Source organism: Dromiciops gliroides, chromosome 3 (genome assembly GCF_019393635.1).
Source record: "Dromiciops gliroides isolate mDroGli1 chromosome 3, mDroGli1.pri, whole genome shotgun sequence".
Classification (NCBI taxonomy): domain Eukaryota; kingdom Metazoa; phylum Chordata; class Mammalia; order Microbiotheria; family Microbiotheriidae; genus Dromiciops; species Dromiciops gliroides.
The window spans coordinates 639,727,957-639,929,903 of NC_057863.1; the positions used below are offsets into that span (position 1 = coordinate 639,727,957).

General features: G+C 47.0%; 8 protein-coding genes and 1 pseudogene across 11 annotated transcripts; 7 read left to right on the forward strand and 2 right to left on the reverse strand.

The window, feature by feature from the left end:
- Positions 1-3,587: 3,587 nt before the first annotated feature.
- Positions 3,588-17,749, reverse strand: VWA1 (von Willebrand factor A domain containing 1). Its single transcript, XM_043996792.1, is given in 17 exon segments — positions 3,588-5,053; positions 5,478-5,520; positions 5,522-5,572; positions 5,574-5,708; positions 5,710-5,750; positions 6,603-6,645; positions 6,647-6,781; positions 6,783-6,880; positions 7,170-7,218; positions 7,220-7,276; positions 7,278-7,295; positions 7,297-7,454; positions 13,089-13,332; positions 13,334-13,524; positions 13,527-13,604; positions 13,607-13,652; positions 17,509-17,749. Coding segments are annotated over 17 exon segments (1,512 nt in total). The 5' UTR covers positions 17,602-17,749; the 3' UTR covers positions 3,588-5,021.
- Positions 17,750-52,313: 34,564 nt separating this feature from the next.
- TMEM88B (transmembrane protein 88B) lies at positions 52,314-58,099 on the reverse strand. Its single transcript, XM_043998646.1, is given in 3 exon segments — positions 52,314-55,253; positions 57,311-57,502; positions 57,504-58,099. Coding segments are annotated over 3 exon segments (558 nt in total). The 5' UTR covers positions 57,582-58,099; the 3' UTR covers positions 52,314-54,965.
- Positions 58,100-70,438: 12,339 nt separating this feature from the next.
- Positions 70,439-76,858, forward strand: ANKRD65 (ankyrin repeat domain 65). Its single transcript, XM_043998037.1, is given in 11 exon segments — positions 70,439-70,639; positions 71,175-71,315; positions 71,318-71,394; positions 72,624-73,173; positions 75,839-75,889; positions 75,891-76,019; positions 76,022-76,052; positions 76,055-76,190; positions 76,192-76,216; positions 76,218-76,263; positions 76,266-76,858. Coding segments are annotated over 11 exon segments (1,323 nt in total). The 5' UTR covers positions 70,439-70,576; the 3' UTR covers positions 76,340-76,858.
- A 6,862-nt stretch (positions 76,859-83,720) lies between these two features.
- MRPL20 (mitochondrial ribosomal protein L20) lies at positions 83,721-88,952 on the forward strand. Its single transcript, XM_043998193.1, is given in 6 exon segments — positions 83,721-83,905; positions 85,919-86,028; positions 86,424-86,431; positions 86,576-86,603; positions 86,605-86,650; positions 88,458-88,952. Coding segments are annotated over 6 exon segments (456 nt in total). The 5' UTR covers positions 83,721-83,815; the 3' UTR covers positions 88,632-88,952.
- Positions 88,953-92,440: 3,488 nt separating this feature from the next.
- LOC122748183 (cyclin-L2-like) lies at positions 92,441-100,693 on the forward strand. Its single transcript, XM_043993865.1, has 9 exons — positions 92,441-92,580; positions 93,230-93,446; positions 93,529-93,996; positions 96,041-96,115; positions 96,429-96,538; positions 97,375-97,495; positions 98,471-98,535; positions 99,239-99,252; positions 100,560-100,693. The coding sequence occupies exons 1-9, from the start codon at positions 92,441-92,443 to the stop codon at positions 100,598-100,600; spliced, it is 1,251 nt and encodes a 416-aa protein (XP_043849800.1). The 3' UTR covers positions 100,601-100,693.
- Positions 99,259-105,255, forward strand: CCNL2 (cyclin L2). Of its 2 annotated transcripts, XM_043991614.1 has the most exons (7): positions 99,259-101,387; positions 101,891-101,995; positions 102,104-102,245; positions 102,986-103,066; positions 103,441-103,558; positions 103,644-103,736; positions 103,870-105,255. In XM_043991614.1, the coding sequence occupies exons 1-7, from the start codon at positions 101,229-101,231 to the stop codon at positions 104,222-104,224; spliced, it is 1,053 nt and encodes a 350-aa protein (XP_043847549.1). In that variant the 5' UTR covers positions 99,259-101,228; the 3' UTR covers positions 104,225-105,255. The 2 variants fall into 2 exon arrangements, with proteins under 2 accessions (XP_043847549.1, XP_043847550.1); XM_043991615.1 differs by lacking the exon at positions 102,986-103,066.
- Positions 105,256-116,943: 11,688 nt separating this feature from the next.
- On the forward strand, positions 116,944-147,157 carry LOC122748184 (annotated as a pseudogene).
- A 9,733-nt stretch (positions 147,158-156,890) lies between these two features.
- On the forward strand, positions 156,891-173,682 carry LOC122749334 (C-factor-like). The gene is made up of 6 exons (XM_043995657.1): positions 156,891-157,111; positions 161,507-161,558; positions 161,866-162,053; positions 163,498-163,653; positions 168,676-168,786; positions 173,310-173,682. The coding sequence occupies exons 1-6, from the start codon at positions 156,971-156,973 to the stop codon at positions 173,421-173,423; spliced, it is 762 nt and encodes a 253-aa protein (XP_043851592.1). The 5' UTR covers positions 156,891-156,970; the 3' UTR covers positions 173,424-173,682.
- A 2,616-nt stretch (positions 173,683-176,298) lies between these two features.
- AURKAIP1 (aurora kinase A interacting protein 1) lies at positions 176,299-180,005 on the forward strand. 3 transcript variants are annotated; one of them, XM_043999268.1, is made up of 5 exons: positions 176,472-176,585; positions 176,816-176,849; positions 178,463-178,554; positions 179,030-179,493; positions 179,850-180,005. In XM_043999268.1, exons 3-5 carry the CDS (start codon positions 178,503-178,505, stop codon positions 179,949-179,951), a joined length of 618 nt encoding a protein of 205 aa, XP_043855203.1. In that variant the 5' UTR covers positions 176,472-176,585; positions 176,816-176,849; positions 178,463-178,502; the 3' UTR covers positions 179,952-180,005. The 3 variants fall into 3 exon arrangements, with proteins under 3 accessions (XP_043855205.1, XP_043855203.1, XP_043855204.1); XM_043999270.1 differs by lacking the exon at positions 176,816-176,849 and having other exon boundaries at positions 176,299-176,585; XM_043999269.1 differs by lacking the exon at positions 176,816-176,849 and having other exon boundaries at positions 176,557-176,669.
- Positions 180,006-201,947: the final 21,942 nt, after the last annotated feature.

Below are 201,947 nucleotides of genomic sequence, written 5' to 3' on the forward strand. Positions count from 1 at the left end.
GAAAAATGACTGAACAACAACACATACATATAGACGTATATATGTCTCTCTTTCATAGCCACTTACGGGGCCCTTTGGTGGTATCTGGCTTACCTGACTCATAGAATCATGGATTTTGAGCTAGAAAGGATCCAGGTGATGAAATGAGGTCATATTATATGTAAAATTAGAGATCTATTTAAAGCCCTTGTAAACTTCAAAGCATCATATAAACTTTTTTTTTTTTTTGCAAGGCAGTGAGGGTTAAGTGACTTGCCCAGGGTCACACAGCTAGTAAGTGTCAAGTGTCTGAGGTCAGATTTGAACTCAGGTCCTCCTGAATCCAGGACCAGTGTTTTATCCACTGCGCTACCTAGCTGCCCATATGAACTCTTTATCCCTCCTGTTTTATGGGTGAAGGACCTGAGTTTGGAGAGGTTCATTGTACAGGAAGAACTTGGAGGTGCTCGGGGTCCCATGTGTGAGGCTGGGTAGGGCTCATCCTAAAGGCTCCCTCCCAGTTCAGTGTGGGCCCCCCGACCCTGGAAAGCTCTGCAGAAGGTCACGCCCCACTAATTCCACATCGGGGTCATGCTTTCTGGGCCTGCATATCAAAGATGTGGAAACTGGGCTGCCTTGCCTTGCTCTGGGCCAGGCAGGGCTCCCTTGGTGGGGGTTCATATCTTCTTTCAGGCTACTCAGCAAACTCTGCAGATGTTCCTTCTCTGTGGGTTGTCATCATTTTTGCCGTAGCTCATTCGTGCTGTAAATTTTGCAAAGTAATTTCCTCCAATCTTCCCATTTTCATTGTAAATGCTGAGTGCCCATCATTATGTGGGCTGGAAAACTGGCACGAGACAGGATTTGCACCTTCTACTTCATGAATAGCCAGCTTGCTTAGTGTTCCCCATGGAACACCATATTTATTCCCCATGGAGCCTTTCACCCAAGAAACCCTTAATAAATATTTGTGGAATTAATTCAAGCCTTGTTCAATACAGTGGGCTGTGAAACCTACTTCCATAATCCCTAAACTGGTCCAGGTGACTATTTACCTTCCTTGGGCAAATGCTTTTTTTTTCATATATAACAAAGCTATATAAATGAGGAGTTAGGGCTGGGAAGAAGCCAGGGCATTTCAAACAATAGAATAAATCAAGATCAAGCCAAAGGATGAATGGTTGGAAGAAAAGAGGCATGACATGATGACTATCCTCAGAGATTTGAAGGGTTGTCATTTGAGAGCATTGCTCTTGTTTTTCTTGTTCCCGGGAGCAAAATTAGGAACAAAGAATAGATGGATGGATGGATGAAAAAGCATTCAATAACATACGTCAGGCACTGTGCCAAATTCTTGGGATACAGATACAAAAAAACAAAGACAGCACCTGCTCCTTAAGGAGTTTTCATTCTAAAAGGGACAGGCAACACACACACACACACACACACACACACACACACACACACGATAGTCATGATGAATGATGAGTGGGAACCCTAAGGGAGTGCACTGACATACTCTTCCCCAGGGCAGCGGCAGAGCAAATTAGATCATGGCTTCAGATTGTGATGGTAGGAAGATGTGAGGGCCAGGTGAGCGGAATAAAGTGGAGAGAATCAGATTTTAAGTTGCAAGTAAGGAAAAATCATCATGGCCAGGAGAGTGGTCCAAAGGTGTTTGGGGCTTCCCGGGAGGGAGTGGGCTTCCTGTTGATGGAGCCCACTGGGGAAGACCGGACAAGTCACTCACTGGCACAAACATTTGTGCTAGCTGTGAGGTCATTGGTAAAACTGCTTTCTAAAATGTGCTTTCAATTAGGACACTCCTAGGTAAACCGTTTTGGGCAGGAGGCCTTGCCCTCTGCGTACGAAAGCAGATTTTTCATCAGCCATGCCAGCCGGAGTCGGGCTGTTAAACAAAACAACCATTGCCTCTGCAAAGGGCAGAGCAATCCCTCCCTCTGGTCCCACTCACTCTTTGGTTCATCCCAGGCCATAATTACCCTGTCCTCCACCCCCAACCCTCTCCTGTATGTGTGGTCTACCCTAGAAAGTAAACTCCTTGAGGGCAGAGAATGAATCTCTTTTGCATCTGCATTCCCAGAAAACTTGGCACATAATAGGCATTTAATAAGTGCTTTTATTATTCACTTGTAAAATGATGCAACTGTGAGCTCCATGAGTACTGAGACCATGGCTTATAATTCATAGATTCTGAGATTTGGAAATGGAAGGGGCTTCCAAGGCCCATCAAATCCCACTTCATCATTTTATAGATAAGGAGAAGTGTCTGAGGCAGGATTGGGTTTTGTTGTTTTTGTTTTTTCCAGGGCAACAAGAGTTAAATGACTTGCCCAGGGTCACACAGCTAGTAAGTGTCAAGTGTCTGAGCCAGATTTGAACTCAGGTCCTCCTTACTCCAGGGCCAAGAGCTTTATCCACTTCTCCACCTAGCTGCCCCCTGAGGCAGGATTTGAATCCAGATGTCCCTGACTCAAAAGTTCAGAATGCTAACCACTACACAACATTCCCATTTTTTTTTTTTTTTTGGTGAGGTAATAAGGATTAAGTGACTTGCCCAGGGCCATACAGCTTGTAAATGTCAAGTGTCTGAAGTCAAATTTGAACTCAGGTCCTCCTTACTCCAGGGCCAGAGCTTTATCCCCTGTGCCACCTAGCTGCCCAACATTCCCATTAAACTTTATAAATCTCTTTCTCCACAACCACTCTCTAAGGTAAAATTTTTTTCCCACATCAACACACAATAAGTGCCTGACATGTGCCAGGCACTGTGCTAAGCTTTTGGGGATACAAGGAAAGGGAATTCGCCCACTTTTTCTTGAGAAGGAAACTAGCTGAGATGTTAAGCCAGGTCTTCCAGTGGCCTCCAAGAACGCTGGTCCTCCCTCTACCCCAGGGCTGACTTATCTAACCTGGGGGGGGGGGGCAAAGGAAGACAACCCAAATGAAGAGGGATGATCCTGGTTTTTGCTCAGCCCGAGGCCAGAGCTAGGAGCTATGGGTGAAAGTGAAGGGAAGGCAGATTCCAGTTGTGAGTTGCCATTAGAGGTAGACAGGAGGGTGGCCCTTCCTTCCGAGTCATCAAGCAGAGCCTGGAGGACCACTTGCTGGGGCTGGTGTTGAGGGGATTCTGGATGGACTCAGAGGCCCTTCCAAGCTCTGACCCTCTAGGGAGCACCCAGCAGTGTCCGACACAAAGCTGTCTTTAATAAGTGTTGAATAGAGTTTGGCCAGTTTCACAAAAATGAACAGAGGACGAAGAATTTTGCATTGAGAGCTGGCAGGGACATTTTTCAGATGAGGAAGTGGACTCGAAAAAGGGGAACTGAACTGCCCAGGGTGACACAGGGAGTAAGAAATAGTGGAGCCAAGATTTGGATAACTTCTCTTTTTAGCACCCCAGGCTAACTCTGCTTGATAAAACTGGGGACAAAGGGGTCCCCTCTCCCCCACACACCAGGCCTGGAAATTGGGCTCGCTCCAGCAAACAGATCTGCTGTTTGCTTTTTTAAACTGCATCATCCATCTGTGACTTTTTAAACCAAAGACCAAAGGAGATACATTTAAGAGAAGAAAAAACCACTCCATGTGTTGGCTTAATTTATTGTCATTTCAAAGTCTGTTACATCAGTGGGGAACAAGGCACAAAGAAGCATTCAGTTAGTTCAGGACAGCCTGTGCAAACCCAGTACGTGAATGTGAAATCCACTGGCTTAGCATTTGAACACAGAGCTCTCCCTTTGGAGCCCGACTTAGCATGAGCTGGGGAGGGATAAGCACCCCGGGGCCATTCCACTGTACCAAAAGGGGAACTATACAGAACAGGGTAGCAGAGTGCAAGAGAAGCCAGAACCCTTTGTAGGGAGGGGAGGGGCAGAACACTGGAAAACACAGACATCTCCCACTGCCCCCACCCTGGGGAAGTCTCTTGACAAAGTGACCGCATCAGTTGGATTTTTACTCCAATACGAAGACCTCCAGTAGACCCTTCCAATGACTCTAATAGAACATAACCTCCTTGAGGGCAGGCACTCATTCACCTAGTGTCCCAGTCCATGACAGACACTTAAGCCTTGGTAGAGTTGACCCAGAAGATTTCTCCATCTTGCTTGGCACAGAGGTGACCTTAGATCCTGGCATGGAGCTCAGGTCAAGTACAGACCTAGTGACAGCATCTGCCTCTGTCACCTAACCCAGCTGACCAGCCACGACAACCCAGGGAAGAATTGGATTTTTAATTTAATTTTAATTAAAAAATAAAGATGTATTTCCTGCCTCAAATGTGAGCCCCTCTTAGTGGTCCTGTCCTTGGCTGCTCTCCTTGGGAAAAAAAAATCTGATGCAATTCTTGCACCCTTGGGTGTTAGTGACCTCCTGGAGACCCCTTGTCAGAGATGGGGAGGAAACCTGCATCTAAGGAAAGGGATGGATGGAGTCCTAACTGGGGGGGGGGAATCTCATGTTGGGGGAAACCTTTAGGATTAAGAGGGGACAAATTTAAAAAAAAAAGAGGGGACAAATTTGAGAGGGCAGGGGTCATTCCACTGTCCCCCATCTGCCGACATTCAGGCCAGCCCTGCTCAGCTTCCCCAACCAATCCCCATCTCCCCTGTCTTCTAGGGAAACCAGGCCTAGGAAAATAGAGACAAGGTCTCAGGCCAATACCTTCCCACCTCCTCCTCAGCTCTTTGCTTTGGGCAGGTTATCAACCACATTGTGTTAGTACAAGAGAGAAGAGAGTGAGGCTTGGGTCCTTAGCCGAGCCACCAGCATCACGGGCTTTGGACCAAGTCCTTGAGGGACCGCCCAAGCTGGCCCAAGCTGACTGCTGACCTGCTGGGGGGAGGTGCCCTTGCAAGGGATGGGGAAGAACTGATGGGGCTCAGAGGGACCAAAGAGCCACAGAGATTCCTTCTTCTCTCCCCAGTCTCTTCGGCCCAGTGCTCTCCCTCTGGTCTGCTTCCAATGGAAAGTCTCGGCTCTCCTCTGTTATTTGGGACGAAGGGCATCATGGGGTGTGGCTAAGTGGGTCGATACTCAGGAGCTGGTGTGACTGAAAAGAAATGACAGAAAATACTGTCAGCTCTGTGTCAGATGAGCAGAGCAGAGCCTTTCCCCAGGCGGCTGAGAAAAGCCTCTTTAGGACTCGAATCCATTTTTAAAAGCCCCATTTGATACATGCAAGCCCTGCAGGACCCTCAGCCAGCAGAGAGGGGCCAGAGACTGGAAGCCCTCCAGCAGGGCAGAGGCAAGGCCCCAGCTCTCTCCCCTTCAGTCTCCTTTTGTCCATTTCCCCTTCTGCTTTCCACATGCCTAAACCTCACCATTCCTGCACGTTTCACTTGGGGCCACACCTTCTCCACAAAGCCCTCAGGTACCCCCCTCTCCCCTGAGCTCCTCAAGCTGTATGTACGGGGTCCCGATTCCAAACTCAGGGCTTGTGCCATCTGCTGCTGTCATCCCCTTCCCCCGCTCACCAGGGTGCATGTGGATGGTCTGGCAGCGCCGAGGCCCGGCGTGGGCTCTGGTAGATGGGTGTTACACACACGTGGTTGGTGGTGCCGGCGGCCAGGGCCCGTGAGAATGACGCTGTGGGTCTGTGGTGACACGCTGAGAAGGGACGGGGGCCCCACCTGCCGCCGGCACCGTACCCTGTAGCCCTGGACGTCTCCCTGGGCCGAGTCCCATGAGGCCTTCACGGTGCTAGGGACCCAGGCTCTGAAAGTAGAGGCGCCCAATCTTGGAGGCCACTGGCCCCAGGGCAGAGAGGGGGCTGAGGTCAGCAGAGCCCTAAGGGATGGAGAACCTGGTGTAGAAGGGACAGGGGCGCCTAGAGGTGTCCCATACATGTAGAAGGGACTTTAGAGGCTGTCACATCTGACCCCTTCGTTTTAAACATTAGAAAGCCAAGGCACAGATTTTTTTGTTTGTTTTTTGGGTGGTGAGGCAATTGGGGGTTAAGTGACTTGCCCAGGGTCACACAGCTAGTAAATGTCAAGTGTCTGAGAGGGGATTTGAACTCAGGTCCTCCTGACTCCAGGACCAGTGCTCTATCCATTGTGCCACCTAGCTGCCCCTGAGGCACAGTTTTGACTGGCCCAGACACACAGCTACAAAGTGTCTGAGGCAGGTCTTCCTAACTCCAAGTCCTCATGACACCTCTGCATTAAGTACTCACTATGTGCAAAATACAATGCTGGAAAGGGCAAAATTTAGAGAAGATGGACTGAAACAGCCCCCAAAGATCCTAATCCACCCCCATAATCACCCCAACTTCCTAATTAATACATGCTGATCCCCTAAGCCAGAAGGGACTGAGAGGTTAAGTGAGTAGTCTAACCTCACACAGCAAGGAATGAGATAGGGGCAGGATTTGAACCCAGACCTTCCACCCCAAAGGTCAGACCTCTCCCTCCCCTATTCCATAGGCCTTGTCACCTGTAAGGAGGCACTTAATAAGTGTTTTGTGGAATTAAGTGGAGCTTGCCCCCCCTCCCTGCTAGGGCAAACTAGGGCCAGTCCTGCTTTGTTGGTCTGGCCCCTGCTCGCTTGTGCTTGTGTGCTGTGGCCTCCAGGAGGACCCCCCCACCCCCCATGCTCACCTTCTTGTGTACAAGCCTTAGCTGACAGAGCTTTCTCATGGCCCAGACTGATAGATGCAGCCACGGTGTACCAGGTAGGTGGTGTTGGGGGACAGGTTGTCCAGTGTGGTGCTGTTCTCTGGGTGGCAGGCACCTTGAGCAGCTTGGCCTCCCCCCCAGGCAGAAGGGCCATACAGGACCGTCATAGCGGAGTACACCCACAGGTGTCGGGGCCCAGCTCACGTGAAAGCTATGAGGTCTCGAGTGGGAGATGAGGATCCGGGCTGGGCTGACCTCTTCTGTAGGGCACAAGAGGTGGGGAGAAGCCGAGCCTTAGACCCTCCCCTTCCCAACAGGGGAGTCCCTTCTAGTAGCCCTCCATTCATTCTATCTGAGGGGGAAGACTTCCTTTGCTGACCCTGAATTCTTCCACTCTGGCCATTTCCACATTCCTCCTCTCTCTGTTGTTCCCTGGGTGGGGGTGCTCCCTCTTCCTCCTCCCTACATCCTCTGGGTGGGTGGGGGAACATCCCCTTCCATGACCCCCAGCTCTTCTTTCCCTCCCCTCATTATTCCCAGGAGTCTCACCTTCCAGAGTAGTGACTTGGGTGGTCTGTGGGGCCAGGTACTGCAGGTTTGGACTCGGGCACCAAGACCACCTTGTAGGAGGTACTGGGTTCCAGGCCGTCCCACAAACCAGCTGGTCTCATTCCCAGGCAAGTGGGCGGCTCTGCTTGGAGCCAGGGTCAGCACTGGGGGCCACCTCCAGCAGGTAGTAGCCAGAGTCAACCCCGACAGCAGGGGTGGCCATGGCCAGGCGGAAGCTATGGGCTGTGACCTCAGTGGCGTGGAGCTCCTGGGGCCGCATTGCCTCTGGCCAGAGCAAGAGAGGAGAGGAGGAGAGAAGAGGAGGGGAGAGGAGGGGAGGGGAGGAAAGGAGAAGAGAGGAGGGGAGGGGAATGGAGGAGAGAGGAGGGGAGAGAAGAGGAAGGTGAGGGGAGAGAAGAGGAGGGGAGGGGAGGGGAGGGAAGAAGAAGGGAGGGAAGAGAAGAAGAGGAGAGGAGAGAGATATAAAGGGTCAGACAACATCACCTCCAAGAAGCCTTCCCAGATGGGTCAGGTTTCTTGTTTTGACTGCAGCCATTCTCTTCCCCCTGCCCTCCCACGCCCAAACCCAAGTCATGTCCTCTACTTGAGCCCCACCCTCTTCTCTCTCCCCCTTCTCACCCCCATTAGGAGGCTCAGTAATCAAAGACTCTTCATCCTTTTCATCTCTCATCCCATGATGACCCTGGCAGGGAAGGGCCAACAAGTGGAGTGGGTTCATTCAATTTTGCACCAGTAGCTACAGAAGGAGTTAATATAGTTTGCAAACGCCTGAGGCGCTTTTGTTTTCAGTTTTCAGTGGTCAGAGGCAGCTTTATCTTACCCTTCCCTCCTGGCATCCTCCTGAGGAGGACCCTCTGTCTAGTTCACTCAATAAGGGCTTAGAGATCCCTCTTCCTGGTAAGCCCCTGCCCTGGGGCCTGAGTATATATGACTCTGGGGCCAAATTCTCTGCTTCCTGGGGACTGTTTCTTCACCTGTTTGATCGAGATCATGATAAGAATGCTGCCATACCCGTGCCCACCTTACCCCCTCCAATCCTGAAGCTGGGAGGAACCTCCCCAGTTCAAACCCTCCATTTTGCAGATGAGGAAACTGACCCCATAGAGGTTAACTGGCAGGCTCAAGGTCACAAGGGTAAGAAGCATTAGAAATGGGACTTGAACCAGGTCCCGTGACTTTGGTGCCGTGCTCTTTTCCAACGTACCACGATGCCCTCCTATGTGAGCTGAGCTAGACCGGACCTGTGACTCACCCCAGCTCCAGCCTGGCAAAAGTCCTCCTGCTGGGTCTGGCTGGGACCCAAGACCCTCGGGCTCTCTCCCTGAGAATGGGCAGAGGATCCAGGTGGGACCTGGTAGCCTGTGGGGGGTCACATTCCCCCTCTCTCCCCTAGGGAGGGAGAGACTCAAGTCCTGGGTTCCCTGGGCCCTGGCCAGATGCCAAGTAGTGTCTTGGGTTATACCTTGTGGCAGTGGGGAGCTATGGAAGGTTTGGGGGCCCAGAGGCTTGCCAAACTCAGTCTTTGGCATGTGTCTCGTCTTGAAGGGCCAGTTTAGAACTGATGCAGTAGTTCAGGGCCTGATGGAGCCCATGCCACAGCCCTCACTCCCACTCCTAAGGCCCCCCCGTGTTGCAGGGCATGGGCTTTTGGGGGTTTGGTTTTCTTTTTGGAGGGCAATGAGGGGTTAAGTGACTTACCCAGGGTCACACAGCTAGTAAGTGTCAAGTGTCTGAGGTCAGATTTAAACTCAGGTCCTCCTGAATCCAGGGCCAGTGTTTTATCCACTGAGCCACCTAGCTGCCCTGTAGGCATGGGCGTTTACCACCATGCCTGAGAGTGGCTCCTGGAGCTGCAGAAGTACCCCCTACCCCCCCAGCCCTACTGCCCCCTTTCTTCTGGCCCTGCTGCCTTGGGATCCTCCCTGAGAAGGATTAGTAAGGAGCGGCCCTCTCCAGCCTCCAGCACATGACCCACCCTCCTTTCCCCACTGCTTAGGGGCCAATGATTAACCCAGAGAGAGGACACAAGAATCCTCAGGAATGTTGGCATGTTCCTGTAGCCACAGCTGGCCTGGGCTGGGGCTGGGCCAGATGCTGCTGGCTCCAGGAAGAATGCAGGGCCCCAGCCCACCTGCTGGGCAGCTCCTCTCCCCAGCCCCAGCCCCTCCCTCTGGGGCGGGGAAGGGGGAGAGGAAGGTACTGAAGCCAGCTCCCAATGCTTCTTCTCATCACCTCTCTCTGAGCTATTGCATCAGCCCTAACTGCTCTTACAAATCATCCTACAAGAATCATCTTCCTCATCTCCAGAGACTAGGAGCACGGCAAATGCCCTGCCCCTAAATCTTCCATAGCTCCCCACTGTCCACATGTTAAAACCCAATGTCCTCAACCTGGCATTCAAAGCCTTCCCACCAGGTCCCCAATGTCTACTCCACCTCCCTACCTCGAGCCCCAACTGTGAACAGTCGATTTCTACCAGACCACGTTGTTGCGAGACCGACCCCAGCCTCTGGCCTTGCTGGTGTGGGAGACTTTCCCCTCACTTCTCTCCTGATCTTCAAGGTCAATTCAATGGTGTCCACCTCTTCCACGAAGTCTGCCCTGCCCAGCCCTGCCCATGTCTTCCTCCTCTGAGCTCAGAGGTGAATCATAAGTGAGTCTTGTATTTGCAGCCAAACCAAGCTCCCAAGAGCGGAGACTAGGTCTTATGATTCTCCCTTCTCCTTCCCCCCTGGCCCCGCCCCCAGAAAAGTCTAGCCTTGGGTCTGTTTGCTCATCTGTCAGATGACAGGGTTAAACTCTAGGCTCTGGAGGCCCCTACATCTCAGGACGATGAACTTAGGATGCTATAACCCTAACTGGCTTCTATGGTCCCTTCCAGTTCTAAACCTTCCCCTCTGCCAGAACCCTTATTCTCAAAGGTGATAACTTGGTAAAGTGCTTGCAAATCTTCAGGTTAAGCACTTCATAGTCTTGAAAATCTCCCTTCAAGGACACATCTGGTCATATCTCTCCTGAGCTCAACAACCTTCAGTGGCTCCCACTTGTCTGCTGAAGACCCTGCCTAATGTGTCACCATCTTTCCGCAGTGTTATGTCCTATCACTCCCTTCATACACTGTGTGCCTCAGCCCAATTGGCTTACCTTGCCTTCCCCCCACCCCGAAGTGTGCCCTGGGTTCTTTTGTGGCTGTGTCTGCTCACTCTGCTCCCAAAGTTTGGAATGCATTCCCTCTCCCTCTGCCCCTGTTGAATTCCTACCATCTAAAGTCCAACTTGAGTGGCACCTCCTCCAGGAAGCCTTCCCTGATTCCCAATCAAGAACAACCTTCCAGGAAGGGCACCTCATTCAGGGCTCTGTCCAAAGCACTAATGGTGGAAGTGATGTCTGCCATTGTTATCTTTGCCTTTTTCTTAAGCTACTCGGAGACTGTTAGCTCTCTGAGGGCAGGGGCCCATACTCTTATCTGAACATCCTATTCTGCAAAAACCAGGTACACACATGCACATGTATACACACATGCACACACACGTTACACAGCACACATGTGTATACATGCACACAACACGATGCACACATGTAGATCTGTACACCCACACATATATGTGTACATGCATGCATATGCTTACATGCACTGTGTACCGCACACGTGCCCTAACACTACACTCAACACATACTTCAAAAGCTTGTGATTTCATCATTTGGGGCACTCCCTTTGCAAATACAGATGACAGACAACCCACCCCATGGCACTAGGTAAAAGAGCTTCTAGAATTGCTATGCTCGGGGCAGCTAGGTGGTGCAGTGGATAGAGCACTGGCCCTGGAATCAGGAGTACCTGAGGTCAAATCCGGCCTCAGACACTTAACACTTACTAGCTGTGTGACCCTGGGCAAGTCACTTAACCCCAGTTGCCTCACTAAAAAAAAAAAATTGCTATGCTCCCCAAATTTATCAAGAAGTGACCAACTAGCTGATGAGGAGCCAACAGGCATTTATTACGAGTGCCTACCACCCCCCAGGCCCTATACTGAGCTACAAGACAAACTAAACTAGTCCCCGCCCTCAAAGGTCTAGCATTCTATCAGGGAACAACAACACACCCACAGTTTAGTATATACAAAATGAATACAAGGTGATGGGGGATGGGCAGTACTGCTTGGTTGGGATAAGGATAGGTTCTCAGTTGGGAGAAAGGGTGCAGGAGCTGAGTCTGGAAGGAAATCTAGAATTCTAAGATGCAGAAATGGGGAGCGAATGCATTTTGGGAATGAGGGACAGCCTGTGGGCAAAGACACAAAGATGGGAATGATAGACGGCGTGTCATTTTTTGAGAAATATCAAGATCAGAGCAGCTGGTGGAGCAGTTGCGTAAAGCACTGGCCCTGAATTCAGGAGGACCTGAGTTCAAATCCTGCTTCAGATACTTGACACTTACTAGCTGTGTGACCCTGGGCAAATCACTTAACCCTCATTGCTCTGCCCCCCCCCCCCGCCCGGCCCCCCCCCCCCCCCCGCCCCAAATAGAAATAACTGATTGGCTTCATTAAATACCAGAGAGGGAAGAGCCAAAGATGACAGGACACAGCCCACAGGTCACCACATGCACCCATCCCGGGGCTTCTCGTGACATCTCCTCAGCATCCAAGGAGCCCCTTCTCCTCACAGTCAGGCACAAGAGGGCATTCTGGTCACCTGCTTGCTAATTGGGTTCTCCAGCTGCCCATTCCTTACTTCTCAATCCTTCCTCCACACATCTGCCAAAACTAACCTTCAGAAAGCTGGGTAACCATCCTCCCTCTCCAAAACCTATCGCCTTGAGGATATAAACAAACTGGAGTTGAACATTCTCCACTATCTGAATCCAACCTGCCTCTGCAGGCTTATTCCATACCACTCCCTTTCATGCACACGGTGTTCCAGCCCAACTGGCCTGTTAGCTGATTCTTGAGCTTGGTATTCCATCTCCCACCTCCATCCTTTGCCTGTCTACTCTCTATGCCTGGAGCTCCTTCTCTTCCTCACCTCTGCTTCTTAGATTTTTTATCTTCCCATAACCTTACAGATGAGTTGGCACTCTTTACTCAAAGTCTGTTCCTGATCACCCTCCTGTTCGAACATAGGTATTAATATGGTGTAATGGGAAGGGTGATGAATTTAGAATTCAAGGAACAGTGTTCTGTTTGAACTCTCCAAAGCTTCAGTTTTCTCATCTGTAAGATCAAGAAATCGATCCAGAAAACTTCTAAAGCCCTCAACCTGTCACCCTGTAAGGATCTCAAATTACCTTTTATTTATTTTAGTCATGGACATACTTATTATATCCCACCTTGTTCCCCTGCAGAAACTAAGCTTCTTGAGAATAGAAGAAGGGCAGCTAGGTGGCACAGTGGATAAAGCACCGGTCCTGGATTCAGGAGGACCTGAGTTCAAATCCAGCCTCAGACACTTGAACACTAGTTGTGTGACCTTGGCAAGTCACTTAACCCTCACTGCCCCACAAAAAAAAAAAAGAAAAGAGAATAGAAGGGATTGGTCATTTTTGTCTTTCTAGCTCTGACAACTTGAATGTAGTAGGTGAAGCAGCTAGGTGGTGAAGTAGAGCACAGACCCTGAAGTCAGAAGGACATGAGTTCAAATCTCACCTCAGATGTGTACTATCTATGTGACCTTGGGAAGTCACTTAACCTAGATTGCCCCAAAATAAATAAATAAATAAATAAATAATGTTTTGGGGTGTATTTTTTTTTGAAAGAAAGCAGTGGTCACTTAAAAATGTTTGTATGAAAAGCTGAATGACGTTTCCCCCAGTCCCTTGAGGAAGTTCTACCTGAAGTCTAACCTCAGACCCTCACGCTACCTGCCCATGGCAGGGTTCCCAGGGACCAACGGGCCTACCAAGGATGGAGCCCCGCAGCTCGGGGACAATAATTTGCAAGTCATCCACATCCACAAAGCGCAGGTGCTTCTCCGGGGGCTGGGAGGCAGCGGCAGAGAGGTCCAGGAAGTTGCCCCTGCCAGTGCTGACGATGAAAACCGTCACCCCCAGGTCCTTGAGAGCCCGCATGGGGGCCTGCGCATCGTCACTGGAGCCGCCATCGGTCACCCACACCAGCACCTTGCTCACGCCGGGCCGAGCTCCCCGCCCTGGTGGTGAATAGCTGTTCCTTGGCCAGCTCCAGGGCCAGGCCAGTGTTGGTATCGCCCATTAGCTGCTTGGCCGCCCGGATGGCCTCCTGGGCGGCAGCCCCGGAGCGGTGTTGGTCAAAGGGGAACTCCACGGTGGGCTTACTGCCCACATGTACCATGCTGGTCTGCACGGCCCCTGGACTCAAGGAAGCAGCTGTACCAACTGCCCCACAAACTCCTTCACCCGAGAGAATTCGTAGTAGAGAGCGCTAGCTGAGCTGTCAGCAAGAAGAGGAGGTCACCCTGGGCAGCTGGGGGGCGTGTGGCAGGGGCCTGGCGGAAAAAGGGGGGACAGAGAAGGGGTCAGCAATGGAACGACATCGACCATACTCAAGGCTAGCATGGATACAGCTCTTGAAGACTTGCAGAGTTTTATACACATAGGTTATATCATTTGATCCTCACAACTACCTTGTGAAATAGGGTTAGAGGAGAGGCAGAGAGAGAGAGGAGAGAGAGAGAGAGGAGAGAGAGAGAGAGGAAGAGGGAAGGAGAGGGTAAAGAGAGGGAGGGGAATGAGAGAGAAAGGAAGAGAGGAAAAGGGAGATGGAGGTAGAGAAGGGGGAGAAAGAGGAGGAAGAGGGAGAAGAGAGGGAAAGAGAGAGGGAGGGAGAGAAAGAGGGAGGGGAGATGAGGGAAAGGAGAGAGAGGGAGAAGGAAGAGGGAGAGAAAGGGAGAGGGGAGAGAAAGAGAGGGAGAGGGTTAAGAGGGAGAGAGGAGAGGATTAGAGGGAGGAGAGAGGGAAGAGAAAGGAAGAGAGGGAAAAGAGAGGTGGAGAAAGAGGAAGAGAGGGGGGAGAAAGGGAGGAAGATAGAAGGAGGAGAGGGGAAGAGAAAGAGGGAGAGAAGAGAGGGAGGGAGAGGAGAAAGGGAAAGAGAGGGATGGAGAGAAAGAGGGAGGGAGAAGGGGAGAAAGAAGGAAAGGAGAGAGAGGGAGAGGAGAGAGGGAGAGATGGGAAGGGAGAGAGAGAAAGTAGAGGAAGAAAAGAAGGAATATGGGAGAAGGGAAAGAAGGGATGGGAAAAGAGGGGGAATAGGAAAAAGGAGTGGGGGAGAGAAGTTGGGAGGGGAAAGGGGACAGGAGGAGGAAATGTGAAGGAGGAGTGAAAGGAGAGGAGCAGATGAGAAAGGAAGGAGAAAGTGGGAAGAGAGGAGAAAGAAAAAGAGGGAAAGAAGAAGGGTGGGGAAGGAAAGATGGGAGGAGAGGAGGATGGGAGAGAGAAAATGGGGAGACAGAGAGAGAAGCTGAAGAGGAGCCAGTGAGATGGAGGAGGTGAGAGAAGACGGGGCACCCCCAGGTGACAGACGGCTTCCTGAGATCTCCTGGGTCTATGGGCTGGTGGTCCTGGGTAACTGTATTATGCTCCTACATGTACCTCGGGGAGTCCGCCCGTGTTGGGGGCCACCCCAGGCTTAGGACCAGAAAGGTTTGGCTGAGAAGAGCGTGGGCCCGCCTGGGCCTTCTCATACACTGATGAGTACCCCAATACTTTAGGTCAGGCCACTTGCTCTCGTCTTCCTCACCCCTCTGGTCTGGCCCCAGGAGTTTGTCTTGAGGGCTGGGGTTCTTCAGAGGGGAGGCAGCCCCAGGGCCTGGATCCCCCACAGGACACTAGGCCTGTGCTCAGCTAGCTCAGGATGTCATAGACTTACTTGGGGGGAGCCTGACTAGCTGCTTCCTCTGGCTTTGCTTCACTGGCCCTGGGCTTTCCTTCTTCAAGGCAATGAGGACTTGCAAGGACTTCAAAGAAGACACCAGTCACCTCCTCACTTGCCCATGGTGCAGCCCACGGCCAGGGAAGCCTGTGATTTCTAAAGGGGCCCTTAGCTGGGGCTTGGGCAGGACAGGGTCAGCCTTTCACCTCTCCGGTGGGGCATCCCCCTCTCCACTCCTATTTCTTTCTCCTAAGAAAAGCTGCATTGAAGTAACTGCCGGCTCCCAGGACCAGAGGACAATCACTCTTTCTCCTAAAGCTCTAGCCCTCAGCTGAGCTCGAATGCCAGGCAGGCACCGGCAAGAAGGGAACTCCCCACAAGCCTGATCACAGGACAATCAGCTTGACCCAAACCAGCCATGCAAAATGGGGGTGGGGATAGCTTTGAGGTATCAGCTCATAGGGCTTGGCATCTGAGGCTCACTCCCATAGACAGAAGGCCCAGGCAGGTTCACAGAAACTTTGAATGTGGTATCCACATTATGGTAGTAATGGGATGAGAAATGGGGGGGGACCCCAAAACCCTGAAAAGAGATATTATTGGCAAATTCTGGATCATCACACTATCCTGTTCTTTGATTGTGACTCTCCAAAACTGGGTTTGTTTTCCTCCAAATGACCATTTGACCAGAGGGCTGAAATTCAGGATACCTGGGTTTTAAACCAGACTGACTGTTTGATCTCAGCCTGGGCTTTACCCCTCACTGGGCCTCAATTTCCCACTAAATAGGGAGATGGGGCAGCTGGGTGGCACAGGGATAGGGGCCGGTAGTCTGAAAGATTCATCTTCCCAACGTTCAAGTCTGGCCTCAGACACTTCCTAGCTGTGTGACTCTGGGCAAGTCCACTGAGCACTGTTTGCCTCAGTTCCTTCATCTGTAAAAATGAGCTGGGAAGGAAATGGGCAAACCATTCCAGTATCTTTGCCAAGAAAACCCCCTATGGAGTCAGAGGGTGGGACATGACTGAAAGATGACTAAACAACAACCAACAGGGAGAGCCCTATGCAATCACAGGCAGACTGATAGAGACAAAGAATGATCAAAGTAGAATAGTGGGGGCAGCTAGGTGGCGCAGGGGATAGAGCACCAGGAGGACCTGAGTTCAAATCTAACCTCAGACACTTAATACTTACTAGCTGTGTGATCCTGGACAAGTCACTTAACCGCCCCCCCCCCAAAAAAAGTAGAATAGCAGATCCTGTCTCTGCTACTTGCTACCTGAATGATCTCTGAGCAAGTCACAACTCTCTGGGCCTGTTTCCCCCATCTGGAAAATGTACAGATGCCCAGAAGGTCCTTTCCTGCTCTAAATCAGTTAGTCTAGGATTCTTCGGGTAGATCCTGCTACTGGGTGTGTGCCCATTGCACAAATGGGAAAAACAAGGCAGCCACAGTTCTCCTCCAGGTCCCCCAGCCTGTTCCCCCTCATCATCGCCCCCAGCTCTACTTCTCCAGGACCACAAGCATAGCATAGACACACAGACATTCTTGCTACCCACCTGGGCTCTGGGCCCAGCTGTGCAGGTGGCTCCTCAGCCCCTCCCAGGCTCCTTTCCCTGCCCGAAGGCTCCTCAGCACCAGGTTGGGGAAAAACCAGACTGTGGAGGCAGGCAGGGGTGGGGGGAGGGAGGGAGGCAGAGAGAGAGAGAGAGACAGAGAGACAGAGACAGAGACAGAGACAGAGAGAGACAGAGAGACAGAGACAGAGAGAGACAGAGAGAGAGAGAGAGACAGAGAGAGCACGCGAGCAAGCGCACCGCCAGAGCCCCAGAGCTAGAGACAGAAGCAGAAGGGCTCCCATAGAGTCACATGCAGAGGGAGACAAGAGACAAACTGACAAAACGAAAGACAAGGTAGGTCAGGAAGGGAGGGCTAAGAGAGCCAGAGGGAGTTTCCAAGATTAGAGAAAGAGGGAGAAAAAGTTTGTTTGGGAGAAATGACAAGACAACCCCCTGTTCAGGTCACAGGATGGATGACCAGAGCTAGGCTGCGGAACCCTACTGCTTTATGATTTCCCGTGATTGTCTTTTCCTGAGCCCGAAGGCAGCAGGGAGCGGGGAACCTGAGGGGAGACGAGAGCACAGCTGGCCTGGAGTGAAGGAATATCACATCTGGAAAGCTCTCTCGGGATGGGGGCGAGTGTCGAAGCGTCCCCTCCCAAGTCTGAGAGAGGCCTTTCTGGGGACGGAGAACAGGGAAACCCAGATGAATTGATATCCCGGAGATAGCCAACGTGTCCCCAGCTCACCATCTTCCAGTCTTGGGGGACAGGAAGAAACCCCCGCTTTAGGCTGCGGGCTGAGGCACAGGAGGAGGAAGGGGCTTTCCCGCGCCCCCTTGACCCCTTCAACTGCCCTCACTCGCAATGGTGCAAGCCTCTTCCGCCCGGCGCCCCCACCCCACCCCACCGCACCCCAGTCCCAGGCGCGTACTCACCTGGCTCAGGTATGCTTTGCCCCAGCGCCAGCTGCAGGCAGAGGAGGCCCAGGGCCGCCCAGACAATCATAGCGGCCACGGCCGCCTTGAGGTCTCTATCCCGAAAGTCCGCGGGCGCGGGACGTGAGCAGGGGACCAAAGGGGTGGGGGCCGCGCATAGTAGGCCCCCCCCAGCCCTCGCTCTGCCCTCTACGCGCTGCTGCTGCTGCTGCTGCTGCTGCTGCTGCTGCGTTGCTGGGGCTGGGTCCTGGGCAGCCCGAGTCCCTGATCCTCCTCCTCCTCCTCCTCTTCGCCTCGCTCCTCCACTCTCCCCACTCCGCCGCCTCCTCGCCTCCCTGGCCGAGTCTCCCAGCTCCGAGGTGGGGGTGGGAGGTAGAGGGGGAAGGGGGCGGGGCGCCAGTCACTTTAAGGAGACCAGGCTCAGGACCCGCCCCTCCTCCCTCCCTCCCTCCCTCTCCTGTCCCGGCCGGCCCCGCCCAGCTGTGCTTCCCTGCCCTCGAGCCGACCCCACCGGAGACACTCTGCTCAGTGTGCACAGCACCTCTGTCCGAGGTGTGGGTGCGGTCTGGGAGGCCCCGCCCCAGGGAGCTCCTCGTGGATCCCGCCCCCACCCCACGGGCCCCCTTTGGCTCTGAGAGTCTTTGGGCCGGCCAAAAACAGAAGCTCGGAGCGGGAAATACACTGGAAAGGACTGGCTGCAGGCTCGGCCACCGGCCCACGTGCTCCTCTTCCTTCCCCGCCCCCACCGGGTTGCTAAAATCCTGGGCCGGACACTGCCCGTGTTGGCTTGGAATCCTGCCCCTGCCCTGCAGCTGTCTGGAGGGTGAGGGGGCAGGCTGTAGCAGATACCGCCCCCACCCACCCACCCATCCATCCATCCATACCGTCCATCCGTCCCATCCAACCATCCGTCCATCCGTCTCCTACTAGGACTAGGGGAGGCGTCCCTCTGCCCTTCTGCTCCCGGGATTCGGAGCTGGATATTCCCAAGAGAGAAGGAGAGGGCCGGGCTGGGCAGGGCAGGGCACTGATCCCTGGGGCAATTCTCCTTGTCTGGGAGCACTTACAAGGCAAAGGGACAAAGGTCCCTGGAGGAGCTGTAACAGCGTGAGAGTCTATCGTTGGGGGCTCCCTTACCCTGCTTCCAGGGCTGGAAATACTTCATTTCATCCTTTAATTTGTTTTTTTTTTTAACTTGTTTTTTTTTTAAACATCACCTTCGGGCAGCTAGGTGGCGCAGTGGATAAAGCACTGGCCTTGGATTCAGGAGGACCTGAGTTCAAATCCAGCCTCAGACACTTGACACTTAACTAGCTGCGTGACCCTGGGCAAGTCACTTACCCCTCATTGCCCTGCCAAACAAAAAAAACATCACCTTCATTTCCTAATATATCCCGTTGTTCTCTACCACCCAGAGAGTCATCCCTTGTAACAATTTTTTGAGAAACCGCAAAAAAAGTTCAGTAACACTAGCCAACATATCAACTGAATCCAACGATATATACAGTATTGGAGACCCATAGTCCTCCACCTCTAAAGAAGGAGTGGAGATGCATTATTCTCATATCCATTTCTATAATAATTCCATTTCGGGATAGACAGTGGTATTATTATGCCCATTTGACATATAAGGAAACCGAGGCTGAGATACAGGAAGCTGTGGCCTATGAGGTAGGTTCCCAAACTAGGTCTCCCAACTTCCAGTCCAACTGGCTTACCACTTCATCGGGTTGCTACCTTAGTGGTGCTTTCCCATTCAGTAGCTGATCTCAGCCTGCCTTCCACCTGCAGCTCTGTGAGGAGGGCAACATGTTTGAGGGGTTTTTTCTGGGTGTAGAGGACAGGGTTTACCTTTTATTTTGTATCCCCAACAATTAAACAACTAGCACATAATAAATACTTATAAATGCTTGTTGATTGATTGGTAGAGGTTCATTACCCCCGTTTGATAGATGAGTAACCTCCCCTGGCAGCTAGGTGGCACAGTGGAGAGAGAACTGGGTCTGGAGTCAGAAAAACTTGTGTTCAAACCCAGCCTCAGACTCTTAACTAGCTGTGTGTCCCTGGATAAGTCACTTCACCCTGTTTGCCTCAGTTCCTCATTCATAGGATGAACTAGAGAAGGAAATGGCAAACCACTCCAATATCTCTGCCAAGAAAACCTCAAATGAGGTCATGAAGAGTTGGTCATGACTGATCAACAAAACCTACCCTAAAGTTGCCTTTTCCTAGAGTCAAGATGAGCCTTGCACATGGTGCTAAGTGCAGTGCCTGGAACATAATAGGTGCTTAACTAATGTTTATTGATGATTGAAAGCTATACTAGCAGAGTATAAGCTCTAGGCAATGCTACTGAGCCTGAACGACTTTTAGTACAATCCTGGCTACTGGTCAGCTTTCTGAGACCATTCCTGACCCCTTCTCCCAAATGTTAGTATTCCCCCCCAAAAAAATTAATTTGTATTTATTTTTATTTGATACATTATTGTCATATTATGTTTGTTACATACTTAGTTATATTTGTCTGTATGTCTAGGTACATACATATGTACACATGTGTATATGTTTTAAATAAATTTTCTAGATTAAAATGTCACATTACACAAGAAAAAGCCCCCAATGAATACATGGCTAGATATAAAAAGTCAAATCATAAACAAATTAGAGGATCAAGAAACCATTTAACTTTCAGATCTATGGAGATGGGAGGTCCATCTCTCATCTCCAGACTGACAAAAATGACAAGAGTGGAAATGACAGATGTTGGCGTGGCTGTGGAACAACAGGTACCCTACTGCTCTGTCAGTGGAGCTGTGAATTGGCCCAGTCTCATTTGGAAAGAAGCTTGAATTATGCCAGAAAGTTAACAAACTGTTCATACACTTTGAACCCAATATACCATTAGGAGGCCTACACACCAAAGAAATCAAAGAAAGACGGAAAGGGATCTATATGTACAAAGTATTTATAGCATTTTTGTGGTTGCCCCAAAATGGAAATTAAGGGGTTGTCCTATTGGAGGAGTGACTTGCAAATTTGGGGTATTTGGATGTTATGCAATATTATTGCTGTGTAAGAAATGACAAAATGAACAGTGTTGGACGAAATTAGGAGGGTCTCTATGTTTGATGCAGAATGAAGTCAGCAGAAAAAGAACAATTTATACAGTCGCTAGTGCCACATTATAGAGAAAAAAATTGTGAAAGACTTTAGAATTTGATCAACCAAGTCCAGAGAACTGGAGATGAATCATGCCACCTACCTCCCAATGTAAAGATGAGAATCTTCAAATGCAAAAAAGAGACATGCTTTTTTGGACATGGCTATTGTGGGGCAGCTAGGTGGCATAGTGGATAAAGTGCCAAGTTTGGAGTCAGGAAGACTTATCTTCTTGAGTTAAAATCTGGCCTCACACACTTTTTTTTTTTTGGTGAGGTAATTGGGGTTAAGTGACTTGCCCAGGGTCACACAGCTAGTCAGTATTAAGTATTTCAGGCCAGATTTGAACTCAGGTCCTCCTGAATCTAGGGTCTGTGCTCTATGCACTTCACCATCTAGCTGCTCCCCCCACACTTACTAGCTGGGTGATCCTCGGCAAGTCATTTGACCCTGTTTGCGTCAGTTTCCTCATCTGTAAAATGAGCCGGAGCAGGAAATGGCAAACCACTCCAGTATCTCTGCCAAAAAAAACTCCAAATGGGGTCACAAGGAGTCGGACACAACTGAACAAAATTGTGGGAATTTGTTTTGATGGATTATATAGCTATGTACCGAGGGGCTTTACTTTTTGGGTTTGTTTTTTAAAATTTGCTCAATTATAGGGTGTAAAGTGTGAAATACAGAGTAATTGTTTAAAAGATTGTTAATTGAAAAAATCAAAGTTGGAACCACTTTTTTTAAAAGGGGGAGAAAAGGGCTTCTAATGGCCCAGAACTCTGAAGTACTTTGAGTTTTCTACATCTGTGCTTCACTCAGAAATGGGTGGATGAGAGTGATTTGTTCCAAGAGCCATGTAAGTGGCTGAAGCGGGAGCTGTGGGGCACTTAGAGCTTGGTTAGATTGAAGATACCATGGTTATGTACTGCATTCTGGGCCATCACCAATCAATCGCCTGGACTTTTCTCTTGCCACTGGACTTCCATGACTCTGGAAGAGAGAATGAGCCCGACAACTTTGTGTAACTCTGCCTCACTTAAATCTAATTCACACAAATCCAAAACATCACCCTGCGGGCAGCTAGGTGGCACAATGGATAAAGCAACTGGCCCTGGATTCAGGAGGACCCTGAGTTCAGATCCTGCCTCTGACACTTGACACTTACTAGCTGTGTGACCCTGGGCAAGTCACTTAACCCCAATTGCCTCACCAAAACCAACTAAACCAACCAACCCCCCCCCCCAAAAAAAAACACAGGAAAAAAACCAACAGCCAGAAGACCAAAGCAGTTGGAGGAGGAGGCATGGAGTCACTGGAGATATATCAGGGACACCCACAATATCAAGAAATGGAAAGGGTGGGAGACCTTCTACCCAAGAAACTTCTATGGCAGCTTTTGACTCTAAGATCAAATACAAATTCCTCTTCTTGGCATTGAAAGCCCTTCACATCCTGCCTTCTGCCAACCTTTCCAAACTTGTTACATATTACTCTTTCACCAACTGGACAGCCTAGCCAAAATGGTCTCTTGATGTTCCTCCGCCTTGGTGTTCCATGCCTGACTCTGTGCTTTTGTCTAGCCTAAGCCTCCGGCCTAGAGTGCTCTCCCTCCTCACCTCTGCTGCCTAGAATCCCTAATTCCACAGAACTCAGCCCAAGTGTCACCACCTAAGCCGGGTCTTTCCTGAGTCCCCCAGAGGTTAGTGCCCTCCCCCTACTGCCATTACTTTGAATTTACTCTGTATTTATTTTCTTTTTGAAACATTCTTATATATTTTATATTATATACACATATTTATTCATATTTTATGTGTTGATATTCTTTTTTAAACATTCATTTAAAATTATTTATTTAGTTAGTTTTTTAATAGTATTTTATTTTTTTCAGTTACATGTAAAGATAGTTCTCAACATTTAATATCTTTTTTTCTTTTTTTTTTGTGGGGCAGTGAGGGTTAAGTGACTTGCCCAGGGTCACACAGCTAGTAAGTGTCAAGTGTCTGAGGCCAGATTTGAACTCAGGTCTTCCTGAATCCAGGGCCATTGCTTTATTCACTGCACCACCTAGCTGCCCCTCAACATTTATTTTCATATGATTTTGAGTTCCAAATTTTTCTCCCTCCCTTCCCTACCCCTCCCCAAGACAGCATCCAATCTGATGTAGGTTATACATGTACAATCACATTTAACTTATTTCCACATTAGTCATGTTGTGAAAGAAGAATCAGAACAAAAGGGAAAAACGTCAAGAAAGAAAAAAAAAAGCAAAAGCAAAAGTGAAAATAGCATGGTTCAATCTGAATTGAGAAGCTACAATTCTTTTTTTCTGGAAGCGGAGAGCATTTTCCATTATGAGTCCTTTGGAATTGTCTTGGATCCTTGTATTGCTGAGAAAAGCAAAGTCTATCACAGCTGATCATCAAAGAATGTTGCTGTTACTGTGTACAATGTTCTCCTGGTTCTACTACTTCACTCAGCATCAGTCCTCTTAAGTCTTTCCAGGTTTTTCTGAAATCTGCATGCTCATCATTTTTTTTAAATTATAAAAGTATTTTATTATTTTCCAGTTACATGTAGAGATAGTTTTCAACATTTGTTTTTATAAGATTTCTAGTTTCAGATTTTCCCCTCCCTCCCCCCCCAAAGACAGCAAGTAATCTGATATAGGTTATATATGTACAATAACATTAAACATATTTCTGCATTAGTCATGTTATAAGAGAAGAATTAGAGCAAAAAGGAAAAACCTCAAAAAAAAAAACAACAGCACCAAAAACAAAAGAAGTAGTATGGTTCAATCTGCATACACAGTTCTTTTTTTTTTTTTTCTGGATTTGGAGAGCCTTTTCCATCATGAATCCTTTGGAACTATCTTGTACTGTTGTATTGCTGTTGCTCATCATTTCTTACAGCACACTAATAATATTCCATTACATTCATGTACCACAACTTGTTCAGACATTTCCCAATTGCTGGGCATCCCCTCAACTTCCAATTCTTTGCCACCACTAAGAGAGCTGCTATAAATATTTTTGTGCATGTGGATCCTTTTCCCCTTTTTAATGATCTCTTTGGGATTCTGTATTTCTTTTCTTTTTTCCCCCCAGGGCAATGAAGGTTAAGTGATTTGCCCAGGGTCACACAGCTAGTAAGTGTCAAGTGTCTGAGATCAGATTTGAACTTAGATCCTCCTGAATCCAGGGTCGGTGCTCTATCCACTGCGCCACCTAGCTGCCCCCAGCTGTATTTATTTTCTATCTCCCTATGTGTGTACATGTTCCCAAAATGGAATTAAGCTCCCTGAAGGCAGGACATTTTTCATTTTTGTCTTTGTAGTCCCAGTGCATATCAGTGTCCGGAACTCTTAACAGACACTTACTTAATAGAAACTTAGTGATGTCGAGACATTGTGGCCCCTTGGAAAGGCCATTCACTGGCTTTGAAGTCAGAGGAGCTGCTGGTTCACATCCTGCTTTTGTCACATACACCCTTTGTGACCTTGAACAAATCATTTTTACCACTCTGTCTCAGTTCCCTCATCTTTAAAATAGGGGGAGAGGGGAAATGCACTCAGGGGCCTCCGAGGCCTTCCAGCTTTAAATCTACGATCCTAGGATTGATTGGTTGAGTGATCTGATTGACTGATTGAGAGCAGGAAATGTGAGAGGCAAAGATGGGGACCGAGACCCGCTAAGTCTTTCCTCCTGTAATCCTGTCCGCGCAGGACACCTAGGAGGGGGCAGGCAGAAGCCCCGATCCGCCCTCCCCCACTCCCCAGGGAGGACGTACAGTGGGACAATGCGGGGGAGGGGGGAAGCCTGGGAAGACAGTGCGGAGTGGGGGCTGGGGACTGGGAGTGGGGAAGGGAACGCTGCTGCAAGGGCTTTTCCTTCCTTCTCTTCCTGGCAGGTGAGAGCGGATGGCGATGGGGGGAGGGAAGAGAGAGGCTGACTTTGCCTAAAAAGGGAAATCTCCCACTAGGGATCCCAAGAGCGTCGGCCAGAGGAGCCAAAGCCAGGAACTGGCGGGACTCCGTGCCGGGAATCCTGGCGGCTCCAGTGCTCCCACGGGGCTTGGCCGGCGGCACTGTTGTAGATCTTGTTTCCCCCACCCCCCTACTCCCTGCCGCCCCCCACCACACGCCTCCCTCCGCCCCAGGTGCTTCCTGTCTGTACCACATCCACCAAGTGGAGGGGAAGGAGCCGGGGAGGAGGTCGGAACCAGGGACCAAGGTCACGGCCAGGGGATAGAGACCCCACTAAAGCCTGCAGCTCGACCCACCCCCTCTTCTTGGCTCTGCAACCCAGGAGAGGGATGGGGAGGCCAGGCCTGGGGGAATGGGGGACAGTCAAGTTGGGGAATCTGATTGGTCAGTCTGAAGGTACAGAAGCTTAGGCAAGGATTGGGAAGGGGGTTCCAGAGAACTACCCTGGCAGGGACAGAATGGGCTCATGGGCCTCCAGGGAGCAGCAGGAACCCTTAAGGGGTTGGGAGGGGCTCCCCAAGAACTCCCAAACTCTCCTGGCTTCCTGAGGGGCAAGTCCAAGGATGAGCTAGCATGTATCCAGAGAGGGGAGATGATGAGGAACCTCCACTCCAGATCAGACCATATTTGGATCAGCTGAAGGAGCTAGGGAAGTTCCCTTGGGAAGAGAAGGCCTATTGGGAAACATGATAGTGGGGTTCACGTATTTGAAGGGCTGTCTGCCAGATAGAAGGATTGCTCTGGTTTCCTCCTATAGGACAGAGTTAGGAGCAATGGGAAGAATCTTCCTAGTTCTGCTACTTACTACCATGGAAAGGGGCAGCTAGGTGGCGCAGTGGCTAAAACACCGTATTGGATTCGGGAGGACCTGAGTTCAAATTGACCTCAGACATTTGATACTTAATAGCTGTTGTGACTCTGGGCAAGTCACTTAACCCCTCATTGTCCTGCAAAAAAAAAAAAAAGCCTGGCTCAATGCAATTGGCCATCTACTCACTACCCATGGATCTCCCCTCATCTTGTTGTGTATCTCGCCACTGGACCCAGATGGGTTCCAGAATAGAGAGTGAGGCTGGTGACTTTGCACAGCCCCTCCCTCACTTCAAGTTCTCACATCACCCTTCCAGATGCCACTGGTCCTCTTTGAGACGAAGGACAAACTACCATGGAATAAGATATTTTCTGTCTTTGGCCTCAGTTTCCCCATCTGTAAAATTTATGGGTTGAGCTGGTTGACCTCCAGGGTCCCTCCCAGCTCTAAATATGCAGTTTATATGCAGCAGTAGCAAATTTAGGCCCAATATTTAGGGCTACTCAAAAGTAGGACTGGGCTGTCTTGGGGATGGTGGATCCTACCTAGTCTGTCAATCAAAGGCCAGATGAGGACTTGTCAGGGATACCGTAAGGGAATTCCCTGTCAAGTATGAGCTGGACTGGATGCCTCTGAGGGGCTTTGTTCCTGCTCTGTGAGGTTCGGGGATTCTGTGAGGCTCAGCTTGGCCCCAGGGAGAAGGGGAGGTCTCCTACCTCTTCTCTGCGACAATGCTTTCAACAAGCACTTTATTAAGCTCCATGTAGCCGTCCCTTGGTGTTGGGCTTCAGGGAGAGAAAGACAAAGACCTGAAGACCAAAACTGCCCTCAGGGAGCTTACATTCTTTGAGAGACCCCAAGCTTTGGCAAGAGCTGGAGACACATTCTCTTTCTCGACTTGGTCCTTTAAGCAGCCTTGTGATGCTTGGCAAATGCATTTTCCGTCTCAGAATTTCCTCCTCTGTGAAAGAAGTTTGGACTAGATGGTTGGAGGCACCCCCCAGTTCTAGACATTTGTGTGTAGGATTTCTTTCCCTTTGGGGGTCTCTCCTCTCAGCCACCCTCAGGCCTGATTTCTGTTCCCCAGTTCCAGGGCTTCCCCACCTTCCCCTGCCCTTTGGCATCTCTCCGATCCATACCCATGGCTCCCTCTCTCCCATCTCCTCCTCATCCTTGGTCTCTGCCAGGTCCTAGCCTGCTTCAGGCTCCCCCTTTCCACCTCGGGGCTCCTTCCCAGCCCCACCCGCCACCAGGCCCTCACTCAGTCGGGCCCAGACTGTTACAGTCACACCTCAGCTCTGACGAACTCTTTCCGTACCTTCATGAAAAAATGAGTTGGTCTGAGTGACTAAGTCTCCTTTGAGGAGACACTCCCCTTCATTACCACCCCACCACCCCAAGGTTGGGGCAAGCAGACCAGGAAAGGGAGAAGCTCTGAGGGCTGAGATAGAGAAGCCGGGTCCGTGATCCCCTGAGTGGGGGGGGGCTCCCCCAGGAGCCCACAGATACCCATCCCTCCCTCTTCTCTCCCTGACTGGGACCTGGCTAAGCTACCCTTGAGTCATGCCATGGTGGCATCTTAGACTTTGTGTCCAGGCTGAGTGCCCAGCACCATCCCCTGCCCACAGCACTGGGCACACAGTTAATGTGCCATCCAAAAATAGGGCTCTCCTGAACCTTAGTTCTCTTTTTTCCAAATGTCCCTAGTGCCCCCCCCCCCGTCCCCTTTCCTTAGTTTGATCCTTTTTGGAGGTGAGAGGGAGCCCCTTCTGTTTCCTCCACCCCTTCTGCCAATTCACCAAGCACTGACTGAGCAAGTACTAAGTGCCAAGGACAGAGGCCAGCCTTGGGGATGCAAAGATAGACTGGCGGGGGTGGGGTGGGGTGGGGGGGAACAGAGCGGGGGGCACAGACACCATGTAAATGAGTCAGTATAGAAAGTAAGCATAGTAAAGAGAGGGAGACAAGGACAGAGCATTAAGGACGCAGAGAGACATTCTGTAAGAGGGTGCATGGAGGCTTTGTCTGAAAGCAAGCCAGCCATCTGAGAATCGGTGAGGCGGGAGGAGTATTCAAGGCAAACTGGCACTCAGAGAGCAAGTACAGCGTTCAGGATGGAGAGGCCTCCAGCAAGTCTCTCTTCCCGCTCTGTTACCAACGAGTGGTTGATTCTGCATTAGACAGAGAGAATCTCCATACCAGAAGTTCCCCAATACCTCTAATGAAATCATGTTTTGGGCAAAACCAAAACAAAATAAAACAAAACCCCAACCCCCCAAAACCCAACCCCCAAACTATTATATAGTTTTTCTAACTTCAGAATAATTTCACACACTTGCTCCCTTTGCCAGTCTGAGTCATCCTTTACAAAGGGGATTATAACACTTTCCTTGCCTCCCCTGGGGCTGTTGGGAGGATAGGACAGGGAGAATGTATGTGCCAGGACTTTGTAACTTGTAAAGTCTCAGATATTATTCTTTACCCAAGGACACTGAACAATCAGCTGTGGTCTTTACCAAATTCACTCATTCAGCAGAGATACTCCCCTTAGGGGGCATATGTGGTGGGGAGAGCAAAGGAGGGGGCTTGTGTGTGATCCACTGGCCCGAGGGGCCTCCGCTGCCCACAATGTTCTCTCTGATGGGTGTCCCTCTCCATGTCCCTTGGTGTCACAGCGACTGCCACAGCGACTGCCTTGTCTCCTTGTCCCTCAGCTCCCCCCACCCCTTCCCCCACTCCCACCCCCTGTTTTTCCAGATCAACCCTCTTGGGGAACAAATCACAAGATTTTAGATTTGGGAGAGGCTTCAGACCACAATCTGTGGGGTGTTTAGCACCTCTTGGAGCAAATCTGAACTCCATGTTACCTTTTTTCCATAAAAGTATTTTATTATTTTACAGTTACATGTAGAGAGTTTTCAACACTTTGTGTTTATAAGATTTCTAGTTTCAAATGTTCTCCCTCCCTCCCCCCTCCCCAAGACAGCAAGCAATCTGATATGGGTTATATATGTACAATCACATTAAACATATTTCTGCATTGGTCATGCTGTAGAAAGAAGAATCAGAGCAAAAAGGAAAAACCTCAACAAAAAACAATAGAAATAGGTATGGTTCCAGATCTGCATCTAGATTCCACAGTTCTTTTTTTTTTTCTGGATTTGGAGAGCATTTTCCATCATGAGTCCTTTGGAACTATCTTGGACCATTGTATTGCTGAGAAGAATCAAGTCTATCACAGTTGATCAACACACAACGTTGTGTGTTCTCTCTTGGTTCTGCTCATCTCACTCAGCATCAGTTCATGTAGGTCCTTCCAGGTTTCTCTGAACTCCTCCTGCTCATCGTTTCTTACAGTACAATAGTATTCCATTACATTCATATACCACAACTTGTTCAGCCATTTCCCAATTGATGGGCAGCCCTCAATTTCCAGTTCCTTGCCACCGTAAAAGAGCAGCTATAAATATTTTTGTACATATGGGTCCTTTTCTCTTTTTTATGATCTCTTTGGGAAAAAGACCTAATAGTGGTATTGCTGGGTCAAAGGGGTATGCAAAGCTTTATATCCCTTTGGGTATAATTCCAAATTGCTCTCCAGAATGGTTGGAGCAGTTCACAGCTCCACCAACAATTCGTTAGTGTTCCAATTTTTCCATAGCTTCTCCAACATTTATTATTTTCTTTTTTCGTCATATTAGTCAATCTGATAGGTGTCGGGTGGTACCTCAGAGTTGTTTTAATTTGCATTTCTCTAATCAATAGTGATTTAGAGCATTTTTTCATATGGCAATAGATAGCTTTGATTTCTTCATAGGAAAACTGCCTGTTCATATCCTTTGACCATTTCTCAACTGGGGAATGACTTGGTTTCTTATAAATTTTATTTAGTTCCTGATATATTTTAGAAATGAGGCCTTCATCAGAAAGATTGGCTATAAAAATTGTTTCCCAGCTTTCTGTCTCCCTTCTAATTTTGTATGTATTGCTTCTGTTTGTACAAAACCTTTTAAATTTAATGTAATCAAAATCATCCATTTTGCATTTCATACCATTCTCTATCTCTTGTTTGGTCATGAACTGTTCTCCTTTCCAAAGATCTGAGAGGTAAACTATTCCTTCCTCTCCTAATATACCTATGGTATCACCTCCCCCCCCCTTTTTTTTGGTATCACCTTTTATGTCTAAATCATGTACCCATTTCGACCTTTTTTAGTATAAGGTGTAAGATGTTGGTCTATGCTAGTTTCTGCCATACTATCTTCCAGTTTTCCTAGCAGTTTTTGTCAAATATTGAGTTCCTATCCCAGAAGCTGGGAGTCTTGGGTTCTTCAAATAGTACATTACTAAAGTAATTTACTACTGTGTCCTCCTGTGCCTAACCTATTCCATTGATCCTCCACTCTACTTCTTAGCCAGTACCAAATAGTTGTGATGACTGCCCCTTTATAGTAAAGTTTCAGATTTGGTATGGCTATACCACCTTCCTGTGCATTTTTTTTTCATTAGTTCCCTTGATATTCTTGACCTTTTGTTTTTCCAGTTGAATTTTGTTATTATTTTTTCTAGCTCTATAAAATAATCTTTAGGTAGTCTGATCGGTATGGCACTGATGAGTAAATTAATTTAGGTAGAATTTTCATTTTTATTATATTAGCTCAGCCTATCCACGAGCAATTGATATTTTTCCAATTATTTAGATCTGATTTGATTTGTGTGAAAAGTGTTTTGTAATTGTGTTCATAGAGTTCCTGGGTTGTCTTGGCAAATAGACTCCCAAGTATGTTATACTGCCTGCCCTTACTTTATCCCATGTTAGCTTTTAAAGCTTTTCAAACACTGGCCCCCGACCTACCTTCCCAGCCTTATTACATATTATTCCCATTAATTCATGCTAGGATTCAACAAAACTGGCCTTCCTATTCCTCATACATGACACTCTATCTCCCACCTCCATGCCTTTGCCCAGGCTGTCCCCCATGCCTGGTATATATTCTGTCCTCACCTCCACCTCTTTAGGGCTCAGTCAATCAATAAACACTTGTTGAGTACCTACTATGTGCCAGACACTATGCTAAGTGCTGGGGATACAAAAAGGGACAAAAGACAGTACCTGCCCTCAAGGAACTTACAATCTAAAATATAAGAGCTGGGGAAGCTAGGTGGCGCAGTGGATAGAGCACTGGCCCTGGATTCAGGAGGACCTGAGTTCAAATTCGGCTTCAGACACTTGACACTTACTAGCTGTGTGACCCTGGGCAAGTCACTTAACCCTCATTGCCCCACCAAAAATGAGAGAGAGAGAATGCCCAGAGCCAAAAGCTGGGGGAGAGAAGAGGGGTCTTAATTTGTGGAACAGCAAGGAAGCCAGTGTGACTAGAGTGAAAAGTTGGTGTTGAGGAATAAGGTGGGTTTTCTTCTTCTTCTTTTTCTTCTTCTTTTTGGTGGGGCAATTGGGGTTAAGTGAGTTGCCCAGGGTCACACAGCTAGTAAGTGTCAAGTGTCTGAGGCTGGATTTGAACTCAGGACCTCCTGAATCTAGGGCCAGTTCTCTATCCACTGTGCCACCTAGCTACCCTGAGGAATAAGGTGTAACAAGGCTGGAAAAGTAGGAGGGAGCTACATTACACAGGGCTGTGAATGCTAGACAGAAGATTTTGGGTTTGATCCTGGAAACAATAGGGAGCCACCGGAGGTTACTGGGGGGGGGTGTGACATAGTTAGAGCTATGCTTTAGGAAAAATCACTTTGGTGGCTACATGGAGGATGGATTGGAGGGGGAGGAGACCTAAGGCAGGCAGACCCCACCGCCCAGCAGCTATTGCTGTAGCTGAGGTGATGAGAACTGGAGGAGGTGGTGGCAGTGTCAGAGGAGGGAAGGGGCCATGTTTGAGAGATGTTAAAAATGTGAAATGGACAGGTCTTGGCAATAGCTTGGATATAGGAGGGGGGCAGGTGAGAGTAAGGAGTCAAGAATGACTCCTGGGAACCTGGGGACTGAGAGGAGGATGCTGTCCTCTACAGTGAGAGGGAAGGTAGGAGAGGAGACGGTTTGGGGGGGGGGGGAAGTTCATGAGTTCTGTTTTGGACATATTGAGTTTAAGATGACTACTAGACCCCCACTTGAGATGTCTGAAAGGCTTTTGGAGATGTGAGAAGGGAGGTATGCAGAGAGATTGGGGCAGGGAAGGTAGATTTGAGAATTGTCAGGATAGAGACAGATGGTAATTAAATCCATGGGAGCATGGGGGCAGCTAGGTGGTGCAGTGGATAGAGCACTGGCCCTGGATTCAGGGGGACCTGAGTTAAAATCTGGCCTCAGACACTTGACATTTACTAGCTGTGTGACCCTGGGCAAATCACTTAACCCTCATTGTCTTGCAAATAAATAGATAGATAGATAGATAGATAGATAGATAGATAGATGAGATAGATAGATAGATAAACAAACAAACAAATAAATAATAAACAAATAAACAAATAAATAAATAAATAAAATAAAAATTAATCCATGGGAGCTGATGAGATCACCAAGTGAAGTAATATAGAAGGAAACAGATGAGGGACCAGGACAGAGTCCTGAGGGACACCTAGGTAAGAGAACATGATAAGGGGCAGCTAGGTGCGCAGTGGATAAAGCACCGGCCCTGATTCAGGAGTACCTGAGTTCAAATCCGGCCCTCAAACACTTACTAGCTGTGTGACCCTGGGCAAGTCACTTAACCCCCGGTGCCCTGCAAAAAAAAAAAAAAGAGAGAGAACATGATAAGGAGGATAGAGAAGGAGGGGTCAGAGAAGGGAGAAGCAGGAGGGCTGATATCCTGAAAACCTAGAGAGAAGAGTGTCAAGAAGGAGAGGGTGAATTTCCTATTTCCTCTCAATTTCCATGTAAGTGCTACCTCCAGATCCTCCCACTCCCAGTGCCCCTCTCCAATACCAAACTACCTTGTAGCTTTCTATATACTTTGTATATCCACATTTTGTTGTTGCTCAGTCTTTTTCAGTTATGTCCAACTCCTCATGATCCCATTTGAGGTTTTCTTAGCAGAGATACTGAAGTGGTTCGCCATTTCCTTCTCCAGTTCATTTTACAGATGAGGAAACTGGGACAATGGAGTCAAATGACTTGCCCAGGGTCACACAGCTAGTGTCTAAGACTGCATTTGACTCAGGAAGATGAGTCTTTCTGATGCCAGGCCCACTGCTCTGTACACTATGGTGCCCTCCTAGCTGTCCTATATACCCATATATGTGTACATTGTTTCTCACAGGAGAATGTAAGCTGCTTGAGGGCAGACACTTTCTTTTTTTTTTAATTAAATAGTATTTTATTTCCTCCCAATTACATGTAAAGCTAGTTTTCAACATTCTTTTTTTTTTTTTTTGGACAGGGTAATGTGGGTTAAGTGACTTGCCCAGGGTCACACAGCTAGTAAATGTCAAGTGTCTGAGGCTGGATTTGAACTCAGGTCCTCCTGACTCCAGGGACAGTGCTTTATCCACTGTGCCACCTAGCTGCCCCACAATATTCATTTTTGTAAAATTTTGAGTTCCAAATTTTTTTCCCTCCCTCCCTTCCCACCCCCAAGATAGCAAACAATCTGATAAAGGTTATACAGTACAATCATATTAAACATATTTCCATTATTAATGAGTCATGTTGTAAGAGAAGAATCGGAACAAAAGAGAAAAGAAAGAAAAAACAAAAAAAGGTGAAAATAATATGAAGGCAGACACTTTCATATTTGTTTTTGTACACCTATCACTTAGCACATCATGTGGTGCATAGTAGGCACTTAATATACATTTTGTTAATTAATGGATTGATTATTCCAACCAGGAATTCCTCCTTACAACATTTCTACCATCCATAATTGAAATATATACCCAATGAGTGTTCATCCAGCTCTTGCTTGAAAACCACCTGAAGGGGCAGCTAGGTGGCGCAGTGGATAAAGCACCAGCCCTGGATTCAGGAGGAGCTGAGTTCAAATCCAGCCTCAGACACTTGACACTAACTAGCTGTGTGACCCTGGGCAAGTCACTTAACCCCCATTGCCCCACAAAAACAAAACAAAACAAAACAAAACAAAAACAAAAAACTACCTGAAGCAGCCCATTCTCCTTCTGGATAGTTCTCATTTTTAGGATGAGGCAGCTAGGTGGCACCATGGTGAATAGAACGCAGGATCTGGAGTCAGGAAGACTTCTTCCTGAGTTCAAATCTGGCTTCAGATGCTTATTAGCTGTGTGACTCTAGGCAAATCATCTTACCCTGTTGGCCTCAGTTTCCTCCATCTGTAAGATGAGCTGGAGAAGGAAATGGTGAACCAGTCTAGGATCTTTGCCAAGAAAGCCCCAAATGGGGTCATAGAGATTTGGACATGACTGAAACAACTCAACAACAGCAAATTCTTGGAAACATTTTTTTTCCCTAGGCTAAATATCCCTAATTCTTTCAACTAATCCTCATGTGACATGATTTCAAGACCTTTCAGACTCCAGTTTACCCTCCCTTGGATGCTTTCCAGCTAATCAATGTCCTTTAAACAAAATGTGGTATCCAGAACTGGACACAAACATGGTCTGCTTGAGATAAAGCATGGGTGGATGGACTCCTTCCTAGTCCTAGACACTGTGTATTTTTTAATTTACCCTAAGATAAACTTGATTGAGGAGGGAGACAACATATTATTTACACATTTATTTCTTTCTTTGGTTTATATCTATATATCTATATCTTTGGGTCCATCAAAACCCCTAAATCTTTTTTAGATGAACTGCTACTATCTAGCCATGCTCCCTCCCCTCCTTCCCTCATCACCATTCCTACCCAACCTATAAAGATATTGTGCCGGAGAAGAGAATAGCATCATGGGAGCAGCTAAGTGGCACAGTGGATGAAGCAACCGGCCCTGGATTCAGGAGAACCTGAGTTCAAATCCGGCCTCAGACACTTGACACTAGCTGTGTGACCCTGGGCAAGTCACTTAACCCTCATTTCCCTGCAAAAAACTCCCCAAATTAACAAAATTTAAAATTATTCAAATGAGGGAGACACAAAGAAGATATGACAGAAGGAGAGGCAGTGACGGAGGTGGCTGTCTTCTGTGGCCTCCCTCCCCCACCAGGGAGCTGAGAGAACAGAGCCCCCCTATTCCGCGGGGTTTTGGCAGGCAGCATGATTCATGACTACCTCCTCAAATGCCTGAGCCCCTTCATGAGCCCTGGTCTTATCTGCAGTGACTCAGTCTGGGGTCACCCTGGAACATTTCTATGTATTAGTGGGTGGGAGTCGCTCCGATTCAGTAATTGTGGCTCCTTCCTCTTCTCTCTAATGTCTCTTCCAGCTCTAAATGGATGTTTCCTGCATCTAGATTGATCCTGTTATGAATGGAGATGGACCTAGGCAGCTTGGAGATGGAGTCACTAGGCCTGGACACAGGACACTCCTCCAGCTAGCTAGGTTTATCTGACAACCATCTTCTACCACAGACCAGTGGGGACCCTTGAGGTCTCTGGTCTTACTATTTCCTTACCCTGCTCAGGTTTTCCACTTTAAACTGCAAAGTCCCCTAAGAAGTCTGGTTCTTTCTGGTCTAGATCCCATGCCACTTTAGAGGGATACTGCTGTCCTGGAACTCACTGGATTCTTTAACCTATGATCCCTTGGCCCTTGCCATTAAGATAATAGAATCATAAATCAATAACTCAGAGACTCTCAAGGCCAGAAACTGTGGCCCAAGGATGTTAAGTGACTTACCCAAAGATCATATGATCATAGAGAGAAGTGAAAGAGACTTTAGAGATGACCTCATTCAAACCCTTCATTTTACAGAAGGAGAAACCAAGGCATGGAGAAGTCACATGACCTGGCCAAGGTCACAAAGAAAGTAATTATCAGAGGTAAGATCTGAACCCAGACCCTCTGAATTCAGAGTCAAAGATCTTTCTCCTAGACCACAATGCTTCCCAGAATAGGCCACCCTCTGCAATCTAGATATTCTCTATCCCTTACCAAGATTCCAGAACTGGGTAATCTGCCTCATCTTGGCTCTACTGTTTCCCTCTTGCCTATTTTCTCCCAACCTCATCTACTCCCTTGGGGTGAAAGTAGGGTCTGAGTCTCCCAGGTTTCCTTACTAAAAATCCCCCAGAGCCCTTTAAAGTTCTACCCCCAATGTCAATGTCATCACTCAACCCCTGAGTCAGCCCGGGGCCCAAGTGGTACCTCTCCCTCACCCCACCCCTCTCTTTTTTTTTTCTTTTGTGGGGCAATGGGGGTTAAGTGACTTGCCCAGGGTCACACAGCTAGTAAGTGTCAAGTGTCTGAGGCCGGATTTGAACTCAGGTACTCCTGAATCCAGGACCAGTGCTTTAACCACTGCGCCATCTAGGGACCCCCCCTACCCCTCTCTTCAGATCTGGCCAGGGCTCCTACTGTCCCTCATCATATCTTGGCTTCACACATGACCCAGAGGCATCTCATCCAATCCCTTATTTTACAGAAACAGAGTGTCAAAGTCAAGAGCCTTGTCCAAGGTCACACAGGTGGGAGAGAATGTGGGCGAGACGGGATTCTCACCACGGGCCTCAGACTCTCGATCCGGCACTCTTTTCACAGTCCCATGATCCTCCCCAACCTGACTTTATTTTCTCTTCCATCCTGTTGTCCGTCATTCAGCCGGTCTGACCCCTGGAGACCCAGACACTGGCAGACCTTTGGGTTGCTTGACTCATGGGGACCCCCCTGTGCCCACATCTCCAGCTGCCCTCATGCCTTCTCTATCCTCTGAGTGGCTGTGGGCCGCGGGGGCGCAGGGGTGCAGGGACAATGAGCCCAGGGAATAGCTGTCATTCCATCACCAGCCTTGTCAGCTCCCAGCAGGGACAAATCCCACCCAGTTTTACAGAAAAAAGAGCCTTTTGTTCCCAGCTCCTGGCATCATGTTTGAGCTAAGGGAAAAGAGCAGCCCCTCTGACCCCTGGCCTCTGGCCTATGACCCGGCTTTAGCTCCCCACCCCCCACCCTTGGTCACCACCCTTCTCCCAACCAGAGAATCATAGCACAGGAGTGTTGGCAGAGACCACAGTGCCCATTTGGCCCCACCGTTCAAGAAAGAAAGCCTCACTAAGCATATCAAGAATGGTCCTGCTTGAAGACTTCCAAGGAGTAGGAGCCCGCCACTTATGTCTCCGGGTAGTCCACTGAGTTTGGGGACTACTTTAAATGCTAAGAAGTTTGTCCCTACTTCAAGCCTCATTTGAAGGAAACTGAGGCACAGGGAACTTAGGTGACTTACCCAGGGTCCAACAAGGAGTAAAGGCAGATCTGAGGTTTGAACCCAGGGACTCTGACCCTAAATTCACAAAATCTTGAGTTTGGAGTAAAAGGCATTGGCCTCATCCCTCTATCCTCAGCTCCCATCCTAATTCACAGGTGGGAAGATGGAGGTTTTGGGAGGTGCCAGTCGGCCCCAGCTGCTCCCTCCTCCTCTCTGAAGCCAGCTCCCACTGGGCCAAGGAAAAGGCAGCGAGGGTTGCCAAGGTCTGACTTCAGGGCCAGGCAAAGTGCAGCTGGCCACCTTCCTACCCATTCAGACCCTGTGAGGGCGGGCCCTGGCTGAGAGGGCTCTAGATTCAGCCCAAGCCCTGACCTTTTTCCTCCCCCTATAGCTGACCTGTCGGCACCCCTCAAGGAGCCTGAGTGTGCCAAGGGAATACCTGGAATATGTAGAACTTCTGGGAAATCAGCAAGAGGCCTGGCATGACTCAGGACAGTAAAGACAGAAAGCAAAAGAGTTATCACTAAGGGACCTGAGACCAAGCCACTGCTATTGCTCTATGGCTGGGCTGGGCCTGGGGCCCTGATCCTCCACTTGGAAAGACCTGTTGTTTCTCCATCTTAAGAACAGGCTGAGGGGCAGCCAGGTGGCACAGTGGATAGATCCCCGGCCCTGGAGTCAGGAGGACCTGAGTTCAAATCCGGCCTCAGACACTTGACACTTACTAGCTGTGTGACCCTGGGCAAGTCACTTAACCCCAATTGCCTCACTTAAAAAAAAAAAAGAATAGGCTGAAAGGCTTGGGGGGAGAAACAGAGAGAGACAGAAAGGAGAGACAGAGATAGAGAGACAAAGGGAGAGAGAAACAGAGACAGAGAAAAAGACAAAGGGGAGAGAGAGACAAAGAAAAGAGAGAGAAAAAAGAGAGGGAGGTATAGGGAGAGAAAAAAGGAAAGAGAGTAAGAGAGAAGAGAGGGGCAGTTAGATGACACAGTGGATAAAGCACCAGCCCTGGATTCAGGAGGACTTGAGTTCAAATCTGACCTCAGACACTTTACACTTACTAGCTGGGTGACCCTGGGCAAGTCACCCTCATTGCCCTGCCCCCCCCAAAAAAAAGAAGAAGAAGAGGGGAGGGCGAGGAAGAGGGAAAGGGAGAGGGAGATAGGGGAGACAGAAAGAGGCAGAGAAAAGAGAAAAAAGAGAGAGAAGGAGGTATGGTAAGAGAAAGAGGGAGAGAGAAGAGAAAGGGAGAGGGAGAGAGACAGAGACAGAGAGAAAGGGAAGAGAGAGGGGGATGAGGAGAGGAAGAAGAAAGAAAGAGAGGAAGATATGGGGAGAGAAAGAGGGGGAAGAGAGGGAGTAAGAGAGAAGAAGGAGGGAGGGAGAGGGGAGGGAGATAGGGGGTGGGGAGAGAGAAAAACAGAAAGACAGAAACAGAGAAGAGAGAAAAAAGAGAGAAGGAGGTGTGGTGAGAGAAAGAGGGAGAGGGAGACCGAGAAAGGGATGAGAGAGGGGGAGGGGAAGAGAAAGAGAAAAGAAAGAGGGAGATATGGGAGAGGAAGAGGAGGAGAAGAGAGGGAGAGGAAGGAGAGGAAGAGGGAGAGGGGAGGGCGGGAGAGGGAGAGAGAGAATGGGCAGGAGAGAGAGGGAGAGGCAGGGGCTTGGGGCACTTGGCCTGAATCTCCCAGGAAGCCCTGGAGTTCAGTGCCAGCTGGCTCGGTTTTGGCACAAAGCCATCACCACCTGTGTCTAAACTCGTCTTCTTTCTGGTCCCAGGGCCCTTGCAGAAGATCCGGGGGCTACCAGCTCTGGGAGTGCTGAAGATAAAGCACTTCTCAGCACCCAGGATTAATAGCCTTCTGGGAAGGGAGAGAGAGCCAGCAGAGAGCAGGGCGATAGATGTAAACAGCCGAGGCCTGCCAGAGGAGAAGCCTCAGCCTCGCTCCCCACGCTTGGTCCCTCCGGGAGACTTGGGTAGCCATAACCCAGCCTCGCAGGCCTCCTTCCTCTCTGTCCTGCCCTGCCCATCTCCTCCCCTCTGCTCCCTCTGGCTCCCCTTCCTAGGGGCCCTGCTGGAGTCTGGCATCCCCCATGCCAGACCACATTCCTGGAGCTGGTGGGGTGGGGAGAAGGAGATGGGGAGGAGCCAATCCCTGTTGGAAGGAAGGGCTATGGGCACCTAGGGTAAGTGCCCCCCTCCTCATGCCTCTCCACTGCTGGGCTTTGCCAAGTTGGGCTCTGGGGAGAGGCCACTTTGATGGGGAAAGGGTGAGGGGCAGATTTACAGGCTCATTGAGCTGGAAGGAGCCTCTGGTCCAACATTTTACATTTGAGGAAACTGAGGCCTGCAAAGATGACACAGTAGTACGTTGACAAACAGGAGTTGAGTCCCAGCTCCTCTGACTCCGGGACCAATATTCTCTGGGGATTCAACATTAAGTATTTTGGGGGTGGATGCTCTACTAAACATTGTTGTCATCTGAGTGGGGAACTGAGCTAGTGAAGAAACTCTCTTCACCAATGCAGGTCAGTACCTGCTCAGCAACTTACAGTCTTAGAGAATTGGGGTGCTGCCTTTTAGTGTGGACACAGAGAGGTTGTGTGATTTGCCAGGGATCACACAGCTACAAATAGTCTGCACTTGAACCCAAGTCTTCCTGACCCCCAATGATGGCCATGAAAATATATTCAAATGACATGCAAATGAATCTTTCCACGTAATGGGGGAGCGGGCAGGCGGGGCGAGGATCAGAGACTTGGGAGGGAAAGGGGCAAGCTGCTCCACGGTCCTCTCCTTGCGGCGGGCAGCCAAAGGACGATGGCTTGAACTCTGGCTCCTGGCAGAGAGCGGAGTTGGGGCTCTGTCCTCGACTTCCCTGAGAAGCAGTGAACCCAGTTTTCTAAGCTTCCCCAACCTGAATAAGGTCCTGACAAGCTTGCAGTTTTTCCCCATTCCATCCCTAATATGACGTCACCCCTCACCCCCTACACACATACTCCACACGGCGGCCAAAAGCTGCAGCTGCCCCCAGGAAAACAGCTTCCCAGAACATGTTTATGTGAGACCTCAGCCTGGGGCTGAGGCTGAGGGGTGGGGACTAGGAGCTGGGGCTTCTCTGGCTCTCTGTGGAGCCTGGGAGACCTCACAAAGGCCCTATGGAGGGTCCACTGGGGCCCATATGGGCAGGGAATGACAGAGTTTACTGGCTATGTTGGTATCCTTCCCTGACCCCTCCACCCCTCTGCCCAGGGCAGGAAGGACCCGGAGAGCTACTGAGTGAAACTGCCTTGGGGGAAAAGTCAGGAATGGGCTGAATTTCTCTGATCTCAGCAGCTTCCCCAAGGCCCAGAAGAGACCCTGGACAGCTGATTCTAGGGAGCTGACTCTTCTCTGCCCAAGCCCTGGAAACCGTTCTCATCCGACGCCAGGCAGGCCAGACTTGGATCTCTGAGCGGGTTCTCATGATGTTTTTGGGGCTGAATATCTAGGAAGAGGAGGAGAAGGTGGATTAGCTGGATGGATATCTAGGAGAAGGGCAAGGGGCTAGACACCTCCAAATAATTTGTTGCTGTAGATCTCTCAGTTATGGCCCAAGGAGTGTGAGAAAGAATAAACTTGTGTGTGGAGATGGGGGCGGAGGGTGGCGTGGGCAGGGGTGCCAGCTAGGAGAAGAGTTCCTACCCTTGAACCTGGGACTGAGAAGGGGAGTGGGTGCCCTGGAAGGGAGATAATTCAGTTTTGCCCCCCTCACTTTTAAAGCTTGAACACTGGGCTAGAAGCCTGGTCATTTCTCTTTGGACAAACTGGTGAGGGATAAGGCAGTACCAGACCCCTCAGGGTTGGGTTTTTTAAGTTTGGCTGAAGCTAAAGGTACATGGCAGCTAGGTGGCACCATAGTGGATAGAGAGCAAGGCTGGGAATCAGGAAGACTCTTCCTGAGTTCAAATCTGTCCTCAGACACTTAGTAGCTGTGTGACCCTAGGCAAGCCACTTTACCCAGTTTGACTCAGTTTCCTCATCTGTAAAATGAGCTGGAGAAGGAAATGGTAAACCACGGTGGTATCTTTGCCAAGAAAACTCCAAGTGGGGTCAGGAAGAGTTGGACAACGACTGAAAAATGACTGGACAATAAAGGCACAAGAGCCAGCCAGTAAGGATCAACCAGGTTGAAACTACTTGAATGGACAGAGCATCCAAGGAATCCCAGACTGGAGACTTAAGTGGAAGGAGCCTGATATGGGAAGCTTTCAGTGCCAGGCTAAGGATTTCTACTTTTATCCTTAGAGGCTCCCAGACTTGGTACCAGTTCCCTTTTGGGTCAAAGGGTTTGGATCTGGAAGGATCACTGAGTCTAAGCCTCTCATCTAAGAGAAGAGGAAACTGAGGCTCAGAAAGCTAATAGGACTTCTCCCAGGCCCCTAGTTATGGAAAACCTTAAAGGCAACTCCATGGGAAACCCACCTGCCTTCTGCCCTCACCACTGTGCCCCTGCCCCATTGATTCCTGAGATAGCAAGGGTAATGTCTTTTCCTATCAAACTTTACATGCATTTATTCAATCCAATTATATGTATATATACATGTATATGTATATATGCACACATACACATGTGTATGTATATTGTGTATACATACAAAAATGTGTGTGCATATCTATGTGTGTATGTATAAATGTATATAGGTGTGTATATCATCTATCTATCTATCTATCTATCTATCTATCTATCTTTCTATCTATCTTACTATTTGCCAGGCACCATGCTTAGGGATATGAATTCCAAAATGAAGCAGGGGCTCATCTATACATGTACACAATAAATAAATATACTGCATATACAAAGTAATATCCATGAGGGGATAACTCTAACAACTTGGGGAGGGAATGGGGAGGGGGAGATTAGGGAAGACACCAGGCTGGGTCTTGGAGGAAGTTAGCTATGCATTCCAAGGAATGAGGAAATCATTTTTACATGAGCATGAAAGCTGGTTGGAAATGGATTGCCAAATATAGGGAAGAACCACCAGACCAGTTTATTTATTTCTTCTTTTGTACTTGGTAAACTTCATCAGATATCAGCATTTTCATACACACAGAAAAATAGAGAAGATTGAGCATGTAATGTCAAATCTATTTGTGAAGCTTGTCTATATATATATATGTATTTAGATGTATAATATGTATGAGTCACTGCCCTCAAGTATGTATGTGTATGTGTGTGCATGTATGTATGTATGTGTGTGTGTATTTCAACATGTTAGTTTCAAAGCTGTCTGGCTTATCTTCTGAACATAAAACTTTACTGCAAATAATCTTTGTTTTAAGAATTTTGTTTAAAATTCTGAACTTAACAGTAAATGGAATGGACATTTGCATTCACTTAGTAGAGGCAGGAGGAAGAATATACATTAAACTGTTCTAGTTCTTCATTATATACAGCTGGCTTTCCCTTGAAGTACCTAATTTTAACATGCCACTTTCAAAGCTGTACTGCTGATCTGTGATTCCTTCTTTTTTGTTATTGTGTCTGACTCTTCATGACCCCATTTGGGGTTTTCTTGGCAGAGCTACTGGAGTGTTTTGCCATTTCCTTCTCCAGATCATTTTATAGATGAGGAAACTGAAGGCAAAAGGGTAGGTGACTTGATCAGGGCAATAGCTAGTGAGTGTCTGGAGTCAGATTTGAACTCAGGAAGATGTCTTTCTGGTCTCAAGCCCACGTTCTATCACTATGGCACCACCTAGCTGCCCATTCTTTTTATTCTACACATTAAATAAAAGTGTTTCAATAACCCCCCTTTTTCCCCCTTGTCTCTTTCTTTCCTCTCCTTCCTCCCATCTCCCTAAATAGAAAAAGAAAAAAGAAATAAAACTCTTATAGGAAGTAGCATAGTTAGCAAAACAAATTTCCATGTTGGCCATAACCCTGTGAGAATCAAGGTGCCACCCCCCTGCTGAGAAAGACATTGTGAGAACCAGGGCAACGCCCCCCATGAGGAGAAAGCATGTGACTAGCATCCAGAAGTTACATCAATTCATAGAACTGTTACATCTATTCATAGAACCGTCTGTAAGTCATGTCAATCAAAGCTACCAGCCAATTAGCTTGGAGCTTGGTGTGTGGGGGACTGCCCTTCTTGCGGTCCCGCAGGGAGCTTCCACTCGAGGAGAACGGGGGACACTTCCTTTCGGTTGGAGGTCCCAGGGGAGTCACCAGGGTAGCTAGGCTTTTTCTTTCTGAATTCACATGTTCTTCCTTTCTCTTTTGCTAACTTCTCATATACTTTAATAAATGCTTAATGCCGAAAGACTTGGTGCTATAAACTTCTAATTTAAGGTGACCACACATTAGATTTTTTTGTCATAACAATTAAATTTTAAACATAACACCCCCAACTGTATGTGTTCTTTAGCCCTTCACCCCTCTGTCAGGAGGTAGGCATCATCAATCCTCTGGAGTCATGGTCATCACATCGATCAGAGTTCTTAAGTCTTTCACAGCTTTCTTTTACATTGTTGTTGTTATTGTATAAATCATTCTTCTGATTTTGCTCACTTCACTCTGTATCATTTCCTATCAGTCTTCCCAGAATCACAATTATTCCTACTGTACTAGGTTGAATACCTCCAACATTCTACTTACCTTTTGTCAAACTCTCCATATTACCAATGTACTTCCAAAAAAGTGTTCCCTAGAAGTGAACATAGACTTGATTTGACAAGGATGTTAGATAGGAGGACTCTCACCTCCCTAGTCTCTGATCCTCTTACCAACCTAAGATTTCATCAGGTTTCTTGGTTTCCATATCACATTATTGACTCACATTCAGTTTTGACTCACAGTCCTCTTTAATCTCCAGATCTTTTTCAGACAAGTCTTAGTGCCAGTCCCCAATTAGATTACTCCCTTTTTCCTCCCCAGTCCTATTTGTATAAAGGAGATACAGGCTGTCAGCTAGCCAAGTCCCAGGGTCAAGGGCTAGGAGTCCAGGCTACTTTTCTATGAAGGAGATTATATATGATTTGCTTGGCCCTGGAGAGCAGAACTAGGAGTTGGTAGGTAGAAATCAGAGGTGTGCTGGAGCTTATTATTTAGAGCTAATTGTTAAATTTCAGGGTGAGAATTTTTAGCTAGAAAAATCAGAGCTTGATTTATTGTTTTGTTGGTGTTGAGACTTAAAGTGATAGAGAAAATGTTAAAGTTAAAAGTTAATTAAAGATTCAAGTTAAAATTATGTCATGGGAACATTGTTTTTTGGGTTTTTTCCAGAGAACTGGTTATTAAATATCTGCCAGTCTACTACTGGTGGGAATCGATGAGCAATAGAATGATGCTTCATATTAGGAATATGTGTGTGTTTATACACGCATATCTATCTGCTTATCTACCCATCTACCTATCTACCTATCTATCTATCTATCATCTATCTATTATCTATCTAGCTCTATCATCTCTCTCTCTCTCTACTACCTACCTATCTATCTCCTAACCATGAGGAGTTATCTAGAATTGGGAGAGGTGCCTCTAAGGTATTGAGTTCCCTGTCATTGGAAGTCTTCAGATGGAAGTCAAGTGACTGCTTGTTTTGGAACATCATTGAGGTCATTCTTGGGTTTGACTGGTCACTCTGAAATACCTTCTAACTCAGAGATCTGGTTATTCTGGTGCCTTCCACCCAACGCCCCAGGGAAGGGGAACACATGTGCACAAGCCCACATACATAGAGACCCATGTGTTTCCTCCTGTTGTGAGTGACCTACGCTCTGACCTAGAGGACTCTTGTCCTCCTTCCCCTTCAGAAGGGCTCCTCCGGGAAAGAGGAGGGTGAGCCCCCGGTCACTCCAACAAGGCCCTCCCCAGACAGGATGTGGGCTGGGGAGGCAGGGTGTGGGGGGGTGTGGAGGGGGATTTCTGTTTCCCAGCCCAGCTCCCTTCCGGAAAGGGATGCTGCAGAGAGACTGCCGCCCCCCAAAATGACAGGTGAGATTTCCGGGCCTTTGGAGATGTCTTGGGCGGACAGCAGGGCTGGTCCAGGATGTTTAAGATGGTAGTGAGGAGTGGGGGTTGGGGGGGGGCTGAGACAGAGAGCTGATGATTATAAACAACCCCCCCCCAGCTCCACTCAGGGGAGCCCGGGAGAACCGGAGATGGAGAGCCCGCTATTCTGTCTTATCTTTAAACTCCTCCTCCCTCTCTCCTCCTCCTTGTTCTCCCAAATGCACCCTCAGCCCCTGGCATTAGCACCCCACTTCCCTCCTCTTCTGCTCTCTTCAGGTTCCCCAGAGCTGCTGAGGGAAAGCCCGCACTCCTGGGGTAGATCTGTCCTACAGGATCCTCTGTTTCCCCATCTGCACGGTGAAAACCATTTTCACCATCTTCCCCATCTGTGAAGTGAGACCTTGGTGAGGGTGGCGGAATAGACAGGAAGATGGCAGTGGAGAAATACATATAAGCATATATCTGTGATATACATGGATGTGTGTTATGTATGCATGTGTGAGGTATGCGTGCATGTGTGTGTGTTATGTATGTGTGCATGTGTGTGTTTATAGGTAAACACACATATGTCTCAGGAAGCAATGAGTGTGGGGACAATTGGGATTTCAGTCCTGTCTGGGACCCAGAAATACCCATCAGCCTCCCCACCCTATTCTCTTCTCCTATTTCCCCTCCCCGTCTTGGGTGGGGCAAATACCTTGAGCAGCCCTCATCCTGCCTCCGACACAAGCCCAGACACCCCTTCCCCACAAACACAGCTCAGATGGCAACAGATTGCCAGCCAGTTAACCTGCTAAACCACATTCCAGCTCTTTGTCTGGGATCTCCAAGGGAAAGGAGGTGAAGGGGCCCACCCACCTCTCCCTGGATCCCAAGAGCAATGGGGCCCTTACAGCAGAAAGAGAAGGCAGACGGAGGGCAGGGATTCTTAGGCCCACCGAGGTGTGATTCTCATCGAAGGCCCCTGCCCGTGGGGACAACAGGAGGGATAGAAATGGGGCGGGAGAAGGGACCTCTTACAGGTTGCATGTGCTAGACTCAGGAGTGGGGGCTGCTGGGAGGGAGCCTGAGGCCCAGCCTGCTCCCCTCGTCCTCTCCTCCCTTTCAGCCCTCCTCTGGGCTGTTCCTTCTGCTTGGTCAGCCTCTGCCTCCCTCCTCTCTGCCCTCCTTCTATCTCCTCAGCCAGGCTCTGTTCCTGTCCCAGGGACACTCTGTCCCTCTCCCCTACTGCCATCTCCTTCCTCCAGCCTCCTTCTCTTCAGCCTCCCTCCTCCCTTAAGCTCTTGCTCCAGCCTGCCTGATTCCTCCCCCCCCCCCTTCTTCCTGACTCTCCTGACAGGATAGCCAGCTCCCCCTCCTCTCCTTACCCCCCTACTCTTTTCTCTTGTGCCCTATCTTTGCACCTCTGAACTTGTCTCTCTTCTCCCAGCTTCTGGTCTCCCCTGACTCCCTTCCTCCTGCCTCCTACAATTCTCTGACCCCCTTGATTCTGGCCTCTTTTATGGTCCTGGGGGCATGGGACGGGAAGCATCCCCTTCCTTACCCTAGGGTTCACTGATGGCCTGTTTGCAGGAGGTCCTAGAATCTTAGGAGGCCAACAGACATTGGGAAAACAATGGTTGTTGTGGAGTTGGCTGATCTCCTGGGGCTCCCTCGGCCCTGGGAAATACCTTTAGGAAGTGGTCCTAATAGTCACTAGCCACCCCTCCCCCTTGGCTTCCCTCTGCTTCCCACGCAGTGCTGCTGCTAAGCCCCCCCCCCCCCCACTATGGCCTGAAGTCAAGTCTGGATGCCTTTAGGCCCCCAGATGTCCAATCTCTCTTCACCTGATTTTGGACCAAAGTGGGGCGCGGGCCTCCCAGGCACAGGCAAACTCAGCCCTGCTTCTAATCCTCCTCCGCCCTCTGGCCCCAGCTGTTGTTTTGCTGATCCTGAGGCCAGCCCAGGCCCGGCCCAAGCCAAAGGCTTCAGCGATCCCTCGGGGGTTCCCTCCTTGGTCTTTCCATGTAGTCATCTCATCGAGGGCCCCCATCTGCTGGGCAGGATTAAAGGGAGGGCAAATCACTGCTGGAAATAGTCATGAGGCAGTGCGGTTCAGTGGGAAAGGCACTGTACTAGTAGTCTGAGGCCTCCCTCCTGGCCTCTCCTGCTTGATCTCTCTGTGACCTGAGGCACGACACTTCCCTTTCCTTGGACTTTGTTTCATCTGTAAAAAGAGAGGCTTCAAGACAGTCTCTGAGGTCCTCTTCAGCTCTAATAGATGAGCCTCTGATTCTCCCGGCCATCGAGCCCTGACTTGGAGTCAGGAAGACCTGAGTTCAAATCTTCCCCCAGACACTTACTAGCCATGTGACCCTGGCCAGGTGTCTCACCTTCAGCTTCCTTATCTATGAACTGGAGATAAGAATAATGACGATCTGGGGCAGCTAGGTGGCGAAGTGGAATAAAGCACAAGCCCTGGATTCAGGAGGACCTGAATTCAAATGTGACCTCAGACACTTAACACTTACTAGCTGTGTGACCCTGGGCAAGTCACTTAACCCCAATTGCCCCACGGAAAAAAAAAGAATAATGCCGATCTTACAAGGGTTGTTTTGAGGACCAAATTAGATTATATATAAATATATATACACCCCTCCACATATTTTGTATGTTTATAATATTGTCTATGGTATATAATGTATATAATAAAGATATAATATTGTATCTATAATGTATATAAAGTGCTTTTACATATTTTCAAGTACTGTGTAAATGCTTCTTGCTGTTGCTGTTGGTTTCATTTCCTTCTTCCTCTCCCTGCCTAGAAACAAAGATTGGAGTGGGGAGACAAGACAAAGTGAGAAGGTATATGGGGGGAAGACAGGGCGGAGATGAGCAAGCTAGGAGAGAGATATCAACCAATCAATCGACACTTATTAAGTGCCTACTATATGCCAGCTGCTGAGCTAAGCCCCGGATGTGAAACACATTAGGCAGAAAAGGGGCCTGGGGGAAGAGATGATGGAAGAAAGGGCAGAAATGAGACAGAGACATGAGGGCAGAAACAGGGGAAAGAAAAGGAAGGAGGGGGAGACAATGAGGGAAGAGGAGAGACAAGGCACAGAGCTGGGGCAGGAGAGATGGGGCCAACAGAGCAGGGGCTGAGCAGAAGTGGGGTGGAGATTGAGCGGGGTGAGGGTGCAGTCAGGGGAGAGACAAGGAAAGAGAGAGGTCGGAGACTGAGTTGGAGGGGGGCTCAGCCGGCTGCAGTTCCCACCTTGGTCTCCGCTGAGCAAAAAAGAGCCTGTCTGTGGGCCAGGAGGGGCAACTGAGGGGAGGATGGGGAGGGGGCTCCTGAGTGGAGGAACTGAGGGACAATGGGAAGGCCCTCTGGACTCCAACCAGCCCAGCTCCCGAAGCTTGGGTTTCCTCCATTCACTCTCTCCCTCCCCCCCCCCCCAGTAAAGAGCCACTTTAGTTACTTACATGCTATTTTGCATACATCTCTTTAAAAAAAACAACAACATTTAAAATAATATTTTATTTTCCCCCAGTTACATATATAGTATTTTTTTTTTTGCAGGGCAATGAGGGTTACGTGACTTGCCCAGGGTCCACAGCTAGCACATGTCAAGTGTCTGAAGTCGGATTTGAACTTGGGTCCTCCTGAATCCAGGGCCAGTGCTTAATCCTCGCAGATGCCCCCTCTTAAATTTCTCCTTAAGAGATGGCCCAAGCCTGTCCAGCCTCAGGCGCCATCTTCTGGCTAGCCTGAGTATTAAGACCTGGCCTTTTTTAGAGTGGAGAAAAAACCCAAAATCTAAGGAATCCAACTTTATTCCCTTGCTTATGCTACTTGATCCCCTCCCTCTGCCTGCCAGAATTTCTTCTGAGAACTTCTAAGGATTAAGACTCAGAAGCTTCTTGAGGGTGATTTATCTTTCTGGAGATTCCTCAGCCTCCGTGGCCCCACCATCCCCAGGCATGGTGTCATCTTTACTCTTCTCTCTGCCCTCTGACCCCCACGCCCCCACTGATTAATCAGTCCCCAAGGCTTGTCCTTCCAACCTCCTCAAGCTCTCCAGGGGGCATCCAGCCCCTTCTTTCCCTGTAGATGGCTACCATTCTTTTGTTGTTGTTGTTTTGTGGGACAATGAGGGTGAAGTGACCTGCCCAAGGTCACACAGCTAGTAAGTGTCAAGTGTCTGAGGCTGGATTTGAACTCAGGTCCTCCTGAATCCAGGGCCTGTGCTTTATCCACTGCGCCACCTAGCTGCCCCTGATGGCCACCATTCTAGTGCAGGTTCCTCATCGTCTCTGACCTGAATGGTTCTGATAGCCTTCTCCCTGACCTCTCTGCTTCCAGCCTCCCTCCACTCAGTCAGCCAACAATTAAGCCCTGACTATGTGCCAGCTACTCCGTTAAACCCTGGGGATACCAAAGAAAGGCAAAAAAACAATCCCTGCCCTATAGGAGTTCACAGTTTAATGGGGAAGATAACATACGAATAATTATGTACAAACGAGATACAGACGCGATAACTAGGAAATAATTAGCAGAGGGAAGGCACTAGTATTAAAGGGGGTTGAAAAGTTTTCTTCCAAAAGATGAAATTTTAGTCGGGATTCCAAGGAAAACACAGAAGCCAGGAGACAGAGATGCAGAGGGAAAGCATTTCAAGCACGGGAGACAGGCCAATGAGAATGTCCAGAGCTGAAACTGGTGTGTCTTTTCTAGGAACATCAAAGGTGCCAGTGTAATCTCCCTCCATTAACTGGTCCCTCTTCCAAAAACCTTGAATAGCATTCCATGGAAACTCCTGCCTTTGAGATTCAAGGCTCTCCCATGATCTGGCACCCCCCTCATCTCAACCATCTTCCTTATCTCCTGCTACTCTTCTGGGATGCTGTCGACTGCTGGACAAAATTGGACAGCTCAGAGTTCCCATTCTTCTGCTGTTATTCACACTGTTTCCCAGCACCTGGAACAGACTACCCCTTTCCATCTCTGCCCGATCCTCGTTCTAAAACATCTACCTGTGGGGGTTGTCATAAGGCTTAAATGATATAGTGTTTATAAAGCACGAGTGTATACACACATGTGTATGCAGGTATGTATGTATATGTGTGTATACATATATACTATATAAATATCAACTATTATTATTAAGACTGGAAGAGGGGCCTGCTAGGTGGCACAGTGGATAGAGCACCGGCCCTGGATTCAGGACCTGAGTTCAAATCCGGCCTCAGACAATTGATACTTACTAGCCATGTGACCCTGGGCAAGTCACTTAACCCCCGTTGCCCTGCCAAAAGAAAAAAAAAAGACTGGAAGGGACTCTAGAGACCATCCAATCCAATCCCCTCATTTTACAAAGGAGGAAACTGAGGTCCCCCTGTCCAAGGTCACTCGGGTATTGACAGAGCCGGCCCTTGAACTCATCTCCTCTGACTCCACTTCCAGCATGCTTTTCCACTGCCTTCCGAAGACATCCCTTCCCCTTTGAGCCATCACTGCAGTAATTCTCCAAATTCCTATGGTTAATTGCAGGAGGTGGGGGGGGGGGGAAGAAAGTTCCTAGGGACTTTATACTTGCCCTATTTTTCCTTCTTTGTCATTCAGTAATTTGAGGGGTACATGTATCTACTCTAGTAGATCACAGTGGATAGAATATTGGGGTTGGAGTCAAGAAGTTGAGTTTAAATCTGGTTTCAGGCACTTATTAGCTGTGTGACTCTGGGCAAATCACTTAACTTCTTTCTACCTCAGTTTTCTTAACTGAAAATGAGCATAAGATAGCACTTATCTCCCAGGGTGGTTGCAAGGATCAAATGGAGTATTTTATAAACACTTGGCACATAGTAGGTGCTTAAACCACCCCCCCTCCTCTTGCAGGCAGGAACTCTGCCAGTATTCCTTTTTGTGTTCTTAGTGGAGAGGGAGTGTAGTGTGGTGGATGGAGAACTGGTCAGGAAGACCTGGGATCAAGTACTGACTTTAATGCATATGACCCAAGAGACCTAGGGGAAATCATTTAACTATTTAGTTGTCAGACCATATAGGATCACAGAATGAGAGCTGGAGGGAGCCTTAGAGGACATTGAGTCCATCCCCCTCGTTTTATAGTTGGAGGAAACGGAAGCCCAGCTGCGATGGGATCTGAATTTAGGTCTTCCTGACTCAAATTGAGGTCAGCTCTTTCTACCACCCTACAATGCAGATGCATTGCTGAAGGAGTGTTCTTTTCTTATTTTCTTCCTTCCTTCCTTCCTTCCTTTCTTTCTTTCTTTCTTTCTTTCTTTCTTTCTTTCTTTCTTTCTTTCTTTCTTTCTTTCTTTCTTTCTTTCTTTCTTTCTTTCTTTCTTTCTTTCTTTCTTTCTTTCTTCCTTCCTTCCTTCCTTCCTTCCTTCCTTCCTTCCTTCCTTCCTTCCTTTCTTCTTTCTTTCTTTCTTTCTTTCTTCTTTCTTTCTTTCTTTCTTTCTTTCTTTCTTTCTTTCTTTCTTTCTTTCTTTCTTTCTTTCTTTCTTTCTTTCTTTCTTTCTTTTTCTCTCTCTTTCTTTCTTCCTTTCTTATCTTAATAATATTTTCTTTTTTTCCAGTTACATGTAAGGATAGTTTTCAACATTTGTTTTTATTATAAGATTTTGAGTTCCAAATTTTTCTCCTTCCCTCCTTCCCAAGACAGAAAGCAATCTGATATAGGTTATATATACACAATCCCATTAAATATATTTCTGCATTGGTCATGTTGTGAAATCAGAATTGGAACAAAAGGGGAAAACCTCAAAAAAGAAAAAAAAAAGTAGAAACAGTATGGTTCAATCTGCATCTAGATTCCACAGTTTTTTTTTTTTCTAGATGTGGAGAGCATTTTCCATCATGAGTCCTTTGGAATTGTCTTGGATCATTGTATTGCTGAGAAGAGCTAAGTCTATCACAGTTGATCATCATACAATGTTGCTTTCACTGTGTACAATGTTCTCCTGGTTATACTACTTCACTCAGCATCAGTTCACTTAAGTCTTTCCGGTTTTTCTGAAATCTGCCACCTCATCATTTCTTATAGCACAACAGTATTCCATTACATTCATATACCACAACTTGTTCAGCCATTCCCCAATGGATGGGCATCCTGGAGGGAGTGTTCTTAGTGGGAGTTGCCTATACCAATTGTAACGATTGGAATAACGCCACCTGCTGGATACTTACTGTAGAAGAGTTCTGCCCATGAAGGGAAGGTCTTTGAGGGCAAGACCAGGAGTCAGGAAGTGACGCGGGCTAGTGGGAGGAGGAAGGAAGAGACTGGCGCTCAGTCTCGCGCTCTTTCCTGAGGACTCTGGTGGAGAGTGGAGCTAGAAATGTGCTCTCCCTTTAATAGATAGGAATCTAGGCCTTTCTCTCTCTCTTTACCCAAATTCTTATTCTCCTTAATAAATGCTTAAAAGTCTAACTCTTGCTAAAGCTTATAATTTATTGGCGACCACTCATTAGATATTTTAGACAGTTTAGCTAGAATTTTAGCCCTTAACACAATGAAATCACAGGTTTGGTTCCTCCCCATCTCCTTGCCACTCCTCCCCCCCCCAAAAAAAGAGTCATCAGGTGAGCTTGAAATCTGGTACAACCTAGATATTTCCTAAGGACTAGATTTGTTCTGCAGACAGTAAGACTGGGATCGGATTGGAAACCAGAGAGATTTCTATTAAGTCAGTGGGAACTTCCTAACCATAAGATGTGCTTAGCAGTGGAGTGGCCCACCCCCAGCATTCTAGGACTCCCTTCCCTGGGGGTCCTCCAGTTGCTGCTGCATGACCACTTGCCAGGGGAGGATCTTGGTTAGGTCCTGGTTGGAGCAGGTGGTCTCTGAGGCCCCTTCCGGCTCCTAGAGGCTATGGTGTGTTTGTCCAATGGGTTTGACAGTCCCTTGACTTCACAAAGTCCTTGAGTGGTCCCCGGAAGGGACCATGGAGATCAGCTGGTCACTCTCTTCCCTTTTTATAGATCACAAACCTGAAGGCCAAGGAGGTTGAGGGACTTATTCAAAGTCACACAGGCAGTAACCGGCGGAGGATCTGAACCTAACAAGGGTTGAATAAGTTCAAGGGAAGTCATTTAACCATTGTCGGCCTCAGTTTCCTCAACTGTAAAATGGGTGTAATAACAGGATCTACATTATAAGGTTATTGTGAGAATTACATGAGATATCTGTAATGTCTACAAACCATTTTAGCAAAGTTCCTGGCACATAGTTGCCTGTCCGTCCATCATTTTTGAAGAGAGAACCGATGACATCACCTCCTGAATCGTTTGTGAATTGGATTTAAGTGAGGCAGAGGCGCACCAAAGTCAGCACAAAGTCAGCAGCCTCGATCTCCTCTTCCAGACTCATTGAAGTCCAGGGGCTGGACAAAGTCAGGACCGGGGTGATGGCCCGGGATGTAGTGGAGGACCTTGGCGTCTTTGAGGGCTAACGGAGCTCTGGGCATTCCACAGCCCCTGTTCCAGCCACCTTCACAGCCATTGGAACAAACTATTTTCATCTGCCCTTTTTTGTTTGTTTGTTTTTTGGTGAGGCAACTGGGGTTAAGTGACTTGCCTAGGGTCACACAGCTAGTAAGTGTCAAGTGTCTGAGGCTGAATTTGAACTCAGGTCCTCCTGACTCCAGGGGCTGGTGCTCTATCCACTGCACCACCCTAGCTGCCCCTCATCCACCCATTTTGACAGGGGAAGTCTTCACATGCTTGGGGTAGACACCCCCAACTCACTGATGACTTTTGTGGCCCATCAGTTACCCTCAACCTGGTTTAGCTCATCTGCCATGACAGTTTACCAGGGTATGGCCACTGCATTTGCTACAGCTTCTTGGAGCCTTGGGTGAGGGTTGGGGTGAATCATGTGGACACGAAAAGTAGATGAGCAAGCAGCTTGGCAGGCCCTCACCCCCACACTCCCCCATATGCCCCATATACCCCATACTACATGGTACATAGTAGGCATTAGATAAATGCTTATTCCCTTTCCCCCTTCCCCCTATTTACTTGCACCAGGCATTGTGCTAAGTGGTTTGTAGATATCCTGGAGATAAGAGTACAGAGATAAGAATTAAAACCAGTCCTTGTCTTCAAGAAGCTTTCATTTTACTGTTTACTGACCTGGGGGATGGGGAAAAGGGGGATCAGCAAGGTTTTGTGCCAATCTTTCCTTCTCTGTTTGAGGATGGCATGTGGGGTGAGGTGGAGAGTCTGGAATCAGGGATGGATGACTCCCCGGGGTCCTGATTCTTTTCCTCCATGGCCCACCCACCCCCAAGGACTGCTGGTAGGCCCAGAAACTGAGTGCAGTTCTCCCCATCCCCTGCCTCCCCCCCAGAACACAAAGTTGGTCCTGAGGCTCCATTTTATTGGCTCTCAAAGCAGAAAACAAGAAGGTGGGTGGGGGAGGGAGCATGCTAGTGAAGAACAGGCTCTTGAGGGACAAACAAAGGTGCTTAATCGGGTGCTTTCCAGGCCAAGAGTCCAGGTGGCACTGGACCTATGTCCCAAGCGAGCTTCCTGAACGGAGGGCCTGGAAATCTGGAACTTGGGGGGAAAGTGGACAGCTGGGCTGGAGGGGGCTGAATCTGGGGCTGAGTGGGCAGGGACGGAGACACTCTGGGTGTTGTGTCTGCTCAGGCAGAAGTGGTCCAGGAAACCCAAGTGAGTAGGGGTTGTGGGAAGAATCTCAGGGGAATGAGGCCATGGGGGAGTTGAAGGTGAGGTCATCAGTGGAGTTCAGAGTGCCTCAAGGGCAGGGCTGTTGGACCTCCTGAGGTTCCCAGGCCTCTAGCACCTTGCTGGGAAGCAGGGGGCTTTGGTAGGGGGTAGGGAACTTTGGGGTTTTCAGCGGGAACATTTGAATTGAGACTGAAGATTTGAGGGGGAGGTGGTGTTCTGGTGAGGGGAAGTCTTGGATTATGGACTCATAGGTCCTTTCCAGAGAGGAGGTATTTTAGGCCCCCCAGAACAAGGGAGAGCCCATGTATCTCTAGGAGTTCCAGGCTGCAGGACACCGGGTTTGAGGTGGGCTGGGAACAGGGACCCTCCAGCATCTGGGAATGGAGAATGAGAGATGGCTTTGGGATGCCGTGGTGGGGAGCTGGAGCCGGGAGTTCAGAAACTTGGGGCACAGCGTCTCTGGGACCTCCGGTCCGGGCTCTTTGATCACGCCTCACTCACACCCAATCCCGGGCTTGGCTGTCGCCCTCCCTGCCCTGGGTTTTCAGGCAGCTTCCTTGGGATTCTAGGCAGCTTCCCTGGGGCTTGGTTGAGGAACCACGGGCACAGGCTGTGGCCCAGGGCGGCGGCGGCAGCAGCGGGCACAGACGGCGGATCAGACGCCCATAGGCAGCTGAGGCCAGCACCAGCAGAGGGGGCAGCGTCAGGAAGCCCAGGACAATGAGCGCAGACGAGCTGCGATCGTCCAGCAGGGCGCGGCATGGGGGGGACTCGGAGCGCAGCACCTGGAGAGGGAGGAGGGAAGGTGGGGCACAGACACAGCACCCCCCTCTTCTGTGGGAGGGAGTAGGTCACCGACATAGCACCCCCTTACTGTGAGAAGGGGTGGGGTACAGACAGCGCACCCCCCCTCCATTGTGGGAAGGCATGGGACACATACATAGCACCCCCAGTCTACCCTGGGAGGGGTCAGTCAGACACTGAATTTCCCTTCCACTGTGGGGAGGGAGTAGGTCACCGACATAGCACAGACACAGCACCCCCCTCTCTTGTAGGCCTGGACTGGGACTTCCTGGGACTCCCCTGCCATCCCCAAATGTTCCCCAATCCTGTCTATTCTTGAAACCTCAGGGTCCTCTCCTACTCAATTCTGCCACCACCTCCCCCAGCCTTTACTCCTCCCTGCAAGAGGAGCTGGGGAAAGGAGAGGGGAGACCACCCCCCAGCTACTATGATCTACCTCAGCCCCTCCCTCCTTCAGCCAAATTTTCCTTCTCCCTCATTTCTGTCCTCCATTCAAACCCTGCTCTCCTGACTCCCCTCCCCTTTCCCCCAGCTTCCTCCCTCCCTCTCCTCTAACCTCCCCCTTCCTCCATCTAGGCTCAGGTCCCAGGGTTAGAAGGTACCCCAGCTAGGTGGCACAGTGGACCGAGCTCCACACCCAGAGTCAGGAAGACCTGAGTTCAAATATGACCTCAGATACTTACTGTCTGTGTGACCCTGGGCAAGTCACTTCACCCTGTTTGCTCATAATAGTACCTACCTCCCTGGGTTGTTGTGAGGATCAAATGAAAGAATATTTGTAAAGCTCTTAGAACAGTTCCTGGCACATAATAAGCACTATATAAATGTCCTCTGTTATTCTTTTTATACTCCCTCCCCTCTCCTTGTATATCTGTTTCTGCCTCCTACCTACTTTGCGTTGTATCTGTAGAAGAAGAGAGAAGACTAACTGCCCAGTTAGAGAGTAGAAGAAAGGAAAGAAAATAAGGAGAGACCGGTGGCCGGGTTGTTTCGCCTTATAGAATGTCAACTCTCCGAAGGTAGGGACCATTTCAGTTTTTTGTCTTTTTATCTGCAGGACCTGAACACAAAGTGCCGGGGCACATAGTAGGTGATTGGTACAGGACAACAAACACTCCACTCCCCCTACAGAGTGGAACTGAAGCAACTAAACAATAGCAGCACCCTCCCCCCAACACCACACACACACACACACACACACACACACACACACACACACTGACACTCTGACTAGGACAATCTTTGGCTCCCTGAAGCCCTTTTAGTGGCCCTATCCTTTTGCCATCTGGTGGCCCCTGGTACCAGGAGGGGAGGCCCTTGGGAGCAGGGAAGGGCAGAGAGCTGGTTCTCCCTCCCCTTCCCCTTGCCAAACAATAGATCTTCTCACCCTACTGAGACAAAGGTCCTAGTGAAACCTCAGCCTTCTTAACCCTTTGGAGACCAGATTTTCTGAAAGGGTTCAAGGGTGGAAGCCACCCCAGGTCACCCTTGTCTATCCTGCCCCTACCTGAGCCGTAGAATTAAAAAGCAGCCCCTTTGTGAGGCCTCACACACAGAGCTGTGGCTGTTTTCAAATCCTGAACCCTAGATTGACAGGGTCTTGCTTACTTGCCTTTTATTCCAGAGTCCCCAGAACCTGGGGCTGGTTTGTCCAGTTTTGGGGCTCCCCCGACCAGGTCACAGCCCAGACCACCCACCCTCTCTCCTTGAGGGCCCTTGGATCTCTGGCCGCACATCCCTTGGTTCCCCCAGGGGCCTCAGACCCACCCACCCCCATCCAAGGAGACCCAGGGCTATGTTGTCCTCACCCTTCTGTTTTCCACCCTTGACTCTAGGGGCCCCTTCCCCCTGCAGACCTCAGCCCTGTTACTCCTCCTTTGTCCTAGAGTCCAGCCCCCTCATTCCCTGAGCCCCAGTACCTCTAGATCTCTTCAATCCTATGGTTCAAACTCCGAACCCAATTCAGGTCTATTCACCCCTCCACTACCAACCCTGGCTTGGCCTCCTCCACCCCCTCCTCCCTTCTTCTCCCGCTCACCCTGGAGTGACAGTGGAAACCCAGATAGACCACAGCAGCAGACGGCAGCAGAGCCAGAGAGAACACAGCAGTGGGCAGCAGCAGATGGAGAAAGAGGAGGGTCAGGTTGGCAGTGGCCAGCATCAGCGCCCAGAGGCAGCGCCCAGCAGGACCGAGGGGCTCTGGGTGAAGGTGGGGAACCTTCAGGCGGAGGGGAGCGGGGGCCAGGCAGCATGGGCGAAGTGTCTGACACCCCATCCTCCGCTTCTGCCTCCAGCTCCGGCTCAGCCATCCTGGCACAGTCTTCAGAAGACAATTCGGGCAGGTCTCAGTCCCCTCAGCCCCTGTGGCTTTGACCTCCTCGCTCTCTTTGGGGGCATGCCCCTCCCTCCGGCCCTAGGACTGCTGAACTCTTTTCTCCTCTGGGGTCTTGGTTTCTGCTGTCTCCTTAAAGGTAGATCTTCGATCCTTTCAGGTGGTTAACCCTCAGCTGTCTCTCCAGACCCCTCTGTCCGTCCGCAACCAACCTCTTGGAGGGCTCCTGGTATAGGCTCCGACTCAGGGATAGGAAGATCAATCATTTGCAGGCCAGAGAAGTCCCTGTTGTTTCTGCATTGAGTGTTTCTCCCCCTTCCCCACCCCCAAGCACCTTGTCCCCTTCACCCAAGGCAGGCGGAGAGCTGGGGCTGCTTGGAGAGAATAACTGAAGACAGTCTCAGCTCATTGTGATGCTTCTAAAGGCAACTGCTTCAACTCCCCCCCTCCCTTCCACCCCAGCCATGCCTTCATGCTGCTCACTGCCCACAATTCCCTCCCTCACCCCTTGCCCACAGATGCCAATGCTTGAATCTCTCACTGCCTCTGCTAACCAACTCTAGGAGCAGGGTGGAAACTGTCCTACCTTTGGGAAGAGGTCAACACCCCTGACTTCATTCTAGAACCGTACCTTTCCAATGAAAAGAGGACCCTAAAATCACCCTTTAAAAAAATAATTTAAATTGATTTCTTTTAACACTGCCTAAATTCTCCCTTTATTCATCCTTCTCTCCTCTCCCAAAGAGCTGTCCCATAGAACAAAGAATTTTTTTAAAAAGAAAAAAAAAATCATCAAAGCTAATTAACATATGAAAACAAATCTGATAATATACACAACATTCAACACCCATGGATCTCCCACTTCTAGAAAGAAACAGGAAGAATCATCCATATTTTCTTTGGGACCAACCTTTGTTTTGTAATTTTGCAATATTTATTGGAAGAATTCATTTTTAAAGGCGCCATGCTGTTCAGTCATTTTTCAGTCATGTGTGATTCTTTGTGACCCCCATTTGGGGTTTTCTTAACGATTACTGGAGTGGTTTGCCATTTCTTTCTCCAGCTCATTTTACAGATGAAGAACTTGAGGTAAAAAGGATGGCGTGATTTGCCTAAGGTCATACAGTTAGTAAGTGTCTGAGGCTGGATTTGAACTCAGGAAGATGAGTCTTCCTGACTCCAGGTCTGGCATTCTATCCACTGCAGTGCCACCTAGCTGTCCATTTCAAGGCTCCATACATCCCTATTAAGAGGACTAGTCAAATAATGAACAGTGTGGATGAGGGCAGGGAATATATGTCCTCACCCTCATTCTACTTCACCAGCCCGCCTTACCCCATCTTCCCAAGCCCAGACCCATCACTAAATGAGGTTGGAAAGAGAAAGGAGTCCCCTGTGTCCTGAAAGTTGGGCATCTTGGGAAATGTATTCCAGCCTAAATAGTCCACATTTTATCCTGGAGGGAAAAGGGGAGCCGTTCAAAGGGTCTTTTTTGTTTTTTGTTTCCTAAGAAAGAACATGGTTAGCCCTGTGACTTGGGGAAATAATTTTGGCAGCTGTATGGAAGATGTATTCCCGTAGGCAAGGAGTCCGATTAAAAAGCTATTGCAATAGTGCAGATGAGTGTTGATAAGGGTGCTTGGTGAGGTCAAGTGGTGCCTGGAAACAGTGAAGTATGTGGTCCCTTGGACAGCTGCTGGGGGGAAGGGAGAGATGTGGCCCAGTTAGAACATGGAGTGGGGAGGGGTTCAAGGGGGGGATCGGTGGCAAAGCCCTGGAATCCTGAGCCTGGCATTGGAGACAATGGGGATGGGGGCGTGGCGTGGCCTGGAGACCTTAGCATTTCAACAACTGGATATAGAGAACACAAGCCCCATCTGGCAGAATGGGACTGGAGGTGTCAGTGGGAAATGACCTTCCAAAGGTCTTCCTTCCCAGCCCAGGGAGTGTTCCTCTCCGGTCATTCTCAGGCCTCTGTCTCTGACCACCCATCCCTCTGGGAGTTTCTGTTGCTAGAGAACAAATGGAGCCTAGTTGTGAGGGGTTCATGAGGCAATAGGACCCACTCATCTGTGGAGCTGGGAAATTCAGTGTTAACCCTCAGTCTCATTGGAGATGCCTCTTCAGCTTGGGACAGCTCCCTCCTCCAGCTTCCAACCCAGGCTTGTCCCCGTCTATCAGGACCCTCCCAGCCCCGCCTCTCCAAGGGATACTCAGGTCTCCTTCTTCCTTCCGCCACCTAGCATATTCTTCCTTGAGTGATGCATATCTTTGTACTTATCCTACTCTCCCCCATTGTTAAATCATAATCTCCCTGGTCAGCTGCCCTTCGTTTTGCTACCCTCACAGACTAGCACAGTTTGGTGTTCCCCTGATGGGTTCCAATCCACCACTGACTTTCTGTAGTCTCTTGGGCAAGCCACTTCATCCCTATGAGCCTCAGTGACGTCATCTGTAAAATGGGGCTTGGGGGGTGGGGTGGGTAAGGCCGGACTTGAGGATTCAGTTCGATTTACTTAGCTCTTGAAATGTTCAAGGTCCAATAGAGCAAAAGATAATAACACAGGTCTTGTACTCAAGAAGCCTTCATTCTGCTAGAGTAGAGAAAGGACATTGACATAGATAATAAATACGATATAAGATATAGTGTTCCCTGCAGTCTCCTCCCCTTCCCCCCATTGCCAGGTATTTATTTTGTATAAAGCCTAAATTTTCTCATTTGCAAACATATAATACAGTATTCCCCTTGTAGAATAGAAGCTCATTGAGCTCAGGGCTGGTTTCTTTTGTATTTGTAGCCAGAGCACCTTGACCCTAGTAAACACTCAATGAACACTTGCTTTATATGCCTGCTCTGGGGCTATTCTCCCACCCTACAGTGACCCTAGCAGACTGGGTCCCCAGATCATGTTGCTATGTTTCCACTTAGAGCATTAGGGTTAGACCTGAAGGAATGGGGAGGAAGGAGAGGGCATTTTTCTAAATACCATATATTAAGAGTCCCCATTGGTAGCCTTCCCTGATTATCATAGTGGCACAGGGACAGCTAGGTAGTGCAGTGGATAGAGTGCTGTCCTGGAGTCAAGAGAACTTGAGTTTAAATCTCATCTCAGACACTTACTAGCTGTATGACCCTGGGCAAGTCACTTAACCCCAATTGCCTTAAAATATCCGGGGCCATCTCCAGTCATCCTGATGTATATCTTGTCACTGGACCCAGATGGTCTAGAGGAGAGAGTGAGGTTGGTGACCTTGTACAGCCCTCGCTCACTTAAATCTGATTCAGTGCAAGTCATGACATCACCCCTGGATAACATGGTCCTCTTCGAGAACAAAGGGACAATCAACAACAACATTTAAAAAGGTTTCAGAGACCTAGTTTCTGGGTAATTTAATCATTTTAATAATAAGACCATCACGTGTATTATAAAAGGATGGGGGCAGCTAGGTGGTGCAGTGGATAAAGCACTGGCCCTGGATTCAGGAGGACCTGAGTTCAAATCTGGCCTCAGACACTTGACACTTACTAGCTGTGTGACCCTGGGCTAGTCACTTAACCCCCATTGCCCTGCAAAAAAATAAAATAAAATAAAATAAAAGGATGGTCATTTGGCTGTCTCTCTTAGACCAAAGACAATCATGGCTATGGGCTGACTGTTTATATAGCCTTTGAAGAGCAGGTGTTCCCCAGGGTAAGAATCAATCCTGATTGGTTAACAATGAGAGAATGACTATTACAATAAGGGGCTGGACCTAAACTTTGATTATGTCACCCATTTCTAAGTTCTCCTCAGCCTTGGGGAAGAATTTATGTCTCACCCAAGCCTGAGCAGAACACAATGACTACTCCACCTGAGTTGGAGTCTGAACAAGAAAGTTAGTCCAATCTCATTATCAGCAATGTCCTTCAATAGCCTGAACTTTTAAAAGTTAGGACTTTAGAAAAAGGGGAAAACTGGATCTCCCTAAACCATTGGTTACTAATAATTTCTTTCATCATTTGACATCCATTTATTATCCAGACTGAATTAGCTTTTAGAAATGGGTAGTTATGGGGGCAGCTAGGTGGCACAGTGGATAAAGCACTGGCCCTGGATTCAGGAGTACCTGAGTTCAAATCCCGCCTCAGACACTTGACACTCACTAGCTGTGTGACCCTGGGCAAGTCACTTAACCCCCCATTGCCCTGCCCTCCCCCAAAAAAGAAATGGGTAGTTATTATGGTAATATAGTTTGTACAAAATACCCCCCTAATCCTCCAAAAAAGTCTGTGACATTTTCACAAGACATCTAGAGTCCAGGGGAAAGTGGGCTCAAGCTTAGTGCATATGTGGCAAAGATGGGGTAACAGCTCCTGGAAGTCCTTCTGCTGGCATCCCCAAGATGTAAAGACTTTTCAGGGTCTTTACTAGCCACTGCACGGATAAGCCAGCACAGGTTACAAACAGGTACATTGGATAAATAACCTCATTAGTAGGTAATGGACTTGCATGTCTCACAATTCCACAGATGTCATATGTCTAGTCTCTTCCTGAGCTACATGACCTAGAGTAGGGCAGGAAGACTTAGAGAAGGCACATTTTTAGCAAAATAAAAAGGATGTTTTAAACTGTTACAAAGATCTTTAGCAAAGACATTTACCCCATCCTAACCAAAGAATCTTTTTTGTTGTTGTTCAGTCAATCAATTGTGTCTAACTCTTTTTTTTTTTTTGTGGGGGCAATGAGGGTTAAGTGACTTGCCCAGGGTCACACAGCTAGTAAGTGTCAAGTGTCTGAGGTGTCAGATTTGAACCCAGGTCCTCCTGAATCCAGGGCTGGTGCTTTATCCACTGCCCCACCTAGGCTGTGTGACACCCTCCCCCCCCCCACGTGTCTAACTCTTTATGACAGTATAGTCCATGGGGTTTTCTTAGTAAAGATACTAGAGTGGTTTGCCATGTTCTTTTCCAGTGTATTAAGACAAACAGAGGTTAAGCGACTTGCCCAGGGTCACATAGCTAAAAAATATCTGAATCCAGATTTGAACTTGGGTTTTCTAGACTCCAGGCCCAATCCACTGAACCGCCTAACAGCCTCAGCATCTTATCAATTAGTTAATTAGCATTTGTTAAGCTCCTACTACATGCCTTATTAGATAGGATAAAAAAGAAGGCTTGGTCCAGTTCCTGGAACTATTTAAAATCCTGTTAGTTTTGTTTTGTAACTGTAAAGTGATTGGATAAAGGAGACATTCAGTTCATTCAGTGTCACACAGAAAAAAGAAAGATATACAATAACAGCAAATATAGTACAAATTACAGTTAGTTACATTCCCTCAAAAATCCACTGTCAACATTCCCCTTATGTATACTGTAACTTTTCTGCTGGGCTCCTTGTAGGACTCTGCCTTTCTTTCTTTCTTTCTTTTTGCAGGGCAGTGAAGGTTAAGTGACTTGCCCAAGGTCACACAGCTAGTAAATGTCAAGTGTCTGAGGACGAATTTGAACTCAGGTCCTCCTGAATTCAGGGCCAGTGCTCTATCCACTTTGCCACCCAGCTGCCCTCTGCCTGCCTTTCTTTCTTGAGTCTAGGGTCCTTTAGCCTCTCAATGCAGATCCTGCCAGTCAGGGGATCCTGCTGTCCTGGGGAAGCTGCTAGGATGCTAGCAGGCTGCCTGAGAATCTTGGAATCATCTGAAGCTCACAAGGTCTTCCTCTACTCAAGGAGGGAGGAAGAGGAGGAGGAGGAGAAGATAGAGAGTCTTACGCAAAAACCCCCAAACTAAGACTTTCCCCTTCCCTTGTCCCCTCCAAGTCACTCCTTCTCTGGGCTTGAGGGGAAGTTCCTGGACCTATAAAGTCAAGAAATGGCATCAAACGTGGAGATGAATGGGGCACTTTAAGAGATCAAGTGAAGGGGAGACTAGGGAAGTCTTGTCCCCATCAAGCTTCCTAGTTCCCCAGACTTATGGATGCTGAAGACACGGGAAGAGAGAAAAGAGGAAGAAGCAATGTACAATGGTGCCATGGAAACATGCGGCCTCTAGGGTCAGAGGCCCTGGGTTCACACCCTACCTTAGCCTCAGTTCCTTTACCTGTAAAAATGAGTCATACTAGACTGTCTCTGAGGTCTCTTCCAGTTATAAGCCTATGTGACCAGATCAGCTCCTTTGGTAAGAATAAATATGTAGGGGCAGCTAGGTGTCGCAGTAGATAAAGCCCTGGCTCTGGATTCAGAAGGACCTGAGTTCAAATTCGGCCTCAGACACTTGACACTTACTAGCTGTGTGACCCTGGGCAAGTCACTTAACCCTCATTGCCCCAACAAAAAAAAATAAAGAGTAAATACATAAATTCCTGTCATTAATAACATGTTAACCCTCCCCACTCCACCCCCATCAAGAAAATATATATCTAGTTAATAAGCAGCTATTTGGGGAGTCTAAATATGGTATTCTATCATCTTTCTATCTCTGGGCCACTTCTGTGGAAAGAAGAGGACCAAGGACGGCATCTACCCTTCTAGGATGCTAGCTGAGATGGGAGGTGGGGGTGGGGAAGCCCTTCCGATCTTAAGAGATCACTCTTTTGTCCAGTCTCAGAGAGGAGTATTAGGGGCAAATTATCTCCATCTGCCTCATCTCAAATAGCTCTCTCTCTGGTCTGGTTATGGAGGAGGCTAGCCTTGGCTTATATGGGCCAGCTCTTTCCCACCAAATAATAGTTACCTAAAAGACCACTACAAATAGCAAATAATGAGTAAAACCATTTATTCATGCAATCAGAAACTGGAAAAGTTATTAGAACATACCAAAGAATATACAAGAATAACTGAGCTTGTTGGCTGGGAACAAGATGAGAGCTTAGCTTCTCTCATTCGAGGAGAGAGAATGATGGGAACAATCTCTCTCAGGGGCAGTCCCTTCTAGCAGTCTCTGGAACTTCAGGAAAGTCCAGGGACATGGGGAGGGGTTCCTTGCATGTCCCCCCCTTCCATAGTCTTTTTCTCTTTTCTCCCTGGAGTGTCCTGAGTCCAACAAGGTCTCTGAAGAAGCTCAAGAGCCAACTCAAGAAGGCTGTTGCTGGGGGCGGCTAGGTGGCGCAGTGGATAAAACACCTGCCCTGGATTCAGGAGTACCTGAGTTCAAATCCAGCCTCAGACACTTGACACTTACCAGCTGTGTGACCCTGGGCAAGTCACTTAACCCCCATTGCCCCGCAAAAAAAAAAAAAAAAAGAAGGCTGTTGCCCTGCCCAGTGCAAAGTTGAGCTCATCATTTTCTCTGCTATTCATAATCTTCATCTGTCTCCATATGGAGCTCCTGGCCATCCCTTCTCCCTTCTCCTACTTGGGTGGGAACTGGGATCCATAAACCAAAACAGAAATAGCACCAGCCCTCTCTTGTACCAGAGAACCTGAGACAAAGTGGGTTTCAATCGAGGGAATGATTGAAAAAGCTATTGTGTATGAAGACAATGGCTTGTTTGTTACACAGTAAAAAACGAGGAACATGAAGAGTTCAGAGAAATTTGGGAAGATTTGTATGAACTGATGCCCTGAGAAATAAGTAGAACTAGATGGGTAATAGATACAATGATGAAAACTCTCTAAGTGAAATGATTGCTGAATAATGGGGAAAAAACAACAGTGAAGATTCCAGAGAAGAGATCATGAAACGTAGCTCCTTCCTCACAGGGGCTAGGGTAGGTGGGTTCGGGGGCAGGGCCATCAGGATGGGTTCCTGTGTTTTTGCTTAATTAGTTTTCTTTGTCAGGAGGGAAACTAGTCTAGAGAGGGTCAAACTATGTGGTAGAGACAATAGACATGATAATCCCAAATTTCCTTTTGCTCCCCAAAGCTGCATTGCCACCTAGTGTACATACACAGAACCGCACCTGTTACCTTACTCAGGCAAGGTTGTGCTGTGGGTGTAGCTGGTGTGGCCTTGCTGGCATGGATTGTGTTTGAGAGGTTAGAGAGACTATGGCAGGGGTAGGGCCTTTTGTAGTATTTATATCCGTTTCCTCGTTCAAGTAATTTGAGATGCCCCCAATTAACTGAAGGAAACTTTGACTGGTGACATGAATATTGGGTCTGAGGTTCTTAAAGCTGGTTGTCTCTTGGTTCCTCTGTCCCTTTAAGAAGCAGCACAGGAGGGGGCAGCTAGGTGGCGCAGTGGATAGAGCACTGGCCCTGGAGTCAGGAGTACCTGAGTTCAGGTCCAGCCTCAGACACTTGACACTTACTAGCTGTGTGACCCTGGGCAAGTCACTTAACCCCAATTGCCTCAATAAAAAAAGAAACAAAACAACAAAAAAAAGAAGCAGCACAGGAGCAGCTAGATGGCGCAGTGGATAGAGCACCGGCCCTGGATTCAGGAGGACCTGAGTTCAAATCCAGCCTCAGATACTTGACACTTGCTAGCTGTGTGACCCTGAGCAAGTCACTTAACCCCAATTGCCTCACTAAAAAAAAAAATTTAAAAAACAAACAAACAAAAACCACTTTTCTCCCTCCTTCCTCTCTCCCCTCAGAGAAAGCAAGCAATTTGATATAGATTATCCATGTGCAGTCATGCAAAACATATTTCTGTATTATCCATGTTGTGAAAGAAAATAGACAAAAAAACCCCAAGAAAAATAAAATAAAGTTTTTTATAAGTATGTTTTGATCTGCATTCAGACTCTATCAGTTCTTTCCCTGGAAGTGATTAGCACTTTCCATTATGAGGTCCTTTGGAATTGTCTTAGATCATTGGATTGCTGAGAATAGCTGTCATTCACAACTGATCATCATACAATGTTGTCATTACTGGTTCTGCTCACTTCACTTTACATCAGTTCATACAAGTCTTCCCAGTTAAGGGAATCTATTTTCCTAAAACTTTGGCCCCATGAGGAAACTTGTTGATTTGAGGAATCTCTGAGGGTTCTGAGCTTTAAACTTTCATATGTCTATTCAGTGTAGTCCTTCCCCCCAAAATTCTTCCCAAAACTGGTCTAGACTTCATTCAACGAACATTTATGAAATGCCTTCTTTGAGCCAGGAGCTGTTCTAGGTGCAGGAAATACAAATATAAAAATGAAATCATCCATGTCGTCAAAATCTTTACATTCTAGAGGAGGGGCAAGGAGGGGAGGATATGATATGTGTGTGTGTGTGTGTGTGTGTAAGCAAATAAAAAACATATGCAGGGGACAGCTAGGTGGCCCAGTGGATAAAGCACCAGCCCTGGATTCAGGAGGACCTGAGTTCAAATCCAGCTTCAGACACTTGACACTAGCTGTGTGACCTTGGGCAAGTCATTTAACCCCCATTGCCCCGCAAAAAAAAAAAAGCTAAAAATTGTTTGCCAAAATAAATAATAATAATAATAATAACGCTGGGAGATAGGGGCTAGTATTCTCTTTATTTACAGTTGAGAAAACTGAGGCAAACAGAAGTTAAGTGATTTGTCCAGGGTCACACAGATAGTTGAGTATATGAGCTTGGGTTTGAACTCTGGTCAGACTGGAACAGTAGATCCAGCGCTGTGTGCACTGTGGCGCACCTAGCTGCCTCTAAACATTCCCCAGCATGTTCTAGGTGTGGGACAGTGTGAAAATAGCCAATCTGTTCAACTCCATGAGCACATAGTTTTCCAGGCATTGTTCCAGGTGCAGGGAAATGAAACCATCCCTGACTTCAAGAAGTTTGCATTTAAATGGATGGAAACACACGTTCACAGGTCAATAAACACAAAAAGTCCACAAGATAAATAAACATATAGCAATTTCAGGCAGAGGAAGAGCAGTACCAATTTAGGGGAAGCAGGAAAGCTTCTGAGAAAGAAAGGTACTTGGGCTGAGCCTTGAAAGGAGATGATGCAAAGGAAAGAAGGGAGGAGATGGACTGTTGGATATGGGGAAGATGGAGTGGGTTAGTTTGTCTGGAACCAAGAGAACATGATGGGGGTTAATATGAAATTAATCTGGAAAAATAGGTTGGTGCCCTATTGAGAAGAACTTTAAATGACAAAGGCACTCATAATTTTTTCCTCTGGTGGCAATAGAGAGCCATTGAGACTTCTTGAGGAAGGCAATGACATGGTTAGATATTTGTTTCAGGCTTCTGAGTGGAGGATGGATAAAAATGAGGGGGGATGGGGGCGGCTAGGTGGTGCAGTGGATAAAGCACTGGCCCTGGATTCAGGAGGACCTGAGTTCAAATCCAGCCTCAGACACTTGACACTTACTAGCTGTGTGACCCTGGGCAAGTCACTTAACCCCCATTGCCCCGAAAAAAAACCCCCAAAACCCCGCCCCCCCCAAAATGAGGGGGATGTTGGGGGCAGGGAATACCAATAGTATGGTTGAGAGGTGACAAGGGCCTGAATAAAGTAGACTTGTGGTCATGTGAAGAGTAATGGATGTGAGAGATGTCATGGAAATAGAGTTGGCAATTGATTGGCTGTGGAGGACAAGATATTGAACTCCTAGGTGCTGATCTTGGGTGGCTGGATGGAAAATGGTGCCCATGACAGAAACAGGAAAGTGAGGAAGTAAAAAGGGTTGGAATGTTGGTGGTGGGGGGGACAGGGAATAGCACAGGAGATGAGTTCCATTTTGGGCTAGTTATGTTTGAGATGCCTATGGTACATCTAGGTCATGCTGAACAAGGAATTGGCGGCATGTGATTGGAGCTCAGGAGAGAGATGAGGGCTGGATATATCAAACTGGGAGTCCTAGAGACAGACCTGATGTTTTCCATCACTGCACATGTATAAACTATATCAGATTGCTTTCCTTCTCAGTGGGAGGGGGGGAGGGAAGTGAGGGAAAGCATTCAGGAGTCAAAAATTTTAAAAATAAATGTTAAAAAATATTTTTGTGGATAAAGCACTGGCCTTGGATTCAGGAGGACCTGAGTTCAAATCCAGCTTCAGACACTTGACACTTAACTAGCTGTGTGACCCTGGGGAAGTCACTTAACCCTCATTGCCCTGCAAAAAAAAAATTATTTTCCCCGTAATTGGAAAAAAACTAGAAAGAATTGATTGTTCAATCCATGGGAGTGGAGGAGTTTACTAAGAGAACATACACAGGGGCAGCAGTGGATAAAGCACCTGCCCTGGATTCAGGAGGACTTGAGTTCAAATCCGGCCTTGGAACTTGACACTTACTAGCTGTGTGACTCCGGGCAAGTCACTTAACCTCAATTGCCTCACCAAAAAAAAAAAAAGATAACATACACAGAGAGAATAAGGTCCAGCTCTACCAATGGGAGGAAGTATAGGACAGTGCTGGCTTCAAATCCTGGCTGTGTGACCTTGGGTGACTTACCTGCCCTCTCTAGTGACTTTGTTTTTACATCTGTAAGATGAGGGAGTTGGATTGGATAACCTCTGAGGTCATTTCCTACTGAGGTCTTTGGTCCCATTCTTAATGAAAGAGATGGCAACACAACCAGGGCAACTTCTGAAGTGATGAGTCCTGGACCAGGGATCAGGAGATTAGGGTTTAAAACCCTGCTATGTGTGTGTGACCTTGGGCAATGCTGAGTCTTAGTTTCCCCACAAATAAAATGAATATGATGATACATGGGGCAGTTAGGTGGCACAGTGGATAAAGCACCGGCCCTGGATTCAGGAGGACCTGAGTTCAAATGTGGCCTCAGACACTTGACAATAACTAGCTGTGTGACCCTGGACAAGTCACTTAACCCTCATTACATGTCCTGCCTTCCCCAAGATATTGCTTTATAAACTGTGAAGCTACTTCCTCTTTGTAGAGGTGGGCGGACTATGGGGGTGGAATACTGTGCATGCTGTCAGATGTGACTGGTGTATTGATTAGTTTTGCTGAATTTTTTTGTTCCATTCTCTTTCTTTTTAATAATCTTTGTTACAAAATGTGGCTCACTACATGGGGGGGGGCGGAGAGGGATATATTCAGAAATGAAAGTGATAGAAAAATGTGGACAAAGGGCTAGGGACCTGGCCTGTGAATTCATTGGGTCTGAGAAACTTCTTGGTGAAGAAACTCCCTTTAGCAATGTAGGACTGCAAGTCTCTGCAACTCAAGTCTTAGAGAGCTGCCCGGCAGCATAGAGAGTTAAGTGATCTGTCCTGTCAGGTGGGACCTGAATCCAGGCCTTTCTGCCTTCAGGGCAGCTCTATCATACTGTACTGCTCCTCATAAAAACAAAATCTCCATCTATTTTTAAAAATAACATTTAAATTAAATTTAATTTAATTTAAATTAAACAAGTTGTTATTGTTGTTGTTGGTGGTGGTTGTTTCCAAGAGCTGGTGTTATTGTTGATGATCTGACATTAGGAAATCACTCAGAATCCCCTTGGGAGCCTAGAATGGTTGTTGACAGTGGTGGGAGGGGAAATGCTGTGTTCTGTGTCTGGAGCCCAGACCAGACCGGGCCATGGCCTGGAGAATCCCCAGTTGGGGGGGATAGGAATGTGTCAAAGTTAAAAGCTCCTTTCCCCTCCCCTAGGAGAACTGGGAAGCTCAGGCAGAGAGAGAGAAGAGGCCAAGCCAAGCCAGGCCAGGCCTGCTAGGCCCAAAGGGTGAAGCTTAATCCTCCTTAGGGGAGTAGGGGGAGGAGTGGGCACCCTGGGGAAATGAGAAGCCAGAATAGCATGTCCCTGCTTGTCCCTGCCATAACACCCTTCCTGTGATTGTTCCTGGAGGAGCCCCTTCGGTCTGTTGGTAAGCCTTAGCTCAAGCCAGCAGGAGAGCTGGTTGTCAGGATCTCCCTGGGGACCTCCCTCCTGTTGTCCGGTAAACAACACTGCAGTGAGGTGGGGTGGGGGGAGGGAGGCGGTAAGATCCACAGCCCCAAGTGGCCTTCCTCGGCCTCCTATTACCTACAGTTCTCCTTAGCTCTGAATTGTCACGGGCATCTTCGGCCTTCCTGGGAATCCCAGCCCTGCCCAGAAACCTCAGGACCAGGAGGAAGGACCTTCCCCAGACAGTCTGGAACAACTTGGACCACCCATGGAGAGGGAAAGTCAACCAGCCATGAGAAGCCCTGGACTGTGGGCTCTTCAGCCTTGGAGGGTGACACAAACAGCCCGAGGTGGGGGGAGGGGAGTGGGGAAAGGGCTAGGACAACGAGGCCCCACCCACTTCCCCAGTCTGGAGAGTTAAATCCCTGTGGGCCTTGAGTTCCATTGTCTACGCTCCCTCAAACCCTGCGCTTATTCTCTCCTTTGGGTGAAGGTGGGTGACTGCATCTGTCCTCTTCTCCACCAAGATCCATTGGTGAGATGACCAGACTAGGACCAGGGTTAAGGTTTAGAGTGAGTCCAGGGTCAGAACTCCATTTGGGTTGAGACCAAGCCAAGTCGATGGTGGAGAATGAGGGCTTAGGTCTGGGACTGGAGTTTGGGGTACAATCTCGCAGGGTTTAGGGAGCCAATCTGGGGGTGAGTTTGGATCAGCTTATGTCTGGAGACAGGGGGAGCCAGCCTATAAGTTTCATTTTTTGTCCTTGCCTTCCTCAGTGCCCCGGGCACATAGTAGGTCCTTGATAAGTTCTTGGTGAGTGATTGACAGGTGGGTCCTGTTGAAACCTCAACTCTTGTGTCTTCAGTCTAGGAGCAGAGAGAATTGAGGCTGACTGGGCAGGCACTGGATGGTCCTAGAGATGGGGGACACAAGGGGCCCAGGAAGGGGAGGGAAAGAAGCGGCCTCTGAGCCTCCTTCCTGTCCCAAGGGCTGGGGTCAAGGCCAAGTGGATCAAGGGGCCATATGAGAGGTCGGCTGGGCCTGATGAAGCAGTTGCTGAGGCAGGGGGCCTGCATCAATGAGAGGTGAGCATCCCCTTCAAAGCCCTACCCCAAGTGCCCTAGCATGGGAGACCTGGGGTTTCCGGCTTCCCTTTGGGTCTGACTTTCTATGAAGGGCATTAGCACACCTATTATCCATAAGGACCCCACAAAGAAGCACAGCCGAAACACACAGTCCCACACAAAGGTGTATCATATCCCACACAGGGTTACAAAGTGACTATAGGCAGCCAAAGGGGCCGAGGAAATCTCACTAGATGGAAAGTCCTCATCTCTTTGTCACTTATTCAGCTCTGTGACCTTGGACAAGTCCCGACCTCTCTGGTCTCCTCAGTCTACAAAATCTGAACAATAGTAATATCTCTCCTGCCTCCTATTCAAGGTCTATCCCCCTCCCCATCTCCCATCATTCTCCAAGGTACTTCAGCCAAATTGGATCAGTCTACATTCTCTGAATACAAGCCTATAACTATAGCAACAAGAGATACAGATGATTTCTGAGACTTCTTCTAGTTTTGATGCTAGGAAGGAAGGAAGGGAGAAAAGAAGGAAGGGAGGAAGGAAGGAAGGAAGGAAGGAAGGAAGGAAGGAAGGAAGGAAGGAAGGAAGGAAGGAAGGAAGGAAGGAAGGAAGGAAGGAAAGAAGAAAGGAAGGAAAGGAGGAAAGAAGAAAGGAAGGAAAGGAGGAAGGAAGGGATGGGGAAGGAAGGAGGAAAAGAAGAGAAGAAAGAAGGAAGGAAGGAAAAGAATGGAAGAAGGAAGGGAGGGAGGGGGGAGGAAGGGAGAAAGGAAGGGAAGGAGGAAGGAAGGAAGGAAAGAAGAAAGGAAGGAAAGGAGGAAGGAAGGGATGGGGAAGGAAGGAAGAAAAGAAGAGAAGAAAGAAGGAAGGAAGGAAAAGAATGGAAGAAGGAAGGGAGGGAGGGGGGAGGAAGGGAGAAAGGAAGGGAAGGAGGAAGAAAGAAGGAAGGAAAAGTGAATGAAGAGTGAGAGGGGATCAGATGAGGAAAAGTTTAAGATTTAGGGGGAAATGGGTCTGTTCCTGCAGAGGTCGGAGATGGCAGGTTATTTTCAAAGATTCCTATAGTCTGTATGTATCACCTCCACCCACATACATCCTAGAAAACAGGGAAGGATGAATGAGAAAAAGAAGTGAAGCCCTGAGACTTCAGATCCTTTCTTGTGGCTCAGATTGAGGGGAGGGGCCCGAAGGGTCTGGGGGTCCATTCCCTACCGTAGTTACAATCATCCCTCCAGGGATCCAACAGGCCGGACCCTTCTCCATCATGCAGTGGTGAGTGGCCACCTCCCTTTGGTCCGGTTCCTGGTGCAGCGTGGGGCTGCAGTGGATGCAGCTGATGAGGAGCTGGTCACCCCTCTGCACTGGGCCGCCAGGCAGGGGCAGAGCCAGGTGGCTGAGCTGCTCCTGCAGCGAGGGGCACCGGCTTCAGCCAGGAGTCGGCGAGGCCTCACACCACTGCACTGGGCAGCTGCCCTGGGACACTCACTGCTGGTCCAGCGACTGCTTGCCCATGGCTTGGATGCTGCCAGCATGGACATTCATGGGTGGACAGCACTGCACTGGGCAGCGGCAGGGAACCAGCTTCATGTGGTAGAACTTCTGACCTGTCAGGGCATCTCACTGGACGTCAGATGTTCAGGAGGCCCCTGCCCCGTTCATGTGGCAGCAGGGACAGGGAGAAGGGAGACGCTGCAGTTCCTGCTGATCCAGGGAGCAGATGCCAATGCCCAAGATGGCGCTGGGTCAACAGCCCTCACCATTGCCTCGGACCTGGGGGATCAGGAGGTGCGTCTCCCCACCCCATATGCTCTTTTCTCCAATGGGGGGAAGGAAGAGACATCTTGGGCCCAAACTAGAAGAGCCCCACCAGGGGCTCCCTTGTGTAGTCATGAGCCAATGGCAGTATGGGGAGTAGTCCCTGGGCCAATCATGAGGCAGTGAGCGTGGAAGAAGATGCAGATCCTTTTCTTCCCCTTCCCCCTCACTGGGCTTTCTGGAGTGGCAGAGCAAAAGTTTCAGTGCCCTGGATTAGAGTCAGAAGACCCAACATTGAATCTTGGCTCTGATACTGCCCATGTGATTTTGGGTAAATCATCTTACCCTTCTACACATTCCCAGAAATTAAGGGTTGGGAAGAAATCCTATCTAAAGGCCTTTCCAGCTGAACACAGCTATGATCGTGTGCCAAGGAGAGGTTCACGAGTGGGTGGTAGGTGAGAGAGATCCTGAGCCAGTGGAGACAAGGGGAACAAAAGAAATGATTTAGGAATGTAGGAGTCTTGAGAATATAGTTGGAGGTCATGGACTCTACAGCCAGGAGAATGTGTCAGGTTAATTACTTGCTAAAAGCTTACCCACTGGGGGAGAACAGGGTTGGGGTATTGAAGGATTAAGAGGCTCCTCTGAGGGTCATTGATGCTGTGAATAGAATTGACCTTGTGGCTGGGTGATCTTCCTATTTGCCCTTTCCCTAGGATAAGGATGGGGGAGGGAACAATAGGGCCCTGTGAGCTCTCAGGCCCTCTGCTCTAAGGTCCAGTGGGAGTCAGACAATCGGGCGATCAAGAAAGTACCTACAAAGGTACTCAGCACCTGGGTTAGGTGTTCCCAGATTCAAAAGACGAAAACGAACCGGTGCCTGCCCCCCCAGACAGGTTAAATTCTGCTAAGGGAGACAATATGTGCTTATCTGAGTAGCTACAAGGACATCTTGGGCAGGGACGTCACCGCTCCTGGAGGCCTCAGTTAGGAACTTTTCCAGGAGGGGACATGTGAGCTAAGGCTTGAAGGAATCAGTGGGTGAAGCTGAAGGGTCTCCCGGCAGGGGGCCAGTCAATGGAGGATGTTGGTACCTGACCTGTAACCAGGGCATCTGTGCACATACAATATTTAAGGTCTAGGGATTTAGCTAGAATGATTTCCTCACAGCAGAAGCAGTAGCAGCCAGCTGCAGGAGGGATCCAAGGCTAAGGGATCAGAGTCTATTTCCCCTCACTAGCCTTCACACCTCTGTGTGCCTAGGCCTGTGCTAGTCATATCTGGGAGGGAAAGAAGGCTGTTTCAGGTAGTACAATGAAAAGAGAACACTCATTTTGGAGGCAGGAGGGCCAGGCTTCAAGACTCTGACCTGACAGTGTGACTTTGGGTAAATCATTCAATGTTTAATTAAGGATTCCTGGATTGGGCAGTAAGGAAGATACAAATTTGACATCCTGTCACAGTGTTGTGTGTGTGTGTGGTGTGTGTGTGTGTGTGACTGTTGTGTCCTGTGTCTGTGTCGGTGTCTGTGTCTGTGTCAATAAATAGATACAAATAGATCATTCTTAACTTACTGATAAAGGAACACAGGAAAGATTCGATTACAAGAGTATTTCTGTGAAAATCATTACGGACTAGGGGATGGGAAAGCTTTGTGGACAAGATGTACTAGAGGTGAAGTTAAAGGATAGGTATGGAATTCAGACGGGCAAAGGTTGAGAGGAAAGAAGCAGAAGGGCCTACCAGGGCAGAGGGAACTGTTTGAACAAAAGCCCGGAGGCAGGAAAGTACAGGACTTTGTGGCAACCAGAATCCACTTGGCCAGCAGAGTTTGTGTAAGGAAGGAATAAAAGAGAGAGCTGAAAGTCAGGGGGCATCAGAGGGTTAACTTAGGGCAGTTTCCTCGTCTCTACAATGGTGGTACTATTGTGCCCAAGGCTGCCCTCTAGGTTGTTTGTCTGAGGTCCTTCCCTAATAGAATGTAAGTCTCTCAGGGCAGGGGCTGTTTTGTCTCTGTACCGCCTTTCTTCAATCTAGCATGTAAGTAGGTGCTTACAAATGCTGCGAAAGTTAAATTAAGTTTGTAGACCTTAAAGTATAGGGGAACATAAACCATCAGCACCATCCTCCTGCCACCATTCTTCTCATCTCTGCCCTTGGAGAGTTCCCACTTTGGGTGGTAATCTGAGTCAGGTGAAACAACAGAGACAACACCTGGCAGGATGTGATTAAAGGCTGAGTAATTGGTATCAGGTGTCCAAAGGCGGGGAGGGAGCGAGGGAGCTATGTGGGCTGGAGGAATCAGGAAAGGAATGTGAGGATTTAGAGTGGGCAGGCAGGTTAGAGACTTGTCCAAGGTCACACAGATGGTCAATGGTGAGTCATAATTTGCACCCTGGTCTCCTGCCTCCTACTTTCTCTAATTCTGGTCCGGAGAGAATAGGACTCTACGATGTTCTTGTTTGTTATTCTTGGGGGGGGGGGGCGCCATTGCTTTAAGGAGCAGGTGGATCTGAGAAGATATTGGGTCTCTCCCAGACAAGGCTAGGGGTTCTTGAGAAAGATGAGCCTGCTGTGTGTTCTTCCTGGGAATGAACAAGCTGAAATGGAGTTTGGAAAGACTAGCTCTCAGCCCCATGCCCCCTCTCTATGCTTTCCCACAAAGGCCACCCAGTCTCCTTCCTGTCCCCAGGTGGTGAAGCTGCTCTTGAGCATGGGAGCCAATGAGGACCTTCCAGACCAAACATGGCCGCTCTGCCCTGCACCGGGCAGCTGCTGCTGGCCACCTTCCTGTGGGCCCAGCTGTGTTGGTGGAGAGGGGAGCCTCAGTGGATGTCCGGGATGGACTCCACCTCACGCCCCGGCACCATGCAGACGCTTGGGAGGACACACTATGGTTGCCAGCTACCTCTTGACCAGGGAGCAGAAGTCAATGGCACTGGCTGGGCTCCACAAGACCCCTTTGCACTTGGCCATGAGAAGGGTCATTGCTCTATGGCAGAACTCTTACTAAGGCGGGGAGCTAGCCCCAACACTCGACACAGTGCTGGAGACTGCAGAAGACCTTGCTGGCCCCAGGCACTCCTCTCAAGACTCTTTGTTCCTGTCAGAAAGACCAGAGGAGAGAGGCAAAGCTGAGCAGGGCTCGGGCCCCTCCATGGAGACATCCAAACTGGATGGACAGTCTGGGTAGGACCTAGTTTGGAGTGGTACTATGCATTGGCTACTTTGGGACCCTGGGATCACAGGACTTATAGGAGGGTCCTGGTGACTACCTGTTCCAGCTGTCTCCTTTTACAGAGGAGGAAACTGAGGGCCCACAGGGGTACAGTAAGTTGTTCAGATCAGATGGGTGGTGTTAGGCATCTGAGCATGGTACTATTCTGAAAATGGGAATAACCACTTACTTTAACCAACAGCATTACTATGAGGAGAACAAACCCTATAGTGATATGATAAAACACTATTTATTGTTGTTGCTATTATTACGGACCACCAGAGGAACAAGTGTTTTCAAGGCTAGGTACCCCGAGGGGACAAATGAAGGTGGGGGCTGCAGAGGTGCTAGATGGGGCAGAGACTGTCCCATTGCCAGGGTTTACCCTTTCCAGGGGGAAATGGGAATAGCAATAACCCAAGCCCCTGGATCTTGGCCCCATGGCTAGCCAGCTCTGAGGCCACCATCTTTGGAAGAAATTTACCTATAACAAAAATAGGCAGCATTTAATATAGCTCTTTAAAGCTTGCAAAAGGCTTATATATATATCATCTCATTGATCCTCAAACCCTGTGAAGTAGGTGTTCTATTATTCCCATTTTATGGTTGAGGAAACCGAGGCAGACAGAGCTAAAGTGACTTAGCCAGGGTCACACAGATGCTAAGCCTAGTCAAAATCATGACTCCAATGTTGTTCAGTCATATCTAACTCTTTGTGTTCCCATTTGGGGTTTTCTTCTTCTTTTTTCTCCCCAGGGCAATGAGAGTTTGGGTGACTTGTCCAGGGTCACACAGCTAGTAAGTGTCAAGTGTCTGAGTCAAATTTGAACTCAGGTCCGCCCTGAATTCAAGGGCCAGTGCTTAATCCACTTACCACCTAGCTGCCCCTCATTTGGGGTTTTCTTGCAAAGATACTGGAGTGGTTTGCCATTTCCTTTTCCAGCTCATTTTGACAAATGAAGAAAGTGAGGCAGAACAGTTTAAGTGACCTGCCTAGGGTCACACAGGTAGGGAGTATTTTGAGGCTGGATTTTGAACTTGGTCTTCCTGACTGCAGGGAAGGCATTCTATCCATTGCCACCACCTAGCGTGCCCGCCATAGACATTCTTTGTCTCTGAGTCTCCGTCTCTACAATGGGAAACATCCCTGACCTTGAGATCCTAGGAGTTATGTATTTTTCTTAAAAAGATTAAACTTGTGGGGAGAGAGATTTTTCTTTAAATTTTTTTTTGAAAAATAAAGCATATTTAAACTTCTCAATAACTAGATATGAAAACTTGGTAGTAAATTTGAAAGGAATAGCAAGTTGCGAACTCAGGGCAACCCTGTGTTTTTCTATCTCACTTTGTCATGAAATGCTCATTCATGGGGGAATTGTTGGCGTGGGGGTCTTAGGTATTCCTTTTTAAAGAATTACACAAATTCATTAGAATAAAATAACCTTTTATTTAAGTGCTAGAGAAAGGAAACCTCTAGAGGATCTAGAGGGGAGATAGATGCAGGAGACATGGTTCTCTGAGATACCTATCTCCTTGAGCAGGAGAAAAGGCAAAAGCTTTTATAGAGGACAGATGTGGAGGGACAGAGGGGGGTGATCATTTGACTGGAAAGTTCCCTTTGGGGGTGGGGAAGCTGGAATGAGGGGAGGTGCTCCTGATTTCTGGAGTTATCTGTCCCCTAGGCAGCAGCCACACTAATGGGGATTAATCTCCCTGAGGGTTGGGGGAGACTGGAATGAAGGGTGGTGGTCCTGGAGTTAACTCTGTCCCAGGGGGTGCTGTTTATCTCTTACGTATGTCTGTCCTTTGTTTAACTTCTCTAGGGGAGTTACCCCAGACCCATGGTCCTTCAGTTTAGTTGGCCAGTTTCCTAACCCCCTAACAGTTTGTTTTATTTCTTAAATCCAGAATAAAATAAACAAGAAGCATCGTAGATATCCATAACAGCTTGTATCAGTAACTTCCTTTCTATCTCTTCCTCGCTGACCTCTGGTTCTTTTAGACAAACTGAGTACTATCAGATATACTAAAGATTGGATCTTGATTACAGTGTTAAGGGCTGGCTGCCACCCAGGAAGCTGGTTTTTAAGGCAGAGAGTGCACCCCTGCCTCTTCCAAACACCCTAATCAACTCCCTCTTCACTCTACCCTCCCGTTTCACAGAATCTCCTCCCTTCACAGCTGCCCTTTACTCATTCACAGGTACTGTGTGTGGAATAAAAGCTCAGAATGTCTCCCTCTATAAAATCTCAGTGACTTGCTTAGGACTTAGAGAAACACAGTTGAAAATCACCAGGTCTTTCTTTGTTCCCCTCTTTTTCTTCTCTCTTTCTTTCCTCCTTCTTTAAACCTGGTCTTCTCAAACAGCTGCTGGCATGATTTAGATTACTCCAATTTGTTCAATCATTCAGGTCCATCCCACAGAATATGTCAGGCTTCCTAACGGTCCTGTCATATATTTATAGACTGTGTAATTGATCTCTCCTGTTAGAAATCCTTACTGTTCCATCACCTTGCTCATAGGAAAGGAAAGGGAGAAGGAGGAACTGCTTCCCCTCACAGCACTACTGGTAAAGAAAGGGCTTTTTGGGGCAGCTAGAGTGGTAACAGCAGATAAAAGCACTGACCCTAGAAAAAATCATGAGGACCTGAGTTCAAATCCTACCTCAGACATTTGACGACTTACTAGCTGTGTAACCCCAGGGCAAGTCACTTAACCCTCACTGCCCTGCCCCCCCCCCCAAAAAAAAAAGGAAAGAAAAGAAAAAGAAAAAAAAAGAAAGGGCTTTGTATATTGTAAAACACTTGTCAGTGGGCCCTGTGGTTGTTAACCATTCCAAACTCCTGTTCTAGATTTATGATGATATGGTGGAAATGGGGTACAGTTGGGGTTGGGGTTCTTGGGAATCCCTCTTTAAAGAATTACACCCTCTTGCACACAAAACTTAGTTAGAATAAGGTGATAGTTTATTTAGGAGCAAGGGAAGGTAAGGGTGGGGGGGAGGGAAACCATGAAAGAAATCCTTAGACTTTTCATGGGGAGATTTGGCACAAAGCACATGGCTCAGAGTACCAAATCTCGAACAGAGACCGGAAGGTACTTTTATAGAGGACTGATGGGGGTGGACATCTTCCTGTGGAAAGTTCCTTTAGTGAGGGAGGACCATCCCCCACTGGTGGTAAGCTGGGGAATTGGGGTGAGCAGTGAGGACCATCCCCCACTGGTAGTGACTAAAGGAATTGGGTGAGGGATGGCTACAGATCCCTCTTCAGAACACAAAGGCCGAAGCCACACCCAAATTTATCTCCCCAGGATAAGGGAGACCAGAATGAAAGGTAGGAATCCCAAACTAGCTCCGTCCGATTTGGTTCAGCTTATCTCTCTAGGCGTTATCTGTCCTGTGGTTTAGTTTCTCAAGGAGAAGATTCCTCGGTGTGCCCCAGAGAAATTCTGGGGTGCACTGCGCCCCATGACAATGATTATAGTGTAGTCTTCAGTCAAACCCACTGAGCTAAGCCACACCTTTGCTATACTCATGTTATGCAGGACATGCTGAACCCTACCCCCTCCCTGTGCCCCCTAAGCTGGTTGCCAACTCTAGCTCTGAAAATTGTAGTCAAACCATCACTACCAAAATACTCCTCCCTTAGAATGTTATCTCCTTGAGGGCAGGGACTGTCTTGATTACTTGTTTTTGTATCTCCAGAAATCAATCAAAAAATCAATCAAGGAAGCAACATTTATTAAGCACTTACTAGGTCCAAGGGGGCAGCTAGGTGTCCCAGAGGATAGAGTGGGGACCTGGAGTCAGGCTCATCTTCCTGAGTTCAACTATGACCTCAGGCACCTCCTAGTTGTGTGACCCTGGGCAAGTCACTTCACCCTCTTTGCCTCAGTTTCCTCACTTGTAAAATGAGCTGGAGAAGAAAATGGCAAACCACTCCAGCATCTTTGCCAAGAAAATCCCAAATGGGGTCATGAGGAGTGAGACAGGACTGAACAACAATAACATTTAAACTCCAGAAATCAACCAATCGATGAACATTTATTAAGGATCAAGATGTTCCAGGCACTGTACTAAGGCTGGGGATACAAGAAAGAGTCAGAAGACAGTTTCTGCCCTCAAGGAGCTTACAATCTAACCACTTCAAAAAAAAGTCCATATTAAGTGTCTCTTGTGAGCCAAAGACAAGACTTAAAGAATACCCCATCCCTGCCTGCACAGTGCTTATATTTTACTGGGGCTCGGGGGTAGGGAGAGATACACATATACACAGAGAAGTAAACCCAATGCAATAAGGAATTGGTAAGTAAATGCTATGAATAAGACAAATGCAAGATCATTTGGGGAGAGAGAAAACCATGAGTCAATTAAGAGAAGCAGCATTTCTTAAGTACCTGTTTTGTGCCAAGCACTGGCTTTGTGCCAAGCACTGGCAGGGAATAGAAACCAAAGAATGTAGGGCTCCCTTGGGCCAAAGAGACGAGGACATTCCTTTAAGTGCCAACTAAGAAGAGGCTGGAGGATAAGGCATTGTTTAGGGAGGTGGTATGTGAGCCAAGCCTTGAAGGGAGCAAGGGATGCAGAGACGGGCCTGTACAAAGAGATGGGGGGGGGGGGTTCTTTTGACCAGAACTTGAAGAATGTCAAGGGAATAAATAGGAAAGGTGTCCTGGGAAGGTAGGTCAGTGGCTTTCAATGCCAAGATGAAGGGTTTTTATTTTAGGGCACTGAAGGATCCTGGTTCAGATCCCAGTCTTGCCACTTGCTATGCCCATGGGTAAGCCTCTCTCAGCTTGCTTCTCCAAATGTGTAAAAGTTAAAATGGTCTAAGGTCCTTCCAGCTTGAAACCTAAGATCCTCTTTGATGTAGGAGGCAAAAAAAAAGGGGGGGGGGTTAATAGAAAAACCTAAGATCCAAGCTTTAATTCAGATATTGGCTCTAAAAGAGAGTTGGACCCCAGTTAATGGATAACTTATGCTAGATTATCATACCCACAGTGATCAGTATCCATAATAGACCAAAACGGGTCAGGTCAAAATAACAATAATGGAAATGACAAGGCTATAGAAATTCTTTTTTTTTTTTTTTAAGTTTTAGCAGGACAATGGGGGTTAAGTGACTTGCCCAGGGTCACACATCTAGTAAGTGTCTGAGGCCAGATTTGAACTCAGGTACTCCTGAATCCAGGGCCGGTGCTTTATCCACTGAGCCACCTAGCTGCCCCGAGCCATAGAAATTCTAATGAAAAATGGAGATAAAGGAAGAGTTAAGAATGATTTCAAGGTTGTGTTGGAACAATGTGGTGGATCTAAGTAGGGATGTTTGGATGAGGGGCGGTTTAAAGGGGAAGAGAATGAATTCTGTTTTAGACAAGCTGAGTTTGAAATGCTTATGGGATATCTCACAGGCAGGACCCACAGATTCAGAAGCCTTCTGTATAGAAATGATACCTGAGGGGCAGCTAGGTGGCGCAGTGGATAGAGCACTGGCCCTGGAGTCAGGAGAACCTGAGTTCAAATGCTGCCTCAGACACTTGACACTTACTAGCTTTGTGACCCTGGGCAAGTCCCTTAACCCCAATTGCCTCGCCAAAAAAAAAAAAGAAAGAAAGAAAGAAAGAAAAGAAATGATACTTGAGTCCTTGGAGGCTAATGAAATTAAGGAGAGAAAACAGGGAGAGAAGAGACCCTGGGACAGAAGCCAGAAGCCTGGGGTGCATGTGCGCGCGCACACACACACACACACACACACACACACACACACACACACACACACTGAGGCGATGGACCCAAACCAACTCTCTTATCTTACAGATGAGGAAATTGAGGCCTAGGGAGATGAAGTATGACAGATATTAAGTATCAGAGGTGGGACCTGTGCCAAAGACCCCTGATTCCAGAGGTTGTGTGTGCTCTTTTTCCCTGGGAAGAGACCGGGGAGAAAGCAGTAACACAAATACCAAAAGCAAGGAAGTATCCAGGAGAAAGGGGTGTTCCATAGTGTCATTCATTAGCTACAGAGAGGTCAAGGAAGAGCTGAGAAATGACCATCAGATCTGACAGCTCAGAGTACATTGGATTGAGGGATGAGGAACTGAATGATCAAGTCCTGTAGAAATGTGACCTAGTCTAACCACACAGCTGTTTAAAGCCCTCTGAGCTCTCAAAGACAGAGGCCCTAGGCTGGGAACACTTCCACTGTGAGCCCGGCAACATGCTCTTAGATTTGTGATCCAAGAAGCTGCTTAGCTGAGTTTGAAGATGCTCGTTCATCCCTAACAGACTGGGAGGTGGTAGCGGTGCTGGAATGAGGGCAGATGGCAGTGAATTCTTTCGTTCCTTTCTGCCACAATTATAAAGCCTATATAAGGTGTGGGATACCACCACGAAAATAAAAGCATGCACTAATTCAAAGCAAGCAATACTCCACTGCCTACATTTTCCAAGGGGATCCAAAGATGAAAACATTTTAGTCCTTGAACATGTTCCAAGCTCTCTTCCCTCTGCCTAGACCCATGTTGCCTTCCTGCCTGCTCTTTGCCCCCTCCACTTATCCTTTAAAGTCATCTCCATGGCCATGGATGGCTTTAGAGCCCTCTCCTGTCATCTCCCTTCACGTAATACCATTTATTGTGGTTATTTGTCTTATAAGCCAAGAGATCTTAAAAGCAAAAGCTAAAATGCAGACAGCACTTTAGAGTTTGGACAATTACCATCTCTGCTGAGTCTTACAACCACCTATTCCTATTTTACAAATGAGGAAACTGAGGCTGCCAGAAGGGAATTCGACTTGCTCAAGGTCACAGCTAGGAAGCGTCTGAAAGGGGTGGATTTGAACGCACGCCCTCAGTCTGACTTCTCAGGATAACAAGGTCTGTGCTGCCTCGAATGGGAGGACATGCTAAATCCCATTCTGAGGCTGATGAGAATAAAGAGGCCCCTTTCCCCCCCATTCAAGTTCACAGAATCCCTTGTAACGTGACGTCTATCCTCGGGGCCTGGGCCCAGATCCTCTGTTCTAGGGGCAATAGAGAGCCCCTGGAGGTTCCTGAGCAGGGGAGTGACCCGTCTGAGCTGGGCCAAGGACCGGACAAAGGCAGGGTGATTGGTGCCCATTTTACGGAGGCGGCCGCCCAGGTCCCGGGCTTGCTTCGCCTGAGGACGCTTAGAGATGTTCTCACTGCTTCCTTATACACGCGGGGAAACTGAAGCCCCAGACAAGGGGCGGGAGCTCCGGTCCTGGAAGCTCTTCCCCAGATCCTGCGGAGGGGGGGGGGGGGGGAAAGGAAGGAGGAGACGAGGCGGCTGGCTCCGCCCCGCTTCCCGGAAGTACATGCTGTCGGAGGCGGGGACGCCCCCGGAAGTGTTCGAGGCTCCGCCGCTTCCGGCGTCCTTTACATGGCCGCCGCCAGCCGGGGTACACACTGCCCATAATAGCCAGGGAGCCATGGTGCTGCTCACCGCGCCGCTGAGGGTGCGCGCCCCGCCTCACACGATCGCTTCTGGCGGGCTCCAGGACGTGCTGCAGTACGCCCGGGTGAGCGCCACCGGCCCGAGGCCCCCTCCCCGCCTCCTCTCCCGCTCTAGGCCTCCTCCCCTCCCCCTCTCCCCTCCCCCGCCCTCTCCTCTCTAGCCCCTCCCCTTCCACCTAGTGAGGCCCCGCCCCTTTCTGATCTCATGGCCCCTCCCCTCGTCCATCATGGCTCCTCCCTGGCTCCTCCCCCTTCCTTCTCCGATGCCCCTCCCCCGCTTCTCCCCTCTTTGTCCGAGGCCCCTCCCCCTTAGCAAGTGTTGGTTGCCCGATCTTAGTGCTCCTGGGCACATCACTCAAAACAAAACAAAACAAAACAAAAGACGCCCCTGCCTCAGTTTCCCCAGCTGTAAATGGGGATCCTCGTAGCACCCACCTCCCAGCTTCGTCGTGGGGATTACATGAGATAACATGGGCAGAAAGCATTTAGCAGGGTCCCTGGCGCATAGTAGGTTCCCATATAACTGAGGTTCTTGACCCTTTGTGTGTCACGGCTGAGAAGGGTAACCGCTTTAGCTTTAACCCGTAGATTATGTTTCGCAGGGTTACAGAGGAAACCCTTCTATTTCAACCCAATTACAAAAATTGTTTGTGGAACTTCAGACACTCCAGGTTAAAGACTCCTGGAGTTGCTTTGCCTGCTTGCTTCATTTCCCTATCTGTAAAATGGGGCAAATAATAGCAGGGGAGGGAAGAAGCACTTATTAAGCACCTACTGTGTGCCAAGCCCCCGTGCTGATAAGCTCATTGCCTCCTCACAGCAACCCTGGGGTTTTTAGCCCCATGTTTGTAGTTGAGGAAACCGAGGCAGACAGGGTGAAGTGACTTGCCCAGGGTCACCCAGCTAGGAAGTGCCTAAGGCCCGATTTAGACTCTGCTCTCCCTTACTCCCGGCCCAGTGCTCCATCCACTGGGGTGGGGGATGAGGTCAGACCCACCCCTTTAGAAAAATGACTTTGTCTGCTCTGTCGGGAAGATGGACTGGAATGGGTGGGGGAGAGACCGAGGCAGAGAAGCCCCTTAGCCCACTATTATACCAGTCCTGGCTCCTAGACGGGGAGGGCCCAATGGGAGGGGGGCTGGGTGAGTGGAGAGAAGGGGACCTAGGACAAATCATAGAGGGTAGAAAGGGGGAGGATCTGGCAGTGTCTTCCACCGGGTTCCTTTCTCCCTCTGTCCTCCCTCAGTGCCTCCTTTTCCCATTCCCCTCCCTCTCTTCTGCCCCCTTTATCCTGCTTGAGTCTGCCTCCACCCCCCAGGCCGGCCTGCCTGGCCCTTGCTGCCCCCCTTCAGCTCTCAGCCTCTACCACTACCCTTCCCTGTCATGTGGCCTGCCCCCTTCTGGCTGCCGCCTGCTTCTCCCCTGTTCACTAGTCTTTTCTCCCTGCTCGACCTGTTCCATCTTTGTACTCTGCTCCCTCCCACGTCACCCAGCTGGACCACACAGTTCTCCTGCCCATCCTCCCACAGGCCATTTGGGGGCGGGCTTGTGTTCAGGAGGCCCTTTGAACTAGGGGGGCGGGGCTGGAGGACAGCCACTTGTAAGAGGCCCCCCCCCATGCTCATCCTGAATGAGAATGAGACCCCTCTCTGCTCAGCAGAGAGGCTTGGGCACCATCGGGCCCAGCGCCCTGCGCATCTGTATTGATTTGTTTTTTGGGGGCATGTGGGAGGGACTGGGGAGAAGGAAAGGACATCTCTGTGCAGAAATGACTCTTATGTGAAAACAGAGCGTCAGTGGACGACTACAGGCAGGCTCCTGGCTGCGTCTGATTATGTGTGGGAACAATGTGGCGAGAGACCTGCCCGGCCCCCCACCCCCACCCCCTGCAATTGTTGCATCAGCTCTCTCATCATCTGTATCCGAGCCACCTGCAAGCAGAGAGGGCAGCGTCTTCCTGGCTGGCCGACTGCAGGGCCCTGTGTGCTCGAGGGGCTCCCACCCCCACAGCGCACAGCAGCTGCCTCTTGAATGTGGGCATCACCAGTCATGATGGCCGTGTCCTCTCTCTAACTTAGCACTTTCGGGGAAGGAAGAATCGATGCTACCGGCTGGCTGTCAGGGCTGTGAACAGAGCCTTCGTGAAGTGTACCCATGCCAGGAAACTAAAGAAGAAGAACTGAGAACAGTGAGTAAAAGGTGGGGGGGTTTGAGGGGGCAGAGATGGCAGCTACCCCCTCCCCAATTCATTGGACCAGACCTGGTGGGGACCTGTTTGTTTGGGCAGGGGGGTTTGGACTGAGGGGGGTAAAGGGATGTGCCCTGAGGTCCCACTGTTACTCTCTTCTGCCCCAGGTGGGACTTGAGCTGAGGTATTATATGGTGGCATTTGTTTTGTTTGGATCATCTAAACCGCCCCCTGCTTTTGCTTAAGACCCCCCCCCCCTCCCTTGGGGACACAGGAATGCTCAAGTGGCTCCAGCAGAGCAGATGAGATACGGCAGGTCAGGAGACCATGCTGAAAGGCAGCTTAGCAAGAGGGGAGCAGCAGTGTCCTGTTTTCTGAGATGACTGAGTCAGGAGCCTCTGGTGTTTGGGGGGCAGGTGATGTTGGTTGAGGAGACACAAGCTGCCCCCTTTCCTTGGGAGCTGAAGCAAGTCACCGACTGCATTCACCGTTGGTGTCTTTTCTGTTCAATCTGCAATAAGTTCTTTTCTGTATTTTCTGATTTCAGCTGTGATTAATCGAATTACAGCTGCTTCCAGAACACGGCTTGAAGTACCCATCATTTATCAGCAGTCTAATCAAGGTATGTCACAGTGCTGGCTGTAATGAGGTAAACCCCTGTAGGACAGGGCTGGGGGGGGGGGGCTCCAGGGCAGTCACAGCTCACAGCAGTTCCACATTGCAGCTCACGCGTCACTGTTGGGGGCCACATTGCCGTCCTGAATGTTGGGATTCATTTGGCTGTTTGGGGTGGGGGTGGATGTACATCCTTGTTCTTCCCCCAAATCCCCAAGGAGCACCTCAGAAATGGAAACCATGGTGGCATGGTGGGTGGGTGGGCTGGGTCCTGCCTGCTCCTAGGTCAGCTTGTCGTTTTTCTTGGCTTTACAAAAGGGGAGTTTCAGGAGGAAATGGTTTCATGGGGGGCAGGGGAGAAATCCTGTAAGGTGTGTTGTCCCCTCCTGGGCTTGTGCTTCGAGGAGTGAGGTCACTGCCCCGCTGGGCCAGCCTCCCCGACAAGGACCTCTCGGTCACTTGGAGCGGCTTTCTGAAGGCACAGTTTAGGCAGGTCCTTTTAGATAAAACCTCACCAGTTTTCTTGGCAGGAAGCTGAGGCCTCCCTCAGCTGGCCACCTCATGATGTCCCTACTCTGCCTTATCTTCTCTCTAAAAATCCCACCTGCATCCTCCCCGCAGTGCTGTTTGATGGCTCATGTTTTCTCAGAGTGCTTGGGTGGGCTGGAACATCATGTTCCATCTGTCCACTTGGGGCTGGGTCCCCTCCTGGGAGATGGTCAGCTGGTCAGGGGAAGGACTCAGAGTTCAGTTCAGAGCTTCAGGCTGCCCGAGGAGCGGGGAGGCATGAACAGAGCACAGTTCTGTTGAACAAGGCCAGGCATTCACTCGGTCCCTGTGGGCTGGTGCTCAGTGTACATTGAGGTCATCTGGTGAGGTGTCAGCAAGACCCAAGGTTCAGATCCTGCTTCTGACACTGGAGCAGCTGTGTGCCTACAGGCAAGCCAGCCAGCTCATCCCTCAGTTTGCTTGTCTGTAAAGTAAGGCTGAGCCCACCCATTGTGCCCGCTGCCAGGATTGTGCTCTGCCGATGGTAAAGCTCCCTGTACATGCTCACGCTTGATGGATGTCGGAGAGCTACCTCAGGGGCAGTGGTTAATCATCATCACAGTGTGAAAGACAGACAGACCAGAGCAGATACTGTCCGGTCCTTCACAAAGTCCCTTGGGACAAGGCCAGGGGCCTCTCTTAGGAGGCCTTTCTCTGCAACTTCTTGGGGAGGGGTCACCCCCCCAACACCTGGAGCTCCAGATGGGCCGTCCAGCAAAGAGGCGCCTCCCACCTTCATGTTGAACTTTCTGAGGGGTACAAGTTCCCCACGGTTGAAGCTGTGAGCATGTGTAAGGCCCTCAGCTGAGACAGAATGAGCCAGGCATGCTCGTCCTCCTTTGTCCTTGTCCTGCTGGGATGGTGTTTTCCTTCTGAGCACTGACCAACAGGAGCGGAGGGAGGGGGAGCATTGGAGCACTGTGGGATGTTTTTGGTCTGGAGGGAAAATAACCTCAGTCAGAAGCGGGAAACGAGCTGTTTTCAAGTCTTCTGCCTGGCCACAGAAGCTAGAATTATGGGTGCAATTAGGCACCTACTGTGTTCCCCTCAGGTGGAAAAGCTACAAAGAGCCGTTTGTGGTTCAGTGGATGGAAACCTCCTGGTGAAGTGATCCAGAAGTGGGGGGCCCTTCATGTGAGGTGGCCTTCCACTGACCACTTCTGCCTGACCACTGGGTACTGTGGCCTCCGAGCCCCTGTCCAGCTTGGTAGAGTCCCTGCTCTGTGATGTCAGTGTGTGTGTGATGGGATTTCTTTTCTCCCCAGTGTCAGGTGGAACTCAACAGGAAAGTCCTTGCTGACCTGGCTATTTACGAACCCAAGACTTTTAAGTCTTTGGCTGCTCTGGCCAAGAGGAGGAGAGAAGAAGGCCTGGTAGCTGCCCTGGGGGACAAGAAGGAGCCGGTGGGGATCTTCTCCCGGGTGGTGCATTATCAGTGAAGGTGCCAGGGCCATGGCCACCACCACCAGGGCACTGCGCCCCAGGAAGGACGTGGGGTAACTCAGTTCCACCAATAACAAAATGTGCAGTCTAAGAGCCTCGCCGAGCTAGTCAAGTTCTTTCATAATCACGTCTTTTCACATTTCAGGAGCTCAACAGCCCGGGAAGGGAGCTGGGCTTTGACCAGGTGGGAGGATGGGGGGAACCCTTTTTATACCAGAAACCTGGAAGGATTCATTCAGTGTGTCTTCTCTTAAACAAGGGACAAATTTAAAAAATGTATTCTGGAAGAGATTATAAAATAAAGCTTTTGTAACATAGATATTGTGGTAGATCATTCCCCTGGCATCCCAGTCATTCATCTGGTGTTAAAAGTCTTCTTGGGGCACACCCTGCCTGGGTAAAGAAAGACTTCCAAATTGAAGGCATGGGCCGTGTTAGATGCTCTTTCTCTGAGAAATAACATGATTGATCAACTTGCTGGGGTCAGTAGTAGGGTACTCTTCCCTTGGAAAAGCAAAGTGGTTAATCAACTAGATAATGAAACGTGTCAATGGTACTCAGAAAATTAGGCACCTTGAAATTTATAGCAGGAGCCTAATTGGAAGCCAGTTGTGCTCACTACATGAGTAGAAAGGACCAAGTGGTAATGATAACCCCAAGTTAGGAACCTGATCCCAGTTGTTTCAAGCATCCCTATTCCCCAACAGTTGTAATTTCTCCCCCATCTAGTCCCCTATAAAAACACTCCTCTGGCTCAAGGAGGAAGAGATCTTAAATATACTCCTCCCCAGGAGCTGAAGTTTTAAGCTTCTCCCAGCGACATCCTCTCCTGTCGAATAAAAACTTTAACTCTGGAATGTGTGCGAATTAATTCTTTAAATGAGGATATTCAAGAACCAATTCACTCATGACAGAGTCATCAGGAAAGCCAAGGTCACAAGGCTGGTTTCTAGGCCCTGCTCTGCCCTCAGTTTCTGACCTGGAGTGAGTCACTTCTCTTCTGAGCCCCATTTCCCTCACCTACAATGAAGGGTTAGACTAGGGGGTGTCCAAAGGTTTTTCCAGCTCTAACCTCTATTTCTGTGGCATTAAAAAGCCAGGCAAGAAGCATTTATTAAATGCTTATGGTGTCCCTGGAGGCATTGTGCTAACTACTGGGGGAACAAAGGCCAAAAAAAGGGGAGGCCAGGCACATAAAAGGTAGAGAGTGGATGGGAGTGAGAGAACGGTCCTGGCAGTGGGGGGTGGGGAGCAGGAGACACCTCACAAGCTGCAATTTGAGCTCCAGGGTCATTTTGTTCCACCTGTTCGTTTTACAAATGGGGAAACCAAGGCCCACACAGGGAAGCAATTTGCCCTATATCACACATCTGGTGAGTGGTCAGGATTTGAACCCCAGACCCGATTTCCAATTCAGTGCTGTTGTTCCATGCCAACTCCCACCGTGCCTCATCGAGGACCTAGGACACAATTTCATCATTGGAAAGGGACCTCCATAAAGTGGTTGGAATGTTTCAGGATCAGATTGAAGAGCACCTTTAAGCTTGGGTTTTGGGGAGGCCTTGATCTGGTCTGAGCCCAGAGTAAAGGGAACACTGGGGTAGGAGGGCAGCCTACAACATCTGTTTTTTTTTTGGGGGGGGGGGCATGGGGCTGTTTTCTGTGTTATTTGTTCCCATCTGGGGGCCTAGAACAACATGCTACAGTCTAGTGGGCTTCACACATTTTTGTGGCCTTGGCTTCTTGAGCCTTAGCTTCCAGAGCTCCATCTGATCCCCTCTAACTGGGAAGGCTTGAGTGATAGACTGAGGGATGGCCTTCACCTGTTAGCTGACACCACACCAGCCCAGCTAAATTCCAGAGGGTTAAAACCCAGTTGACTTCAGCACCCCCTGAAGAACCAAGTCTTGCAAGAGCTGCAGCCTGTTACTGACTGACATTACATTCTGGGGATGCTTAAAGACTGCAGATCATGAAGGTCCCTGTGTTAGAGGAATCCAAACTGCAAACAACTGGAAGGGTACCCTGCCTATGTAAAATAAAAATTTTTTAAAAATATATAAAATAGAAACAAAAATAAAAAACAAACAAATGAAAAAAGGAGACCACAAGGAATTCAGGGATGAAATTATTCAATTATTCAGTTCACAACAACAAGCAGATATATTCAGCACCTACTCTATGGACGCCACTGGTCCCCAACACAAGAAATAAAACCTTACTCCTTGCCCTCAGAGTGCTTACCTTCTTGAACCATTGAAGGATTGGATATACTATATTTTCCCCTTAAATTCTAAATAAGTCAGAGTTTTTAGATTTAATGTACGACTATTCCTTAGAGAGGAATTTAATGTACGATTATTCCCCTTAAGAGGTCCATACTTCAAGAGACCTCCTGATCCAGAAGTCTGGGTTCCAATCCTGACTCTCTCTGTGTGATCGTAGAAAAGTCACAACCACTGGGTTTCAGTTTCTTCATCTGTAAAATGAGGAAGATGAGGAATTCTTACTTATTAGTCCCTCAAATAAAACATAAAGCATCTAAGTCCCCTAACCATCCTTCCAGTGCTGTATAGATGCTATCACCTACTAGACATTTGATTTTTCCATTGGGGGCAGCTAGGTGGCGCAGTGGATAAAGCTCAAATAAATAAAGTTCAAATTCGGCCTCAGACACTTGACATGTACTAGCTGTGTGACCCTGGGCAAGTCACTTAACACCAATTGCCTCACCAAAAAAAAAAAAAGAAAAAGAAAAAGATTTTCCATTGGCTCAAAGCCTCTATGTAGCTTATAAACAGAACTAAGAACATCTTTTGCTTAAATGTTTGTAAATTCGGCTTTGGACACTTACTAGCTGTGTGATCCTGGGCAAAGTCATTTAGCCTTTATTTGTCTCAGTTTCCTTATCTATAAAATGAGGATAATAATATCACTCACCTTCAAGGCTAATTGTGAGGATCAAAGGAGATTAATATTTGTAAATTGCTTAGCACAGTGTCTTGCACATAGTAGGTTTTTAAAAGTATAATCCCCTTTGCTACAAAGGATTGTGCAATTTGGAGGAGGTGATCTCCTTTCAATAAAATTGTGATACAAAAACAAAAGGCATCAATATATTTTTTAAAGTGCTGTGTTGATTATTTTTGTCTATTCCCTTGTTGTTTGTCCTTTGTTCTCAAAGAGGACCATGACACAGGGAAGGTGATGTCATCACTTGCAGTGAATTGGATTTCAGTGAGGCAGGGCTGTGCAAGGTCAACAACCTCACCTCTCTCCTCTAGAGACATTTGGGTTCGGTGGCAAGATATACATGGGGATGATTAGAGATGCCCCCCCCATGTTTTGAGGCAACTGGGTTGTGAGCTGCCAACTAGGGCGGCTAGGTGGTGCAGTAGAGCATTGGCTCTAGAGTCAGGAGGACCTGAGTTCAAATTTCATCTCACTAGCCTGTGACCCTGGGCAAGTCACTTAACCCCCATTGTCTTGTTCCCCTGGAGCAGCGTTTTCCCATTTCTGGCAATTGTTTACTTTTGGGCGGTGCCTGGAATTGGCCCTTCTTGGATTTTATGCCATAAATGCCAACAGCTCAGTTCGTACATAGGGCTGGCAGGGCTTTGGGAATAGGGCATCGAGGCAGCTGGGTGGAGGACACACTGTATAGGGGAGGGAATTACAATAGCCCCTGGCGATGAGCTCCTGAATGAGGGTGTTCAGAGGGCGATCCACAGGAGTCGTGTGGAGTTTAGAACCTAGAAGACTCTCCAACTGTGGGGCAGCAGGGGGGACAGAGCCCAGGGAGACCATGGGGTTTTGTGCCTGGGTAACCGGAGGGGTCGTGGCTGGCACCCTAGATCTGGAGCTGAAAGGGATCTTGGGGGCTGTCTTTCTAGCACTGGGATCTTTGGTATCGGGGGCCCCTCTGGTGGTTTGTGATGTCTATGTGTACCCTCCCTCCCTTCTCAGAGTCATGTTTTTAAGTAAAAAAAACCAAAACACCAAAAACACGAGGGTTCCAAAGGAAGCCAATTGTATCGAAATAGTTACCAAATATTAAACTATTCTAAAATCCCCTTCAATTTGGATGCCCAGCACGTGGCTTCCGCTGAAGAAGCTGTCACTTTCTTCGGGTGAAGCCCTGGGTCTGGAGTCGGCAAGATCTGAATTCAGATGATGTCTCACCGCTCACCCAGCTGTGAGCCTGAGCGGCTCACTCAGCCACACTCTGCCTCAGTTTCCTGAACTGTAAAATGGGGAGTTATAGGGATGATAGCACCTCACTTCCAGGGTTGTTGGGAAGGCATGTTCTTGTTCATCGGGCGGTGAGCTCCCGGGGGTTGGGGGCAGGAGGTGGGGGGGCCTTTCCCCTTGCCCCGTATCCCTAGCCTTGGCACAGCAACCGAGGTTTGGTGGGTGTTTAATCGGGGCTTGTCGACCCAGACGGGCTACAGTGTTTTGCAAACCTTAAGGCGCTACATCGATATTTTATTGTTATTATCAAGTAGGAATTTACAGAGGAGGAAACTGAGGCTCGGAGATTAAATGGCCGGCACCAGTGCCGAGACTGGCTTCGGAGCTGCGCTTCTTAATCCAGCACTCTAGGCAGCGTGACTTGTCACGTCTCTGATCTCGTCCCTGGTGGGGAGGGGACAAAGGCCCAGGAACGAGGTTTTAGCCAACTCGGGCTCCGCCACTGGGATGGAGTACGGAGCACAGAGGCCTCGACGGACAAGCTACCCTCGTGGGGCATTATGGGAGACGGGAGGGGGAGAAGGGAGAACCGTAGGCGGAGGCGCCGCAATGCACGCTGGGTAACGTGCCCCACTTCCCCCGCCCGCGCCGAATTCCCGGCCCGTGAGTCAGAGCGAGCGGCCCGAGTGACGCGCGCCGCAGCCAATCGCGGCGCGCGGCGGCGGTGGGGGCCGAGCGGCGGCGGCCAATGGAGTCCTCGGGGGCGGGCGGGCGCAGAGAGGCGCCGCCGGGCGGGGGCCAGAAGCACGAAGAAGACCCAAGATGGCGGCGGCGGCGGCAGCTGCGGGAGCCCCGGCTGTGGCGGCGGCCGCGGCGGGTTCGGGGGCCGGCGGAGCGGCGTCGGCGGCCGGCTCGGGCTCGGGCTCGGGCGGCGGGGCCGGGGGAGCGGCGTCGGCGGCGGGCTCGGGCGGCTCGGGTTCGGGCGTGTTGATCGGGGACCGGCTGTACTCTGGCGTGCTCATCACGCTTGAGAACTGCCTGCTGCCCGACGACAAGCTGCGCTTCACGCCGTCCATGTCGAGCGGCCTGGACCCCGACACCGAAACCGGCCTGCGCGTCGTGGGCTGCGAACTTATCCAGGCGGCCGGCATCCTGCTGCGCCTGCCGCAGGTCTGTACGGGGCTCGGCCGGGCTGGCCTGGGGGGAGGGGGGGAGGGGAGGCGGGGGGGGGGGGATAGGGAGCCGGAGGGGAAGGACGGGACGGGAGGGGAGGGAGGAAGTCGCGAGTCCGAGGTAACCGCCGCCGCCCCACCCGGCGGCCAGCGCGCAGGCGCGAGCCCGTCATGGGCGGGGGAAGGGTTTGGGGGAGGGGAGGGAGGTGGCCCGGCCTGGTCCTTTGTTCCCGGAGCCGCCCGGGACAAAGCCGGGCGTGGGGCCCGGGGAGACCGCACCCACCGAGCGCCAGCGGGGCGGGGGTGGGGGGGCATCCGGGAAAACCCCTAGAAAGCCTAGGCCCAAGTCCCAAACGACCGTCCTACAGGGCGGTGGCTTTTTCATGCGGAGTTGGGGAGGGGGGAGGACACTCCGTGTCACGGACCCCCGTGTCACGGACCCCTGACCTCCCCGGCCTCAGTTTCCTCCGGTGCGAAATGAGCGGTTGGTACTTGGTGGCATTTCAGGCCCCTTTCAGCCTCCAAACTGTGGGCTTAGGCGCCCGAACCCTTTCTGAGCCCCGGTCTCCTATTGTGTAAAATAAAGGGTTCGCACTCGAGGGGTTGGGAAGTTCCTGTGATTCTGGATCTCGACTGAGATTCTTTCTGGGCCTCGGTTTCCTCTTGTGTAAAAATGAAAGCTTGGTTTCTATGGTTTCATTGGGGTCCCTTCCAGCGCATGGTCCTATCAATCATCCTAAGTCGTCTAACGTTTCTGGTCTTGTTTCCTCTTCTGTAAAATGAGGAAGGTCTCACGTTGGTCTAGAACCTTGAACCTGGAACACTAGAAATAACTTCCCTTCTCCCCACAAAAGAGGAGGACACTTAATGAAGGCACTGAGAAACTGACAGCAGATCCCAAGAAAAAGTAGAGTTGAGAGGGTTTTAATCAGGAGGGTGCCAAACACCCTCCCCCCCAATAAAAAATAAAGGAAACCAACAGAAAACTAATAAGGGGGGAACCTAGGTAAAGGGGTGGGGAGACTGTTGTGGCTCAGCCCCAAGGAGGGAAAGGAGAGGACTGTGGGTAGGCTGTAATGTCTCCTCTGGGAAGAGAAGGCTTTTTGTTTGTTTTGGTGAGGCGGTTGGGGTTAAGTGACTTGCCCAGGGTCACGCAGCTAGTAAGTGTCAAGTGTCTGAGGCCAGATTTAAACTCAGGTCCTCCTGAATCCAGGGTCAGTGCTCTATCCTCTGTGCCACCTAGCTGCCCCAAGTTCTTGTATTCTACTAGCTGCTTATTTTTTTTAAGACCTGGAGGAGGGACCACAACAAATAGAAAAAACATCTTACTGTGGTTAGGTTGAGATTCTGAGAAATATTGGTAGAGGGAGGGCCCTTTTACAAGGAGAAGGGTGTTTGCATAGATGGCTTTTTGGGTAATATGGGGCCTGCCCTGCCAGATGTTCTGGAGATAGGGAAACAAAACTAAAAACAGTCGCTACCCTTGAATAATAATGGGTTTTCCCCAGCTGTCCTCTGCTGCCCAGTATTGTGCAACTGGCCCCAGTCAAGGATTGCTCAAGTGTCTGCCTCCTTTGTCACCTCCCTCCCTCCTTCCCAACTTGTTCTCCTTTCCTTACTCATCCCAGGTCCTAGTTTTCTCCAGCTCCCCTGTTGCTGGATTTTAGCGGCATGGCCTCTTGGCTTAGGCCCTTAGAAATGGGGCTTAGTGTGTGGGAAGCACTTGAGGCAGCTCCAGCCAGTTCTCCTTATTTAATGTTTAAGAAGTGTGACATGTGGGGTGGGGTAGAGCATTGTTTCTTTGTCTAAGTGTTTGGAGATTGATTTTTCTTGGTTTTAAGGCAGTTCTAATTCTGATATTGGGAAGTATGGGTGGATCACTAACCATGGGCAGGAGAAGTTTTTTTTATTTTCTAACCTCTTGAACACAGTGAGTCATACCAGACCCAATGCCTTTTTATTTTTAAACTAATTGAGAAGATTTTGGCAAATCCTGAACAGTACTTTTGAAAACATAATATTGAATTCTTTTCCCTTTCTAGGTGGCCATGGCTACAGGGCAGGTGTTGTTTCAACGGTTCTTTTATACCAAATCCTTTGTGAAGCATTCCATGGAGGTAAGTAGGACCTTTTCCCCTTTCCTCAATTGTATTTCAAGCTAAATACATAAGATTTTAATATGTGAAGCTTAATAACACACTTGCTTTTTGTCCTAATTATAAAAACAAGGTATCCTCAGTAGATTAAGTATTTTTGCTTCATTATGTTTGATAAGCCATGTAAGTTGTAAAGCGCTGCTTATCTTACAAATTGTTCTGTTACTTGTATTTACCTGCCATTTTCTCTTATTAGCCCTCCTTAAGCTGATGGAGGCGATCACAGTTCCAGATTTGAGCAAAACATCAGTATGTTGCAATACTTATATTTCAGCATGTATCAATGGCCTGTGTTCATCTGGCCTCCAAAATAGAAGAGGCTCCAAGACGGATAAGGGACGTAATTAATGTGTTTCATCGACTTCGTCATTTGAGGGAGAAAAAGTAAGTGTTATTGGAGATGGGTTTTTTTATCTGCTCTGAAGAACCCTAGTTTTATTTGGATTATAGGGGTGATGAAAGGCCATCTGTCCCAATATTGTGCCAAAATGGTACGCCCATTGAGATTAAAGGGTTTGTACAAGCTCACACTGGTCCTGCTTAATAGAGCAGTGATTTGAACCCAGATAAGATACTTTGGCTTTGATAAGCAACAGTTAGTAAGTCTGGCTTGTTACTTTTGAACTGAATTACACCTATTGGTTTTCATTTCCTTTGCCATCTCTTTTGGCTTTCCAGTGTTTTTTGTTTGTTTTTTTAGTGAGGCAGTTGGGGTTAAGTGACTTGCCTAGGGTCACACAGTGTCAGGTCCTCCTGACTCCAGGGCCAGTGCTTTATCTACTGCACCACCTAGCTGCCCCTCCAGTGGTTTTTAGTGGTTGAAAAGATACTCTGATGTTCTTAGCTAAGTACTTTGTAATCTCTAGGTGGATGAAAGCCATTTTCAGAATGTAATAATTTCATTTATTAGATTATTGGACTTTCTTTCACTGCACATTTCAGAAGTTATTACAGTGTTTTAGTGACACAAGTTAAATCTGCCAGCATTTCTCAGTGCCTGTGTGTCTAGACCATTGAAATTAGAACTTGATTTCTTGATAGATGCAAGGAAGAGGTTAAAGATAAGGGCTGAAGGAGAGTTGTTCACATTCTTAGGGGAAAGGAGGTTGCATTGGGTCCTGGGTATGATGTTTGCAATATACATACATAATGACATCTGTTATAGATATATACAATGGTGGTTTTAATTGTTCCATTTGACTGTGGGGAATTTATTGTAGGAAACCTGTACCTCTGCTGTTGGATCAGGATTATGTTAATTTGAAGAACCAAATTATAAAGGCTGAGAGAAGAGTTTTGAAGGAGTTGGGGTTCTGTGTCCATGTAAAGCACCCTCATAAGGTTAGTATATTTACTTATAACATAAAGTGGTTCCTGAATCCATGCTCCCATTATACTCAACTTACATCAACACTCATGGTCCCAATTTGTGCCATTTTAGCCAAGAAATAAAAAATCACATTTCTCCACTCTCACCAATGAATGAAGACACACCAGAACTTGAGTTGGTTTTCCAGTTTCTATCAATAGCACAGTAATCCTACCAGATTTCTAAAGATTGCCAACTAGATGATTCTACTGTAAAAATGTACACTAACTCCTTTGGGGTGGAAGCATTTTTGTTTATCCTCATTTGTTGTCACTGCTGCTGACTTAATAAAACGGACTTAGTGATGCTCTTTCTCTTTCCCACCTTGAATTGTCAGAGTTCCAAGAGCCCTTTTCTCTTATAGAGAAGTCAATCGATTGTGCCAACTACAGGAGCGTGGCTCATGCACTTGAGTATTCTGCTACCCCCAACAATGGGAGAGGTTTTTTTCCTCCTGTGCCATTAACTGGACTGTGATTAAACAAGGCTTAGATTAGAAATTTAATATTGGTCATTGGAGTGTTCCTTACCTAGATCTACTGGCTTTAGATTTTTAAAAAATACCGTTTGGCTTTTAATGGGAATAGTCCTTGCTGTTACTGTGCAAAAATAGTCATCGAGATGTGTAGAAGAAGCTAATCCCACGGTGGAAATCGAATTGAGAGCAGAAATTAGACTAGAGCTGCCTCATGTGGAGGTGAGGCATGCTTGGTAGGGTACAGCTACACCTTCACTTGAGCATCCCAGTGCACCGCAAAGCAGGGAGTGTGTATCATTCAGCCAATGCTCAGCATCCAACAGTGCTGTCTGTCTGTCTGGATATACCATCATGAAGCCACTCCTTGAAATCTAGCATGATGATCTCATTTGCTGCATGGTTACCCCTATAAACTAAACTCTTGGCCCTAAAGATTCTTGGTAATAACTGAATGACCCATATCTTCCAGATAATCGTTATGTACCTTCAGGTGTTAGAATGTGAGCGTAATCAACACCTGGTCCAGACCTCATGGTAAGTTGATTTTTTTTGTTTTAAGAGACCAGCAAGGGCAGTGGCAGAAATATGTTGGTTTGAGGCACTTTGGGCAGTGGGTAGTCTATCCCATGACTTTGGTTGTGGGCTCCACAGTTGTCTGAAGTGCCCCAGTCTGCTGTGTAGATTTCCGATCAGCTTCTTAAAATTTCAGGCACTGTCTTAATGGTAAGGTAGTGTATATCCTCCTCCCCCATTTCCTCCCTATTTTCCATTGCTTTCCCTTCCTCTGAAGTGAAAGGGTTCAAGTGGTCTTTCCTTGGGGCAAAGTACATAATAAGGAAGTACTTAGTAACCCTACCCCCTCACCCATTGACTTGGAGCACTGGACATAATACAGGGATGGATCTCAGAGACACTCAAGTAGACCTAGGGTAGTGGCTCAACATCTGTTATGAAACTTTCTATCTGCTTCTCTGTTAAATATCTGTGGGAGGAAGGAGAGGGACAGAAGAATTTCCTAAAATTCCAGGTGTTGATTTTTAGCAGTGCATATGCTTGAAGCAAATTTTGATTTGACAGTTTAGTGTGTGTGGGTTTTTTGTGTTTTGTGGTTTGGTTTTTTTTCATGGAGTTAAATCTATTAAGGGTCATATTTCTGCTGACTGAACTGTCTGGTGCTATTACTTGTTTGATGGAGAACCTATTTTGACTTTTCTTTTCTGTACTCTTTTAATCAAAGGGTAGCCTCTGAGGGTAAGTGACTAAGACTTCTCCTCTGCTGTCCAAGCGCTTTGGTGCAGGGATAGCTGCCGTCTTCAGTCAATCCAATGCAGGCTCTCCAGAGAAGGCTGGCTCTAGACAGGTGGTATATACGATAGTATAGTAACTGGCCGACTGCTTCTTGTGGTTATCTTTGACTTTTTTTTCTTGTTCATTTTTTTGTTGTGCTTTGACAATTGTATTTATTAGATTTTATAACTGTCTTAAATTTTGTCACTTTAAAGCTGCTGTACCTGTATATTAAAGGTGTGCTACCTTTTTCTTTGCAAAACTGGAAGGGGTGGTGGTGGGGTGGTTCAAAAGTGTGACATACTGGTTAACTGGTACCCATCCAGATTGATAGTAATAGCCTGTGGTCCAGTTTGTCTTTGCTCAGCCATACATTGCTAAAAATTCTTGAGTTGCACTTTTTCAGCAACAGCTATAGTCTAGCAAAAGGTATACACCTTTAAACTTTGATATACTTACTTAAACATTGTAAATTTCAAGTACAGCACTAAGTACAAATATTCTACTTTTTAAATGTTCTTAATTGTTTTGTATTTTAGGACTTTATAAGGAAAATGAATTGGGCACATTTATTGTTTGTGGCTGTTTTGATTAAAGAAGAAAATCACTGTAGCTAAAATGTTTAAAATGATCTGTTTACTGGCAAAAAAAATAATAAGTTCCTACTGACCAACAAATGTACAGTTACCTTGTAGTGTGGGATTTCCCAGTCTAGTGGTTACTTTATTTTGTTTATTATTGATGCTTAAAGCAACACCTTTTGTAGCCAGATAGATTGCCTTCCTGGATTTACAGTTTTAACATTTTAATGAAATTCATAGAAACTTGTCGGTGGGCAGTAGATGCTTTTAATGCTGCCTTGGAGTTCAGGAAGAGATGATAGTAGAGATCATGGTCTGATGGTCTGGCCCATGACCGTTACTTGAACACAAGGGAATCCATGACTAGGCTTTAAAAACTCTTTGGAGTCGTAAATCATAACTTAAATCATAACATTGTTCTCCTGGGCTCAACTCTTACCTTTCACCATACTTGATCTACAGCCAGATGCCCAAGGTCTGATTTTAGTATATTAAATTTTAAGTGCCTTTCTCTGAAGCAATATGTTCATAATGTAGTAAATTAATATTTTACATCCTGTTTAGATACAAACCTTTTGTACTTTGATTAATAACTTTTAAATTGCATTATAGTTTTTATATGTGCTTACTGACTGTGAAACTTCCAGTGTTTTATTGCCATTGTCTGATTCTGTGAATGTTCATTTTAAGACTCCTTGTTGAAATGGGACAATTTGGAAACGATTCTTTGATAAACCTGCGAAGAGGATTTCACTTTGGGTATTGAGCCTTCCTCTGCATGATGTTCCCATATATCCGAATTACACACAAGGGCGTTTTTCCCATCAAAATGGATTCTATCCCGGATGCCGTGAATCAGTCCTTCCTGGGAAATGGACAGGTTGAAAAACAAAAACAAACAAGCCAAAAAAACCCAAACATTTTTCTGATGCAAAGGAACTACAGGGAAGAGGAGGATGGCTAATCTCGGAAGAACTCCAGAAGGGACCAGTGCTCAGCTGATGGCTTGAGTTTGCATGCTTCTCTGCACTACGGAGATTGAGCATAAATTCCTTTAATCGAATATTTTTAACCATTATGGTAGATGTTGTCTTTCCAAAGCGTTGTGCTTTTGCATGAGAGCAGGCCAGTAGTCTTAGCAGGGAAAAGTAAAGTTAAAATTGGTTCTCTTTCATAACAGTATTATCTGACAAAGTCAGCTTTAAAAAAAAAAAAAGAAAATTGATTGTCCCTCCCCTCCTACCCTGTGTCCAGAAGAAATTTATTTTAATGACCCTCCATTAACTCTTGAGATTTACAGGACTGTCTAGCCCTCAGATTTAGAGGTAGAATGCTTAGAAATGGAGTGATTTATAGTGAATGCAGACATACTCAGCAGTGCCTTGGGGAGTTGCAATTCTTTTGTGTTTGACTTTTAGGAACTATATGAATGATAGCCTTCGAACAGATGTCTTTGTAAGGTTCCAGCCAGAGAGCATTGCCTGTGCTTGCATCTATCTTGCTGCTAGGACATTAGAGGTTTGTATTTGACTTCTCCTGTGTAAAATGGGTGGTTGAGATGGTGGTGGTTCCCAGAAGATGAGTTGGTTTTGCGTGACACATTTTATTCTGCTGGATAAATGAAAATAATTGAATTACCTTTCCTGGCTTTTGTGAACTTGTAATTTTGTAGATCAGTGGATAACTGATTGTATTGAAGTTTCTTTTTTTCTTTTTGGGTGGGGCAGTGAGGGTTAAGTGACTTGCCCAAGGTCACACAGCCAGTAACTGTAAGTGTCTGGGGCCGGATTTGAACTTAGGTAGGTCCTCCTGAATCCGGGGCTGCTGCTTTATCCACTGCACCACCTAGCTGCCCCTGTATTTAAGCTTCTGACGGGATTTTAAAAAATAATAAAAAGAATATTCTTACTAGAGTAATGCTGGGTTTTGGGAAATAATACCAACCATCCTGTGTCTCCATCCGTTTTATACACCTGGTACTGTAAGGGTGTCAATATTGACGTTGGTGTTCATTTTTCTAGATTCCTCTTCCTAATCGTCCCCATTGGTTTCTGTTGTTTGGAGCATCTGAGGAAGAGATCCAAGAAATCTGCTTAAAAATTTTGTTGCTTTATACTCGGAAAAAGGTTTACTTTGTTTTTCTGCTAAACAGTTTTGCTGTGCTGTTTTTCCTCTTAATTGTGCTTGACCATTGCACCTTTTTCTTGCCTTTTTGGTGGCTGGTGTTTTCATAGGTTGACCTCACATATTTAGAGAGTGAAGTTGAAAAGAAGAAACACGCCATTGAAGAAGCCAAAGCCCAAGCTAAGGGCCTGCTCGCTGATGGGACTCCCATTCCAGACAACGCCTCCGGCTTTTCCCCTGTTCCTAAAATAGGTGAGTCTCTGGTGAAGTTTGCTCTTCTCTCTCTCTCTTTTTTAAATAAGAGGTTTGCTCTTGTGGCTCCATTGTTGTATTGAGAAGACGTCGCATGTGTCTTTGTAGAGACCTCTTCCTCTGGGGCTGTGGACTTGTGTTTTCTGATGTGGCGGCACTTCTGTGTCTGGTTTCCTTTGGAATCCTGTGTTTTTTATATATCTGAAAGCATTCTGAGAAGGGGCCTGTAACTCCCCAAAAGAGCTGCTTCTAGAATCGGGTGCCCTTTAGCGAGTTAATGCTTCCTGAAGTCTGTCTCCTCCTGGCTCTTCTAGATAGTGCTGCTGCTGCTTCTCCTTCTTTCTGTTCTTGATACATGAAGTTGTAGTGATCTATCCAAAAAGCCCTTTGGTTACAGGGTCAGTTGATGAGCCAGAATTTAGTAAGCCTTTCTGAAGCCCCAAGCATCAGGGATGAATACCAGCCTACATGGCAGGTCAGCAGCTAGGGAATCAGGAAAAGGTTTCCATGTAGAATGTGATGCTTGAACTGAGTTTTGAATGGGGCAGATGTGTATCTAGTTGAAGGGGGTTCGTTCCAGGCTGGGGGTGGGGGGTGGGAATCTGCAAAAGCATGGATGGGGGCAGGAAGTGCCAGTCAGAAGCAGCAAGGTGGCCTTGTGTAACCAGCCTGGAAAGGCACATCAGAGCACGCTTGTGAAGAGCTTTCAATGTCACACAGATTTGTCTTTGATCCTTGAGGTTCTAGGGAACCCATGGTCAGAAGTCAGCTTCAGGAACCCTATGGAAAGCTGTGTGAGGGACAGATGGAGAGGCCAATCAGTAAGTCCGGGGGGGAAGGAAGGCCTGGAGGAGAAGCATTCAGTTCTTTTCATAGAATTACCTTTTGGAGACTTCCATACGGGGAGACACAGGATTCACCAAATGATGTTCTCTGCTGAGGCTCATGTGCCATGTTTTGTGTCTAACGGAGCCTCCAGGGCCTTGGAATGCCCATGCCCATTGCTCCCTCTGCCCCCCAGGTTTACCCTTCAGCCGTTCTGTGCTCCCCGTGACATTTCAGAGGCGTGACAATTACCTCGGTTTGGAGCTCTGGTGTGGGGTAGGGAAGGAGGATTAACGGAGAATCTGCTTATGTGTTAAAGTTCTCTCGGAAGCCTTGATTGTTGTGTAATTTCTTACATTTGTCTTCTTAGAATCCCCCAAAGAAAGCAAAGGGAATAAACCTTCCCCCCTTTCTGTGCAAGCAATGAAGAACGCCAAAAGAAAAATGGAGGGTGCCAAGAGGGCCAAATCCAACAGTCCGGTGAATGGGTGAGGCCTTTGGCCAGGGTGGGGGGTGCTTTTGAGCCCTTTGGTGGTTGTGCTTGTCTGCCTCACGAGACTTTCCCTTTCACAGCTTGCCAAAAGGCAGAGAAAGTCGAAGTCGAAGTGGAAGCCGAGACCAGAGCTATTCACGGTCACAGTCCAGATCTGCATCTCCTAAGAGGAGGTACGCGTGGCTTGTTTCTATTGGCCTTCCCCATGCCTCTCCCCCAGTAGTTCATCTAGTGTGGAGCTTTGGGTCCCTTGAGGGAAATAGGTTTTGTAGTGTAGCTGTGTCATTGGGGGCTCTTTTTCTTTAGGAAAAGTGAAAGCTGTTCAACATCCAGTGGTTCTAAGTCCCAAAGCCGCTCCAGGAGCCGCAGTGATTCTCCCCCAAGACAGGCCAACCACGGTGGTTCTTACAAGGGCTCCAAGATGAGGAACTACAAAAAATCAAAGGACTATAAGTACGCAGCCCAGAAACCCCGGAAGTCTCGAAGCCGGAGCTCGTCACGTTCTAGAAGCCGATCCAGGGAACGCTCTGATAATTCTGGGAAATACAAGAAGAAGAGTCATTACTACAGGGATCAGAGGCGGGAGCGTTCTCGGTCCTATGAGCGAACTGGCCATCGCTATGAACGAGAACACCCTGGACACAGCAGGCACAGGAGATGAGGGCGTCGGCAGCAGTGGTTCCTTCTCCCTTTGTTTGCAGACAGGGCCATGGCTCCCTTCTCTTATCCCATAGCCTGGGTGAGTTGGTGTCTGGACTGATGTGTGACCATCATCTCTGCTTTATTTGTTCCTTAACTTGTTAAGCATGAATTTAAAAGGGAATGGTCATTTAATGGACATGGTAATGAGACTGAAGATAGAATCAGGTAAGACGGTTTGGTTCCCCCAACAACTGTCTAGTTGGGCATTGGGGCCCGTCCTTGGAAGTTGGCACTGGGTCCATCCCTGTAAGAAGAGTTAGTGGTAGAACAGACGATGGGCAGCTACGGCCTCCACAAGGAGATTGAGAGTGGGCCTCTTCTTTGTTCACAGCCCTTCTGGATGGAGCTGAAAGAAAGCTCAAAATGTTTATTTAATTAAACTATTGGTGTAGCTTGGTGCTAACTACAAGCTGTCTCTTTTTTTTCTCCATACTGAAACTCAATGACGTTAAACCAAGAAAAGTGATTTTTAGAACTTCTGCCTATATTAGGTTGTACTTGTGTATATATTTTGCAGTGTTTAACAGTACAATATGGTAATATGGCCTTACTAGGTACCCTTACACTTTATCCACATTGTAAATAAACATGTGTTGAATACAAGTTAAAGCTATTATACTGAAAATTCAGAACTTGAATTCTGTCAACCTAAAACTTGTGTAGAGAATTCTGATTTAAAAATGTGAAGTATTTAGATCTGTGTATTGAAAGTAGTATATTTTTATCTGTGCAATGCTGAGTGCAGGACACCAGCTCATAAATAGAGAAGTTTCATATATATGCATTTTATGTGGTTTAAAAAAAAAAAACACAACTCTCTACTCAGGATATTTGAAACTTTGAAGAATTCGTAGTTTGTCATTCTGCTTGCTTGTTAAAACAGAAGATGTAAGAAATGAGTACACAGCCAGCAGTATCAGTTTTAGTGGTATATCTGAGCTGTTCTTTCCCTGCTCCCTAATTTCATTAAAGTATTTGATTTTGTATTTAGTTCCTTCGTGTGTGTGCATGTCCTTCTCTGGGGGAGCTGGCTAACTTGGGTGGGGTGAAAAGGAGAGGAGATGTGGGTTTCAGAACAGATTCAAACAGTTTGGGAGAGGGGGGACCCAGATGCTTTGCTTGGCCCTCAGCTTCAAGGGCTGAGAGGAGAATAAATGGAAGGAAAAGTTTGAGCTCTCACCACCAGGCCATCTGCTGCACAAGATCACATGTACTTGGGAAAAGGGAGAGGGGATTCTTTGGGGCCCCCTTGTACAGCTCAAATAACAGGTGAATGGGGGGAATGTAAGCTCCTGTGGTCACTGGATTTGGGTCATCCAGGAAAATGGGCAGAAGCACGGAATTTATAGCGTTTAGGTCTCAGATTGGTGTCCTTGCTGGGTCTTAGCAGGTAGCGTAGGGGTGTTACAGAGACTGAAATAACTGCTCTGATTATTGTCATCTTTCCCTGGTGGCCCCCATGCCCAGAATGTTTTCCCTCCACTGCTGGCTGGCTGCCTCGGGCCCATCTCCTGTCCTCTTGCTGAGACTTCCTGTGTATCTCTCTTATCTGTGTGAACATTAGAATGTAAGCTTCTTAAGGGTGGGCACAATGCCTTTTTTCATGTCTCCAGTACCGAGCCCAGTGACTGGCACATGATAGGCTCTTAATCAAGGCTTCTTTATTGGCTATGGGTGGGGGGGTGATGACTTTGTCATGTTCAATGGAATCCTGAAGGGCTTTGTTGACTGTGGCATTTGTTGAGTTGTTTCCTGGAGTATGATAAATCTGTACATCCCGGCTGCCAGAACAGTCTTCAGACCATTCTATTCTTGGGAGGGATTGTGCTTCAGAGTCACTGCTGGTCAGAAGCTGGTCCTGGAGGCACCGAGGGCCTTGATGACTGTGCTACCAGCACAGTCTGGCAGTCTGGCAGGATGCCATCCTGGGACATTGAGCAGTCGATACCCAGGCCCGCCTGATTCCTGGCAGAACAAAGGCAGTCTCCCTCAGGTTGTCCCAGCAGTGGCCCAGCCGCTTGAGCAAACCTAGTTTTGACTCCAACTGGCGCATGTAGAGGGAGGCTTTGTTCCTTTACTATTTCCAAGTTCCCGCTGCCTCTGTCCACGTGTGTGCCATCAATACCTTCTCTCTAGAGCATCTGAAACAAACAAATCTTATACATCCCAACACAGAAATTGTACTCAGCATCCTCTCGGCTCATGAATCGTTCCTGCAAAACTACTCCAGGCCTGGGAAATGGCAATTTGACAAGAGCAACAACCTCAGTTTGGGACAACGGCTGACCTCCCTCCCTGGCCTTGTTAACCAAGTGCCCGATTCAAGAATCCCTCTCAAAGGTTTCCTCTAGCTCATCTAAGCTGTTGGATGCTCATCCTTTTTCTTGCAATTACTAATTATCGGATAACTTGAGATTGTGTCAAGAAATTCCTCGAGGTTGGAACAAGGTCTGACCCTGTAGAGGATCGTAGGGTCATCATAGGTTAGCACTTAGGGGTAACTTAGTCCAGTTTGCAGGGGAGGGGAATGATTTGCTGAAGGTCATAACAAGTAGGAAGTTGAAAGCCAGAATTTGAACTCTGGTCCTCTGACCCAAGATATGTTTCTTTTCTTTGTGTTCCACCGTGGCTCTTCTTGGTCTTTGCCTGACTTCACTGGACAACATGGTATGTAGAGCTGGCTCCTCTCCACCCAGGTGGGATTTGAACAACAGCAACCAGTTTTCTTCTAAATCTCTTAGACACTTCTCTAACATAGCCTATATAGAGCTTCAGGCTTACATTCCTCACCCAAATTCCCTTGGTGGGTTGGGTCTCCAGAGGAAGACTACTTATGATAGAGCCAGTGATAAAGCATCAATAACTGATGATATTTGATAACCAACAAAGTCGATCTTTCATCACAAAGGGACATTTACTAAAAAAGATACAGCAGAACTAAAGTGCAAAAAAACCAAACCCTGAATTAGGGACATACCCTTCTGCACCTTGGCTGAGGAAAATAGTGGATTTAGACTTAAAAGTGACTGCTAATAGATATTCTACCTACCCAGTTCACTTATGGTATGGCCCAGCTAAAGAATGAATTACTTTCCTTGCAAGGCCTGGGGTTGGATTGAGTGGATTGTTCCTCAGAGCAGAAAATTGGGGCAGGGCACATTTCAGAAGCAGGCTACCTAGTAGCCAGGCTAGATCAATAATGCAGCAGGGAGGAAATTGGCGTGCTCCATAGCCATCAAGAAATTGTTTAACCAAGCTAAGAAGATCCCTCAGGATACAAGGAAGATCAACCGTGGCTAGGTTCCCTCTGTTCCTGGAAGTAATTGCAGAGGGACCAAAGTCATTAGGTCATTTCCCTTCAATTCATTATCAGGGAGCTAATTTTTATGACTCCTAGTACAGCCAACAAGGAGAAAGGCATGGTAAGAGATCCACGTAAGAGCAGTTCTCAAGGGGTAGTGGGAGATGGACAAGGAAGTGACAAAGGGGCAGTGGGCATCTTCCTTGTCTGGTGTGGTAGTCTAAAGTTACAAAAGAAAAGTTTCCTCCTCCATGTTGGTGGTGGCCAACTGAGTAGGGGCAGTACGAGGTAGACCCAGTGGATAGAACGCTGGCCCTGGAGTCAGGAGGACCTGAGTTCAAATGTTACCTCAGATCCTGGCCAAGTCACTTAACCCGAATTGCCTTAAAAACATCCAGGGCCATCTCCAGTTGTCCGGATGTATATCTTGCTACTGGACCCAGATGACTCTGGAGGAGAGTGAGATTGGTGACTTGCTCAGCCCTCCCTCACTTAAATCCAATTCATTGCAATTCATGACATCACCTTTCGATATCATGGTCCTCTTCAGAATGAATTACAAACAACAACCACTGAGTATAAAAAGGAATAACAAAGAAACAAGAATAGCTAGGTTCACATTTTTGTTTTCACTCTTGGAGTTGGGTTTTTTTGTTTTGCCATTAATCTTTTTTCCTTTCAATATATTTTTATGTCATTAAATATTTCCCAAGAAAGTTTTCAACTTTCATTCTTGTAATTTAAAATATTAACATTAGGGGCAGCTAGGTGGCGCAGTGGATAGAGCATTGGTCCTGGATTCAGGAAGACCTGAGTTCAAATCCAGCCTCAGACATTTGACACTTAACTAGCTGTGTGACCTTGGGCAAGTCACTTAGCCCCAATTGCCTCACCAAAAAAATATATATATATATATTAACATTAAAAATTTTTTTTGACCTCCAGATTCTTCCCTCCCACCCCTACTACCACCCACTGAGCAGAACAATATATCAATTAATTAGGCATGTGAAATTGTGCAAGACATTTCCATATTAACCATGTATATATATCAGTAATAAACATTTTTATTTATAGTTTTGAGTTCCAATTTTTTTCCCTCCTTCCCCTCCCTAAGGCGGCATGCAATCAGATATGGGTTATACGTGTACGATTATATATACATATATTGGGGTTTTTTTTTTGTCAACAAAAGTATTTTATTATTTTCTGGTTACATGTAGACAAAGTTTTCAACATCTATTTTTAGAAGATTTCTAGTTCCAAATTTTTCCTCCTCCATGCTCTCCCCCCCTCCCCAAGACAGCAAGCAATCTGATATAGGTTATATATGTACAATTACATTAAACATTTCTGCATTAGTCATGCTGTGAAAGAAGAATCAGAACAAAAGGGAAAAACCTCAAGAAAGAAAAACAAAAAAAGTAGAAATAGTATGGTTTAATCTGCATCAAGATTCCACAGTTCTTTTTTCGGGATTTGGAGAGCATTTTCCATCATGAGTCCTTTGGAACTATCTTGGACCATTGTATTGCTGAGAAGAGTCAAGTCTATCACAGTTGATCAAAACACAGTGTTGTTGATACTGTGTACAATGTTCTCCTGGTTCTGCTCATTTCACTCAGCATCAGTTCATCTAAGTCCTTCCAGGTTTCTCTGAACTCCTCCTGCTCATCGTTTCTTACAGCACAATAGCATTCCATTACATTCATATACCACAGTGTTTCATCAAGGAAACACTCCGTGTTTCTTGAAGAAATAAAGGGGAGGGATGTGGTAAAATAATGGAATTTGGCAGACTGATTGGAATGAGTCACACCTGTCCTGAGTGACGTATGCTGCTGATGTTAGCAGGAGAAATCACTCTCCGATTGAGTTTGAAGGAGGGAGGGAGGGGGCAGCTAGGTGGCACAGTGGATAGAGCACCAGCCCTGGATTCAGGAGGACCTGAGTTCAAATCCAGCCTCAGTTAATTGACACTTACTAGCTGTGTGACCCTCGACAAGTCACTTAATCCCCACTGCCCTGCCAAAAAAAAAAAAAGAAAGAGAGAGGGAGGGAGGGGAGGGAGAGTAAACACTTGCTGAGGGGAGCGCACTTTCTTTTTGGTCATTTGAGCTGTGGGAGTGGACTAAAGAGAGAGATTTTTTCTTGGCAGTTTGTCCTGTGGTCCCTGGCTACATAGCTGTTTCCCATTGAAGCTATGGACTCCAGGTGGTGAATTAATAAACGAGCCCAGCTCTTTTGAATTAGCTGAGCCAGAAGTGAGTTTGGGGATTGTATAGACTTAGGTTAGAGTTAGGGGGATTATCCATTTTTCTTTTTCCCTATTCCCTTGTCTTTGACTATTAATTTCACCTTTACTGTGTATTTTATTCCCATTAATAAAATCTGATTCATTTGTGGAAAAGAGGATGTTAGGCTCCTTTCTTATTGGCCTGGGAGAAATATCTAAAAAGGCAATTTGGAGGGGAGGGAGCTTTGGACTTAGGGGTCCCTCATTATTTTCGGGACCCCAATATTACGGTGAACCACCCAATTAGCTCTCCCCATATTAAATTTGGCCCTTACAACAACTTGTTCAGCCATTCCCCAATTGACAGGCATCTCCTCAATTTCCAATTCCTTGCCACCACAAAAAAGAGCAGCTATAAATATTTTTGTATATGTGGGTCCTTTTCCCTCTTCTATGATCTTTTTTGGATACAGACCTAGTAGTGGTATTACTGGGTCAAAGGGTATGCACAGTCCCATAGCCCTTTGAGCATAGTTCTAAATTGCTCTCTGGAATGAATGGATCAGTTCACAGCTCCACCAACAATGCATTATTGTTCCAATTTTTCCACAGCTTCTCCAACATTTATTATTTTCCTTTTTTGTCATATTAGCCAATCTGATAGATATGAGGTGGTACCTCAGAGTTGTTTTAATTTGTGTTTCTCTAATCAGTGATTTAGAGCATTATTTTATATGGCAATAGATCACTTTGATTTCTTCATCTGATCATCTTACAATACTGCTGTTATTTTGTATATAATGCATTTCACTTTGCATCAGCTCATGTAAGTCTTTCTAGGTTTTTCTGATATCATCCTTCTCATCATTTCTTACAGCACAATAGTGTTCCATCATAATCTCATCCCACAATTTGTTTAGCCATTTCCCAATTGATGGGCATCTCTTCAATTTTGATCTTTTTCTTTTGGTGAGGCAATTGGGGTTAAGTGACTTGCCCGGAGTCACACAGCTACTAAGTGTCAAGTGTCTGAGGCTGGATTTGAACTCAGGTCCTCCTGAATCCAGGGCCAGTGCTTTATCCACTGCACCACCTAGCTGCCCCCTAATTTTTTGTTTTTTAATCTTTTTGGATACCAACCTAGTAGTGGTATTACTACATCAAAGAGTAAGCATGGTTTTATAGCCCTTTCGCCATAGTTCCAAATTGCTCTATGGAATGTTTGAATCAGTTCACAACTTTACCGAGTATATTAATGTCTCATTGTCCCAGTATCCCTTACTACATTTGTCATTTTCCTCTGTTGTCCTATTATCCAATCCAATAGGTATGAAGTAGTACCCCAAAATTGCTTTGACCTGCATCTCTCCAATTAATAGTGAGTTAGAGCATTTTTTTTTCATATGGCTATAGGTAGCTTTGATTATTTTATCTGAAAACTTCATATCTTTTCATCATCTATCAGTTGGGAAATGGCTCTTATTTTAATAAATTTGACTCAGTTCTCTATGTGCTTGAGAAATGAGGCCTGTCAGATAAATTTACTGCAAATTTTTTCAGTTACTATTGCTAACTGTATTTCTCTCCATCCCATTCCCTCCCTATGACATTTACTTTATTTTCTTTCACCCTGTCCCTCCTCAAAAGTGTTTTTGTTTCTGACTTCCCCCTCCCCCAATCTGCCCTCCCTTTTTTCACACCACCCCATCCCCTTCCCTACTTACTTACCTGCAGAGTAAGACAGATTACTATACCCAATTGAGTGTGTATGTTGTTCCCTCTTTGAGGCAATTCTGATGAGAGTAAGGTTTACTCACTCCTCCGCACCTCCCCCATCTTCCCCTACCCTCCATAAGCTTTTTCTTGCTTCTTTTATGTGAGATACTTTACCCTATTCCATCTCTCCCTTTCTCTTTCTCCCAGTGCATTCCTCTCACCCCTTAATTTTATTTTTTTAAAGATATCATCCCTTCTTATTCAACTCACACTGTGCCCTCTGTCTAAATATATTCCATTTGACTGCCCTAATAATGAGAAAGTTCTGTTATGATTTCTTTTTCCTGTTTACCTTTGCATGCTTCTATTTGTAAAAATGGGATTTTTTTGTTGTTCAGTTGTTTTCAGTTGTGTCTGACTCTATATGAATAGAATACTGGCCCTGGATTCAGGAGGACCTGAGTTCAAATGTCCCCTCAGATCCTGGGCAAGTCACTTAACCCCAAATGCCTGGGGCCATCCCCAGTCATCCTGATATATATTTTGCCACTGGACCCATATGGCTCTAGAGGAGAAAGTGCAGTGGATAGAGTGAATCTGAGTTAAAATCTATCCTTTCTAGCTGTGTGATCCTGGGCAAGTCACTTCACCTGGTTTGCCTCATATGTAAAATGAACTGGAGAAGGAAATGGCCAACCACTCCAGTATCTCTACCAAGAAAACACCAAAGTGGGTCACAAAGAGTTGGACACAACTGAAACGACGCAACAACAACAAAGAATTTGTACGTTGTATACCTGTAGCCAGTACGCATGAAAAATTCTTGAGTCCTGCTTTCAGGGACAGGGTATCTCTATCTTTAGATGTGTTATTACTGGTCCTGTAGGCTCTCCCAAATTTCCATTTGGACACTCCTTCCAGTAAAGGGGAGTCTGGCCTCAAAAAAAATCTCTATTGAGTGGGAACTTAATCGAAGCTTCACCCACCCGGGAAATTGGCTTTAGCCCTCAAGGGAGGAGGGAAGGAGCCTGGGGTTAACCCCAGGCTGAGTCGCTTGGCAGTTTACTGCTGCTAGTGATTTTTCTAACAACTTCCCAGATTTTATGCCTAGATCATCTTATATCTGCTACCAACCTTTATATCTAAAGAAACGTAGAAGAAATCCGCAAACACAAAACGAGTCGCCAACAAAAAATGTCCAAGGTCCACATTATGTCAGCTCTTGTTCAGAGACTTATCGTGCATGGAGATTCCCGAAGGGGCTGGGAATAGCTAAATTCTGACTCATACATCCCAGGGCTGCTATGCAGATGCTAGGAAGAAAGGTAAGCAAAATCTCCCTACTACTACAAAGGCATGGGATTAGGTCGATCTCCTTTGCTTTTGGAACACATTGGTCTTTCCCTGATGGATCACAAATGGGCCAGTGGCTGAAATGGATTTAGCCCTCAAATGGGTAGGCGACTTACAGCGTTATAGAATAAATTTATCCTTAGGACTTGGTAGATAGATGGATAGATAAGAGTATTTTCAATGGCTACTATATGCCAGGCATTGGGGAAAACACTGAGGATACAAAAACAAAGAAGACTGTTACTGTTCTTTTTTTTAAAAATAAAAGTATTTTATTATTTTCCAGTTACATGTAGAGATAGTTTTCAGCATTTGTTTATATAAGATTTCCAATTTCCAATTTTTCTCCCTCCCTCCCCCCCTCCCCTAGACAGCGGGCAATCTAATATAGGTTATATATATGACTGTTCCTGTTCTTGAGGAACTTATACTCTGATGGGGGAATATAGCATATCAAAGGGAGTTGAAAGAGGCCTTTGTGGACATTTCCCGGAAGCGATAGGGTAGCCTGGTTCTGGGCCCGAACTCTCTGAGGGCAAGAACTGCCTCTTTTTTCTCATAATTGCACCCCCCTTGCTTAGTGCAGTGTTTATTGACTTGGACTGAGTCCAAGAATAAATTAGGGTTTTGATAAGAAGGAAATCACACCTAGGGCATTATTTCTTTAGAACTTTTTCCAAGCATGGATAAGGTTTGAGATCCCAGACTTTAGGCAAGAACAGCAAAATGAGACTTTTTAACATTTTTCTTTGTCCAAGGACACTGAGATAATATTACCTCTCAATATTTTCTTCAAGAGGCAGTGTGGCTCAGTGACTAGAGAGCTGGCCTTGGTGGCATGAAGATCTATGTTCAAATTCAGCCTCTCAACACCAACTGGCTCAGATCCTGACAAAACCACTGACCACTGACCCTGGGCCCTTCTCTGGTTCTGTAGGCCACATAGAAGGTGCTGACTTGGGTTGGCAGATATAGTTTCCTTATCTTGAATTCCCTAGATTAATAAAACCAGAGGTCTAATCTCTCTGCAGGTCCCCTAATATTTCCCTTATTAGGGAGAAAGGGGGTCTTGGTATGTTTCCACAGGGTGAAAGAAATCAAGTCTAGACTAATAAAGTCTCATGGAGTTTTTTTTTTAACTTTTAAAAAAAATTATAAAAGTATTTTATTATTTTCCAGTTACATGTAGAGATAGTTTTCAACATTTGTTTTTATAAGATTCTAGTTTCAATTTTTTTCCCTCCCTCCCCCCTCCCCAAGACAGCAAATAATCTGATATAGTTTATATATGTACAATAACATTAAACATATTTCTGCATTAATCATGTTATAAGAGAAGAATCAGAGCAAAAGGGAGAAACCTCAAAAAAGAAAAACAATAGCACCCAAAACAAAAGAAATAGTATGGTTCAATCTACATCCATATCCCACAGTTCTTTTTTTTTTTTTTCTGTATCTGGAGCCTTTTCCATCATGAGTCCATCATGGAGCTTTTCCTAGTCTTGGAGAGGTCAATAGAACAGTCCTCATCCTGGACTGGTGTCCCAGGAGCCCTGTTTGGGCTGGAGGGAAGGCCCATGGACCGAGGCTATTCCTCCTACCTTATGGGAACAGTGCATCGCCCTGACTGCAGATGAGGCTCAGTGGCCAGGTAAGAAGAGAGGTTTGAAAAACACAAAGTCGCTCACAGATTACTGACCCCACACCAGGAGAACAAGATGAAGAAGGATCAGTTGACCATCCCCAAGTGAACTTAGTGTCTTGGGTTTCTCAGACTTGCTCATTTAGTTGACCTCTGTTGTAAGAAATCAGTGGCACGGAGAGCGTCCTGGACGATCAGGTGGGGCAGGAGTGGAGGATGGGGACTTAGCAGGTCAGCTGACCACGATACCCCTGGGGGAGCCCTACTTTATGTCAAGGACAGGGCAGCAGACCTACAGTTTGGTCGTAGGTCTCCTCGCTGTGCCCCAGTGACTTTGGACAGGTCATCTTTCCTCTTCCATTTTCTCATTGGTCAAAACGATGGGGCTGGACTTTATGGTCTGCAAAGTCTTTCCAAATCCAAATTCCACGACATTTATGGGTGTGATTTTCCTCCCAACAACGTGGTTGGTTGTAGCATCATGATTAGGGCATGTGTAGTGAGCTTCATGCTTTCCTCCTTTCCAGGAATAAAGCTTGGGGTGTGTGTGTGTGTGTGTGTCTGTTTTTGTCTCTCTGTCTCTGTCTCATTCTCTCTCTGTCTGTCTCTGTCTCTGTCTCTGTTTCTGCCTCTGTCTCTGTCTCGGTCTCATTCTCTTTCTCTGTCTCTGTCAGTCTCTCTGTCTCTGTCTCTGTCTCATTCTCTCTCTGTCTGTCTGTCTCTGTCTCTGTTTTTGTCTCTGTCTCGGTCTCATTCTCTTTCTCTGTCTCCTCATTCTCTCTCTGTCTCTGTTTCTCTGTCTCTGTCTCTGCCTCTCTCTCTTTCTCTTTTTAAATACTGCAGGTCGCCCCAGACTTCTAGTGGCCCCATAATTTTCCTGCTTTCATTCTGGGGCCTGGTTTCACTTGCACCAAGGTACAACTGTGAAGCGTTAATCTCTATCCAGGCTTGACAAGCATGTGTTTTTCTTTAGTGAGGCGTTATCTGGAGCAGCTCCTTCCTAGGTAATTGAGGATTAAGACTCAGCCAGATCGGAGGTAGGCTGGGCTTGGTTTTATTACCCATTTGTTTCCAGGGGAGTGGGGTTTCTGCAACTGCCCCCAGAGCATTGGCTGAACATTGGTTGGCTGGCTGCCCACCTATTCACTCAGTTCAGTCCTGGGGAGAAGACTTAAAACTCAGCCCTGCCCGGGGACCTGTGGAATCTCGTTTAGTTCCCAGCTTGGCTCCTGGGTTGTTAAGCAAACTCCCTCCTATCCTGACTTTTGCCCCATTTTCCCTGCTCCCAAGACAGGGGTCATAGGCCTTCCTCTTTGGGAAGGGAGTTGGAGGTCTGTGAATGACTAAGATAGTACTGGGAGATGCTTCTCTTTCTGGGACCTTGCTCTCATATCTCAATCAATGCTCAATCAACGAGCATTTATTTCGTGCCTACTATGTGCCAGAGGACAGATAGGAGATGCAGTGGATGGAACACCAGGCCTGGAATCAAGAAAACTCATTTTCCTGAATTCAAATCTGGCCTCACACTAGCTGTGTGACCCTGGACAAGTCACTTAATCCTTTTTGCCTCAGTCTCCTCATCTGTCAAATGAGCTGGAGAAAGGAAATAGCAAACCACTCCACTGGCCAAGTCAACCCCAAAAGGGGTCACAAAGAAGGGTGGGGGTTCACAAATCAGGGAAGGCCTTTTTTTTTTTTTTTTAGTAAGGCAATTGGGGTTAAGTGACTTGCCCAGGGTCACACAGTTAGTAAGTGTTAAGTGTCTGAGGCCGGATTTGAACTCAGGTACTCCTGAATCCAGGGCTGGTGCTCTATCCACTGCGCCACCTAGCTGCCCCAGGGAAGGCCTTTCTTGAACTTAGCTTTGAAGGAAGGGAGGGGGAATTCTAAGGACAGAAGAGAATGGAGAAAGCATCCCAGGCATGGGCAAAGGTCCAGAATCCAGAGAGGGGATGATGTCTGAGAAACAGCAAGAAGTACAGAGTATGGGAAGGGAACGTGTCACAAATCTGGATGGGTAGGGTGGTGCTGGGTGGCAAAGAACCTTCAATGCCAAACCTGATGCAGAATAAGTCCACAATGGTATGGACGGTTTTAACACCAAACCAAGAAGTTTGCATTTGATCTTTTGGCAGGGGTGTGACATGGTTGGCTTCTTTTTGCAGCTCTGTTGAGGATGTCTCAGAGGAGAGAGGCCCAAAGCATGGGGACCAATTAATTAGGAGACCCTTTCAATAATTCAGGTAAGCAGGGCAGCTAGGTGGCGTAGTGGATAGAACACCAGCCCTGGATTCAGGAGGACCTGAGTTCAAATCTAGCCTCAGATACTTGGCACTTACTAGCTGTGTGACCCAGGGCAAGTCACTTAACCCCAATTGCCTCACCAGGAAAAAAAAAAGAAGGAAAATAATTCAGGTGAGCCGCGACATGGACTGGGGACTAGGCTGGTGACCCAGTGAGTGGAGACAAGGACACAGATTCAAGAAGAAGTATGCTGGTAATTGGCCAGACCCTACACATGATGACTAGCTCATGTTTTATGTCTTTATTTACAGTTTACAAGACAATTTCCTCAGCCCATTTCCCAGATGAGAAAACAGGCCCAGAGACGGGATGGGACATGCCTTCCCTTCCTCCTCCTCGTTCAACTCCTAAGTGTCTGGGCTAGGATTTGAACTCCAGGCATCACCAGAACATTGCAAGTTACTTCACTTGATTTGCCTCAGTTTCCTCATCCATAAAATGTATATAACAAGGCAGGGACCAGATGACCTCTTATGGATCTTTTCTGCTCCAGGCCTATGGTGTGTTGTACCCAGAGAGTCTCCAATGCCTGAGATTTGATTTCTCCTATAACTGGTTGGACCACATGTTGTGTTTGGTTCTGGGCTCTATATTTTAGAAAGGGCAATAATAAATCTATGGAGGGAGGGCCTCAAGTCTAGGCCATGTAAGAATCAGGGGAAGGAATGGGGTGTGTGTGTGTGGGGGGCACAAAGATAGGATCATAATGGATTTAAAGTGAGAAGGGACCTTTTTGTTTTTCCTGTTCTTTGGTGTTTTCAGTAGTGTCCAACTCTTCGTGACCCCATTTGGGTTTTCTTGGCAAAGATACTGGAATGGCTTGCCATTTCCTTCTCCAGCTCACTTTACAGCTGAGGAAACTGAGGCAAAGAGGGTGAAGTGACTTGCCCAGGGTCACGCAGCTAGTAAGTGTCAAGTGTCTGAGGCCAAATTTGAGCTCAGGTCCTCCTGAATCCAAGGTAAGTGCTTTATCCACTGTGCCACTTAGCTGTCTGAACAGAGGATTTTAGATTTGATCCTGAAGGCCTTAAACATTGCCCCAGAAAAAAACACTTTTTACAAAAAAATTAATTGAGATTATTCTAACCTTTTATTTTTTCCTTTTTTTTTTCTTCCTGACTAGATTTCCATGGAAGTGAGGTGCTTACTCACCAGCCTGATCCTGTTGCTGATTGGCGTGAGACCTTTGACCTAGTCTATTTCCAACCTGCTCAGCAGCCTGGTAGGCCCCTCATTCTTGGAGAGTTGTCATCACATCACCTACGTGGCATGGATGGCTGGTCATTTTGTAATTTAAAGGGGGATGGAACAGACATTATATTATCCTTCCTCTCTTCTCCCCAACCCTTAATTCCTTGCTGGGTGGGGAAGCAGGAGTTTGGGACCAGAAGCTTGATCACTCTGCTCTTCTCAGAGAGAGATGGAGTGCCAGGGCAGAATTATATCTATCTGTTCCCTTAATATGAGTCTTCCTGACTCCACTGAGCCACCTAGCTGCCCATCTGTAATCTAGTTGGTCCCAAATATGGAGATACCTATATTTTGCCTTCATATATCAGATGCGGCAAAACATAAGCTGTCAAGGATGGTTCTGAATGTTCTAACAGGGTGTCAAGTAACATAATGGGCTTGAGAACATTGTCCTGAATTGGGGCAGGTTGTGTTGGGTGGAATCCAAGAAAACTCTGCAGTGGGTGGAGGCAGAGTCCAGTGTTCAAACGTAACTCAAATCTCCAGCCCTTTAATTTCCTGAACAGTCTCTGGGAGGTTATGTATATTAGCAGAGCTGGATTGTGAATCAAGGTGGTCTATTGGAAAGGAAATTGGAACCCCAAAGTCACATTATTCTGCCAGTCAATTGGCCAGCCTCAATTTAGCCATTAGCTAAAACATTCTGAATTTATACGCAGGTTCTTCTAATATAGGTATCAATTTCATCTCCATGAGGGTAATTTATTCTTTGTTCAACCCAACAACTTTTTTCATCCTTACCCTTCATGTGTGCTCTAACTAGGTGGCTCTAAAGCTCAGGAAGTCCACTAATTCCCTATTCCATACCAATTATCTGACAGCAGAGACTGGGGACTGGGCTCATCATTAATCTGGACATGGGGGAGATGATGCTATAGTGACCAGAAGAGATCCCCTTAGTGAAAGACAATGCAGTGACAGTCACTCAATGAGGCTTTTTGTGCCCATCGCAGCATCTCTTTTCGAAACACCAATAGCGAATGTTCCCATGTAGTGCTCAACCTGCTTCTGATCAGTGAATTGGTTATGTTGGCTCTCTTGCCCAATCTCAGGGTAAGAGGCCTGTACTCATTGCATATGATACTTATTCACGACATGGTATTTCAGTGCTAGTTAAGAGACTGTGCTTCTGGGATGATAGCTCCTGAGTCCCCACTGGTATCCTCAATTTGTTATTAAAAACAACATTTACAGAAGGTTGGGCCAGGGTGGAGGAAGGTGAAGGGAAAAGAAAGCTGGAAGACACCGTACACACTTCTAGTCATTGCCAGGAGGCTAGAACTGGGCTGTGCAGGAACCTGCGGTGGCAAAATCCAAGACCAGATGGCCAAGTGGGACAAGGGTGACTCATGCTGGATGGTGGAGGAAGGATGCTTCAAACTGCTTCACCAATAAGATGAAATCTCTTCTTCTGGTAATCCAGGTGCAAAGTAAAAGGGCAACTGTGAGTGAGCTCAATGGACAGGCATCAATCAATAATCACAAAGGCAAACTCATCTTTTTCTATCAGTGGGCCATCAGACAGAACTAGAGAGGTACTTCTTTGTTTTGTTTTTGTGGGGCAATGGGGATTAAGTGACTTGCCCAGGGTCACACAGCTAGTAAGTCTCAAGTGTCTGAGACCAGATTTGAACCTAGGTCCTCCTGAATCCAAGGCTGGTGCTTTATCCACTGCACCACCTAGCTGCCCCCTAGACAGGTACTTCTAAGTCAGGGGTGAAATATGAGACCTGTGGGGTTCTCAACTTGATGGTGATGAAGTGGAGAACTTTGCCAAAGATGAGTCTGATACAACTCCGCTGATCTTAATGAAACAAAGGAATGTGACAAAGATCTGAGATACAGTAGAAACTTATAGCAGGACTCTTTTTTTTTTTTTTTAATGAGGCAATTGGGGTTAAGTGACTTGCCCAGGGTCACACAGCTATTAAGTGTTAAGTGTCTGAGGCCAGATTTGAACTCAGGTACTCCTGACTCCAGGGCCGGTGCTCCATCCACTGCGCCACCTAGCTGCCCCTATAGCAGGACTCTTAAAACAGAATTCACTCAGGGCATTATCTTACCTACTCTGAATGATGAGATGGTAGATCCATCCCGTAGCTGCCCAACAAAGCAAGGAGTCCAGTCATACCTGGTACTTTGGCAAGGCGGTCTAAATCAGTTAATATCAAAACCCCTTCCTGTAAGGTTGTTTTGAAGGACAGTTGTTTAACATCACCAGAGGAGCTCTCTGGGGTATTTGTCACCCATGGTTCATGTGTTTTTTCATTCTTTGCCCATGTTTCAGCTACATGAGAAACAGATAAGAGTGGAAAGTCCACTTAGACCCGGATCCCTCTTGAATGACACAGTTTCCTTTGCCATCATTTCTACTACTGGTTGTACTTTTACTCACACCCCCTGACTCATTGGTCACAGAGGCTGGATACACTCTCTCTCTACCACCACCACTTGGCAACCTCTTCTCTTCTGAGGTTTATATTCTCCTAAGTTTGTCACCTGTTGAAGATCCTTGTGGCCATTAGCTATCGGCCCCCAAGACATTCTCCCTACTTCTTTAATGAGTTTAGAACATGGCTCATAGTCTTCCTCTCCACCCTAAGATAGGATAGACCAAAAGCATACAGGGAGAAAGGAAACAGGAAGTGCTGGTCAGCATGATCCATGGATAGTGACATGAGGTGAGATTCAGTAACAACTGTGAGATTTAAAAATGGATATTAGATCATAAATCTCCCCTCTTTAACCTTTTCCTTAATTTATCTCCCAGACTAGTAAATGGAAGAAACCTCTGGTCTATAGTTAGAGCTTTTATTGTGTGGTAGTTACAAGGTGATGTTGATTAGAGGGATAGGAAAGTAGAAATACAAAACAAGTAGTCTTAAGTCTAAACTTAGTCTATATTCCATATAAAACTCACCAAAAGCCCAAGGCCACCTTTGGGGGGGAGACCCGCATCAGGAACATGCTGCTAACGGTGAGCCGGGCCGAGTCGAACTCCAGTCAGCGTCTATCTGAGCAGCGCAGCCATTGGACCAGGAGAGCAGGCCAAAGATCCCACTTCCATTCTCTCCTTGCCTTTTAAGTTCGCACCCCGGAAGTCGAGTGCTTAGCAGTCGGGCTGGCATGTGTAGCCAATGAACCGACGCTTTGACATTGGTCTTGCAAAGGGAGGACCTCTGCAGAGAGTACATGTTACAGATGGCATATAATAACAGAAAGGAGATAGTAAAAACTAACAAAACAAAACAGTTCATATAAAGTCTCTGAGTTCTCTTGTCTTCTTGAAGTGGTAAGATGTCATCAGGAGGAAACTTGATTCTGGTCTGGAAAACTGGATTCTGGACTCTGGTCTGGAAAAACCAGATTCTGGACTCTGGTCTGGAAAGCTGGATTCTCTTCTTTAACTGTTTGAATTGCTGCATTTTTACTAAACCTTAGCATAGCATTGTCAATGATCAAATTAATAATTTCCATTACACTATGAAGAGATGACCTCTTTGTTACTGTAACGATTGGAATAACGCCACCTGCTGGAGACTTACTGTAGAAGAGTTCTGCCCATGAAGCGAAGGTCTTTGAGGGCAAGACCAGGAGTCTTTTCTTTGGTGTCGGGAAGTGACGCGGGCTAGTGGGAGGAGGAAGGAAGAGACTGGCGCTCAGTCTCGGGCTCTTTCCTTTGGACTCTGGTGGAGAGCGGAGCTAGAAATGTGCTCTCCCTTTAATAGATAGGAATCTAGGCCTTTCTCTCTCTCTTTACCAAATTCTTATTCTCCTTGATAAATGCTTAAAAGTCTAACTCTTGCTAAAGCTTATAATTTATTGGCGACCACTCATTAGATATTTTAGACAGACTAGCTAGAATTTTAGCCCTTAACATTACCTTACTACAGTTGACCCCAACTTACGATGGTGTTGGAGGTATTATTAATTGTGCTATGGACCTAATATTTCTGGTGTTGCTCTTTGTTGGTATGGTTGTTTTTACATCAGGAAACCTACTTTGAATCCCTTGACTTTACCCTGACTGTATGAACTGCGCCTTTTAAAAGATGGATTGTTTGTTGTATATCTGTATTACTTATATTAAGCTTGTTCTTCAGTACTGAAAGGCAGCCATCTAGTTGGATTGTTACTGAAGAGACAGAGTGGAAGCCAATTACAAGGTGGTCCTGCTTTAGTGTGAGAATTGAGAAAACCAGCCAGATTCTATCTTATGAATGCTGAGTCCATCTTGTGTTGCCACATGTATTATCTTCCATCTTGTTTATTCTTCTGCAAATCTTCCATGGGATGCTAAATGGAATAAGTATTGTTTCATAAATGTAGATGAATACACCTCTCGGTTCTGAAATCTACTCACCCAGGGGCAGCTAGGTGGCTCAGTGGATAAAGCACCAGCCCTGGATTCAGGAGGACCTGAGTTCAAATCTGGCCTCAGACACTTGACACTTAGTAGCTGTGTGACCCTGGGCAAGTCACTTAACCTTCATTGCCCTGAAAAAAAAAGCAACCCACCACCAAATACATAGTTTTAAAAATCTGTCTCTTGGGGGCAGCTAGGTGGTGCAGTGGATAGAGCACCGGCCCTGGATTCAGAAGGTCATGAGTTCAAATCTGGCCTCAGACACTTAACACTTACTAGCTGTGTTACCCTGGGCAAGTCATTTAACCTCAATTGCCTCACCAAAAAACAAAACAAAACAAAACAAAAAAACAAAAAAAATCTGTCTCTCCCTGTATTCAGGGCTTAGTGATGAGCTGAGGTGGCCTTGTCCCAATTTGTTATGCAATTGGCATGTATTGCTTAATAAATTGATATACTCAGAAGCTCAGATGCCCTTCATTGCCCTACAAAAAAAAAAAAAAAAAGAAAGAAAAGAAAAGAAAAAAAAAGCAATCCACTCGCTCAACTCCCTACTTGACCAAAATTCGTTCATCCATCTTCTAACTTGGAGAGTCACTAATCTTTCCTCTAATTAGAAATCAGATTATCTAATTTTGTATTGTCTTCTTTTAATTAATTGGTATTGTGATGTTTAAAATCTAATGTGTGTCCTTACCTGTCCCTCCCGCCCCCCCGCCCCCCCCCCCCCCCCCCCCCCCCGCCACCAACCCGAACTTCCGGCACGAAAAAGGCCAATCCAGGGAGCCAGCCTCACCTTCCTACTTCCTCTCTCCCTCTCTGAAAGGGGAGGTCCTTCAAGCTGATTGGTTGAAGGTGGTCTCCTGTTGATGTCGCGGTCCACAGCCTCTGGGAACAACACCCCACTCTGGGCCAGCCAGGTGTGATCTTGATTTAATCAACCTTAAGTAGGTTCTCAGTCAGTCAGTCTCACTCAATTCAATCAATTCTAAATCAATCTTGGGGGGGGGCCTGGGCGTCTGCCACATCTCATTATTTTATCACAGTATTATTTGATTAACAAATATATAGTTTGGGCAGCTAGGTGGTGCAGTGGATAAAGCACCAGCCCTGGATTTAGGAGTACCTGAGTTCAAATCCGGCCTCAGACATTTGACACTCACTAGCTGTGTGATCCTGGGCAAGTCACTTAACCTTCATTGCCCTGAAAAAAAAAACACCACCACCAAATACATAGTTTTAAAAATCTGTCTCTCCTTGTATTCAGGGCTTAGTCACAAGCTGAGGTGGCCCTGTCCCAATTTATGATGCAATTGGCTTGTATTGCTTAACAAATTGATATACTCAGACTCTTTAACCTTTGTTCCTTCAGTTATTTCAGATTGAATGTCACATTTCCATGATTAGTCAGAGGTGGAAAGTCTCCTAAAACAATTTTGGGACCCTCCCACTAAGGGGTGGGATGTGATAGGAGCTTATTGTTTACTTGTTCTTTTGGCCTACTTTCTGACTTTGTTCTTGAGGTCAGGGTTGAGCACTGCTACACTTCTGTAGAAAAGGTTTGGGCAGCAGACCTCTCTCTATACTGACCTGGCCAGGACAAAGACCTTACTGTGACTTTTCTCAATTTCCCCTCAGGATTTGGTTTGGTGCATTTTCTAGGTCTTAATAGAGAAGTTTTGTGGTGAGGTTTCCTGATATTAACAGTACCTTTTCCCACTCTCACAAGCCTTGCTCTATGCCCATTCTTTCTCTCACTGGTGGGAACACATGCCAGGACCGGATACAATCCTACTCCAGGGCAGGAATCTGTCTCTTGATGGGAGACCTGCTAGACAGAATGATTCCTCCGGTTGTGTAATTGCCAATTGGCATTTTCCAAGTGACCTTCAGTTCCAAAATGAACCAGTTGAGATGTCCATGGAGCAGAAGCACCCCAAACTGAACTGGGGCTTCACTCCTGGAAAGGGAGGTGATGAGGGCCATGGTTGAATGCAGGAAGAAGTCATTCTCTCTCTTAGAAGGGCTTTACAGAAGATATAGTTACTGTGAACCTTGTCACCAGTTCTGGCTCTGATACTTGTTAGCTATGTGACTTTGGGCAAATTATTTTACTCCTAAAATTTTAATTTCCTCATCTGAAAAATGAGTTTAATAATATTTATACTTGGAAACTTGAAAACATTAGAGAAATGTGAATTACTTTAGCTTATTGAGGGGTTGGAAAGAGAGAGGTAGTGTTTAAATTATGGCAGAGCCAGAGAGGTAAAGATTTGAGAATTGTGGTGCCCCTAGTGCACTGGTTCAGGTCCAGCATTGATGGTCTGCCAAGGACCAGGAGCCTCTAATGGACCAACCACACAGGGCCAAACAGGCAAGGGAGTCATATCTAGGGAGGTCAGCCTGGGCTAGAAAGAGTAGGCCATGGATGCCGTAGATGAAGGCAGTCAGGAAGATCTGGGGAAAATGGGAGGGGGGTATCCAGGGTCGATTCAACAAATAAACACTAAGCACTTATTCAAAGTATGAGTGATGGACTTGGAATCAGGAAGATGACCCGAGTTCAAATTTGATACTTCCTAGATGTCAGAAACTGGGATCAGCCTCAGTTTCCTCATCTATAAAATGGGTATAATTAACAGAACCTACCTCCTAGGGTCATTGTGAGGATGAAATGAGAAAACATAAAGTGCTCTATAAATACTGGCTATTATTACTATGTGCCAGGCTTTGTATTGGACTACGGGGGCACAAAATTAGACCATCTCTGCTCTTGGGGAGCTTATCATTTAGTACAAGAGTGAGGCACGAACATTAACCGTTTTGCTTTTTCTTTTTTTTTCTTTTCTTTTTTTTTTTTTTTGTGAGGCAATTGGGGTTAAGTGACTTGCCCAGGGTCACACAGCTAGTAAGTGTTAAGTGTCTGAGGCCGGATTTGAACTCAGGTACTCCTGACTCCAGGGCTGGTGCTTTATCCACTGTGCCACCTAGCCGCCAACCGTTTTGCTAAAGGCACAGAATCATGGAACTTTAAGAGATCGAAGGATCCAAACCCCCAAAAGGACTCACCACCTTGATCTGCCCCATCAAGCAACCACTGAATATCTTTGTGAAACCACCTAGTAATAGTAATAGTAAGTATCTAGTCCCCATTATCCCCCAGGGCAGCCCACTTCACTCAGGATACCTCTCATTGATAAGAAATCTATTCCCTGACACGAACCTGAAATTAGCATTTTAGGAACACTCCCCACCCCGATTTCTCCTGTTTCTGCTCTCTGGGGCCAAATACAACAAATCCGATCTGTCTTCTGCAACAAAGGTGCTAAACATACAGTTCCTATTTGACTTAAATGTATTGGTGTGTGAATTTAAAAACGGTGTGGTTTTCTAAGGCAATATGGGCAACTGGGTGGTGTAGTGCATAAAGTACAAAGCCCGGAATCAGGAAGACTCATCTTCCTAAGTTCAAATATGGCCTCAGACACTAGTTGTGTGACCCTGGGGAAGTCACTTCACCCTGTTTTCCTCATGATGGGAGACCTGTTAGACAGGTTTCCTCTGCTGTCAAATGAGCTGAAGGAGGAAATGACAAACCACTCCAATATCTTTGCCAAATAAATCCCAAATGGGGAGACAGAATTGGACATGACTGAAAAAATGACTTTGCAACAACAACCCCCTGAGGGACCCACATCTAGCTCAGAAGGGAAAAGGGTGGGAGTTCTTACAAGTGTGGGAGGGAGTGTTGGGTGATAGGCAGGTATGGTTGGGTTGGACTCAAGCCCCATGAGGGAGGGTGGGATGTGACCCATCTTCATAGCCTTTGATTATCAGTTGAGCAGACACCCCTTGGGAGTCATGCTGGCCTCAACTTTGGAGACTACTGGGTTAGCACACATCTCTCCATCTTGTTTACAAGAGTTAGCAAGCTACCAAGTAGGACCCTTGGGAACAGAGTGAGTGAGTCCAAATCTTATTCAGTTTGTTGCATAGGAGGGAAATGAGGGGTGAAATGGGGTTGGTAATTCAGAGGCCAAATACTTCCCCTGGTTGAAGTACAGGTATGATACTGTTAAGGGCTAAAATTCTAGCTAAACTGTCTAAAATATCTAGTGAGTGGTCGCCAATAAATTATAAGCTTTAGCAAGAGTTAGACTTTTAAGCATTTATTAAGAAGAATAAGAATTTGATAAAGAGAGAAGAAAGGCCTAGATTCCTATCTATTAAAGGGAGAGCGCATTTCTAGCTCCGCTCTCCACCAGAGTCCAAAGGAAAGAGAGCGTGAGACTGAGCGCTAGTCTCTTCCCTCCTCCTCCCACTAGCCTGCGTCACTTCCTGACGCCAAAGAAAAGACTCCTGGTCTTGCCCTCAAAGACCTTTGCTTCATGGGCGGAACTCTTCTACAGTAAGTCTCCAGCAGGTGGCGTTATTCCAATCGTTACAATACTGAGAAGCTTCAGGTAGAACCACCCATCCACCCAGAAGCCCTGATTAGGTGAAGTCCTAAGAATCTGACCTCTATGGTGCCTCTAGGCTGTGTCTTCCCCTTGCATCCACTTTGTATGTATCTTGGGTATGTGAATGTGGACACCTAGTTATTTACATGCTGTCTTCCCTATTAGAATATGTGCTCCTGGTGGGCAGGGTTTATTTTTTATTTCTTTCTTTATATCCCTAGCACTTAGCCTGGCATAGAAGAAGCACTTATGAAATGTTTGTTGAATGACTGACTGTTTTCCCAGGGACCAGAAGGACTCAAGTCTGTCACACTGTGCTGGTCTATCAGTAGCAATGGAGATATATGTGTTCTTCCTCTCCTCTTCCTTGCCTATACCTGGGCCCCAACATTCTTCTCTTCTGTCCTTAGCCAATGCATAAAGGGAAGTGAATTGCTTCTCTGAATTGTCCTCTCTGGGGAGGGTTTCCCAAGGTCTCGGGGGCTGCCTCTGAAAGGGTTTACTGCAGATCCTGAAGAGGAGGGGGGCTGAATTGTGCAGGGTCTTTGAATAATCCCCTTCCCAGGATTTGGAGCCCAGGGTTCCAAAGTCTGAGGAAGTGGGAGGCCTGGATTGGGGCTGCTTGGAGAAAGCCCCTTTCCTAATTGCTGGGGCTTACAATTCCAGAGCCTCCCCCATCCCCCCAACTGAGTGGGACTAAGCTAAGCTGGGCTTTGGGGACTAGCAGCTGCTGCTAGTGCTGAGGGAGCCACAGTAGGATTTGGGGGCCAGAAATGGGGCTGTTTTAATAGCCTGTGCCTCCTGCAAGCCATAAATAGGGGCCTGGCAGAACCCTGGGCCAGGCTTTTGTATGGGCTGTCCGGCACTGAGCCAGCTCCTCCACCGAGCTCACCTCTAGTGGAGGGAAGGAAGAATGCCGAGAAGGGCTTTCTTCTTTGTCCAGACACAAAAGGGACAAGTTTTCCAGCCCTCCCTTGGTCCCAGCCCCCCATTTCTCAGAGCCTAGCTGGGGAACAAAGAAAGGGGTAGAAGAAAGGACCAGAAATGGGGGAGGGGAGCTTCTGAGGAGCCACTCCACAGGCTCAGAGACCTCAACTTCTCTCCTACAGTGAGAAGCAACATAGTGTATTGGGAAGAGAACTGGGGTTGGGAGTCAATGGGACTTGGGTTCAAATCCTACTTCTGACACTGTGACTCTGGCCAAGTCTTTTAACTACTGACGGGCTCAGTTTCCTTCCAGGAACAACAACAAAACAAACAGCAGCAGCAGCAACAGTAGCACCAGTGGCAAAAGTATCAGTTTCCTGACAGGGTTGTGTGTGTGTGAGTGTGTGTGGGGGGAGAGCATATAAGATAATGTGTGAAAAGTGGTCTATAAATGCACCTCCATGGTACAGTAGATAGAGTATTAGACTTAGACTCATGAAGATCTGAGTTCAAATCCTGCATCAGACAGTCACTAGCTGTATGATCCTGGGGCAAGTCACTTCATTTCTCCCCTGCCTCAAGCCTCAATTTCCTCATCTGCATCAAATGACATAATATTTGTAAAGTTCTTTGCAAACCTTGGATTACTAGATAGATGTCAGTTGTGATTATATTATTGTCATTGTATTTGTTATTTCAAAGCACTAACCACAGCTCTACCCCTTCACTTCAGCTGCCTTAATTTGGTCTCGTAGCCTGACGAGTCAAGCAGGAAGTCCTTCCTGGTATCTGACCCAATCACTGGAATTCAAACCCATCTGTGTTTAAAGTTCAGAACAGGCAGGCTGATAGCCTGATAGCTACCTGGTTGTGATAGGTGGTAGGAGTGAGGGAAGAATGACTATGGGTAGCTCTCTCTCTCTCTCTCTCTCTCTCTTTCTCTCTCTCTCCCCCTCTTCCCTCTCTCTCTTTTATTCCTCCTCTTTCTTCTTCTTCTCTTCTCCTCCTCTTCCTTCTCTTTCTCCTCCTCTTCCTTCTCCTTCTCCTTCTCCTTCTCCTTCTCTTCTCCTCCTCTTCCTTCTTCTCCTTCTCTTTCTCCTTTTCCTTCTCCTCCTTCTCCTTCTCCTTCTCCTTCTCCTTCTCCTTCTCCTTCTCCTTCTCCTTCTCCTTCTCCTTCTCCTTCTCCTTCTCCTTCTCCTCCTCCTCCTCCTCCTTCTCCTTCTCCTTCTCCTTCTCCTTCTCCTTCTCCTTCTCCTTCTCCTTCTTTTCCTTCTTCTTCTTCTTCTCCTCCTCCTCCTCCTCCTCCTTCTTCTTCTTCTTCTTCTTCTTCTTCTTCTTCTTCTTCTTCTTCTTCTTCTTCTTCTTCTTCTTCTTCTTCTTCTTCTTCTTCTTCTTCCCCCTCACCTCTCCCTCCCTCCCTCTCTTTCCCTTCCCCACCTAATGTCTAAGTAGGCTTCATCTCTACACAGTTTGGATCTCCCTGGGCTGGGTAGCCTCACCTGCATCCCTATCCTTTTTTATATTCATACTATGAGCAGCAAGTATCAACTTCCCCAAGCACTTTAATTTTAATGAATTTAATTAATTCCATTTATTTTCTCATTTATAGAATAGATAAAATATTCTCTCCTATTTCCTAACTAGGAAAGCCAGTGCTATTTGTAACATAGGAATACCTCATGTGTCATAGGGATTACCCCATCCACATGTAATATAGGGTTTTTGTGGTATTTGTGTAAGGATGTTGATTGAACAAAGAAACCTAATCCACTTAAAGGAAGTTATCCTACCCTATTTAAAGTAAGTGACTGGATGCACTCATACTTTAATAAGGGGAGAGCAAGTCTCAATCAATCAGTCAATTTCAATCATAGGACTTAGTTTCAATTAATCACAGCCTTTTTTTTAAAAGAGTGAAACTTTTTTTTTAAAAAAGAAAATAACTTATTTTTCCCCAATTACATGTAAAATAATTTTTAACATTTGGTTTTTTTAAGGTTTGAGTTCCAAATTCTCTCTCTCCCTTCCTCCCCACCCTCCAAGGTAAGCAATCCGATATAGTTTATACATGTTCAATCATGTAAAACAATTCCACATTAGCTATTTTGTACAAGAAGACTTGAACTGAAAGGAAAAAAGAAGAAAGCAAGGAAGGAAGGAAGAGAAAGAAAGAAAATAAAATTCTATTCAACTATTAAAAAAGAAAGAAAGAAAGGAAGGAAAGAAGGAAGAAAGAGAGAAGGTGAAAAATAGTATGCTTTGTTCTGTATTCAGACAATGTCAATTCTGTCTCTGGAGGTGGATAGCATGTTTCATCATGAGTTCTTTGAGATTGTCTGGGATCATTGTATTGTTGAGAATAGCTAAGTCATTCACAGTTCTTCATCCTACACTATTGCTGTTACTGTGTAAAACTATGTAAAAACAAATTTTAACATCAATTTTAAAAACTTTGTGTTCCAACTTCTCTTCCTCCCTCCCTCCCCAACCCCCGCCTTAAGAACTCAAGGAATTAAATATAAGTTATACATGTATAGTCATGCAAAACATTTCCACATTAGTCAGGTTGTGAAAGAAAAAAGACAAATAAAACTTCCGAAAAAGAAACTAAAAAAAAATTATGCTTCCGTTTGTAGTCAGATACCATCAGTTATTTCTCTGTAGATGGATTGCATTTTTTTTCTTACTTTCTTTTTTTGGTGGGGCAATGAGGGTTAAGTGACTTGCCCAGGGTCACACAGCTAGTAAGTGTCAAGTGTCTGAGGTCAGATTTGAACTCAGGTCCTCCTGAATCTAGGGCCAGTGCTTTATCCACTGCACCACCTAGCTGCCTAGATTGCATTTTTCATAAATCCTTCAGGGTTGTCTTGGATCATTGCATTGTGAAACATAACGAAGTCATTCACAGCAGATCATCTTACAGTATTGCTGTTTTTTTTGTATATAGTACATTTCATTTTGCATCAGCTCATGTAAGTTTTTTTTTTTTTGATAGTATCCTGCTCATCATTTCTTATAGCACAATAGTGTTCCATCATAATCTCATCCCACAATTTGTTCAGCCATTCTCCAATTGATGGGCATCTCCCCAATTTCAAATTAAACTTTTGGGGTTTTTAAATCTCTTTTTGGATACCAACCTAGGTCAAAGAGTATGCATGGTTTTATAGCCCTTTGGCTATATTTCCAAATTGCTCTACAGAGTATTTGAATCAGTTTATAACTTTACCAAGAGTGTATTAATGTCTCATTTTCCCCATATCCCTTACCAATTTGTCATTTTCCTCTGCTGTCCTATTATCCAATCCAATAGGTATAAAATAGTACCCTAGAATTATTTTGACCTGAATCTCTTCAATCAATAGTGTAATGATTGGAATGACGCCACCTGCTGGAGACTTACTGTAGAAGAGTTCCACCCATGAAACGAAGGTCTTTGAGGGCAAGACCAGGAGTCTTTTCTTTGGCGTCAGGAAGTGACGCGGGCTAGTGGGAGGAGGAAGGAAGAGACTGGCGCTCGGTCTCGCGCGCTCTTTCCTTTGGACTCTGGTGGAGAGCAGAGCTAGAAATGTGCTCTCCCTTTAATAGATAGGAATCTAGGCCTTTCTCTCTCTCTTTACCAAATTCTTATTCTCCTTAATAAACGCTTAAAAGTATAACTCTTGCTAAAGCTTATAATTTATTGGCGACCACTCATTGGATATTTTAGACAGACTAGCTAGAATTTTAGCCCTTAACAATAGTGAGCTAGAGCATTTTTTTTTCCATATGGTTATAGGTAGCTTTGATTATTTTATCTGAAAACTTCATTTTTTTTTTTAACATCTATCGATTGAGGAATGGCTCTTATTTTCATAAATTTGACTCAGTCCCCTATGTGTTTGAGAACTGAGGCCTTTCAATTTTTTTTTCACAGTTACTATTACTAACTGTATTTCCCTCCATCCTATTCCCTCCCCATGACATTTTTTGGTTTTTGGTTTTTGTTTTTGGTGAGGCAATTGGGGTTAAGTGACTTGCCTAGGGTCACACAGCTAGTAAGTGTTAAGTGTCTGAGGCCAGATTTGAACTCAGGTCCTCCTGACTTCAGGGCCGATGCTCTATCCACTGTGCCACCTAGCTGCCCCCCCCATGACATTTACTCTATTTTCTATCTTCTTTCACCCTATCCCTCCTTAAAAGTGTTTTGCTTCTGACTGCCCTCTCTCTTAGTCTGCCCTCCCTTCTTTCACTCTCCCCTCCCTTATCCCCTTCCCCTCCTACTTTCTTTCCTTTTTTTTTTTTTTGTGGGGCAATGAGGGTTAAGTGACTTGCCCAGGGTCACACAGCTAGTAAGTGTCAAGTGTCTGAGGCTGGATTTGAACTCAGGTCCTCCTGAATCCCAGGCCAGTGCTTTATCCACTGCACCACCTAGCTTCCCCCCTCCTACTTTCTTGCAGGGTAAGATAGATTACTATACTCAATTGAGTGTGTATGTTATTCCCTCCTTGAGGCAATTCTGATGAGATTAAGGCTCATTCACTCCCCCACACCTCCTCCATCTTCCCCTCCACTCCATAAGCTTTTTCTTGCTTCTTTTATGTGAGATGCTTTACCCCATTCCACCTCTCCCTTTCTGTTTCTCCAAGTGCATTCCTCTCACCCCTTAATTTAATTTTTAAAAGATATCATCCCTTCATATTCCACTCACACCTGTGCCCTCTGTCTACATATACTCTATTCAGCTGCCCTAATAATGAGAACATTCTTATGAGTTACAAGTATCATCTTTCCATGTAGGAATGTAAACGGTTTTGACCTTTTAATATCCTTTATGATTTCTTTTTCCTGTTTACCTTTTTATGCTTCTCTAGGGTCTTCTATTTAAAAGTCAAATTTTCTTTTCATCACAAATGCCTGAAAGTTCTGTTTTTCATTGAAGTCCCATTTTTTCCTCCTGAAAGATTTTAATCAGTTTTGCTGGGTAGGTGATTCTTGGTTATAATCTCAGTTCCTTTCCCCTCCTGAATATCATATTCCAAGTCTTCCAGTCCTTTAAAGTGGAAGTGGCTAGATCTTGTGTTATCCTGACTGTGGCTCCATAATGCTTGAATTGTTTCTTTCTGGCTGCTTGCAATATTTTCTCCTTAACCTGGGAGCTCTAGAACTTGACTATAATATTCCTGGAAGTTTTCCTTTTGGGATCTCTTTCAGGAGGTGATTGGTGGATTATTTCAATTTCTATTTTACCTTCTGCTTCCAGAACATCAGGGCAATTTTCCCTGACAGTTTCTTGGAAGATGATGTCTAGGCTCTTTTTTTGATCGTGGCTTTCAGGTAGTCCAATAATTTTTAAATTATCTTTCCTGGGTCTACTTTCCAGGTAAGTTGTTTTTCCAATGAGATATTTCACATTGCCTTCTTATTTTTTTTTCATTCTTTTGAGTTTACTTGATTCTTTCTTGATTTCTCATAAAATCATTAGCTTCCATTTGCTCAATCCTAATTTTTAAGGAATTATTTTCTTCAGAGAGTTTTTGTACCTCCTTTCCCATTTGGCCAATTTGGCTTTTTAAGCTGTTGACTTTTTTTCATGATTTTCTTGCATCTTTCTCATTTCTCTTTCCATTTTTTCCTCTACCTCTCTTATTTTCAAAGTCCTTTTTGAGCCCTTCTATGGCCTGAGACCAATTCATATTTTTCTTGGAAGCTTTGGATGTAGGAGGTTTGACTTTGTTATCTTCTTCTGAGGGTGTATTTTGATCTTCCTTATCATCATAGAAACTTTCTAGGGTCAGGATTTTTTTCTGTTTGTTCATTTTCCCAGCCTATTTCTTGCTTCCAGGGAGGAGGATGAACTGTCCCAAGCTTCAGAGGGTTTGAGCAGCTGTTCTCTGAGATACTTCTAGGAATTTGTAAATCCTTAGTTCTTCCTATGTGGTATTATTTAAGGAGAGGTATGTTCACTACTTTTCTGGTCTCTACTTTGCTCTGTAAGCAACCACAGGCCTGCTTCTCTTCTTCTTGTCTCAATTTTTTTTTTTTTGCAGGGCAATGAGGGTTAAGTGACTTGCTCGGGGTGTCAAGTGTCTGAGGCCATATTTGAACTCAGGTCCTCCTGAATCCAGGGCCAGTGCTTTATCCACTGCACCACCTAGCTGCCCCCACACCACCTAGCTGCCCCCATGGCCTGCTTCTCTTCCCTGGAACCCCAACAGAATCTTGCTCCACTGTGGCTGCAAACTCTTGTTTGCTTGTGTTCCTCCCCCTCCTGGGACCACCACCCAAGACTGAGACCTAGATATGAGCACTGGCAAAACAACAGTCCTTCATCAGCTCCAGCAGAGACCCATGCAATCTCCATCTGGCCAATTGCTCAACCCCCTCACCATTTGTGGGCTGAGTTCCAGAAGCAGCCAATTCAAAGGCTCCCAAGGCCTGGTGTGCTGGCATGGCCTGTGCTCCACTCTCACCTTGGTGCAAGAGACCTTTTCTGCTGATTTTCTAAGTTGTCCTTGGCTGGAAAATGATTTCACCCTTTCCTTTTGTGGGTTCTGATGCAGGAATTGTCTTAATGCATTATTTGAAAGTATTTGGAGGGGTCTTGGGGAGAGTTCAGGCAAGTCACTGCCTTTCCTCAGCCATCTTGGCTGCACCCTGTTTATATCACTTCTTTTTTTTTTTTTTTTTAGCGAGGCAATTGGGGTTAAGTGACTTGCCCAGGGTCACACAGCTAGTAAGTGTTAAGTGTCTGAGGCCGGATTTGAACTCAGGTACTCCTGACTCCAGGGCCAGTGCTCTATCCACTGCGCCACCTAGCTGCCCCTTCTTGAAGACCTTCATCTGTTCTCACTGTGGGTCATCCACAGACAGTTGAGGCACAGAATTGATTCAATGTATATGTATATGTTGCTGCCATGCTATCTGTGTACTTCCATTTGCACCCTGGATTTCTGTCTCTGCGCACAACATTCTCCTGGTTCTGCTCAGTTCACTATACATTAGTTCATACAAGTCTTTCCAGGCCTTTCTGAAGTCATCCTGCTTGTCATTTCTTATAGCACAATAATATTCCATCACCATCATGTGCCACAGTTTGTTTAGCCATTCCCCAATGGATGGGCATTCCTTTGATTTCCAATTCCTAGCCAGCACAAAAAAAGCCACTATAAATATTTTTGTACAAATAGTTTTTTTTCTCTTTTGGGGGATGTCTTTGGGATATCAACCTAGCAGTGGTATTGCTGGATCAAAAGGCATGCACAGTTCTTTTTAAAAATTTAAATAAACATTTTTATTATTTGGCACACAGAGGTATGGATGGGAGAAAAAGTCTAAACTTCAACTCCTCAAACAAAGGAGAAGGTGATAATTTTATAGAGAAGGGGGGAGGAGACTTAGGAATGAAAAGTTTCAGCTCTTTGGGGAATGACGGTGTTAGCTATTGGGAAATGGAATACACAAAATAGTAAATATGTCACATTCCTAACTTGAGATTATTGTCACTACCTGGTCTTAACCACATAGCAAACACAACTGGCTCCTAATTAGGTTCATGCTATAAATTTCAAGGTGCCCAATTTTCTGGGTGTCCATGACATGTCTGCTTTGTTGTCTGTTTGACTAAACACTATCTGGTTAATTAACTACTTTACTTTTCCAAGAAATGAGTAATCTCCAACTGACCCCAGCAAGTCAATCAACCATATTCCTCCATGATCAGAGTGTCCTCCTCAGGGTCGGAGCATCCTTAACTGGACTCAGGCCTACTAGACTGCCCCTACATTTCCCCACTTTTTCTTTTAATAGCTAAGGGAAAAGAGGGAGAAGGTCTGTCTTCTGTAACTTCTTCAGGCTGGATAGGGTCATAGAGCTGCCCCTAGGTTTAAAAGAGAGGAGTAGAAATCCTTGCAGGCCTGGTCCAGAGGGTGAAGAAATATATAGGCCAGAATTGTTGCTTCCACAAGGTTGAAAGCCTTGAGTATGTATAGCTCTATAGCCCTTTGGGCACAGTTCCAAATTGCTCTACAGAATGGTTGGATCTTTTCACAACTCCACCAACAGTGGATTAGCATCCCAGCTTTCCCACCTCACCTGCAACATCCAATATTTTCTGTTTTTGTTATATTTGCCACTCTGATAGGTGTGAGGTGATACCTCAGAGTCGTTTTAATTTGCATTGCTCTGATCAGTAGTGATCTAGAGCATTTTTTTCATATGATTATCGATAGCTTTGATTTCTTTGTCTGAAAACTGCTTGTTCCTATACTTTGACCATTTATCAATTGGGGAATGATTTGTATTCTGATAAAATTTTGTTTGTTTTTGTTTGTGTGTATTCTTATAAATATGACTCAGTTCTCTATATAATTGAGAAATGAGGCCTTTATCAGGGATACTTGATTCAAAAATTCTTTCCCAATTTTTTGCTTCCCTTGTAATCTTGGTTACATTAGAAAAACAATTTTTAACATTAGGTTTTTTTTTTTTTGGTGGGGCAATGGGGGTTAAGTGACTTGCCCAGGGTCACACAGCTAGTAAGTGTCAAATATCTGAGGCCAGATTTGAATTCAGGTACTCTTGAATCCAGGGTCGGTGCTTTATCTACTGCACCACCCAGCTGCCCCTTAACATGAGTTTTTTTAAAGTTTTGAATTCCAAATTCTATTTCACTCTCCCTCTCCTCCTCATTCATTGAGAAGGCAGGCAATTATATGTACCAGCATAATTATTTTTTCAAGTGCTTTTTATTTATTTTAAAATTTTTCTCAATTACATATAAAGATATTTTTGAGTTCTAAATTTTTCTCCCACCTTCCCTTCCCTCCCCCGTCCCGAGGCCAGCAAGGAATTTGATATAGATTATGCATTCCTATAGTGTTAATCATATTTCCACATTAAACAGAACCAAAGGAAAAAAAAACCGCAAGAAAGAATAAACAAGGACAATAATAAAAAGCAACACAAAAGTCAAAATAGTATGCTTCAGTCTGCATTCTGACTCCATAGTTCTTTTTCTGTTTTGTTTTGTTTTTGTTTTTGTTTTGTGGGGCAATGAGAGTTAAGTGATAAAATAATGGGATTTGGCAGAGCCCAGGGGCCACACCAGGAGGATTGATTTGGAATTGATTGAATTGGGTGAGACTGAGAGAATGAGAACCTACTTAGGAATGATTAAATCAAGACCACACCTGGTTGGCCCAGAGTAGGGTGTTGTTCTCAGAGACTGTGGATTGTAACATCAATAGGAGACCACCTTCAACCAATCAACTTGAAGGACTTCCCCTTTTGGGGAGGGAGACAGGAAGTAGGAAGGTGAGGGTGGCTCGCTGAATCGGCCTCTTTTTCATCTGAGACTTCTGCTTAGTGGCAGAGAGAGAAAAGGAGAGGGTCTCTTTTTTCATCTGGTACTTTGGCATGGTGGTAGAACTTCATGTGGGTTGCTAGGAAAAGTGAGGTTTTCCCTCTGGCTATCCCACATAGATCTAAGCTAGGGTTTTCCATTCTCTCTTCACTAACTTCTAATACACTTTAATAAATACATAAAAGCCTAAACTCTTGCTGAATTTATCAGTAATCTTAGCCAGTTTGCCCCCCAAAACTGGTGGGGCAGGTAAAGACCCACATTAGATTTTATTTGTTTGTTTTTGTTTTTTGGCAGGGCAATGAGGGTTAAGGTTACCCAATGTCATACAGCTAGTAAGTATCAAGTGTCTGAGGTCGGATTTGAACTCAGATCCTCCTGAATCCAGGGTGGGTGCTTTATCCACTGCACCACCTAGCTGCCCCCATAGTTCTTTTTCTGATTGTGGGGAGCATTTTCCATCATGACTCTTTTGGCATTGTCTTGGATCATTGTATTGTTGAGAAGAGCTAAGTCTATCACAGTTGATCATCACAAAATGTTGATACTGTGTATAATGTTTTCTTGGTTCTGCTCATTTCACTCATGCCAGCACAATTCTTTAGATATTTTCAATTAATTTCCCAATCCTAGAAGAGTCCTTGTTCTTAACATTTCTAGTTGTTGTTGTTGAGTCATTCTAGTCACATCCAATTATCCATGACCCCATTTGGGGTTTTCTTGGCAAGGATATGGGCATGGTATGCCAGTTCTTTCTCTAGCTCATTTTATAGAAAATAAAACTGAGGCAAAGAGGGTGAAGTCCCTTGCCCAGGGACACAGGTGTTGGAGGCTGGATTTTGGACTCAGGTCATCTTGAATCCAGGCCCGTTGCTCTATCTACTGTACTACCTGGGTGCCTCTGCTCCTGCAACCAGGTATCTTGGAGCTGGTGCTGTCATCTTAACATCCTGCCTCACCAGGGATAAGGGAACTTGTTCTCTATCCACTGTGACACCTAGCCGCCCCTTTAAGTTGCTATGAGTATGGCCAAATAAGGAGCATTCCTTTCTTCTTTGGGTCAGTAATCACCCCTTGTCAGTTACCAGAAACTGCAGAATGGACCCTTGTCAATTGCCAGTCTTCCCTCCTGTTCTTGTGAGACTGTCTCAAGGATAATGATGCCATGGAGCTATACAGGTGCTTTACAAGTGTAGATCTCCCACTACACTCTCCTTGTAAACTAATTCAACTCTACACTGTCCTCCTCTCTTAAACCCTAACCCCCTCATCCTAACAGTGTGCCACTAGACAAAGACTGGAAAAAATCATGAAACTATTCTCACTGGATGCACCGCACATTCAATTTACACAACCACTACTGGGCTCTCGCATCAGCTCTGTCTCTCACTCTCCACAGCTCCCGTGGATTGAATGACCTTCTCTATGCTGATGATTCTCAACTCTGCCTTCCCTGCCCCAACTCTCTGCTGACCCCTGATCTGACATCTCCAACTGCCTCACAGACATCTTCCCCTAGATGTGTAGGAGACGTCTTCAACTCAATTTGTTCAAAACAGAAGTAGCTCTCTTTCTCCCTAAATCCTACCCTCCTCCCACCTTCCCTATTACTGCAGAGCAACACCCTCTCCCCATCCCCCAGGCTCCCACCCCAGGAGTTGTCCTGGACTGCTTACTGTCTCTCACCCCCTACATCCAAGATGCTGCCAAGGCCTGGAGATTTTCACTCTGCAGCATCTCTCCAATACGCGCCCCCTCCTCTGATGCTGCCCCCACCCTTGTGCAGGCTTGGACTTTTGAGGTAGCTGATGGTGGCTCAGCCTGCCGCAACCTTCTTCCCTACTTTGATCTATCCTCATTCAACCCAAATGCAGGAATGATCAAGTCACCCCCTTACTCAATAAACTTCATTGGCTCCCTACTACCTCCAGGGACAAATACAAAATACTCTGTTTGGTATCCAAACCCACTCCTACTTTTCTAGTCTTCTTCTTCTTCTTCTTCTTTTTTTTTTTAGTGAGGCAATTGGGGTTAAGTGACTTACCCAGGGTCACACAGCTAGTAAGTGTTAAGTGTCTGAGGTCAGATTTGAACCCAGGTACTCCTGACTCCAGGGCCGGTGCTCTATCTACTGCGCCACCTAGCTGCCCCTTTCCAGTCTTCTTACATCTTACTCCCCCCCTCACACATTAACTTCCTGCTTGTTCCAGGAGCTATCTCCAAGCTCTAGATTGTCTCTCTGATTGTCCCCCGTGCCTGAGGCAAGGAGGGTGAAGTGACATGGCCAGGCTCATCTAGTAAACAAGTGTCTGAGGCCATATTTGTACTCAAGTCCTCCTGACTCCAGACCCAGCTCTCTATCCACTGGGCCACTTAGCTGCTAGGTGGTGCAGTGTATAGAGCACTGGTCCTGAAGTTGGGAGGATCTGAGTTCAAATCTCACTTCAGACACTTACTAGCTGTCTTACTCTGGGCAAGTCACTTAATCCCAATTGCCTTAAACATCCAGGGTCATCTCCAGTCCTCCCGTTGTGTCTCTTGCCACTGGACTCTGGTAGCTCTGGAGGAGAGAGTGAGGCTAGTGACTTTGTATATCCCTCCCTTCACTTAAACCCACTTCACTGAAAGCCATGACAATCTCCCCAAGGTCATGGGCCTCTTGGAAAAACTACAATAACTCTTGCCTGAAAGGGATGATTGAGTATGGCAGAAATTAGGCATAGACCAACATCTTACACCTTATACTAAAATAAGGTCAAAATGGATACATGATTTAGACATAAGAGGTGATACCATAGGTAAATTAGGAGAGAAAGGAATAGTGTACCTATCAGATCTTTGGAAAGGAAAACAGTTTTTGACCAAACAAGAGATAGAGTATATTATAAAATGCAAAATGGATGATTTTGATTATATTAAATTAAAAAATTTTTGTACAAACAGAAGCAATGCTTCCAAAATTAGAAGGGAGGCAGAAAGCTGGGAAACAATTTTTGAGGCCAGTACTTCTGATAAAGGCCTCATCTCTAAAATATATAGGGAACTAAATCAAATTTATAAGAATCCAAGTCATTCCCCAATTGAGAAATTGTCAAAGGATATGAACAGGCGGTTTTCTGATGAAGAAACCAAAGCTATCTATTCCCATATGAAAAAATGCTCTAAATCTCTAATGATTAGAGAGATGCAAATTAAAACAACTCTGAGGTACCACCTGACACCTATCAGATTGGCTAAAATGACAAAAAAGGAAGATAATAAATGTTGGAGAAGCTGTGGGAAAATTGGAACACTAATGCATTGTTGGTGGAGCTGTGAACTACTCCAACCATTCTGGAGAGCAATTTGGAATTATGCCCAAAGGGCGATAAAGCTGTGCATACCCTTTGACCCAGCAATTCCTCTTTTAGGTCTTTTTCCCAAAGAAATCATGGAAGGGGGAAAGGGACCCACATGTACAAAAATATTTATAGCTGCTCTTTACGTAGTAGCAAGGAATTGGAAGTTGAGGAGGTGCCCATCAATTGGGGAATGGCTGGACAAGTTGTGGTATATGAATACAATGGAATACTATTGTGCTGTAAGAAATGATGAGCAGGAGGAGTTCAGAGAAACCTGGAGGGTCTTACGTGAGCTGATGATGAGTGAGATGAGTAGAACCAAAAGAACATTGTACACAGTATCATCAACATTGATGTGACGGACTATATTCTTCTCACCAATGCAATGGTACAGAAGAGTTCCAGTGAACTCATGATAAAAGAGGATCTCCAAATCCAGGAAAAAAAAAAAAAGAACTGTGGAGTATAGATGCTGATTGAACCATACTATTTCTTTTGTTTTGGGTGCTGTTTTTTTTTTTCTATTTTGAGGTTTTGCATCACTGCTCTGATTTTTTCTCTTGTAACAGGATTAATGCAGAAATAGGATTAATGTTATTATGTGTATATATGTGTGTGTGTATATATCTATATCTATATCTGTATGTATATAGATATAACCTATATCAGATTACCTGCTGTCTAGGGGAGGGGGGAGGGAGGGGAGGGAGGGAGAAAAATCTGAAATTGTAAAGCTTGTATAAACAAAAGTTGAGAACTATCTTTACATGTAACGGAAAAAATAAAATACCTTATATGAAAGGGATGATTGCCTGGGGATAGTGTCTTCTCTTGGAAAATTCAAGGTTAAAAATAGTCACTGGAAGGAAGTCTTAGGACAAGTGATCAGGTTAGGAGCTGAATGATGACTACTGTAATGTTAACTCCAAACTATATTTTAACGCGTTATGCTCTTTTCCTTGTTCAAGATTCCTATAAATGATACTTGAGATCTTCCTGGGGATAGAGTCATGTTGGAGAGCATGGGAGACTATGCCATGTTCAACATTTCCCTCTCTCCCTGCCTTCCTCCTTCTCTCTCTGTCTGTCTCTCTGTCTGTCTCTCTTTCTCTCTGTCTCTGTCTCTGTCTCACCTAGAACTGGCTTGGATGTAAATTAATGTTAACTTCAATTAAATTGTTTCTGGTAGACTGCTTTCCATCCTGGGGAGGAGAGAGGGAAGTCGGGGCGGGGGGGGGGGGGGAGAAAAGAAAAATTTGGAACTAAAAATCCAGTGAAAACAAATGTTGAAAACTATCCTTGTATGTAATATGTAACTGGAAAAAAATAAAACAAAATTTAAAAAATTGTTTCTGGTAGACAAGTCTAAACTACAGACTATATAATTACTGTATATATGTATTATAGGAGCCCTCCCATGGAGCCTGCGCAGAGTTTCTGTTTCTGGTTCCAGATGACCACATGGTAGCTCTGGGGCCAAGAGTTCCTTTATTGATCAAGGAGCCAGAGGAACTGATGACTTAGGGCATGTAAAAAAGGGACAGGAGACCTTCAGCTCTGTTCCTCTTCTCAGACCATGAATTTTTGTCAGGACCGTGTTGAGCTGCTTTCTAAAACAAGGGTGAGGAAAGGGGCAATTTGCCCTTACCCCCACAATGATCTCCACAAAGTGCATCTAAAACTTCATTAGCTTTGTTAAGTCAGAGTTTCAAAATGGACTCCAGGTCACAAAATTGAGTCTTAAAAACATCAAAGGTGGGGGCAGCTAGGTGGCGCAGTGGATAGAGTACCGGCCCTGTAGTCAGAAGTACTTGAGTTCAAATCCGGCCTCAGACACTTAAAACTTACTAGCTGTGTGACCCTGGGCAAGTCACTTAACCCCAATTGCCTCACTAAAAACAAAACAAAAACAAAAACAAAATCAAAGGTTCACCCAATAGTGCATGTTTTTACTTCATATAGAACTCATTTGAGCTGCTGAGCCCCTTACCCACAAAGTCATTATGCCCACGAGAAATGATAGGAGGATATGAAAAGAAGAAAAAGACATTGGGATCTTGTTGTGCTGGAAGTCTTGGCCAAATGTGTTCCTTACATGTGTGCCTCTCTACTGATGTGCTCTGTTTGTGCCCACTCTTCCCACTGATGCTGTATGTATTTGTGGGAGAGGGAGCCCTGGCTTTCTGTGGGAGATGTTTTATAGCTACTGTTCTTACCAAGCTATTTCAACTAAACAAACAAACCCTTTGCTTTGAGTCAGTTGTATCTTTTGGCTGACTCTTAGAGTCAAATGCATCAGTGGGGGCTCATGAGCTAGTGTTTTAGGAGTGGGAACCCAATGTCTCCAACCTTTCCAGGATTATTGTTCATTAATCCTTTTTTGACACACTCCCCACTGTCCCACACCTTCTCTTTTTTAAATTTTGCTGAGATTTTCTCTATCTTCCCAAAGAGCTCATTTACTCTTGTGTATTTATTCCCCTACTCCAGTTTCTCCAATTTCTGCTGTTTACTGATTACTCTAATAAAAAGGTGTACTAGCTTTTCATGAGTCTCTTTTATATAACCAGAGTTTGGCAGGAGGGAAAAGGAATAAAAAAGGTAGCTTTATTTTAAACCCCTAAAACTGTCTAAAATCCCCACCTCTGATTTTCTGCTTTCCTTCCAATCTTGGCTACATTTCGTTTTGTTTTTACAAACACTTTTTAAAATTAATGTAATGAAAATGATCCATTTTACATTCCATAATGCTCTATATCTCTTGTTTATTCATAAATTCTTCTCCTTTCCATAAATCTGACAGATAATATCTTCCATGTTCTTCTAATCTACTTCTGATATCTCCCTTTATGTCTAGGTCATGTATCTATTTTGACCTCATCTTGATAAATGATGTAAGATGTTGGTCTATACCTAGTTTCTGCCAGAATTTGGGTCTATTTTAAAAAGAGAATAATAATAATTACTTACTTTGTAGGAAAAGGAAAAAAAAAAGATGACCTAAAATCCCTTTACTTATAAGCATGCTAGATTCCCTGGGACCTTCTACTTAGCCAAGGTCATAAAAATCTTGGCTCCGTGAAATAATTTATTAAATGTCATGAAATTCTAAAATAATGAATTTGTTTACTGAAAGAACAGGATCCCTCTTTCCTATAAACACCCCCTGCCAAAGGAAGGGGGACTTAAAAGTTTACATATAGGATAGAAGTAATTTATATGGTGAACTATTATTCTGAAAATTATGAAATTATGCCTGGGGTATATATATTGAAGTTACATCTTGAGCCAACTTAGCCTCAACAGACTCAAGTTTTAAAGATTTATTTTGCCTTAGGGATTAATATATAATGCTTTTAGAGATGGATATTTGTTAGTTTGGAGACTTACATTAAGTAGCCAGTGTTTTCTGGGTTTTGAGTGAGCTATAATATATTCACTATCTATATGGAATTCCAGAATGTGATTATTTTCTTAATTTCTAATGATTGACTTTTAGACCAGAATGTGTTTACATTTGAGAAAATAAGATAATTAAATAAATATATTGTATATTATTTTATGTTGTGGGGCAATCAGGGTTAAGTGACTTGCTCAGGGTCACACAGCTAGAAAGTGCCAAATGTCTGAGGCTGGATTTGAACTCAGGTCCTTCTGAATCCAGGGCTGGTGCTTTATCCACTGTGCCACCTAGCTTCCCCCCGTCCCCCTGCCCCCCCCCCCCGCCTAAACTTTTCATTGTTAGCTGTTATAGCAATGGTATGAGAGAAATAATAACTGTATTTATCCCTAAGCTAGGATTAGTGAAACTTGCTATTTGAGGCAAAGTCTCTTGGGACTGTAATTTGATGTTGTTCTGAGTTTTGAATTCAGGAATAACTGTCTGAATGATCATCATGTCAGTAATCTACCAGTGAAGGTAAATGCCATGAGTTGCTCAAAGGGAATGTGGGGCAGCTAGGTGGCGCAGTGGATAAAGCATTGGCCCTGGAGTCAGGAGGACCTGAGTTCAAATCCAGCCTCAGACACTTGACACTTACTAGCTGTGTGACCCTGGGCAAGTCACTTAACCCTCATTGCCCCACAAAAAAAAAAAGAATTCAGCTAGTCAAAGGGAATGTGATCCAAGAATCTGCTACAGGTGGACGTCTGTGACTGGGAAAGTTGAGATGACCTTGCATAGACAAAGGCCTGTTGACTCAGTTTTTCCATTGGGTAATTTTTCTTTTTGAATAGGAATGTTTCCCATCTGGTTAATCCTTAGCCTGGGTATGATACTCTATGAATAATGTGGAACTCTTTGCTTCATGATTGGCTGTTGCAAAGAGTTAACTATGACTCTTACCTGAAATCAAACAGAACCAAGGACACTTTATCCTATCATACCTATCTTAAGTCATTCTGTGCCTTTAGGCTTAGGCCTGGAGGAACAATCCTGATATTGTTACAGTCATGTTCCTCCTCCTTTTTTTTTGTGGGGCAATGAGGGTTAACTGACTTGCCCAAGGTCACATAGCTAATAAGTGTCAAGTGACTGAGGCTGGATTTGAACTCAGGTCCTCCTGAATCCAGGGCTGGTGCTTTATCCACTGCACTACCTAGCTGCCCCCCTTCTTTTCATAGTAAATCTCTCTAAACACAGAAGGTAAAATTTAAAAAAAAATTTTTTTTGGTGAGGCAATTGGGCTTAAGTGACTTGCCCAAGGTCACACAGCTAGTAAGTGTCAAGTGTCTGAGGCAGGATCTGAACTCAGGTCCTCCTGACTCCAGGGCCAGTGCTTTATCCACTGCACCACCCAGCTGCCCTAAAAATTTTTTTTTAATGTAATGAATCTTGTTGCCATACCTCAGTATCTCTGAATTGCTATAATGGGACACAAACATAAGATACCTTACTAAGTAGCTTACTTTGATGTTCTTCCTATAACTCAGTTGTTCATAAGATTATCTCTAGGAGCAGCTAGGTGGCACAGTGGATAAAGCACCAGCCCTGGATTCAGGAGAACCTGAGTTCAAATCTGGCCTCAGACACTTGACACTTACTAGCGGTGTGACCCTGAGCAAGTCACTTAACCCTCATTGCCCTGCAAAAAAAAAAAAAAAAACCCGGAAAAATAAGATTAGCTCTATAAAGTCTTCACCATATGAACTAATTATTAGATTTTGTCAGGTTTTATTAAATTATATTAAGTCTGATCACTAGCAGACTTTAGAAGCATTACCTAGAAAATCTCCATGAGTGACCTGGAACCTGGACAAACCTCCCTGATCCTTGCAGAGATGTCTAAGAGATGCACAAAAGATGCTTACCAGACTCCTGAAGATCATGGCCACTGCTAAACGACTTGAACCCTAAAAGCTACAGTTATAATGGATTTCTTTATTCATCCCATTGTACTTTTGCTTATTTTTATTAGTTCTCTGTGTGTGTTATGGGCCTCTTGCCTATTCTGTAAGCTGCTTATCATTTTGGTTTAAACTGGTACCAATTTGGGAATTGTTAAAAAATTATTTTGAGGGACTATCAGTAGTGTCAGGTAGAAACTGTGGGGGGGTACTGTCACCCTTGGATTCTTACAAAGTGTTTTCCAAGCCTTGCCACATCTATCTCAGGATAGATGCTTCTTCACTCCAGATCAAGAAATGGAACTCAATAGAAGAGGTATCCAAGGGTCTAAGTGCAAACTATAGCTTCCACTTGGGCAGAGTTTCTATGATGCTGGGGTGGAAAAAGACCAGCTTTCCCCCAATCATCTCTGCAAGTCTCAAAGTTCTAAGATGATATCTGGTGTGTTGAAGGAAGAAGGGTTCTGTCACAGGGTAGGGGAAGGACCAGGGAACTACTCAGCCCTTGCCAAAGTCCTTTAAGTGTTTGATCATCACAGGAACAGAGGCTGTTGGGAAGTTTACCAGTCGAGGTGCCATAGGCTGAGCCACTGTGTTGTCTGCTGGGAGCAGACAAAGAGTATCTGCTTGTGCACATGAAGTGTATAAATGCACAAATACAAACATATACATGTGCAACTGACTCTCTGAAGGCTGGCTTTCACAAGAGAACTTTGGACACAGATAGGAAAAGGTGTGGGGACGGGTCCCTGACATGTGCAGAACTGGTGGTCTACATATTCTGAGAGGTAGAGACTTGGGCTGAGAGACAGGGAGACAAAGAAAGGCTAGAGACAGATGAAGAGGAAGAGCCAGAGACTGAGCCTGAGCCTGAGAAACACTCAGACAGAGACTGAGACAGAAAGCAGAGGGAGACTTGGGAGATGGATAGGCAGAGAAACAGGGAGCTCCGGATCTGGTTTGAATCCCATGTCTCCAACCTGCAAACCAATCACTTCCTCTCCTTGGTCCTCAGTTTCTTTATCTGTAAAAATAAGGCAGTTGGGCAAGATGAGTTCTAAGTGCCCTTCTATTTATCTTTAAATCTCATGTTTTTCTCAGACACAGGGAGAGACTGTCTCTTTCCCCCTGTTCCTCTGAACCCCCAGCTGTGACTTACAAGGCCTCAGTTTTGGACCGATTTCAGCTGAGAAGTTACGAGCTCATTAACATGAGGCTCTCCAGAGCCCCAGTTCCAGGGAACCCCCTTCCCCCCCAGAGACTGGCGGTTTACTCTGAGCAGCAGCTGGTGTGTGTGTGCTAGTGTGTGTGTGCGTGCATGCGTGCGTGTGTGCGTGCGTGTGCGTGTGCGTGTGTGTGTGTGTGTGTGTGTGTGTGTGTGTGTGTGTGTTTATGAGAACTATATATGTGGGGATGGAGGTGTGTGTGGACAGCTTGTTCTCCCAACATACAGAGACTCCTGGGGCCTAAGGTGGAGAAAGGGGAGGAGGGGCGGAAAGGCCTGGGGGGAGATGGGAACTTATATCATCTTCATCATCACGTTTCCGAGGCTTCCTGTGAGCCCAGCCCTTGGCATTGATGTAGATACCAGCAAAGCTGAGCAGCCCCCTCCCCTTTTCTATAGCCCAATGGTTCCCCATGGACAGCCCTGTCACGAATGAATCAATCAATCACTGACAAGCACTTATTAAGCTCCTACCATGTTCCAGGAACTGCAACTCTGAAACCCCTTTAGGACTGCTCCTCCTCTCTTCCCTGCAATGTCCTGCACCACAGGCATGGAGCATCCTGAGTTTCTCCAGCCATGAGTCATTCCTGAAAAGTTTGCAGCTCTTTCTCATTCTGTCCCTGATGTGATGTCACTCCTTCCCCATCCCTACTGAGATGCAGCCAAAGCTATACCTGCTCCCAGAAAAATTTATGTCCCAGAATATGCTTCTGTTGGGACTGAATTGGAAGCTGGAGGTTGGGGGCTGTCCTTTTTTAGATGTCTGAGGAGCCCAAGGAGACCTCGAAAAGGCCTCACTGAGAGTCTGCTGGGGACTCATGTATATAGGGAAATGCCACAGAGGTTGCTATGGATAACTAACCAGTCCTGACCAGTCCACTCTGCTGCCCCAGTAGGTCCTGGGTAAAGTTGGCTTGGGGGAAAGGTCTGGGATAGACTGTACTTCCCTAATCTTAATCACTCTTTTTTTTGGGGGGGGGTTGGGCAATGAGGGTTAAGTGACTGACTTGCCCAAGGTCACACAGCTAGTAAGTGTCAAGTGTCTGAGGCTGGATTTGAACTCAGGTACTCCTGAATCCAGGGCCAGTGCTCTATCCACTGCACCACCTAGCTGCCCCCTAATCTTAATCACTCTTATTTCCAGAAGAGACCCTCTTTACTGGATAAACTAGATCTTGGGTCTCAGAGCAGGATCCTAATAACATCTCTGGATCTAGGTGTCTGAGGAAAGAAGGGCAGGGGACCAGTTAGTTACTCCAAGTGACTTTGTTGATGGAAAGTCCCCATTTAAGATCCAGGGAATATGAGGCAGAATTAACTTGTGTGTGGAAGGTGGGGAGTGGAGCCCAGCACATAGTAGGCAATTAATAAATGTTTATTGACTGACTGAAATGGAGGAAAATATAAGGCTAACTCTCATAACTTTAAACATGAATAGATCAAACAATCCAATAAAATGAAAAAGTGACAGACTTGATAAGAAAACAAACCCCCACAATCTGTGGCTTATGAGAAATGCATTTTAAAAGCAAAAATACATGCAGAATAAAAATGAGGAGCTGGAAAAAGATTTACTATGCATTGAGTGCATCCAAAAAAGCAAAAACAAACATTTAAAACATAAAAAAGGGGGCATCTAGGTGGCACAGTGGATAGAGCACTGGCCCTGGATTCAGGAGTACCTGAGTTCAAATCCGGCCTCAGACACTTGACACTTACTAGCTGGGTGACCCTGGGCAAGTCACTTAACCCCCATTGCCCCACCAAAAACAAAACAAAACAAAAAGATACCATAAAAAAAGGATAAAGGAAACTACATTATGCTGAAAGGAACAATAGACAACAAACCAATTAATGTATATGCTTCAAATGTCTTAGCATAGATATTCATAAAGGAAACATCAACTCATCTACAAGAATACATAGGCAATAACACAATAGTGATAGGAGATTTTAATGTCCTTTTCTCAGTTTTGGATAAGTCTAACAGAAACAGAAACAAAAAGGAAAATATAGAACTGAGAAAATTGCTGGGAAAACTAGAGCTAAAAGACTCATAGCATCTTCTAAAAAAAACTACAAAAGAATATGTGTATTTCTCAGTATTACATAGAACTTTTATAAAAATTGACCATGTGTTAGGGCACAGAGATATTGCAAACAAATGTAAAAAGGGATAAATAGTAAATTTATCCTTCACAAACCATACTGCAATAAAAATAGTTAACAGTTCAGGGATCACACACCAAAGACATAGACCCAAATGGAGACTTAAACAATGAAATTCTAAATAACGAGTAGGTAAAAAAAACAAATCAAAGAAATAATAATTGTGTGAAAAAATTATAATGAAAAAACAACATACCTAAGTTCCTGGGATGCAGATAAAGTTGTCCTCAGGGGAAAAATCATATCCGTAAAAACATTCATTTGCAAAATAGAAAAAGAGAATTAATGCACTGAATATGCATTTAAAAATGTAGAAAACCAATTAACAAACAAACTTAAAATAAACACAGGAGTTAAAATATTAAAAATTAGAGGAGAAATAGATAAACTGGAAACAAAAAGCCTCATTGAAAGAGAAAAAAATACTAAAAACTGATTCTTTGAAAAGACTAATAAAATTGATAAATCTTTAGCTAATCTGATTATTATTGGTTTTTTTGTTTGTTTTGTTTTGTTTTTTAGTGAGGCAGTTGGGGTTAAGTGACTTGCCCAGGGTCACACAGCTAGTAAGTGTTAAGTGTCTGAGGCCAGATTTGAACTCAGGTACTCCTGACTCCAGGGCCCGTGCTCTATCCATAGCCAATCTGATTAAAAAGAAGAGCACGGAAAATCAAATCAACAAATAGTAAATGAGCAGAGTGAAATCACAACAAAATCAGAAGAAATAAAAATAATAATTAGAATCAATTACATATATGCTAATGAACTAAAAACACAAAAGAAATAGTGGGATAGTTTTAAAAATATAAAATACTAAAACTGACAGAAGATCAAATAAAGATCTTAAATAACTCAATTTCAGAAAAGGAAATACAACTACCTTCAAAGGGCTAACACACACAAAAAACAACACCTCATGGTTCTGATGGGTTCACAGGTGAATTCTATCAAATTTCTACAGAATAATTAGTACCCATTCTATACAAATTCTTCTCAAAAATGGAAAAAGAAAGCACTCTGCCAGAATCCTTTTATACCTAATTAATACCTAAAACAAAGAAGGATAAAGGAATGCATAAATTATCTAGGGATCAATCTATTAAAGTACACAAAAGACTTGTGTTTAGACTACCTGTGGAATCAGTTGCAAAATACTTCTTAAAGAAATAAAGAAAAACAAATAGCTAGATTATTCAGTTCTCGTGGCTAGGCTGTGCTAATACAATAAAAATAATATAACAATACTATCAAAGTTAGTTTAAACTTTTAATGCTACACCAAGAAAATCATGAAAGGGATACTTTATAGACTCTGATAAAATAATAACAAAGTTCATTTGGAAAAACAAAATATCTAGAATATGAAGGGCAATGATGAAAAGAGGTAGAGATGAAAAGGAAAAAGTGTTTCCAGGCCTCAAACTATATTATTGTTCCTCAAATACACTAAAATTCTCAAATATACCCAAATATTTGTAATAGCACTTTTTGTGATGACAAACATTTGGAAACAAAGTAAGTGCCCTTTGATTGGCTAATAGCTAAGCAAATTGTGGTACATGAGCATAATGGAATATTAGTGTGTTATAGGAAATCATGTGTGTGCTGAGTACAGAAAAGCATGGAAAGGTCTATATCAACTGATGCAGACTGAAGTAAGAAGTAAGATAGTAGTAGTAGTAGGCCTCCACCAGTTGAGGATGACCATGGATCAATGCCTTGAAGAGCCACAGGCCACAGTGTGGCTGTGCAGTCTGAAAAGGGAGCCTTAGCTCCTCAGTGACTTATAACTGGTAACTGCCGCATCCCGTGTTGTATCTATCCCATGAGGAGTAGCTGGAGTGTCCTCTCCAGGGTGCTGGCCTGGGCAGATCAATATGGAAAACAAGCTGTTGCCCATGCAGCAGGTTTTCCCTCTCCGCAACATTGGTGGATCCAAAGGAGAGGCAGAGTCAATACAGTTTGGCACCAGTGCCGCCGCAGGAGTTGCCAGAGGGATGTGATGTCCAACATCCAACTGCCTAAGGGACTCCGACTCCTGATTTTTCCTTGGGGTTAACTCCCGAAGCCTTTCCCATATTGGGTATAGCCGCAAGGCAGTAGAGGTTTAAAATCAGGGTTTCCTTCCCCTAGGTGGGTTGCCTGCCAAGGCTAACGAGCCCCACCTGCCAGAAGCAACTGGTTTTAAGGTGCCAGTGACTTGCCTTCGCCCCTTCTCCTGTTAGTGGAAACAGTTCCACCACAAGAAGGCCAGGAGTTGGGTTTCAGTTGTCAGAGGCTATTTGAGATGCATGCCATTGGAGCATTTTATAGAGAGTGGGAGCTTATCCCCACTCCCACCCCAACATGACAAACCTTTGGAACCAAGAAGTAAGAAGAGCCAAGAAAACAATATACACAGAAAATACAACAATACAACAAATAGAAAGAATGACACATGCAAAACAAATTAATTAATTAATTAAACATTTAAAATTTAAAAAAAAGAAAAAAGAATGACACACCAGAAAACCCAAAGTGAAGGTTGCAAACATTATAAAGAACAAGTATGGCTCAAAAGAAATGACAGAAGATGATATTAACCTATGTAGAGGTGAGAAATCCACAGATGTTGCACATTACATATGTTTTGAGACTTCTTCAGTGTTAGTTGGGTTGATTTTTTCCTGTTTTTCTTCTCTTTTTTTGTCTTTAAAAATACTATTTTTTCTATGGAATGGTTCTCTAGGATAGGGAGACAGAGGAATACTGGGAAAACTATGATGATATAAAAAACCTAAAATATATCAATAAAAACTTATTTTAAAAACTATATCTTTTAGATATTATAAATGTAATTTCTCTTTTTTCTTCTTTCTGGGTTTTGTTGGGTTTGATTTGTAGGGGTTTATTTTATGTCCTGATACTTTGCTAAGGTTATTAATTATTTTAATTAATTTATAGTTGAATATTTCAGGTTCTCTAAGTAGACCATTATGTGATGTGTAAAAAGCAATGATTTTGTTTCCTCTTTGCAAGATTTCATCATTTTTCCCCTTATTTTATTGCTATAGCTAGTACTGAAAATGGGCATCCTTATTTTACTCCTGACCTTTTAGTATGTTTCTATTACATATAATGCTGGTTCTGGGTTTGAAATAGATATTAATTATCATATTAAGGGAAGATTCATTTATTCCTATGCTTTTAAAAAGTATTTTATTATTTTCCAGTTACATATAAGGACAGTTTTCCACATTTGTTTTCACAGGATTTTTAGTTCCGAATTTTTTTTTCCTACCCTCCCTTCCCTCTCTCCTCCCCAAGATGAAAAATAGTCTGATATATTGTATCTGTACAATCACATTAAACATATTTCTACATTAGTCATCTTGTGAAAGAAGAATCAGAGCACAAGGGAAAAACCTCAAAAAAGAAGGGGAAAAAACAGTCCCAAAGTAAAAACAGTATGGTTCAATCTGCATTCATAATTCACAGTTCTTTTTTTCTGGATGTTGAGAACATTTTCTATCATGAGTTCTTTGAAACTGTTTTGGATTGTTGCACTGCTGAGAAGAGCCAAGTCTATCCCCATTGTTCATCATACAATGTTGCTGTTACTGTGTACAATGTTCTCCTGGTTCTGCTCCTCTCAGCATCAGTTCATGTAAGTCCTTCCAGGTTTCTCTGAACTCTTCCTGCTCATCATTTCTTTTTCTTTTTTTTCTTTTGGTGAGGCATTTGGGGTTAAGTGACTTGCCCAGGGTTACACAGCTAGTAAGTGTCAAGTGTCTGAGGCTGGATTTGAACTCCTGACTCCGGGGCCAGTGCTCTTTCCACTGCATCACCTAGCTGCCCCTGCTCATCATTTCTTTTTTTTTTTCCCTTTTTTTTTAAAGGGGAATAAGCATTTATTTTTTTGGGGGGGGTTTGCGGGGCAATGAGGGTTAAGTGACTTGCCCAAGGTCACACAGTTAGTATGTGTCAAGTGTCTGAGGCCGGATTTGAACTCAGGTCCTCCTGACTCCAGGCCAGTGCTTTATCCACTGCGCCACCTAGCTGCCCCCTGCTCATCATTTCTTACCGAACAATAGTATTCCACTACATTCATATACCGCAAATTGTTTAGCCATTCCCCTATTGATGGGCATTCCCTCAATTTCCAATTCTTTGCCACCACAAAGAGAGCTGCTATAAATATTTTTGTACATGTTATTCCTATGCTTTAAATTTTTTTTATTAAAAATTTTTATTCCTATGCCTTTTAATGTTTTTTTAAAATTTAAAAAACAGGAACAATTGTTGTATTTTGTCCAAAGCCTTTTTCTAAATATGTGATTATATCAATAGATATGCTTCCACTTGATTGCCCTCTCCTCTCTTCCCCTGGCCTATGACCCAATCACTTTCTTTCTCTCCCTTTTTAACCCTCTCGCCTTTTATGATCCATTCTCTGAAGCTGAACTTTGTTTTCCTTGTGATTATTCCCTCCTTAATCCCCTGTCTTTCCTTATCCTTTTTCTTTCACTCCTGTCCTCTCCAAGGACCTCCTCCATAACCTCCTTACCAATTGCCTCCCTATTTTTGGAAAGTCCCAGCCATGTTTTACTTTACCCCTCCCCTGCTCCCCTGTCTGCTATGTCTGCTACAATCTTTTAGCCAATTGCTTCAATGCTATGTGTATAGACTTTCCTCTTTTTTTCCTTCCTTCTCCCTGCTCCCCCCTCCCCCCTCCCCCCCAAGTTCTGGAACCATGAATCACAATCAAATGAACTACACCAAAGCTCCACTCACTATACTTGTAAATTTCTGGACTAAAGTGTTTCTTCCTGATCATCACTTCACTAAGGGTGGGACTTAAATACTTTTTCACCCATCCATCCATCCCCATCTAGTTATCTGTTAAGGTAAATGTATTACTACACCAAATTGTGTGTGTGCATTCCAACCCTCCTTTGGTTCAGATGTGAATGATTTTCATGTGATGTCCTCTTCCCCCCACCTCTTCCTCCATGTTTGTATACTCTTCTTCAAATTTACCCCCATCATGAGAAATAGTAGGATCTACTCTCCTCTTCCTCATTCTTTTCCTGGTGTATTCTTCCCCTCCCTCCTTTTATCTCCTCTCTTAAAACCATCGATACTGAACAAAATCATCCCCAGTTCCTCTTTTATTTAATTCTCTTTAGATGCATCTAAGTGGCACCATAGTGCAGAGAGTGCCAGTCCTGGAGTGAGGAAGACTCATCTCCCTGAATTCAAATTTGGCCTCAGGGGCAGCTAGGTGGCACAGTGGATAGAGCACCGGCCCTGGAGTCAGGAGGACCTGAGTTCAAATCCGGCCTCAGACACTTAACACTTACTAGCTGTGTGACCCTGGGCAAGTCACTTAACCCCAATTGCCTCGATAAAAACCAAACAAATGAATTTGGCCTCAGATTTACTTACTGATTAGCTGTGTGACCCTGGGAAAGTCACTTAACTCCATTTGCCTCAGTTTCCTCATCTGTAAAATGAGCTGAAGAAGGAAATAATAAACTACTCCAAGAAAACCCCAAAAAGGAGTCACAAAGAGTTGGACACAAGTGAAAAACAACCAAACAACAAAACCTCCTGTGGTTGAGGATCAAATGAGATAATATTTATAAAGTGCTTTGCAAACCTAAAGCACTATATACATGCTATGGTGATGTCATCTAGGAGAGTGCTATGGAGCCTCTCAGGCCAGAGTTCTATAGGTTTCCAATGCCCTCAGAACTTCTCCATCTGAGTACTCTGTGGTTCCTGCTCCCCAGGAAAGAAAGCTGCTAGATTCAGGTGCTCCTTGTTCGAGTGTCTCTGGTTTGAGGGCTGGCAGGTTTCTGGCTTGATGACTTGCACTTGGACTGGTTCCTCTCCCCCACATGCCTTCCTCTGTCCTTCTTTGTGTGGGGTCCTAGGCTGGATGGAGGAGTTTAGTGTTTCAGTTTCTGGATCATCATTTGACGTGGTACCCTTTGGCGATCTTGACTAGAGTATAGGAGGGAGATCTGGCTTCCTCTGTAGCCCATCTTAACAGGGAAGCCCCTGCTCCTCACTTCTGAAGTCTAAAGAATGGAGAGCCTGATAGCTTCTGTTTAGACTGTCTGAGGAGATGGGGCAAGGACGATTTAGTCAGCCCAAGACTAGCCATTCAAGGACAGAAGGGGACTTCTAGGAAAAGACTTCTATTCCAGTTCTCAGAATGGGCACAATCTCCCTTTTTAAAAGAAGGGTTTAAAACTGCAAGGCACTTTAGAGATCAATGAGTCCATCCCCTCATCTTTTAGTAGAGGAAATTGAAGCCCAGAGAGGGAAAAGGCTTACACAAGATCACCTTGGAAACCCTCCCTGGAAGCCGACCCCACTGACAACCCGCCTACTCTTCCCTGTTCCAGTGAAGAGCTCAAACAGCAAAGGTAGCTAGCATCTTTCCCTCTTAAACTTTCCCACAATACTTTATTCAACCCTGTCCAATTGAACAAACATTTATTAAGTGACTACTTTGTGGCAGGCACTGGGGCTAGGTGCAGGAGGTACAAAGATAAAAATAAAATGGTATCTGCCCTTCAGGGGGTCTACTGGGGTGGGGAGGAGGGGAAAGATACTTGTGCACAGATAAGTAAAAACAAATTGTATCCACATAATTTCAACACAAGGGACCTCACTACTGGGGGAATGGGAGAAGGCCTCCTGCAGAAGTTGGCAGGAACCTGGAAGAAGTTGGGGATGCTGAGAGGGGGAAGCAAGGAAGAAGTACATTCCTGAAATCAGGAGTATGTACTGTGGAAGTAGGGGAGCAGCTGCCCTAACCTAGCCAGGATCCTAGTTTTTTCTGGGCCCATTCAGGAGCTGTAAGTCTGTGTCCTGAGTCCAGGGCCCCCAGGTCTGTAGCAGCTCACCCCTTCCTGGTACCTGGGACACACTCACAGGATCGACTATGGAACTAAGATCCATGAGGGCAGCTAGGTGGTGAAGTGGATAAAGCACCGGCCTTGGATTCAGGGGGACCTGAGTTCCAAATTGGCCTCAGACACTTGACACTTAACTAGCTGTGTGACCCTGGGCAAGTCACTCTCATTGCCCTTCGAAAACAAACGAACAAACAGAACTAAGATCGATTCTCCTTGAGCCGGTGGGGCAGAGACAAAAGTTGGGATCTGCAGAGTCCTGGGATAGAGGTGGAGGTAAGTAAGGGCAGGGGTAAGGGAAGGAGCCATCCTGACTCAGTCCTCAGCAGGGAGATGAAGGACTGTATGGAAATTCTTTCTCTAGCTCCCAAAAAGGCTTCCCCTAGGGTTACAGCCAAGTATGGGAAAGAGAGCCCTGTCCTGGTGCTTCTTTCTCTCTCCGGGCCTCAGTTTCCCCGCTGACACCCTATATCCAATGGAGTCGGTGCTTCTTTGGCTGTACATGACGCCAGGCCTGGGGGTGGACTCCCTTCACTTGCGGGATTTTTCTGGCTCCGGACCGACCTTCTGGAGGGTTTGCAGAAGAAAGGGATTTTCAAGATGGGGCCAGGACATTCCTGGGGGGGTGGTGGTGGTGGTGGGAGGTAGATGGCGATGGAGGAGGGTCGGACGCTCTGACTCGGGGAGGGGCATAAGGGAGAGGCGGAGCCTGGGGCGGGGCTCAGCCCCTTTTATCCCTCAGTCTCCGGCCCCGGACAGCTCCGAGCCCCTGTCTGCACCTTGGCGCGTTCAGATCCTCCTTCGCTTTGGCAATGGCACTAGGGACATGTCGCACGGTCCTCATCACCGGCTGCAGCCGCGGCATCGGCCTGGGCCTGGTGCGGGGGCTCCTGGTCCGGAGCCCCGCTCCGGATCTGGTCATCGCCACCTGCCGCCATCCAGACCAAGCGCAGGTAGGGAGCCGGGACGCCTGGGTCCCTTTCCGGAGTCGGGGCTCAATCTGAAGGGAGCAGAGAAGCAGCACCTGGGAGTTGCGGCCCCAGCCAGAGAAAATACAGCGGGACGGATGCGGGTCAGACTTCGGGAGGGACTTTCCATCCTCCGGACGGTCACTTCCACCCTGACCTGGGTCCCGCCTAGTGAGGGACAGGAATATGGACAATACGACTCCAGGAGCTTCCTTCCAGTCCCTGCGTTTACTCAATTCAGTTTCGTTCAATTTAATCCAAACCGCTTTTATTGAGCACCCACTAGGCGCTCCGCACTTTTGGCGTTGGGCATTCAAAGATAGACGGAAGCAGGCTCTTTAGGCTAGGCACTCGGGCAGCTGAGGTGGAGTCCAGAGGGCAGGGAGGCCGCCTGGGCAGAGACCAAGGGAAATGAGAGGGTGTGTGTGTGTGTGTGTGTGTGTGTGTGTGTGTGTGTGTGTGTACGGTGGGGGTGGGCACAGGACAGGGTTGGGGGGAGGTAGATTGTCCTAGCTACCCTTTCTTCCTTTCTAAACCCAATCTCCCTCCCTCCTAGTCCCGTCTCTACGGCCCTTCCTAACTCCCCCCTCCCCCCCAACCTCTTCCCCATCCTCGGGTCGGGTGTAGTCTTGGCCGCATGTTGATGACTGACCCACCTCGTGGGACTTCCATTGACTGTTCTGTAGTAACAGACTTTGTACACCTGGGGCGCGTGGTGGTGGTGGTGGAGAATCCGGACGGGGAAGGGCGCACAAGTCTCTCCCAGTGTGTAGTACGGTTGTGTGGGGTCCTTTCTCAGTGGCTTCCGAAGCACTTGGTTTCATGTCAAGCCAACGTTTCCTTCTTCTTTTCCTTGTTTTTAAGCCGATATAACTTATTTGATGCGTAACTGTTTAGTGGGGAGAAGTGCCCACACCACCCCCCCCCCCACCGCTCTTTCTGTCCCGCCCCGCGGCCAGCGGAGGAAATCCTAGAAAGAGAAAGATCCAGGGTATCCCCAAAGTCTTTGAGCTCCTGTAAGGTTAAAGCTATTACAAATTCAAAGAGGCGCCAAGAGTTTTGGTGTACCCTGCGTTTGCAGAACAGAGTTAAAGCCCTCTCTCAGGGTCACATCCTTAGTGTCTCTGAGAACTTTCCAGGGGAATGCATGAGATACTGGACCTAGCAGTAGGTAGCTGGATGGGACTGTTGTTAGGAGCTGAGCAAAAGCTCAGGACGTGATATAATACAATAATATTTAGTAACTCAGCAATAATTCCCAGGACATGATTGGAGCGGTGGTCTTTTTTCCTTGTTTCAGCCAACATTTCTCAAGTGTGGACTATTCAAGTCACCCTGGTGATCTTTGAGTCACTGACTAACTCCTCAGCCCCGTGTACCTGTGTTCTCGGGAGAACCCCCCCTCTTCCCGCCCACACCCACCCGCACCGCCCCCACCCCATTCCACTCCTAGGGCTGTTTTCTCCTTCATCCTGCAGTGGGAGACAAAGACCAGGTTGTTTGAATCTTGCTTCTGCTTGTGTGGTCTTGGGCAAGTCATTTAACCTCTTTGTTGCCTCAGTTTCTTCATCTGGACAAGGAGGGTGGTTGAACTAGATGAGCTCCAAGGTCCCTTCCAGCTTTCTGTCTACCAATTTATGAGCAGCAGGGGCCTGAGGGCAGTGGAGGGGGGTGTCAGTGTCTGACCTAATCCAAAGGATTCTTTTAGCCATAAATTATTGGAACCTTGGGCTGTATCCTGATGCAGGAAGCCAGGAGGGAGAGAGAAAGAGGAATGAGCAAGAAAAGGGAAAGGGATGAAGAGGAGAAGAAAAGAATAACTGGGGAGGGATAAGGGGAGACATGGTGGTAGGGAAGAGATGAGGAGAGAAGAGAAAGTTGAAGGAGAATGGAGAAAAGAGATAGGGGAGAGAAACAAGGGCCACCAGCAAGATACACGGGAGAAGAGATGGGATTAGGGAATACGTGAAGAGAGAGGTGAAAATGAAAAGAAATAAGAAGGGGGGTAGCTAGATGGGGTAGTGGATAAAACATCAGCCCTGGATTCAGGAGGACCTGAGTTCAAATCCAGCCTCAGACACTTGACACTTACTAGCTGTGTGACCCTGGGCAAGTCACTTAACCCTCATTGCCCCGCAAAACAAAGCAAAAAAAAAAATAAGAAAGGAAAGAAAAGAAACAAGAAGAAAGAAACACACAAAACAAGCAGCCAGGTGATTGAATGGATAGGACAACCTGGGTTCAAATCTAACCTCCAACCTTCATTAACTGTGTGAACTGGATAAATTCACTTAGCCTCAGTTTCCTCATCTATAAGGTGGGAATAATATCATGGACCTCCCAGAGTTGTGTAAATCCCAGCTTCTTAAACTGTGGGTCTTAACCTCACATGGAGTCGAGTAATTGATTGTCAGGGTTGCAAATAATTTGGCAACAGTAAAAGGATATGTATACCTATTTTATATACCTATATACCTGGGGTATGTAAAAATTTCTCAGGCGAAAAGGGGTCACAGGTGAAAAAAATTTAAGAATCCCTGGTGTAGATCAAATAAAATAACAGGTATAAAGCATTTTGCAAACTTTAAAGTGCTATAGACATATTCATTATTATTATTGCTTTTTGTTTCTTAATCATTATTCACCTCCAGGCTGTCTCTTACCCAACAATCATCTAAACTTGGATCTTGCCCTGGGGGGTGGGAAAGAGTTTGGTATAATGAAAAGATCACAGGGTTGGGAACAAGATGACCTGGACTCTGGTCCAAGTTATACCACTAATAGTTGTTGACCAGAGTTTAGAAAGGGAAACGGAAAGGCAGAAGGCAAAGAGGAATTGGGAGATGAAGGAACTAGTCTCAGGTTCTCCTGGAAAACACATCCCTTCCATTGTAATATGTTGTTGCAAGTCCCCATTGTCATTGGGGGGGTGGGGTGTACTGGGGAATTCATCAACCCAGAGATCCTAAGTTCCTCATTGGGAGCAATTCCTCTCACCTCCATTCTCTTGACTAGAGGTCAATAAATCAGGAGGCAAGGCTGGAAGATTTTTTTTTTTTAAGTCTTAATCACCACCAGCTGGTGAGCTGCAGCCTTGTGGATAGCAATGGCCCCAAACAAAGGGAGACACATATTAGGGTCTTACACAAAACAGTTGCATTCTATGGCAAGATGAAAAAAGGAGAATGCATCAACCTTGGGATCTAAGGAGTTGGCCAAGATCAGGTTTGTTCCTGTCAGGTCATATTTTCTCTGTAGATAATCTTATCAGAGGAGCAGCTAAGTGGTATAGTGGATAGAATGCCCATCTGAGAGTCAGGAGGAACCGAATTCACTGGCCTCAGACACTTTTTTATCTGTGTGACCCTGGGCAAGTCAGTTAACCCTCTTTGCCAATGGCATTCGGCAGCAGAATAGAAATAGAGAGAATGTGTTAGTCTTGGAATCTAAGGTGTTGCTGAAGATAGTTTGTCCCTCTTGGATAATATTTTCTCTGTGGTTAATATTATCAGAATATCTCATTTAGGCAAGAAATTTCTAAGGGAGTGGAGGCTTCTTTGAGATAGAGTCAGTCTGGGCAGCTAGGTGGCTCAGTGGATAAAGCACTGGCCCTGGATTCAGGAGGACCTGAGTTCAAATCCAGCCTCAGACACTTGACACTTACTAGCTGTGTGACCCTGGGCAAGTTGCTTAACCCTCATTGACCCGCAAAAAAGAAAGAAAAGAAAAAGACAGAATCAGTCTGGTTCATCCTGGTCTTGCCATGCTGAGGGTCTCTATTTATTTGTTTGTTTTTCGTGGGGCAATGAGGGTTAAGTGACTTGCCCAGAGTCACACAGACGAGGGTCTCTACTTATACAACCTTTATAGCCCTGTTTCTTTGGCCTCTGAGGTAATTTTTTTCCAGGGAGAAGGTGTTTCCCCCCAGACTCATAGTACATAGTTTTATCCACCTCCTCCAAAAGTGAAATCCCTATCCAAAGCTTTTGCTGGAAGACCAAGAAAGGAAAAGCCTGAAATAAAGAAAAACACCCAAAAGCAGAAGAGATGCTTCCATTGCTCATTCTTATAGGTCATAGAGGGGGGAGGTTGCTCCTATAAGAGTCTATCTCTACTTCCCCCCATACCAGAATCTCAGTTCCTAATCATCTTTGGCCAGGAAAACCAGGGTTCAAAAGTGGATAGAGGGGCAGCTAGGTAGCACAGTGGATAGAGCACTGGCCCTGGAGTCAGGAGGACCTGAGTTCAAATCCTGCCTCGGAAACTGGGCAAGTCACTGAGGCTGTTTCCTCAACTGTAAAAATGAGCTAATCATAGCCCCCTACCTCAAATGACATAAAAATACTCAGCAAGCTTAATAAATGCTTATTCCCTCCCCAGGAACTTCAGCAGCTGAAAGAGCAGCATGAGAATCTCAGAGTTCTGCAGTTGGGTGAGTGTCTGGGTTGGGACACAGCCCCTCCCAACACAGAACCTGGTGTGTGGCTTCCTCTATGTGTCCTGTCTACTTTCCTATAGCTTTGCTGCTTGGCTGTGTTTTCCCCTGCTGCCCACTTCATGGATGCCCCCAGACCCACTCCCTGCCTTCAGTTCCCATGCCCGGGCTGTTTCAATCCCCACTACCCGGATTTCCCCCGCTCCTCACCAATTTCCTCTGGTCCGCTGCCCTACTTCTCAAATGAACGCTGCCTACATTGAGTCAATTCCCTGTCCCTTCCTCTCCTCCCCTCTCCCCCCAGACATCGTGTGTGAAGACAGCATCAAGAAGGTGGTGCAAGAAGCCGAGGCCCTGGTGGGGGGACAGGGCCTGAACTGCCTCATCAACAATGCGGGTATCAACAGGATGGCCAGCCTGGGCAGCGTCACGGCCCAGGACATGCTGACCATCTATGAGACCAACACTGTGGCCCAGCTCATGGTCAGCAAGGTGAGGAAGACCAGCCCACCCTCGGGATGCCGAGCCCCCTCACCCCTCCCCAAGGTGACAAGCAGTTCTCACCTCATTTACTCGTTCATTCCACTAGCCTTGGTAAGCGGGCACTGGGGTTATTAAAAATGAAAGCAAACTGGTCCCCCACCTTCAAAGGGCTTACACGGTTGGGGGCGGGGGCAGGGAACAGCCAGGGTAGGGAGCAGATCACATAGAGAAATACGTACAAAACACACACACACACACACACACACACACAAAACAAACAAAACAAAAAAACAAACAGGGGCAGCTAGGTGGTGCAGTGGATAGAGCACCGGCCCTGGAGTCAGGAGGACCTAAGTTCAAATCCGGCCTCAGACACTTAACACTTAACTAGCTGTGTGACCCTGGGCAAGTCACTTAACCCCCATTGCCTTACAAAAAACAAAACAAAAAAACCCCAAAATATACACAAAGGAGTTTCCAGGGAGGAGGGGGCTAATACTGGAGTGGTTGAAGGTTCAAATCCTGCTTTGCTACTTACTAGGTGTATGACTCTGGGTTGATCCATAATGGATCTCAAGCTGAAAAGGTTCCTGGGTCACCATTTCTTAACTCCAGGTCTGTGGACAAATTTCAGGCAGTCCATGAAGTAGGTTGGGAAAAAGAACACCACCACCTTATTTTCACTAACTCTGTGTTTTGATGTACCTATAAGCACAGTTCTGAGAATGCCACAGTGACAGCCCAAGGGGCCCAGGGCACAAAAGATGGTTAAACTCGAACCCTTGCCTTGGAAGCTACTCATCCCAGTCCCTTCATTTTGTATATGAGGAAGTGGAAATTCGGGATAGTGACTTGCCCAAGGTCACATAGGCAGTAAATGGCCAGGATCTGAACTCAAGGTCTCCCTCCCAAAGTTGTTGTGAGGCAGTATTTGTAAAGTGCTTTGTAAACCACAAAGAGCCAATAGCATGTTGCCTACTATTATTCACCGAGTCTGTAATCACTTGTCATGCTCTCCGCCTGCCTGAGCTGGGCAATTAACTTGGACTCCAGTCAGAGGATGGGGCTTTGTCTGAGGGAAGGCTCATGGGAGCATGGAGGTGACCTTTAGAGATTGTTGAGTCCAATTCTCTGGGCCTCGATTTTCTTATCTTTAAAAACTGAAGGGGCAATTAGGTGGTGCAGTGGATAAAGTACCGGCCCTGGATTCAGGAGGACCTGAGTTCAAATCTGGCCTCAAACTTTTATTAGCTGTGTGACCCCAGGCAAGTCACTTCACCCTGTTGGTCTCAGTTTCCTCGTCTATAAAAGGAGCTAGAAAAGGAAATGGCAAACCACTCTAGTATCTCTGCCAAGAATACCCCAGATGGGGTCACAGAGTCAGATACAACTGAACAACTATATCAGGTGTTCAGCCAGGCCTTGAACATTCCCTTCTTCCCACCTCCCCAAGGCATTTCTCCCCCTCCTGAGGAAGGCTGCATGCCAAGATTCTGTCATGGGTATTCACCGGGCCGCTATCATCAACGTGTCATCCCAAAGTGGCTCTATGCAGCTCCTCTTCCAGAGCAAGAAATCCGAGGAAGTATATCCTTACAGGATAGCCAAGGTAAGGGGGCCGGGGTGGGGTCTTGGGAGAGGCCCAGGTCTCCAAAATCCAGGGGTGTGGCAGGGGCTGGGGCTGTAGGAACATGACGCCCTGAGATCCTACCTGGCTCACCCACTACAGTGGAATCCTTAGGGGCTGGGGGAGACAGTGGTAGCCTTGCCACGGGTCAGGAAGACCTCAGTTTGAATCCTGCCTCCACTTATAGTGTGACCATGGGCAGATCACCTCACCTTCTGAGGCTCGGTGGCCTCCTCTGTAAATAAGTCAGATAAGTCTTGGTGCACCTACCTCCCAAGGTTGTTGTGAGACTCAAATGAGATCGGTGCTTTGCAAACCTTAAATCACCATGGAAACGTGAGAGCATCCTGGATTTAGAGCCGAAAGGAAGGAAAGAAGTCATTATTAAGGACCTACTATGTGCCAGGGGTTGTGCTGACCACTTTACGAATATTATCTCACTTGATTCTCACAACAATCCTATAAGGGAGGGGCTGTTACGACGCCAATTTTACAGATGAGGAAACTGAGGCAGACGGAGGTGAAGCCACTCGCTCAAAGTTACACAGTTAGGAAATGTCTGAGGCTAGATTTGAATCCAGATCTTTCTAACTCTAGATACAGGGCTCTTACTCACTGCACTACCCAGCTAACCTCACAGTCTATTTAATCCATCCCCTGCATTTTTACAACTGAGGAGAATGAGATCCAGGAAGGTTAGGTGATTTATCCAAGGTCACATAATAGGTACTAAGCCTCAGTGGTGAGACTTGAACCCAGAACTAAGGGGTTTCATTCTAGAGTTAAGACTTCACCATACCACACTAACACTCATTCCTAATTCATTCCCCCTTTAGGCCTTAAAAACTGGTCAACCACCTTCAGATGGGGTCTGTGTTGGGTTTTTTTGCTTTTTTTTTTCTACCTCGGTTGTTTTTACACATTTCTCTGTTTACTTTAATAACAATTAAGTTTTGTCAAGCATCCCTGTGAATAAAAAAGGAGACTCTTCAATGTGATGTTACACACATCCTACAAATACATTTGGAAGAAAATCTATGAGCCTACATTACATTTCTTTAGGTGCTTTATTTTAACCTTAATGGACTAGATTTCTAATCATTGCTCCCTTTGTCCCCACATGTCAAGTTTATTTTATTTTCTGTGTTTATTTTAGGTTGAAGGTGCTCTTGAAGGCAAAACAATCGTTTATTTCAGATCGATAACATGAGATAAAAAGGCCCACATTAGATGCAACATGGCAAAATATTACCCTCCATTAATCAGAAACTTAACATTTAAGGGAGATAATGAAATTCAAAGGACAGGCAAATTGACTTTCTTTTGAAACAATGATCCCTAGATGAAAAAGATCACGAGAATATCAAAGGTCCTAAAATGAATTATATAACTTATTCTCCCCTTACTCTTATTGCTTAAAGTCTGTATTTGTGTGTAATTCACAATAAAAGCTCCCAAGGCAAAAGTTGCATTTATGGCCAGAAGATTATAAGGTGGTAAATAAAGATGAACATTGAGGCTTTTTAAGTCAAGTTATCTGCATCAAACTAGGGGCAGCTAGGGGACATCATGGATACATAGACTTAACTAAGAGTCAGGAATACCTAACTTTAAATCTTGTCTCTGACACTTACTAGCTGTGTGACCCTGGACAAGTCACTTCACCCCAGTTTCTTTATCTGTAAAATGGAATAATCATAGTACTTACCTTGCAGGGATGTGAGAACCTTAAAGCCCTATATAAATGCTAGGCCTTCTACCCAGTGCTATAAAAAAAAAAACTGCATTATTCTTTAAACTGCCACAATGATCCTGGGGGCAGCTAGATGATGCAGTGGATAGAGCACTGGCCCTGAAGTTGGGAGGACCTGAGTTCAAATATCACCTTAGACACTTACTAGCTGTGTGACCCTGGGCAAGTCACTTAACCCCAATTGCCTTAAACATCCTGGTCCTGATCTCTATCTCTATCTCTATCTCTATTTCTATCTCTATCTCTATCTCTATCTCTCTATCTCTCTATCTCTATCTCTATCTCTATCTCTATCTCTATCTCTATCTCTATCTCTATCTCTATCTCTATCTCTATCTCTATCTCTATCTCTATCTCTATCTCTATCTTGCCACTGGACTCAGATGGCTCCGGAGGAGAGAATGAAGCTGGGGACTTGCACAAATCTGTCTCACTTAAATCCGATTCCCTGCAATCCCCTTCATCCCAATTGCTCAAATGACAACAATCCTGGCATTAAAGGGAATTCTTTCATGATGAAAGATCTCAAGATTAGATAGAAATAAAGTTGTCTTTAAGTCAAAATCTATCAAATATTTTCGAGAAGGGATTGTTCTCTTTGAGCTTTCCTAGGTTTCACTGGCAAAAATTAGTTCCTTTTTCCATTTAATTAATTTGTTTTTGGGGGCAGCTAAGTGGCACAGTGAATAAAGCACCGGCCCTGGATTCAGGAGGACCTGAGTTCAAATCCAGTCTCAGACACTTGACACTTACTGGCTGTGTGACCTTAGGCAGGTCACTTAAGCCTCATTGCCCTGCCAAAAAAAAAAGTTTGAATTAATTAATTTGTTTTTAAAATACAATGCATGGAGCAGGAGGTCTAACTAGCTTGACAGTTGTAATTGATTTAGTAGAAATATTTTTGCATCAAAAACAGTAATTCATTTTTTCACCTTTACAAAAAATATTAGATGATATGGGATCATTAAATAAATTGAACAACGATGGTTGCTAGCCGTGATGTTTTAGTAGCACATCAACTGACTCAAGCAATCAATAAAAATTTATTAAGTACCTACTATGTAGGGGCAGTTAAATCCCATTTAATTAATTTGTTTTTGGGGGCAGCTAGGTGGTGCAGTGGATAAAGCACAAGCTCTGGATTCAGGAGGACCTGAGTTCAAATCCCAACCTCAGACAGTTGACACTTACTAGCTGTGTGACCCTGGGCAAGTCACTTAACCCTCATTACCCCGCCCCCCCAAAAGTACCTACCATGTGCTGGGCACTGTGCTAAGTGCTGGGGATATAAAAAGGGACAAAAGATGGCCCCTGCCTTCAAGGACCTTACAATCTAATGAGGGAGACAACTTGTACACACACGTGTGTATACACATATATGTACATGTAAGTATGTATACATGTGTATGTGTCTATACACACGCATGCACACAGAGAAAGCAAGCTATATACAGGATAAATTGGAAATAGTGACCAGAGGGAGGGCTTTGGAATTAAGAGATGTTGAGGAAGGCTTCCTGTAGAAGGTGGGGTTTTAGCTGGGACTTAAAAGAAGCCAGGGAGGTCACTGGGGGAAGTGTAGGAGGCAGAGTACTCCAGACATGGGGGTTGTTTGTTGTTGTTTGTCTTTCGATTGACCATGACTTGGACTGAATGGGATTTAAGTGAGGGAGGGCTGTGCAAGGTCACCAATGCTACTCTCTCCTCCAGAACCATCTGGATCCAGTGGCAAGATCTATTATCAGGATGATTGGAGACGGCCCTGGGTGTTTAAGGCAAGTGACTTGCCCAGGGTCACACTGATAGTAAGTGTCTGAGGTGAGATTTGAACTCATATTCTCCCAACTTCAGGACCAATGCTCTATCCACTGCACCACCTAGCAGCTAAGTGGCCCAGTGGATAGAGAGCTGGGTCTGGAGTCAGGAGGACTTGAGTTCAAATTTGGCCTCAGATACTTACCAGATGAGCCTGGCCATGTCACATCACCTTCCTTGCCTCAGGCATGGGGGACAATCAGAGAGACAGTGTAGAGCTTGGAGATGGAATGATCAGAAAGCCAATGTCACTGGATCCTAGAGGATGGGTATGGAGGGGTGAGGATGGGGCAAGGTGTAAGAAGACTGGAAAAGTAGGAGGAGACTAAGTGACAAAGGGCTTTGGATGCCAAACAGAGTATTTTGTATTTGTCCCTGGAGGTAGTAGGGAGCCAATGAAGTTTATTGAGTAAGGGGGTGACTTGATCATTCCTGCATTTGGGTTGAATGAAGATAGATCAAAGTAGGGAAGAAGGTTGCGGCAGGCTGAGCCACCATCAGCTACCTCAAAAGTCCAAGCCTGCACAAGGGTGGGGGCAGCATCAGAGGAGGGGGCGCGTATTGGAGAGATGCTGCAGAGTGAAAATCTCCAGGCCTTGGCAGCATCTTGGATGTAGGGGGTGAGAGACAGTAAGCAGTCCAGGACAACTCCTGGGGTGGGAGCCTGGGGGATGGGGAGAGGGTGTTGCTCTGCAGTAATAGGGAAGGTGGGAGGAGGGTAGGATTTAGGGAGAAAGAGAGCTACTTCTGTTTTGAACAAATTGAGTTGAAGACGTCTCCTACACATCTAGGGGAAGATGTCTGTGAGGCAGTTGGAGATGTCAGATCAGGGGTCAGCAGAGAGTTGGGGCAGGGAAGGCAGAGTTGAGAATCATCAGCATAGAGAAGGTCATTCAATCCACGGGAGCTGTGGAGAGTGAGAGACAGAGCTGATGCGAGAGCCCAGTAGTGGTTGTGTAAATTGAATGTGCGGTGCATCCAGTGAGAATAGTTTCATGATTTTTTCCAGTCTTTGTCTAGTGGTACACTGTTAGGATGAGGGGGTTAGGGTTTAAGAGAGGAGGACAGTGTAGAGTTGAATTAGTTTACCAAGGAGTCGAGATGGGGAAGAGAGAGTGGCAAGTGCCAGGAGATGGCCTGGGAGAGAACTGAGGGGTCAAGGGATCAGAGGTCACAGTGTGGACAAACGGTAGGGCTATATAAGAGAGAGGGAAAGGTGATAGACGATGGCCAGATAAGGGGATTTCAGAGTGCTTAAGCATGGCAGTGACGTTAAGAATAAGGGCTATCTCCAAGTGGAAGGGGATGTCTGGGGAGGAAGCAGGCTCCCCCATGCCTGGATACCCCCTTTCCCAGATGTGGTGAAGGGCCTTCTCAGGGAAGGATTGGCTCCTCCCAGCCCCAAGGTGCTGAGTGTCTCTAACTCTCTCTCCCAGACAGCTCTCAACATGATCACCTGCTGCCTGGCAGCTGACCTGATGTCAGATGGGATCCTCTGCATCTCACTGGAGCCAGGCTGGGTGAAGACAGACATGGGGGGGAGCAAGGTGAGTGGCCTCCACATCTCACATCCAGTTGATTCGGGCAGGAAGACCTTAGCCCTACTTTTTCCTCCCATCCCATCTGCCCAGGCCAATGCCACTGTTGTCACCCATTGTCTGGTCAAAAGGTCCCTGTCTTTGGGCTTTGCTTTGTTAGACTCAAGACAAAGGGCTGGGAATCCCATGGGGAAAATCCATCTTCAGTGGTATTTTCTCCTGGCAGTTCCCACTTCCAGGCCTCTACCCTGGGAACCTCAAATTCTACTTGCTACATATGGTCTGGTGTGGTCTGGTCTCTTTGTCTCTGCCTAATGCATTTGCTGCTGGTGGGTGCTGAGTCTGAGGTGGAGAGAGTGGCAAGAACTGTAGAGGCTTAAAGCACTATCATTTCACCCTGGGAAGATGATTTGGGAAAATGATTTACTGTAGACTGGCTAAGGAGATGAGGATGGGTAGTCTGGGTGGAAGGAGAAGGAGACCTGGAAGGTGAGAGGGCCAGAGGTTTGACCCCAGCCCTGCCACTGTTAAATGCTTTGAATGCAGGTGTAAGTTATATCCATATGAAACTTACAGATGACATAAGATCCTAGGATCCCAAGTGGGGAGTTAGAAAGTTCCACAAAGACCATCAGATCCAACCTCTTCATTTTACTGATAGGGAAACTGAGGCCACAAAGGGGAAGTGACTTTCCCAGAGCTGAGAGTTGCAGCTAACACACTGGAGGAGGAAATCTACACCCCAAAATAACCCAACAAGCTAAAAGGATGGGTCAAATCCAACAAGATCCCATGTCATAGAGATAAAAAAGTAGTCGTGTACTTGGATTAGAAAAAAATCAGCTATCTAAGTGCTAGAGAGAGGGAGGGAGGATGCATGGCTAGACAACAGTTCACATGAAAAAGAATGGGGGTGGGAGGGAGAGACTCTGGACAAGGCACTGGACAGGGAAACTCCAAGGCTGTGAGCTGCAGACCAGTTATTGATCTGAACTGATAAATTAGGAGTGTGACATGGATGCCTTGGGTAGTCTGGGGAAGCCTTTATACCCCTTCCCAAATAAATACATAGGACTACAAAGGAAATTATATTAAAATAAGGTTTTCAATTTTTTAAGTGTTCATTAACCCCATGCCAATTTCAATGAGGGAATTTCTTCACCTGGGAGTTCCTGACACTGATAGAATTACAAGCCTGGGTACACCCACATACTCACCACGAGCCAACGGAGCTGCCCTGCACCCAAGAAAACTAATTAGCTTTTTTTTAAAAAAATAGAATTTCATTTTTTCCAATCAATGACATGTTTTCAACTTTTTTTTTGGGGGGGCAGGGCAATGAGGGTTAAGTGACTTGCCCAGGGTCACGCAGCTAGGAAGTGTCTGGTGTCTGAGGCTGGATTTGAACTCAGGTCCTCCTGAATCCAGGGCTTGTGCTTTATCCACTGTGCCACCTAGTTGCCCCGTCAATATTCATTTTTAAATCAGATTTTGAGTTCCAAATTTTTCTCCTTCACCTCCCCCCACCCCCAAATGACAAGCAATCTGATATAGGTTATATATGTACAATCATGTAAAACTGATTTCCACATTGGTCATGTTGTGAAAGGAGAATCAGAACAAAAGGGGAAAAGCACAAAGGAAAAAAGTGACAATAGTGCTTCAGTCTGCATTCAGACTCCATCATTCTTTCTCTGCACGTGGAGAGCATGAGTCCTTTGGAATTGCTTTTGATCATTGCACTGCTGAGAAGAGCCAAGTCCTTCACAGCTGATCATCACTCAACGTTGCTGTCACTGTGCACAATGTTCTTCTGGTTCTGTTTACTTCACTCAGCATCAAAACTGATGGGTTTTTAAGAGGGGTAGAATAGACAGAATGAGGAGGGCAACAAGAGCCCCTCTATCTCCTGTATTGTTCAGTGGCCAATTCAGGGGACCATATTTTAGTGAAGCCATTGAAAACCTTGCTTCATGGACAGCCTCCTCTGATGACTCATTGGGCACCATGTCACTGTAGGGGTGACTCCAGGGTCTCCAGTTTTCTCCCAGTGCATTAGAAGCTCCAGTGGGTCCTACCTGGCTAGTGTGGTCTCTGTGATGGATTGTGTCTGATGTCTGAGCACCAGGCTTGCTACATGGGGAGAAATTCATCATCTCAGGTATAGACTGATCACTGGGCCCACCATAGCAACCCATCAACCAAGGAAAATGCAAAAAGACCCTCTGTCCTGTGTGACCCCCTTCCTCAGTAGACCCAACTGTGAAACAACCGGGACAGAGGGATTCATCTATAAGCCTTTACTGAATTTCTAAACATAAGACCTTTGTACATCAAACCAGAGATGTACTTTTTGTTGTTGTTCAGTCATTTGTGATTCTTTCTGATCACACTTGTGGTTTTCTTGGTAAAGATACCAGAGTGCTTTGTCATTTCCTTTTCCAGCTCATTTTACAGACGAGGAAACTGAGGCAAACAGGGTGAAGTGACTTGCCCAGGGTCACACAGCTAGTCAGTGTCTGAGGCTGCATTTGCACTCAGGTATGGCAGGAATTGGGGCATCAAGGTGGATAGAGTACTGGTCCTGAAGTCAGGAGGACTTGAGTTCAAATCTGACCCCAGTAGCTATGTTCTACCTGCCCCCCACAGTGTTATGGGTCAGCCCCCCCCATTTCCAGTTAACATGGGCCCGATTTCATAAAAGGATGTTTACTTCACAGATATAGCAAGAAGAAACGTACAAATGCCATTTCCCCCAGTACTCAGAGGCATACTCTCCCTCATCCCACCTGGGTCTCCAAGGGGAGGAGTGGGCTCCTAACTTAGCTCAGCTCCTGCATATAGCTGGTACCCCAAGTTCACTCCCAGACAGGACAGGACTGCCAGCTGGGTCCTCATGCTGATCTGGGCCCAGAAGGGCACTCCCAAAGGTCACTCCTTGCTCCTTGGGGCACCAGCATGAAGCAAACCTGGTGGGCTGCCCTAAAAACCCATCAATATTCAAGCCTTGGGGAGTTCTCCCCCTCTGAGGCCAGGGAGCCCTAAGAAAAGGCCTTGATCCCATTTGGACACTTCATTTGTCCTTCTCTTTCCTTCTAGGTGAAGGGAGTAGAATCTCTGACCTTGGGAGCTTTGAAAGGTCAGGAGAGACACAGGTCACAAAGATAATGAAATGCTATCCTCAATTTCAAGTGACTCCAAGGACAGTGAGGAGCGGGGTGGGGTAGTGGCTAGAGCCCTGGACCTGGAGCCCGGAAGACCCTAGTTCAGGCACTAACTAGCTGGGTGACATTGGACTTTCCTCAGCTGTAAAATGAGAAAAACCATCCTCACGGGGTTCTTGGAAGGGTTAAATGATAGAAATGTGTAAAGTGCTTTGCCACCCTTAAAGCGCCACGTAAATTTAGTTACTATTACTTATCATTTCTTCTCCTTCTTCTTCTTTTTGTTTTCAAGGCAATGAGGGTTAAGTGACTTGCCTAGGGTCACACAGCTAGTAAGTGTCAAGTGTCTGAGGCTGGATTTGAACTCAGGTCCTCCTGAATCCAAGGCCAGTGCTTTATCCACTGTGCCACCTAGCTGCCCCTCATTTATTATTCTTAATGAGTCCAGGCAGGTTGTGAACTCCCACCAGCAATGACTTGTGTGCAAAGTGTGGTGTGAAGGGTCCCATCTGGAAAAAGCATGAGCTGCTCAGTAAGAATGGGGGGATGTTGGGGGGCCGGAGGAGCTGATCCTGGTGCCCTGAGAATGTGAAAAGGAGAAAGGGGGAGGGGTCCAGCTGATAGGGAAGTAGGGAGAAGGAGGCAAGTTTGTACCCTTTTTGGGTTAAAAAGTGAAGACCTTTGGTAGTGGAAGCTTCGTGGGCCTCTGCAATAACTTTGTTCTGAGGAGAGTCCACCCAGAGACATAATCATACCCAACTTGTGTTATGACCTGGAGCCTCACCTTGGTTTTTTTTTTTTTGTTTTTTTTTTGTGAGGCAATTGGGGTTAAGTGACTTGCCCAGGGTCACACAGCTAGTAAGTGTTAAGTGTTTGAGGCCGGATTTGAACTCAGGTCCTCTTGATTCCAGGGCTGGTGCTCTATCCACTATACTACCTAGCTGCCCCCTCCTCTTGGGTTTTAAATGAACCAGCTTCAATCTTAGAGGCTTCCCCCAAATCTTTTTTTTGGATGACTCTGGATTTTTCCTGATTACGTTGGAATTTGGCAAGTCTTGCTTCTACCTAGAGACTCCCTTTGAAGAATGAGAATATAGCTCATGTCTACATAAAAGGTCTATCTTTGCAAGTTCAAATCTGGCTTCAGACACTTACTAGCTGTATGACCCTGGGCAAGTCACTCAACCTTGTTTGCCTCAGATTCCTCACCTGTAAAATGAGCTGGAACAGGAAATGGCAAAACACTCCAGTATCTTTGCTGAGAAAACCCCAAATGGGTCAGGAAGGGTCATATATGACACAACACCACCACTACCAATAATACCACCACCAACAGTGCCATTGTTATTTCCTTCTGTCTCTCTCCAGGCTCCCCTGCAAGTAAAGGAGACCATCCCAGGGATTCTCAATGTCTTGGCCAATCTCAGAGAAAAGGACCATGGGGCCTTCCTGAACTGGAAAGGAGAGGTGGTCCCCTGGTAGTCCTGGCTGCCCCCACCCTGGGGAGGGGGCCCCATTACTCCTTTAGCCCCACCTAACCCCTTCCCCACTGAGTCCCACAACTCCATGGAGCCATTCACTCCCTAGAACTTTCCAATCCCTGGCTCCATCTTTACTTTAGCCCCCCTCACTCACTGACCCCCAGGTCCCAGTGTCCCCCTTGTCCTCATCATTCCCTCTATTCCATCAACCTCTGGATTTAGGATACTTGAGGCATCCTGATTAAACAAACAAACAAAAAGGAAATGTGTTGTTGGTTTTTTCCCCCCAGTACAAAATTGAACTCTGAGTCAGTTCTTTCAATATTTGTAGTTTCAGGAAAGTTAATGGAAGGTAATCTCAGGGACAGCTAGGTGGCTCGGATAAAGCACCGGCCCTGGATTCAGGAGGACCTGAGTTCAAATCCAGCCTCAAGCACTTCACTAGCTGTGTCACCCTGGGCAAGTCACTTACCTCTCATTGCCCTGCAAAATAAACAAACAAATAAATAAAAGTAAAAATAAAAATAAAAGGTAATCTCCTGAAGTAGATGTGGGCCTAGCCTGGTGCTGCTTCTTCTGCCCTGTACAAGCCAGGTGGAGAGAATGCTTTCTGACTCCAAGTCTTGCCTTAAACACTTTCCTAACTGTTATGGGCCCAGAGCACCCCAGAAGTTCTCTGGGGCACATCAAAGAACCTTCTCCTTGAGAAACTAAACCAAAGGATAGACACACCTAGAGATAAGTGGAACTGGATAGCTATGGAGCTAGCTCCAGTACCACCACCCTTCATTCCAGTCTCCCTCACCCCTGGGGAGATAAGATTAGGTGTGGCTGCTGCCTTTGTGGCCTGAGGAGCAGAGAGATGGTCACCCTCACCCAACTCCTCCAGCCACCACCAGTGGGGGATGGTCCTCCCTCAATAAGGAAGTCAGATGGTCATCCCATCAGTCGTCTATAAAAGTACCTGCCTGTTTCCTGCTCAAGGAGATTGGTATCTCAGAGTCATGCTCTGTGTCACGCCTTCTCCCCATGAGAAGTCCAAGGATTTCTCTCTTGGTTTCCCTTCCCCAGTCCCTAAAAAACTATTATCTCATTCTATTGGATTTGTGTGCAAGAGGGTGTAATTCTTTTTTTTTTTTTTTAGTGAGGCAATTGGGGTTAAGTGACTTGCCTAGGGTCACACAGCTAGTAAGTGTTAAGTGTCTGAGGCCGGATTTGAACCCAGGTACTCCTGACTCCAGGGCCGGTGCTCTATCCACTGCATCACCTAGCTGCCCCGGTGTAATTCTTTCAAGAGGAATTCCTAAGAATCCCCACCTGAACCTCAAATCCAAACCCCCTACCCTATTTCCCCCACAACATAACTTTTTGACTCTGGGCAAGTTCCTTCATCTCCTGTCCCCTCCCTCCCTTCTTCCTCCTCTTCCTCTTCCTCCTTCTCTTCTTCTCCTCCCTCCCTCCCCCCACTGTAAAAGGGCAATAATAGTAGTACCTGCTTCATAGAGTTGTTGTGAAGCATATGCAAAACTCTATTTTGACATGGCCAAATAATCATTCAAAAGGGATGGGGTTTGACTCTAGGGGCTTTGAGCTGGGCAGGCTGTTTTCTAGCCTCCTCACCTTAAATACTGGATTTCCTTATGAGCACAGACACTCCCTGAGGGGTTGCTCCCACCACCAAACTGTCTGGGAACCTCAGGCCTGTGACTCTTTACCTCCCCGCTCCAAAGACAATGATCATGACTGCTCCCTCCCCCATATCCCAAAAAGTCCCAGGAGGGAAGATGGAGTGGTTTGTTCTCATAATACAGAAGAGGAGACTGAGGCACACACAGGAAGTTAGTGGTGGGACCGACTCAAGATTTCTGGTTTCCAGAGCATGGCTTTTCCCCTTGCATGAGGGGGCCCCCTGCATAAGTCCTGAAGGGCTCTGTGCCTCCACGTGTGTGAGGATGGTTTCTAAACTGGTCCCTTCTCTCCTTCTAGACCAACACCCCTCAGAGGTTTCCCCTTGCCTGGTACACCCCCTCAGAGTGAGCCCCAAGCTGGACCCCAACCCCGGGACCATCCCTGACCTCAGTCCTCAGGTGAACCCCGACCCTGGACCCTGATCACAGCCTGAGCCTCGATCCTTGCCCCAAACTGAGTCATGAACCTTAACTTGATCCTAAACCTTGACTCCAGATTGGACCCCACCTCGGTCCTCGATCTTGGCCCCAGACCCAGCCTTGATCTTGGCATAATCCCTGATACAGCCACAGACAGACATCTTTGGTCACGGTCTAGGTCTGAACCGCCAACTTGACCCCAGAGTAAACCCTGCCGCCATCTTAACACAGGCTGACCCTGTGCCCTGACCCCAGACCCTGTATGAGCTTTTCCTATCGTCACGGCTGAGTGCTGATCCTGGGCACAGCCCCCCAAAAACCAGCCCCAGCCCAAACCACAACCTCATGCCCAACCCTAAACTGAGCCCTGACCTTGGCTCCAGACTCAGCGCCCCTCTGACCCTGCCCTTGGCCATTAACTGAGCACAGCCTGACCCCTGACCTCAGGCTGACACTTAACTCTTGGTCCATCCCTACACTCGGTCCTGATCTTGGCGGGCTATGGGGCAGGGAGGAGCGCTCTGGGCAGCACCTGCTGCGTGTCTCCAGGCTCGACCGCGAGAGGGCGCTGTGCTGGGACTCCTGGCCGGCCTCTGGGTATCAGCATGGTGTTTCTCCAGCCCTGGCCGCGGGGTGGCGCTGGGCGGAGGCTCGCGGAAGGCGTCTTGGAGCTCCGCGTGGTGTTTCTTCGGGCCCGGCCGCGGGGGGGCGCTGTAAGGCCTTGGGTCCTCGCTGGTCTCCAGGCCTGGCAGCGCGGGGTGGCGCTGTGCTGGGACTCCGGACCAGCCTCAGGAATATCCGCATGGTGTTTCACACTCCAGCCGTGGCCTGAGGGGAGCTTGGAAGGCCTCTGGTCCTCGCTGGTTTCCAGGCCCGGCCGCGCAGGGCGCTGCGGGGCCTCTGTTCTGGGTTTCTCCCGATCTGGCCGCGCGGGGGCGCTGCGCCACCGGTGCGGCTCACGGGAACGTTCGCGCGGCGGAACCTTTGGGCCGCAGCTTCGCACGAGTCTATTTCACCGAGGAACCCGGAAGTGCCTTGAACGAGGCGGCAGGATGGTCAGTTTGGGGAGAATGTCCCACAGTCTGAGGCCAGCGGGGTTTTTGGGAGGGGGAGTCGCAACCCCGAGGCGGGGGCTGGAGGTGGGAAAGGCGGGTTTGATAAAGAGAGAGGGGCGGCCTGCGGCGGGGGTGGGGGGCCGTAGGGCCCGGGCGGCGTCGCTTTGGAGGGGTCCCCTCACTCCTCCCTTCCCCCGGCCCCCTCCCTTCCTCTTCTCCTCCTTCTTTAGCCTGCCCGGATTTAGGTGGGGCAGAAGAAAAAGGGTGAGGATCCCCCTCCCCCTCCCCCCGGGTCCAGGCAGCCTTCCTGGAGGAGGTGGCCTTGTGCCCCCCCTCCCCCCGCCCAAGGGAAAGCCAGGGGAGATTTCACCCTCGAGGAGGAGCGCTGGAAAGCTGCTGGGGGCATCGGGCCCTGGCCCCCCGCTGGGGCAGGCACAGTCTGGACCCTGCCTCCTGGGGAGGGGGAGGGGGGAGGGACTGACCCAGGAAGCGCCCCTCCCCCAACCTGGGCTCCAGGCCTGGACCTGGACTAAAGGGGCCCGGGAAGGGGGAAAGGGGAGATCCTCCTCCTCATTCTTCATGTTTGAAGCCTTGGGGTGGGGGCTGTAAGGAGCTGGACAGACTTAGTCCTTGTCCCGTGAGAATCATTGTAATAGCTAAAGCACCGGCCCCGTGTGCTAAGCCCTGTCCTCATAACAAGCCTGGGAGGGAGGTGCTATGATTGAGGGAACTGAGACGGACCGAGATGTAGTGACCTGTCTGGGGCTGGATTTGAACTCGGGTCTTCTGACTCTGTACCCTTAGCACTCTTTGAGAATAGGTTGGAGGGAGGGGAGGCTAGGTGGTGCCATGGATAGAGCGCCGGCCCTGGACACTAGCTGTGTGACCCTGGGCAAATCACTTAACCCCAGTTGCCTCACCAAACCCCCCAAAAAAAGAATAGGTTGGAGGCACTGGGGATCTCGAACTTGGGTAGGAGAAGACTCAGAGGAAGCTTAGCCTTGTTCTGCCAGAACCCAAAGCTGTGGGTAGAAGTTGAGAAGGGTCAGAGGGAGGGTGGAGGTCAGTGAGAAGCAAGGACAGCTGACCCCTTCCTCTCCTCCCAGGGACCCTGGAGGTTTCAGGCAGAGGCTGAATGAGCCCCTGGCAGGGGATGAGATCCTCTGGGGAATGGGTCCGACTGAGGCCAGGTCCCTTCCAACTTTATCATTCTGTGAGGACTCTATTGCTGTGGCCCTGAGCATTTTCCCTCTTCTGGCCTCTTCCCCTGCTGGACAGCCCAACTCTAGGAGAGTTTGGGACCAGGAAAGAGGCCGGGATGTCAGGTCCCTGGGCCGAGATTGATTCCCGGCTCTCCCATGCCTTGCTGACTGTGTGACCCTGGGCAAGGCTCTGCTCCACCGTGGGCCTCGGTTTGCTCATCTACAAAATGATGAATCCAGCTCCAGATGTGTGTTGGCAGGAACTGAGATTAGAGCCGGAAGGAGCCTCCGGGGTCATCCAGCCTGACCCTTCACTTCACAGAGGCTCCGAGACTTTAGCTGACCCAGGTACAAGGTCATCTAGGGAGTAAGTGTTGGGCAGGATGTGAACCCAGGCCCCCTGGCTCTGCCTGCAATCTTGTCCTTGCAGGAAGTATTCTTGCTTCCGGGTCAGTGATGAGCTGCCTCAGGAGCCCCTGGTACCTCCCCAGAGCTCTTAGGGTTTGTGGATAGAATGTTTGTACCTTGTTCCCCACTATCCCAGAGGTCTTTGAGATTAGGGTGCGCCTCTTATCTGTCTGACCCGACACCCCACCCTCCACACCCCCTGCTCTGTGCAGTCGCCTCAGGGCCCCCGGGAAAGGTTTGGTGAACGAATGAAGGCTTGTTTTTCAGTCTTCCTGAGCCTTGCCCTCAAAGGACAGACCCAGACACCATGTTTCTGGCTCGTGTGACCTCTCAGCTAACTCGGGCGGTGCCCTGGGCAGGTAAGAGTCGGTTTTGTGGGTGGGCTCAGGCTGCCCCTGGACTGGCTCGGTGGCCCCACGAGATGGTGTCGTCGGTGACGCCCCTGCCTCCCGGGTGTGTGCACCAGCTGCCCCTTTTCAGGCCAGCGAGAGGCCTTCTGGTCAGCTTGGATGACCGGTGGGTGGAGGGAGGCAGGAGAGGGCTGCGATTCTTGTTCACTGTTGCTGTGGGTTGTCCTCGGGGCCATCTCTCAGGAGGCTTCACTCTGCCTTGTGTGCTCACTTGGGAGGAGGCCAAGTAGTCTGCCAGCCCTGACCTCCCCGCTCCCCACAGTTATCTCCCCTTCCAGTCGGGGCCTGGAGCCTCAGCACAGTCTGCCTGTTGTGAGGTCACCCAGCAGTGGGCAGAGCCCCTGGACAGTCAGTTGACCCCAGGAAGCTTTGGGAAAGGTGCCCAGGGTCCCCCGGATTGTCAGCAGGCTCTCCTTCCTTGCAGGCCGATGTTTGTCACGGCCGGGTCCTGCGGCGTCCCCTCGAGTCTTTGTAGCCCAGCGGGGCTGTTACAGCACCTGGCCCTGGGGCAGGAATGGGCCAGCCCCCCAGGCCCAGGTCCGGACAGATCCCGAGATGGAGGAGATGCTGGTTCCCAGGAGGATGTCCATCAGCCCCCTGGAGAGCTGGCTCACCGTTCGGTACCTGCTCCCTAAGCCCGAGGCTGCTGTCCCTGCCCCCAGACCTGGGGTAGTGAGCCTGGCCTTGCTCTATGACTGTCCCCCAAGTGAGGCCCGGAACGGGGAGGAGCTGGGGGAAGGAGGCGCCCGGGGGGCCCCCACAATGCACTGCAAGAACGTGCTGAAGATCCGCCGCCGAAAGATGAACCACCACAAATATCGCAAGCTGGTGAAGAGGACCCGGTTCTTGAGGCGCAAGGTCCGAGAAGGGAGAAGGAAACGGAAGCAGGTGAGCCCCGGAGCCTCTCGCTAGGCCTCATCCTCTGGGACGGCACCGAGACGTGCCGGGCACGCAGTGGAGAAAGCCGGCTCTGAGCGTCCCCAGCCTTGTGTTCTGGGCCTTGGGCCCTCTGAGGCCCTGCTGTTCAGGGCTCCCTGGCCCCGGCTGCCTCTCCTGGTGATGCCTCTGGAGGTTGGGCTTTCCACTCCTGCATTGGTGTCCCCCATCACAGTGAGGAGCAGCTACTCGCGGGGGAGCCTGTCTGCAGCCGCCTGCGGGCTGCAGGAGGTATTGCGTGGACTTGGTGGGCATGTGCCGCAGCTTTGCCCTCAGTCACCCTTCTCCTCTCTCTCTGCCCCTCACAGATGAGGTTTGAGAAGGACCTGAAGCGGATGTGGAAGAGAGCAGGCTTGAAGCAGGCCCCTGAGGGCTGGCAGCCCCCCAAGATCTATGTGAAGAGCACTTGAGCCCCTCCCAAGTGCCTCCTGCTGCAGCATTTTAATAAAAACAGTGCCCCCACACCCACGCCTCCTCCCAGTGCCTTCATCCTTCCTTCCTCCCTGGGACAGTGAGGCCGGGAAAGCTTCTAGGATATGGGCGGGCTGGGGGTTGTGATGAGACCCGGGGATTCTGGGTCATGGAGCTCAGTGGTCCCTGCTGTGTCCCTGGAGGGACCGGAGAGGCAGCCCTGCCCCCACCGAGTCCGGGGGGTCTTAGGGAGGAGGGGGACGGAGCAGTTGTAGCAGTAGGCTGGTGGCCATTCACATTCCGAGTCACTTCTACCCCTTGTTGGGAGAGGATTGGGGATGAGTGCCGGGGTTTGGGGCTCATCAGTCTGGGAAACTCCGGGTGTGGTGCAGACACCTCCTCATTGGTCTTCCCTCCCGCACCCAATGAGAAGGCAAGAAGTCCAGTACCCACTACATGTGTGTATATACAGACAGAGTCATGTGAGACGTATTGCTGCATTAGCCATGGAGAACTTGCAGTCTCAGAAGTTGCCTGGGACACTAAGCACGGCCTTCCAAGGCCTTGCACCCTAGTAATGTCAGACTCGAATAGAAATGGGGACTGCTGCCCCACACATAGGGGTCCCTGAGGGCTGCGTGGTGGCTTGGCTTTACCATGCCGCATTATCTACATTTTATCGTGTTTTTCTTATGTTAAATATTCCCCAATAACACGAATCTGGATCAGCCCGTCTGTGGTGTCGGGGGCCACAGTTTGACACCTGATCTACTGGGACCTCATCGTTCTATGGGGGAGCTAGGACTCATAAAGTCAGAACTTGAGGGCTGACAAGCATCTCCACAGCTATTAGTCCAATCTGCACCCCAAAGGGATCTTCATTGACCTCCCCGTCAAGTGGGCCTCCTGTGTTCGCTTAGTGACCATCCAGGAGGAAGTGCCAGGGCCGCCCATTCCACTTTTGGATGCTCCTTATTCAAAATTAGGAGCTTTTTTTCTGACATCAAATTTAGATTTCCCTCTGATCTCCCCAGTCTTTCCAATCTAAACTTCGTTTCCTTCAAGTAAACCTCCTGTGACATCAACTCGGGGTCCTCCAGACGCTTGGACTCCTCAGTGCCCTTAAATTCTCCCAACAGTCCTAGTGACAAACTCCTAAGGCCAAGGCCTGGATGGTTTTCTCCACCAGAGCTGCCTCTAAGCAGGATGCAGTCCCGTTCCTCAGATTCCTCAGCCCCCTTGGCCTGTTTGGGAGACCCTGAGGCTGGAGTGTGGTGTTTGAACAAAGGTGTCACCCCTTACCTCTAATTGGGGATGCCCAGCTTTTTTCTGATGAGCAGAGACCAATGACCTGAACACAAGTCCCCTAACTCCAGGTCCTTTTGTCCGACTGTGTCATGGCATGATAGGACAGACAGGTGGTGCCATGGTAGACAGAACACCAGGGCTGGGGTCAGGAAGACCCGAGTTCAAATCTTGCGCCAGGTACTCCTTGCTGTGTGACCCTGGGCAAGTCACTTCACCCTGTTTGCTTCAGCTTTCTCATCTGTCAAATGAGCTGGAGAAGGGGATGGCCAACCAGTCCAGGATCTTTGCCAAGGCAACCCCAAGTGGGGCCGAGAAGTAGGCCGTGACTGAGCCACAAAAATCTCAGCATGAGTAGGCGTACAGATGTCTCCTGCTGGTTGTTCTTGTTTCTACTGACTGCTCTGGTGATAAGCAGTAAGTGACCACCTCCAGTATACTGGGAAAAGACCTTCATATTTATATGCCTTCCAACCTGATCAGTCAATTAACCATCAATCAATCAGCATTGTTAAGTACCTTACAGGCACAGAGTCCTTGATCTCAAGGACCTCACAGTCTAGTGCACGGTGCCTGATGACCTCAGAATTTAAGGTAAATCCTTGGGGAGGCTGAAATCTACCCTTCACTGACCTCAGGGAGCATTAGGGGTTAGGGTCATTTGTCTAAGAAGATGGTGGAGAAACAGTTGGCAAGAGATGGGTTTTTCTTCCCGGGCCCGTGAGGTCTTTATTATTGAGTAAGTGACTTTTGTTAGACACAGACCCAGCAGGGTTGATGTGCTGAGGAGAAGTGGGGGGAGATGGAGGCTCTACTGTCCTCTCAAACATTTAGGCATTAGGAATATACCTCCCCTTCCCTGGCTCCCATGATGTCTGGAGAATCACACCCGGCTCTCAAGGCCAAAGTGGGGCTAGGTCTCTGGTTAGTGAGCACTTCAGAGGCAAGACTGGAGCCCAGGTTACCTGATGTGTGGGGCTCTGCCACTTGGTCCCTCATAGTCTGAGCAGGGAGGGTCTTCCTGCCCAATGGAACAGAGAAAGAGCCAGCATATTGGCCACATCCAACAGCTTCAACAAGCTGTCTCACGAGGGGAGAATGGGATGGCCCGTGTCCAGGCTGGCTGCACTTGCGGCTGGGAAGGCTGCAGGTTTGGGTCCAGGGGCCAAGGAGAGAAAGGCTCTTGATTTCATGGACTGTTTCCTCATGGATGTCACAAGGTGGCAGTAGACCCGCATCCTTCATTCATCTAGATCCTACCACAAAGAGCTGGCAGTAGATGGGAATGCCATTGAAGGCAGAGACCCATCCTAATGGCAAGATTATTACACCAGGGTTCCGGGGCCCCAGTCAGACTTCTCCCACTTGAAGACGAGGTATCGGAGATTCTAGGTTCTGCGCAGAATGTCAGAATTGGGAGAGACATTAGCTTAGAGGCAAACCCACAGTGGCATCGTGGGGGACACGTCAGCCATCCTCAAGTATGTCATGCGGAAGAGGGATGCTCCTTGAACTGTCTGGCCCCAGTATACAGAACCAGGAGCAATGGGGGGGGGGGGGAGGCTTCAAAGTCTGGAGCCTGGACTTGACATGTCATGGCTATTCAGAGTAGATTCCCTTCTAGGTAGAGTTCCACCAGGCCGCTGAGCCCCCACCAGCTCTGAGATCATTTGCATCTCAGAGAACAGAGGGAAGGCCGCTGGAGAACAGAGTTCCAGCAAGGGAATGAAGGCCACCCAAAGCGAGGGACCTGGACCTCTGTGTCCCCAGGCAGAGGCTCTCGCCATTCCATTGCCCCTCTCTTTGGGTCCCAGCAAAGTTTCACGTTGACGTCTGCCCTTGGCTACACTTGCTGCTTAACAGGGCTTCATGTTGAAACCTTCTTCAGTGGGGATGACCACCTTCTAATTCATAGGATCCAAAAAAAGCCACGGAAATGTGGCCAGCGTGACCTTCCCCTGTTCTTAATACAGTGTAGTCATCCCCCTATGTGACTTGGTGCAGTTCCTTCTTAACAGTAACTTCAAATCTTTAGCTGAATAAACATGAACGAATGAACAGGATGGTCTTGAAAGCACCATGTGCTTCAGGCATAAAAATAGGCCACCCCTCAAGAAGCTTTCATTCTCTTCCCCCTGCCCACACTTAATAGTATTTTACTTTTTCCCAATTACATGTAAAGCTAATTTTCAACATTTATTTTTGTAAGATTTCGAGTTCCAAATTTTTCTCCCTCCCTCCCCAAGACAGCACGCAATCTGATATAGGTTGTACAGTACAATCATGTTAAACTATTTCCACATTAGTCATTCTGTGAAAGAAGAATCAGAACAAAAGGGAAAACCACGAGAAAGAAAAAACAAACAAAAAAAATGAAAATCATATGCCTCAGTCTGCATTCAGTCTCCATAGTTCTTTCTCTGGATGTGGAGAGCATTTTCCTTCATGAGTCCTTCGGAAATGTCTTGGATCATCGTATTACTGAGAACAGCTAAGTCTATCTTAGGTGATCCTGACACAATGTTGCTGTTACTGTGTTCTGCTCACAAGAAACTTTTGTTCTATTGAGTCTGTGGTTTTTGGTGTCTCTCACTCTAAAAATGAGGGCCAGTGTGACAAAGTAGATAAGAGGACTAGCTTATGAGTCACAGAGTCCTGAGTTCAAATCCCATCTCAGTCACATCACAGTTGTGTAGCCCTGGGTGATCTTTCAGTGACCCAGGGAGATCTGTTACCTTTGAGGTAGAGTGGGCGAGGGTTCACCTATATTGGTAGAGGGAGCTTCCGCACTTGGGTTTCTAAACCAGGAGAAAAAAAACAACCAACACTTTCAAAGACAAAAATAAGTATTCTTACCTGTTTTCATTTGGTGTACATACATACATACATACATACTTACATAAATACACACATACTTACATACATACATACTTACATACATATATTCATAGAACTCATTTTGCAGATGAGGGAGCTGAGGGCTAAGGAGATTAAGTAATAGAAGGTCACACAGGCAAGTGTCAATCAATGGTAGGATTCAAACCCAGCTTTTCAGATTCCAGAGGCAGTGGTCTTGGGGGCAGCTAGGGGGCGCAATGGATAGAGCACAGGGTCTGGAGTCAGGAAGACCTGAATTCAAATTCTACCTCAGACACTTCTAGCTGTGTAACTCTGGTAAATCATTTTTAATCCCTGTCTGCCTCAGTTTCCTCAATTATAAAATGGAGATAATAAAGCACTTACCTTCCAGTGTTGTTGTAAGGATCAAATATTTGTAAAATGCTCAGCACAGTACCTGGCCTATAGTAAATACTTTATAAATGTTAGCCATCATCATTTTAAGCCAGCACTGGACTTGAAGCCAGAAGATACCATTTAGTTCAATAAGCATTTGTTAAGGGGCAGCTAGGTGGCACTGCAGTGGATAAAGCACTGGCCCTGGATTCAGGAGGACCTGAATTCAAATCTGGCCTCAAACACTTGACACTAGCTGTGTGACCCTGGGCAAGTCACTTAACCTTCATTGCCCCCACCTAAATAAATAAATAAAAAATAAACAAACAAACAAATTATTAAATAAGTGAATGAATGAATGAATAATTAGGTGAATAAATAAATAAGTGAACGAATAAATAAACAAATTAAAAAAAAAACCATTTGTTAAGCATCTTTCTGTGCAAGCCACTCTGCCGGGTGCTAAGGAAGCAAAGAAAAATGGACAAAAACCTTGCATTCTACTTGGGATTGTAAGGAGCTAAAATTCTAGCTATGCTGTCTAAAATATCTAATGAGTGGTCACCAATAAATTATAAGCTTTAGCAAGAGTTTAGACTTTTAAGCATTTATTAAGGAGAATAAGAATTTGGTGAAGAGAGAGAGAAAGGCCTAGATTCATCTATCTATTAAAGGGAGAGCGCATTTTAGCTCCACTCTCCACGAGAGTCCTCACAAAAGAGAGGGAGCTATACCTCCTTCATCCCACAAGCCTCCTGTGAAACTGGCAACATCCCATCTACATGCACACACGTCTCTAAGCTAATTGGCTGGTAGCCTTGATAGACAGCACCCACGAGCAAATGTCACATCCTGACGCCAAGGACCTGACCACATGGCTTGCCCTCAGACACCTTCTCCTCATGGCAGAGCTTTCCTACAGTAGCTCTCCAGCAGGTGGTGTCATTCCAATCGTTACAGGATGGAGTATATGAAAGCTACCCATATAAATACAAAGAGTAATTAAAGGGGGAAAAATAGGGAAATATTAGAAGGGAGAAAATAGTCAGCAGAAGTATCAGGGAAGGCATTTTGGAAGAGGTAGCATCTGAACTGAGTCTTGGAGAAAGAGAAGGATTTGGAAAGGTTCTTAGGTTCCTAGATTTAGAGCTGGGAGGCTCTTTAGAATCAATCAAGTCCAACCCTCTCTCTCTCTCTCTCTTTTTTTTTTTTTTGGTGAGGCAATTGGGGTTAAGTGACTTGCCCAGGGTCACACAGCTAGTAAGTGTCAAGTGTCTGAGGCCAGATTTGAACTCAGTTCCTCCTGAATCCAGGGCCGGTGCTCTATCTACTTCACCACCTAGCTGCCCCACAACCCTCTCTTTTTACAGATGAGGAACCCAAGCCCCATACAGGAGATGTGACTTGCCCAAGGTCACACAGCTAATAAGAATCTGAGGTGGTACAGTGGATAAAGCACTGGCCCTGGATTCAGGAGGACCTGAGTTCAAATTCAACCTCAGACACTTGCCACTTACTAGCTGTGTGACCCTGGGTAAGTCACTTAACCTTCATTGCCCTGCAAAAAAAAAAAAAATCTGAGATAGGATTTAAACCCAGATCTTCCTAAGTCCAGTGCCCTATCCACTGTGTTATATTCTTCCTTTCAAAATTGAGAGGAAGGAATACATGGGGAACAGCCAGGGCAAAGGTCTTGTGATGGGAGATACAGTAACCTGTGTGATGAACTTCAAGTAAGTCCAGTTTGTTGATATAGTTTGGGGGAGGGAGGAGTGATGTGTAAGAAGTCTGGGAAAGGGGGCAGCTGGGTGGCGCTGCAGTGGATAAGGCACCGGCCCTGGATTCAGGAGGACCTGAGTTCAAATTCAGCCTCAGACACTTGACACTTACTAGCTATGTGACCTTGGGCAAGTCACTTAACCCTCATTGCCCTGGGAGGGGAAAAAGAAGTCTGAGAAAGAAGGAAGGAGCCAGGTTGGGAAGAACTTTCAATGTCAAACCAAGGACTTTATATTTGCTCCTGGAATTAACCAGAGTTTATTGAGTAAGGATGTGATGTGGTCAGACCCATGCTTTAGGAAGATGACTTGGACAGCTGAGTGGGGAGAGACAGGGCAGGGGGACTCAGCAGCAGGCTATTGAAAAAGAGCATTCAAGAGGTCATGGGGGAGAACAGTTTATACAATAATGAGACAAACAAGTTTGAAAGACTTAGGAATTCTGATGAATACAAAGACCAGCCACAATCCAGAGGACTTGTGATGCAACATGTTCCCCACATCCTGATAAAGTGCAGGTTGAAAAATATTTTTTTGGACATGGCCAATCTGGGAATTTGTTTTACTTGACTCTACATGTTTGTAACAGGGATGTAACAGAGTTGGGGTTTTCCCCCCACCCCCGTAAAGGGTGGGAAGGAAAGAATGCAAACCTGAAAATTAAATCAAATTTAATTTAAAAAAAATTTGGTGGGGAAGCTAGGTGGTGCAGTGGATAGAGCACCGGCCCTGGAGTCAGGAGGACCTGAGTTCAAATTCGGCCTCAGACACTTAACACTTACTAGCTGTGTGACCCTGGGCAAGTCACTTAACCCCAGTTGCCTCACTAAAAATAAATAAATAAATAAAATTTGGTGATGAGGGCCTGAACTGGATGGGGGGCTGGATGGGGGGATTCTTTACCACCTCTGTGAGGGGAGGGGAGGGAGGAAAGGAGGGATAAAGTTTGGAACTTGAAACTTTAAATAAAAATGTTTATTATTTTTCTAAAAATAAGGGAATGTATATAGGAGAATGTTGTGGAGGTAGAAATAATAAAATTTGTCAGAAAAAGAAAAGTTCTGAAGAGGAGAGAATTTTTAGGAAAAGATAATGAGTTCTATTTTAGAAATGTTGAGTTTGAGATGTCTATGGGCCATCCTGGTCAAGATGTCCAAAAGGTAGTTGTTGAAGAACTGAAGCTCAGGAGAGAGATTAGGGCTGGATATATAGATCTTGGAACCATCAGCATGGAGAGGATAATTCAACGCATTCATAACTGAACTCAGTGACAAGGTGGCTGGAAGGAAGGGTGTAGAGATAGAAGAGAAGAGGACCCAGAGCAGAGTCTGGAGAGACAACCATGCTTAGTAGGCTCAACATGGATGAAAATCTATCAAAGGAGACAGAGAAGGAGTGGTCAGAGAGGTAGGAAGAGAACCAGGAGAGAGCAATCTCATTGAAAACTCAAAGAGGAAAGAGTAACCAAAATGAGAAGGTCACTCACAGGACCAAAGGCTGCAGGGAAGTCAAAAAGGATGAGGACTGAGAAAAAGCCATTGGGTTTGGCAATAAAACTATTGTTGGTAACCTTGAAGAGAACACTAAGGAGGTCTGCAGCCAGATTGCAGCAGAGGGTTAGAAGAGTGAGCTGAGAGGGTGGGGAGATGCAGACAGCTGTTACAAATTTATATGAGAAGGGGAGAGATATAGGACAACAGTGTGACAAGGGGAATTAGGGTTTTTTAAGGACAGGAGAGATTTGCATATGTTTGGAGACAGCAGAGACGTAGCCAGGAGACAGGGAGATATTGGATTAGAGAGAGTGGGGTTGAAGAAGACAGGAAAGGAATTGCATCAAGGGGACATGTAGAAGGCTTGGCCTTGGCAAGGAGAAGGGCCGCCTCTTCACCAGATACCGGAGTGAAGGAAGAATGAGTGTGTGTGGGGGGGTGTTATTAGGGTAAGGTAAGATAAAGAGAAGGGAAAAAAAGGAAATTCCTTTGCCTCTTAGTTTTTGTTTCTTAGTTAAGTAGCAGGAACTGGAAAGTTGGGGTATCTGAGGGGACCTTGACATATATGTTGAACTCATTAGCATGAGGGTAGAAGTTGGGGTGGAGGAGGTCTGTGAGCCAGACACCGAACTCGCTGAGGAAGAAAGGACAACATCCTGGGGGTGTGTAGATAACGGCCAAGAGGATCTGGACTGGACGATAAATTTGGAGAGTGTGGTCCTCATGGGAAGAGAGGCTTCTAAATGATAACACTGGGAGTGACAATGAGGACCAATCTGGGCTCTAATTCTGTCAGGGGTATGAGAGAAAATGTAATTAGTGCTGGAAAGGGTAGCCAGGACACAATGTCATGGGGGGAACTGGGACTTGGTGAGGGCCAGGAGATGGAAAGAGCAAGAAGGATGCAAGATGAGAAGAGATCTGTTAATCATGGAATAAGTATTCCAGAGGGCACAGTGGAAGGGGCCGGCAGATCTGGATTGGAACATGGGATTGGGGAGGGAAAATGTCAAGGAGGTGGAAATGAGGAAATAGAATGCTGTACTTATAGAGGGAGTGGTTGATTTTTTCAGTGGTCTGGGGTTCAGTATTAATAGAAAGGGCAGCTGGGTGATTAGTGGATAGAGTGCTGGGCTTGGAGTCAGGAAGACCTGAGTTCAGATCTAGCCTCATACATCATGTGACTCTGGGTAAGTCACTTAACCCTGTTTGTCTCCGTTTCCTCCTCATCCACAAAATAAGCTAGAGAAGGGGCAGCTAGATGGCACAGTGGATAGAGCACGGGCCCTGGAGTCAGGAGGACCTGAGTTCAAATCCGGCCTCAGACACTTAACACTTACTAGCTGTGTGACCCTGGGCAAGTCACTTAACCCCAATTGCCTCACTAAAAAAAAAAAAAAAAAAAAAAAGCTAGAGAAGGAAATGGCAAACCACTCCAGTGTCTGCCAAGAAATGGGGTCACAAAGAGTCAGACATAACTGAACCATAAAACTAATGGAATGTGGAAAGTAAAAGGGGTTGGGACTATGCCAACCATTGGGGAAAGAATGCAGGAAGATTATCAGTGGATGAGGGTGAGGGGAGAGGAGGCAGGTGATTAGAAGCCTCAAGGGCATCTTTCCAGGTCCCAGACTGTGGTAGATCTTCGGAAAACTAGAGCCTGGGAGGAAGAGTAGAAAAATATATGTCTGGGAGCCCAGTCAGGAGGCAAGAGATGGGGCTGGGAAGGAGGTCAAGGGCTTGCCTCCAGGCAGACAAGCAGACCATGGCCATTTGGGAAGGGGAGGGCTCTGGAAGAGGCCAGGAAATGGACTTTGCAGTGGCCTAAAAGGAGAGTCTGTGATTATGGCTGGAAGCAGACTTTGGGGGCATGGCCTTGCACCACTCCCCCTTGCCCCAAGGACATCAGTATGCTTGGACTGGACAAGCAAGAAGCTGGAATGTGTGACCTCTGTCCATCCCTATAAAGAAAAGGTTGGGGGCAGCTAGGTGGTGCAGTGGTTAAAGCTCCAGCCCTGGATTCAGGAGGACCTGAGTTCAAATCCAGTCTCAGACACTTGACACTTACTAGCTGTGTGACCCTGGGCAAGTCACTTAACCCTCATTGCCCTGCAAAAATAAAAATAATAAAATAATAAAAGAAAAGGTTGGTCAAGCAACCTCCAGAGAAAGAACCAAAGTGACTTGGGATGAGCAAACTAATGTGTTTTTCAGTTTTGTGGTACTAGAAGAGGGGACACAAGAACAGGTCTGACTTCTCTGCTTTGGATCCCCAAATACCTCCAGCCAGTGTTCTGTCCTGTGCATTTTCTTTTTTTTTTTTTTTTAAGTGAGGCAATTGGGGTTAAGTGACTTGCCCAGGGTCACACAGCTAGTAAGTGTTAAGTGTCTGAGGCCGGATTTGAACTCAGGTACTCCTGACTCCAGGGCCCGTGCTGTATCCACTGCGCCATCTAGCTGCCCCGCCTGTGCATTTTCTGAGACCAATGGGTATCTGGGACACTGAGTAAGGGAAGGAAAAACTACACTAAGGCCCCAGCAAGAGGGTGACCAGGGATGAAGGTAGAGGTAGGGAGGATGAGGACATTGGCCAGGTGGCGTGACCCAGAAGACAGACCTAGCACCTTCCTGCGACCCATGAAAACCCAAAGCAATCACATGCCTCTCTTTCTACTGTCTTGTGACAGCTAGGTGGCGCCATAGTGCATAGAGCGCTGGGCCTGGAGTCAGGAAGAGGTGCCTTTCTGAGTTCAAATCTGGCCTTAGACACTTATTAGCTGTGTGACCCTGGGAAAGTCACTTCACCCTGTTTGCCTCAGTTTCCTCATATGTCAAATGAGCTGGAGAAGGAAATGGCAGATCACTCCAGGATCTCTGTCAAGAAAACTCCAAATGGGGTCATGGAGAGTCGGACAGGACTGAAACGACCGGACAAGAACTCTGCTATCTATTTGACAGTCTACAGAAAGGATTAGTCCCAACCAGCAGATGGATACAGGCTAACACTGCTTCCCCCCACCCCCCACTGTCCTTGCCTTCCTATCCTTACCACAGGCTGCTCTGAAAGTGGATCCCCCGGCCCCCCTTTGCTGCCAACTGGGCATTGGCAAGGGGGCTGGGAGTGGGCAGCTGCACTGCTGTCTGTAATCCACAAAGCAGAGAATGAGGAGCGGGCCTGTGTCCGCAGGGAGCCGTGTGGCCCCGGGCCAGCCCCTCCCTGTGGTCAGGGCCCCACACCACTAGCGGCTAAGGAGCTCCCAGCCTGACCAGGCACAACCTTATGGGGACAGGCCACTAATTGCATGGTAGCTGTGAGGCAGCAACATATGCCCTGCTTTGTAGTTACAGGGTGGGGCCGGGTGGGGGGCCATGTGTGTACCTCAAATCTGCTGGAGTGGGGTGGGCAGGAGAAGGAACTCTGAGGCCCCAGTGGATGAGAAAGGACCCTCCTGTTAGTGTCTTTGTAAGACCTGAGAAATGGGTGCATTTGGCCTGGCTTCATTCAGAGGAGGCCTTTGTGTGGAAGGGGCCCAGGGCTCCCGTTTTCCCTAATATTTCCGTGTCCTCACAGTCTGGGCCACAGCAGTAGCTCACTCCTCCATCTGGGGGGATGAAGCAATCGGATCCCCAGACCGAAGGGATCCAGCAGTGAGGACAGGCTGATGGATGCCTCTGCTGGGGATTTGGCGGAGAAGAAGCCCCAGGAAGTTGGGGCAGGCTCAGCCAGATGCGGTGTGTGCCCAGCGAGCCAGACGCGCAGTGGCATGCATGTGTGCGCAGACTGAGACACAAACACAGAGCTTGACATTGGCAAGGGCACCCAGACGCCCACAAACACGGGCACAGACATACACTGAGACACCTGCACAGAGACGCCTTGATGAGCTAGGCTCCTCGGCCTGCTCCCTCCCCCAACCTCAAGGCTCTTCAGAGCCCATCTCCGTGCCTCCCTCGGTCCGTCCCCAATCCCAGACTTGGACCCTGGAGGCCGAGCGAGGAAATAGAGGAAACAGAGGCCAATTCCCAGTGCGGGCTCTACACACAGCTCACAGGCACCCCTCCCCACCCCCTCTCTTCAGCCAGGTGAGTCACAGGAGAAGAGGGGCCAGGCCAAGGAGTCTGGCTCCTACTGCCCCCCTCGTCCCCCAGGCCTCCTTGTCCAAAGTCCCATAGAGCTCATCTCCCCCCAGCTCCCAGGGGGAAGAAGGACCCTCCAGGGGTTATTTGATTTAATTTTTTTAATGAACCAAAATATTTTTTCCTTCCTTCTCCCTACCCTCCCCCAAATGAAGGAAAGAAAAACAAAACCCTGGTAACAAATATGCATGATCAAACAAAACAAATTCCAGTATTGGCCATGTCCAAGAAAAGTGAGTCATTCTGCATCTTGAGTTCATCATTTCTTTGTCAGGAGGTAGGTAGTTTGCTTCATCAATCCTCCAGAAGTGATTTTAGCCATCCCCCACCCCTTCTACTATTCCCCCTCCCATTCCCTGGGCCCCCATCCCTTCCACTGTTCCCCCCTCCCATTCCCTGGATCCCCACCCCTTCTACTATTCCCCCTCCCATTCCCTGGGCCCCCATCCCTTCCACTGTTCCCCCCTCCCATTCCCTGGATCCCCACCCCTTCTACTATTCCCCCTCCCATTCCCTGGGCCCCCACCCCTTCTACTATTCCCCCTCCCATTCCCTGGGCCCCCATCCCTTCCACTGTTCCCCCCTCCCATTCCCTGGATCCCCACCCTTTCCAATGCTCCTCTCCCCATGCCCGTTACTAAGTCTCTATTTGTATTTCGATTTCTTTGTGACATTTTTCTCCCTAAAAGCTCTGCTCTTCTGGTATTGACTCTGGATTCTTAGTACTTAGCCCTTCCTTGTCTAGTCTAAACAGGAGCGCAGATGGCCAAACAGACTTGATTATACACCTATAGGTCTGCAATGTCTATGCCTCACTCACTCAGGAGTCTCTTTGGCCCTGGGGACCCCCCTATCTGGGTTGGGGGACACAGTTTCTGCCCTTGGGAAGCCCTTTCTTTGAAGGGGAGCCACAGCTTTTCCTCAATGGAGCCCCGAGTCTGAGAGGGGTATGTGATTCTGGCCTATCCTCCAGTGTGGGGGCAGGGCTTGGCCTCTGCCATCAGGAGCCCCCCAATGTGAGGGGAGGGCTTGTACTTGTTATCAGGGAGCACTTGGTGTGAGGGGGCTACCTTAAGGTCTGGGTTCACTTACTGAGAAGGGCCTCATTCCTTGCTCCTTCCTTGCTTCTCCCCCTCACATCCCTAGTTCTAGGCCACCCACAGAACCTTACTTCCCCAGATCCCCCTCCCAGCCCTGAGCCACTAAATTTGTCTAAGATTATAGGTGGCAGCCATGGCAAGACAAGAACCAGGGATAGGGGCTGTTTGAAGCTAAGAATGATGGGTTTGGGATTCTTGAAAGCAAATGGGATATTGGGAAGGGATCGCTTACCCTATTTTTATCTCTAAGGGGCCCCACTATGGCCACAATAAATTATCTCCTCTGTTCGTGACTCTGATCTCTGCCTCTCTCTCTCTCCCTTTCTCTTTTCTCTGTGTCTCTCCCTCTCTCTGTTTTCTCTTGGGCTTTCCCTATTTCTGTCTCCACCTGTTTTTGATCTCTGATTTCTGTCTCAGTCCCTGGTGTCTTTTTGTCTTTCACTGTCTCTTTTTCCTTTGTCTATCCCTATTTCTATCTTTGCCTGTCTCTGCTCTTACTCTGTGTGTGTGTGTGTGTGTGTGTGTGTGTGTGTGTGTGTGTGTGTGAGAGAGAGAGAGAGAGAGAGAGAGAGAGAGAGAGAGATATTGAGATTTTTTCAGATCTCTTTGGGTAACTCTGCCTGGTAGGGGCTGTAATTATCATTGATTTTAGGAAGGGGCTGGAGGCAGATTAGGGCAACCTCCTTCAAAAATTGTTACCAGTGGAGTTCTTTAGATTTTTATTTGGTCATTTTAGTCACGTCCGACTCTTTGTCACCCCGTTTGGGGTTTTCTTGGCAGAAATACTGGAGTGGTTTGCCATCTACTTTTCCAGTTCATTTTACATGTGAGGAAACAGAGGCAAACAGGGTGAAGTGACCTGCTATGGGTCATACAGCTAGTAAGTGTCTGAGGCCAGATTTGAACTCCGGTCTTCTTAACTGCAGGCCCAGGACTCTATCCACTGTGCCACCCAGTATCCATTTCCATCTTCAAGGCTCCCTCTTCCACCAAGAAGGGTTGGAGGTCAGAGGTGAGGAGGGCCTTCAAAGTCCCTGGGCAAAGTTGGAGTCCTTCAGGGGGTCTTTGGGTGTGTTTCATGAATAGACAGGAGCCTGATAGAGACCTTTTCCTGAGGGGAGAAGGATGAGCCCCCGTGGAAACTCTGGATGTTGAGGGAGGAGTTAGGTCAGCCCGCTTCTACTCTCCTCTGGGGTCCAGGTCTCAGTAAGAGCCACTGGCCACTCTGAGCCCACCATGTGCCTGGATGGATTTGGACAAAACCCTCAGGCCTCCCATGTCTAAGCTCTACCATCTGTGAAATGGGCCATCGTGGGAGGAGTTAGTGGTGCTCAAAGTCACGGGCTTGGAGGGAGAGCAGAGGATCCCAAGAGGTCCTCTGGCTCATGCTTTTCCCATGCCTCTTCCTCCTTTCCTGGGATGCAGAGCACTTCCACAGGAGATGTCAAAGAATTCAAGTCTCAGAACTGAATGGGACGTCTGGGGCCATCTGAAAACAGTAAGCCCTTCCTTGGCATACCCTACAAAGGGTCCACCAGCCTCTGAAGACCTCCCATGATGGGAGGCATCCCAATGTATGTTGGGAAAGCTCTCCTTAGAAAAGTTGAGTTAGGGGCAGGTAGGTGGCGCAGTGGATAGAGCACTGGCCCTGGAGTCAGGAGTACCTGAGTTCAAATCCGGCCTCAGACACTTAACACTTACTAGCTGTGTGACCCCGGGCAAGTCACTTAACCCCAACTGCCTCACCAAAAAAAAAAGAAAAGTTGAGTTAGGAAGATTTTTCTGACATCAAGCCCAAGTTGACTTCTCTCCATCTCCCACCCATAGCTCCTGGTTCTTCCTTCTGGGACCAAGCAGAAGAAGCCTCTCATCCTTTTTCCATGTGAGAGCCATCTGAATACTTGCAGAAAGCTACCGCTTCCTTGATAAGGCTTCTTCCCCCCAACCACACAGCCCTGGTACCTTCCACCTGTCCTGGGCTCCCTTCTTCAAGTCTCTCCTTATCCCCGGGAATAGAACTTAAAGTGTGGTTGAGGGGCAGCTAGATGGCGCAGTGGATAGAGCACCGGCCCTGGATTCAGGAGTACCTGAGTTCAAATCAGGCCTCAGACACTTAACACTAGCTGTGTGACCCTGGGCAAGTCACTTAACCCCAATTGCCTTACTAAGAAAAAAAAAGTGTGGTTGAATAGGACAAAGCACAGAGGGATTCTCTCGTCTATTTTAGAAGAAATAGGAGGCAGCTAGGTGGCGCAGTGGATAAAGCATCGGCCCTGGATTCAGGAGGACCTGAGTTCAAATGTGACCTCACACACTTGACACTTACTAGCTGTGTGACCCTGGGCAAGTCACTTAACCCTCTATGCCCTGCAAAAAGAAGAAGAAGAAGAAGAAGAAGAAGAAGAAGAAGAAGAAGAAGAAGAAGAAGAAGAAGAAGAAGAAGAAGAAGAAGAAGAAGAAGAAGAAGAAGAAGAAATAGAACAGACTCAGCCATTCAGGGAGATCCTCCTTTCTTCTGGGTGCTATGCCTTCATCAACATGGCCTGCTCAGATGGCGTCAGCTCTGGGATCTGTCTGGTCACACTGTTGGCTCATGGGGAGCCTCAGGTACTTAGAACACCCAGGCAGTTTTCAGAGGACCTCAGCCACCCACCAGGAAACCAAGCCCTGACCAATAAGAGCCACTTACCATCTGCCCTGCTACTGAACCCTCTCCCCCACCCCCAGCCCCTTCCTCTTGTTCTGGGAACAATAATCAAATGAACGCTGCCATTTTATATAGAAAGGGTTGTGGCTCCATCCAAATTCCTGGGTCTCCTTAGACCCAAACTCTCTTTGCAGGTCAATGCTAGCCTAAATGTAGAAGGGTTTTGAGCAGGGTGAACAGCAACCAGGAAAAGCCTCCTGCACAACATGGAACTGAGTCTTTTTTTTTTCAGGGCAATGAGGGTTAAGTGACTTGCCCAGGGTCACACAGCTAGTAAGTGTCAAGTGTCTGAGGCTGGATTTGAACTCAGGTCCTCTTGAATCCAGGGCTGGTGCTTTATCCACTGTGCCACCTAGCTGCCCCTGGAACTAAGTCTTGAAGGAAGCCAGAGAAGTTAAGGAGTGGAAGTGAACAGAGAGAGAGAGAGAGAGAGAGAGAGAGAGAGAGAGAGAGAGAGAGAGGCAGTTACCAGGTAGCAGTGGAAATACAGAGAGGGGAGATGGAGGATCACATTCACGGGACACCAAAGGTCAGTGTCACTGGATCATGGTATGCAAAGAGGGGAGGAAGGTGTGAGAAGCCTGGAAAGGTGTGTGTGTGTGTGTGTGTGTGTGTGTGTTAGAGACAGACAGACAGAGACAGAGACAAAGAAAGAGACAGAGACAGACAGAGAAGGTGAGAGAGATGGGGATTATGATGGGCTTTGAATGCCAAACAGAAGTTATCATAATTAATGCTGCAGATAATAGGGAGCCACAGGAGTTTTTTGACTGGGGGGGGGGAGTGACATGGTTAGATCTGTGCTTTAGGAAAATAAATCACTTTGACAGCTGAGGGAGATAGACTGAAATGAGGAGAGACTTGAGGCCTGAGACCCGCCAATAGGTTAGTGAAATAGTCCAGGTTGGAGGAGATGAGAAGCTCGCATTGCTTTAAACCTACTGTATTTGTACTTAAATAAATGAAATCGGGGGGCAGCTAGGTGGCGCAGTGGATAAAGCACCGGCCCTGGATTCAGGAGGACCTGAGTTCAAATTCGGCCTCGGACCCTTGACACTTACTGGCTGTGTGACCCTGGGCAAGTCACTTAACCCCCATTGCCCCGCCAAAAAAAATAAAATAAAATAAAAAATAAATGAAGTCACTGCTTCCTTGTCTGACCTTGGGGAAGCCATTAACCTTTCTGGTCCTCAAGTTCCTTGTCCATGGAGGGTTGGGCTGCACAGTCTCTCCAGTCCCCTTCAGGTCTAACGTTCTATTATCTATGGACAGTTTCACCTAACAACTTTTCATGGCTCCTTCTCTATTTCCACAAGGCATGTGCTCACATGGTAGTCAGAAGAAGTGATACAAGGACACCTTTGAAGAACTTTGGAATGGAAGACACTGGCAGAGGACTTCCCAGCATGGCATGCCCCTATCAAAGATGACTCTGTGCTCTCTGAGCAAAGCAGAATTGCAGTAGCTCAAAAGAAATGTGAGATGTGGAAATTTAGAACTATCTCCACTCCGTGTGTTCATGTGGACTATTTGTGCCTGACCTATGGTAGAGCCTTCCAAGCTCATATTGGGCTGATCAGCCACATTTGAACACGCTGTATCTTTGACCCCAACATAGTGATGTCATTTTGGTCCTCTTCAATCATGAAGGACAACAACCAATCAACCAAGTATATCTCCATCAGGTTTTAACCCCTCATTCCCCCATTCCCTTTTCTTTTTATATAATTGACCTTGGTGTATATGCTTGAGTTTTGCCCTCTTCCACTTTTCCCTGTTTCAGCGATTTTTCTGCAGATCTCATACACATCCATCTTAATTGTATTATGGTATCTCATTCCATTCATAGACCATGATTTATCTATCCCCTTCCTATTGAAAATGGAGATGCTTGCAAAATCTTTGAATCGATGGCTTAAAAAAAATTCCATCCATACATTTTGTTTCAGCACAACAGACACTTCCCAAATGAAAACCTCACAGATGGCTGAGAGTTGTGACTCCTCCCCATGTTGATTCTATTTTGTTGTCAATGTCATGTTGCTGGACCTAGAACCTCCTAGATTTAGGGCTTGAAAGCAGGGGTGTGCTGCACCTACCTTGAACTGACTCACAATATCTGGTTGGTAAATTTTCAGTGTGAATATTTATACCTCAAAAGTTATTGATTGGTCAGCTAGATGGCGCAGTGGATAGAGCACCGGCCCTGGAGTCAGGAGTACCTGAGTTTAAATCCGGCCTCAGACACTTGACACTTACTAGCTGTGTGACCTTGGGCAAGTCACTTAACCCCAATTGCCTCATTAAAAAAAAAGTTATTGATTGTCTACACTTAAGAAAGTGATGGAAATTACACATGTGTAACCTATATCTGATTGCTGACCAACTCAGGGAGGGTGGAGGGGAGGCAGGGAAGGAGGGATGGAATTTGGAACTCAAATTTTTAAATAAAAATGTTTATTATTTTTTTAAAAAGAAAGTGATGGAGAAAATGTTAATGATGCAAATTAAAAATATGTTGTGCCTATCCCTTCATATAGGTAGGAGGTCCGTGGTTGTTACATAGTGAATTTTTTTTTGGTGGGGGGGGGAGGCTCGGGGTTAAGTGACTTGCCCTGGGTCACACAACTAGTAAGCGAGGCTGGATTTGAATTCAGGTCCTTCTAACTCCAGGGCTGGTGCTCTTTCCACTGTGCCACCTACCTGCCCCACATTGCCTATTTTGGGACCTTTTCAGTGTATCAATCAAGTTGTGCTGATTTTTTTTTTTTCCTCTCTAAAAAAATACTATTTGTCATCTCTGGGGAGGGAGAGGGAGAAGAACACATGGAATACTATGGTGATGGAAGAAGCAGAAAACATCAATAACATTTTTTAAAGTGTGTTAACATGACCAATAAGGAAATATGCTTTACCTGATTGCACATTTATTACCTATATCAAATTGCTTGCTGTCTCAGGAAAGGCTGAGGGGAGAGAGGGAGAGAATTTGGAGCTCAAAATTTAAAAAAATAAACATTTCTCCATCTTGTCCACAAAACTAGTATGACTGACTTTGCTAAGACTTTTCTGCATGAGAAGATATTTTTCTGAGGACTCTATGCTGGGGCATCAGCTCCTGGTTCCTGGGAGTTCTTCCGGGAGGGCCCCTAAACTCCCTCTTGCTACGGGTTAGAAGCCTGGCCCCTCTCCTCTGTGTGTATGTGTATGTGGGCTGGGGGAGGGGGTTTGGAAATCACCTACTGCTACCTCCCGTTATCCCTCACTGGCACAAGGAAAGACTCCAAGGTTCCTGTGTGTGTCTGTGAATGAGTCTCTGTGATTGTGAAGAGTATGTCTATGAGTGTGACCAGGAGTGACTGTGTCTTTGTGAGTGCCTGAGTGTGAATGTGTAGGTAAGGGGTTTTCTGTGAATGATGGCCCCCACACCATGGGGTGACAGTGCTGGGATGGCTGAGATTTCTGGAACAGGGGTCAGAATTTCATTTCTTAGACTTGAAGATAGGGGCTGAGGCTTCTTTTGAGGGGCTTGCCTCCCTTTCTGGGCCCTCCGGGCAATGAGGAATTAGAGCCTCTGGTCTGAGGGGTCCCTTACCTGAGGGAACCCACAGTCTGAAGGGGAGACACAGTCCCTGCCCTCAGAGAGCCCCCAGCCTCTGCCCTCTGCAAGCCCCCCTATTGGGGGGAGATGTGACCTTGATACCCTAGAGCCTCCGATCTCAGCAGAACCCATAGTCCAAGCCTTGGGGAGCCCCAGGCATAGGGAAGGCACCCCTGGGTGTGGAGTGGACTAAAGCTAGAGAGGCATTTTGGAGGAGGCGAGTCGGAGCATAACCCAGAAGTAGAAAGAGTGGGCCATCCTGGCCAACAGCCTCGGTTGCCCATCATCTGGCTGCCCTTTTTCCGTCCCTCCTTCCCTCCCTTCCTCCATTCCTCTCTCCTTCCCGCCCCTGTGGCCGCTGCTGTCATCTGCCGGCTATTTCCTGCTGGAGGGAGCTGAGCCTGGCCACAGCCTAGGAGGGAGGAAGGGAGGGAAGGAGGGTGAGAGGGGGGCAGAGCCCAGAGGGGGGTGCAGGAGGTGAGCCCTCTGTGGGCCTGGAAGGATGCCATACTCCAAGATCTGGTCAGTGTCTCTGAAGGGCAGCCAGGCAGGGAACTGACCGTTAGGCTCCATCCCCAGCAGGCAGTGGGAGGGGAAAAGCCAAGTTAGCTTTGCAGCAGGAGGGTTTTCAAGTGAGGCTTCAGGAAACACCGAGGGATATTGGTTAGTAATAGAGCCAAGGGGCTCCTTAGAAGTCAGGATGCGGGAGCCTGGGGCTGGGTCCTTTCTAATCCGAGTCCCACTGAGCCTGCCCCCTGCCCAGCCTCTCAGTGGCGTCTACCCAGACCTTAAATCTCCTTTCCCCTCCCATATGATCGACTTCCTCCTTCCTGGCCCCAGAAGGACCGGGCAGGTCCTGGTTGTACACCTGAGGATGCCTGTCTTTCCCTCCCTCCACCTATTATTGACAGCTTGGCACCCAGGGGCTAGAGGAAACAGCTCCTAATCCCTGTGTAAGGACATTTCCTGGGCCTGAGGTTGGCTCCTCAGCTGCTCCAGCTCACTCTCTCCTCCTCTCCTCTGGCCCATGTCCCAGCCCAAATCTGGAATTCATCTTTCCTTTGAAAACACACAGAGAAGGAAGGAGGCAGGAGGAAGAGGCAGAGACATGGAGAGAGACACACACAGAGATGTGGAGAAAGAAACAGAGGGAGAGACAGAGAGAGATGGAGAGGGATACGGAGGCCAAGAGACAGACAGAGACACAGAGAGAGCGGCACCAAGAGAAACAGAGACAGAGATGGAGAGAGTTTCAGGCAGATGAAGAGATGGACAGATGGGGAGAGGGATAGAGAGAAATGGAGAGAAGAATGGAAAGACAAGGGACAAAGAAAGAGATGGAGACTTGAAGAGATCCAAGGTTATGGAGAGAGCATAACAGAGCCCGAGAGACAGAAATGATGGAAAGAATCAGAAAGAGACAGAGAAAGTTACTGAGAAGGAAAAGATAGAGCTAGAAGGAGAGATCTCCCCCCCCCCATTCCCTGCTCACTGAGGGAGAGAAGGGGGACACAGACAGAGGGAGGGAGATACACACAGAGAGAAACCACTGTTAATGTAACCAGCTATAAAAACAAGAAGCAGTCCAGGAAGGGGGGGGGGAAGGCAACCCAGACTCCAGCTTGTTTTTCCAAGAAGGAAAAGGGGAGGAGAAAGGGGGGGAGGGAGAATAGAGCCACTGAGTTCACAGAGCATTTTGGGTGAGGGGGCTCTATGCCTGAACTCCTCGAATCCTGCCAGCCTAACCCCTATGGGCAATCAGTCCCCTGAGTCATTGGAAAGCAAGCAGGATTTATAATCAAAAGGCTTGGATTTGAATCACAAAACTACCCTGGTCAGGTTATTTCCATTCTCTGTGCTTCAGTTTCCTTATCTGAAAAAATGAAAGGAGGGGGCATGGCTGGGTGGCGAAGTGGATAGAGCACCGGCCCTGGAGTCAGGAGGACTTGAGTTCAAATCTGATCTCAGACACTTGACACTTACTAGCTGTGTGACCCTGGGCAAGTCACTTAACCCCCATTGCCCTGCAAAAAAAAAAAAATGAAAGGGGTTGTTCCAGATAACTTCTAAGGTCCATCCTAACTCTGAATCTTGTGACCCTAACGTGTTTGGTGAAGCCATCAGTGGAAGCCAGGCAGTAAGAAGTAGTTTGGAGTCAAGAGTGGGGCTGCTTTCATTCCCTGGGAAGGTGGGAAATTCCTTCTCCAATCCATCCTAAGTCACTTCTGCTATTGCTGTATTGCTGGGAACCTTGAACCAGAGCTTAGGGAGGAAGCCCCAAACAGCTGTTTCCCTTACCCACCCCCCATTTCCAGTCCTGGGCCAGGTCTACTACGGTACTGGGGTTGGGGGGTAGGCTAGGACTGGCCATTCAGGGCATGGAATACCACCTATCCCTAGTGGGCTTGGGCCAGCCGCTGTTATGGGCGTCTCAGAGTTAATTCAACCCAAATGGGCAACCTAAAAAATGCACGGAGGATTTTTTGTGGTTGTTTGGGGGGGTGGGGTTATTTTTTTTTTTTTTTGAGGTTTGCTTTAACTAGAAGGGAACCAGCTGGGCTCTGTGATTTCCCATTTGTTTACACAGCTCTCAGTAAGGTTTCCCAGAGCTTCAAATGCGTGTGTCCTGCCTTTCCCCTC

Coding starts and splice junctions, on each gene's coding strand:
- LOC122748183 (XM_043993865.1), top strand. CDS start 92,441: ATGGGGTTTTGTGCCTGGGTAACCGGAGGGGTCGTGGCTGGCACCCTA. Junction 96,116..96,428: donor TTGTGAAGCATTCCATGGAG/GTAAGTAGGACC, acceptor CTTATATTTCAG/CATGTATCAATGGCCTGTGT. Junction 97,496..98,470: donor ATGTAAAGCACCCTCATAAG/GTTAGTATATTT, acceptor CATATCTTCCAG/ATAATCGTTATGTACCTTCA.
- CCNL2 (XM_043991614.1), top strand. CDS start 101,229: ATGCAGACATACTCAGCAGTGCCTTGGGGAGTTGCAATTCTTTTGTGT. Junction 101,996..102,103: donor TGCTTTATACTCGGAAAAAG/GTTTACTTTGTT, acceptor GTGTTTTCATAG/GTTGACCTCACATATTTAGA. Junction 103,559..103,643: donor TCCAACAGTCCGGTGAATGG/GTGAGGCCTTTG, acceptor TCCCTTTCACAG/CTTGCCAAAAGGCAGAGAAA.
- LOC122749334 (XM_043995657.1), top strand. CDS start 156,971: ATGGCACTAGGGACATGTCGCACGGTCCTCATCACCGGCTGCAGCCGC. Junction 157,112..161,506: donor GCCATCCAGACCAAGCGCAG/GTAGGGAGCCGG, acceptor TTCCCTCCCCAG/GAACTTCAGCAGCTGAAAGA. Junction 168,787..173,309: donor CAGACATGGGGGGGAGCAAG/GTGAGTGGCCTC, acceptor GTCTCTCTCCAG/GCTCCCCTGCAAGTAAAGGA.
- AURKAIP1 (XM_043999270.1), top strand. CDS start 178,503: ATGTTTCTGGCTCGTGTGACCTCTCAGCTAACTCGGGCGGTGCCCTGG. Junction 178,555..179,029: donor TCGGGCGGTGCCCTGGGCAG/GTAAGAGTCGGT, acceptor CCTTCCTTGCAG/GCCGATGTTTGTCACGGCCG. Junction 179,494..179,849: donor GGAGAAGGAAACGGAAGCAG/GTGAGCCCCGGA, acceptor TGCCCCTCACAG/ATGAGGTTTGAGAAGGACCT.